Source organism: Gopherus flavomarginatus, chromosome 3 (genome assembly GCF_025201925.1).
Source record: "Gopherus flavomarginatus isolate rGopFla2 chromosome 3, rGopFla2.mat.asm, whole genome shotgun sequence".
In the NCBI taxonomy this organism is placed as follows: Eukaryota; Metazoa; Chordata; order Testudines; family Testudinidae; genus Gopherus; species Gopherus flavomarginatus.
In genome coordinates this window covers 265,509,161-265,711,952 of record NC_066619.1, presented here as the reverse complement: position 1 = coordinate 265,711,952, position 202,792 = coordinate 265,509,161, and the positions used below count along the sequence as shown (strand labels likewise).

Sequence of the window (202,792 nt, the reverse complement as noted above, 5' to 3'; positions counted from 1 at the left end):
AATAGTTTTCAATGACAACCAGAGTAAGGCAAGGGTATAATATGTCTCCACTGTTGTTTGCACTGATCATTGACTATGTCATGAGGAAAGTAACCACAAAAGGCCACAGAGGAATTTTATGGACAAATGATCAAGTGCAATTGGATGACACTGTCCTGCTTAGTTCAACACATCCCTTAATGGCGGAAATGACACAGCTTTTGCCACATAGAGCAAAACAAGTTGGTTTGTTCACCAACAATGGGAAGCCAAAATATATGGATATCCATGTTCCACAGGTAAACATTAGAGTGGATGAAGAAACACCTGAAAAAGTAAGTCATTTTACCTGTCTATGCAGTGAGTTGTGCAATGATAGTAACACCATGCTAGAAGTCAATCAAGAAATGTCAAAAGGAGCAAACAATGTTCATAAACTTGAAAAGATTTGGAAAAGTAGCATGATTGGCACTGACACAGAAATATAATTTTTTAATACCAGCATCATGTCTGTCCTCAATTATGGAGCAGAGTCATGGAAATTTACAACAGAAATAGATAAAAAGATCAGCTCATTCCAAAATAAATGCCTGTGGAAGTTCTTCAGAATCCACTGGAAAGAGTTTCTTGCAATATCAGAATAACAGATATATTTAGGACACACTGTAAGGATGCCATCAACATGACTTCCACAGCAAGTGATATGACACCACCTGGAAAAAGGAACAGAGGGCAACTTTGAAAAACATTACACAGTTCAGAAAAAGAAGTGAAATCCATCAACTTGACACTCAGAAGCCTGAATAGATGAGCACAAGACCAAAATAAATGGTGGTAGAAAGAGTGGATGCCTTATACACCTGGGGGTGTGTGGGAGCATAAAGAAAAAGAAAGAAGAAATATTCTCTTATTATTACTTGTAAATATAATTATCTATTCTTACACTTACATATATGGAAACTTGGATCAGACCCAGGTCCGAGATTTTATTACAGGGCAATTACATATCAGGAAAATTGGCAGAGAAATTTCAAAAAGGTATGTCATTTTTAATATGAATTTCATCTTCTGCTAAAGCTTTATTATTTTTTACCAGCTCAGTAGCTAGTCAGAAAACTTTTGAGAAGATATTTTATGCAAATTCTTCCTCCTCTCATTGTTTTGACCAACTCTAACAATAATGCTTAGTACTTGTAAAAGCAGTCTTCCAAACATTTCACAACCTTTACCTCATTCTCACAATACCCTTGAATACACTACCACTATCCCCATTTTGTAGACTAAGAGACTAAGGCATAGAAATTAAAGCCTCTAGCCTGCAAGTTGTGCCACATGGGTAGACCTCAGTGCCAATTTGTTGTGATTCTGTGTAGTTATATCTACATGGAACATTTTGAAGAATCTGAGCCTCAGATCATGTAGGGTGTGTGAAATGGGAATAGGATTCCACAGTTCCTGGCTCCCAGTTCTGTGCTGAGACCCTACTTCTTCACGTTCACGTTAACTATTCTTTTCTTCCAACATAATCCCTTCCATAATTCTCTTCATTGGAATAGACATTATCAATCTATCTATTAAAGGCTATGGTTAGGTTGCACTTTGTTGAGGCAACAGCAGACAAACTACTGCCCCTCTTGCACTCCTATGACAATGACCTGCATCATATAGTCTAGTGGCTCTCAACCTTTCCAGACTACAGTATCCCTTTCAATTCTGATTTGTCTTGTATACCCCAAGTTTCATCTCACTTAAAAACTATTTGCTTACAAAATCAGACATAAAAACACAAAAGTGTCACAGCACACTATTACTGACATATTGCTTATTTTCTCATTTTTACTGTATAAATTATAAAATAAATCAACTGGAATATAAATATTCTACTTACATTTCAGTGTATATTATATAGAGCAGTATAAACAAGTCATTGTCCATATGAAATCTTGTTTTGCATTAATATATTTGTTATTTTTCTAAAGCAGAGTTAATTCTCCTTGTTTGGGATAATTTGGTACTTGTTTTGACCAACTAGAACGATACATTATATTTATACATATTTATTTAAACAATTATATAGCTTACCATACATTTATCCTGATTTTTAATTTTATATTTTTGTTAGAAAATGCTGAATGACATTTCTTATTTACGAGATGATTCATTTTTTGTCAAGTTGCGTATGGATGGAAATAGGAATTCAATTAAAATTTTACAATTTATTACTTAAAACTAAATTCAATTGTGCTGAATACATAAGAAAAATAGCAAAACGTTTTGCATTTATAACTAACAGATGTATTAAACCAGTGGTTCTCAAAGTTTTATACTGGTGACCCCTTTCACACAGCAAGCCTATGAGTGGGAACCTCCACCCTTATAAAGTAAAAGCACTTTTTTTATATTTAACATTATTATAAACGCTGGAGACAAAGCGGCATTTGGGGAGGAGGCTGACAGCTCGCAACCCCCCACATAATAACCTCATGACCCTGAGAAGTCATGACCACCAGTTTGAGAACCCCTGTATTAAACAGTGGAAGTATTATCTGTTGTTAGTGAATTGAACTGACTTTAGAACTAGTAAATCTCACCCTCTCACACCTACCTTTTATTCATACACTGAAAGAGGAAAACAAGCTTTCCTGCTTTTTCAGCTCCTAATTGGTTTCTGAACTTTCACTGAGCTAGTCATGGAAGTGAGCTAGTTGAAAAAACTAAAATGAAGAAAATAGTCCCTCAGCACCTGTAAAAGAGGCTCTTGCTTTTCATGGATTACACAGGAAGCTGAACCCTGAACTCAGGTTGCAACAGTTTCACATTTAATTTTAAGTAGGGTTTATTTTTAAGAAGAAATGTATTTGGTTTAATAAAATCTGCTTTAAAGTGAAAAATTGCCCGCCTCGTCCTGCCTACCTCATACACGCCTCACGCGCCTGACTTTGCGAACTTCCAGCCTCTGTTATCCTGAGAGCGCCCCCTGCCGGCCTCGCACCTTGAGCTCCAACGACTGCCCCAGCCTCGCGCACCCCCGGTGCGGAGGAGGGCCCGCGAAAGTCTGCGCATGCGTATTATTGCTCCGCCGGTGGAGGATGGGCACGCTCCCGCCCCCACGCTGAGGATTTGTGTGCGGCCCACCGCCCCCTTGTGAGGCGTCGAAGCAAGAAGGAAACTACAGCTTCCGGCATGCAACGCGCAGCGGCCCTAGGCGGTAGCGGACTGGCCACGGTGCATGCTGGGAGTTGTAGTTCCCGGTTCTGTATTGTCTCTCCTCTCGCTGGTCTGGGAACCCGACCGCCACCCCTGCCTGGTGAGTGACTGACAGCTCCCTGCAGCCAGTGGCCGAGGTGCTGGGTGGTGGAGACAGGCTCCCGTCGCCCCGGTGACGAGTTGGTGACTCGGTGAGGAGCTAAGAGTCCTGAGGGACGGAGGTGAGTGGGTCTGGGAGCTGTGCTCCCCCCAGACCAAACCGACTGTGCGCTACCGGCCCGGGACCCTACCCGGGACGGGGGGGTGGAAGGAGTAGAGTGGGGGAGGGGAGAGACCTGAGGGGAATCGGGGGATGGGGGATAGCGTGCAGAAGTTAGACACCCCCCGCGCTGGGCGGTGTTGGGGGCGTGTGCCGGGGAGCGGTCCCGTTACAAGCTGAGCTTTGCAGCGGGGGTGGGGATTGGTTTGTTGGACTCCGATTTTACTGCTTGCTTTTCAAACGGTCCCAGCTGACCCGGGTGCTGCTTTTCCCTCCCAGTTCCAGCGGCTCCACCCTCCAGGGAGGCTGAGGCTGCTTCGATAAGGAGGTTAACGTGTAACACTGTTTCGAGAGTAGCGTGCAACTGTTGCTTGGCTGGGGGAGGGGGTACAGTAAACTGCTCCCGGCCCTCGAGGAGCACGTCCCCAGCTATCCAGCAGCTACCTGACCCCACTCGCTGTTGCATCTGCCTGCCCTGTTAATGAATTTACTACAGTACCCTTGTGAGGTGGGGAAACGCTAATATCTCCACTTTGCAGAGGCACAGAGAGGTCACTGCTGTGATTGATGCTCCTTTCTTTAGGAATGAGATTTATAAACCAAAGTCTGCACATTACTGATACTTGGCAATTGTGTAGCAGTATTTGTGTTCAAAGTATTTTAAATCTACTAATCCTCCCTAGACCTCTGGGAAGTGAGTATGCATGATTCCATTTTTACAGATAGGGAAAATGAGAAAGAGAGGTTAGGTGACTTACCCAAGGGAACACAAGGAGTTGGTAGCAGTGGCAGGGTACCAGTCCGTCTGAAGATATAACTGACTCTTTTCTTTCTCTTGCTAGTTTGCCTGCACTCTTTTCCAGTGTGAGTGCTGGAAGTGAGTTGCTCTGTGATCTTTTACCTCGAGCAGCAGTTTTCAAACTGTGGGTTGGACCCCAAAGTGGGTTGTGACCCCATTTAATGGGGTCGCCAGGGCTGGCATTAGACTTAGTGGGGCCAGGGGCCAAAGCCACACTTCCTTGGGTTGCGGGGCTTAGAACTCAGTTTCAGCCTTGAGTGGCAGGGCTCAGAACAGATTACAGGCCCCCACCTGGGGCTGAAACCCTTGAGCTTTGACTTTGCCCCCTCCAACCCTGCCTGGGGTGGCAGGACTCAGGCTTTGGTCCTCCCTCCTGGGATAATGTAGTAATCTTTGTTGTCAGTAGGGGGTCTCAGTGCAATGAAGTTTGAGAACCCCTGACCTAGGGTCTTAGGTAATTAACCTCTTTTAAAACTCATCCTTCTCATCACTGCTTCATTCATAGTTTTGATTTTCCAGATAATTTTAAACTTTCATCTATAACACCAAAGTTTGAATGCTTTGACTCTTCTTTCAGTGTCCTTCTTAAGTGTCAGCACTCAAATCCAAACAGGAGAATTGACTGTAGGTAGCACTTCAGCAATTTAGTGAGCATATATGGAGTTGATTTCTTCATTACATCTTCCATTTGGTGGTGTTAGACTCCCTACACTTATTTCACTTATCAACCATCATGTAATAGGTGTTGCCTGTCTCGTGCATCTCTGTCATAGGTGGGTGCTCAGCACCCACTGACAGCCCCTCCGATTAGCTCTCCCTCCGCGTCTCCTGTCTGCCAAGGATCAGCTGTTCAGTGGTGTGCTGGAGAGGAGGGGGAGGAGAGGGAGCAGGAAGAGGCAGCAGAGGCAGGGTGTGCTTGGGGGAGGGATGGGAAGAGGGGGGTGGAGTGGAGGTCGAAAGAGGTGGGGCAGGATAGGGTCTTGGGGGAAGGGGTGGTGTGGGGGTGGGGGTGGGGCCTGGGGCAGAGCAGGGGTTGAGCACCCATGGGTAAATTAGAAAGTTGGCGCCTCTGGGCTCTGTGTTTATTTATCATTACATTTTTTGTCTTCCTAATGTTGATCCTCACTCCATATCTCTTGCTGACATAGTTTGCAGCAATAAACATGTTCTGAAGTTCTTCCTTAGTCTCAGCCAGTTATACTCAGATACTCTTGTTCAGGAGCCAAATTAACAATCAAAAGTACCCCAGCAGTATGAATTCATTGTTTCATTTACTCTCTCTAAATGAGGTGGTCAAAATACGGCCTGCTGGCTGGATTCGGCCCGTCTAACATTTCTCTGCAGCCTGCCATGACTAACATTTCTGCCCTGCCTCCTCTGCCCCCTGGCCATCTCCGAGTCTGGGCTGCTAAAAGTCCCGCGGCATAGCGGGGTGCTCAGGCAGGCTGCCTTTCAGCCGTGGTCCTATGCCACTCTCGGAGCAGCCGGTTGCTGCTAGCACATCTGTGTGCACCTCTGCTGGGGGGGTGGGTGGGTGGTGGCTCCGTGCGCTGCCTCCACCCCCAGCACTGTCCTCACAGCCAGAAACCAGCCAATGGGAGCTGCGGGATGGTGCTTGCAGGCACATGCACCCCATGGAGACCCGCTGCACCTCTCCCCCCTCAAGGGGCATGCAGAGACATGCCAGCAGCAGCCGGCCACTTCTGGGGGTGGCATGGGGCTATGGGAGGCGGCAGCCTGCTTGAGCCCTGGTGCGCTGCTGGCTGGGAGCCACCTGTGGTAAGCATCTCCTGGCCCAAGCCTGCACCTCGCACCCCCTCCTGCACTCTAATCCCCTGCTCCAGCCCGAAGCTCCCTCCTGCACCAAACTCCCTCCCACACCTCTCACCCTCTCCTGCACCCGAACACTCTGCATCAGCCTGGAGCTCCCTCCTGCACCCAAACTCTCTCCCAGACCCTGCACCCCTTCCATTAATATAGTAGAAATGTGCGGCCTATAACGACTTACCAAAATTCGTGGAGTGGCTCCCCTGTGAAAATTATTGCCCACCCCTGACTATATAATATTTTCACAGCAAAAAGATCAACCAAGTATTATTATTTTATTAACTATAATTGGTTAATGACATAGTAAAAGCATCCTGACTGGCTAATAACTTAGATTCATTAATAATTAAATCACACAGTGGTTTAATATACGCTGCAAAGATCTGCAGGAGACACATTAAAGAGCCACTTGCAGCTCCTGAGCCTCAATCTGAGTATCACTGGTCTAAGCAATGCAAATTAGGTCATTGATGTATCTTATATTATTGATGTATATGTCATTGACCTGTATGTCCTGGTTGGGTGTCTTCTAAACTTTCCCTCAATATAACATCTACATATGTTAAATAACTGCGGAGATAGGTGTATACCAAGGTTGCATTCTTTCTCAATGCTGCCATATTCTGATAGTGCATAGTTCATTCAGGTTGCTGCTTTCTATCTCCAATATAGCTTTTTATTAATTTTATATCTTGAAAGTCAGTATTCTTCAAGAATATGTATCATCAACCTTTTGTATTGGATTTTATCAAATGGCTTCGCAGAATCTACAGAGCACATATACGTTTCCTTTTGCGCTTTGATTGCATACTCAGATAAGGTCCTCAGGGAAAGATTGCCTTCCTCATGCCTGCTCTTGAGGAGAAACCAAACTAACATCTACTAATTCTTGAGGTATACCTCCACCACTTAACTATATTTTGGCAAAGCAATTCCTTCTGATACAGATATAAGCAGTATGTTTTGCTAATCATGAGATATTAGTGAACATTCTTACTTAAAAATACTATCTCAGTCCAGTTCCCAATGAAGCACTGTTCACAAAACAAAAAATGCCTCTGTTAGTGGCACCATTGTTATTCTCAGAAAAGAGGCCAAAGATTTAATAAGTGTGGAAACTAAAGGAATTCTCTCTCCTGCAAATTGTCCCTACAGAATAGAATTGGTATATTGGCAGTGCAGTGTGGAAAAGCTGCTGTCTTTGCTGTACCAGTACCTTTCACAAGAACCAAGCTAAAGCATGCAAATTTAGAGCAAGAATACATATATATGTATACACACACTCACACCTGCCAAGCACTCTGTTGGTGCCCAATCAAATAATTTTTGCTGAGGGTCTACTGGTGTTTTTCCTATCACTGTTTCTCTCAGTTGTGTCATTTCTCTGTAAATATCGCACACTTCAGCACTGACCAAAAAAGTTTTGATTTTTGAGAGCTCTGTGGAGGCATACTTTGGGAAAGGAGTGCTGCCTGTTTCTCAACAGAGGCAGTTCTGCATTGATGTACTTTAGAGTCCTGTCCAGTTCTTGGATAGAAAAAGAATTGTCTGTAACCTGGAGTAGGGGAGGAAAACACCAACCTTGAACACTTTAACTCAACAGTTTCCCCTCTCCTCTTCTCTTCCCCCTACAGACAGACAATCAATTGTAAGGTTGCATGGGTAACAGACTTTCAAGATGAGCTTAATACTCAGCACTATAGACCTAATTTTCACATACTCCCTCCTGGCCCACTGGAGCTATTTCTTAAATTAATTTCTGAATATATCTCCTGTTTCTGTTTGCTCTTTTTTTATTGTCATTAGTTAACAAGAGCAGATGCATGAAATAAGTCAAGTACACCTCTGCCTCGATATAACGCTGTCCTTGGGAGCCAAAAAATCTTACCGCGTTATAGGTGAAACCATGTTATATTGAAGTTGCTTTGATCCACCAGCGTGCACAGCCCCCTCTCCCCCCCTCCCCGAAGCACTGCTTTACCGCATTATATCCAAATTAGTGTTATATCGGGTGGCGTTATGTCGAGGTAGTGGTGTATATGCGTGATTTCCCCCTCTCCTCTCCCCCCCCCCATTAGAGTGTTTGAGAAATGGTAGGAGAGCTACACTGGAAATGAAGACAGCTGGAAAACTACAGTGAAAATGCAAAAATAGCTGTGTGAGGAAATGTTGTTTGTAGGAGACAGGTACAGCCCAAGGACAATTGCAACCCAGATTCTGTCTCTTTTCGTGCTCTGCTGTTCCTTGAATCTCATAGCAGGTTGATAACAAATGTAAACAAGAATGTATGCTGTCAGAGAACTTGCAAATTTTACTTCTGATTCAAAGATTCTACCACTTTCTGTATACCATTCTGTAGTTCAGCAACAAGGACAATGTGGTTTATGAGACAAATTCTTGCTTGGTTACACTGGTATAAACTAAATTCAGTGGATTTACACTGCTGCAGCGATTCTCAAACTGTGGGTCGGGACCCCAAAGTGGGTCACAATTCCATTTTAATGGGGTTTCCAGGACTGGCTTAGACTTGCTAGGGCCAAGGGCCGAAGCCCGAGCCCCACCACCCGAGGCTGAAGCCTGAGGATTTCAGCCCCGCGTGTTGGGACTCAGGTTACAGGCTGTCCGACTGGGGTTGAAGCCCTTGTGTTTCAGCTTTGCCGCTCCCTGTCCCCCCCCCCACATGGGGCAATGGGTCTTGGGTGGGCTCAGACTTCGGTCCCCCCCCAATGTTGTGTAGTAATTTTTATTGTCAGAAGAGGTTCGCAATGCAATGAAGTTTGAGAACCCCTGCACTACTGTAACAGCTGCATTTATCCCATATGTACACAAGGAAATGTTTCTTTCTGTAAGGTGATACAAAGTTTTCAAGGTAATAAAACGCCATATGCAGTCTCATTTACTGAGCTGAAAAAAATATTCCAATGTCAATACAATTTGTGAAACCTTTTATCAAATTAGGGTAGTAACTTTTTATTGTTATTAACCCTTAACAGGGATACGGAAATGTCATAAAATTATACTTTTTTGCATGGGATCATATTGGCATTTATGTTTTCCAAAGGGTATTTAATTAATGGGCCTGTTTTGCTCTTAACATGCATGCATAACACCCACTAGCATTTTTGAAAATGTGAGGCAATCTCCTCTGCAGGTATCTCGGTGTTCAGTGAGTGGTTATTTTGATAGCAACCAAGTCATCCTACTTAATGATGTCATCAGAACCCTACAACAAAATTTAATTTAAAAAATAATTTAAAATATAATTTAATTAAAAAATTCAGTAACATTCTGCAATCATTTTGTACGTACTCTAAATGGATTAAACACTGTTTTAGTTCCAAATAAATAAAACATAGTGCACTAACTTAGAAGTTATTACAGTACAGTAATATAATGGAGATAATTGGATGTACATTAATATTTTAGGAAACTCAAGAGTGGGGCCTAATGGAAGTAGTATATTCCTCTTCTTAAGGCATAGAACTGGGTGTAAGATAGCCTGGATTCTGTTTTCTGCCACTGATTCCTAACAAAGGTGGTGTGAGATTAATTAATGTTTGTAGAGCACTTCTTAACTCTTGGATGGAAGGCATTATGTAAGTGCAAAGTATTAGGCTTTGTCTACACTGCCAATTGAACGACTAAACTTTTGTCATTCGCAAGTGCTTAAAAAAGCCCCTCCGAAAGACAAAAGTTTTGCCTGGGCAAGTAGCAGTGTAAACGACTTGTTGTCAGCAGGAGTGCTTACAGTAGGGGATGGAAGTATTTTGTCGGCACTGCCCGACTTTTAGAAACACGTCTGTGGCCATGGCTACACTGGCACTTTACAGTGCTGCAACTTTCACGCTCGGGTGTGAAAAAACACCCCCCTGAGCGCTGCAAGATATAGCGCTGTAAAGCCTCAGTGTAATCAGTGCTGCAGCGCTGGGAGCGCGGCTCCCAGCGCTGCAAGGTACACCCATAAGGGATGTGGTTTATGTGCAGCGCTGGGAGAGCTCTCTCCCAGTGCTGGCGCTCCGACTACACTCACACTTCAAAGCGCTGCTGCGGCAGCGCTCTGAAATTTCAAGTGTAGCCATACCCTATGTCACTAAAGCTGTGTAGTGTAGATAAAGCCTTAGGGTATGGCTACACTTACAGTTGTACAGCGCTGGGAGTTACAGCTGTCTTCATACAGCTGTGTAGGGAAAGCGCTGCAGTGTGGCCACATTTGCAGCGCTGTTGGGAGTGGTGCATTGTGGGCAGCTATCCCAGCGTTCAAGTGGCTGCAACGTGCTTTTCAAAACAGGGGGGTGGGGTGGAGTGTGACAGGGAGCGTGGGGGAGACAGAGAGAGTGGATTTTTGGAGCTGACACTGTTCTCAGCTCCCTGCCTTGCAAGTTCTAAGGACTGGAAGATAAACAGCACCTACCTTGAATCATTTAAAAAGTTTTGACCCCTTCCTCCACCCCTCTCTTATTCACTAAATGCAAATTATGCACTCCTAAATAGCCTTTAGACCACATAAGCAGCTGCTCAACACGGACTTCCCCCCACCCCCGCCGTGTGAGCGTGCCGTTTCTCTCTTCAAGCAAACAGCTGTGAACATTCCAAAGCAATTTCCCTGCCTGCCTCCGCTCGCTCAGCAAACAGGAGCTGTGTTTGTTTTTTAAATAAGCAGTTCGGGGGAGCTCGGAGTTCAGCCATTCTTCCGGTTTGTTGTGAGCAGGCATTCTGGGATACCTCCTAATACTTGGAGGTCAATAACAGCGCTTTTGGTGGCCACAGTTGATGAGCAGCGCTGGTGATGCAATCGTTACACCCCAAGCAGACCAGGTGTACAGCCAGCGCTGCAGCCAGGGAGTTGCAGCGCTGGATGTGCCGTGCAGGTGTGGACAGTTACTAAGTTGCAGCGCTGTAAACCCACCACCAGCGCTGCAACTCTCCAGTACAGCCAAGCCCTTAGTGTTTGTTTGTTAAAGCTAAATTATTTTCTTGATTCCTAGAGAGACTATCATGGCAGCTAGATAATTACTATATTAACACATTACTTACAGAAACCACTCTGCACTGACAAATTACAACTGGTATCTACAGAGATGATAAAAAACAATGTTGACCGTTTGGCCTGGTCTACACGGGGTGGGGGGGGGGAATCGATCTAAGTTATGCAACTTCAGCTATGTGAATAACGTAGCTGAAGTCGACGTACTTAATCTACTCACCACAGTGTCTTCACTATAGTGAGTCAACTGCTGCTGCTCCCCCGTCGACTCTGCCTGTGCCTCTCACTGAGCTAGAGTACAGGAGTTGACGAAAGAGCGCTCGGCATCAATTTATTGCATCTAGACTAGATGCGATAAATCGATCCCTGCTGGATCAATCACTGCCCACTGATCCAGTTGGTAATGAAGACATACCCTTAGTCAAAAGAAAACAATTTAAAAAAAATAAAGTTAAACTGATATTTTACATTGTGGTTTGAAGCCGGTCATATTTCGGATCTGGAAGTCCTCTAAAGGGAGCACATCCTAGAGTTGAGTCTTCAACTGAGAGTCTTTTTCCAATTCAGGATAATTCATTTTCAAGTACCAGTCACAAGAGGGTGAAAAGCAATCTCTGACTATTTAAATACTTCTTTCATTATTAGAGTAGTGAAATAACTAATATACTTTAAAAGCTAGGCCTGAGATGCCAATGAATGTTTTTTGTTTTGTAAAGCATTTAAAGTTTCAGATGTTGCAAGCACAAATGTCACTCTTGGCAAAAGAATGTGAACATATATTTATATATTGCTATCCATGTTCAAAGTGCTTTACCAATTTTAGTCTAAGTACATGCCAGGAGGTCAAATTATGACTAGAGTGTGAATTGTAACTTTGAAATTCTTTATACTTTGTTTTTTAATGATCAACCATAAAAACAATATTTACAAAGGTCATCTATGGCCATTCCAATGTGGATGCGCCTGATCTCGGAAGCTAGTAAGCGTTGGGTACTTACCAGTACTTAAGGTAAAAAATATCCATTAATTTTGTGTGCTCGATTTGAGACATCTAGGACCTGATTTTTATAGAGTACTTAGTTATATAGCACTTTATATGTTCAAAGCACAGCTCCCTTTGACTTCAGTTGCAGTTGTATGTGTTCTGCATGCCTGCAAATCACACACCAGGGCAGGGCTGATAAATTGATTTTAAAAAGTCAGAATATTCTAATTAATAAAGTATTTTTTTTTAAAAAGCATATTTGAAATTATGACAACTTCTGTTAAGACCTAAACTTGCTAAAATCTATGAAAATCATTTAAACAAAAAATAAAATCAATCAATATGTGTTTGCTCCACTTCAGTGGTTTGATTTTCTTTAAAATTTTAGCAGCAGTCTCTAGCTGAGTACCTGGAACCATAGTTTGTTGAAGTGCTAAACCAGCATTTGACAGCAGTAGCCTTTTCTGCAGGTAGAGAGAGAATATATTTTTTTTTAATTTCACTTTATTCAGTTGAGAAACCTATTGGGAGTTGAAAAATTAGGAAAAGCCTTTTTTCTCTTCCAGACTCTGAATAAAAGTTAGGTGTGAGGGGATAAGATCTGTCGCTTCTAAAAACTTGAAGGACGTGGTGACCAGAAACAATCAATTCAGTTCACTAACTACAGATAACGTCCTTTGTTTAATACATCTGTTAGTTTAAAATGCACAACAGGTTTTGATATTTTTCCTTTAGGTATGCAGCACATTTAAGATCATATTATTTAACTAATGAAAACAGTTTTAAAATGGTCTCTGTGCATTTTTAGTTGAGTTCCAGTTTCCACCCAAAAGAATTTTGACATAAATCATGAGTAAAAAAATAATCCTCCAGTAAATAGAAAATGGCGAATGACATTTCTTAACTTACCTTTTTGCATTTTTTTATGATCTGAAATCTAAATTAAGCTATAATAGGTTAAATAAATATGTAGTAATATAGTGTATCCTCCTGCAAAAACAGTACCAAACTTATAAAGGCTATATTTAATTGCAAACCAAAATGTTTGGTTATACCAAACAGTGAGAATGAATGTTTCTTTAGGGAAATAAATAAAAAGTACAAATGCAAAGCAAGATTAAAATTGATGATTTAAACCAAAGTTAAAATCAATGATTTAAATCAATGTGCTCTGCCCCAGGGTCCAGGTCAGATACCCAGAAAAGGAGAACACAATTTGTGACCACCTGTGAACATGTTCGTTTAAGTGACTTGCGTAGCATCAGATAGGAATCTTGTGGCAAAGGCCAGGATAAAATCCAATTTTCCAGGGCAGCATTCAACTGCTTTAACTTTGAGACTGTCCTTCTTACCTCAATCCCCTTACTCATTAACTGTACACCTTTCAGCTTCAACAGATGAAGCAGGGGTGCTGTGCACAACGGCGTCATTTACTGCACAACCCCAGTTTATCCTTGGAAAAGGTCCATCTTGTGTTTTTGAACATGGCAGGGATCCTGTGGGGAAAAAATACTGAGTGAAGATATAATTAAAGACTGTATCATAATGCATATGTAAAAGGGGGCCAAAGTAAGGTTGCGTGGTCAACCTTAATTCTGGCATTTCCTGACTTCTGAGTGCTTAACTTTTCAACCTTACTTTTTTTGTATACTTTCCTAGGTTTTTAAAAAAAAGCAGATGGAAAAAACAGAAATCTTATCATTTGGCATTATATTGACATGCAAATTGTTCATTAGCAGTGTTGAAATCTTGAGTTCCATTTCACAGACCTCTTTCATTTGAGTTAAAAGAGTAGCAGGTTATCAAGTTCTATGTGGGACCAGCACTACAGGGGAATGGGATACTCTGTCATTGTGTCAGGAGTAAGGACCCGCAGCCAACCTGTTTACCTGCCAGTTTAACCCTTAGGTAATCTGATGAGCACACCTGGCATACTGAGCCTCCTGATAGGCCAAACTGCCTGACTGGCTGAGTGGATCAGCAGACCTGCTCTTAAAACCAGCAGCAACAGAGTACTTGATGCTCCAGTCATTCACTTGTTGCTGCATTAGCTTCTGTTCCAGTCCTGCATTGTACCATACCAGTTCTGGTCCTTCTGTCCACCAGCCCTGCTCCTGCTTTGGGCCCAAGCACTGCCTCACTCTAGGTAACTCGGTTCCGTTTGGCTCTGATTCCTGATCTTTGACTTTGGCTGTGACTCTTGGCTCAGATTCCTGATTTCTGGCTCCTGCTCAAGCTACTAGGCACAGCTGTCCACATTTCAGTCCCTAATAGTAGATTTCACAGATGCTTGCTGACAGCAGAGGAATGGTGAGACTCAGGAATCTTTCATTCTAATCCAAGTTTTGGAGGGGAGTGTCTCCTAGTTTGCACAAACTCTTTTGCCCATTCTACCCTGAGCTTGGCCCCTTTTGAAAAACTAGCTCATTATCCTCCTTCAAATTCCTCCTTAATGCTCCTCTGCATGACGACTCCAAAAAGGTTGACAATGGTTAGGATACTGGTGTGCTGAGATCACTGCTTGTCATGCTGGCCAATATTGTTTCCTTGTACTCCCTCATCAATCTGGCTGTATCCTTCTGTTCTCTTTTCTCATATGAAGATAGTAAGCTCAAGGATTGTTCTGTTTGTACAGCACCTAGCATAATAGGGTCCCAGTCCAGGATTGGGGCTCCTAAGCACTATGATAATAGTGATATGATAATGATAATTGGGGGGAGGGATAGCTCAGTGGTTTGAGCATTGGCCTGCTAAACCCAGGTTGCGAGTTCAATCCTTGAAGGGGGCCACTTAGGGATCTGGGGCAAAAATTGGTCCTGCTAGTGAAGGCAGGGGGCTGGACTCAATAACTTTTCAAGGTCCCTTCCAGTTCTAGGAGATTGGTTTATCTCCAATTAATTATTTATTTTATTTATAATACAAATAATAATGATAATAAAATAACTGAACTCTCTGTGGGATAGTATCAAAATTTAGTTAAATTTTTGACCTATGAGATAATAAAATCAGTTATTTCTAGCTCGTCTCATGAGGTTACCTTTTCTTCTTTAATAATTGTTAGGTAGGGCTTCTGCTACCAGATGCATTAATACTTTTGTAGCAGGACTCCACACTGGCAGTTGTGGACGGTTTACATTTTTTTGCAAGTTGTAGTCTAAACCAAAACATGGATGTCACAATAACTCTGAAAATTATTTTTTTACAGTGTTGAATTTGATTGGCTATTTATATTTTACAAATAGATTTATGTGATTATTCTTATAGAGTAATTTTGATTTTTTTTTTATTTTCCTTCTGTACTCTTGAATTTACAGTTTGGGTAATTATAGTTGAAGAATGCAAAAGAAGTGCATTATGTAAATATATACATTGCCTTTTAGGTTCAAAAGCAATAATTAAAAATTCATTGAATTACATTGAAAATACCAGCTGATTATTTGCATTGTTTTGAAGATATATAAACATTTGAACTGATGCATTTCAAAAGCCAGATAAGTAAACAGTAATAATTGAGATACTGTTACTCACAGTAGATCTACAGACATGTTAATTGGAAAAAATATTCAATTAGTACACTGTATATGGTTGCAGTGGGAAAATGTTCTGTGTGATGCTGCTTCTGCAGTATGAAAGGAAGCCTTGCTCAAAAATATAACACAAGGTGAAATAACCAAATATGAATACAACAAAAATGTTTATCATCCCCATCACCTACTGTTTTTGTCTTTTTGGCCACCCCAGTCTATAGTTATCACTGAGGTCTTTCTGTGTCATGCTTCCTTACTAGACTGAGAGGACATGAGGAGGCCTGCATTTTATAGGCTGTCAACGACTTGCCTGCAGTCCAGGTATACCGAAGGGGCGGAACTTTTTGCCTCCATTCATGCATGTCTAATGCATGTTTACATTATGTGGTGGTCTGCCCTTTTCTTCCTGCTTCTTGTACATCTTCAAAGGAATACCCCACACTTTCTTTTAATTTGGTATGTAGCCTCTTCTTACTTACATCAAGTAGAATGTGTGCCAGCGTACCTACCTGCAGATATATATTTTTTAAAAACTGTTGTCAATTAATATTAGTCCAAATAAGTATTATTTAATAGATTTTACGTCTAAAGACTGCTCTGACTTAAATTGATGTGTATTATTCTGCAGAATGTAGCAGGTCAGTAAGGATGCAATGAGCTGACAGTCTGCTGCACAAGTATTCAGTGAAATGATGAAATGGTGAAATGATGCTATCTACATGTCCTGTATTAAAATAGAATTAGCCGTTTTAAATAACATCAAAACTGTGACAGTGACTCTTACAGTGATGATAGATAGTCTGGCTGTGCTATCACATTTATTGTGAAGAGAGACAGCATGTCCAGTATAAGAACACCAGGCTAAGAGCCAGGAGACCTAGATTTGCCACTGAGCTGTTGTTATACACCTCTACCTCTATATAGCCCGACCCGATATAACATGAATTCAGATAAAATGCGGTAAAGCAGTGCTCCGGGGGGGGCAAGTTTGGTATAACACGGTTTCACCTATAACACGGTAAGATTTTTTGGCTCCTGAGGACAGCGTTCTATTGATGTAGAGGTGTATTGGGCAAGTCAATTTGTCTGCCTCTGCTTCTCCATCCGTAAAATGAGGATAATTATACTTGCCCTCATTACTAATCACTTTCAGATCTATAAATGAGAAGTATTATAAGAATTGACTATTAATAATTTTTCAGTGATACCTTTGTGAGGTGGAAAGTGGATAAACTTAAATTGCTGGATGCCAAGTAATTTTATTTTAAAAATTCTAAAAATATTTAATTTAGAAAAACATGAAATGGTAGGCCAGCTCTTACTAATTTTTTCTCTTACCTCCAAACCAAGGGTGACTGCTTCTACTTTAGGCTATGTCTACATTATGAGATGGGGTATGGTTCCCATGCTCACACACATCTTCTCGTGCTAGCTCTCATTGAGTGTGGTTTCAGGCAGGTTTGTACTTGGCATAGTTAGCCATGCCTCTGCTGTCTTTACCAGTGCTACCATGGCTATGCTGCTATTTATATTAGTATGAGTTTGATGAGAGCTAATGTGAGTATTTGTACACAAGCAGGGGGAATTACATGGTCAGATTTATCTGGCTCACGAGCATGAGTACCAGCCTCAGAGCAGACTGTTACAACCAGTTTGGGTTTGTGCCCTGGTTTGTGAGTTCTATACCGTAGAACCTCAGAATTACGAGCACCAGAGTTATGAACTGACCGGTCAACCACACACCTCTTTGGAACTGTAAGTATGCAATCAGAAAGCAGAGACTCCCTCCACCCCCCCCCCCAAAAAAAAGAGCAAATACTGTACAGTACAGTACTGTGTTAAACATAAACCACTAAAAAAATAAAGGGTAAGTTTTTTAAAGAAAAAAAATTTGGCAAGGTAAGGAAACTGTTTCTCTGCTTGTTTCATGTAAATTAAGATGGTTAAAATCAGCATTTTTTTCTGCATAGTAAAGTTTCAAAGCTGTATTAAGTCAATGTTCAGCTGTAAAGTTTTGAAAGAGCAACCATAATGTTTTGTTCAGAGTCCTGAACAACCTCCATTCCTGAGGCGTTTGTAACTCTGAGGTTCTACGGTACTTAGGTTTCTCGAATCTAGTGTGAACTCCGAAAGCTATTATAGTGCCTGAATATAGATTCACAGACCAGGGTACCCCAGGGACTGTCTATCTTGCCACCCAGGCAAGTCTAACTTTGTGATAGGTGATCTCTTAAACCAAAATTCAGAATAATATTCAGGTTGTTCCCAGTCCCAAAGAACCAGGCAATTACTCCAGGTCAGTTGTTCCTCAGATTGCAAACCAAAGACAATGTTTGTATCCAATCCTATAATAAACTAACTAAAGCTTTATTAACTAAGAAGAGAAGTAAGAGTGTTATTTACAAGGTTAAAGCAGGTAAACAGACACACACAAATGAGTTAGTCTTAGATTCCAGAGAGAAATAAAAGAACTGGCACATTACAGCAGCTTTTATGTCCTTTAGGGCTAACCCAAGCTAAGCAGCTTGGGGACCACTTGCTTATGCTTAGAAATATTGCCCTCTCCAAATTCTAAGCAGCACAGTGATACAGTTACTTCTGATCAGGGATGTGATGGGTTGGATCACAGAAACCCCCTTGGGGCTGCCAACTGATGTGCCAAGGCTGCTTCTGCCCCTGGTTTCTCTGCCAGCTTGAGACTCCAGGCAGGGTTGCAGACCCAAGGTCTGAACCACATGCCCCAAAGCTGCAGACTTAACTGAAAGTAGCTTAAGAAGCGTTCCTGTCTTTAACACTCAGATGCCCAACTCTCAATGGGGTCCAAACCCCAAATAAATCCATTTTACCCTGTATAAGTTTTAATAAATTAATTAATTTTTAATAAATTGTTCACCCTCTATAACACTGATAGAGAGAGATGCACAGCTGTTTGCCACCTTCCCCCCAGGTATTAATACATACTCTGGGTTAATTAATAAGTAAAAAGTGATTTTATTAAATACAGAAAGTAGGATTTAAGTAGTTCCAAGTAATAGCAGACTGAGCAAAGTGAATTACCAAGTAAAACAAAATAAAACACGCCAGTCTAAGCCTAATACAGTAAAAAAACTGAATACAGATAAAATTTCATGCTCAGATGTTTCAATACGTTTCTTTCACAGACTGGATGCCTTCCTGGTCTGGGCACAATCCTTTCCCCGGTACAGCCCTTGTTTCAGCTCAGGTGGCTGCCTCCTTTGTTCTGTTCCACCCACTTGTATATCTTTTGCATAAGGTGGGAATCCTTTGTCCCTCTGGGTTCCCACCCCTCCTTCTCAATGGAAAAACACCAGGTTGAAGATGGATTCCAGTTCAGGTGACATGATCACATGTCACTGTAAGACCCCAAGCCTTCATTCCTCCCAGCCTGACTCACAGGAAGGCCTGCCTGCAAACAGAGCCATCCACAGTCAGTTGTCCCGGTTGATGGGAGCCATCAAGACTCCAAACCACCATTAATGGCCCACACTTTGCATAATTACAGTAGGCCCTCAGAGTTATATTTCATATTTCTAGTTTCAGGTACAAGAGTGATACATTTATACAAATAGGATGACCACACTCGATAGATTATAAGCTCTGTAATTATACCTTACAAGAGACCTTTTGCATGAAGCATATTTTAGTTACATTATATTCACACTCATCAGCATACTTTCATAAAATCATATAGAGTGCAACGTCACAGGGATTTTTATTTCCTTCCCCCAGCATTCAAACTGACGGGACAGGTGTTTGAGCCCCATATCATCTTAATGCATGTAGGGCAATCAGTCTTAGTCCTTTTGTGACAGATTTTCGTTACCAATCTGCCTGGGCCACAGTTGATCAGACTGGGCCACAGGATCTTTTTTGGGGAGGAGATGACGAGGCACACCAAGTGTCTCTAAATTTTAAACGTTTATTGATAAAATAATAAAATAACATCAAAGAGTGCTGGAAACGCTCCCACATCCCTGAGGGAAGAAAGAAAGCATTAATGCCCCAAGCCCTAGTCCACTTTCATACTCACACATGTATGACCCAGACTGGCCATGTCTGGGTGTAATGTCAGAAGAAGGGTGGGGGGAAGGTGGACTAGAGTGCTGTCCTGGGCCCAGGCCATCCAAAAATCTGCTGTGCTCTCTGAGTTGCTTTAGCTCTCAGGAGGATTTTTAAGTCCTTGTGGGCAGAGGGTGGGGTTCGTTCACGGTCTTCTGTTCCTGGTGTTCTTTGTACCAGTCCAAACAGGCTTGCTGTGGCCTCCGTGGTTTCCCAAAACATACTGGCTCCGGAGACTGTTTTCCCTTCTGTTGGCCTTTGCTGTTGCCATTTCATTTGCTCTCACTGTTCTTGCTGTTATCTCTTCAGCTCTGTGTCTCGTTCGCTCTCATTGTTCTCGCTGTTATCTCTGCAGCTCTGCTCAGCTTATTTTTTGTCGGTGGTTGGACTTCCCCCTTATGTCTTGGCAGTAGCAGCTGGCCTTGGGCTGGAGTCAGCATCTTATCTTCGGACTGAGCTTGCTAGCTGCAGCATTGAGTTAACTCGTTCTCTGCTTTCTTCTTTCTCCCCCCCCCCCCCGCCCCGTGGCCTCTTGTAAACCTGCAAAAGAATCTTCCATTCTCCATTCGCACACCTTTAACCCTCCCCAAAATGCGTTGTGATGCTTGCTACAGTGTTAGCAATATACAGGGCTGATCCGCCTTCCCAGGGGACTCCCTAGGGGAAGGGGGGCCATTGGGTTGTGACACTTCGATGTTTCACAATGGCTCATTTTGGTTTGTTTGGACCTTCTTGTGTGCAGGATGAGCACTTTATGTTAATTAATGCTTTTTTCCTGGTTAGTGAGTTACAGTTAGGCTGCAAACACTCAGTATAACTTTATACCATGGGATACAAATATTATGAGTGAGATCAAGACAAGCTGGAAAGCTTGTCTTTCTCACCAACAGAAGTTGGTCCAATAAAAGATATTACCTCACCCACTGTGTCTCACCAATGCATTCAGCATCCTACAAGCATTTCATCAAATCTAAATACATTCTTATAAACTTAACATCTATTTTAATAATGCTAACACATAGGTGAGCCAGATTGGTTTCCAGCTATGCATTTGTCGGTGTTCAGTGAGACTTGGAGGCCTTGGCGTAGGCTGGCACATTGTCTGCCAGCGTCACACACATCTGTAGCTTGTAGTGTAGATGAAAACTTAGTCACAGGAATTCATTTGTATACCTTAGGGGACACCATGATTGAGATCAAACAGAATAACCTCAATTATTAACCATGTCTATTTTATTAGAAAGGAAAAGAAAACATAAAACAACACAAGTAACAGTGCAGTAGACAGATTACTTGTGTTAGTCTCTTCTGTATGTGTGTCTGTGGAGAGCTTTTAACAGAGATTATAACTAGGACCCTACCATATTCACAGTCCATTCTGGTCAATTTCATGACCAGAAGGATTTTTTAAATTGCAAATTTCACAGTTTCAGCTATTTAAATCTGAAATGTCATGGTGTTGTAATTGTAGGGGGCTGACCCTAAAAGGAGTTTTGGAGGGGTCATAAGGTTATCGTAGGGGGAGTTATGGTACTGCTACCCTTTCCACTGCTGCTGGCAGCGGCGCTGCCTTCAGAGCAGGGCAGCTGGAGAGCGGCGGCTGCTGGTTGGGAGCCCAGCTCTGAAAGCAGAGCTGCCACCAGCAGCAGAAGTGCAGAAGTAAGGACGGCATGGTATAGTATTATCACCCTCACTTCTGGGTTGCTGCCTGCAGAGTGAGCCTTCAGTCAGCAACCACCACTCTCTGGCTGCCCAGCTCTGAAGGTAGCAGTGCAGAAGTAAGGGTGGCATGGTATGGTATAATATTGCCACTCTTACTTCTGCACTGATGGGGCGCTGCTTCAGAGTGGGTGCTCAGCCAACATCTGCTGCTCTCCAGCTGCCCAACTCCGAAGGCTTGCAGAAGAAAGGGTGGCATTACTGTGACCCCCTGCAGCTCCCTTTTTGGTCAGGGCCCCCAATTTGAGATACTTTGGTCTCCCCTGTGAAATCTGTATGATATAGGGAAAAGACCAGATTTCAAGGTCCATGGTATGTTTTTCATGGCCATCCATTTGGTAGAGCCCTAATTATAACCTTGAAAGTGGACCACCTTTAGGGGGTGGGGCATACTTTGGTAAATTAAGACCAATGAATATTGTTTCCCTAAATTATTGTGAATTCAGTCTTGATATTTTACTAGATACTTAAAAACTGTTTGGGCAAAATAGTGTGTGGGCAAAATAATGTGCTTACGGGCAGGTAGGACCCTGTCTAGTTATTATTAATAACAAAAACAACCAGTCAGTTTATAGATGGGCAACATAAGCAATCTTAACTAAATCCTGTGAAACTGAAAAAAATATTTAAATCTGTTGCTTAAAAGAAGCCATTTAAGGAGCTGTCTTGAAATGTGCCAATTGTGAATATCAAGAACTTTATATCTTACTATTTTTGTTTACTAATATTTAGTCCCATCTCCTCCCCAGGAATCCATGGACTAATAATCATTTGGTAATTTAACAGGAGAAACTGTTGGTATTTTAAATTACAACAGCATTTTTATATCCCAGTAAAATCATAGGATTTTAATCTAATCCCTTGGCCATGTCTTAGTTATTTTTTTCTCATCAATCCATGTTGAAATGTTGGGAGGTTTCCTTGGTTTTGATTTCTTGTTAGTCTTCTCCATTTTTTTTAGCTCTTATGGCAGCTTGCTTGTAGAGATGGACAGGATATATTGATAAGTGCTTGCTGTTTAAGCAGGATAGTAGAGATTGTGTGTGTCTGAGAAGTGCTCACTTCAGAGATTTTTATACCCTTCTATAATTTCATGGAAATAGAAAGGAAAACACACCTCTTTCAGGCTTCTTTAGATTCAAAACTTGTTGCTGTCACTCATTGGCTCCATTCCTTGAGGGTTGGTTTAGGTAACTCCTTCAGCTCTTGAATAAGCAGTTTGTTTAATGAATGCACAGTGTTTCTAACTGATTTTGTTAATGTGGCAGGAAAGCATCAGGCAACTTTTAAAGTTAAAATTAACTCTCTTTATTCAGTCAATGTTCTGATATATTTCTTCAATTTTAACAGTTTAACAGGAAATGAAATTCTGTTTCTGAAAAGTCCAAACACTCCTGTCTTTATATAAAGTTTTTGGTATTTAAAACAGTCTTTCACTATTAAATAATTCTTAGAGAGTCATTAGTTTAAATAGTTATTTAAAAAAAGTTATTTATTCTACATGACAGTTTTTGGAAAGATTATTTTTCTTGTCTTCCTGAGTTGGGTGAGAGTTGCTTGAGCACTGTGAGTAATTAATTTTCCTACTGATATAAATATTCTGTATTTAAATATTCTTACATTAGTACTTAGTTTAGTAAGGTTATTACATTCTGTGCTGGTACATAAAGCATTTTACTATTAAATAGCAATTGTATTAGTATTTTGTTTAGCTAACATATTTGCAAGTATACATTTCAGAAAGGTGTTTGTCATTTCAATGTATAAGAAATAAACATATAAAATTCTAAACACTTCCAGCTACATGTTTTTCCTAGAGACTTCTCTGAATCAAGTTTTTAGAATAATTATAAAATTATTTTCATCAAAGATATTTCTAGAATTCTTTATGTAGTTTTACCCAGATTTATTAATGCATCCTAAGTTCCTTTTCACAGTCAGGTCTCTTCCTAAAACATGAATATTGTACATGGTTTGTCTTCTTGAAATAGGGCTTATGTTTGTATCAAGCTGGTATTTTACAGAAAGGGAGGTGTCCTGGTCTAGATAAGACACATTTAGGGGTTTGTCCCTTGACTAAGTTCCATAGAGTTACAATCTGTTTGTTATAGCAATTAAACTTCTATTAACTATTTTGTACAAAGCACAAATTTAAATAACCAATCCATCTTTTAAGTACAGCACAAAAGAAAACAGTATAAAGATAAAGCAAGGTAAAGTTTAAAATGCAGCTACTCGTGGGTAAAAAAAAAACCACATGGTTTTACGGCTAGGGAGGGCTATCTTTTCTGACATGTTCTTGTCTGTGGGTGATAGCAGAAATTCTGGAATTTCTTTGGCTAACGTTAGCATTTTGCAACATAACTAGCTAAACATAATATGCGTTGTCCTATTTTCAAGTATTATGGCTGTAACATACTTGTGGCTCAGTGGTTCCCAAACTGTGGGTCATGCTCTCAAATGGGGTCATACTATCAGCAGATGGGGTCATGGTGATCTCTAATGTGCAAAGGATGCCATTTTGCTCCGCTCAACATAACCTCTCGAATACAGTGCATGCAAGGTCACGCTGAGAGAGAACACCATTTTGCTTTTCAAAAAAGTGTTGTCCTTGCTTTCTGGGGTCCCATCAGGAAACGTAATTAAAATGGGGTTGTTCTGTCAAATTGGGGGGCCCCTATTGTAGCTATATCTTAATATTCAGTAAACAAGTTGTAACAACTTAATATTTTAAAAGTTATAATTGTATTAATATAATTTTTACACCAGCATTAAGGTGTGTCCTCCACAATTGTTCAGCTTTGCTTTGGCATTAATAAAGTAGCAAGATATCATGATCCTATGCCAATATTTAAGTATTTGATATTTTTATAGTCATTTTGATAAATGTATTCTCAAACATTAAGAACAACAAAAAAGGAAAATATCAAGTATTAAATCAATTTTTATTTATTTATTCTTTAGGACTTTTGCAGATGAAGGAACTGGGATGCCAGGAAAGCACCTAAGTGAAACTTGAATAAGAATTGCACTAATTAAGGGCCCCACCTGTTCCAGAGATTAACCACAATGTATAGACCAGGGGAAACAGTGAAATGTCGACTCAATATGCATGCTCCTCCTCGAATAAGAAGTGTGGAAGTTGCAAGAGGAAGAGCTGGCTATGGGTTCACCCTTTCTGGACAAGCTCCCTGCGTTCTTAGCTGCGTTATGAAAGGAAGTCCTGCAGATTATGTGGGACTTAAAGCAGGAGATGAAATATTTGCAATTAATGAAATTAATGTAAAACAAGCTTCTCATGAAGATGTGGTAAAACTAATAGGAAAATGTTCTGGAGTCCTGCACATGGTCATTGCTGAAGGCAACAGTCATATTGACTCATGTTCTAGTGATGAAGAAGTTGGTTTTTATGATGGGAAAGGATGGCTGAAGCCAAAGCCTGACTCTAAAGCCTTGGGTATAAATAGAGCGGAGAAGGTTGTTGAAGAAATGCAGTCTGGTGGAATTTTCAACATGATATTTGAAAATCCTAGTTTTTGTTCTGGTAATGCAGAGAATTCAGTACCAAAACAAAGATCCCTTTCTGAGTCTTCTGCTATTACGTTTGAAACTGGACATGAAAGTATAAATAACAATCCTAATCTACTTTCAAAGGAAGAAATATCCAAAGTGTTGCATGATGATTCAGTTTTTCAAATTGGACTGGAAAATCCAGAAGACTTCGGGTTAGATGCAAGTATTTTAAATGTTGCTATGGTGGTAGGTTACCTAGGCTCGATTGAACTTCCTTCAACAAGCTCAAATCTGGAAAATGACAGTTTGCAGGCTATTCGGGGATGTATGAGACGCCTTCGGGCAGAACAGAAAATCCATTCATTGGTGATGATGAAGATTATGCATGACTGTATTCAGCTCTGCAGTGACAAGTCTGGTGTAGTGGCAGAATATCCTGCAGAGAAACTGGCATTTAGTGCTGTGTGCCCTGATGATAGAAGATTTTTTGGGCTAGTTACCATGCAGACAAATGATGATGCAAGCTTGGCTCAGGAAGATGAAGGGGTTCTGAGGACATCTTGTCATGTGTTCATGGTGGACCCAGAATTATTTCATCATAAAATTCACCAAGGTATAGCAAGACGTTTTGGACTGGAGTGTACGGCAGATCCAGACACAAATGGCTGTTTAGAATTTCCAACGTCATCTTTACCTGTTCTTCAATTTATCTCTGTCCTCTATAGGGATATGGGTGAGCTGATTGAGGGAATGCGAGCAAGAGCTTTTCTTGATGGTGATGCAGATGCTCATCAGAATAACAGTACAAGCAGCAACAGTGATAGTGGTATTGGAAATTTTAACCAAGAAGAAAAAAGCAATAGAGTTTTGGTGGTTGATTTAGGAGGCAATCCAAGTAAACATATTCCTAATAGTATATGGGAAAATCCAGTTGGAAGGGGACAGAATCAACATGCTTCCCATTGGAATGGCTTCTGTCAAGAACAAGAAGGAAACGCTCATTTAGAAATAATTCAGAATGACAAATCACAAAATTTAAGTAAGCACTTAAGTCCTTCAGCTCGTATTGAAGTTCCGCTAGTTTCTTCTCGAAGTTCAGTGCCGCCATCCAAGAAAAGTATTGTAGGCATAGGCAATCAGAGATGGTTGCCTGTTCATGTCTTACAAGAATGGCAACATGGAAATGCCAGTGACCAGGAGTCTTATACGGATTCTACAGATGGCTGGTCAAGTATTAACTGTGGTACTCTTCCCCCTCCAATGAATAAGATTCCAGCTGACAGATATAGAGTTGATGGCAGCTTTGGTCAGCGCCAGTTAACATCCTATATAAATGAATGGTCTAAAAATGTATTTTGCACGCACAAGAAGTTTGGCCCTCAACACAATATTAGAAAGTCTAAAGAAGCTAAAAAGGTAAGAAAGTTCATATATAGGGCACTGCAAAACACTCTGAAGTTACACTGTTCCATATGTGTAATAAACCTTTTAATTTGTGTAACATTTGTAATTATAAAATTGTACATAGAGGTGTTAATATGTGGACCTTCTGAGCAATTCTTCCCTCCCTCCTCCTGTGTGGTCTCTGCAATTGCGACAAATGGGGAAGGCTTAATAATAACCTTTTGCATAAAAATCTGTTAATTAATATGCTAATTAATTCCCAGACACAAAAGACGTTAAGATGAAGTTGAAGTTGAGAGAATATTTCAGTAACTTAAGGATAAAAAACTGTACAAAGAACATTGTTGGGGAAAACCAACCTTTTTAAAAAAGAAATTCAGAGTAGAGGTAAAATTTAAATACAAACACTTGAAAAAGTAGAAAATCAAAGGTAAACTTACTTTACTATTTCAAACTTCCAGACTTTTAATAGCTTTATTTTGCTAATGACAATGTTCTTGTAAGGATTTCACAAATGTGTCTATCATAATTTAATCTGTACAGAGTTTTTGTTTGGAAGTTACTTTAGTTTTTAAAATAGTCATAACATCAGACAGGAAGAGAAGGCATGGGATGTGGAACCAACACTTGCCACTGTTTCTGCAGACTTCCTGAGATCTGCAGGAAGGGAGCCCTAATCCTGTGCACCTCTTGAGAGCTTTTGCAGGGGAGCCTCTGTCATGTGAATCTAAGGAGTTTCACAGGAGTAGAGTTCTGTCAGGGTATCTTAGGAGGATTTTTGGGAGCTCCCTCATGCTCTGCAAGGCTTTAGGCACCCCAGGAACTTTAGGCTACAAATGCTTATTTAACTTAATAAACTCCTAGGAGTGACTGTGAGACTCCTAATAAGCCTAGTGAGGATTGCGTGCAGGTGGGAAGCCTCTAAACTAATTTAAGGCTTGTAGAAGGTAGGAGTGTGAGGCTCTGATGAGTCCATTTGTAATGTGCTTAAGGGCTGCAGTGGAAGTGAAATGGCCCCTGCTCTGCTGTTGCCCCCCAGGCCTCCTTCCCCACTCTGTGCTGCCCGCATGCCACTTCGGTGCTGCCCTGCCATTTCTCCTCTCTCTACTGTTCCACCAAACTTGAGGCTCTTATATGCCCCAGGCCATTTATGGAATTGCTAAGGAACTGTAGGAAAACAACAGTCCAAGAGCTCTGAAAAAGTATGGGGATGCTGGGACTGACAGTTTCCATTTTCATTTTTGAAGCTAGGGTCTGGCAAAAAAAGCAGGCTTGTATAATTGCGATGATCACCGCTATTCTAACTTCAATTTTGGTGGGAAAATACTCCTCCTTCTTTGATGCTTGCATGTGTCCATTTCAGTGTAAGTATTTGTGCACCCACACAGTTGCCAGAAATTTTCCTATGGGAGTATCCGTTGGGTTGGCTCTAGCGCCTTCTGGCATCGCATCCTGGTATAAGGCCCTGCTGACCCTGCCATCCTTCAGTTCCTTCTTACCGCCCATGACAGTTGCTGGAGCCTCTCACTGCTTAGGCAATCTCATCCCTTAATGGTTTTTCTCAAATTTTAGTGTAAATAGTTAGTAGTTTGTTAGTTTGGACAGCCTCACATTCAGATAGCAGCGTTGTCCTTCGTGCTGGTGCCGAGGCATGCCTTGGTTGATGGGGTTTCAACCTTGTGCTGCATGCAACAAGTCTATGCCTTTGAGCAATCTGCACTCAAGCTGTCTCATGTGCTTAGGGGAAGCTCATAGGAAAGACCATTGTCTAATTTGTAAGATGTTTAAGCCTTGGACCCAGAAAGACCACGCTGTTTACTTGAAGGACCTACTGAATGAGGCAGCCTTAAGACTGGCCTTGCAGCCGCAGTTGGACTTGGCACTGAGCACCTCAGCCTTGGTGCAGAGCGCTCCTCCATCTCTGAGAGGTGCAGTCCACGATGGAAGATCTTCCTTTTTGAGTGCACAAAGCTCTTTACTGAAAATACTGCTGCCTTCCTTCATACCCTAAAGGATTCCAGGGCTACCCTCTAGTGACTGGGAATCTATAGACTGGGGTAAAAGACGTTTTAGTCCCCAGTCTCAGCGCAGACCTTATGCGTCTCAATATCAACCATTATGAACTGCAGATTGAGAAAGGGAAGTTCCCAAAGTGCAAGCCTCATCCCAATCTGCTGCTGTAAATGCTACTTTTGACAGGCGGGTTGGGGCGCTGTGAGACCAGTCCCCACAACTGATGCAATCAACCATGGTTGTATACTCATTTAGCCACCGATTAGCAGCGTTCTGATGTGCTTGGGAACGCATAGTGTCGGACCAATGGGTTATAGAGATCGTCTGATCCAGGTACCCCATCCATTTGACCACTATATCCCCTCTGATATACCTTTCCTCATCCTTCAGGGACCCTTCTTACGAAAGTTCATCTTCTCCAGTTAGGAGCCATAGAACCACTAGCTCAGAATGTACAAGGTAAAGGGTTCTACTGTCGTTACCTCCTAATACCTAAAATAAAGGGAGGTTGGAGACCCATATTGGACCTCATAGCTCTCAACAATTTGTCAAGGCTCAGAAGTTCAAGATGGTCACCTCATTGGTGATCATTCCAACTCTGGAACAGGGAGACTGGTTTTTGGCTCTCAACCTCCAGGATGCCTACTTTCACATCTTGACCTTACTCGCTTGCAGGAAGTTTCTCAGGTTCACTCCGGGAAACTACTATTACCAATAAAGAGTCCTCCCCTTCAAACTATCATTGGTCCCAAGAGTATTTTCCAAAGTTCTCTCAGTGGTAGCTCCTCACTTGCGTTCACAAGGAATAAGGATTTACCTATATCTGGACAACTGTATCCTCAGAGCCTGATTTCTCCAAGAAGCCCACACAGCCACCAATACTATAATATACTTGTTACAGAACTGGGTTTACAGATCAACACCCAGAAGTCAACCCTCGCTCCAGTGCAGTGCCTGGCATTCCTAGGGGCTGACCTAGATGCCATAAGGCCAAAGCCCTCCTACTTCAACACAGGTTTCTATCCTTTCTTTTGCTCATCGATACCATTCAATACAGTCCACAGATACCAGCCAGACTTTGCCTTGAACTCTTGGGGCATGTGTCAATAGGCCTGGCAGTGATACCACACGCTAGACTCCACATGCAATGCCTCCAGCTATGGTTCAGTTGGGTTTAGAGACCAGAGACAGGCTGGACAAACCCCTGTTACTACCCACTGGGATGAAAAACTCCTTAAACTGGTGGAAGGTCCCAGCCAATGTGTGCAAAGGGATCTCATTCTTGCATACATCACCATCATTGCTCCTTACCACCAATGCATCACTCATTGGGTGGAGTGTGCATTTAAATGGTCTCCTGACCCAAGGCAAATGGTTGCCTACAGAGATGTCTCTCCACATTGGTCTCCTTGAACTGAAAGCAGTCAGGAACGCTTGCATCCATTTCCTCCTGCTGATCGCAGAATCACATACAAAGATCCTAATGGACAACATAGTTTGCATATACTGCATCAACTGACAAGGGGGGGGCCAAGTCTCTCTCCCTATGTGCAGAGGCAATGAGATTATGGAACTGGTGCATCTCCCACAACGTAGCTCTGTCCACAGCTTACCTCCCAGGAAAATAGACCTTGATAGTGGACCATCTCAGTCTCAAATTCTCACATAATCATGAGTGAGAAATATACCCATCAGTACGCCATGACTTATTCACATCATAGGGAACACTGTCCACAGACCTGTTTGCCACTTACCAGAACAAGAAATGTCTACACTACTGCTCCAGAGTGGGGACGAGGCAGCACTCTCTGGGCAATGCCCTTCTACTCCCCTGGGACAAAGACTTTCTTTACACCTTTCCTGCATTTCCTCTACTACTGAAGGTCCTGTTAAAGATAAAAAGGGATGGCGCTAACAACATCCTGATTGCTCCAAGTTGGCTGAGACAGACCTGTTACTCTTACCTAGCACAGCTTGTGATGTGCTTGCCGATCTCTCTCCTGACCTTTCTGCACCTCCTCTCACAGGACAGAGGGCATATCCTTCATCCGAATTTAGGGATTCTCTGCCTCAAAGTTTGGTTCCTGCTTGGTTCCAACACTGAGAGAACTCCTGCTCAAGGGAGATACCAGAGTTTCTATTGTACAATAGAAAGTCCTCCACACAACAAACTTACCTGCAGAAATGGTCCAGGTTTCAGATTTGGTGCACATCCCAACAGATCTCCCCAACATCCGTGACTTTTCCACACATCCTAGATTATGCTCTGATAAAGTCAGGATTATCCCTAAACTCTCTTAAGGTCCATCTAGCAGCTATTACAGCCTTTCACCAACTTTTACAAGGATACTTAGTGCTATCACACCCAAACACGAAAAGGTTCTTTAAGGGTATAATAAACCTTTTCCCTCACTCTTGACTTTCTTCCCCCATGTGGGGCCCAAACCTCATGCTGAAAGGGCTGACTAGGCCCTCCTTCAAACCCATAGCCACCTGTTCACTTACAAACCTCTCACTGAAAACAACATTCCTGAAAGCAATTACCTTGGGTAGAAGACTAGGAGAGAAAGCAGCTCTGATGGCACATCCCCTGTACACAGTATTTTTTCCAGACAAGGTTACACTGACTGTATCCAAAATTGATCCCTAAGGTAACCTCCCTGTTTCACATGAATCAAATCAATTCACCTTGCAATCTTTTACTTCAAGCCTCACCAAGACAATAGGGAGGCCCTACTACATATCCTAGATGTTAGGAGAGCCCTGACCTTCTACCTTGATAGGACAAATGCCTTTGGGAAGTCCCCTACACATTTTCCTCTCTCTATGGGGAAAGATCCAAGGGCTCAGCAATATCAGCCCAAAGACTCTCTAAGTGGGTCTCGAATTGTATCAGACAAATTTCTAACATGACCCCTCCAGAGTCGATCCGTACACACTCCACAAGATCAATCTCCTCATCTCTCGCCACCTTCAAGAATGTCCCTATCTCAGATATCTGTAGAGCGGTGACGTGGGCATCAAAGCACACTTTCTCAGAACACTATTCAGTCACTGGGGACTTGATGCCATCTTTGGCTCCACAGTACTGTCATCTGTAATTGATCTGATTCTGAAGTCCCAGCCCTTCAGAAGGGGTACTCCTTGAAGGGCAGTGTCACATACAGTGGAGTATCCATAGGGACACAAATTGAAGAAGTTACCTAGTGCAGTAACGATGGCTCTTTGAGATGTGTGTCCCTATGGGTGCTCTGCAACCCTTCCTTCTACTTCAGTGTTCTTGCCCATGACTCTGTGGTAGAGAAGAAACTGAGGAAGGTTAGTCCATGTGCACTGACTAGCCTCATGGCACAGCCCAAGGAGAGACTGTAGGTGTGGGGGCCCAACAGACACTGCTACCAAAGTTCTCCGATCACTAGTGCAGAGATGAAGACACACCTACAGTGGAGCACCCATAGGGACACACATCTCGAAGAACCATAGTTACAGCACACGATGAGTAACTTCTTTCAGGCATCTCAATAGACCATGGAATGATTACAGAATGGCATACTTACAGGCATGGCAATGTAAGGTTATTATTTTTAAGAAACAGGAATGGCCGTAGCAAAAAAGGTCTGTGGTTTTTCTGTAAACTATACAGTTGAAAGATATTCTTTACTGTTTACATATTCTGCTTGCCTTTTTGAGCTCCATGTGGTGGTGTTGAGGGTAACCATGCTGCTGGCATACACTCCGCCATTAACAAATACACATTGCTAACTGGGGCTTCTCATAACTTTTGCATTGGTTCCTGGAGCAGAAATTCCTCTTATTATTGTGTTAATAAATGTTAAAATGGAGCCCAAAACTTATTGGGCTTAAGATCTGTGTCTGCTACAGGCTCTGCAGTGGGCTGTCCTTTGGAGGTGCATCAGCTTTTCTGAGTATGGACCTAGAATGTGCTGCTCCTGCTCCGGAACCAGTTTCAGCAACAGAGTGACTTCAGTGTCCCCATTCAGTGCCTGCTGCTTTCTCTCATCAGTCTCCATGCTGGATTCTGGAACCAGCAGGGCACCATTCAGCTGGCTAGGCCATCATGCATCAGGGTTGGCTCCATGGTGGGTGCAGTGCCCATCACCCAAACTCCTCATAATATGGGCATGATGTTGGCAAGTTGCCTGGAATGTGGTTCTGATCTCTAGTAGCTCAAGAATAAGTACCATAAAACCAAAGTGTTTCTCAAACTGGGGTCACTATTTGTGTAGGGAAAGCCCCTGGCGGGCTGGTCCAGTTTGTTTACCTGCCCTGTATGCAGGTCTGGCTGATCGCGGTTCCCATTGGCTGCGGTTCGCTGCTGCAGACCAGTGGGGGCTGCTGGAAGCAGTGGCCAGTAAGTCCCTCTGCCTGCACCGCTTCCAGCAGCTCCCATTGGCCGCGGTTTGCTGCTCCAGGTGAGTGGGAGCCGTGATTGGCTGGACCTGCGGACGGGGCAGGTAAACAGCCCAGCCCGCCACGGGCTTTCCCCACACAAGTGGCAACCCTGGTTTGAGAAACACTGAGCTACTTAATCTGCTCCTTGCACTGGTCACCAGTTTGGTAAGTTTGCATAGCTGCCAGCTTTTTCACTATTAGTGAGTATGTGTAGTCATTCCTAGTCCAGTGTTCCTGGCTTTTCACCACAGATTTACCAATACCAGGCTGTGCTCCTGTGACCTTGAAGCAGTATGATTGGCAAAAGAGATGTTCTGTTCAGTCTGCTTTGCAAACACAGAATGCTGTCTGGTGTATTTGCAATTCAGTGCTCAGAAAGGTTAACACTGACTCACTGAGCTGCTGTAGTACACCAAGGGTGGTGGCTTCCATTTTCAACAGAAGAGATTCAAGAACTCAATAATAATGGGGGATTTCAGTTATCCCCATATTGACTGGGAACATTTCACTTCAGGACAAGATGCAGAGATAAAATTTCTTGATACTTTAAATGACTGCTTCATGGAGCAGCTGGTACAGGAACCCACAAGGGGAGAGGCAACTCTAGATTTAGTCTTGAGTGGAGTGCAGGAGCTGGTCAAAGAGGTAACTACAGGGACTAAAGTGAAAGCGCTGCATGGGCGCTTTTTAAAGACACCACAATAGAGGCCCAACTTCAATGTATACCCCAAATTAAGAAACACAGTAAAAAAACTAAAAAAGAGCCACCATGGCATGTAAAAGAAGCAGTGAGAGATGAAAAAGACTTCCGTTAAAAAGTGGAAGTCAAATCCTAGTGAGGCAAATAGAAAATAGCATAAATACTGCCAAATTAAGTGCAAGAATGTAATAAGAAAAGCCAAAGAGGAGTTTGAAGAACATCTAGCCAAAAACTCCAAAGGTAATAACATGTTGTTTTTAAGTACATCAGATGCAGGAAGCCTGCTAAACAACGAGTGGGGCCCCTTGATGATCAAGATACAAAAGGAGTGCTTAAAGACGATAAAGTCATTGCGGAGAAACTAAATTCATTCTTTGCTTCAGTCTTCACGGCTGAGGATGTTAGGGAGATTCCCAAACTTGAGCAAGGTTTGTAGGTGACAAATCTGAGAAACTGTCACAGATTGAAGTGTCACTAGAGGAGGTTTTGGAATTAATTGATAACATTAACAAGTCACCGGGACCAGATGGCATTCACCCAAGAGTTCTGAAAGAACTCAAATATGAAGTTGTGAAACAATTAACTAAGGTTTGTAACCCGTCCTTTAAATCGGCTTCTGTACCCAATGACTGGAAGTCAGCAAATGTAGCTCTAATATTTAAAAAAGGCTCTAGAGGTGATCCCGGCAGTTACAGACTAGTAAGTCTAACATCGGTACTGGGCAAATTAGTCGAAACAATAGTTAAGAATAAAATTGTCAGACACATAGAAAAGCATAAACTGTTGAGCAATAGTCAACATGGTTTCTGTAAAGGGAAATCGTGTCTTACTAATCTATTAGAGTTCTTTGAAGGGGTCAGCAAACATGTGGACAAGGGGGATCCAGTGGACATAGTGTACTTAGATTTCCAGAAAGCCATTGACAAAGTCCCTCACCAAAGGCTTTTATGTAAATTAAGCTGTCATGGGATAAAAGGGAAGGTCCTTTCATGGATTGAGAACTGGTTAAAAGACAGGGAACAAAGGATAGGAATTAATTGTAAATTCTCAGAATGGAGAGGGGTAACTAGTGGTGTTCCCCAAGGGTCAGTCCTCGGACCAATCCTATTCTACTTATTCATAAATGATCCGGAGAAAGGGGTAAACCGTTGAGGTGACAAAGTTTGCAAATGATACTAAACTGCTCAAGATAGTTAAGACCAAAGCAGACTGTGACGAACTTCAAAAAGATCTCACAAAACTAAGTGATTGGGCAAGAAAATGGCAAATGAAATTTAATATGTTTAATGTAAAGTAATGCACATTGGAAAAAATAACAATATGATGGGGGTGAAATTAGCTACAACGAGTCAGGAAAAAGATCTTGGCATCATCGTGGATAGTTCTCTGAAGATGTCCATGCAGCGTGCAGAGGCGGTCAAAAAAGTAAACAGAATGTTAGGAATCATTAAAAAGCGGATAGAGAATAAGTCTGAGAATATATTATTGCCTTTATATAAATCGATGGTACACCCACATCTCGAATACTGTGTACAGATGTGGTCTCATCTCAAAAAAGATATACTGACACTAGAAAAGGTTCAGAAAAGGACAACTAAAATGATTAGGGGTTTGGAATGGGTCCCATATGAGGAGAGATTAAAGAGGCTGGGACTCTTCAGCTTGGAAAAGAGGAGGCTAAGGGGGGATATGATAGAAGTATATACAATCATGGGTGGTGTGGAGAAAGTGGATAAGGAGAAGTTATTCACTTATTCCCATAATACAAGAACTAGGGGTCACCAAATGAAATTAATAGGCAGCAGGTTTAAAACAAATACAAGGAAGTTCTTCACGCAGCGCACAGTCAACTTGTGGAACTCCTTACCTGAGCAGGTTGTGAAGGCTAGGACTAGAACAGCATTTAAAAGAGAATTGGATAAATTCATGGTGGTTAAGTCCATTAATGGCTATTAGCCAGGATGGGTAAGGAATGGTGTCCCTAGCCTCTGTTTGTCAAAGGATGGAAATGGATGGCAGGGGAGAGATCAATTGATCATTGCCTTTTAGGTCCACTCCCTCTGGGGCACCTGGCATTGGCCACTGTCAGTAGACAGGATACTGGGCTTGATGGACCTTTGGTCTGACCCAGTACGGCCGTTATTATGTTCTTAAGATCCTTGGAATAGATAGGACAAAGGATGTTGGCCTGTGGGATTGTGGGATACTTTTTGGAGGAGTCCCAGGACCTGAGTCAAGCAGGGCTATGTCTACACTACAAAACAATAAGGCTCAAATCCTGGGTCAAGGCCTGACCTGGTCTCAGATCCTGCAACCTCACAAGGTCCTAGGACCCTTGGTCAAAGCCCTGAGTTAGCATGATTTGTGTGTGGATAGAAGTGGCGGATAGGCTTTAGCTTGGGCTTATACTGGAGTGTAGATGTACGCGGTGTCTTTGTTATCTGTTATCAGTGAGATACCACAGTTTGCACTACCCCACCTAATTTTTAAAACCCTGTCTTTTTATATGGTCTGAGACAAATACTTGTTTTTGGAGGGAAAAATACTTTTTCATGACTATTATTTTACTATGTGTCTTGTTTTGATTTTTTCATTTTACTTAATTTCTTATGGATTTTTTGTGGTATCTTTAGGTTACATGAGTGATAAGCTAAGGGGAGCTCTAATCTGGTCATTATTATTATATCATTATTGTATCATTTCTTCCAGAATTCATCTGTACTAGCAATTTTTTTATTGACTACCCAGTTCTTTATAGAAAAATCTGCTATAACAATATCACCCAGTTTTGTTTATATATTTTTGTATACACTTTTAGTAGTTTGATAGTTTTTTCTGCTAGACACCTGGATTCTTAAAGATATGAAAATGCTGAGGAAAACTAGATACAGCTCAACACTCAATCATATGAAACTCCTAAATATAGGTCACTTACAGGTTAAAAACTAATTAGAATTCAAACACACTCTTTGGTAATGCTATAAAGATTTTGGAAGAATAGTTCATATGTAAATTAATATGCAAGAAAAAAATAAACTAAAAGGGTTAATATTTACTAACAGGTATAAGACTTCCTAAGTTGTCAGATTGATTTTCTAGTTTCTTTATCGTTCTGGGGTTAGGCTTCAGGAATTTTGGCTTTTCTTTTCAGCCTCTGCTCCAACATCTATCTACTCTTCTGGTTTATTGATTCAGAGATTATGTATTATAGAAAACATATCTTATACCACTATTTAACTAATAAATTATGATAGAATTGGCACTCTGTACCAAAAAAAAAAAGGTTAATCTAGCATATATGCATGATTCAAAGTATTTTTTAGCCAGATGGCAGCATGCTTCTTTGAAAAAGTCAGCTTCATCCTTACTAATTTTTCTGCAATAGTTCATAGTACAGTAAAAGCTGTTTTATCCGACATGTTGGGAGAATGGGGGGTAAAAATGCTGGTTAACTAAGGGGGAGAGAGTTTGGGTGCAGGAGGGGCTCAGGTTAGTGGCTTGGGGTGCTGGATCCGGGGGCCGCTCACCTCAGGCTCCCTGCAAGTGGTGACCTCTCTTGGCTGCTCCTAAGCGGAGGTGTGGCAGGCAGCTCTGCGCGCTACCTCCACAGCTCCCATTGGCTGAGGGGAGCTGTGTTGCTAGCACTCGGGGCCTCGTGCCAGCTAGATTATAAACCAGAATTTCAGTGAAGATCAGAAATGCTGGTTTATAGATTCTTCCCATTGGTGAAGTGCCAGATAAAATAGCTTTTACTGTATATAACACGGTGTGGCAAATTGCTGGCACTGTTATGATGGGTCCCATGCCTTCTCATATGGAGGGTTCAGGGCACCATTTCTCGCCCCTGAACTGTGGTATCAGCTGTCCCACTAGTGTCCCAGAAAAGGAGAGTGGAGAGGGAGGGACCCGGGCCCGCCTTCTACTCTGGCTCCCAGCCCAGGGGCCCTATGGATAGCAATGAACCACTGGAGCTAGCGATTCCTTCCTCTGGGCTACTTCCCTCTCTGGCCCTTCAACTTGTGGGGCTTCCTGCCCTCTCTCTGCTTGGGCCAAGTTTCTCCCAACTCCTTGTGTCTCTAGAGTCCCTCTGCTCTGCACAAGCCAGGTTTCTCTTTACCTTGGTCTTCTGGCCTGCTACAGCAGTTCTCCAAACTGCTCTCTGCTCCAACACCGAACTACTCTGCTTCAACTCCTCCAACTGTCTGATTGAAGCAGGCGTTTTTTATCAGGTGACTGGCTTCAAGTGCTCTAATTGTCTTAATTGGTTTTAGATGCTCTAATTAATCTGTAGCAGCCTCTCTTCCCTGTACAGGGAATAAGGCTCTCATCATCCTGGTGCTTACATATCTCCCATCTATCACTCTCCTGCTGCCATTTGGCCATGCTATATCACAAAGGGTAATCAGTACTGTTATATCCTCCCTAATAGTTCCTCTAACCACTGACTAACTACATGCATGTTAAAACTTTTCAGTTACTAGTAGAAAACATCAAAGACACAGCCTCTGAAATCTTCCTTTACATCAATGGTGCCCAAGCTTTTCCCATCACACACTTCTTTACCAGTAATGGAATCTGTCCACCAACCCCTCTCCCCTATTACTGCACAATTGGCTCAGCAGAGGAGCTTGGGCTGAAGGCAGAGTTGGGGGCTGAACTGGGGATGGGGGTGGAGCTGAGGCTTGAGGCAGAGCTGGCCTGGGGGTGCAGAGGAAATGAGGGCAGAGCTCACCTGGGGACAGAGTGGAGCTGCGGCTGGAGCCAAAGCTGGCCTGGGGATGTAGTGGAGGTGGGGCCAGAGCCGTGGCTGGGGGACGAGTGGAGCTGCAGCTGGGGGTGGAGTGGGACTCGGTGGTGTTCCCTCACCAACCCCGGTGGGGGCTAGCTTGGGCCCTGATGTGTGCCCCTGTACAGTTTGGGGACCACTGCTTTATGCAAATAAATGCTGTGACTTCCTACAGTCTAGCTGATTTGCAGATTCTAATTGTAATAACTATTTTCTGTTCAAGCCATAGGTCCTTTTTCCTCAGTAGATTCTCACTAAAAGTCTTTGGCTGTAGTTAACTGGAGAGACCTGTTCCTGTAAGATTTATTTATTTATTTATTTATTTTTTGTGTGCATGTGATAAATAGACTTCCAACTTATTTCCTCTTCCAGAGACCAGGCCCATTTGTACAGACTAAATCTCTGGAAAGAGAAGGCAGGGGAAGAGAGACTTCAGCAATTACTTACTGGGAAATTTTAAATATTTTGCAGAGAGATTCAAGAAGTAGTCTTTCTTTAGCAGTGTCTAGTTCTCTTAGTCTCGTATAGGTATCTCTAACTCAGCTCTTCAATGCAAGAAAGACTTTAGGAAATACTTATTTATTTATTTTTTTTTAAGTGCTGTTTCAAAAACACTTTATGCCTTGTCCAAATTGGCCAGGCAAATGATTAACTTGAACTAGTTTCCACCTTTTTATAAGCAGTTCTCTAGCATTACTTTATTCTTGGTATAGATGGGGCTGTATTTCTCACTTTCTTTTTTGGGGTCATATTTCTCATTTTCTTTCTTATGCTATGACTGGATTCTAACCAAGTGCTAGATATTTATTTTTGTACAAGTGTCAGAAAACTTTACATCAAATTTTGACTGGATGCTAATTTCCTGTTCTGTTTTGTACTCCTACGTGTGGTTTTTTCATCCTCCTTTTCATTCTGTGTGTCTGTATTTACAGACCCTATATAACCCAAGAGGCTTTTAGTTTTAAACTCAGACATCAACATTTGCTGAATAACCAAATCTAGTGATTCTGGAGATTGAGAGAAAATGAAACTAATTGGCAGAATGCAATTGGAGTTATCTTAAAGCAGGCCTCCCCACCCCCTAAATCAGGAAGCAGCAGCCTTTGGCATGCGGCTCACCAGGGTAAGCCCCCTGGCGGGCCAGGGTGGTTTGTTTACCTGCCATGTCTGCAGGTTTGGCCGATCTTGGCTCCCACTGGCCGTGGTTCGCCGCTCCAGGCCAATGGGCGCCGCAGCCAATGGGAGCTGCGATCAGCCGAACCTGCAGACGCAGCAGGTAAACAAACTGGCCCAGTCTGCCAGGGTGCTTACCCTGGTGAGCCGCATTCCAAAGGTTGCCGATCCCTGCCCTAAATTTAGATGTAACTAGTTTCTAAAATCTTTTGCATTATATATTATCTGTACATAATAACCACTCGAGTAGCACCCAGGGATTGCCACCATTTAAACCTAGGTTGGGCAATTATTTCTATGTTCTCTTTGGGCTGCACTGGGAAACAAAGTGAAAATGTCATGTTCTCCATTGTCCCAGATGTGTTTACCCAGTTTTGATATTTTGTTTTCTTTCTCATCACCCTTCTGTTATGAAAGATGGATACCTGCTGGGAAAGCTTTTGTTTGTGGTGATACTCCAAAGGAGCACTGAGGAGTATGCATTAAAGTGTACTTTAATACTTTCTCAGTTGGCTTCAGTATGCCATTTGCCCTCCAAAGTACTGACGTTACCATTGCTGCTAGCCTTTGGAGCTCCTCCTGCCTTGCATTCCTCATTTGTGTTTTTTCTCACTAAATGAAAGATTTAATAAATGTAAAGGTGGTACTTCCATAGTTAAAATGTGTTGAAACTTTCTGACACTTACGTGCAAGTAACTTACATCCTTGCATACAGGGAACATCGAGTGTCACTGGTAGTAACTCTCAAGGTGCCATGCTATTGTTTTGACTATCTATAATTAATATTGATGCATTCTGCTGATTTCACCATGGAGTCTACCCTTTGCTGCAGAGTATTCCTTCAGATCTAAGCATTCAGTTTGCAGGGGGAAAAGTTATTTTAGATTTTAAGATTGCAAAGAGCCTTAAAATATAAACCATGTGTGAACCAATGCAAAAGTACCTGCCTGGATCTGCAGATCACTTTCAAATTATCTCAGAGATATGAAATGCCCTGTTTAGCTCAATAGGTGTTAACATTGAAATCTAAGGATGGCAACTTTGAATGTCAACATACTAAACTGATGATAATTTGATAGCTGAAATATCTGGCTAATGTGCTTGTTCCAGTTTGAAATTGTTCCTGGGTGTCAAAAACCTCAAGAGTCTACTTTGTTGCTTCTCCCTGGCAGGTTCTACAGTGTAGTTATTCATTGTCAGTACACTGAAAATTGAAAATATGGGGCAAAACAAAGATATTTCAGTATTAAAAAACACAGTGAATACGACATCATTTGTTTTCATAGTGAGTTAAGAACCTCCTTATTTAAAGCTTTGGTGAAATGCCCCAGAAACAAGGGCTTTCTCCAGAATTTGGGTCCAGCTTCCTGCAAAATACACTGGGCCGTGGCAATCCGTTTTAAAATAAAGAAGACTTCCAAATGGAGTCTCTAGTAAATATACACCAATGAGAATTGCAATGCCACCAATGAGAGTCATATTGTTAAAGAATAGCATTGAATACCTGTGGGTAAATAAACAGATAGTCATTTTCTTCCAAGAAGATATCAAAGATATATCATCTTATAGAACAGCGATATAACTTCATAGTGTTCTGTTTTCCCCCCTACTTTGTAAAGTCAGCTGTGAATATCTAATTAGAAGAATCTGGAATTATTTTTGCTTAATGTAAATTTCAAATGCAGAAAAACAAAACACTTAGGGAAAAAAAAGAAAAATTTTAGAGTTGGGAACAGTGACTTTCCTAAAGGCAGAAAAGAAAAAAATGTGAAGAAAAGTAATAGGAAAAAACATTTAAAAACCATGCAGTCGCTAATAAATATTCTTGAGACACAAGATAGGTAAGGTAATATCTTTTATTGGAGCAACTTCTCTTGAGAGAGACCAAGTTTCGAGACAGAGCTCTTCTTCAGGTCTGGGAAATGTCACACAGAAAAATTATGAAAGGCAAAAAGACCCTATCATCTCTGGGTGAACATGTTTCACAAAGCAATTACAGTACTCTGTATCTGACTTCTCAGTCATCATCCTCAAAGGAAAACTGCATAGCGCCTTCAAAAGACAAGCCTAAGAGCTTAAGTTCATAACTTTGCTAGACCGTAAAGATCATAGATGGAATAGAGACACTGGAGTTGTGGCTTTTTACAATGGTCTATAACCCTTTAAACCCACCCCTCTCTGCTTCTTTTCTTGTGTGCTTTCCCCCTCCCTGCCCCCCCCCCCGTGACTGGAGAGGTATTATCTGGCTACTTTACCTGAAATGATCCCTCTAAATATGTTTACTTATGCTAAACAATCTTTTCACTTTTTAGTTGTGACACTATGAGTACATTTCCCAGACCTGAAGAAGAACTCTGTGTACGCTTGAAAGCTTATCTCTCTCTACAAGAGAAGTTGGGCCAATAAAATGGTCTCCCCAGATTTCTGAAAATTCCTGGGACCAACAAAGCCATGACAACATAGCAAACAGTACATATTTTTGTAAACTTGCATCCTTCCTCACCACAGCAGATGAAATAAGAGATAGTTAAGTATGATATAATTAAAAGGAACATTTTAAGACAACATAAATTGAGAGTGGTTAATGTGCCTCTTCAGTGTTGCCTGGAAGGCGGGTGCAGTACCTGTGGACTGGCAAACTGGAGTGGTGGTTCTGATCTTTAAGGAAGGATACCAGAGGGTGTGTTCCAACTATAGGGGGATCACGCTCCTCAGCCTCCTTGGCAAAGCCTATGCGAGGGTGCTTGAGGGGAGGTTATGCCCATTAGTTGTACCTCGGATTCAGGAGGAACAATGTGGATTCTGTCCTGGCCTTGGAACAACTGACCTGCTCTTTACTCTCTTCAGATACTCAAGGGATCATGGGAGTTTGCTAATCCAGTCTACCTTTGTTTTGTAGACCTGGAGAAGTCATATGACTGCATTCCCTTAGATGTCTTATTGGAAGTGCTGCCGGGAGTATAAGGTGCCGGTGCCGCTTTTGCATGCTATCTGGTCCCTCTGCCCTCAGAATGAGAGTTGTGTTTGTATTCTTGGCATTCAGTTGAGTTCGTTCAAGGTGAGTGATGGACTCCGCCTTGTCCCTGCTCCTGTTCGTAATTTTCATGGACAGGATATCAAGGCGCAGCAGAGCTGTGGAGTGCATCCGGTATGGGGATTCAGAGGTAGCATCCATGCTTTTTGCAGAGGAGGATGTCCTTCTTGCTTCTTCAGACTGTGATCTCTGATGCACGTATGAATGTTTTGCTGCTGAGTGTGAAGCAGCTGAGATGAGAATCAGCACCTCCAAATAAAAGGTCATGGTCCTTTCCTAGAAGAAAGTGAACTGCTGTCTCTAGGTGCAGGGGGAGCTGCTACATTTAGTGGAAGAGTTCAAATACCTAGGGGTCTTGTTCACGAGTGATGGCAAGTTGGGAGCGTGAGATCAACTGGCGGATTGGTGCAGTGGTGGCAGTGATGCAGGTGCTGTACTGATCCATGGTGGTGAAGTGGGAGCTGAGTTCTTGGACAAAGCTCTCAGTTTACAGGTTGCTGAAAGAACGAGATCGCGGGTACAAGCACAGAAATGAAGTTTCTCCGCAGGGTGACTGGGTTTACTCTGAGACAGGGTGAGGAGCTCAGCAATTTGGGAGGGCCTTGGAGTAGAGCCACTCCTCCTCCAGATCAAGAGGAGCTGGTTGAGGTGGTTTGGGGACCTGTTAAGGATGCCCCCTGGGAGGCTTCCATTGGAACTTTGCCAGAAATGTCGCATTGGGTGGAGGACTTGAGGCCGACCCAGGACATGATGGAGAGATTATATCTCTTGGCTGGCCTGGGAATGGTGGGGAATCCCCCAGGAGGAGCTGGAACATGTTGCAGAGGAAAAATAGGTCTGGTCTTCCCTATTCTCCATGCTGCTGCCATTGACCCTCACTGGGAAAATGGCGTAAAGGAAGAATAACATGATGATAAATTGGGGGAAGTTTCAGATACATGGAGCAACAAAAATAGTGACTCTCCAGCTTCGGATGGTGTGGGGAAGGAGAAGGAAACAACAGAGAAGAAGCCCTCACTAGTGAGGAACTGAGCTTGGTAGAATGTCTCCATAGAGACGTTTGAAATACAGAAGACCATTTTGATTTAACTTTGGATGTGGATTACGATGCCATTTATGGTTGAGGATAGGGGTGCTATAACTCTATTCTCCAAAGCTAAAGAGTAGTCAGTGACTTCATTTTAGACCTCATGCGAGAAAGTGGGAATTTATTGATGTTAGGCCATAAAAAGGGAATGTCGGTAATCAAAGTGGGGACACAAGAAAATTTTACTCTCAACTTGATGTCAGTTCTGTGTAATAAGATAACTCTAATGCTGCATCCAATCAGTTCCAAAATTTCAGGGAATGTTCCAGCTGTGTTTAAAAGGATACAGAAAGAGTGCATCAAAGATTGGGTAAGATGGATTCTAGTATTGTTGTAGCATCATATGAAGGAAATGTGAGTAAGCATTTTATAGTCATTATAACGTAGGGTAGTCTCTCTTATGTTCAAATATGGGCACCCATGTTGCTAATAATTACACATACAATTTACTTTAAGCAGATGAGCAGTCCCACTGATTACTCATGTTCATAAAGTCATTTGTGTCTAAATGTTTGCAGAACTAGGGCCTTTGGCTGGAAAATTCACTTCAGGAACTTAAGTAAGTCACTTGGGTAGAGAATTTCAGAAACAGAAAGGGGAGACAGTTGCCTAACACCCATTCAAAATGGGAACCTAACTCACTTTTATTACTTTTACTGAAGATCTTCCTCCTTGCTGTTCAATGTGCCTGTCAACACAATTGTAAAACTGGTTAAAAGATGGACATCTCTAGAAGTCAGATGTTGTCTCTGAGGAGGAGTTCTATGTAAATAAAGTACTAAAATAAAATACAAGTATAAGTAACCCTATATTTTCTACTGTGTTTTAGGGTGCCAAATTTGGACATCCAGTTGGATTAGCCCTAGCTCCCCAACGTGTGTCTGTTCGGAGATCATTTGGAAGATCTAAGCGATTTAGCATTACTCGTTCACTGGATGATCTTGAGGTAATTAAGCTTTACATAAAACACTACATTATATTAAACTTTTAAATGATTCCTGGAGAGTAATATTTTAGTAATTTTGTCAATGATACAGGATCTGTGGAAGCAACAAATACAGCGCTGAGAGCTGCCTAACTACTACAGAACAGAGTTCAATCAGCAAGGGGAGCTAGAGGGAGAAGAGGTTAAAGAAGGCTTCATTCCTTCCTCTCTTCTACTGCTGTCTCCCCAAAGGCTGCTTTATGGTGGGGGGTGAGGGGGAAGAGAGGAGAGAAAGATGGGACACCAACTAATCTACCTGACTCTTCCAATTTGGAAGTAAGAAAGGTACTTCAGAGGTGGGAGCAAAAAGACTGAGACAGAACCCTTGGCATGGGGGGAGGAAGGAATGGGAAGGAACACAAAGCCCCTGGCATGAAGGGAAGACTGGGGGATCCTGGTTTGGGGGCAAGGAGATTGGGGGAGCACATGGTTCCCCAGCATGGGTGGGGGAAGAAGGAGGAATTGGGGCACATGAAGCCCCAGGCATAGGTGGGCAGTTGTGGGCAGGCAAATGGAGCATGGGGGTGAGAAAAAGGGGGAATCAGAAAATGGAGGGATGCAATGGTGTGTTGACTCAATGAGTGCTCAGTCTACAGAAGCAATGAACTGTGCAACCCTATAGTCCAATTATTCATTACTTTATTTCTCTCTTCCCAAATATGTGTTTTATTTCTCAAATATTTTGAAGCAAGAAAAAAGCAAATATTCCTTATTGAGAACAATATCTATATTCCTGTCTGAAGTTTTAAAATAGTGTGATTTTTTTTTTAGAACCATATACTCAGAAGTTTATAATGGTAGGCTGTCCTTTAAACATCAAAGCAAAATAATCTGAGTAGAGACCTAGTGTGAGAAATATTAGCCCGGGCAGTAATTTGAAAAACATCATAAGTGAATGAATGGAAGTGTCTAGTTCTAAATATAATAGCATTACTGCAGCACTATAATTCAGTATTATAATCACCAAACAACCATCTGTTCTACTTTAGTAGAAAAGAATACAGTCAGTACTGATGAGCAGGATAAATTGTATTCCATGTAGTTTCTTGTACATGGATATTTTGAATGTAGCTCAGTCAGTTTAATCAACTGAGTTTTTGTTAGCCCATTTTGTAAGAGTATGAGTTTGTTCCAATGTGTTTGGGTAACATTTCCTCTCTCAGGCCATTATGCACTGGTACTATGTACCAATTGTCTGTCTGGCTTCCTTCCCCAAATGTGGTCCTATGATTCCTTTTTGATTCTCTGTTGTTAAAGGAGCTATTTAAATGTAGAATATTGTATGTATATACTGTTATAACTAATTTGAAAATATTCTGCCTCTTGCTTTAAAAAAAAAGTCATTCAGAGATTTAAACATGAATAAACAATATTCTTATGAGGTCAGAACTGTGTAATATCACAGGTGCCTGCTTACTTGCAGAAACCAGTTTATGCATTGACATAAGTGGTAAATTTTTATATTCTCACTTTGACTTGTAGAATTTATTCCTTAGATGATATTTTTACTGGCGGATATTTTGAACAAGTTTACTATAACTTGCAGAGAGGGAAAAAGAGAAAGGGAGGGAACCAAGTAAATGCACAATAATTCCAAGACTATGTAGTGTTACAGAAAATGATGTCTAGAGTACCAAACACATGGTTGTAGTCCAAACCTTTTTGATAATTCTGGATCCTGGGAGTTGCAGTCATTCACAAAGGGCAGAATATAGTTCATTATCTCCTTAAAAATCAGAGACAAATTCTGTCCAAGCATTATGTATAGTAATTGCTAGCAATATCTTAGCAGACAGGTCTTCACAAAAAGACATCTAGAAATTTGATTTTCGTGGGATAATAAGAGAGGGGGCTGGTTGGGTCTGCCTGTACAAGAGGGGGTCCTCAAAATAGCCAAGGCCTTGTGGCAGACCTCTTCCTCCATCCGTCTCACTTTGAAATGGGCTGAGAAAAAAGTACTTTGTGCTGACCAAAGCTTTTGAATACCATTATAGCCACCCACCCCCGGGCTCGTTGGTTGTGTCTGTGGCCAAGAAGAAAGACAAGGGGTCCCCACTTCCTTGACTCCCAAAAACAAAGAGTCCAAAAAACTCGATTTATTTGGGAGAAAAAATTGTTCAACCACCAGCCTGCAATTTCAGGTGGCAAACCGTCAAGCGGTACAATTTTAATCTCTTAGATGGCCTTAAAAAATTCCAGGAATCCCTCCCTCAAGGTCTGGCCCAAGAGTTTGGCATCCTGGTGGAGGAGGATACTGTGGCAGCCAGATATTCCCTGCAGATGGCATGGGACGAGGCGGACGAAGCGGCAAGAGTGGTCGCATCTGCAGTGGTCATGCAGCTCCTAGGTCCAAACAGCAGGCCTCTTCCAGGAGATGCAGGCCTCGATCCAGGACCTTCCCTTTGATGGAGTTGGTCTGTTCTGAGATCAAACAAATGCCAGGCTGCACGGGTTGAAGGACACTAGGGCTGCCCTTTTGCTCGTTGGGCATACACACGCCACAGTCAGCCAGGAATTTTTTCCAGCCACTGCCAAGACCCTGTCAACCCTGTCAGGGATCTACAATGAGAAGAGATGTTAGTTTTAATTGTCATCGCCCTTCTTCCTCCTGCTCGCCAGCCCAGCCTGAGGCCGGCAAACACCCAGAGGGCCAGAAGCAATCGTTTTAGGGTGCGCCCGAGAGCAACACCCCAGTCAGTCAACCAGATCCTACCTGCCTTTTTCTCAATTGCCTCTCCCAAGTTTAGTGAAAGTAACCTTAAAATTAGTGTTCTTTACACTTTAAATATCTTAAACTCAAATGGTCACCCTTTGCAAGGTGATGTGCACCCTCAGCTGGCACTCCTCATCTTGCAGGAATTGGCTCACAGTTTGTAAGATTGAGCCATTTTCCACAGGAAACAAATGGCCAAAGCTGAGATCCTGAAGAAAAGGACATTTCTCTTTGATTGATATCACAAGTAAAAATTGTCTTTCTAAATAGAAGATATAACAAACTATATGTTCACCATCAAGAAGAGAAAATTTAAAATACAGAACAGGTTCAAAACGTCAGTTGCTTTGGAACAAAAGCTGAACACGTGGCGAGGAGACTAGTTTAAGCAGCACAATAATATACATTTGAGAAGCCAACTAATGCGCTCATCAGAAACACAAATTAAGGAAATTAATAAAAAAGTAGGGCTGTTGATTAATCGTAGTTAACTCACATGATTAACTCAAAAAAATTAATCATGATTAAAAAAATAATCTCAGTTTTAATTGTACTGTTAAGCAAATAGAAAACCAATTGAAATTTATTAAATACTTTTGGATGTTTTTCTACATTTTAAAATATATTGATTTCAGTTACAACAGAATATAAAATGTATAGTGCTCACTTTATCATTTTTACACTGCAAATAGTTGTAATAAAAATATAAACAAAAGAAATAATATTTTTCAATTCACCTCATACAAGTACTGCAGTGAAATCTCTTTATTGTGAAAGTGCAACTTACAAATGTAGATTTTTTTTTTTTTGGTTCCATAACTGCACTCAAAACCAAAACAATGTAAAACTTGAGAGCCTACAAGTCCACTTAGTCCTACCTCTTGTTCAGCCAAATCACTAAGACAAACAAGTTTGTTTACATTGACTGGAGATAATGTTGTCGACTTCTTATTTACAGTGTCACAGGAAAGTGAGAACACTCATTTGCATGGCACTTTTGTAGCTGCATGGCACTTTTGTAGCTGGTATTGCAAGGTATTCACATACCAGATATGCAAAAGATTTGTATGCCCCTTCACGCTTTGGTTACCATTCCAGAGAGCATGCTTCCATACTGATGATGAGCGTTATTAAAAAAAAAATGTTAATTACATTTTTGACTGACTTCCTTGGGGGAGAATGGTTTGTCCCCTGCTCTGTTTGACTCACATTCTGCCATTTATTTCATGTTATATCAGTCTCTGATGATGACCCAGCACATGTTGTTTGTTTTTAAGAACATTTTCACTGGAAATTTGGCAAAACGCAAAGGTACCATTGTGAGATTTCTAAAGATAGCTATAGCACTTAACCCAAGGTTTAAGAATCTGAAGTGCCTTCCAAAATCTGAGGGATGAGGTGTGGAGCATGCTTTCAGAAGTCTTAAAAGGGCAACCCTCCGATGTGGAAAGTGCAGAACCCAAACCACCCAAAAAACAAAAAACCACTAGCCTTCTGCTGGTGGCATCTGACTCAGATGATGAAAGTGAACATGCATCAGTCCGCACTGCTTTGGATTGTTATCAAGCAGAATCCATCATCAGTGTAGATGCTTGTCCTCTGGAATGGTGATTGAAATCTTTAGCGCATTTAGCATGTAAATATCTTACGATGCCGGCTACAACAGTGCCATGCAAATGCCTATTCTTACTTCCAGGTGACATTGTAAACAAGAAGTGGGCAGCATTATCTCCTGCATATGTAAACAAACTTGTTTGTGTTAGTGATTGGCTGAACAAGAAGTAGGACAGAGTGGACCTGTAGGCTCTCAAGTTTTACATTGCTTTATTTTTGAATGCAGTTTATTGTAGATAATTCTACATTTGTAAGTTAAACTTTCATGGCAAGAAATTGCATTTGAAGTACTTGTATGAGGTAAACTGAAAAATACTATTTATTTTTTTACAGTGCAAATATTTGTAATAATAAAAATGAAGTGAGCACTGTACACTTTGTATTCTGTGTTGTAACTGAAGTTAATATATTTGAAAATGTAGAAAACATCCAAAATATTTAAATAAATGGTATTCTATTATCAGGGTGACCAGATGAAGGGAAGAAAATATTGGGACACATGGGGGGAGGGGGAACACGGGGGGCTGAAGCACGAAGTGCTGCTGGCAGAGCAAAAAAAAAAAAAAGGAAACTATGAAATATTGGGACATCTGGTCACCCTATCTATTATTGTTTGTTTAACAGTGTGATTAATCACGATTAATTTTCAATTGCTTGACAGCCCTATAAAAAGTTTCCTCCAAATTTGCTTCCTTCAAACTAGTTGCCATATCTAGCTTGTTAAGACAAAAGACAAAACACTAACACAGAACGATCAGTATAATCTAAAGAAAAATTTAGGCACATGAAAAAGTACTAGTAAGAATTTCTTCAGCATATAATAGATTCCTTTTGGAATAGTACATTAGTCATCTAGGTATACCACACCCCTTTTACTGTAATCTGCTTTCCTGTACCACATTCCCCTTTCTACTTGTATTAGACTTGTACATGCAGAGTGAAATCCTGTCCCTATAAAAGTCAGCAGCAAAATTCCCATTGACTTGGAAGCTAGGTTTTCATCCTAAGACTTTATAGAGTTAATCTGATAAATGTTTTGGCACTTTTTATGAAAAATACTGTATACAATTTTATGGCTGTGTAACTTAAAATAAGTTTCTGCTTTTAATTATGGATTGGGTTACTAAATTGGACTTTAGCACTGGTAAAGAATATACAGTTTTATAGGCATGAATATAAGCTCAGAGCCCTCCTCATGAATGATGAAGCTCTCAGTACATTATGTAAATTAACCTAAGATATTGTCAATAAAAAAATTATACCAGGCCTTAACACATTAAAATGACTGATGTAAATAGTTTTTTTTTCTTCTTGAAAAGTGACAGTGAAAAAAGTTGCACAAGGCTCTCTATTTATTGTTTTTTTTTCAATGACTTCTGGAACAAACTCTACCCAATTTACAAATAAAAATATTTTTCTTCTAATAGATTTGAAAACTCAGCATGGAATTTGTGAGTTGAGCTGTGTTCTTCTTTGGCAATGCATATTTGACAGTAAAGATTTTGAAATATACTTAATTTTGTTGAAGCCAGAATAGAATCCATCTCACTCTGACATCACTTGGTTGGCCTAGCGGTTTTATAAGGCGTGAAAAATAGTCAGTGGGAGTACTCATGTGGGTTGTCAGGATCGGGATTTGGTTTATTAAGCAGCTAGATAAAATTAGTGGCTCATCAAATGGCAACTTGCAGCTGGCAGTCTAGAGATGGATTACTAGTTTAGAATAGTGTAGAGGGAGTGAGACATGACCAGTAGTTTACTGAAGAGAAGCATGTGCAGTGACTGAAGGGAGCTTGGCATAGGATGAAGAGGAGACTCTAGCTAGTGAACTAAGGCAGCTGTCATCTCTGACAACAAAAATTACATCTGTGACAGACTACAGCCTGAATCTCAGATCCTGTAAGGCAGACACAGTATAGATGCAGGGCAAAATTTTAAACTGACTGAGTGTGGCTAATGTGAACTCAGTGGGTGGTGCTTCTGTGACACCAACATACCCCGATCATCGGTGGGCGGGATCAAACCTAGGACCTCTGGAGTTTAGTGCATGAGCCTCTACTGCATGAGCTAAAAGTCATGCTTATAAAAAGCCATCCTTGTAAAACCGCTGTTAGCTCATGCAGTAGCGGCTCATGCACTAAGCTCTAGAGCTCCCAAATTCAATCCCACTCACTGATGACTGGGGTCTGTCGGTGTTACTCTTCAATTGGTGCTACACAATCAACTTAAGAAAAATTAGTTAAGGACTAATCTTGTAGGTCAAGATCTATGTCTACATTATTTGCTTTGTTTTTTCTCTCCTTCCCTCCTGCTTCCATTACAAATTGTCACAAAAAATTGCTTTCCTCTTAAGTTTAGGACTGATCTCTATAAGACTGTTTTGGAGGCCTCTCACTGCATTGTCTCCAATCCACATTCTTGAACCAAGCCTAAATGTGTTCCTTCTAGTATCCCTTCTTGGGAAGTCATTGTATAATGAAACATGTAAAGGCTTCCAAGAGTGAAGATAAAAATGTACATAAAAGGATATGTTTCATAGAAATGTAGGGCTGGAAGGGAACTCAAGAGGTCATCTAGTCCAGCCCCCAACAATGAGGAAGAATCAAGTGTACCTAGACTATCCTTGACAGATATTTTTGTCTAACTTGTTTTTAAAAGCCTCCAATTATGGGAATTCCACAGCCTCCCTTGGCAGCTTATTCCAGTGCTTACCTATCCGTGCAGTTAGACAGTAGAAAAAACTTTTTAACTTAAGTCTCCATTACTGCAGATGAAGCCGATTACTTCTTGTCCTACCTTCATTGGATACAGAGAACAATGATCACCGTCCTCTTGATGATGTATTTGAAGACTGTTATGATTTGGTGGTCTATAGTGGACTACTAACATCATGTCACCTCCTTCCCAGAACAGCATCCCAAGGTCAAGGAGGCCAAAGCCCTCCCATCAATACCATCTGCACAGCCATGTTTTCCTCTCCAGGATGCATGCGTTTAGGAGCAAACTGTCCCTTTGAGGAAGTAATTCCTTGCAAAATTTCATGTTAGAACGTTAAGCAGCTTATAGCCTACAAATTGTTTCAAAAATCCAGTGTGCTAAATAATGAGTGTATTTTTCCAATTTCTAAATAAAAATGACTGAACTGATCATAAAAAATTTGTAAAACCAAAATTTAAAAAAGACTGTCGCCTGATAATTTCATTTAATAACAACTGATAAATCTTGAGGAACTAGGTTTATGTCAGAAATGTCATGCGTCTGATGAAGTGGGGTATTCACCCACAAAAGCTTATGCTCCAATACATCTGTTAGTCTATAACGTGCCACAGGACTCTTGTTGCTTCTGACAGAACTGTAACTCCTGGTTTTGCCTGTAAGCCCATTCTGGAAAGCATCTCTATTCATAAAAACACCCAAGCATGGGTTTAAAGTCTATTTAAGTCCATAGGATTTTAGTACATGCTTAAGTGCTTTACTGTACAGGAATGACTTAAGCACATGCTTAAGTGATTTCCTGAGTTAGAGCTGTTGTCGCTAACCAGTATTCTCTAATATTCACTGAATAAGTTTGTTTTGATACATCAAATATTTTGTAATTTTCAATAATAGATTAAAGAGACACAGAGAGTTGCTGGGCAGCAAATTTTACCTACCTTAAAAATACCATTCTGCATTTGATGCAAACATTTATTATTTATATAATCTCAAAAAGTGTGCAAGCTGCTTCATACACTTAAGACTGTTACATTCAAAAAGGCCCAGTCTTGAAAATGCATATTTCCACAAGTAGTCTCAGTGGCTGCTCACAGTAGTAAGTTTGATGTCCTGTAGTGAGCATTTGCAAGATTGGGCCCAAAATAAACAATATTAAAGATATAAAAGTAGTTGTCATAAACAGATAAGTAAGAGTTAATAGAACAAAAATACTTCATATCTCTTTTGCCTGTAAAAGGTTAACAAGATCAGTGAGCCTGGCTGTCACCTGACCAGAGGACCAATCAGGGGACAGGATACTTTCATATCTTGAGGGAGGGAAGATTTTGTGTGCGCTGTTAGTTTTTGGTGGTTGTTCTCTCTGGGTTCTGAGAGTGACCAGACGTGCAACCAGGTTTCTCTCCAATCTCCCTGATACAGGTTCTTATAGATTCAAAATAGTAAGTACTAGGTGATAAGGCGAGTTAGGCTTATGTTTTTGTTTTCTTTATTTGCAAATGTGTATTTGGCTGGAAGGAGTTCAAACTGGTATTTTGCTGAAAGGATTTTAATTTGTACTTATATACTTAGGCTGGGAGGGTATTCCAAGTGTCTGTATCTGAAAGATCCTGTAACATATTCCATCTTAAATTTACAAAGATAATTTTTACTGTTTTTTTCTTTCTTTAATTAAAAGCTTTTCTTGTTTAAGAACCTGATTGTTTTTTTATTCCGGTGAGACCCCAGGGGACTGGGTCGGGATTCACCAGGGAATTGGTGGGGAGAAAAGAGGGAAGGGGCAGAGAGAGAGAGATTAATTTTCTCTCTGTGTTAGGATTACTTTCTCTCTCAGGGAGAGTCTGGGAGGGAGAGAGTGAAGGAGGGGGGAAGGTGAATTTTCCTCTCTGTTTTAAGGTTCAAGGAGTTTGAATCACAGTGATCTTCCAGGGTAACCCAGGGAGGGGAAGCCTGGGAGAGGCACCAGTGAGGGAAAGGGTTTACTTTCCTTGTGTTAAGATCCAGAGGATCTGGGTCTTGGGGGTCCCCGGGCAAGGTTTTGGGGGGACCAGAGTGTACCAGGCACTGGAATTCCTGGTTGGTGGCAGCGCCACAAGTACTAAGCTGGTAATTGAGCTTAGAGGAATTCATGCTGGTGCCCCATCTTTTGGACGCTAAGGTTCAGAGTGGGGAATTATACCAGGACAGTAGTGGAAGATGTAAGCAAGATTTTTTTTTGTGCTTTACTTTTGCTCTTCGATTTTTATATTACTCCTTGCCTGTTTGCCTAGTTAATAACTTTTATTTCATGATTTCTCATTTTTTCCTATTTAAATCTTAACTCTTATCTTATTTTAATTTACTTATTGCTCCTTTTTTTGTTTTGAACTATTGCTCGTATTATGTTTTTTCCTTTAATCATCACCTCTTTTCTCATTATTTCCTTCTAACCTCACTCAATTTTTAATTGACCTTTCTCTGTTACTCTCCAGTCCCTTTGCCTTTACTTATTGCTATTATATTGAGACTATCAGCCTTTTCCACAGAGTCCTCTCTATATTTCCCCTTCTCTGAATTCAAACCAATTTATGCCCGTCCACCCCCTCAAACAAATTAATTGAGATTTGTTCTGCAGTGCAGTTGGGTAAAAGCAAGCTCCTGGCCCCCATGGTGTTAAAACTGTCAAGAGTCACAACCTACTGAGGAGCTGGGCATCACTGCAAACCTACATGATAATTGAAACTACCTAAGTGACCACTAATGCTCACCAACAACGTTTCTCTGTCAGTTTAAAAACACTAATGGCACCCATCTAGGACATTAATTGATTAATTAGCGCAGAGTTAAAGTTGTCTGGTGATATCCTGTCCCTTCCAGAATGTTGAATTCAGCAAAACTCAAACTTCTGAAAACCAGGAAATACAGAGTTAAGGTACATGCCCACACACCCTTAGCTCAGCCCTCTTTGAGCGATGCTCCAATATGCCCGTAACACACATACTTGTACTTTGCCTTTGCATTGTACTGAATAAGAGCGCCTTCCATCTGCTGCAATTTAGCTTACCTCACTAAAAGAACATATCTGCTAAATCTGCCAGCGCTTTCACCTTTATGCACATGATGCCATCGAAAACTATAATTTCCCTTTCCCATCATAAAACCGACAGTCCACACTCATTTCCCAGCTAACAGCTGACAATCCCCATAGCATGAAGACACCTGTGCCCTGCTACTAACACAACCTACTGAAAGCAGTGCTGAAATGAGGCATACTGAGTCTCTCAAGTGTCCGGGAAGCGGATGTACCACCGCCCCCATTAGAAGGGCATGACCCCCCACCCCAATTGCCTCTTATCCTTTGCACATCTCTGCTAACGTACTCTAGATAATCCCTCTACCATTTAATACTGCTCAGCCTAACACAGTGAATGTACCTGGGGTGCAGGCAGATAACTCCCAGTGGCTACTGCCAGCTCCAGTGGGTCAGAGTTAAGGTTGCATTGCATATGCATATATCTTAATTCTGTATTTCCTGGTTTTCAAAAGTTTGAGTATTTCTGAAATCAGCATTTTGGAAGAGGACAGGATGTCACCAGGCAACCTTAACCTCGTTTCAATGAAGTGTTTTTGGTCAGTGAATCATCAATGCAGTTCAGGTCAGGGCTGGCTTCAGGCACCAGCTGAGCAAGCTCGTGCTTGGGGCGGCAGATTCTACTGGGCGCATTCCGCCCAAACTTAGGACGGCACGGCTGCTTTTTTTTTTTTTTTTTTTTTTTTTGTTCGCTGCTCTGGGCGTCCTGTAGGGGGCGGAGGAGGGGAGCACCCTGCAGCAACCTCAGCAGGGCAGCCTGCATCCTTCCCTCCTCGCCGACCGGAGCGGAGCCCTCTCAGCAGGTGGCGCGGCAGTTGGGGCCGCGTGGTGAGCGCCCCACTGAAGTGCTGGCCGTCCCTCTTCTCTCTCTCCCCCCTGCTCTCTCCCCCCCTCGCTCTCTCCCCTTCCCCCCATTAGACCGGGCGCGCACTCTGCAGCACAGGGAGTCCCCTTTTTGTTTTGTTTTTCCCTGTTTTGCTGGCCGCACTGTTGTTTCTCCCCCCATCCCCCCACTTTGCCACTCCAGCCGCGCCGTGTTCCCCTCCCCTTTGCCGCTCCAGCCGCGGCGTGTTCACCTCCCCGCTTTGCCACTCCAGCCATGCCGTGTTCCCCCCCTTCCCGCTTTGCCGCTCCCCCCCCACTGTGCTGCTCCGGTGGCCCCACCCTTTTTTTTTTTTTTTTTTTTTTTTTACTTGGGGCGGCAAAAAAGCCAGAGCCAGCCCTGGTTCAGGTCCAGGGATGGGGGAAGAAGTCACTTGCTAGCCTAGTGTTCCTGTTCCCCTTCCCTTTCTATTCTACTGTTTCTGCTTCTGGCTGATGTGTCTTTTTCTCATGGCTTTTGATTGGCCACCATGTAGGTGGGTGATTGAGCTTCTTCCCCACATGATGTTGCTGTCAGACTCCTAGAGGCTTGGTGCATGTTTTAGTGAATTAAGATTTTATTAAATGTGTTGGATTGCCATCTCTAGAGATGCAATTCTTCTGTTTATTCACAGAATAGGTACTGCACAGGCAACAGCAGTGCAAGCTTCCCTCACACTGTTCTGATACTCTGCTCCACATTTCACTGAATGGGGATTCTGCTAAAAGCTGGTGCTATTCAGTCTCTACAATCCATTTGCTAGCTAGTTAGTCAAGTGGGATTATTAGAAAGGTGCCACCTGAGGTTTCTACCATATGGACACCTGTTAGTTAGAAGTTAATCTGAGATCACCAAATACATTTCATCTGTTTTCTTGATAAAGAAACCCCCCGCCCCATTGCTTAGTGTGTGTCTCCAAACCAAATGCTGAAAAAGAGATGAAATCCTAGTTTCTAAGCTGTGTAAACCATGTTTGGGTTCCTTTATGATATTACACATGTATCTCTGCCCTGCTTGTCTGCTACATTCTGATGAGCAGGTGTGGTATTGAAATTTACAAGAATACTATTTCACCTGGAACAGGATTCTTGTAAATTTCAATACCTTCCTTACTCAGAAGGACAGAGAGCAGAAAGGCAAGATGAAGTAAATGGCATAATATGCACACATGATTGCAATTGTGAAGAAACATGCAGCTGCATGCCCAGAAACAGAAAGAAAGTTGCTCTAAGTTTAGTTGTATCAATTTTGTGTCCTTTTTCAATTTAATGTTAATTTGTATCTGAAACAAAATATTTAAAATACAAGTTGAATGATCTGTTTCATACATATAATGTTCATTTAAGAGGAATTTATTAAAAACAAAATGTTTAATTTGGAAAGGAAAATATTTGACTCAATACCTAAACAAGTTTGGACATACACGTTAAAACTGAGTCTCTTAGGTCTCCATTAAATGCATTTTGCAGTAGAAGCTTCTCCAGTGGCATCTTATCTTGACAGAAACGTTATTATTATGTATAACTTGCCTAAACAATGTTTTAAAAGCTTGAGCACAGGCAGTTTGTTCTTTAGACAGGCATTTATACAGAACCAGTACTGAGTCAGGGCGGGGAATGCACTGAGGAGGAGGAGAATGAGAGAGGTGGTATTAAGGACAGTAGGTTGAAGAGCTTCATGTATTTTATTAGCCTCTCAAGAAGTAAATATGTGTTCAACTTCAGAAAGAGCTTAACAGTAAAGTTAAGGGGACTGTTTCGTAACAATGAGAGAAACATTACTCAGGCACTATTTATACATGGAGAAAGCTTTTACTGTTAGTCAAGTGTCTGTAAGTATAAAGTTTTGTTTATCTAAAATGAGTAGAAAGCAGGAATATGCATTAAAGGATAGTTTTCAAAGCTAAGGAATTTTGTTAATGCAATACAAAGTATTTCTAAGAAGTTAGACTTTTAACAAGATAAAGTTTGTAAGTACTTAATGAGTTGACTTTCTGTATGAGCTCTAATGAGAATGTAATCAATACACTGTTTATATAGATGTATTTTCAAATATAGGTTGAGTAACAAAGTTTTACGTGTGTGGGAACTGTACACTAGTTGTAAAGATGTTTATCTAGTGGGTTTTGTTTTTATTCCTTTTTTGTCATATTGGCAGTTACTTAATTTTCTTCAAACTGTAATGCTCTTGTATCCATGATATAAGGGTGCCTTTTTAAACTTAGAAAGGTATCTGTTAATTGTCACAGTTGTTTCCAAGGTGTATAGTTTAGATGATTTTCTGTGGTTTGGATATTCAGCCAGCAATTCAGATTACTGATGGCTTATTATTAATTACCAGATAAAAACTTAATACTATATACAGTATTTATAGAATATATAACTTCAGAGACTTTTTGGAGCTTCATTTTGTTTTCTCTTCTCTTAATCTCTTGCTAGTCAGAACACACAAATTTTGAAGATAATGGCAATATATATTACTAGGCTTTGTTTTTTTAAAGTCTCAAACTAGTTTCTTTTTGCTGATTCATTTTAGGATTAAAGAAAAGTCTCTTTTTTTAAATGAAAAGGGAAATGTGTATTTTAGAAGTGCTAGACTTAAAAAGAGAAGTGAGTACACTAGTTACATTACTAATGAACAGTCATTTAATGCAGGGGCTGCAATAATCTGAATCTCTGAAACTCAGTTTGGGGGTAGGAGGAAGCTCAAAGAGGCTTAATATGTGTGGGTGGTCTGTCACTTAATCATATCCTCCTTATGTGTAATTTAATTTTACTATTCGGCTGTAATTCACGTATGAAGTTGTTTTTCATTCTGGATATGCAATTAACATTCACTCCTGTTTTTTTTTTTTTTTTTTTTTTAAACAATCTTATCTGTCAAGGAAATTCAGATGGCTTAAACTTTATATGTTGATCAGCACTTTGCAAAAAACTGTTGTATTTACAGAGCAACAGTATGTTTTTGAATTATGAAAAAGGCTAATTTCAGTAGTCAATTTATAATTAAAGGGGTCAAAAGATTTGTTCTAAGCATTTAAAATATGGCTTTGGGGACAAAATATGTTTTCAAACTAGCTCTCTGTTTAGCAAATGTCTGTTTAGATCTGAACTTTGAAAACGTGCACAAAAAAGTCTTGGTAAAACTTGCATTTCTGTTGACAGAAGAGGGCACTCAACAACAATTTGAATTAGGCCTTTTCATTTTGCTAAATTAGTTACATTGAAAAACTTAGTGTTTAACAAGTTTTGCAGTTGTCTAGTCTTTGAATTGTTTATGTAAAGTGTAAATTCAAAAGGAGTATTATGCTAGTATATATTCTAGGAATAAATAGGAATTTTGCCTTCTGCTGATGTAGATAAACTAAAATGCATTGGATGGGAGTCTCCTTTTCCCTTTTCTACTAGTGGAATGTATGTTCTCTTTTTACTGCTTAGGAGCAGGCAAACACTGGCCAAAAAGTACTAGTTGACAGCTAATAAAAAATAATTTTCAAAAGTTTTCCAAGTAATTTTATTTTTATATTATTGTATGTGTTTCTTCCATCTATCTTATTTTTTTATTTCAATAACCAAGGACATTTGAATTAAATGGGATGCTCCTTTCAAAATTCTCTTGCTCCTTTTTTCATGCAAATGGTTATTTTCTTTGTCTTGTAGTGAAGAATGAGAAAAGAGTGATATAAGGTGAATGAGCATTAAGATCTTTTAGTCAAACAGTGTTTTCTACCTGCTCCAAATTTACAAGAGCTTTCCCTTTTCCTAGTTGCTTAGCAGCTTTTTTGCTTTCTTCTTTCTTTTTGCTCACTGATGTTCATTTTTTGTTTATCCAAAACTAATCTTTATTCCCTGTCATTTCTGCCTTTCTCTCAGGCTTCTCTTCCTGGAACCATGTAGACAAAAGAAAAAATATCTTCTTCCAGGATGGGGAGAGAAAAAGAGACTATTCCTGGGTTTTATGCTCCTCAGCCCTTTTTAGTTTCAAAGCAGCTGAAATTGGACTTACAAATGCCTCCATTGATGCATCTGAATTGGTCATTTTAGAGCTCCTATGTCATGATTTTAACATTTTTCATTAATAGCTTCTGTAAATTAATAGGCTGGAGTATTATAGAGACTAGCCCCTTCCAAATTTGGGCTATCTGATTTTGATCTGGCTGGTTTATAAATGCAAACATTGTTTCAAAATAATCTAACATTTTGAATACAGCAGCTGTTGAGATACTCTGGAAAAAATTAGAGGGAAATTAATTTTTAAAAGGGCTTCTTCGCAGCCACCATCATTAACATGCTTTCTTTGTGAGCTAATGGAACTTCTAGTTGGAAAAAAATGTGCACGTGGAATGCAAGTTCATTTCAGTGAAATAAAAATCAGTGACTGTCTGTCTGTCTACACTATAGAATTTAGGTTTCCTGCACCAATTACAAGTGCCTGGAATCCTTATAAAGCACTACCCACACACAGTGTTCCTAATATTAGTGTTTTATTGTGAGTACACCAGCTGCAAGCAAGTCTTGCAAATGCCTCCAGCTGTATGTGTTTATTTCAAATCATTCTGGTGCTTATGTGGATAGGAAGCAAGTATGTTACAGCTGCACTAGTTCAATTGGTCTTTCCAGAGCAGGATACTTTCTGGGGTACTCTGACTCACCATTCAGTCAACATCGGGGACAAGAATCCTCTTAATTTGTGCTCCCTTTGAAGGGCTTCCACAGGAATATTCTCCAGCAAGTCTCTGACTTGGTTATGATGCCCTATCCTCATCTCAGGTAGCAATATCATGCGTCTTGTCCCCAGCATCCATGTAAGTATGGTGTACAAGCTACTCACTATTTTGTTATTTGAAGTCATGCCTTCTGCAGTCCAGCTGTTCTAGTGTCATGGTTTCAGCTTGCCCAGTATAGACATCAGGGCTCTTCTAAAGACCTGGTGTAATAAAGTCCAAACTGAACTCCATGGCCTAGTTTGTTGAATAGTGTCTCAGTGTTGGCGGAGCTTAGCATAAATTGGAATGTTAAGCAGTGTTGGGTGCAAAATTAAGAGCAATATGACAGGCTATCAAAAATCACTACAAAATGAGCTGGATCTCATCCAGTGCCATCATAGTCTTTAGATCTTGTTCTCTGCCACGCCTCATGCTCTGTTCAAACTCATTTCACCATCTCAGTACAGTACCTGATGGAATAAGTCCAAACTGAGCAGTCATCTCACTTTCTCTGAGAAGCACTCAATTTGGATAAGTGGAGAAAAAGGTGCTGATTCTCAGGGATACAATTCCCAGAACAAACTTGGCCCTAGAATACTTTGTAGGTTCTCCAACAAACCCTCACTCCCAAGGTGGTGTTCTTAGAACCAATGCAAAGGTATTGTGACAGATTTATAATGCACTGAACAGAAATATTCGTATGTGGGCCTTGGAAAAGTTAGTAATCTTGAAAATTGTGTAGTCACAAACAATGAGAAAAGGGGGAAAACTGAAAACTCATGAAATGATAAATGGGGTATAAAAATAAATTCCAAGGTACTGCTTTTAAAAACTATTTGGCATAGGAAAAGCAGATTGCAATCATATTGAATCATAGGTGATCTAAATGTTTCAAGTTTATAGTCTTGAAGGAAAGACTCAGACTCAGTTACTTTCATGGAAATGTATTTTTTAATAAACTACATGAACTAAACATAAAGAATAATTCTGTATATGATGAGCACTCTCTCAGAAGTCAGGAAGAACAACCAGAGTAGTGAACCAGGAACATAAATTGTGAATATAACAGATCACAGAGATAATTATGAAATTTTTACAGCAGAAAGTCTTGAAGTTTAGAGGATTGAAAAATTTCCTTTTCTCGGTGTGGGCCTCTGCACTCACAAGGAGAGGAGAGAGAGCTAACACAAAGATCAGGTTTCCCAGACCTAGATCGGTTACCGTTTTGTACCCAGCAAAGGGAATGTTTTGTATTCTGGGACAAAGTCTGCACAAAAAATGTGTGGGAGGGTTGCGGGAGGTGATGGTAGAATCAAATAGATACTGCAGAAGAGAACCAAAATTATTTGGACTGAATCATGTTGCATCAAATGTAAGGGAACCTCTTTTGTTTTACTGTGCACTGGGTGGTTCAGGCCACACAAGATGTTGTGTTGAAATCCTTACATGCCATGGAGCAGTAGTCTGAGAAGGTTCTTTCTGAAGCGGTGTTGTAGGATGTGCATTGGCCTGGCCAGTGCACTTGTAACTACAGAATTGACTACAGTTGCTGTATAGGCAGCATTACAGATGCTGCAGACGTTAAGGATTTCTGCCCGCATAGAGACCCCCTTGCAAAAGCCTGTTCAGGCTTTGCACAGAAAACTAGAATCTGACACTTAATGCTAAATCTAAAAAATATTAGTGATTTTATAAACTGTTGTTAATTCTTTGAGAATAGTTTTACTAGTTTAATGTGGTTCAGAAAAAGCAATATGTAATGTTTAAACATAAAACCTTTCCTGGTGATACTTACTTTAGTTTTTAATGCTTGATTATTGTCACATGTGGTAAAATTAATATTGTTCTGACAAGACCATTTAGTTGATCGGCACACTAAGCCCCTAAATAATGGAGGATGTAATATGTGTAACAAAGTTTCTTTCTTCAAATTTACTTCAAAGGCACTAGACACTTGCACTGATAAAATTGAAAGGATGAAAAACAAATCCAAACCAGTCACAATTCACAGAATGTATATTGTTCAGTTACTTACCTTATGTCTATGTTTCTGGAATGCTTGCATAATAAGACTTGTTACCTCTACTTTCATCTTGTGTTTGGAGTAAACTTTGTTTTCTCATCTCACTCTAAATGAAATCAGTAAGGGACATAAATGTTAGCTAACTGCTGTATTAAACAGAGTACCTAGCGGTTACTACTCCTCCCGCCATGTTCTAGACCTAGGTCATCTTATGCTTCGGATGCTAACTTGCTAAGTGATCTTGGATAAAGGCACTAAACTTCTTTGTGCCTCAGTTTCTCCCTCTGTAAAAGGAGGTCTGTACTTGCAACCTGGACAGCAATATTTAATGCTGAATTCATGTTTGTGAAGTGCTTTAAGGTCCACAGAGGGAATGCATTAGAAATGATGCAGCAGGCAATTCTAGAGGCGCTTAAAATAGTATATTTGTATTATGAATGTTGCAGAAATAAAAGCAATTAAGTTTTTGATTTTTTTTTTTTGTAAATGGCAGCAGACGTCATGAAATTTGCTACTGTGGACAGATTTCATCGCTTGAATAAAAACACTGATAAAAGACAAATTACTAGGCTCTCTCTGCTCTTAGATTCACATGATGGATTTCTTCTTCTGCTCTTCCTACAGTACATGCATATGTCTGTCTTTTGACATCAGTGAAGCATGGGTAGCGTGTACAGTAAGTAGGGAGTGCAGAATATCAGTCAAGAGCTCTCCTACGATGATCTGAGAGCAGAATTTTGCTCTGAAATTGTTTGCTCTTGAATTGAACCCTGTATGCAAAGTTTCCTTGTCATGTAGATCTTTACGTGTGAGTTGTAGTGCTAACCACTTAAAAGTTTAATGTAACAGGCCATTTTGAGGTGGTTTACTTTCTACTGGTCTGTCAGTGTAAACCTCGGAAAAATAGTGATTTATTATGGAAATGTTTCTACAACTATAATGGTGGTGAACAGTAATGCTTTATTAAAAGCCAAGTTATTAGAAGCTGGTTTGTTGTATAAATGATTATCATGCAACCACACTTCATTTTATTTTCCTGATTTGTTATAGGATATACGTTAAATGAAATCACAGCATGATTTCTATGAACTGATCTTGCATTTTTGTGAGAGATAATTGAGATCTAATCTGAATCCCTGACGAACCACAGCTTCCTGCAGTGGTCTGTTGCTATGGGTAACATAAAGGGAGTAAAATAGAACTTCATACGAAATGCCTTTAAACTTTACTGGCATGTACAGGCACAGAATAGGGCTGAATCATATACTTTAATCTTTGAGAAGCTGATGGGTCAAGAAATTTTTTTTTCAATCTTAAGGGAAGATGAATTTAGGAAGAGTATTGTTAGCAAAAATAACTGCTGTTTCTTTTGAAGAGCGGGTAAGTGATATGAATTATATTTAGCCAACACAAGGCAGTGTTGCAGTGAAAATTAGAGGAGAGTATTATAATCAGCTTCAGAGTTATTGCATTTTTGGCTTAGTTTTTGTCTCTTCTACATTAAAACAATGTTAGATCAGAAACTTTTGGAATAATATCTTTAAAGCAAACCATGATTGGAATATATTTTATTTTTCCATCATAGCTACCTATGTTAAGGAAATTGTGTATAGAGGTTATATGGTCAGGCTCTAACATTCAGATTTACTCTGAAATTTAACTGAAAAACTTAATTGTGGCTAATATTTACAAATTCAACTGTTCATAATATATACCTACTTAATGTATGTGCAGTATGTATTACAGATATCTTTTCTTCAGTATAAATAGTACAATATTTTATTTGTGAAAGCATGTATATAGTTTTTAATCACAGTCATTTTAAGAATAGATTTTGTTTTTAGCCATTTGATTTAAATGTTGTTTAATTATTTTTGTTCATGCAAAAAAGGTTGTTTTAATAGGAACGCCTAGCTCTTAGAGGAATTCTGAATGTGGCAATAAAAGATTTATTCTTCTTTGCCATATTTGCTATGCATATTTTGTTTTTATGTAGCTTAGATAAAGTATGTGACAGGAAAACAATTTTAAAGGACATTCTGTAGAAAAAATATTCAGTTAAATCTCCATTGAGTAACAATGTGCAGTAGTTTAAAATTGATTTTTTCCCTGTGAATTGTTACTTTTACAATGTCTTTCCTATTAGCTATTCTAAATGCACCCTTTCATAAGAGAAAACTGAAAGCAATAAGCTATCTAACATGCCTTATTTAAGCGGCTTGGTGGTGAGGATCTTGTTGACAAAATCTTACATCAGAAAGTCAGTAACAACCATTTTTTAAAAAGAAGGTAGAAATAATATTGATTACTGGTGTTTAGGTCAAAAACATATTTCAGACGATTAATTACAATGAAAATGCAAGATGCTCTAAAATATATTTAACAAATATATGAATATAAATATAATATAAAAGATATATTTTAAATTTTGATTGTCAAGTATATTTTAGAATAAGGTTTCCCAAATTATGGGGTAAAATCCCCAGATGGGTCATGAGAGTACATAAAAACTGTAAACTTTTGCAAACACTCAATTTAATACATTTAAAATGATTAAAAAAGATACATAATGTAATCCTTCTGATGGTGTGACAGAGGATCTGGGCAACTGGCCATAATTCATATATCTTGGCAAAAAGGAAAAACTGCTTGAGATAGTTTATCAAGAGGTTGATCAAAACTAAATACAACCAGACAACTTCATGTATGAAATGCATTCTCTGGACTAAGTAGTTAAATGTTTGAAAAGTGGCTATTAATTGCAAGAGTCTTTGTATCCTCAGTGGTCCATCTCCTAGAGAATGAAGCTAGTCCCCAGACCGTATTGTGTGTGTATAGGTATCTTGAGAAAAGTAGTTTGGAAAGTGGAGATAGCTGTCTTGGATCAGAGGAAACACATTTACTTGCACACTGATCCCAATGAATGGGCTTAATAAGCAAGTCCCGACATCAGTGAGGGAGATCTCTGGACACAGCAAAGATTTGATGGTGCAATGACAGCCAGCGAGGCTACATATCTGGACACAGAAGATGAATACCTTATGTAGTTTACCTTGGGAGATGTGTAAGCCTGGGTCTGTTTTAACAAACCATTAATTTTTTTTTATTTCAATTTCTTTTACTAATCTTGTTTTTATTAAGATTGCTATTGTATTGGTAACTTCATACGTAAGTCTTCAAAAATAATTGAACTACATAGCTTCTAGAAAGAAGTTCTGAAGAGTAAATAGTTTCTGGAATTTGCACCCTCCACTTAGTCTCAGTTATGGGACATGGACAGAGGAGTCTGCTCTCATTGAGTTGTGTTAACACCAGGCTGAAATGGATGAACTCAAAAGGCAAAGCCAAAAGACAAATGAGAAGATGAGAGTTGGAGGCGGGTGCATATGTCTGATATTTCCCTCATATTGTTGCAATCTGGAACCCCAAATTTTGGTTCAGTTTAGAGGGCTAGATGTAGGAGGAAAGAAATGATGTATCCCGTTAAGGCTACTGTACTGTTGTCATCTTGGAACCCCGTCATGTTTTATTGTAGCCTAGTGCATGATATAAGTGTTTACAAAACGTTCTAGACTCCTTTCTGCAATTTTTCAAAGGTGTCTAAGAGAGCTAGGCACTTAACTCCTGTTGAATTTCAGGCTCCTTTGAAAATCCCAACCTCTGCTAAAAACATTATTATGGGCAAAACAATTGGATAGCTGATATGGGATTCAATAAAGAACTGAAGGAGGGTAATATAATATAATTAGTATAATACATACCAGTCCCCATGGGTTTATGGAAAATAGGTCTTTATCTTTTTTTGATGTGAGTACATATTTGATTGATAAAGGTAACAGTGTTGAGGTAATACACTTAGACTTCTGTAAAGCTTGGTACCGCATGACATTTTCATTAAGAAACTAGAATGATACAAAATTAACATGGTACACATTACATGGATAAAAAACGTGACTGACTGATGGTTATCAAAATGCATTTGTAAGCATAATCTATTGGGTGTGTTGATAGTGAGGCCCCTCAGGGATCAGTTTGTGGCCCTATGCTGTTGAACTTTTTTATCAATGACTTGGAAGAAGACATAAAATCATTACTGTTAAAATTTTCAAGATGACACAATTGTGGGAATGGTGAAAATGAGGAGGAGAGGTTACTGATTCAGGGTGGTCTGGATTGTTTGTAAGATGGGTGTGGACACACATACACAGTGCAACCAGTAGGCGGCCGCCTAGGGTGCATAGTGGTTGAGGGCGCCTAAAAGACTGCTCAGGTGAGGAGGTGGATTGGAGGTGAGCGGGGGTGGGGGTTGCTGGGAGCGCCACCTGCAGTAATGGGGGGGGGCAGACAGGGGAACCGCTCCCCACCTCTGATCGCCTCCATTCTGCCTCCTCCGCTGAGCTCACAGCCCCCACTCTAATTCTTCTCCAATCGGCACCGCAAGCCTGGGAGAGGAGGAGAATGAGAGTGCGCTCAGTGGAGCGTGTCAGTGGAGTGGAGGAGAGCTGGGGTGGCCCACCCAGGCGGGGTTAGCTTCCATCGGGTGAGGGGGGGCTCCCCGGGCGGACTTAGCTGCCGTGGAGGGAGGGCTCCCCTGGCGGGGTTATCTGTGTGTGGGGGGAAGTGGCGGGATGGGCTAGCTGCCACGGCAGGCAAAGTTAGCTGCCGCGGAGGGGCTCCTCTGGTGGGAGGGGCAGGTGGGCATGGTTAGCTGCTGCGGGGGGAGGGGGTGGCGGGCAGGGTTAGCTAGGTGGGGCAGTGGCGCAAGGTGGAAGTTTCACCGAGGGTGCGAAATTTCCTTGCACCCGGTGTTTGTGTGTGTGAGAGAGAGAGAGCACAAAGCTAGGAGCAAAGATTTATAGGCCATGCTGTGACGGTGCTACCCGTGGGAGCCAGCTGAGGTCACTCAGTCGGGGTGAACTGCAAACAAAACGGGGCAGACAAACCCCAAACGCTAGTGGTTATTCCAATACTTAGATTTACCAAGCCAGCACAAAACAGCTTCTGTAGTACCTCACTGGTCACTTAGAAGTCCAAACAACACAGTTCCCTTAAAGTGCCCAGCCTCAGGCCTCCGTCCAGACACACCTGTCAAACATATGATGTTGATTCCTGAAAATCTTACTTCATCATATAAAAGAAAAGGTTCTTCCAATCCCAAAGGATCAGCCACATACCCAGGTCCAATTATAACTTAGATCTTACCCACAATACACGCTACAGCCAATTCTTATTAACTAAGCTAAAATTTATTAGAAAAGAAAAGAGAGAGAGTGTTGGTTAAAAGATTAATACACATACAGACTTGAATTCAATTGTTGAGGTTCAGCTACATAGCAGAGGTGAGCTTGTAGTAGCCAAAAGTCCTTTTAGAAATAGTCCATAGGTTATAGTCCAATGTCCATATTCAGGGTGGCTCCAGTCAATGACTGGGGATCTCAATCCTTGTGGCTTAAGGTTTCCCCTTCTTGAAACCCAAAGCAGATCTCAGATGAAGAAGGATCATGTCCCAGGTTCTTATACATTTCCAGCAGCCTTTCGGCCTGAGAAAACAATAGGCTTAACTCCTTCTCCCAAACATCCTGGCAATTAGCACAGAGTAATTTATCCATTAAACAGTTCAGATACAGGTTACCACAACTTTCAAAGAGACACATAGACAATAATACTATATCACTCAAGTATCATCTTAAATGCTAATATTCCTTTTTTGATCTTTGAATTAAAACTATAGCAATAGACAAGACTTGTTTGCTGACTTCCCAAGACCTGAGCAAACATCTGCCCTTCTACCTCTAACAATGCAGACTTGCATTTCAAAGCTCTGTTCATTTACATATCTTGCTAACCAGTTCTTAAGGTTCATCCATGGGTCAGGTCAGTCGGTGAGGTGAGTTAATTAACTCTTTCTGGCCCTGTCACCTTTCAGTGAGATATTATATTACACTCATAACGTCACAATGCTTACAGAATGGTGGGAAGCAGTGATAGATAATCAGCTGAACATGAGCTCCCAGTATGATGCTGTGTCCAGAAGGTCTATTGCAATTCTTGGTGTATAAATAGGAGACTCTCATGTAGGAGTAAAGAGGTTGTATTACCTCTGTGTTTGGCACAAGTGAGATTGTTACTGAAATATTGTATCCAGTTTTGGAGTCCACAATTCAAGAAGTGTGTTGAAAAATTGGAAAAGATTCAGAGAAGAGTCCATGTCGTATGCTGATAGATTGACAAGATAAATAGATTAAGCTCTTCTAAAGAGAAGGTTAAGGGATGACAAATATATAACATGTAGTTTTATGTCCTTTGATTCAAAACTATGGTGTGTTCTGAAATGCTGGCTGCCAAAGGTAGGTAAACTTCTAAATGTTGCAACAATTTTGAAATCCAACTTCTGTCCCTGAAAGATGAACGTGAGGATTTTTTTAGACTTCCCTGTGCAGTTGACATCTCAAGTTGTACACCCTGGAGCTGCTACCAAATTGAAACTGATACCTTTATTAAATAATTGTTCTGTGCTGTATCAATCATTGCTGAGGATGTCAAAAGGCAACTACTTTCAACCCCCCTCTACCGCGGAATCATAACTTACCAGTTTAACTTGATGAGTCAACTGAAGTCTGTGGTACTGCTAATATGAAAGAGCAGTGCCTTCCTTCAAATAATGGGCATCTCCCAGTAAACTGCTCTAAGACAAGCCTTTCTTGAAACCAGCTGGAATCAAACTCCTGATGAACTTCAGGAATTGGGATGACTAGATGGTCTTTCTCACTTGCTAGGGCTTTGGTGCAAAGAGGAATTTCATAGAGTATCTTTCAGATGGAACTTAAGGCTGTTGGCTATGCCTTGAAGGAATTGCCCCTTTCCTTGTGGAATATGATAATTAGGAGGCCATGGCTTATGTTGCTGCCTCTTGCACTGTAAGTGCCTCCCTTTGATCATAGGTAATCAGGACTCTAGTAAACTGCAAGGAAGAACATTACAGTGTCCACCTCCTACGTGCATAGAGATACCAAGTGGATAAGCAGGAAATATTCCTGCTGAGGAAGATGCTGCAAGATGTTTTTGTTTTTGCAGGCCTTTAATTCATTTTTTTAAAAAAAATTCAGTTATCGATTACCACCATGCTCCTGGCATATAAGCATGTCTTTATTTGGAACCCAGAATCTCTTTTGAGTTCTAATCTGGATGTGAACATATTTTGAATGACTAATACAATTCAGATTTCTACTCTGCTATTCTCAAAATTTTTTAGCTAACAAATACTTTTGTAAAAAAACAAAATTGCATATCTGATATGAAATAGCAAAATAAAAGTCTAAGGGTTTCTCAGAGTTTCAATAAATGTAACAGATTCTTTTAATAAAATATTTCAGTATGTTTAGAAATATCTTTAAAATTAGGTTCCAGGTACTCTTGAGCAATAAATGAATTGCCTTGTGATTTTATGTTGCTTATCATTTTACCGGATGCAGGAATTGTGCAATTGTGTAGGAATCAGAGAGGTGTGTAAATGTTGAATAAAATCAGTGATCTTGCATGTATACTGTAGAATCTAAATAACTTGCCAATTTTTACTGGCTGTGTTATTTATTTCCATAAAATCATTTTTATACGCATACTGTATCAAATCTGTCCCGTAATTATTCTACATAGACAACTGAGAGTAGAACGTGACCCATAAAGTACCGCAGTTTCAAAGTGAGATCACCGTACTACTTACAAAATCAGGTCTTGCAACTTCCTCTCATGGACAAATCTAGACAAGTTTTTACTGAACGTTTAAAGAGAGAAACTGCTACCTTTGAATGCTGACTGTATACTGTTTCTGACAAAGGTAAATTGAGTTGTTTTTTTAAGCACTCACAAACATGTTTAAAACCCATTACTGTACAGCTGTGCCACTGTAAGCCTGTAAAAGTAGACATGGCCTTAGTGCGTTAAATTGTTGTAATAAGATATAAATCCAGTGACTCTGTTCAGTGATTTTCAGTGTCTAGCAGAAATTGAATTTACGCTCTTAGGCTCATCTTTTGAAAGTGTTGTGCAGGTTTCCTTTGAGGATGAGGATTGATAGGTCAGATATAGACTACTGGCTTTGTGAAAAGTGTACACCAACAGGTGTTAATGTTTTTTGTCTTTTATCATTTTCATGTGAGAGTTCGTTTGAGAGCATAGTGATAGTTTGGTTTCACCCACATAGTTATTGGGGCATTTAGCGTACTGGATGAGGTATACCACATGTTGTAATAGGCATGTCTAGGATCCATGAATCTTGACAGGTGTGTTGTGTAGTGTCTTGATCATTGTAGCAATGGAGATATGTCTGCAGATTTTGCATCTGTTATTCTATCAAAGTCTACTGTTGCTTTTGAGTTGAGTTGCATCTACCTACCTTTGTAGTGTAGACCAGGGCTCAGAAATGTTACTTTACAGTTGTTAACTGCCTAATTACTGAAAGGGAAGTAAATGACACACTCTTAAAGGTGCTAGTGAAGATTCTGTTCATTTCCATCAATGCCTTTCAAATATAGCAAAAAAGGAACACCATTAATGTTTGAATTAAGATGCAAACAGATATGCTAAGGTAACAGACTAGACCTAAAAATGTGTTCTGAGAAGTAATCTGATTACTTTTTGCCTGAAAAGTACACCTATATTCATTTGTTATTTTTATTACCTTTTTGGCAGTCCTTGTTTAGGTTCTGAGTAATGGTGTTGAAGTCATAGTATTCAGTATAACCAAAATTTCACCGTGCAATATGTATGAGTAAAACAAAAGGAATCTAAAAACAGTCACTGATCTGTTACTTCCATAAGAGTTTAATAAATACTGTGTAGTGGACTATATTTAGTACACAGTATTCAATCATGTAGATTCCATTTTAAAAGTAGCTTTACAATTATTATTATAAAATGCCAGATTTGAATGTGAAATAGTTGTTAGACTGTCATGCAAAATACTTTTCTTATAAGTTAGCATAAAACATTTTATGCACCCTCATGAACACATCCCAAATGCTTGAGTCCCTGGGTAGTGCTGTTGAATGAGTTTGAGGGAGATTCACAGGTGCTACTTGGATTATATTATTACGCTTTACAAATTCAAAGGGAGAGATTTATTTTTATATAACTTCACAAGAAATGCTGTTTCAGTGATGCATGAAAAGAAAAGCAATGATTAAAAAATCTATTTTGATTAAGATTAGCATATTAAAATGACAGGCTTTGAAAATTCCAAATTATTACTAACTGATATTTTTTTAAATGGGACCAAATCCTCATCTGGTGAAGCTAATGGAGGTATACTAATTTTATTGATCTAGTACATAAATATTAAACAAAGGACTTCATTTAAAAATGCAATTAAAGTTTTAAAGGTGACTGAAAGTTTTTGCAGGTTTGTTTTTTATTTTTGCTTTTTAATTTGACCTCTGCCCTATTTTTGTTTGTTTATGATGTACACATCCTGAAAGGAGATATGTAGGTTTTTCCCCCCCGCCCCGATTGTCCCTTATTTGAGAAATATCATAAATGAATAGTCTGAACTTTTCTGGTTTTGTTAGAACACTACGAGGGGGTAAAAATGTGTTAATTAAAGGGACAAGGATTTTTGAATAATCAAAGAGGACTTCCCCGATATAAAATGTTAGTCATTTGAATGGATGCTAACAAAAAAGAATGAACAGAAAAAGTTTGGTCTGACCTAAAAATTGCTTCCACCTCTTAGCTTCTGCTCAGCTCAGGGTGGAGAGCAAGTATTTGTTTATTGTAACAGATGTTCGGGGAATGTCCACACACTAGCTTTTACAGAAGTTTTAACTACATTAAATTAATTGGCAATCCAAGGTAAGAAGTTTTGTGTAGACAAACCCACATTGTCATAATCTAACTGGTTCTCCACTCATCCTAGGACCCTGGGCTATGTCAACGCTGAAAAATTTGATGTGAAATCCTTTTGGAAACAAGTGTACAGGTAATGGCTCTCTCAGCGTAGCTAGTTGAGATCAGTACTTTAACTTCCACGTAGTGTGTTGGGAGGTATAAGTTGGACCTTCACTAGCTACATTAAGGTAAAAACTACCTGTCTCCACTAGGATTTTACATCAAGATAGCTAAGTCAATGTAAAAACATGGTTTTTTTCCTCCCAGCAGACATAAAGTCCAGACTGAATTTCTATTGTAAAAGCACAAGTGTGGGGAAAAAGAGAACCTTTCAGATCTTATTTATACATCACGGAAGGACAAAAAAGGATGACTTTTTTTTTTTAAACTTTGAAGGTTACCTTTAAGAACATAAAGATCTGATCTTGCAAACATGTACACACAAGTAACTTTGTAAGCAGTCCTGTTGAACTCAGTGTGAGTAAATACAGTGGGAAGCAGGTTGCCCAATAAATATTTGTGGGATCAAGCTACAGTATGTTAGTTCAATAGCTTGGGAGAAGTTTGGTAGGAGGCGGCAGCAGCTGTTGGAAAATAACTGCTGACTCATTTATACTGTCTCTCCCCTAATGTCAACTGGGGCTGATTGATTTTCGGGGCCAAAATGCAAAGACTGATCAGCTCTTTCAGTATTGTATGTTACTCAGAAAAATTTTTCTGTATTGTCATGAAATGTATGTAACTCATCTCTTTCTCTCTCTTTTATCGTAGTCTGCAACTGTGTCTGATGGAGGTAAGCTAAAATTTGTTGTCACTTTTGTTAATATTCAGAAAATCAAAGTTCCCACATTAAATAGTGTGGTAAAGTGTGATAAATAAAATGTCATATGAGAATTGTTTGCTTGATAAACATGATGGGCCCATACTGCAGTCCTTAATGATGCACTGACTTCAGTAGGAATTGTGCCTATGAAAATCCTGAAGGATATTATTAAATTGGGAACTGATAAAAGCTCATTTTTTAAATATCCTTTATGTACTGTATATTTTTACCATTGCACTTTTCATCAACAGCATTTCATTTTACATGTTAAAACAAGTTTTTTACTGTTTTGTCTTGCAGAGACTGCTCCTAGCGCATAGGTTAGGTGTGATCTCAGAGCTTTTCTCGAAACTAAAAGGAGTTTCTTTTTATAACGAAGTAATGCATTTGTTTTAGATAATGAAGACAGCATCCTTAAAAACTGAATAAGTGTAACCCAACCTGAAGTTCTTGCTGTTCTGGGATAACTATTGGGTTTTTTACCCGCAAAAGTTTATGTCCAAATAATTTGTTAGTCTTTAAGGTGCTACCAGGCTCCTCATTTTTGTGGATACAGACTAACATGGTTACCCTTCTGATATTGGGTAGAGTCACTATCTGTGCTACATTTTGTGATGAGCCATCAGGAATTGAGAAGAGGCTAACTCACTCTTTCATTTGAGAACTCTGAACCAAAATCCACTATTAAGATTAGCATTGCCTACTTGGGCCTCCTACTATGCTGGGCTTCAAACAGAGAGAAAGAATTGTGTTTAAGTTCAGTCGAATGACAGTTCCAGCTAATTAAGGTTCTAATATGGTTAGGCTGGCAAAAGTTTGGTAGAACCTTATTTAAAAACAAAATAGTTTTAGCTAAGTTGTAACAAGTGACTGAAGAAATTCAACACATGCTGAACATTTTAAACAAAACAGGAAAAAAAAAGAAAAATGTGTTCTATGTAGGCGAGAACATACTCTTTTAGCATGACACTTGCACCATTTGGGCCCATCCATATTAACCAACCAAGTTGTGTTAGAAACCAGTTTAGCTGGAACAGTTTAAATATGATTCCATAACAGTATACAAGGCCTTTAGTATAGCTTAGTTAACACTACAGGTTGTTTGCTTCTGGAGTTGCCTCACTTGGTCCTGCAAAGGATCAGTCTTGCATGTATTTTACCCATTTTGGCTTTCTTCAAGTACTGTATAATATATACTGTTTTATTAAGGAAAAGGACACAGACATCTGTTTAAGAAACAAGCGAACTAAAACAAAAGAGATTCTGAAGCTGGAGGAGGGTAGGGTTAGTTGCCTGTTTTTTTTATCTAAGTGGAAGAGTAGCAAAATATATTCTTATTATTCATTCCTCCCCTATCTTTCTTTGTCATTTCTTGTATTAAAAAAAAAAAAAAAAAAGGCCCGTTTGGGCTTCAGCCAGAAATAAAACCCTAGACAGAGTTCACTGTGTCATTTTACTAGCAGATAACTTATCCCATCAGGTATTTTCTCTTCTTCAGTTGTCACCACTGTCACAGCACTTGGATGGGAGGTAGAATATAGTCTGTTTGAAGCCCACCCACTAATTGGCCATGCGATAATAGGGGAAAAGGCAATGTGCACCTATTCCATCTCGTTTCTTAAACAGAGGTTATATCTTCACTCTAAAAGGGTGTGTTTTTACAGTAAGTAGTCTGTCTTGATGGAATATTCTAGCAGAGACAAGGCACAGGTTTGTTTTTTTACCTCAGTGTAGCTAGTCAAGATAAAAACCCTAAGTGAAATGTGTAGGGTTGACCCTGACTGACTACATCGAGGTAAAAACTATAATGCCTTGTCTCCACTATGATTTTACATCCAGTTAGCTCTCGAGTTTCCCATCTCAGTGTAAAAACCACATCTTTTTATCTGCAGTCAAGACAGAGCCTAACATGCAGACAGTGTTTCTAGGTTTACTAATCTGAATATTGTACAGACTGCTAATTCCACAAGAAATGATTTCTGTCCTGAAAGTTTATGTATTATAAATTCGTTGGTCTGAAAAAAGATTATGCATTATCTGCTTGTCTACAATTAAAAGTGTTTCTCCTTCATGGCAAGTCTAATCTCCATTTGCTGAGGAAATGGGAACCCTGAAGTAACACTCCCTTGATAGTAACATCAAGCACAGTGTACTTCATTTGTCAGTTTTATTAGAGATCTCTGTCTTGTCATGTCCCGCTCCTCCAGTATTGTTACTGAAGTTATTTTCAAGTCTAGGGATAATTGTATTTTCACAATGAATACTGTAGAATTTGATGGAGTCGTGAAGTCTGAGGGCTGTGTAGGTTGCAGAGGTAAAAGAACAGATTGTAACTCGCGCTCAGTATTCTGTTCTATATCCTAGTATTTTATCTGTCCTGTCACTTAGTGCTGAAGATTTAACACCATACATTCTCTCCATTTTTAAGATACCAGTGGGTCCTAAGTTCTGTACAAAGCTATAAAATGTAGATTATGTGAAGAGTAATATTTAATAAATGCTTAACTACAGTATATAGACGATAAACTGGAAAAAATAAGATCCAAGAGAAAAGAGTGAAACCAGAGTAATTGAATAGAAATAAAATCTTAACTAATTTCAGCTATAGCTGCACTAGATATAATGTTCTGATTAATGTCTATGACAATTAAAATACTTACTTTCTTTGAAAATGTCAGACCAATAATTTTTATTTTTTATTAATTTCAGCCCTTCATTAGAAGACCCACAGAATAACGTATTTTCAGACTTGTCTAGGTTAGAGGAATTTGCTCCAGTGTAACAGCATTAATATAGTTACACAGTGCAAGTTTCTCTTACCTACACAAGCCATTTATGTTAGTATGTCCACTTGTAAATTATATGTATTTAAATCTATCCTTGCAACTAGAAAAGGGGACACACCAACTTTTTTTTCCTCTCAAATCACTAGTGCCTCATGTTATGTAAAAGCTTTACAGTAGAGTTTGGCTTTGGATGCTCATTGCTCAAAGCCATTTTCAGTCAGATTGTGTACTAACTCCAAATGTGCACGTTTGGGTTGTCACCACCAAAATAAAAAGGTATATATTCCCACTGGCCAAAATTTTCGGATTTCGGCACCTTCAGTTATGTACCCGAATCCAGATTGAGACAAATTAAATAAGTGGCTTGATTTTCAGAAGTGCTGTGCAGCCTCTGCACTCATTTAAATCAGTAGGATTTGATAGGGTTTGAGCACCTCCTAAAAATCAAACCACTTATTTAGGTGCCTAACTTAAGACACCCAAGTTTGAAAATGTTGTCATTTTCTTCAGTAAGTGGGAGGAGAAAGATCAATATGGGGAAATTATAGTAAGTACATTTCCCTTGAAGTTTTAATAGATATTTGAAAATAAGTCTTACAGGCTGTCGCTGAAGGAAGGCTAAGCCTATAACCTCTCTTCCTCCTGTATGTCCCCTCCTTCATCCCTCTGCCCTCAACTGACCACTTGCCCTTTGTACGAGGTGAAGAGTTCTTCTAAATATAACTTACTTGAAGCTGAATTTTGAGCTCTAAACAAACTCACAGTCCACACACCAAATTCCATCCTCAAGGAAATAAAAATACCAGCTTTGTGACGGCTCAGAAAACTGGCTCAGCTTTTCTTGTATGCATGTCATTGGGGAACTATTAAGGTCAGTAGCCCTCAGAACAGAGGGATTTGCATAACCAGTGTGGAGTTATTCAGGAATAACTGTACATATACTACTCTCTTCAGATGGACTAATGGTGATCAGCTAAAGAACAGGGATTTGCTTACTGAATAATAACTGAGAAATAAACAAAATCTGATTTATGTAATGACTCACAGTTAGTGTGACCAGATGGGACAGTCCTGATTTTTGGGGCTTCTTATATAGGCACCTATTAATATCCAGCCTGTCACTATTTTTCACACTGGCTATGAGAAGGGTGACCAGATAGCAAGTCAAAATGCAGAAAATAATAAAATTGAGAAATGAGGTTATTGGTACAGATCAGTAGCTATACTGCACCTTTGCCCTGAGATCTGCAGAAACCATTTTATTTCACTATCATTTCTTGTTCTGTGAGGCTGTGTCTAGGGCCTGGTCTACACTACACGTTTAAACCGAATTTAGCAGCATTAAACCGATTTAACCCTGCACCCGTCCACACAACGAGGCCCTTAATATCGATATAAAGGGCTCTTTAAACCAGTTTCTGTACTCCTCCCCGACGAGAGGAGTAGCGCTGAAATCGGTATTGCCATGTCGGATTAGGATTAGTGTGGCCACAAATCGACAGTATTGGCCTCCAGGCGGTATCCCACAGTGCACCACTGTGACCGCTCTGGAAAGCAATCTGAACTCGGATGCAGTGGCCAGGTAGACAGGAAAAGCCTCGCGAACTTTTGAATTTCATTTCCTGTTTGCCCAGTGTGGAGCTCTGATCAGCACGGGTGGCGATGCAGTCCCAAATTCAAAAAGAGCTCCAGCATGGACCATACGGGTGATACTGGATCTGATCGCTGTATGGGGAGACAAATCTGTTCTATCTGAGCTCCGTTACAGAAGACGAAATGCCAGAGCATTTGAAAAAAGTCTCCAGGCTATGATACAGAGTCCACAGCACAGTGCTGTGTGACAAGCGTAACGGAAAGCCAAAGAATCAAATGGACGCTCATGGAGAGAGAGAGGGGAGACTGAGGACTCCAGCTATCCCACAGTCCGCGCAGTCTCCGAAAAGCATTTGCATTCTTGGCTGAGTTCCCAATGCCTGTAGGGTCAAACACATTGTCCGGGGTGGTTCAGGGTATATCTCATCAATTTACCACCAAATCATTTCTTGACTTTTTTCAATATCACCCCCTATGTCTACTGCATGCTGCTGATAGACGCGGTGCTGCGGCACTGAACAGCAGCATCCTCTCCCCTCCCCTCCCCTCCCCGGTGGCCGACGGTACAGTACGAAAGGACTGATAGCCGTCCTTGTCATCAACCCATGAGTGCTCTTGGCTGTCCTCAGGTGAGGTCGGCCAAGGACGCCTGGGTAAAAATAGGAATGATTCCTGGTCATTCCCAGTAGATGGTACAGAACGGCTGGTAACCGTCCTCATCATAGCAACTGGGGGCTGAGTTCCATCAGCTCCCCCTTTCATGTCTAAAGAAAAGATTCTGTACTGCCTGGACTATCATAGCAGCGGGAGGCTGCCTCCCCCTCATTTTATCTCACTAAAAAGTCACTGTTTCTTATTCCTGCATTCTTTATTACTTCATCACATAAATGGGGGGACACTGCCACGGTAGCCCAGGAAGGTTGGGGGAGGAGGGAAGCAACGGAAGGGGTTGTTGCAGGGGCACCCCCCCATGAATGGCATGCGGCTTATCATTTCTGCGGGATCTGACATGGAGGGGCTGTGCTCTCTGGTTCTCTGATACGCTGGTTCTCTAGTACACTTGCCCCAAATTCTAGGCAGGACTGACTCTCTTTTTAGATAAACCATAAAGGAGGGAATGACCCGGGGAGTCATTCCCATTTTTGTCTTTGCGCCCCCGGCCGATCTCAGCGAAGGCCAGCCAGGAGCACCCATGACAGCAGCAGACGGTACAGAACGACTGATGATCATCATCTCATCGCCAATTTACAGTGGCACAGCAGACGGTACAGAACGACTGGTAACCGTCTCTGCTACCTTGCAAAGGCAAATGAATGCTGCTGTGTAGCACTGCAGTATCGCCTCTGTCAGTGGCATCCAGTACACATACGGTGACAGTGACAAAAGGCAAAATGGGCTCCATGGTTGCCATGCTATGGCGTCTGCCAGGGCAGTCCAGGGAAAAAGGGCACGAAATGATTGTCTGCCGTTGCTTTCACGGAGGGAGGAATGAGTGACGACATTTACCCAGAATCACCTTCGACACTATTTTTGCACCATCATGCATTGGGATCTCAACCCAGAATTCCAATAGGCAGGGGAGACTGTGGGAACTATGGGATAGCTACGGCATAGCTACCCACAGTGTAATGCTCCAGAAAATCGACGCTAGCCTCGGTACATGGACACACACTGCTGAATTATTGTGCTTTGTGTGGCTGCGTGCACTTGACTTTATATAATCTGTTTTACAAAACCGGTTTATGTAAAATCGGAATAATCCTGTAGTGTAGACGTACCCTAGAATAGCCTTTTCTCCCCACACTTCCAACTATTGGTACAGCAACAATGGGAGCACTAGCATCAATAGAGTGCAAGTTTGTTGGTGTTTTAAACATTGTACCATTTCGGCCAACTCAGAGAGACAGTAGTTAAAATGCCAGATGTCTTCACTCCACTCTTACCATCGCTATCACTGACGGAATTTCACAAGGGGGAAATTTTAAGCATAATATATTGTTGACAAGGTCAGTGGGTATACATTTACAGTATATCAGCACTCATCCATCTGGCCTTCCTTCTCAGAGATGTGGGCATTTATTAGTCACTGAAATACCCAGACAGTAGGTGAGGTAATTTAACACTTCAGAATTTTGAAGTATGTAATTTCTGACCTGTCATCCCCTCCACCCCCCGATTGGTTCCACAAAGTGAGTGTGTATTACTTTTTACTTTCAAAGAATAGTAACTGCATGTATGTGAATGTTTAAGCTCTAAATTGAGCTCTTCTAAAGCATTTCACTGTAATTGCTGCTGCTTGTGGATGCTGCTTTGTTGTTCTCATCACCAGAACTAGTTTATTTTTTCATCAGTAATCTGTTTGGAAAGCTTAGAACATTTACAACTGGAAAATATAGAACTATATTTTTAAAACACAACCACAGAAGATGCAATAAAAATGTGACAATTCTAAAATAGATAGATAAGAATAGTGTTTCAAAGTTGCAAATAGCTGATGAATTGTCTCCTCTAACACACCTGTGACTTATCTTTTAATTCTTATACCACTAGTCCACAGTTACAGTAGATGGATTCCACTGTAACATAAATAATTAAAGTTCCTTTAGCAACAGTGGTGAAAGGTCTTTTCTTTAAATTATTTATGTAGCATTTTATAGTGCTTTGTGTTAAGTATACTGTTGGTTTCCTCAGCTTGAAGCCATGAGGGAAAAGAATCACTTTTCTCAAAAGTGTGTAAAAGACTAATGGGAATTGTTGGAGGAATATTCAAGATATTAGCTTGTCTTATCCAGGAAGAAGTTACAAAGTAAAAATGTCCCAAGCTGAGGAAAGAATCCTCACCCAATGTGCTTTGGGGAATTACAGCTGAATTTGGTATGGATTCAGAAGGATGGTTTTCAGTGAATGGTTTGAAGTATTTGGTTAAGTGGCACCATAGTGGCTCTTATCAGCTTTATCCAGGTAAGGTCTTTAGTGATTATATAGAATATCTTCATCCTGTGACTTTAGACATTTAGTAATTACCAGGAATCTGCTGAGCTGCTCATTATAAAAAAAAGTTTGTTGTCTGAAATTGAAATCTACAATAATATTAAAAGATGCATACAAATAAATCACTGAAATATATTCTAACCGTATTCTTTTGCGAGGTTTAAATCAGAGCTTTCAAAGCCAGATTATCTTTAACACTTTTCAATATTTAATTGATAAGAACAATGCATGTTCTGTGGAATAGCAATCTGTTTTGTAAATAAAACAAAACAAAAATAACTCAAAGGGTGTATCATGCTTCTTATGAAGGATTTAGGTTTGTGAAGAGTAAGTTAGCCAGTCTGTCACATATGTACATAATCAAGAAAACAAAATGAAACAGACTCCCTGTCCATGGAGTGGCAGATTTCCTCCTCTTAATTTTTATTTTATTGAAAAATTGGGAAAACTTCCTATTGGTATATCATGGTGTGTGCTAACTTTTAAGCCATAGAGAGAATTTGTTTTCCAGATGTTTTATAGATCGATTTCTGTTTCTCCCCTTAGACAACGGCATGTTTTAGTGTCAGCATTGTGGTGCAGCTGCTTACAGGTTGTACATTTACTAAGGTTAATAGGTTTCTGTGTTTTGTATCATCTATTTAGATTTCAGTATAGAAAACCAAAGTGGAAAATTGAACATGACTTTAAAAAAATATTTTTGTCCATAGTATGGATTCAAGTACTGTTGTCATCTGGGTGGGACTTAAAGAATAAAAGAAAAAAATTGTTTGTTTCTTGGAAGAAAGTGAGGAACAAAACTACAATTGCTCCTTTGAGAAATGATGGCAGTGGTCCTAGAATAGGATGAAATAAAATGCAGTGTAAGAATGTCCTGGAGCAGACTAACTCATGGACAGAGAAGGCTGAGAGAAGTAGTGGGTGAGTATGTAAAGAAACTAGGAGGGTTCTGGGTGTGGCCAACGTGAACAGTCATTTCAAAGCATATTTGAATGTCTGAGTATGTATAGAAGTCTGTGAGGGGCTGGAAGAAAATCATCATTTTAAGAAATTTTGGGACAAAGGCAAAGAGTAACTTTGATCACTCAAGCGTACTCTTTTTTTTCCAGATCCCTAGATTCAAACTGTTTGGCTCTTTTGGTTGAAACCAAAAGAGCCAAAGTGATTAGATGCTAGCCATTATGGAGATAAAAACATGGTGTGGGTGTCACCATTCAGGGGGCACTCAAGACTGAGAATCACCTTGTTACCCCCTGTCTCCAGCCTGAGAGAGTACTGCCTGTGCCTGGCTTGGTGTCAACTCCCAACAGTCTTTTAGGAAATCAAGCAGTCTTCTTGGGGCTATGCCGGCCCTTTCTTCACCTTGCAGGTTGACAGTAGATTCATCCCAGTTCATGAGTCACTTTGAATCATTCCCTTGTGATCCTCTGTCCCAAAGGAACAATGTGCCCCACTTTACTGGTTTTAAATAAGAACATAAGAATGGCCATACTAGGTCAGATCAATGTCCATTTAGCCCAGTATCCTGCCTTCTGACCAGATGCTTCTGAGGGAATGAACAAAAGAGGGCAATTTATCAAGTGATCCATCCTCTATCGTCCACTCCCACCTTCTGAGTGTTGGAGGCTTAGGGCAGGGGTTCTCACAACCAATTTTTTAGTGGCCTCAGAGTGCGGTCACCAACTCTCACTGGTGGCCGCACTGACACTTTTTCCTGAAATACTTAATTAACTTTAGGAAAAACAATTAAATATGCACAGATGCACATCCAAATCATTGTAATGTATATTTGTATGGTTTTTTGGCAGACTCAGCAATAATAATAATGCTGCCTCCCCCTTGGGGAGTGATATTTGTATATTTGTTAATATCATAGCACACTTAGTAGCTTCCTGGGAGGCTATGAAAAGTGATAAATGATATTAACAAACATACAAATATCACTTTTTACAGTGAGCTGGTAAGTCTGCTGTGAAAAGTGGATGCTTGCATGTTTGTTAATATCGCTTTTTTCAGCAAGCCCCAGGACTCATTAAGCCCTGGAGTGGGGGGCAGGGGGATGGGGAGGTAACGGGGGGGACAGAGGTGATGGTGGGATGGATGTGGGGCAGGGGAAAGCAGTGGGGCTCGGGACGATGGGAGGGGATGGATGCTGGGCTGTGGGAGGCATCCGGGGGCCAGTGACAATGGGAGAAGAGGCCCACTGTTGCGTGGCCAGTGCCAGGGCCTGGTGTCTGCTGCCATGTGGCTAGGGCTGTGACTCAGTGCCTGTGGCCAGAACTGGGGACAGGAACTGGGTGGCTGGAGCCAGGGATCGGAGCTCGTTGCCACGCAGCCGGAGCTGTGAGTCAGCGCCCGGGGTCAGTGCCTGCTGCCACACGGCCAGAGAATAGAGCTGGGTCCTGAAGCCTGGGGCTGCATGGCTGGAGCCAAGAGTCATCAGCCACTGCTGCAAGGCTGGAGCCAGTGCTCACTGCTGTGCGGCCAGGGGTCGGCACCCGGGGCCAGCACCTGCCACCATGTGGCTGGAGCCCAGGAACAGAGCTGTGGGTTGGCGCCTGCTGCCGTTCAGCTAGGGCAGGGGATCAGCAGCAGGGCTGGGGCTGTGTGGCTGGAACCTGGGGCTAGCGTCCGCCAACACATGGCTGGAACGGGGGTCCAGAAGTGGACTGAAGCTGTGGAGCTGGGTGTCACCTGCTGCCCCATGGCCAGAGCCAGGGATTGGCACCCAAAACCCCGTGGTTGGAGCCCACTGCCGTGCAGCTGGACCTGGGGGTTGACGGTGCCTGGTGCCAGTACCTTTCACTGTGCAGCTGGAGCTTGGGACTGGAGCCAGGGGCCAGTGCCTGCTGCCACACAGATGGAACCAGGGTTCGGAGGCTGAAGTCCTGCAGCTGGAGGTCAGGGCCACCTGGCTGGAGTTGGGAGGTTAGTACCCACTCCCCTGTGGTCGGAGCCTGGGGCTCTATGGCCAGTCTCCTGAAGTCCTGCTGCCCAAACCCTCGGCGCCCAAGGTGGGTCAAGAACTCACCTTACTCCTGCAGCGTTGTACCCCACTTCTCTCCAGAGGCAGTGCAGGGCAGCACATCCAGGAGCAACAAAGTGAGTGGGAGGGGCCAGTGCTTCCCCCACCCCCTCTCCCTGCCATCACACAGGAGACTGTCATGGCTGCATGAAAACCCCCTGGTGGCTGCATTTGAGAACGTTGGCTTAGGGACACAGAGCGTGGGGTTGCATCCCTTACCATCTTGGCTAATAGCCATAGATGAATCTATCCTCCATGAACTTATCTAATTCTTTTTTGAATCCAGTTATATTTTGGCTTTTGCAACATCCCATAGTAATGAGTTCGAGGTCATCTGTGTGTTGCGTGAAGTACTTCCTTGTGTGTGTGTTAAACGTCGTGCCTGTTAATGTAATTGGATGACCCTTGGTTTGTGTGCTATGTGGAGTAACTAATATTTCCTTATTCACTTTCTTCACATTCATGATTTTATAGGCCTCTGTCATATTCCCCCCTTTGTTGTCTCTTTTCTAAGCTGAACAGTCCCAGTCTTTTTAATCTCTCCTCCTGTGGAAGCTGATCCATACCACTAATAATTTTTGTTGCCCTTCTCTGTACTTTTTCCAATTTTATTATATCGTTTTTGAGATGGGGCAACCAGAACTGCACACAGTATTCAAGGTGTGGGAGTACCATGGATTAATATAGAGACATGATATTTTCTGTCTTATTATCTATCCCTTTTCTGATGGTTCCGAATATTCTGTTACCTTTTTTGACTGCTGCTGCACATTGAGCAGTTGTTTTCAGAGATGTAGCCACAATGACTCCAAGATCTCTTGCTTCAGTGATAACATTTAATTTAGATCCCATCATTTCATATGTACAGTTGGGATTATATTTTTCAATGTGCATTACTTTGCTTTTATCAACATTGAATTGCATCTGCCATTTTCTTGCCCAGTTGCACAGTTTTGTGAGATCCCTTTGTAACTCTTCGCAGTCTGCTTTGGACTTAACTATCTTGAGTAAGTTAGTATTGTCTTCAAACTTTGCCACCCCACAGTTTATCCCTTTTTTCAGGTAATTTATGAGTATGTTAAACAGTGCTGGTTTTAGTCAGATACTGGGGGATCCTGCTATTTATTGCTCTCTATTGTGAAAACTGACCATTTATTCCTACCCTTTGTTTCCTATATTTTAATCAGTTACTGAAGTTAGGCTTACCAGCCTGTAATTGCCAAGGTGGCCTCTGGAGCCTTTTTTTTAAAAAAATTGGCATTACAATAGCTATCTGCCAGTCATCTGGTACAGCAATTGATTTAAGTAATAGGTTATATAACATACCAATTTCATATAAGAGTTCTGAAGGAACTCTTGGATGAATACCATCTGGTTCTGGTGACTTATTGCTGTTTAATTTATCAATTTGTTCCCAAACCACCTCTGATATCTCAATTTAGGATAGTTCCTCAGATTTGTGTCCTAAAAAGAGTGGCTCATGTATGTGACTCTTCCCTCACATCCACTGCAGTGAAGATAGATGCAAACAATTCATTTAGCTACTCCACGACAGCCAAAGTTCAGTCTGTTACAGAGCTGTTCACAGAACCAGGAACCAATTTTTCACAAGAACGTGATGTTCTCCTCAAGATATCTCCTGAATGAAAGGATTCAGAGGACTTCCCCCTCCTCGGTTATATTGAGACAGTCTTTGGTTTCTGTTCATAGACAGGGCAAAACTCTTGCCTTGTTATAATGTTCCTTTCTTACATTTAAGATGTTTGATTGTTTACAATTGTCTGATGGTTTTCCATTGATAATCTTGGGATTGAGCAAGGCTATTGTATTTCGGGGCAGGGTGACATCACTGAGACACATTATCCCCATGTGCCTAATTTCCTCTCGAAGTCCATAAAGCATGCTTTTAGTATAAATACTAGCCCTTAAATTTACCTGTACATACATCTCACAATGATTATGTCTTTTAACAAGTTATAAGCTTTCTGTTGATACCTTACACGTTACTCCTCATGGATAAATAGCTGGTAAGACCTTTGTTTGGTATAGTGAGTTTGTCATGTCTGAGGTGAGAATTGTTTGCAAAGATTAGGAGATCCTTTGCGTCACAGTGGGGTATTTTGGAGGGAATTTGAAAGATGAATCTGACTCAGGACTAGAGTGTATAATTAGATGTGACTAGCCAAGAGGATGTGTGTATACAAAGTGGAAATGGAGTCCTTGGAGGCAGTAGCTAGGTATAACAAAGATCCAGTACTCATAGGTGGCGAATTATATGGGCCTGTGGTGGCCATGCTACACCAATATTTAGGAATATGGGCCCGGGTCCACCAAAGTTTGGGCTTACTGCGCTTTGGGGGGCCCCATGCTTCAGAGGGATGCAGGGTCCAGGGTAGCCTGGGGGCTTGACGCCAGCAGCAGCGAGTGACCCAGCCCCAGCCCAGCCCAGCCCAGCCTGCTTTGCTTCACACTGCCCTGCCTGCTCCTGGCTTCGCTCGGGGGATGGGGCAGAAGCCAAAAAGTGGCAGGGTGGGGTTTGGGGGAAGGGGTGGAATGGGGGGGTGAGGTGGCCGGGTTGCTTACTGCTGCTGGCCCCAGGCCCCCTGCTAAGCCCCAGGCTGCCCTGGACCCTGCATCCTGCTGAAGCGCAGAGCCCAGGGCATTTGCCCCAGTCCATCCTATGGATGAGGCAGCTCTGCCTGGACCCCCATGTTCCCCTGAAGCATGGGGGGCCCCCAAAATGTGGGGTTTGGGGCTGTTGCCCCATTCTGTCCTGTGGAAAGGTTGGCTTTGCTTGGACCCGTTCTGGGCACCATCAAAAATTATACAAACCTGGCGCCCATGCCAGCACTTGCAAACTTGAAAGCAGAGACTGGAATAAAATGAGGAATTCTGAAGGCCCTTGCAAAACTGTTTTGAGAGGAACTGTGGGTATTGCTTTCAGAAACCATTTTGGGGAGGGGTAAGGAGACAGGGATTCAGATTGAGAAGCCACAAGAGAACTAGTGGAGACAGTGTACTACAGAATGTTTATTCTGTGCACTGAGCAGACAAGTCTCAGACTCTTCTTTCTAGTTGACTCTCAGTTGCCATCTGCACAGCACCATCAGATATCTGTGCAAAGCAAAGTAATTTTAATTTGTAAATTCACACTTACTCTACTCTGAGAGGACCTTAATTCCAGTCATTGAAACAGATTGCAGCACAGTAAAGTAAAATAAATAGAGGCACTTATTAATACTTCTGGAAAAAAATGTGTCCCATGTTTTCAGATTAACAAAAACCATTGCAGAAATTTGTGCAGATTTTGGAAGGACACTGACTGAGCATGTATTTGGGATTAGAAAGGAACTTTCAGGTTAATTGTTTTGGAATAATTATTCATATTAGTTAAAAATTTCCTTTTCTGAAATAATCTGAAATGTTTTAACAATCTGTAAGTATTTACAATTCTGGGACTATTTTAAGATAGTTCTTGTGGCCCAACTCCCAGCTCCTATTGGCTGGGAACCATGGCCAATGGTGCTCCAGGGGCAGTGCCCACAGGCAGAGGCAGCACATGGAGCTAGGAGATGAGGAAGGGAAGTTCCTGTTGCCTTTCCAGGGAGCCCCCCCCCCAGGTAAGTACCGCCCCATACCCCAGCCCTAGCCCCCCCCAACTCTTGCTGCTGGGAGGCAGTGGGGGCCAAAGACTGCCTCAGCAGCAGCCAGCTTGACTGGCCTGAGCCAGCTGCACTGGGCTGCTGCAGAAGACACCGAGGTCACGGAAAGTCATGGAATCTGTGACCTCCATGACAAACATGGAGCCTTAATAAGACGACAGATAATATATTGCTTCTGTATAAATCCATGGTACGCCCACTTCTTGAATACAATGTGCAGATGTGGTCACCCCATCTCAAAAAAAAATGTATATTGGAATTAGAAAACATTCAGAAAAGGGCAACAAAAATGATTAGGGGTATGGAACTGCTTCCATATGAGGGGAGATTAATAAGACTGGGACTTTTCAGCTTGGAAAAGAGATGACTAAAGGGGGGATATGACTGAGGTCTATAAAACCATGACTGGTGTGGAGAAAGTAAATAAGGAAGTGTTTATTTACTCCTCATAAGAAGAGCTAGAGGTCACCAAATGAAAATAATAAGCAGCAGGTTTAAAACAAAAGGAAGTATTTCTTCACACAATGCACAGTCAGCTCTTTGCCAGAGGATGTTGTGAAGGCCAAGACTATAACATGGTTCAAAAAAATAACTAGATACAGTCATGGAGGCAGGGCTGGCGCTACCATTTAGGCAGCCTAGGCAATCGCCTAGGGCGCCAGAATAATTGGTGGGCGCCATTTTGCTGGAGGGGGCGGCAGGCGGCTCCAGTGGAGCTGCCGCAGTGGTGCCTGCGGAGGGTTGGCTGCTCGTGCGGCTCCAGTGGACCGCCCACAGCCATCACTGCGGCAGCTCCACCAGCGCCACGGAGCACCGGACCCTCCGCAGGCACCACTGCGGCAGCTCCACCAGAGCCGCGGAGCACTGGATCCTCCGCAGGCACCACTGCGGCAGCTCCACCAGAGCCGCGGGACCAGTGCGCAGGGCGGCGAAATTGATGTCCGCCTAGGGCGCTCAAACCCCTAGCGCTGGTCCTGCATGGAGGGTAGGTCCATCAGTGGCTATTAGCCAAGATAGGCAGGGATGGTGTCCCTAGCTTCTGTTTGCCAGAAGCTGGGAATGAGTGACAGGGAATGGATCACTCAAGGATTACCTGTTCTGTTCATTCCCTCTGAAGCACCTGGCATTGGCCACTGTCAGAAGACAGGATACTAGGCTAGATGGACCATTGGCCATCCTGGGTCTGACCATTCTGATGTTGTGGTTCACGCTTCAGTCAACCACCACTCAAGGCCTCCCTAGAACAAAGCACTTCTAGTTCACACTTTTCAAACAAACACACATGCACAGTCAAGCAGTCCCTACAACTAGCACTGGTCAAACTGATGGTCACAGCAGAGAAACTCAGATATCCACCCCATCAACTCAAAACAAGCCCCAGTGCAGCACTGTAAGGGTGCGAACTCACCCGTGTGGCACCTCCTGCTGGTCTGTTCCAGGAATTAGCTCTCCAGCCTCCAGAGCGCCCTCTGCAGGCCGGTGATCTGCTGCCTCTTGGCCCTCATGTCCCTCCCAGGACCCCTTTATCTGGGGTGCTGCCCCCAGCAGTAACTCCTTTCTCTTGGGGTCTCCCTTCCCTTGGAAACCCCCACCCTCTATCCCCACCTTGCCTCAGTGTAAGGCTACTGCCAGTTATCATCTAGCCCCCATGCCTTCAGGCAGACTACAGGATCAGCCTATTCATCACTGGCAAGGTTGGGTTTGGACCTGCTGCCTTTGCCTACCTCTGGGCTGCCCTCTGCAACCCCAAGTACGTGTTGGCCTTATGCTAGGCCACAGCCTGGGGCTTTCCAGGCTGGAGCTCCCCAGCTCCTCTGCCTTTCCCAGCCCTGTTCCATTCAGATACCCTGTCTCTAGCTCCCTGCAGCCAGGCCTTCTCCCTCTACAGGCAGAGAGAGACTGACTGCGCTCCTAGCTTATTGCCTCTTATAAAGGCCAGCTGGACCTGATTGGGGCTTGGCCACAGCTGAGCCTATCTTCCCTAATCAGCCCAGGCTTCTTGCCCCAGCCACAGCCCTCTCCTGGGCTGTTTTCCACCCCAAAGGGCAGGAGCGGGTAACCACCCCGCTACAAGCACCTACCTCAAGAGCACTCACCATAGCTCTTCTCGGATAGCTTCAAGGCAAACTCCCTCTGTTTGCTTCCCTTCTGTTCATTCTTCTTTCTTGAGTGGTAAGTGCTCATTTAGACCGCATCATTCTGTATGTAGAGTTGGGATTATGTTTTCCAGTGTGGATTACTTTGCATTTGTCAGCATTGAATTTTATCTGTCATTTTGTTGCCCAGTTACCCAGTTTTGTGAGATCCCTTAGTAACTGTTAGTTAGATCCAAAGCAGATTACAATCTTGAGTAATTTAGTATCATTGGCAAACTTTGCCATCTCACACTTCACTGCCTTTTCCAGGTGATTTATGAATATGTTCAACACCACAGATTCCAGTACAGACCCCTGGGGGACCCTGCTATTTACCTCTCTCCATTATGAAAACTGACCCTTTAGTCCTACCTTCGTTTCCTGTCTTTTAACCAGTCATTGATCCATGAGAGAACCTTTCCTCTTATCCCATGACTCTACTTTGCTTAACAGCTTTGGTGATCTTGTCAAAGTCTTTCTGAAAGTCCATGTACGCTATATTCACTGGGCCACCCTTGTCTACAAGATTGTTGGCCCCCTCAAAAAATTCTAATATATTGGTGAGACATTATTTCCCTTTGCAAATGGTGTGTTGACTCTTCCCAAACATACCGTGTTAATCTATATGTCTGATAATTCTGTTCTTTAGTATAGTTTCATCCAGTGTGTCTGGTCCTGAAGTTAGGCGGACTGACCTGTAATTGCTAGGATTGCCTCTGGAGCTTTTTTAGAAAATTGGCATTACATTAGCTACCCTCCAGTCATCTGTTAGAGATTGATTTAAGTGATAGGTTATATACCAGTTAGTTGTTCTGCAATTTCATGTTTGAGTTCCTTCAGAACTCTTGGATGAATACTGTTATGGGATCCCCAGGGTGCAGCCTGGGACCATGGGACCGCTGTGCCCCCTTAACTCTCCAACCTGGACTGTCTCTCACAGTGCTTTGCTAGTGACAAGCAGGAAGCTGTTATCACTCAGCTCAACCGCATGTGGAGTCCCACAATAAGCTAGATTGCATGAATGCTCCCAGAGCCCCTCATGAATCATGCAGAGAAAGGTACCAGCTAAATCCCACCAGCTCCCAGCCTTGTACCTCAGGAATATACCGTCTTGCACTGCTCTAGATGAGCTGTGAAAATTTATTAATTGGTTCAGCACTTCATCAATGGAAAGTGGATTCTCTAAGCAGATTTACCAAACACTTTAGGCAAACTCACTGGTAAAGATAAACAGTTAAACAAGTTTATTGATTACAAAAGATAGATTTTAAATGAATATAAGTTATAGGCAAAAAGTCAGAGTTAGTTACCAAAATAAAATAAAATGTAAGCACATAGTCTAAACTCTCAACCCTATTAGACTGGGTAACATCTAGATTAAGAATTTTTTCTCTTCCCACTGGATATTGCGGTCCTTAATATATGGGTTTTTTCCCTTAAACCTGGGCATTTTTTTTTTTTTTGGTGCTTCTAGTGTTTTTTTTTTTTTTTTTTAATTTGGGCTATACATATATTGTGAGCCTCTGTTACGGTGTTTTTAAATAGTCCCCTTGCAGTTTGCAATCATTTGACCTTTCAGCTGTTCTTTTAATGTCCATTTAACTACCTTCTTCATTTTGTTTAGTTCTCCTTTTTGAATTTTAAATGCTACTGTGTTTGGTTTCTTTGGAATTTTTCCCCCTTCAGTGATGTTAAATTTAATTACATTATGGTTGCTATTCCTAAGCGGTTCAGCTATATTCACCTCTTGGACTAGATCCTGTTCTCCACTTAGGACTAAATCAAGAATTGCCTCTCCCTTTGTGGGTTCCAGGACAAGGTGTTCCAAGAAGCAGTTATTTATGGTGTCTAGAAATTTTATCTCTACATCCTGAGGTGACGTTACCCAGTCAATATAACGATAGTTGAAATTCCCTTTTATTATTGCATTTTCTGTTAGTCTTTCTAATCTCCCTGGGCATTTCACAGTCACTGTCGCCATCTTGGCCAGGTGGTTGGTAGCATGTTCCAAGTACTGTTCTCTTATTGTTCAAGCATAGAATTTCTATCCATAGAGATTCTGTGGTACAGTTTGATTTCATTTAAGATTTTTATTGTATTTGACTCTGTGCTTACTTTCACATACATCAGCATGACCTTCTCTGTCATTCCTGTATGTTTTGAACCCTGGTATTATTGTATCCCATTGATTATCCTCATTTCACTAAGTTCCTGTGGTGCCTATTACTTCATTATCCTCATTTACTACTAGGCGCTTCAATTTGCCCATCTTAGCGTTTGTATATAAGCGCTTGTACATTTTGTCAATCTTCAGTTGCTTGCTTTCAAGTGTTATATTTAAATAGGACTCTCACGTTTGATTTTTTTCCTCACTATCTACTATTTGTACTTTACCAACTTCTTTCCTTTACATAGAGTTCCTTTTTAATAAATTTATCCATAAGGGAAGTCTCTGCCTGTACCGTATGTTCCTCTGTGCCTGTCAGCTTTCCCTTAGCCCTTAGTTTAAAAAATTCATGGAATTTAACATTAAACCTTTTAAATTTTACATGCCAGCAGTCTGGTTCCATTTTGGTTTAGGTGAAGCCCATCCTTCCTGCATAGGCTCCTCCTTTCCCAAGAGGTTCCCAGTTTCTAATAAACCTAAAACCCTCCTCCCTACACAATTGTCTCATACACGCATTGAGACCTTAGAGTTCTGCCTGTCTTTCTGGCCCTATGCATGGAACTGGAAGCATTCACAGAATGTTACCAGGGAGGTCCTGGACTTTAATCTCTTACCTGCCAACCAAAAGTTGACCTCCAGGACATCTTTTCTTCTTTTCCCTATATCACTGGTACCTACATGTTACCACAACCACCAGGTCCTCCACAGCATTGCACATAAATCTGTCTAGATGTCTTTTGAGATCTACAACCTTCACACCCAACAGGCAATTTACCATGCGGTTCTCCCAGTTATCAAAATGCCAGCTGTTCATATATCTAATATTCAAATCCCCCATTAGTATTACCTTGTTCTTCCTAACTGGAGTTCCTCTCCAGAAGGAATATCTTCAGTGTGAGAGGATACCTTGACATCATCTGGAAGGAGGGTCCCAGCAATGGGATTGTTTCCCTCCTCTCCAGCCTGATGTGTTCCTTCCCCAAGTCTTTCATCCTCCTTAACAGCACAGAGGCTGTCTGGGGATGAAACCGCTTCATTGTGAAATTTCATCTCTGAAATTCTCCTCTGATTACCTTTCTGTCTCCCTTAGCTATTCTAGTTCAGCTACTGTGGCCTCAAGATGCCGTACTATGTTTCTGGGGGACATGAGCAATTTGCACCACATGCACACCTACAACTCCTGCACATGAGGCAGATAATCATATGTGCTACACGCAGTGCAATAAACTGGACAGCCCCCACTCTGCTGCTAGACTTCTGCCTGCAATATTTTTACTCTTGCAGGGGTTGTGTTGTTTTGTTTTTGTTTGGAGGTTGGTATAATTGGTCTAAGTTTGTTTGTTAGGGATGTTTGTTAGGTGTACTGGGGTTATTGTTGTAGGTGAAAAACAAGTTCATCCTTGCAATGAACAGCACCTATCATCTTCTCTTAGCTTCTATAGTTGCAGCTAACCTTTTTGGTGTTCTTAAATCACCGCAACATCATATTACAGCTTTTAACATAGTTTGTATATATCTGTGGGGTAATGAGAATATTTTGTCAACATTGTTTTGTGGAATGTAGTTGGACTAGTGGTTTCTTATTTTAAATATTCATTTTTTCCTAAGTTCAGATAGCAAATATTTTGTGCTGTACTTCTTACCTTTGTTTTTCCAAAGAGAGTGAAACATTCTATTTAGAAACACTTGACTATTGTAGTAAACTAGATTTCTGTTCTTTATTAGCCTTCCAGAGAATTTTTTAGGGACAGTATCATGTTAAGAAGAATGGAGCGTCCCCTAAGAAGGGGAAGCTTTATAGTAGCAGCCTCTAAGAAGACCCTTACTATGGGTTATTTGTCCCACACAGATTTGGAGGTCACTGAGCCCCAAAGTTTCTTGCAGTTCTTTTGCTGCTGTATGTAGGGCAGGGGTGAGTCCCTGCCAGTGTCAGAAAGTTCACTGACCAAGTATGGAGTGTATACTGCAATGCTCCGGCTGTCCAAGGATGAAAAGGTACCTCTGGGGCCTATTTATTATCTACCCCCCTCCTCAGTTGCATCCTTTCCCTCATTTTCCATATTCAGTAGTCAGTATCAATCAACTCATAGAACTTGGAACTGCACATAAGGCTTTGCTGCCTGGTGTTACTGACACTTCCTGATGAATTATGGATTCCTCTTAAAGGAGAGGAACTGCGAAGAACTGCAGCCCCCCTGATTATCGTGAAAGTGTGGGGTACTTCTGGGGCATATGTGCCCAAAATTCTGGTTCAGAGTGCTCCTGGCCCCTTGGTGCTCTAGGCAGTAGTTGCTTCAAAGAAGTACATTATTGCCCTCACAATAGTTAATTATCTTTGTAATTGGATAGGAAAGAATTTTGAGTGGTTATTTTTCAGTGCAGTTGGTCCTAAAAGAGTGAAGAGTGTTTTGTGACGTCTGCGCTATTGTGAACTCATGAAAAGCCTACTAAAAAGTTACTAAGGAGTGCAGAATAGAAAAAAAATAGTTCTATTGGCAGGTGTCTTTGTGCTTTTTCAACAGAGCTAAACAGCAGTGATTTAAAAGACTGTATCAGTGATAATAGTCTCAGTAGCAATGCTAGTCTTCCCAGTGTACAGAGCTGTCGACGACTCCGAGAAAGAAGAGTTGCAAGCTGGGCCGTTTCATTTGAACGTCTTCTTCAGGATCCTGTTGGCGTTAGATTTTTCTCTGTAAGTAGTGAGGGGCAAGAAGGGGACTTCCAAAACATCTAATCTCTCTGCAAAGATTTTTTTCCTGTGATTGTTTTCTGTTTTTCTTGGCACTGTCCTTAGATTTTAGAGTTAAGAGATCATTGTAACACAAAAGGATTGACACTTCAAGCGTATTTATTAGCAAAAACTAAACTGTCTTTTCAGCTGGACCAAGTTTAAAGAAAATCTGCAGGTTCCTACATACTGCAGTACAATAGTCGTCCAATACTCTTTTAGCTGATGGCAATGAAAATTTTACCCTTATCTTTTGTGTCTGAATATTTAGTAAGGCTTCCATGTCTCCTATGTCAGTGGCATTCAACTGGATTTGCAACTGTAGGCAAGATAATATTTTTACAGTTGTAAACATCTATCTAAATAATTTTTAAAGAATTGATAGACTATTCAGCAATTTGCATGATCAGAACTTTGTTTTATTCACATGGAAGTTTTTCAATTGATGTGCAAGTCTGTCTAGTTATACTGGATAAGTGCATTTCCCAAGTGTGAATTAAACCTCACAGCACCCTTGTGAGGGAATATGTAACGTTATCCTCATTTTAAAAATAAGAAAATTGTGAGGCACTTATTTGACTTGGTCACAGTCACACACTGTCTGATGCAGAACACAGATCTGAATCAAGAAAATGAGTTAATGTCAAAACTATTTTCACAAGCAAACTAGATAGAAATTTAAGGAGGGGGGTGTTAAATTCTGCAGAAAGCCAGGGAAAGACCCTTCCCACCCAAAACAGTCGTTTCTGTCCCTTAGGCTTTTAATTATCCTAGCAACAACTAGGATCTCTGGAAAAGATTTGTGGAAATGATGGACATTTTTACCAGTATTAATGGAAATTTCTTTAATACATTTTTGCAACATTTGTATAAAAATATGAGTGATACTCTCTAATTTGTTTAACTTAAATGAAGTTATTGTACTATGAAAGTGTTTGCAAAATGACATCAGAAGATAGCCAGACAGAAAAAGCAGAATCTACAGGGTCTCTGTGTAGCTGCATCAGGAAATAAAGGAGAGATCTGAATCTATGTATTTACTTAATGATTAATTCCATTGAGTAAGAGAGAAGTCATTGCAGAGGTCTGCTGAGCCTTTAATGGCAAAATGTACACCTTCTGTCTCCCTAGCATCCCATTACAAAGTAATATGTCCTGTTTTAAAATAAGAAAGTACAGTGTGCTAATGCTCCAGGGCCTGAGTTTGAAGAGCATAGTTTTTCAGACACCTGACTTGCAGAGTCCTTGATGCATGCAGACAAGCTGCAGTTCTTCTCCAAGGAGTGTCCCTGTGGGTGCTCCACTTCCTGTTGATGCGTCTCTGCGTCTTTGATTGGAGAATTTCAGCAGCAGTGTTCGTCTGGGTCGTGCATGCGCTGTCCCTGTCTTGCGCTGTTGTCAGTGCCTATCTTGCGCTGCAACCTGATCTCCCTCAGTTCCATCTCAACCATCTTTGGCCTGAGACAGAGCTCCCAGCAATGTGATAGCTGATATCTTTATTTACTGTGTAGAATAGTTAGAGTAGTTGTTTGTTTACTAGTTAGATTTACCTACCCTTTTTCTTCCTCCTTTATTTTTCTCAATTTTTTAAAAAAAATTTTCCTACCCTTACCATAGTTTGGTTCACCAGGTTTCAAGTGCTTCCTTTCCTGCCAGGAAGGTACCACGGTATTGGATGGTTACTCTTAATGTGTTCAATGCTTAGGTGAGACACACATCCCACAAAAGTGTTCTCACTGCAGCAACTTAATGGCTCATGCCAAGAAGGACAGAAATCTGCATCTAAAACTTATCCTTATGGAAAAGTCTCTGCGCCTGGCATCTCATTCCAGCCAGCAGACACCCTCCTAGAAAGTAACAAGGAAAAGAACAGCATCTTCTCCCTCAAAAGAGCCATCAAAAAAGAAGTGGTCTCCGGTTTATTCAACATCCTTGGTACCGACCACACTGCAGCTGAGTATGTATGAGGCACCAGGATCCTCCAGCACCTCCCACACCATACCTTCTGCCAAACCCAAGTAGGTAGTCTCTGAGTCAAGAGGCAAACAAAAGCTCATCTCCTCTGTTGTGGTACTGATGTAACTGCCAAAAGATGCGGACCGAGACTCTCCTCGTGGTGTATGGTGCCACCACCTGACAACACAGAGCACCTAGGCATTGGCACTGACATCCACAGCTGCAATGACGCCATTGGTATCGACCACTTCGGCGCTGAAACCATTAGGATCACACCATTTCCTGCAACATAAGGACTTATTGGTATCATCGGTACCTGAATACCTGCTCTTCAGCACTGATATATTCCCCGGTATACACGGTACCAGGCCAACCTGATTCACCGATGGCCCTTCCATTTTCCAGTGAGGAAGAGGATAATGAGGAGGAGGATGTTTTTCTCATGGCACCACTCCTCTCCTGTCCAACCTACTCCCACACTAGGGCCACCTGTATGACTGAGATGTCATCCCGGTCCCAACACCCACAGCTGGCATGCCATGCCTACACCTATGCCATTCCCCACACAGTGGCCTTATTAGGACATCAGGATGGCATACTTGAGGCAATATCCCAAGCCCTTAAGTCCTTACAGGGAAAGGCTTAGGTCTCTCCCACCATCCTCTGTGGCGACACTATCAGAGCCCATTGAAGAGAGCTTTGAGGAACAAGAGGAAGCCCTGGAACAGGATGCAACACCACCTGCCAATATTTCCTCTTCTTCCCCAGGAAAGGCCATAATGCCTCAGCCATGGATGATTTCAAACACTTTCAAGAACTCTTCAGGAGAGTTGCAGACTGCCTGGAGATCCCACTAGAGGAGGTCCCAGAGTCCCACATTCTGCAAACTTAATTGGCTTCAAAAATAGTGCTTTAATAAATGATGTACTCATGGAATCAGCCAAAACCATATGACAGACTCCGGCAACAATAACATCCACCTGCAAGAGAGCTGATACAAAGTATTATGTCCCCTCAAAAGGGATAGACTTTTTATTTTCCCACACATCACTGAACTCTCTAGTCGTCAACCAGTACGATAGACAACATCAATATAGATCCATGCCAAGGAGTGGAAATGGCTAGAGCTTTTTGGCTGGAAGGCCTACTCTTCAGCAACCGTGCAATTTCGAATTGTCAGTTACTCAGCATTGATGGCAAAGAACGACCACGTAAACTACTCCAAACTTTCAGAATTTATTGATGATATCCCAGAAGAGAAAAGGGATGAATTCAAATCCATCTTAACTGAGGGTCAGCTTCTGGCCAGAACTACCCTACAGGCCTCCCTAGATGTGGAAGCCCTGGCAGCATGACCACAACCACTGCCATTGTTATGCGCCAGTTGTGGCTTCAACTGTCCGGTCTCCCCAGAGAAATATAGTCTGCACTGGAGGACCTCCTCTTTGATGGCCGAAACTGCCTCAAAGACAGACAAAGCCCTCCACACCCTGAAGGACTCTTGGGCATCTCTCCACACCTTGGGGATATACATACCTGCAATCAAAAGAGAACAGGGTACATATTCTACCTACCAGCACACAAGATCGCTCCATACGCTCAACAGAGACACTAAGAGACACAGCGACAGGCAGAGACCTTTGGGGCGTCGACCACCTCTGCCTCAGTCATGTATATCTCAGCCATCCTCTGCTAAACAACAATTTTGAGGATTTGGTTGAGGATCTGAGCAACCTCCCCCACGTCCATGCCCCATTTTGGCTACTATTTGTCTCTTTTCTATTCCGCATGGATTTCCCTCACCACAGACAAATGGGTCCTTGAAATAATCCATACAGGCTATGCAATACTTTTCATCTCCATCCCCCCTACGCACTCTCTCTCCTCATCCTTCTTCATGGACCTTCTCACAAACAACTTCTATTGCAGGAAGTAAACCATATGTTACTTCTGGGCACAGTATAACCAGTACTCAACAGAGAGGGAAGGGCTTTTATTCCCATTACTTCTTAACCCAGAAAATGGATGGAGGCCTATTCTAGACCTCAGAAATATCAACAGATTCATAAGGATCCAACGGTTCCTTATGGTCACACTAGCAACAACAATACCAGCACTGGAATAGGGGGACTGGTTTTCAGTTCTCGACCTCCAAGATGCCTATTTCCACATAACCATACACACTGCTCACAGGAGGTTTCTTAGATTTATTCTGGGATCAGAACATTACCAATACAAAGTTCTGCCTTTCGGTTTCTTGACGGCACCATGAGTCTTCTCCAAAATTCTCATGGAGGTGGCAACGCATCTCTGCAAACGAGGTGTAATAATACCCCCCTATCTGGAAGATTGTCTGTTAAAAGCTCCCACTCAGGCAGACGCTCTCGACATTACACACAGGACATTCGACCTCTTCCTGAGACTGGGTTTACAGAAAAACACACAAAAATCAACTCTAAATCCCATACAGAAGTTAGACTTCATTGGGGCCCATCTTGACTCTCTGGAAGCCAGACGTCATTACCAATGAACAGTTTCGTCACTCTAACCAACCTCATCTCTTTGTTACTGACAGTCCCCACATATCAGCACGAACCTGCCTCCAACTATTCGGACATATGAGGGCAACCACAATTATGGTATGACGTGCATCTTCACATTGTCGTGGAAAAGGACCACCACTCAGTTGAGTTGATCAGACAGCCTGAGGCTCCTTTATTGATTAATCAGAGAATACAAGCATATATGCAGGGAGAGACGACTGGGACAGTCGCTCTACCTTACAGCAGTGGTACCTAGGTTTATATAGCCAAAAACCGCACATTAGCATATGAACTCATGCATTCGAATATACCATATTTGGTTAATACAATGACACCATTTCCTAAAAATATATAAAATAAGCTAATTTTGCAAGCTTGCCCTTTGCAACTTCCCCTTTTTACAGGTTGTTGTGTTTGTCAGGATTTTGGCACCTGGTGTCCACCTACTTGCGGTTTCTGCAGCTGTGTTCCCAAGCAAAATTTGAGGAACTTGGGTTCAAAAATACATGTTTGTTCCTTTGGCCAAGTACATTGGGGTTATTTTTATGCGTGCACAAGCTTTTTAATAAACTATAGTGACCTAGCAGTTGCCAGTCTATTCCAGTAGTAATTCAAGGGACTTTATATTAGTTTAGTCCCTTAAAGGCAGCATTTTAATAGCATAATAGGGTTATAATAGTAGTGTATAGAAAAATCAGAGAGTGAGCCTCAGGGGGGTTAGTGGAAAATTAGTTTTTCTTACTTTGCTATATGTTAGTATGATTGAGGCCTACTGTCTTAATGTAATTATTAGCTTGATTAAGACCTGGCTTTTGGGCCTGGGGTTATTTTTCTTTATCAACATGTACTATCTTCAGGGCTGGCTAAGAACTGTCTACATACCACGCAAACACAGCCTAAACAGACACCTTGCAATGCTGATCAAAGCCAAAGATTCTCTACACTGGTGGACGCAACCCCACAATGTGTGCATGGAAGTCCCTTTCACTCAGACTCCACCTTCAATAATCACAACCAATGCCTCCTTGGTAGGCTGGGGAGCCCATCTATAACACCACATGATTTGGGGCAGGTGGTCTCTTTGTGAGACCTGCCTCTGGAAATTTCCACTACATGCATCTGATGAAGTGGGTATTCACCCATGAAAGCTTATGCTCCAATATGTCTGTTCGTCTATAAGGTGCCACAGGACTCTTTGTTACATTTTACAGATCCAGACTAACACGGCGATCCCTCTTATACTATCTCAGCCTGGTACCTCCCAGGTCATCAAAATGCTACAGTGGATATGATGAGCAGAGAATTTTCCCAGGATCACGAATGGGAACTAAATAACATGGTCCTACAAAATGTATTCAGACACTGCGGTCACCCATCCATCGACTTCTTTGCAACATCCCAGAACAACAAATGCCCAAGATTCTGCTTGAGAGCAGGTTAGGGCCGCAATCTCTGTGGGATGCCTTCCTCCTCCAATGCGAAGCATACCTGTTATGTGCGTTCCCTCCTATCCTTTTATTATCAAGGGTGATACATAAAATATGTACCAACAAGGCCAAAGTGATATTGATAGTCTCAACATGACCCAGACAGACTTAGTACTTGTACTGGTTGCGGATGACGGTATGCTCACCTTGCACTCTTCCACATCTGCCAGACATTCTATCACAGGATGCCGGATGAGTTCACCACCCAGACCTGGAGAGACTTCACCTGAAAGCGTGGCTCCTACATGGTTCCATCATGACAAGCTAGCCTCTTTGGACTGGATTAAAGACCAATTGCTAAACAGTAGAAGGACAACCATGCACAATACTTACTTTCACAAATGGAAGAGGTTCCACATACAGTGCCAGAACAAATATATTAGTGCCGTTTCCATACCCCTACTCTTGATCTTGGACTGTATCTTGAGACTAAAGACATCAGGGAGCTCTCCCTTAGCTCAGTCAAAGTACATTTTGTGGCTATTACCGTGTTTCACCACAAGATCAATGGGACATTGATATTTGCCCATCCGAGCACCAAACATTTCCTTACGGGTATCAAGAATGTGTACCCCAAAGTGTGTGTACCTACTCCACCTTGGGATTTGAATTTAGTGTTATATTGCCTCACCGGACCCCCATTTGAACCCTTAGCAACATGCTCTCTGATACATCTATCGATTAAAGTGGTGTTCTTAGTGGCTATCACATCTGCCCGCTGAATGGGTGAGTTAGGGGCCCTCTTGGCACACTTGCCTTACACCATCTTTTTCCAGGACAAGGTCACACTAAGACCCCACCCAAAATTTCTATCTAAAGAATCTTCGTCCTTCAATATAAACTGAGTCCATCTTTCCCCATTCTTCCCTAAACCTGATGGGAACGTGCAGGACTCAGTATTACATACCCTAGACGTCAGGTGTGCACTAGCATTCTACCTTGACAAAAGTAAGCCTTTCAGAAAATTCTGAGGCTTTTCATTTCCCCTATGGGAAATGGCTACAAGGCTTTGCTATCTCTACACAGAGACCATTCACCTCTGTTATCAACAAAAGAACCTGCAACCCCCATCTGGGATCAGAACTCACTCTACCAGATCCCTTTCAACTTCATGATTTTGTTGTTTAGAAAAGCTACTGGACATCTGTAGAGCAGCCACTTGGGCTTCCCTACACACGTTTACAAAACACTATGCAATTGGCCAGAGTTCAAGATCAGATGCATTGCTAGATCTTACATTGTTATCTCACTTACACAGGCAATTCTGAAGCCCCTTCCATCCAATGTAGGGCACTGCTTGACAGTCACCTGAAGTGGAACACCCACAGGGACAGTCCTCGAAGAAGAAGAGAAGGTCACTCAGCCTATGCAGTAACTTATATTCTTCAAAATGGGTGTCCCTGAGGGTTTTCCACTACCCACTCTCCTCCTCTCTACTTCAGAATTCAATTTCCAGACTGAGAAGGAACTGAAAGGAGTTGGGTCTCATGTGCTATATGGGTGCTAACAACAGCGTGAGACAGGGACAGCCCATACACAACCTGGACGGATACTGCTGCTGAAATTCTGCAATCAAAGGTGCAGGGATACACCAACACCTGAATTGGAGCACCCATAGGTTCACACTTTTCAAAGAACCTCAGTTACTGCACAGGGTGAGTAACCTTCTCTTCATACACAAACTCTGTTATATGTTTGATATTCAGAAATAAAAAGAAAAAATAAGCACAAACGAAACTTCTTTCCATCCTAAATAGAGTAATGCTTTAATGAACACATTGACAAAGAATCCATCCAGAGAGAGAGGAGTGAAAGTAAAATGCTTTTTTAATATATAAAAAAGTGCTTTGTCTTGAGTTGGATGTTCGTTTCTTGCCAAAGCTTCTATTTTGCTCAGCCTAGCATCCTGAAGTTCTCAGCATTAGTGAATAAAGAGTGACTTTCTTTTTAGTTTTAAATGACTCTTAAGTATTTCTGAGTTCAGTATTAGTCTTACTGAAAAATTATGGCAGTATGGGAACCATTGAGTAGATTGTAAACCAGTTGCTTTAATATTGTAAACCAGTGCTTTAATATTGGTTTAAAAGTCAAAAAGAAATGTTTATATTTAAGAATTAAACTATTTAAATATTAATTCATTTATGATAAAGAATTATTATTAAATCAGGTTGGAAATTGGTTTCACAGGTCTTCTACTGGGCATTCACGCTGCTAATGTCACAAATTACCTCTCTTTTCAGCAAAGTGGCAGCCTCAAGTGCTATATTCAGAAAGGTTTTATTCTAATTAAAATTTAAAAAAAATATAGTAAGGCTGATACCAATTTAAGCAACTAGCAAAGGATGTAAGTGAGGACCACTTACATGATTAAAAATTGCGCTCTAGGGAAACATTTTCACTGTCTCCATTGTACCCTGTTAGAATGTCAATTCAAGATAAGCAACTTCCCAATAGTGTAACTATTTTAGTATAACTAAAAATTATTTAAATCCTTATTAAAAACTTGTTCATTAGTCTGTGAACCAGTCTTACAATGCAAAGTTCTAAACAGTCTTTGTACATTGAAATATGTTGATTGTAACTTGATTCAGTATTGCAAATTGAACAAGTTCTAAATAAATGGAAAGAGTCAGTGTTTGGCAGATCTGATCCTTAATTTAGGAATTATGTTTTTAAAAAGCCTGATTCTGAGACCAATAATAACATTTTCATTACTTAAAAAAATCCCAATGCAAACTCCAACCTCTCCTCCCCCTATAAATATGTTGTTTTAAGCAACTTGTCTTTATTTTGTGACATATGTTTTATATGCTTATTTTTTTCTCATAGGAATTTCTACGGAAAGAATTTAGTGAAGAAAATATTTTATTCTGGCAGGCCTGTGAATATTTTAACCATGTACCTGCACATGACAAAAAAGAGGTAAAATAATGCTATATATTCAGGTATAAAGTTGCTAGCTAAAGGCTGATCTCCAAGGCAATTGAGATAATTTGGACTGTTCTTGATCTTCGTCTTGTGGTTCTATCTGAGCTGGGCTGGGGACACAGTCATTTTGTTTCAGGGGTCTCTCCTGGGGATCTCAGTTCCATAAGAGTATCTCCCAGAATCCAATTGTCATTCTATTTAGGACTCTGTGAAAGACCTTTCTATTCCATTTAGTCCTTATTTGAGTTCTTATTTAGTCCTTATTTTGTGGGACACCCTACTTTTGTAGAATCATAGAAATGTAGGACTGGAAGGAACCTCAAAAGGTTATTTAGTCCAGTTCCCTGTGCTGAGGCAGGACTAAGTAAACCTAGATAATCCTTGACAGATATTTGTCTAACCCAGGGGTGGGCAAACTTTTTGGGCCGAGGGCCACATCGGGGTTGTGAAATGGTTTGGAGGGCCAGGTAAGTACAACTGTGCCTCCCGAGTACAGCCTGGCCCCTATCCCCTGACTGCCCCCCTCAGAGCCCCCAACCCATCCAACCCCCATGGCTCCTTGTCCCCTGATCGCCCCCTCTCGGGACTGCCCCCTCTAGTCCCCCCCGCTCCCTGTCCCCTGACTGCCCTGATCCCTATCCACACCCCTGCCAGGCCCCATGGGACTCCCACACCTATCCAACCCCCCGCTTCCTGTCCCCTGACTGCCCTGATCCCTATCCACACCCCTGCCAGGCCCCATGGGACTCCCACACCTATCCAACCCCCCGCTTCCTGTCCCCTGACTGCCCAACCCCTATCCATATCCCTGCCCCCTGATAGGACCCCTGGGACTCCCATGCCTATCCAGCCTCCCTGTTCCCCATCCCCGGATCCCCCCCTCCAGAATCACCCCCTTCTCCCAGTCCCCTGATTGCCTCCCAGAACCCCCCGCCCCTTATCCAAGCAGGAGTGATGGGCCAGAATGCATGGCAGCATGGCTGTGGGGGAGAGGAGATAGCAAGGGAGGGGCTGGGGGTTAGGATGGTCTTGCAGGCTGGATGTGGCCTGCGGGCCATGGTTTGCCCATTTCTGGTTTAACCTGTTCTTAAAAGCCTCCAATGAAGAGGATTCCATAATCTGCCTTGAAAGCCTATTTTAGTGCATAAGTATACTTACAGCTAGAAAGTTTTTGTAACATCTAACCTGAATCTCCCTTTCCATTGATGAAGCTGATTACTTCTTGTCCTACCTTCAGTGGACATGGTCAACAGTTGAGTTTATAATTGCCCTTTAACATATTTGAAGACTGTTATCGTTTCTCCCCTCGGTGTTCCTTTCTAAAGACCAAACATACCAAGTTTTTTTAACCTTTCCTCATAGGTAAGATTTATTAAGCCTTTTTTCATTTTGGTTGCTCTCCTCTGGACTCTCTCCAGTTTGTCAACATCTTTCTTAAACTGTGTCACCCAAAACTGGACACAGTAATGTGGCTGAGGCCTCACCAGTACAGAGTAGAGCAGACTATTACCTCCCATGTTTTACGTATGATACTTCCATTAAAATACCCCATAATGATATTAAGTTTTTTCACAACTTCATTACATTGTTGACTCATATTCAATGTGCGACTACTCACTCTAACCCTAGATACTTTTTGGCAGTACTACAACCTAGCCAGTTATTCCCCATTTTGTAGTTGTGCATTTGATTTTTTTTCCATCTTAAGTGATGTACTTTGAACTTGTCTTTATTGAATTTCATCTTGTTGATTTCAGACTGATCCCTCAATTTATCAAGATCATTTTGAATTCTAAGCCTATCCTCCCAAGAGTTTTCAATCCCTGCCATCTTGGTATCATCAGCAAATTGTAAAGCATACTCACCACATCATTAATGAAAATATTTAATAGTACCAGATGAAGGACAGTCCCCTCCATGACCCTACTAGTTCCCCTCAGCAAACCACTGATAACTATGCTGTATCTTTTCAGTGTTACACTCACCTTGTAGTAATTTAATCTATACCACATTTCTCTTGTTGGTTTATGAGAATATCATGTGGGATTGTGTCAAAAGCCTTTCACTAGTACTTCCTTTTTTTCCCTGAAACCACCTCAGGGCACTGAACCCGATTTGGTTTAATTTCCTTTCACTGTATTCAGAATTTAGTTGTTTATAAAATAAGCAACTAAAAAATAGAAAAATCAAGATTTTTTTTTACTGCAGATATTCAAGTATATGGTTAAATTTTACTGCCTTCTCTAATTTAAGTCTTCGTGCTTTTTTAAAAAAATCATTAAGTCACAAGCTTTTATTGTACTTTTGAAGCAACTTTTGACAGGCTTGACATTTACTATTATTGCACTTTGAATATTTTAAATGTTATTGTAAATTCTCTTGATCGGAACATTTAATTACTTAGCAACTGCTCTGACACAAAAATATTTGTAATGTTAAAGGGAATAAAAATTTTGGCAACCTAAAAATTTACAAAAAGAGATGTTTACTAAAATTGCAATAAACAGTAGCTTCTAGATTTTTAAATCTCAACAAAGGAAAACAAAAGGAGTAATGTAGATGGGCAAAAGACATCAATGTTTATTTGAAAAATTGAAAAACTAAGCTGCTTCCTTTTCTCTAGAAACCAAATTAAGGTTCCCCATATACTGAGATATATAATTGCTTCTGTTTTTCATTTGGGAATAAGAGTGTACAGAAAAAGCATGTTTCACATATACCTGGATTGTTACAAACACATCAGAAGCAGGAACCATACTAGTGAGTGGGGCCACTAACTGATGGAGTTGCTAAAGGAGCACTCAAGGAAGACAGTGCCATTGTGGAGAAGCTAAATGAATTCTTTGCATTGGTCTGCACTGCAGATAATGTGATTGAGATTCCCACACTTGAGCCATTCTATTTAGGTGACAGATCTGAGGAAGTGTCACAGATTGAGGTGTCAGTGGAGGAGGTTTTGGGACAAATGGATAAATTAAACCGTAATAAGTCAGCAGGACCAGATGGTTAATACTCAATAGTTCTGAAGCAACTCAACTATGAAATTGCAAAACTACTAACGGTGGTATGTAACCTATCACCTAAATCAGCCTCTGTACTAGATAACTGGCGGATAGCTAATATGACACCAATTTTTAGAAAAGGCTCCAGAGGCCATCCTGGCAATTACAGGCAGGTAAGCCTAAATTCAGTACCAGACACAGTGGCTGAAACTATAGTAAAGAACAGAATTATCAGACACCTAGATGAATACAATATATTGGGGAAGAGCCAACACAGCTTTAGTAAATGGAAATCATGCCTCACCAATCCAGTGGATCTTTTGAGGTGATCAGCAAATGTGGTCAAGGATGATCCAGTGGATATAGTGCACTTGGACTTTCAGAAAGCCTTTGACAAGGTCCCTCACCAAAGGCTCTTAAGCAAAGTAGACAGTCATGGGATAAGAGGGAAGGTCCTCTCATGGATCAGTAACTGGTTAAAAGGTAGGAATAAATGGTCAGTTTTCAGAATAGAGGTAAATAGCGGGGTCCCCCAAGGATTTGTGCTGGAATCTGTGGTGGTCAACACATTCATAAATCATCTGGAAAAGGCAATGAACAGTGAGATGGCAAAGTTTGGAAATGATTCCTAATTACTCAAGATAGTTAGATCCAAAGCTAAGTGTAAAGAGTTACAAAGGGCTTTCACAAAACTGGGTGACTGGGCAACAAAATGGCAGATGAAATTCAGTGTTGATATATGTAAGATAATGTACATTGTAAAATATCCTAACTCTACATACAAAATGATGCTGTCTAAATTAGCAGTTCTTCTTCGAGTGATTGCTCATATCCATTCCAGGTAGGTGTACGCGCCGCGCGTGCACGTTTGCCGGAAACTTTTTACCCTAGCAACTCCAGTGGGCCGGCAGGTCGCCCCCTAGAGTGGCGCCACTATGGCACTAGATATATACCCCTGCCGGCCCGCCCGCTCCTCAGTTCCTTCTTACCGCCGTGTCGGTTGCTGGAACTGTGGAGTGCGGCTTGCTGTCCTCCACGTACCTAGCTCTCCTGTACTTTGTTTGTAGTCGTAGTTGTAAATAGTTTATAGATAGTTCATAGATAGTTTGATAGTATATTAATTAGTTAGTGTACTGTATATAGTTGTCTAACATTGCTCGCGGGTGGGCCGTTGCCCTCCCCGGCGCCCGGCACCGGGCCCATGCCTGGCTCGCCGGGCTTCAAGTAGTGCTCGGCATGCAAAAAGCCGATGCCTACTAGCAATCCCCACGACGCGTGCCTCAAGTGCCTGGGGGAATCGCACATCAGTGAAAAGTGCCGTATTTGCAAGGCCTTTAAGCCTCGCACGAAGAAGGAGAGGGATCAAAGGCTCCGCGCTCTCCTCATGGAAGCGGCTCTGACTCCGGCACCGGCGGCGCAGTCAGCCAATTCTACTCCGGCACCGGACCGCGCCGGCACCGGCAAGACTCCCCACCACCGACCATCCCCGGCACTGGGAGCAGACTCACGACCCTCGGCGTCTGCAACACCATCGAGGCAGGCCCGAGTGGAGCGCCCGGCACCTACCTTGGCCGCGGCACCGCCTGCAGGGCTGCTGTTGACTCCGGGCCCGGAAGGTCCGTCGAGTCCAGCCCCTCCGAGCTCCCCCTTAAGATCAGGGGTCGAGCTGCTCGTACCATCCACGCCGGAGACCTTTGCCTCGGCACGGGACTTGATCGTGATGACAGAGCCATCGCAGCCTCAGACGGCATCCCCGGGACGGGTAACCTCCAGAGGCAAACCGATGATGCGAGCGCTGTCTCCAGAGTCCCGGCACCGATCTCCCCGGAGACGTGAACGCTCACGCTCGGGGCGCCGCTTGCAGTCCCGGCACCGTTCTCCCAGGCGGTACTGGTCGTACTCGCTGCACCGATCGGCATCTGTATGGTCCCGGTCGGGCTCCTCTCATCGCCGGCACCGAGACTCTAGGAGCCGTTCGCCTCGATGTTCGGCTCCTCGGTCGACCTCCTGGCACCGAACCGGTGGTAGGTCCCAATCCCGGTCGACCTCCCGGCACCGCGCCTGTGGCAGGTCCTGGTCCCCACTGCCATCCCGGCACCGTGCTGATCGAAGGTCGCGGTCCCGCTCCCGGCACCGACATCGCTCCAGATCCCGTTCTGGATCCCCGCACTGGCTACCACGCCATTCCCGGTCCCGGCACCGATACGGGTCGCGGCACCGACCCTCGGCACCGAGGGGAGCGTCGGAGTCGGCGCACAGAGACACCTACCAAACAAGCTCAGCGCCTCCGTGGCCCTCTAGGGAACCATCGGTGTCCTCGCAGGCGGACAGTGCCTATGCCTTGGGCCAGGACAGACACTCGGCCCTGTTCCAGGACACTCCACCACAGGAGCGAGGGCCTCAACAGTGGGGGTTTTGGACCCCATGGGCGTATTGCCAAGCCCAGGGTCCACAACACATTACCCCCCGCCCTACGGGGGAACGCAGGCCACCGGAGGCGACGGTGTCTAGACCCTCTCCCTCCCCGGAAGCAGACGGCAGGTCCAGTCACCAGGACCCAGAGCTCCCTCCAGCGACGGAGGTGCAGCCCCAGATGGAACCCCCCATGGACACTCTGTTGCCGGGGGTTTCCTCGTCGTCTTCACCGGATGAGGCAGTGGCGGGTACCTCATCCTCCAGCCCTCCCCCGCTGGATCTTAGGGCACACCAGGACCTCCTCCGACGTGTGGCACAGAACCTGGACTTGCAAGCGGAGGAGGTGTCTGAAATTGAGGACCCGGTGGTGAGCATCCTCTCTGCCGATGCGCCCACCAGAGTGGCCCTGCCCTTTATAAAAACAATCCAGGCCAACGCAGCTAACATCTGGCAGTCACCGGCCTCCATCCCTCCGACTGCTCAAGGGGTGGAACGGAAGTACATGGCCCCCTCGAAGGGCTATGAATACCCATACATTCACCCGACACCCTGCTCACTGGTGGTCCAGTCGGTGAACGACAGGGAGCGCCACGGTCAAGAGGCCCCAGCGCCCAAGTCGAAGGAGGCAAGACGAATGGACCTCCTGGGCCGCAAGGTCTATTCGGCGGGGGCGCTACAGCTCAGGGTCTCAAATCAGCAGGCCCTCCTCAGCCGCTACTCCTTCAACTCGTGAGTAGCGGCAGGGAAGTTTGTGGAGCTCTTGCCACAGGACGCCCGCCAGGAGTTTTCCACCATCCTGGATGAGGGCAAGAAAGTAGCGAGGACATCGCTACAAGCCTCTCTAGATGCTGCCGACTCGGCCGCTCGGACTCTGGCCTTGGGGCTCACGATGTGCCGAATTTCCTGGCTGCAGGTCTCTGGCCTTCCACCGGAGCTCCAACATACTATCCAGGACCTCCTCTTTGAAGGCCAGGGCCTGTTTTCCGATAAAACAGAACCCAGACTAAAGGACCTCAAGGATAATAGGGTCATAATAAGGTCGCTGGGGATGCATACGCCTGCGACACAGCACAGGCCATTCCGGCAGCAGAACCAACAGCAGCAGTGGCGGCCGTACCCTCAGTTCCGTCCGCGGCAGGACCTCACTAGGCGCCGCGGCAGGAACAACCGCCGCAGACAGTCCGGTGGCCAAACGGGGCAGAACCAAGGCTCCGCCAAGGGCCCTCCGGGACCTAAGCCTTCATTTTGAAGGTGCGCCCGAGGGCGCAGTACCAGTTTCCCCTCCAGATCCTTCCCCGCAGTTTTCCAACCGTCTTTCTTTTTTCCTCCCTGCATGGACCCGAATAACATCGGACCGTTGGGTCTTGCGTACGGTGCAGGCCGGTTATCGCCTGCAGTTTTCCCCCTCCCACCCACCATCCCCGTCACTCTTCAGGGACCCCTCTCACGAGCAATTCCTCCGTCAGGAGGTGCACACGCTCCTCGTCAAGGGAGCCATAGAGGAGGTTCCAGAGAGCGACAAGGGCAAGGGGTTTTATTCCCGCTACTTTCTAATCCCCAAGTCCAAGGCGGCCTCAGGCCCATCCTCGACCTGCGGGAACTCAACAAGTATATGGTGAAGTTGAAGTTTCGTATGGTATCCCTTGGAACCATCATCCCATCCCTGGATCCCGGAGACTGGTACGCCGCCCTCGACATGCAGGACCTTACTTCAACATCTCCATTGCCCCCCAGCACAGACGTTTCCTCCGCTTTGTAGTCGACCGCCAACATTATCAATTTGCGGTCCTCCCGTTTGGCCTCTCTACGGCCCCGAGGGTGTTTACGAAATGCATGGCAGTCGTCGTCGCACACCTTTGGCGTTGCTGCATTCACGTGTTCCCCTATCTGGACGACTGGCTGATCCGAGGCACATCGGAGCTGCAGGTCCGCGACCACGTCCTCAGGATCAGCAGCCTCTTTGCTGCCTTGGGCCTCGTCATCAACGTGGACAAGTCTACTATGCTCCCCACGCAGAGGATAGAGTTCATTGGGGCCGTTCTGGACTCTACCCTGGCCAGGGCCTTGCTACCCTTGCCCAGGTTCCAGTCGCTGTCGGCCATCATTCTGCGCTTGCAGGTGGCCCCGCTGACCTCTACGAACATGTCTGGCTCTCCTAGGCCATATGGCAGCCTGTACGTTCGTGATGGCATATGCCCGACTCCACATGAGGCCTCTTCAGTCTTGGCTCATCGCGCAGTACTGGCCGGCCAGACATTCATTGGACACAGTCGTCACCGTCCCTCAGAGGGTACTGGACTCCCTTCGGTGGTGGCTGGACCAGTCCGTAGTCTGTGCGGGGCTCCCGTTTCATCCGCCCCAGCCCTCGGCATCCCTGACTACGGACGCATCAGATCTGGGCTGGGGGGCACACTGCGGTGCCCAGAGAACTCAGGGCTTGTGGACCCCTCAAGAGATGGACCTCCGTATCAACATACGAGAGTTGAGAGCGGTCCGTCTTGCTTGTCAAGCATTTGTCCATCTCCTCCAAGGTCGTTGTGTCGCGGTGTTCACCGACAACACGACGACCATGTTTTACATCAACAAGCAGGGCGGCACCAGGTCCTCTCCCCTGTGTCTCGAGGCAATGCGCCTCTGGGAGTTTTGCATAGCCCATACCGTTCACCTTTCCGCCTCCTATCTCCCGGGAGTGCGGAACACTCTAGCGGATCGACTGAGCAGATCCTTCCGTTCGCACGAGTGGTCCCTCCGTCCAGATGTCGCCTTCTCACTCTTCCAGAGGTGGGGTTGTCCCCGGGGTTGTCCTCTTCGCGTCCAAGGAGAACAGGAAGTGTCGAGCATTCTGCTCCTTCCAAGGTCGGGAGCCAGGGTCTCTAGCAGATGCATTCCTGATCCCATGGACGACCCACCTGTTTTATGCATTCCCTCCCGTTCCGCTGATACACAGGGTTCTCCTCAAGGTGCGCAGAGACAGAGATCAAGTGATTCTCATAGCTCCAGCACGGGCCAGACAGCATTGGTACCCCATGTTGCTGGACCTCTCAGTAGCCAACCCAGTTGCCCTGCCCCTGCATCTGGACCTGATCACCCAGGACCACGGCAGGCTCTGTCACCCGGACCTTCCGTCTCTGCACCTTACGGCATGGCTCCTGCGTGGTTGACAGGCTCCGAGTTACGCTGCTCTACCCCGGTTCGGGAGGTTCTCCTGGGCAGTAGAAAGCCTTCCACCAGGGCTACTTACTCAGCTAAGTGGAAGCGTTTCTCCTGTTGGTGTTCAGAGAAAGGTCTTCGCCCTATGGAGACTCCCGTGACCACTATTTTAGACTACATCTGGTCCCTCAAGACCCAGGGTCTGGCGTTGTCGTCCCTCCGGGTCCACCTAGCGGCCATCTCCGCGTTTCATCCTGGAGTGGATGGATGTTCCGTCTTCTCCCACCCTATGGTGGTGAGATTCCTGAAGGGGCTGGAGCGTCTCTATCCACAGATCCGCCCTCCTGCCCCTTCATGGGACCTCAACCTGGTCCTAACTCGGCTCATGGGTCCTCCATTCGAGCCATTAGCTACTTGCTCCCTGCTCTCCCTCTCGTGGAAGACCACCTTCCTAGTGGCCATTACCTCAGCTAGACGAGTGTCAGAACTACGGGCCCTCACAGTAGACCCCCCATATACCATCTTTCATAAAGACAAGGTGCAGCTGAGGCCACACCCTGCCTTTCTTCCCAAGGTGGTCTCAGCTTTCCACATTAACCAAGAGATCTTCCTCCCCGTCTTTTTTCCAAAGCCCCATTCGTCCCGCAGGGAGCAACAGCTCCACTCGCTAGATGTTCGTCAGGCGCTAGCATTTTATGTGGACAGGACCAAACCATTCCGCAAGTCCCCCCAGTTATTCGTGGCGGTAGCGGACCGGGTCAAGGGGCTGCCGATTTCCTCGCAGAGGATATCTTCCTGGGTTACCTCCTGCATCAGGACCTGCTACGACCTGGCCCACGTTCCGACGGGCCGTGTGATTGCTCACTCCACCAGAGCACAGGCATCATCGCTGGCTTTCCTTGCCCGCGTGCCAATCTTAGAGATTTGTAGGGAGGCGACCTGGTCTTCGGTCCACACATTTGCTTCCCATTACGCCCTGGTTCAGCAGTCCAGAGATGATGCGGCCTTTGGCTCTGCAGTACTCCAGGCCGTGACCTCTCACTCCGACCCCACCGCCTAGGTAAGGCTTGGGAATCACCTACCTGGAATGGATATGAGCAATCACTCGAAGAAGAAAAGACGGTTACTCACCGTTGTAACTGTTGTTCTTCGAGATGTGTTGCTCATATCCATTCCACACCCGCCCTCCTTCCCCACTGTCGGAGTAGCCGGCAAGAAGGAACTGAGGAGCGGGCGGGCCAGCAGGGGTATATATCTAGTGCCATAGTGGCGCCACTCTAGGGGGCGACCTGCCGGCCCACTGGAGTTGCTAGGGTAAAAAGTTTCCGGCAAACGTGCACACGCGGCGCGTACACCTACCTGGAATGGATATGAGCAACACATCTCGAAGAACAACAGTTACAATGGTGAGTAACCGTCTTTTATCACTCAAGAAAGAGATCTTGGAGGCATCATGGCTAGTTCTCTGAAAATATCTGCTTAATGTGCAGTGGCAGTCCAAAAAGCTAACAGACTGTTAGGAACCAATAGAAAAAGAATTGATAATAAAACAGAAAAGATCATAATGCCTCTATAAAAGTCCATGGTACACCCACACCTTGAATATTGCATCCAGTTATAGTTGCCCTATCTCGAAATAGATATATTAGAATTGGAAAAGGTAGAGAAAAGGATATAAAAAATGATTAAGGGTATGGAACTGCTTCCATATGAGGAGAAATTAAAGACTAGGACTGTTCTGCTTAGAAAAGAGACAACTAAGGAGGAATATGATAGAAGGCTATAAAATCATGAATGGTGTGGAGAAAGTAAATAGGGGAACATTATTTACCCCTTCACATAACACAAGCAGTAGGGATCACACAATAAATTTAATAGGCAGCAGTTTAAAGCAAAAAAGGAAGTAGTTCTTCACAGAACACACAGTCAACCTGTGGAACTTATGACTAGGGAATGTAGTGAAGGCCAAAAGTATAAGTGGGTTCAAAAAAGAATTAGATAAGTTCATGGAGGATAAGTGCAGCAATGGCCACTATCCAAGATGGTCAGGGATGGAACCCCATGCTGTGGATGTCCCTAAACATCTGACCGCAAGAAGCTGGAACTGGGTTACAGCACGTGGATCACTTGAATAAGTGTCCTGTTCTGTTTGATCCCTCTGAATCATCTGGCATCTGGCGCTGTCAGAAGACAGGGTACTGAGCTAGGTGGACCATTGGTCTGACCAACATGGTCATTATTATGTTCTTATGTCTTGTTTTCTAAAAATACATTAATGCTGATAAAAATTCTGTTTTGTAGCTTTCTTACAGAGCTCGGGAGATCTTCAGCAAGTTTTTGTGTAGCAAAGCTACAACCCCAGTTAATATTGACAGCCAGGCACAGTTGGCAGATGATATTCTCAGTGCTCCACATCCAGATATGTTCAAAGAACAGCAGCTTCAGGTAGCTACTAAATATTTAACTGCTTTTTATTAACATATGGAATTTATTTTTTCCTTTAATGTGTTATATATTTGTTTATGTATTTTTAAATATATAAACGTTTTCACTTGCTGCACTTTTTGTCACATATAGGAAGAAAATAGATGATAGCTTGTTTTTATATTTGCTATGTAATCTAGTAATTGTACCTTGGAATTCCGGCACAGGAGTTTGCATGGAGGAATTTGCATAAGGGTGTGTGTGTGTGCATGTGTGCTCGTGCATGCACATTTGTTATATGAGACTACTGACTGTTAACACATCAATCTGAAAATCTTAATTCAATTGAAATGTTACTTTAGCAATAAGGGATCGTTTAAATAACGTTACGTGAATACATTTCTGCTATTTTCAACACAAATGGTTCATGAAAGTGACTTCTGGGGACTTTTGCTTTTACTTTGATGAAATGGTCAAATAAGGGGCCTGTTAAAGCTCTTTTTGTCTCTGAAAAATCTCTTAAAGGTTGATGCAATTTAAGTATTATAACCTTTTAGAATTCAGAACAAAACAGTTATTGAACAACTGGGAATATTTTCTACAGAGTCTGCTGGTCTAATTTTCTTACTCTTCTGATGTGTTGCATTTGTGCTGCTACATGCCTATTATAAGAATGGGTAGGCCCTAGAAACAATTTTAAAACAGGAATTCTTAGGAACCTAGGCTATAACTTGACCAGCTAAAATTAAGCTGAAAGTGTTTCCCTACATCTTAGTCCTAGCTCAGACAAAGCCTTACTTTGTATTCTTTCAGGGAATGTGGATTGTCAGGTACTGTATCTTCCTCTAACTGGGAAGTGCCTAGCACATGTTGGGCACAACCACATTATAAATTACTAGCAACCTGTCAAATATGGAACTGAGACCTTTTAAAATGCGATTTCTGCTGTACTTTGTTGTATATTCCTCTTGAGTATACCTTTGGCATAGTAATAGATTATCCTGTCTTAAATGGAAACTATTTTCTGCAAAGGCTTTTTATTCCATATTTAAACTGGCCTACCCAGATTTGAAATAGTAAACATTTGTTGTTGTGGTTTATTATTTATTTTTTTCATGAACCTAATACTGGAGTTGAACACAAATGGAGGAGACCTTCTAGTGCATTGTTTCCTCAACCTTTTTGTGCTGGCTACCCTGTTTGGAATAAATAAATAAATGAAATAAAGTGTGACCTCCCTACTAGTAAATCTTGTGACCCCGTACCTTAGGCTGCGGGGTTTGGGCTTCAGCCATCCTGTGCAGCTCAGGGCTGAAACGTATATTAGCTTCCCGGGGTCCTCTGTGACACGGGATCCCAGGCAATTTCCCTGCTTCTGACCCCCTAATGCTGGCCCTGGTTGCGACACACACACCACCCTAGACCTATTCCATGACCCTCAGGTTCAGAAACACTACTTTACTGGGTCATACTGTAATTCATTCCCTTGTAATGTATATTCTTTACATAGCAGAAGATTGATTATATGACACACTCCTTTCTAATCCAAATGATCCTATGATTGATTCTAATCCAAATGATCCTGCTGCTCCAGAACAGAATCCAGGACAGGCAATGATGTTTGATGAAGCAACCTTTCCTAACTGGGATAAAGATAGTCTTTAAATATCTAGTTAGGTCTCTGCTTTTGTGTTTTAGTAGCCTAAGAACAGATATTTCAGGGTCCAAAGACAACATAGCCCATTTGAAGATATACTGTAATACATACATTTCTAGCATAAAAATGACCTGATTAAAAGGATATTGATAACCTATAGCCACTTCTAAGAATAGAAATAATTACTCTGCATTCTGCTTCCTCTGGGGTTACAGAGTTTGTCATCTTAGCATTTTGCATATTTTTTTCCAAAAGGATTTTGTTTCTGACTGCCAGAATCTCCCTTCCTCGATTACTGATTGTCACTGTGCCTTCATGGGTCACAACTGAGAATACCAAATTCAGGACAAGCTGCTGGGGAAAAGGGCAGACATACCTCAAAACCGGTGGTTATTCTTCCATGAGCTATACCAGTCCAGCAACAAAAGTAAACTTCTGTCTCACCACACTGGCTAACAAGAAGTCAGAAATGCAGCCTCCTTAGGTATTCCAGTCCTGGATTCGACACTAGACTTAATGATGAGTGGTTATTTAAAACCAATTTAATCAAACAAAATGGTTCTTCTGATCGCAAAGGACCAATCACATACCCAGGTCAATATATAACTCCGACCTTATCAATAATCACCCTGTTGCCAATACTTTAGTTTCTAATATCTAAAGATGTATTTATAAAAAAGAAGGAAAGAAAGTGAGAGTTAAAATTGGCTAAAATAATCAAATATATACAATAATTGCAAAGTTCTTGGATCAGGCTGTAACGTTATTGATATAAACTGGGACCATGTAGAACATGGGTTGCAACCAAGGTCCTGTAGTGGCACCAAATCCTATGTAAAGGGGGTCATATAAGGTGTCTAAGACCAAGTTATGAGTTACTGGTTATGATTATGCTGTCTGTATGTCTGTATCATTTTGTAGTTGAAGTTATAAGTATTGGCTCTATACTGTCTATATTTCAAACTTGTGCTGTGTTACTGGGAAAGATCCCAGACAAGCTGGTGTCAGCTCTGTTTAGCCTGCTTGATGGCCCATTAAGGCCCATCACCTACACAATTGTCCCATCGAGAGAAGGCAGTTACGCCCTGTGACACAGCAGGGTGTGCAGAAACTGTCCCATGTGACTGCAAACTCCATTTTGCTGTAATTTTCCACGCTAAGAACAAAGAATTGTTCTTACACCTGGAAGTGCCTATATAAGGCTGATGCCTCATCTCCATTAGGTCTTCAATCCTGCTTTTTACCTCTGGAGGGACTTTGCTACAAACAGAAGCTCTGCATAAAGGACTGAATGACCCATCCCAGCTGGGGATGTTCTCCAGAGACTTGATTTGAACCTGCAGTTTACTCCATTACTGCTGCCAGCCTGAACTAAGAACTTTGCCATTACTGTATGTAATTGATTCCATTTAACCAATTGTAGCTCTCATCTCTATCTTTTTCCTTTTATGAATAAACCTTTAGATTTTAGATTCTAGAGGATTGGCAACAGTGTGATTTGTGGGTAAGATCTGATGCGTATATTAACCTGGGTCTGGGGCTTGGTCCTTTGGGATCGAGAGAACCTTTTTCTTTTACTGGGGTGTTGGTTTTCATAACCATTCATCCCCAGGACGGGTGGCACTGGTGGTGACACTGGGAGACTGGAGTGTCTAAGGAAATTGCTTGTGTGACTTGTGGTTAGCCCGTGGGGTGAAAACGAAGTCATTTTTGTCTGGCTGGTTTGGTTTGCCCTAGAGGTGGAAAAACCCCAGCCTTGGGCTGTGACTGCCCTGTTTAAGCAATTGGTCCTGAATTGGCACTCTCAGTTGGGTCCCGCCAGAACCGCATCGTCACACAGGCTTATAGCAGTGATGGAATAAACTTTTGGCTTGTTAAGTCTCTAGTTGGTTCCAAGTCAATGGAAAGTTCTCAGTCCTTTGGTTAGAATGCTTCTATTAGTATAAGTCCATTGTCCAGAGGTTTGAGCAGGAAAGAGGCAAAATGGAGCTGTTGCCAGGGCCTTTTATAGCTTCTGCCAAGTGAAGGGAAACCGATTGTTCTAGCTTGAGGAAAATTACAGGTGACAAGATGAGGTCTGGAGCCACATGGGCAAATGACATGTCCATGCATGCTTTGCTTAATCATAGCAAAGGCCATTACCCATACTCTAATTAGAATGTCCTCAGGAAAGTCCATTAAACGTAGATAGGTGTCTTCCATGGTCCATTGTGAGTTAAGAGTTCTTCGATGGGCCATTCAACTTGAATAGTTCCTTCATAAGGTGCTGACTAAATGTCTTGTTGGTGTTACCACAGGAGCAAACATTTGCAATACAGGTACATAGTTAATATTCATAACTTCAGATACATGCATGATACATGCATACAAAATAATACATGCATACAAATAGCATAATCACATTCAGCAAATCAAAACTTTTCTTTTAACAGCTTACTTGACACATTTTGTATAAGATTTGTTGCAATTATGTAACAGTGGTAGCAACAATGATCTACCTGGCCATATTTTAATCATATAACGCAGTGGTCCCCAACCTCTTTGGCTGGCGGGCACCAGCTGAAGGACCACTGCGGCAGTGGAGCATCCGCCGAAATGCTGCCGAATTTCAGCAGCAACGCCACTCGATGACGTCACTTGCCATCGACGAGCGACGTCATCGAGAGGCGTCACCGCTGAAATTCGGGAGTGACGTCTCTCGATGACGTCACTTGTCAGCGACAAGCATCGTCATCGAGAGGCATCCCCGCCAAAATGCTGCTGCGGCATTTCGGCGGGTACTCTCCCAGGGGCCAGGACATGAGCGCATTAAGATGCACTGCATTGGGGACCCCTGATATAACATCACACTGTTAAACCTCTCGGCCAGTGCATGTAGCAAGAACTTCTCTGCAGGAACAAGAAGAAGTCCTACAAGGAGCAGAGAGATCTACTTAAGTTGTTTAAAAAAAAAAAAAAAAGCTCTATTTCTCTTATTCCTCTGTACATAAAAGTGATAACATCAACTTTGCTTTGCACATATGAACAAAATAGGCTACAATTCAACCACAGATGTTACATTTCCTTTTTCTGAAATATACCTCTGGAAGATACTTAAAGGCCTTGAAAATGCTATATCTGGACATTCAAGTAATTTCTAAGGTGTTACTACATTCCTAACACATGAGGAACAAAATCTGCTCTACTGTTTTACTCCTCATCCGCAGGATTAAAACCCATTAATGAGTGCAGCTGTTTGAGTGCCATTTTCTCTAGGCGCTGTACAACAGAGACTCTGAATTCTTGTATGGATGGGGTTAATAATGAGAATTCACTTTGCTCCAGTATCTGAGTAGTCTAGTTATAGGCTTTCTGGAGGAATGGCTTCTAAAGCATACTGTTGGAGTATAATGAGAGTAATGTTAAATTCAGGCAAGCTGGGGATGGAGCACATGTTAGGGAAATAATAATGCAGGGCAAATGATAATCAGCTGAAGATAAAGTAGCTTAAACTCAAAGCACTGCAGTAAGACTACAGTAACTGTGCAGTAAAGTGAAGGGGTTGGCATGTTTTGAGTGTGCTCTCTCTATGTTATCACTGTGGCAAGGCTGCTTGTATGCCTGCTGAGAGATTAAAGGTAAGTTGTTACAGAATATAATGCAGGATTTAGCAGGGCATGGATAGCAATTTCCCCTTCTTCTTCGAGTCGTTGTTCATGTCAATTCCAATCAGGTGTGCACGCGCGTGCATGGCAGCCAGAAAACTTTTCCCCTAGGAGCATACGTTCGGTCAGCCTGGGCGCCCCCTGGAGTTGTGCCTTCATGGTGCTCAATATAGAGCCCTGCCGACCCGCCACCCCTCATTTCCTTCTTACTGCCGGTGACGGCTAGCTGGAACAACCAGTTGCTCTTGCTTTGCAAGCGCGTTTGGGCAGTGTCCGCTCTTAGTGTTTATAGTTAGTTCTCAGTAGTTTCACTCACTCAACAGATCTCCAGTAGTTTACTAGTGTTAATTTAGTATTAATAGTTGGGACATGAATTTCCTTTTGGGGGTCTACCGCCACACCAACATTTCCTCGGCATCGGAGCATGCCCCGGTTCCCAGGGTTCAAACTCTCCGAAGACTCTGGAAAATTTATGCCTGAGAGCAACCCGCACTCTTCCTATCTGCGGTGTCTCTGGGAGAGCCACCTGAAGGAGAGGTGCAGAATTTGCAAAGGATTTTGCCTTAGGACCTTAAAAGACCAGGAGCAAAGGCTCAAGATCCTTCTTGTGGAGGCTGCATTCCAGACACAATCTGATGCAGAGTCAGCAGAACCCATGCCCAGCACTTCCTCATTACAGTGCACCAGCACTGATGATGCGTGAGCCTTTTCCAAGAAAGGATCCAAAGGAATCGTGGCACCGCCATGGCTCTGCCCATCGACAAACTTCTGTGAAGCACCGGTCTCGGTCCCTGGTGCCACAGAAAAAGAAAAGGCCAGAAAGGGGTTGCTTTCTCCCTTCCAAGCCCAAGGAGCCTGCAGCAAGGAGACTCAAACAGGGCCACGTCACTTTGGCCCCTCTGCCTCTCAGTCTCTTGTTGACTCCTGCCACCTCGGGGATCCAGTTGAGTCCGAACCCTCACCGCTCTCCGAACTGATGTGGTGGAGAGCTCCAGCTCCCCTCTACGTTGGAGGCATTCAGGGTGACTCAGGACCTTATGCGCCTCATGGCACCATCTTCCCCATAGAGGAGGGACAAATCACTGGTGACAGCCTGACCACTGATCCCATCAAGGGACAAGGCAGTGATGATGGCATGCCAATCTCCATCTCCAGCATACCTTTCCTGGCATGGTCCACCCACGTGGGGGAACCGCACCGGTCCCCCTGTTCCCAGCACCCCTTGCTGGCACCATGGAGCACCGCTCCTCTGTGGTCCTCCTTCTCAGAGACCTCAGAGTTGGAGGCAGAATCCTACTGCTCTGATAGGACCAGGAACAGAAGGTCCTGGCATGACTGCCAGCCCTATCCAGCACTGTGGCCACCCCAGTGGAAACACCCAACTTGGTGGCCCTTCTTGATGACCTGGGTATATCATCAAGGCCAGGGACAGAACCAGGGGTTGAGGTCCAGATCCGCCTCAGTAACGTCAGCTTCCTTCGTTCCTCTGCAGGCATTGGCGGCACCAACGCCCTCTCTTCGCCTGCGGCGCTGACGCCGCTGGCATCAGTGAGCTCAACACCACTTGCATTGGCACTGACAACAGCAGCAATAACAATCTCAGTTCCAGCGACCCCGGCATCGCATGCTGCTGACATGGCGCAGCAATACCAGGTGCCACGTGACCCCCCAGGCACTGAGGGGAGTGAGCAGGGCGTGTTTCCTCCTCATGCTCCCCAGATGAGACCATGGCAGGGACATTGACAGCCCCAGCATTGGAAGACAACAGGGCCCTACAGCAGCTGCTGCAGTGGAGGGCCCAGAACCTGGGGATCCAGGCAGAGAAGGAGAGGACACTGACCCCATTGTAGACATCCTCGCCCTCTCCGGGTCCACCTGCATTGCCCTGCAATTACTTAAGACCATCGCTGACACCACAAAGACATTGTGGCAGACTCCAGCCTCTTTTCCCCCTATGGCCAAGAGAAATAAAAGGCAGTACTTTGTTTCCTCAAAAAGATATGAACACTTATATACCCACTCACTCCCTGATTCCCTGGTGGTTGATGCAGCTAATCAGCATGAGCGCCAGGACTACCAGGGGCCCTCCTCTAAAAATAGGGATGCTAAAAAATTAAATCTATTTGAGAGGCAGGTCTACTCCACAGGGGGAGTTGCAGCTCTGCGTATCGAACCAGCAGGCCATTGTGAACAGATACTTGTATAACACCTGCGCTGCAATGGTCAAATTTGCAGAGCTGCTGCCGCAGGACTCCCATGCAGAATTCTCTGCACTGGTGGGGGAAGGGAAACTAATTGCATGAGCTTCCCTATAGGTGGTGTTGGATGGGGCAAATGCTGCCTCCTGTGCAGTGGCCACAGGGGTGGCAATGAGGAGGAGTTCCTGGTTGCAGGTCTTGGGTCTTCCCTATGAGGTCCAACAGACCATTGAGGACCTCCCCTTTGAGGGTTCGGCCCTCTTTTCCAAGAAAACAGATAAAAGACTCCACAGTTTAAAGGACTTTTGAGGGTGTGGTTGAGGATGGTGCCCCAGGACAAAAACTGGATCTACTCCGCCTTACCTTTTCATCCTGACTATCCCCTTTCTGCCATGCATGGTTCCGTATCAGTTCAGACTGCTGGGTGCTCCACATGGTAGAGAGGGGATATTCCATCGAATTCTGTGCCCTCCCACCCTTACACCACTCTTCCCCGTCCCTCTTCAGGAACCCCTCTCATGAGCACATCCTTATACAGAAGATCCACTCGCTCCTTTCGCTAGGCGCAGTGGAAGAAGTTCCTCAGGAGCAGAAGGGCAAGAGTTTCTATTCCTGATACTTCCTAATACCAAATGCCAAAGGTGGGCTTGGGCCCATCCTAGACCTCTGAGAACTCAACAAGTTCATGAAGAAGCTCAACTTCTGCATGGTCTCTTGGGCATCCATCCCTTCATTGGATCCAGGAGACTGGTATGCCGCTCTCGACTTGAAGGACACGTACTTTCACATAGCAATAATTCTGTCCCACAGAAAATACCTTAGGTCAAATCGGTGGTGTTCACCACTAACCTATTGGCGGCACCTTGAGTGTTCACTAAGTGCGTGGCAGTGATGGCTGCTTTCCTGTACAGGTGGCAGGTACTGGTGTTCTCCTACCTCAATGACTGGCTCATCAAGGGCCACTCCAGGTCTCAAGTGGAGGCACAAATCAACTTCATAAGAATGATGTTTGACGAACTGGGCGTCCTTCTGAATGAGGGGAAATCAGTGCTGTCCTCAGTTCAGAGGATAGAGTTTATAGGGGCAGTACTGGATTCAACGCAGGCCAAGGCATGCCTCCTGGAAGCAAGGTTTTGGTCCCTGGGCGACGACATGAAAAGTCTCAAGCAGTTCCCCACCACTACAGCAAGGAATTGCCTGAAACTCCTGGTATACATGGTGGCTTGTACCTATGAAGTACAGCATGCAAGACTCAGACTTCGACCTCCTCAGTCATGGCTAGCATTAGTGTATCAGCCAGTCCGGGACAGCTTGGATAAGATCATAACCCTGCCTTGCCCAGTACTCTACTCCCTCCTGTGGTGGCTTGACCCACAGGTAGTAGGTGCAGGGATCCCCTTCATCAGCCCTCAGCCATCTTTCTCGCTAGTGACGGATCTGTCAGCCTTGGGCTGGGGAGCACATTTGGGAGACCTCAGGATACAAGGCCTCTGGTCTCAGGCTGAACTTGCTCTCCATATCCATGTCAGAATGCTGAGAGTGGTGCGCCTGGCATGCCAGACTTTGAGCCCACTTGACAGGGAGATGTTTATTAGTTATGACAGACAACATCACAGCAATGTTTTATATCAACAAACGGGAGGGGGCGCATGTTCCTCTCCCCTCATGCTGTGGGACTTCTGTGTAGAGCACTCGATACATATGCAAACATCATACCTCTCTGGAGTACAGAACATTCCACGGCCATGAGTGGTCCCTTCGCTCGGATGTTGCTAATTCAATCTTCCGTTAGTGGGGTTTTCCCCAGATAGACCTGGTCGCCACGCCATGCGACAAGCAAGTGCCAGCAGTTTTGGTCCTTCCTGAATCACAGCCCAGGCTCCATTGCCAACACTTTCCTCCTCCCATGGGGAGGCCATTTCTTATATGCGTTCCACCTATCCCTCTTATCCACAAGGTGTTCCTCAGGATATGGCGGAGCAAGCCTCGGTCATATTGATAGCTCCAGCCTGTCCCTGCCAGCACTGGTACACATTACTCCTGGAAATGTCCATGGAATCCCCAGTCACCTTGCTGTTCTTCCCGGACTTACTAACGCAGGATCACAGCTGTCTCCAACACTCAAACCTCAAGTTGCTACACCTCATGGCATGGAAGCTCCATGGCTGAACCTGATGGAGGTCTCCTCCTCGGACCCAGTTAGACAAGTCCTCCTTGACAGTAGGAAACCTTCCACAAGGGCCACCTACCTTGCCAAGTGGAAGAGATTTTCAATCTTGTTGGCGCAGCACCTTTGGTCCCCAGTGCTCGCCTGTGTATCACTTATACTGGATTATCTTCTCCATCTCAAGCAGCAGGGGCTGTCTGTGTCATCAATAAGGGCTCACTTGGCCGCCATCTCTGCCTTCCACCCAGGCGCAGAGGGCCGCTCGGTCTTTGCTAACCCTATGGTCAGCCATTTCCTTAAAGGTATCAACAGGCTATACCCATGTGCCTGACAGCCGGTCCCGGTTTGGGACCTCAATCTGGTCAGACTCATGGGTCTGCCCTTTGAACCTTTGGCGACATGCGACGTGCTCCCTGCCCTATCTCTCATGTAAGGTGGAGTTTCTGGTAGCGATAACCTCAGCCAGGACGGTGTCTGAGCTCAAGGCCCTAACATCAGATCCTCCTTACACTGTGTTCTATAAGGACAAAGTTCAGCTCAGGCCTCACCTGGATTTCCTCCCAAAAGTTGTCTCCCAGTTTCACATCAGCCAGGACATCTTCCTCCCAGTATTCCATCCTAAGCCACACTCAAGTCTCAGGGAGAAAAGGCTTCACTCATTGGATGTCCACAGAGCACTAACCTTCTACACTGAGAGAACGAAGCCGTTACAAAAGTCCATACAGTTATTCGTGGCGGTGGCGGACAGAATGAAAGGTCGTCCTGTCTCTTCTTAATGGATTTCATCATGGATCACATCCTACATCCGTAAGTGCTACAACCTGGCAGGTGTGCCTGCTCCTCTGATCATTGTGCACTGCACCAGGGCTCAGGCCTCTTCAACTCCTGGTGCAAGTTTCCACCCAGGAAATCTGCAGAGCAGCGACGAGGTTCTCCATACACACTTTCACCATGCACTATGCAATCATCCAGCAGGCCAGAGACCATGTGGCGTTTGGAAGAGCAGTGCTCCAATCAGTGGATGACTCCGACCCCATCTCCTGAACTTGGGGCTTGTGAGTCACCTGGTTGGAATTGACATAAACAACCACTCGAAGAAGAAAAAATGATTACTCACTTTCTCGTAACTGTTCTTTGCAATGTGTTGTTTATGTCCATTCCAGTACCCACCCTCCTATCCCTCTTTCAGAGTAGCCCACGCAAAGGAACTGATGGGGCGGTGGGTCAGCGGGCTCTATATTGAGCGCCATGAAGGTGCAATTCCAGGGGGCGCCGAGGCTGACCTGATGGATGCTGGTAGGGTAAAAGTTTTCCGGCTGCCGTGCACACATGCACGTGTACGCACACCTGATTGGAATGGACATGAACAACACATCTCGAAGAACAACAGTTGCGAGAGGATGAGTAACCATTTTTCTTCTGGCGGCCATATTCCTGTGTCTATGAGGAACCCCGATAAACTTTGTTTTTCAGTCTGAAGGCTAAAGTAAGTTTAATGTATTAGAATATTTTGGGAATGCTGTAGTAAACACGATCAAAGCATTTTGATCAAAAATTGTATTTACCTTAAAATTCTTGTGATTTATTGAAGAATATAATCCATATACATTTTATTTCATTTAAAATGGCATGTACTGACTGCAACTTTTCAAGAAACAGCTATGTCAGGTGTAGTAAGATTTTTTTTCCTTAGTTTCTGCAGGCTTTGCTTTTATTTATCCTTGATAACCTAGCAGCAGCAATACAGCTGGGAGACCATGAGGCTCAGGCGTTGTAATTCCCTATTACAATGACTTCCAGCAATGCCTATCCATAGCTTGCAGTGTTTTGGCAGCATGCAGCAGCACTTCCCTTCCCTGGGGTAGTAGGCTATACCTCTTTAGCGCCTCCCTTGGGAAGAAGGTTAGTGCTGCTTCTGTCTCTGACTATCTGGGGAGAGCACTCCAGCTGTGCTGTTCAGGGAGTCTTACCCCTTTGGTGGAGCGTGGGGGGCGGGAAATTAAAGTAGCCCAGACCAAAAAAAAAGTCAGTATACTTTCGAAGTCCACAAAACCAGGGTCCTAGGCTTTTGGGAAGCCAAAAACAAAAAGAAAAGAAAAGAAAAAATAAGTATTAGACCTTCTCCTTTCTGAGAGGGCTTGGGTAGCTATCCTGGCAGTTTTTCTGGTCAGTAACCCCTGCTTCTAAAGGTCAGGGTGCTCTCCATTACAATCCTGCTCCTTCCAGGGTATGGGATCCTCCCTTTTAAGGACCCACCTATCTCCAGGCATGATAAACTGCAGACATGGGGATTGAGGTTGATTGTGTCTAGAGGAGCTTTTTAACTCCTTTCTGAGCGGGATATGGATCTGCCACTACATCTGGGTTCAGCAACAGTCAGTCCTGGTAATCCCACCCTGAATTCTCTGCACTGAGTATTCTCTTGAGCCTTGTCCTAAGTACTTGTGCTCTCTGACATTGCCTGCCTTTTAAGAATTTCACCATTGTACCTGAGGCCAGCAATTGATTGCATCTTCACCAGAGTGAGGGAATCACTCACCTTTGCCAACTATTTTATCCTGCTCCCTTTCCACTTTTAAGAAATACTTGCATTTTTTTCTTTTTCCAAAGTGTTATCAGAGTTGATTGATTTTATACCAGAGTCTTGTAAATCACCAATTCGATTCACAATTTAAATCAGTAAAAAGGAAGCCTTGATTTAAATAATTGATTTTAAGAATGTTGTGCATTTGTACTTTTTAGTTATTTTCCTAAAGAAAAGTTCACAACATTAGTTGGTAACCAATAAAACATGTTCAGTTGCAATTAAATAGTCTTTACATTAAATTTGGTGCTGCTTTTTACAAACTTGGAAGATATAGTGTATCTATACACATTTGTAAAATCAGTTATATAGCTTAACTTACATTTATTCACGTTCTTAATTTTTACATTTCACTATATTAGAAAATGATGAATAGTGCATTTTTTATTTACTGGATGGTTAATTTTTTACTTGTGTTTTGTGTCAAGCTCCAGTTAGATGGGAATGTGAATGCAATTAAAATGCAAACAAACAAACGTTGTAAAGTTATTTTAATTAGTTACATAAAATTACCTTTAATTTTGCTAAATAAATAAGAAAAAAGTTTATCAAAACATGTTTTCCATTTAAAACTGATTTATTCAACAAAGGAAGTATTATCTGCAGTTAGTGAATTGAACTGATTTTTTTTTGCTGTCAACGCGTACTTCAGTATTTTGGAACTAGTAGATCTCATCCTCACAAGTAATTTTTATTCAGAGATTAGAAGAGAAAAACAAACTTTCCTGCTTTTTCAAATTCCTATTGGGTTTTAACTTGGAATGAACTAATCATTGAACAGAACTAGTTAAATAAACTGACATGAGAAAATATTCTCTGCACCTGCAGAAAAGATTACTGCTCTCAAAAGCTGGTTTATTGCTTCAACAAACTGTGGTTCCAGGTGCTTCGCCAGTGGTTTCCACCAATTCAGTAGTTCAACTTTCTTTAGCAGTTTGGCAGTTAATATATACTGCTTATTTTTTTTTTAAATGATGTAAATGATTTTCATATATTAGAGTAAGTTTAGACTTTATCGGTTGTCATTTTCAAATTTAATTTTAAAATAGAATTTTAAAACTAAACATTTTTAATTTACTTTAAAAATCAGATTTAATTAAATTAATTTTTATATGTTAAAAAACATTGATTCTTCTTTGAGTGCTTGTTCATGTTGATTCCATTCTAAGTGTGCGCACGCCCACGTGCGTGGCCATCGGAGATTTTCCCCTAGCGGTATCTCTAGGGTCAGCTACAACACCCTCTTGAGTGCCGCGCTCATGCGTCGGTATATTAGATGACGCCAGCCCTACGCCCTCTCAGTTCCTTCTTACCACCTGTGGTGGTTAGTCGGAGTGCCTTTTCCTTGCCTAGCAAGGGCTAGTGCTTTTTGTCTCTTCTGACTTTGAGCCTCAGGGCCTTGTAAATAGTTTGTTAATAGTAGTTAGTGTAATGTAATTGTTAAGTGTAGTTAAAATTAGGGTCCCAGTGGGGACTATTCCTCAGGTGGGGCATGCCCCGGTCTCTGGGGTTTAAGCCCTGCATGGACTGCAACAGGGCTATGTCTATTAGTGACCTCCACAACAGCTGTCTGAAGTGCCTGGGAGAGTCACAGGTGAAGGACAAGTGTTTCATTTGCAAAAACTTTTGACCCAGGACCCAGAAAGAGCATGACATCCGTCTGATGGCCCTCCTCATGAAAGCTGCTCTCCACCTGGCTTCTGAGCCTTCCTGGCCAAACTCTACCCTAGTATCTTGTCCTTGATGCGTAGCACACCCCTTGGCACTGAGCTCCGACCAGCACCACTCTCCATCACCGGTGCCCAAAAAGAAGGCCAAGAAGCATGGCTCCCTGGCAAGAAGGGCCATGGGGTATCGGGCAAAGGACCCAGTTCAGGCCGCCCACGCACACCAGAGCCACATGGACATGCCTTTCCAACCAGGTCCCCTAGCCCCCCAAAGGATCCACCACTGGCTCCTGGGAGTGGTAGGAGACCCAGACTTGTGGCGGGACTGACACTTTCCCAGGCTCTCCCAGTGCCTGGAGAGCAGAGGCCTCTACCAGCGCTGTCATCACCGTGTGTGCCTCAGGAAGTGGCAAAGGCTCCCTGTGAGGGCAAGCCAGCTGTCAGGACCCCCCAGAGGGCAGTTGAGCACCACCAATCCTCAGAGCTGATGCAGCACTCTCCAACTCCATGCTACAGATCTCCGGCTTCACAGCCCACGTCTTCTGCGGCTCACCCCAAATCACCAGCACTGTGATCACAGGCTCCACCATCTCAGTGTGGGTCACCTAGGGGGAGGCGCCAGTCACCCTATTGCTGGCACAGTTCATATTCCTGCCTGTCGTCTTCTCAGTGCAGATCTCCATCCCCCGCATTGTGGGACCTATCTCCCTTGCGGTACCGGTCCCCCGAGTCCTCCTATTTGAAGTGCCGGTCTCCAGTAGCGATGGTTAGCTGACAGATTCATGAACTGCCTTGTCCAGGGATGAGGATGACTGTACTACCCGGGGGAGGCCCTGGGACATCATCCCCCACAGAGGAAGTGGGTTTTGGGGTGGACACTTGCTCCTCTACCCTTCGCTGAGGCATCACTAGCACGATTGGGCATCTGAGGCTTTGTCAACCTCTGTGATGCTGCCTTGGCAACACGACCAGTGGCTCTATTGGAGTGCGTGGAGCATGCCTTTGATGGAGATGCCCCCTTCATACCATTTGTCAGCCACCACATCAGAGCAACAGTTGGCAGCAATCCGAGGTCGCGATAGAGGAGCGAGTGTCAGACCACTGGCCTGTCCCAAGAAATGCAGGCCTCAATTCAAGATTTCCCATTTGATGGGAATGGTCTCTTCGTGGAGCAGACTGATGCACGGCTACATGGCCTAAAGGACACTCGGCCCACCCTTCGTTCCCTGAGTCTGCCTCTGCCACAATCAGTGAGGAAGCAATTTTGTCTGCCACCACCAAGGCCTTGGCAGCCTTGACAGGAGTCTTTGAGGAGAAGGAATAGAGACATGAGCTTTAGTCACTGCTCTTCCTCCTCCTGCTCACACATGCAGCCCAGCCTGGCAAAGCATCCCGGGGGTTAGAAGCACTCATTTTGAAGGTGCGCTTGAGCGTAACAACCCAGTCAACTCCTCGGATCCACCTTGTTCTTTCCTCAACCATCTTCATCCCTACCATTCGGCTTGGTCTTGGGTCACCTCAGACCATTAGGTGCTAGAGACAGTATCTCGGGGCTAACCTCCTGCACCCAGGGGCAGTAGAGGAGATCCCTCGAGATATGAAAAGAAAAGGGTTCTACTCCCACTACTTCCTAATCCCGAAAGCGAAAGGGAGCCTCAGACCCATTCTGGACCTGTGACGCCTCAACAAGTCTCTCAAGAAGTAGAAGTTTCACATGGTCTCCATCATCCCCTCCCTTGATCCGGAAGACTGGTACGCTGCCCTAGACTTGAAGGAGGCTTATTTCCATATTCCAGGATCACAGACGTTTCCTCTGTTTCATAGTGGGTGGGTGACATTTCCAGTTCACAGCACTGCCCTTTGGCCTCTCATCAGCCCAAAGGCTGTTCACAAAATGTATGGCACCAGTGGCCGCTTACCTGAGTCGTCAAGGGGTCCAGGTCTTCCCATATCTTGATGATTGGAACAAGTGTAGAGGAGCCTCAATCTGGTGCTTTCCGCCTGCCACGACCTGAGCCTGTTGATAAACGAGCAAAAATCCACCTTATGGCTGGTCCAATGAATAGATTTCTTTGGGATGGTTCTTGACTCCACACGAGCCAGAGCCTTCCTTCCGGAGGTACGTTTTCAGGCCATGTCGGACCTGATCTCCCATGTGAAGAACCACCCACTCACTACTGCTCACACCTGCCTGCGATTGTTGGGCCACATGGCTGCATGTACATAAGTGGCCAGTCATGCCTGGCTCCATCTCTAGCCTCTGCAAGGCGGCTGGCATTGGTCTACATGCCCAACAGGCACGACCTAGACTGGGTAGTGAGGGTGCTGGATCACATCTGGTTGTCCGTGGATTGGTGGTTGGACCCTGGGTCGCTGTTGGAAGGAGTTCCCTTTGCGGCCCCATCACCTTTGCTGATACTGGTCTCTGATGCTTTGGACCTGGTCTGGAGATCCCACCTGGCCGATCTCAGCATGCAAGGCCACTGGCTATGGAACGGTCTGGCCCTCCATATCAATATCAGAGAGCTCAAAGCGGCTTGCCTGGTTTGCCACGCTTTCTTGCCCCACTTCAGAAGCAAGGTGGTGCAGGTCCTGATGGACAATACAACCATGATGTATTACATCAACAGGCAGGGCAGCCCTTTGCCAAGAAGCTCTCTGCCTTTGGGACTTCTGTGTGCAGCATGCCATTCATCTGGTAGCCACACATCTCCCGGGACCAGGAAAGTGTTAGCAGATGTGTAGGACCTTCGCATCTCACTATGAGTGGTTGCTCCATCCAGAGGTGGTCAGTATGATCTTCTGGAGGTGGGGGACTCCCCAGGTGGACTTGTTCGTGTCCCATCAGAACAGGAAATGCCATGTGTTCTGTAAGATCCAGGGGGACGGACAGGGGCTACCTGTCCAGACGCTTTTCTGCTCCCCTGGTGTGGGGCCCTGATGTACACCTTCCCGCCAGTGCTGTTGATCCAGAGAGTCCTTGTGAAGATCAAAGAGGACAGGGCAAAGGTTATCCTGGTAGCCCCCGCGTGGCCTTGACAGCACTCGTCCGGCACACTGCTGGATCTTTCAGTAGCTGTCCCACTACAGCTATCCCTCTGGCCAGATCGGCTGTCCCAGACCCATGGCAGTCTTCTGCACCCAAACCTGGTGGTGTTGCATTTGACAGCATGGTATGGCATTGCTGAATGAGGAGGAATGCTCAGCCCATGTCCAACAGATCTTGTTGCCTGGCCAAGTGGAAGAAGTTCGTGTGCGGTACCTCAGACCTGGGTATCCGGGCTGAGCAGGCTTCACTACAGGCGATCCCAAACTATCTTCAAGCGCCATTCGACTAGGGCTCAGGCTTCGTCGACAGTCTTCCTGGCCCAGACACCAATTCAGGATATCTGCTAGGCTGCTACCTGGTCATCTGTCCACACGTTTACATCTCATTATGTGCTTACCCAGCAAGCCCGAGACAATGCTGGCTTTGGCAGAGCAGTGTTGCAAGCAACGCAACCATGTACTCAGAGCCCACCTCCAAGGATACTGCTTGTGAGTCACCTAGAATGTAATTGACATGAGCAAGCACTCGAAGAAGAAAAAACAGTTACCTACCTTTCGTAACTGTTGATCTTCAAGATGTGTTGCTCATGTCCATTCCATTGCCCATCCTCTTGCCCCTAAGTCAGAGTTTCTGGCAAGAAGGAAGTGAGAGGGTATAGGGCTGGTGGTGTCAAATATAGTGACACATAAGTGCAGCACTCCAGAGGACACCACAGCCGACCGTATGGATACCGCTAAGGCAAAAATCTCCAATGGCCACGCAAGTAGGTGCATGCACACCTAGAATGGAATGGACATGAGCAATACATCTTGAAAAACAATTATGAAAGGTAGGTAACCATTTTTCCTTATCTACACCGGTTTTCATTTTTGACCATTCTTGGACCTTTTGTAAAAATAAAGCCTTATGCTAAGAGGCTAGGACTCAGTTCTGTTTCATTTGAAATTGGTGCATAACTCCCACTGACTTCAACAAAAGCAAGCCTGATGTGTGTCTTCACATTAATGCTCTGAGTTTTAAGAACATAATACTTGAAAAATAGGCCTGCATTCTTCATATGAGATTTAATCTTGTATAACCTTTATCCCACTGCACTTACATTTCAGATTTTTAATCTGATGAAGTTTGATAGCTATACTCGCTTTCTGAAATCCCCGCTTTACCAAGAATGCATTCTGGCTGAAGTAGAAGGTCGCCCTCTTCCTGATCCACAGCGTGTTCCCAGCAGCCCCACATCTAAACATAGTATCAACTCAGAGCGGTCCCATATCTCTACACCAAAAAAGGTGACTTTTGATTAAATTACTACTTTTCTGAAAACTAAGTTATTATCCATAGCTGAACTTCTCTGACCACTCAAATTTGTTGGAAGATTAACAAGAATGTGTAGAAACTAATGAGTGTTCATATTTACTGGTGCTGACAAAGTATCTAATTGCCAAGTCTTAATGTACAAATTGTTTTATTTGTCAATAGGTTTTTATCCATTCTAACAGAAGTTTCTAACTCCCTTTTTAATATAATTTTATTTATATATTGCCTAAATAAATGCATTTTCTTCTACAGCTGATGAAATGAGGTAATTATTCTTTATGCACTAATTCAGAAGTTGATTTTGATTGAAGTCCATAATTGTTAGGAAACTAAGTTCTGGTATTTTCAACTGCAGGTAGCCAGTTAAAATTCAGCCAGTTAGTAGTGAATGCTAGTACAATTGAGGGGTGCTTTCAATGACCTAGGTGGAGTGAGTTGGTAATTTCAGTCAATGGACAATTGCCTATATCACAAAACCCACCACTGCTACTGTCTCAAAATATCATCCTTGCTATCCATCCAGCAGAGAGGTCAAAGGTTAAATAAGGTTGGAAAATGAACTTCCCTCTTATCCTTAGAATTTATCCCTTTACTACAATAGTATCCAGCTTCTGATCCTTAACAATGACTGTTAAGAAAACTTGTATCTGATGATATATGTAAATTGAAAACTACCTATGAGCCACATTCTGAGATTTTTAAACTGAAATGATTGAATCGGTCCTGTTGCTACAGGGCCGAAGTAGGGGATGCTGAGCAACAATTATCTGCAGTTGATAATCAGAACATCACCGGATTGGCCACCTGTTGCATTGAAGGGGAGAGAGAAGGGAGCTTTGGCTGCTCCATTGTCTGTTCCCCTGACAGGTTGTGGAAGTCCTAAGAAGTGCATGATAAGCACTTGATTTGTCTCTACCTGAGCATCAGAGAGCAGGTAGCAAAAGATATGCTCCTCCACCACACAACCCTAGAGAGGTGAAGGGGAGGAGAAGGTGATAACTAAAATCCAATTACAGCTTCCTGATTCTCTGCTCCAACACAGGTTGGAGAATATTCTAGGAGTTGCTCTAACTTGCACCAACTGACAATGGTCTCCAAAGGCAGCATGTCAGCAGGATAGCCAGCATGCTCCACCCACTCCTCCTTATGCCCGTCACATTCTTCTGCACCCGGAGTTTTGGGATGATACATATAAGAGTCTTTGCTGCTTATATAAGAGTTGACTACATCAGGTCTCTTGCCTGTTTGGGATTCCCTTATACCTGTGGAATCTCCAGCTGGAGACTTGTAGCTGGTTTGTGCTGCCTGAGCAGAGAAGCAGAGAATTTGTCCCTAAACCTTGACTGTTGCCCTGGGGTTTTTGAAATAATACATTTGACCTTCAAAGTGAAAAGGTTATTGCTGTAGAATATGATTTATGCATGTTGGTTAGGGCAATGTGGGAAGTTTACTTTTCTGATGGAACTATTCCATGGAAAAAGAGAGGACTTGAATTAATCTGGTACCTTTCAGAAGAAATAATTCACACCTTCATCCCACATGAAAAAATAATAATTAATTAATAATAAAAAGTCCTACCTGGAAAGCCAGAATTCCTGGCAGTGACTGATTGTCTGGGCTGGCAACTGATGAATTTATTCTTTGAATTTCCTGGCCTGTTTTCAGCCAAATCTTTCATGTTGTTTAAACATTTTTTATTATAAAATTTGTCTAGGTAAATAAAAATAAAAAAAACCCATAGTCTTTGGAAGCTTTAAAAATTTGTAATACTTTCATAGGAATCAGAACTTTGCTCATTCTTATTTCCACAATCGTTGATCACCATTTTAAAATTTAAGAGTTTTATCTTTGCAACTAGATAACTTTACCACAGTATTCATTATTTGGTTGTAAAGGTAATTTTTAACTTTTTTTTTTTTTATGTCAGCCGCTGTAATTTTGGGGCATCCACTATTTTATGGATAGAAGTTGTTTTTTCTTTTAAATTCAGCATTTTAAAGAATATTTTAATGTGGGAAAGATAAATGCTCATTAAAAGAAAATGTAGGCATAACATAATTAAAAATATATCTATGTTAATACTTTTCATCGACTATTATTTGTTATACATAAGTAGATGTTAGTTAAGAAAGACATTATCAGATACCTGTATTAATTTTAGTTTATATTTCAAGCCTAGGTAGGTTGCTCTACAGTATATGAAATTCTATATTTTTTTTAAAACCAAGTAAATGGAAATCCAATAACCCTTTTAAATCGTTAGTTCTCTAGCTGTAGTCCATAGACTGCCAGTAGTCTGTGGAGAGCTGATTAGTCACATTATGCTGGTATTTCTTTTTGTTTCCAACTGCGTCACTTTCCCAATATTACTTTTCCATATAAGCAGTTTTTGTTGTTGCACTGGCATGTTATTTGATTGCCAGTTGCAGGGAGACTGGCGTACATAATAATGAGAAGGAAAAAGACAGTCAGCCAGACTCTCTCTCAAAATATAGTCCACTTTTGGAGAGTTTGAGAATCCATGCTTTAGACAATATGTTTGCAAGAGTGCTCCAGCTAATATTTTATCTGTGTTTTGATGGTAGTTAATTGGAAAATCAAAGTCAGGAAGGTCCCTAAATGAAGAATCTGGAGAGGAAGATGCTGAGAAGAAAAAAAAAGGGACATTTTTCTCCTGGTCAAGAAGTAAGAGTGTGGGGAGATCGCAGAAAAAAAAGGAAAATGATGACTTCCAAAATGGTGAGTTTCCAAGTCCTGCTTTGTTGCAAGATTGCTTCAGCAATAGACAGAATTGTTCCCACTATTAACACTCAGCAAGGAATCTACGCCTCATTACTACACATGACCTGGAGCAGATTTTTAATGATCTGCTGAGCTCTGACAGAGGGAAATGGTCATGTCCTGCGCCACAATAGCCTGGAACAGTCATGGAAATAGGTGGAGGTCTGTAGACAAAAGTCTGGGGAATGAGAAATTGGTAGCATTCTGGACCAATGAGATTTCCCTCAGCTGTTTAAACATGTCTTCATGAGGTTCTCAAACAGCTATATATGGAAATAAAACTATAGGTGTGTCTATGCCCAAGTTCATTGAATCAGAGTGCTTTTTTATAGAAACGTAGTTTACAGATAGGGAAATTACTTCTCCCTACAAAAAAACAAAACAAAAAAATCCCTGAAGGAGGCATAGAGGAACAATTAAGGGAGGGAGAACAAATTCCACAGGCACAGAATGTTACTAAAACATAATCTAATTGGCAGAGACTGGGTTGTGTAGCCTGTTCATTCAACTGCTAGTCAGTTAGTAGCTTTTCTTGAGAAAATGGTAAATTTTGTATGAGACAACACTGAACTATTTTTAGATAAATGAGGTCTGGGCTAATTGCACTGTGTTTGAGGTAATTTATATTAGTGAGAATATTTGCATCTCTGTAGTTCACTGAAATGAAAGAGCACCACATTTTGGCAGCTGCAGAGGCTTGCACAAAGCAATTAACAGGCAAACAGTTTTTAAAAATTGCAAAAACAAAACTACAAATTCTGAAATCCACTGCAGCAGTCAGCTACTGTAAGACATTGTGTTTACTGCTGTCTCTTCTTCCCCACCATCTGCCTACCATGGTTCTTGAAAAAGCCTTGTGAGCTGTACAGTTGATGTCAGGGGGGCCATGTACGTGAATGAGGGCTGGAGAATCAGATACTAAGGTTATAGACCTAAACTTTAAAAAGTGACAAGGGATTGAGTTCTCAGTTTTTGGGTGTCCAACTTGAGACACCTTAAAAGAGCCTGATTTTCAAGGCTCTGGTACTCACCTTGAAGGTATTGTAAATTGGTAGTCACTTTTTAAAATGTAAGCAATCACCTCCAGGAACAGGAACCTTGTCTTTTCATCTGCTTGCAAAAAGCCACGAACACCTGTGGTGTTATATAAGCAATAAATAATTACTTTTAAAAAATGTTTAAATGTTCGGCATGTGAAGATAGTACAAGGATTTGGAATTTTTCTTTCCCAAATCAGAAAATGAATATTCTAGTCAGATGACTTGAGATTTTGTAGCACCTTTAATGAATAGTAAAACCAAACATTTTTACTTATCACTCTACTTTTCCCACTCTCAGATTTTATGCATACCAATGGACTATTTTGCAGACGTGAATCACAAAGCTCCATGTCATCAGCTGCAAGTCTTGAACTGGTAAGGTCCTTAGAATCAAATAGTATGAGAGGAATGGGGAAAAAATGGGAGTGATTGTTACCTAGGAAATCAATAATAGCCCAATTTTTCTGCAATAGTATAAATAAACAAAATGTCTATATGTCTTTGTATGTAAATTTCATATTCTTTTTAGACTGAACTTTTAAAAAAAATTATAGCTATACTCATTTTGTGAAATAATAAGGGTCTGGTTGTTCAAACAGGTTGTCAGATGAATAGTTAAATATTTTAAAAGAACACTATTATAGTGCTATTTGTGATCCTAAATTATCTTTCTTATAATGTAAAGATAAATATCTCTTTTATGCATTTCACATACTTATTTTTTTAAAATTGTCCTGCCATCTCCAAGCTATCCTGTCTATCCTTTCTCCTAGCTACCCCAACTCTCCTGTTCCTTTGGACATTATAATAAAAGTTTGCACTTCTATAATGTCTTTCAATCCAAGGACACTAAAGCTCTTTACAAACTGACCCACCTTGCCTCCCAGCTACTGCAGCTCTTAAGCTCTGCTATGAACAATTGCCTGTTGAATAGCTCTTCGAGTCCTCTTCCTCTTGACTATATGTGAGTTTGAACTCATTTCCTTGATGCCCTGGCTCTTTCCAGCCCCAAAGCTGAGTATCCCTCCTCTCTCTTCTCCTAATCACTATAGCTTGACTCTGTTCCCAATGTTTGAGGGATAAAAGAGTGAAGCATTTCCCAGCAGCATTTGCAACTAAAACATTGCAGCACATGCTCATATGTGGAGAAACAAGAAGTGAAGACACAATAGTTATAAACAATGTAGTTCCACCTTCACAGTCCAAGCTGAATGAAATGCACAAAGTAAACAATATAAATGATGAAAAGTAAACTTAAAATTTAATATCACCCTGGATTTAAAGTGAATTTTAACAAAGCATATAAAAGAATATAATTTTAAAATACCCTTTTTTATCCTGACAGTATCCCTTTCTTTGACTTACAAATTTGATTCTAAGAATTATACAGATTCTTGTTAATATATGTGATGCTAGTGGGTAAACAGAGAAGTAAACAGTGCAGAACTGTATTGGTAGCATCCATTTAAATTGAGTGTTTATTAAATACTTCAAAATATTACCTTGTAAAAACAATGTGGTGGAGTTGTCCCTTTTGATGCTTTGTGTGTACTAAGATGATTTTTCTGTGGCTATAATTAGGGCCTTACCAAATTCACAGCTGTGAAAAATGCATCATTAACTGTGAAACCTGGTTTTCCTTGTGAAATCTGGCTACTGTAGGAGGGTTGCGGTATTGACATCCTTACTTCTGTGCTGCGTTCAGAGCTGGGTGGCCGGAGAGCTGTGGCTTCTGGCCAGACACCCAGCTCTGAAGGCAACACCACCAGCAGCAGCACAGAAGCGAGAGTCGCATGGTATGGGAGAGGGTCATCACTTTTGGAGGGAGCAGTGCCAGCCTTATAGCTGAGCAACTGCCCATGGCACCATGGTCACGGGGGGCACTGGACTTGGGGCTGGGCTGGGGCACCCCAGCTGGGAGCTCCTACCATGCACTGGGCTCTAGCTGCTAGTCCCAACCAGGCTAGGAAGGAACAGGACTTTCTCTTCCCTTGCACAGGCCACTCCCAGGGCCAGGTCAGACCTACCTCTGGGATCTTCCCCCGGCTGCAGGAAGCTCCATGGCTGCTGGCTGGGAGCCAGCTCTGAAGGCAGCCCTGCTGTGCCAGCAGCAGTGCAGAAGTAAAGATGGCAATATCGTGACCCCCTACAATAGTCTTGTGACTGCCCCCATGACCTCTGTTTGGGTCAGGACCCCCACAATTCCAACACTGTGAAATTTCAGATTTAAATATCTAAAGCCATGAAATGTAAGATTTTTAAAGTCCTATGGCCGTGCAATTTACCAAATTGAACAGTAAATTTGGTAGGGCAGCTCCCAGCAGTTCCTCCCCCAGCGGCTGCAGGGACATGCTGGCTGCGTCCAGGAGCGGCGTGTAGCCAGGGCAGGTAAGGAGCCTGCCTTAGCCTCACTGCGCCTCTGGAGGGGAAGGAGTTGATCAGCAGGACCCGCAGAGCCCTGGGAGTATGCTTGGGGATGCCCAGAGATTCGCCGACCCCAGTTTGAGAAATGCTGCTCTAGTGGAAAGTTCAGGGAAGACAGTGTGGTACTGCCTCCTGCTTTCCCCCTGGTCTGAATTCTCCCTTTAGGGGTGGCTGCACTTAAAGTATGTTTAGATTTGTGAACTTTGGTCTGTGGTAGTGTCTTTGTCTTAAATTGAAATAGTTTTAAAAAAATTACCTGGTAATAGAAAGATTTTGAAGGAAGGGTAAACCTCAAATATGGTTTAAAGTGTGATCCCTTGCTTAGTTTGATTTGTTGGACTGTAATACTGTGTGTTTGTTCTTAACTTTCATTTTTGTTTCTGACAAGTCTGATGCCTCTCGGTTATCTGCATCTGTACCTGATAAAGAGAAATCCTCAAAATACTGCTGTATAAACCTTCCAGATGGCTCATCCTGTAAAATGATTGTTAAATCAGGATTCTCAGTCAAAGAGATGTTATCTGGGCTCTGTGAGAAACATGGCATTAACATAGCTGCAGTAGACCTTTTTTTAGTTGGAGGAGACAAGGTACTGTATGTTCCTATACTTTTTGAAAAAAATTCAGACTTCCTAGTCAGTTTACTAATATGGGATTATTGATTATTTAGGGGAATACTCTACCTCTTTGTATTCAGACTTCATATTGACGATAATAGGATTTGTGTATGTTGCTCAATGGAAGAATGTTAGTGAGCTCATTACTGGAATACTGTGTCCATTTCTGCTACTACATTTTAAAAAGGATATTGAAAAATTGGAAAGGGTTCAGAAGAGAGCTTCAAGAAGATTTGAGGTCTGGAAAACATGCCTTAGAGGGAGGAGATTAAGAACTTCAGTCTGTTTAGTGTGTCTGAGAGAAGTTTAAGAAGTGACTTGACAACAGCCTACAGTATCTACGTGGAGAAGAAATTTTTGATAGACAGCTCCTTAATCTGACAGAAAAAGGCATAACAAGATCCAGTGATTGAAAGCTGAAGCTAGACAAATTCAGATCAGAAGTAAAGTGTATTTTTTTAATAGTGAGGGTATTTAACCATTGGGACAATTTATGAAGCGAGGTGATGGATTCTCCATCATTTGAAGTCTTTAAATCAGAACTGGATATCTTTGTAAAAGAGATGCTATGGTTCAAAAATGTTATGAGCTTGATGCAGATTTTGTCTTGTGTTATGCAAGAGATCAGACTAATGATCCTAATTTACTTGTCTTCCTTGTAAAATCTGTTTTTTTTTAAATCTTTCTGCTAACATTATTTTGTCGTATTTTCTGATGTATCATTCTGTTTGTTCAACCCCTTATGTTTAAGTGCCCAGGCCTCGTATGAGATGCTGAGAGCTCTCAATACCCATTGACTTTAATGGGAGTAGGGAATTGCTAAGCACCTCACAGAATTGGCCCCTACATCTTTTGGAACTATCTAGAGAAAAAGAGAAACTAATCATGTTGCTTGCTGTAAATTAATACAATAATAGCCATACACACAAAGCTTAATAACTGTTCTGTCTCTCTTCCTGGGCTAATTTTAAAATTGCTTTTTTTGTTTTGCGCAGCTGTTGCATATTGTTAAATGATATATAACAAGTGACATGTTCCCAATTTAACATATTTTCTCTTCTTTTGTTCCAACCATATGCTCTATAGCCACTTGTATTGCATCAAGACAGTAGCATCTTGGATTCTCGGGATCTACGTTTAGAAAAACGTACTTTATTTCGGTAAGAGAAAAAATATTATCTTTTTGTGACATTTTCCACTCCAGCTAATGTAAATGGGCCAGAATGCATTCTGAGTTATGTCTGTGCAATAAAATAAAAGTGAGTATAACAGAATAACATTTGATACGCTATGTCTGTTTCCCTGTCTGTAAAATTCGGAATGTCATGCTTCCTGGAGTGGCCCATGAACATGCGTGCCAACCTCAGGGCAGACTATTACAAACCACAGTAGAAACCCCAAACTGGTTGTGAGTTCTATACTTAGATTTCACCAACCACATATTAAGTGTGAACTCCTCAAGCACTGTAACAGCTTTAACGTGGAGTCACGGACAGTCCCTTATGATACTTCAGTCTATCTTGCCAACCAGCCAGATTTACCTTTGTGATAGATAGTCTCTTACACCAAAAACCACAACAATATTCAGATTACTCCCAGTCCCAAAGGGCTAGTCACTTACCTCAGGTCAATTGTACCTCACACCAAAGACAACCTTTGTAGTCAATCCTGTAATAAACTGTCTAAAGATTTATGAATTACAGTCTAAGGCTATGTCTACACGGCGCAGCTTAGAGCTGTGCCACTAGAGCCTTGCCGCTGTAAGGCACACAGTGTAGCCACTCTTTGTCGGCAGTAGAGAGCCATCCTGCCAACATAATAAAACCACCCCAAACAAGGGGCAGTAGCTTTGTTGGCGGGAGATGCTCTCCCACTGAGAAAGCGCTGTCCACACGGGTGCTTTTTGTCGTTAAAACTTTTGCTGGTCGGGGGTGGGGTTTTTTTTTCAATCCCCTGACTGACAAAAGTTTTAATGACAAAAGTGCAATGTAGACAAAAGTGCAGTGCAGCCTTAGATTCCAAAACATAATAGAAGTTGCTGTAATGTGCAAGCTCTGTATGTCCTTTAGGGCTAACCCAAGCTAAACAGCTGGGGATCCCTTGCTTATGCTTAGAAGTATTGCCCTCTCCCTGAAATCCAAGTAGCACAGGAATAACAATTTCTTCTTGACAGGGATTTTTATTCCCTCTCCCCAGAGTTCAAGTGGATGGGATGAGCATTTGTGCACATCTCCTCCGCATAGGTGTTGGGGGAGCAATCAACAAACACTTTTGTCCGCTGATGTTCCACAGTGGCTTGTCTATTGTGATGGGGCAAGGCCAGATGGCTACAGTAAAGTAGCAAGGAACAGATATGTTATCCCCAGGCTAAACAAATCCCTGGTACCGTGGTAACCAAATGGCAGTTGCTCCAGGTTAATCAAGACACCTGGGGCCAATTAAGATCCTTCTAGAAGGCAGTGGAGATAGCTAGCTAGATTGGGACACCTGAAGCCAATCAAGGGCTGGCTGGAACTAGTTAAAAGCCTCCCAGTTAGTCAGTGAGGTGCAGGTGTCAGGAGCTATAGGAGGGAACCATGCTGTTGGAGGAATGAAGCAGTACGAATCCATATCAGGTGTAAGGAAGGAGGCCCTGAGGTAATGGTGAAGGAGATATTGAGTAGGGGGCTGCTGTGAGGAAGTGGCCCAGGGAATTGTTCACGTCCTATTTCCAAAAAGTCAGCTACCACAGCTGCTAATTTTAAGGTCCCTGGGCTGGAGTCTGGAGTAGAGGGTGGGCCCAGGTTCCCCCCTTCCCTCCCTGATTAATCACTGAGACTGGGAGACAACAGAGACTGTGTGAGGGAGGATTGCTTCTCCTCGCCTCCGTTGTTGGCTTATGATGAAAATGGCTCAGTAAGCTATGACCCTTGCCTCTAGAGAGAGAAGAGCTACATGGCGGGTCACAGTGAGCCTCTGAGGCTAGCAAAAATCTGCCAGGAAACGCAGGACCCACAGAGTCAAGAACAGAACTTTGTCACACTATGGACAAAGGGTTGGAGAGGAGATGATACCTCTTGTGGTAAACTAGTATTTCACACTTGGTAATGCTTCTTTCCTGACTCTCGGGGTTTATAGTTTTAGAGCAAACACTTTTATAGGTACAGAGCTTACACTTAAATATTACCTTATAACATAGGATGCAGGTATTATAAATGAGATTAATGCAAGCAGTAATTTACAAGCATTTCATAAAGTCCAAAAACTAAATACATCTCTGTAAATCTGATACGTATTTTAACGGTGCTAACACACAGGTAAGCCAGACTGGTTTCCAGTTGTGCATCTGTCAGTGTTCAGTGAGGCCTAGAAGCCTTGACATGAGCTGGCATTTGGTCTGCCATCACAGGGAATAATGATGCTTACCTTCTTTGTAAGGAGCTTTGAGATCTACTGATGGAAAGTGCTATTTACTTGTGTTACTGTACTTGTGAAATTACTTTATCTAAAGTCTGGGTATATATCCATGTAAACAAATTATATTTTAAAATTTGGGATCTCCTAGTTGAATTTATCCTTATCTTTAAAAAAAATACATCTTTGTCTGTATGTTACCTATAGGAAGGTCATTGGTTCTTTAAGACGCTGAGATCATAAATTATATCTTAGACCCTCTTAAATCTGGGAAAAGTTTGCTCTTTGAATAGTGCACAATATCCAACTTGTAATAATCTAAGAGGAATTTGTTGTCAGATGCTACCGGTGTGGTGCTCTGCTCTGTTCAATGTTGATATCACTCGGCTGTGTGTGTGTGTGTTCCCTCTGTGTGCTGTCCCAGCTCTGCGCAGATAGCTGACACAGCAGACCCGAAGAGAACCCCCAGTGACCACAGAGTCTAGTAAGGTACGAAGGCACATTGGCCAGGTATATTGCCATACTGGACACAATGATAGTTCCCCCTAGATTGTTACTCTACGGTCATACTAATAATATGTGCCCCCGGTAAATGGATTCAGCTCAGTCAGTGGTGGGACTTTCCACTGCCCCCTCAGTTGGAAAAAGACACCGCCCCAGGGATGCATTCTTATATACAGGTACAAACAAGTTACACATCACTCCTGATGTATGAGGTGCAACCCCTCTACGTAGCAAAGTACAACCCTTCTATGTAGCCGCCTCTCACCTTGTACATGTTGGTTCGAACAAAACAACTCTATCCATCATATTACCCTTTTGCCCCTGTCATTGGGATGGGTTAGCCTGTTCCTTGTTATCTGTGTGGAGTGTACAAGTATGCGAATGTTCTGATATCTGGTGTCCAGTACCTTTTAGGTATGTCTCTTTCCGCAGCATCAGCCCTTTCCTTGCCAGCTTCTGTGAGCAGGGCCTGCCTCTGGCTCACAGCTTAACTTTGCTTTATGTTAGCAAAGTCTTGACCATTACTTTAGTTCAGGCCTTAGGCCTCATACCAGGCTTCTGATACGAAGGTTAATATCTCAGGGCCTCCTCTTACTACAGAATTCAAGGCAAACTGTTGCTATTTTCAGAAAACCCAGAATAGATATAGTACATGATTCCAGGAAAAAAAACAAATAAAGGCTGTGTGATAGTCTAATGTAAACCAATGAGGGCAAACAAACTCAGATATCCATATGTAGGCAGCTAAACAAATGGCCTGATTTTTCTTTGAGTAGTGTCCCTATAGGTGCTCCACTGGAGGTCATGCCTCCCCCACCATCCCTGGGAGGCGGCTTCCATCTTTTCCTGGAACTGGCAAAGAGGGCGGCGGACACTCACTACATACTACTAGAGAAGGTCAAAGATGCCCACCATCAGCTCCTTGATATCATCTATTCTTTGTCCTTCTCAAAGATTGACCTCCCAATTAATGAAGCCATTTTAGACCCAGCAAAGACTCTGGCAAACCCGGCATCAGTGGTGTTAACTTGCAAATGAGCAGACAAAAAATATTATGTCCTTGCCAAGGAATCGGAATTCCTATTTTCCCACCCACTACCCAATTACATCGTGGTGGATGCTGTCAATTCCCATGGCCAATAGCACCAGTCCAGAGCTATGCCCTATGATAGGGATAGGAAGTGCCTTGTTCTTTTCAGTAAAAAGGTGTATTCCTCAGCCACCTTATAGTTCCATATTGCAAGTTTTCAGATACTCGTGTCCAAATACGATTACATAAATTACAATAAATGTAATTGAAAAGCTGCCAGAGGTACATCGGGAATCCTTCAAAGCCATCATCCAGGAAGGGCAATTAGTAGCAAAAACATCACTGCAATTGGCCCTCGGCACCACTGACATGGCAGCTAGGGCCATCTCCACAGGAGTGGTGATACGATGGGCATCATGGCTCCACTTGTTGCGATTCCCGAAGAGGTGCAGTCCACGGTGGAAGATCTTCTCTTTGAGGACGTGAATGTCTTTGCCAAAAAGACCAATACCTTCCTTTATGCCGTAAAGGATTCTAGGGCTAACTTTGGGTTGCTGGGTATCTATACACCACGGCAAAAGATACTATTTAGTCCCCAGTCCCAGCACAGGCTGTATGTGGCCCCACCCCCCGACTGACTCAACTGACCATCATTGTACACCAATTTGGCCACTGATTGGCAGTGTTCTGCAATGCCTGGGAACACATAATGTCAGACCTGATGGGTCTTAGAATCATCTGGTCTGGGTACTCCATCCATTTCACCTCCTTACCACCTCCACAACACCGTTCCCCATCCCTCTTCAGGCACCTTTCTCATGAGAGTTTACTACAAGCAGAGAGAGATCTCCTTCTCCACTTAGGAGCCGTAGAACCAGTGCCTCAACATTTATGAGGCAAGGGCTTCTACCTTTGTTATTTCCTAATAACCAAAGGAAGGGAGGTTGGAGACCCATACTAGACCTCAGAGCTCTGAGCAAGTTTGTCAAGGCTCAGAAGTTCAAGATGGTCACCCAATTGATCATTCCAGCATTGGAACAGGGAGACTGTTTTTTGGCCCTTGACCGCTGTGAGCCTACTTTCACATCTCGACCCTACCAGCTCACAGGTTCATGACCATTACCAATTCAGAGTCCTCCCCTACAGGCTCTCATCGGACCCGAGAGTATTTTCTCTCAGTGGTAGCTGCTCATTTACACATGCTAGGAATAGTGATTTACCCATACCTGAACGATTGTCTACTCATAGCCCAATCTCTCCAGAAGGCTCACCAAGTCATTGACACTATGATACACTTGTTCAGAGATCTGGGTCTACAGATAAACTCCCAGAAGTCAACTCTCACTCCAGTGCAACATCTGGAATTCAAGGGGGCTGACCTCAACGCTTTGCAGACGAAAGACTTCTACCTCAACACAGGTTCCTATCCCTGGTTTCACTCATAGATGCCATTCAATGCACCCCACAAATACTGGCCAGGCTCTGCCTCCAACTCTTGGGACATATGGCAGCAGGCATAGCCATGATGCTGCATGCCAGAATTCACATGTGATGCCTCTAACTGTGGTTCGGTTTGGTTTACAAACTGAACAGAGGCACTTTGGACAAATCCCTGTCACTATCCACCAGGCTCAAAAACTCCTTAGACTGGTGGAAGAACCCAGACAAGGTGTACAAAAGGATCTCCTTCTCGCAGACATCACCATCATTGCCCATAGCATGGGGCATGCATTTAAATGGCCTCATGATGGAAGCAAATGTCACCTGTGGAGATACATCTATCTCCTTGAGTTGAGAGCGGTCAGGAACATTTGTGCCCATTTCTTCCACTGATTGCAGGATCACACACAAAGATCCTAGCAGACAATGTAGCCTGCATGTACTACATCAATTGGTATGGTGAGGGCCAGGTTACCCTACCGATGCACGGAGAAGGTGAGATTATGGAACTGTTACATTTCCAACAACATTACTCTGTCCACGGCTTACCTTCCAGGCTCACACAACTCAATAGCAGACAATCTCAGTCGCAAATTCCCACACAATCACAAGTGGGAGATGCACTCCACGAACTATTCACGTAATGGGGAACACTGTCTACATACCTGTTTGCCACTTACCAGAATAAGAAATGTCCACGCTACTGCTCTAGAGTGGGGATAAACAGTGCTCGTTAGGCAATTCTCTTTTCCTCCCTTGGGACAAGGACCTTCTTTACACCTTACCTCCATTTCCTCTACTGCTGAGGGTCCTGCTAAAAATAAAAAGAGTCAGAGTTCATGGAATTCTGATTGTTCCTACTTGGCCAAGACAGACCTGATACCCTTACCTAGCACAGATGTGCCAACCGATCTCCCTCCCAATCATTCCACACCTCCTATCACAGGACAAAGGGTGTACCCTGCATCCCAACTTGGGGATTCTCCACCTCAAAGCATGGCTCCAGTTTGGTTCCAACACCTAGAGAGTTCCTGCTCAAGGGAAGTACAAGAGGTTCAATTACACAGTATAAAGTCCTCCACACGACAAACTTACCTGTAGAAATGGTCCAGGTTTCAGATTTGGTGCATGTCCCAACAAATCTCCCCAACATCCGTGACTCTTCCACACATCCTAGATTATGCTCTGATCCTTATAAAGGCAGGATTATCCCTAAACTCTCTTAGGGTCCATCTAGCAGCTAAAACAAACTTTCACCAACCTGTAGAGGGGTACTCAGTGCTGTTACACCCAACCACAAAAAGGTTCCTCAAAGGTATAATAGACCTCTTCCTCTGCCTTGATTTCCTACCCCCTTGTGGGACCTGAAACTGGTACTGAAAGGGCTGACTAGGCCTCCCTTTGAACCCAAAGCCACCTGTTTGCTGATGTACCCATCAATGACAGCCTTCTTGATAGCGATTACCTCGGCCAGGAGAAGAGGAGAGATACCAGTCCTGATGGCACGTCCTCGCCACACAGTATTCTTTTTGGACAAGGTTACGCTCAGGCCACATCCAAAATTCATCCCTAAGGTAACCTCTCCATTTCACATGAATCAATTGATTCACCTTGCAATCTTCTACCCCAAGCCTCACCAAGACAACAAGGAGGCTATACTTCATACCCTAGATGTCAGGAGAGCCCTGGCCTTCTACCTTGACAAGACAGGTGTCTTCGGGAATTCCCCTCAGCTTTTCTTCTCCGTTGCAGAAAGATCCAAGGGCTCAGCAGTATCAACCCGAAAGCTCTCTAAGTGGGTCTCGAATTGCATTTGACAGTGTTACCAAATTCACAGTATGACCCCTTGAGGCTCGATTCATACAAACTCCACAAATCGATCTCATCCTGTGTCAAGATCGATCTCATCATGTTTTTCAAGAATGTCCCTATCTCAGAGATCTATAGAGCGATGACATGGGCCTCAGTCCACACTTTTGTAGAACACTATGTGATCACTGGGGCGCCGCCTCTGATGCCATCTTTGGCTCCACAGAACTGTCATCAGTAACTGACCCAACTCCAAAGTCCCAGCCCTCCAGAAGCGGGCTTGGGAGTCACCTACAGTGGAGCACCCATAGGGACATAGCTTGAAGAAAAAGAAGTTAGTCACCTTGTGCAATAATAATGGTTCTTTGAGATGTGTGCCCCATGGGTGTTCCGCAACCCACTCTCCTCTCTCTACTTCAGAGTTCTTGTCAATGATTCTGTAGTAGAGAGGGAACTGAGGGCGGTTAGCCCACAGGCACTGACTAGCCTCGTAGTGTAGCATAAGGAGAAACAGCACATGTGCTAGCCCAACGGACTCTGCTACTGAAGGTCTCCGATCAGTAGCCCAGGGACACAAGCACACCAATGGTGGAGCACCCATAGGGACACACATCTCAAAGAACCATTGTTATTGCACAAGTTGAGTAACTTCTCCTTTTTCAGACATGCTCAGCAGCCACAATTCCTACTGACGTTCCTCCTTCCTCAGGCTTTCACTCTGTTTCTCACATCTTTGTTTCTTGCTCTAACCCATACTCCTTAACATGCTCTTCCTTCCATTACTGCTTTAGAAGAAAGTATTCCATTAATCTTTCCCACTTCTCATCCCTACTCATCACCCTGCCTTCTCCTCCCCTCCCCCAAATGACACCAGTCACACACACTCCCACAGTAGTGACCGACAGGTTCTTCTCGCTGGTTAGAATGCTAAGAAAAGGACGTTGAAGTTGGAGAGCTCCCTGCAGCAGTGTAACACAGGAAACAATTCTAGCAGGCCACTAGAGGATTTGCTGAACAAGACTGTAAGATCCATTTCCCTCTCTTTTGCTAAATACCTTCATTTGCAGGGACGGGCGAGGATGGAGGGCCTCAGTGTCCATGCTGGAAAATGACTGGCTGCCGGGCAACTCCTTCTGAGCCTGAAAATGGGCGAAACGATTTTTCCTGAATCAAATACATTACCGCTAACACCTTTGGTCAATATGTGTAAACTATATGGGCACAATACTGCAAATTCTTGCTCAGGCAAGTAGTCCTTATTCACCTGAGAAGTTTCATTTTAACAGTCCAGTTCAAATTCCTAGTCTAACCTCTAAGGGCTTGAATGGGCCGAGGCTTGTCTTTCTTAGGCTCTGACCCAGGAAAACACTTAAGCACTTGCTTAAAGTTAAGCATTTACGTAAGCACCTTTTCTGATCAGGAATGCTTTCCTGAATAACCATACTTCTTTGCGCAGGCCTTTTCATATTAAGAGGCATGGAATTCATTAAAAGATCCTTTGCATACAAAATTTAAATCCTCATAAGTAGTGGGGGCTAAATATAGCACTAAATAGTGTAATTCTTTTTGATCAAGATAGATACAAGCTTTAATTTTATATGACCACCTAGATATCATTGTGATTATATGCTTGACTGAGTTCGGTAACGATGGTCTAGAGGTTAGAGTGCTAGACTGCAATTTACAAGACCTGGGTTTAATTCCCTGCTCTACCATTGTCTCCTTGTGTGACCTTGGGATGTCAGTTAGTCTCTCTGTAGCTCAGTTCCCCATCTGAAATATGGAGATTGCAATATGATTCACTTCTATCAGTGTAACTTTTAAGAGGTTGACATATACTATGTCTTTAAAAAACATCAGTTTTGGCCAACATTTTAAAACTTAGTCTCTCAAACAAGAATATGTCACTTAATGTTGTACTTAATTTTCTTATCTGAGGAAATATCTCTTTTGACAGTGCTGAATTCAAATAAAAATTAATGTTATGAAAAATGCCGTCAGCATTAACCTGTATTTTTTAAAAATAATGATTTTAGAACATATTCATCTGCTTTTTAGATTTATCTCCCAAAATGAAATAATACTTCATGCAAGCTACATATAAAAATTTTGAGCTAGTAGATAGCTTTAAACTATCTGAAACTACTTAAGAACATAAGAACAGCCATGGTGGGTCAGACCAGTAGTCCATCTTGCCCAATATCCTGTCTTCTGATAGTGGCGAATGCCAGGTGCTTCAGAGGGAATGAACAGAACAGGCAATCATCAAGTGATTCATCCCCTGTTGCCCATTCCCAGCTTCTGGCAAACAGAGGCTAGGGACACCATCCCTGCCCATCCTGGCTAATAGCCATTGATGGGCCTATTCTCCATGAATTTATCTAATTCTTTTTTGAACCCTGTTATAGTCTTGGCCGTCACAACATCCTCTGGCAAAGAGTTCCGCAGGTTGACTGTGTGCTGTGTGGAAAAATACTTCCTTTTGTTTGTTTTAAACTTGCTGTCTATTAATTTCATTTGGTGACCGCTAGTTCTTGTGTTATGAGAAGGAGTAAATAACACTTCCTTATTTAGTTTCTCCACGCCAGCCATGATTTTATAGACCTCTATCATATTCTCCCTTAGTCATCTCTTTTCCAAGCTGAAAAGTCCCAGTCTTATTAATCGCTCTTCATATGGAAGCCGTTCCATACCCCTGATCATTTTTGTTGCCCTTTTCTGAATCTTTTCTAATTCCACTATATCTTTTTTGAGATGGGATGACCACATTTGCATGCAGTGTTCAAGATGTGGGCGTACCATGGATTTATATAGAGGCAATATGATATTTTCTGTCTTATTTATCTATCTATCTATCTCTTTCTTAATGATTCCCAATGCTCCGTTCGCTTTTTTGACTGCCGCTGCACATTGAGTGGATATTTTCAGAGAACGATCCACAATGACTCTAAGATCTCTTTCTTGGGTGGTAACAGCTAATTTAGACCTCATCATTTTTTACCTCTCTTCATTCTGAAAACTGACCATTTATTCCTACCTTTTGTTTCCTATCTTTTAACCAGTTACTGATCCATAAGAGGACCTTCCCTCTTATCCAGGGGTGGGCAAACTACAGCCTGAGGACTGTGTCCGGCCCTGCAGATGTTTTAATTCAGCCCTCAAGCTCCCGCCAGGAGCAGGGTCCGTGGCTTGCCCTGCTCTGGCGCTCTAGCTGGGGAGTGGGGTTGGGGGATTGCCCCGCTCTGCGTGGCTCCCAGAAGCAGTGGCATGTCCAATATTTTAACATGGAGAAACTATATTGGAAATAAAGGAGAAGAAGAATGGAATTAGAAATGGAAGAGACATAATTTATATTCTTGGAACACATTAACTTAATATTCTCCCCATCCTTATAAACAGTCAACTCATTTGACTGTTTTTACATCTTATAAACAGTCAACCTATTTGTCCCGTTCAGCATTGCTTGACCAAGTTATTTATTTAGCTTTATTGCACTCTTAGACTACATTTTTAAGCTAGAAATACTTTAATTTCCCAGCTGTCCTTCGGTGTTTTAATTCATGTTTTCTTTATTTTATCTAAAAACTACTTGTCTACTTATGTAGGATTGATTTCTATAGAATGATAAGACTTCATTAATTTACTGATTCTCGCTGAGACTCTGATCAATCTTATTATTTGTGGCTTTGTTCAGTTTTCAAATTAATTTAACTCTAAAATGGTTGTACCATATGTTGCTACTCTTTCTCTAAAACAAATATTATTAGGTTTGGAAATTATGCAAAGTATTTCTTTCTGGAGATGTGCATAAAAAGCACTTATGTCAATTCTGTTTGAAATGTTTCGCATCATAATTATTTCCAAATGTTGACTTTTAGATGTGTGGACTTTCACCTGGTTCTGTGTCATATCCGATTCCTGATCCAGAATGAATTGTTTTCAGAGATTGCAGAATATTTTTTCTTTCATCAGGGAAAACATCTATCTTATTCTAACAACCTTACTTCATAATAGTCCCACTGAAATTCCTCATTGAGCTAGGTAGTAGTCAATGTGACTAAGCATGGCAGAACTGAACCTTTTGTCTTTGTGGTGCTATATAAAAGCCCTTATATGGCTCTCCTTGCACTACATTATCTGAGTTCTTCACATTAGGTAGAAGAGACCATAGTGTGTGTGTGTGTGTCTGTGTCTGTCTGTTTCTCTCTCTCTCTCTCCCCCTTCCCTGTCACTAAGAAGCAGGTTTATGGATTTTGGATTGTTTTAAAAAATGTATCTGTAAGAATAAAAGGTACTATTGTGTAGGCAAACTGGGTTGGGGGAAGGGTAGTTGAGTTCTGCATTTAGCTCCAAATATAGTGAGGTTAGTAATCATTTATTTCTTCCTGTGAAGGTTTTATCATCTGTGGTCACAAACCTATCCTTATTGATTGACTCTTCTGTTGCTCTAATGGAATGCTGCTATCATGGGAGGTGGTGGGAGGGAGAGGTGATCCTAGATAGCCCAGACTGATTCCATGTTAGGCTTCGAAACTGGGATGTAAGGAGTAGTTCACCTCTCTCTAAGCAATTGTTTCACAATCTCTGTAAAGTCAGGAAGACGGCACTGGATCAGTTGCATTCAGTTCATGTTTTCAAGGGTTCTTCATAAGCATAAGGACTAGAAAGGCAAAAATGAAAGTTTAGATTCAGGAGCATGCCTTTTGGCAAGAATTGGATTGCGTGGTCATGGAATCACAGAGTGTATGGGGCTCTGCTCCTGTGTAAGCCCCTCCATTCTGTTTATCATCTTCACACTACTCTGTCCAGTTTAATTATATCTTTGTTCATACAAAGTGTCTAAAGCTAAACTGGGACTTTACTCCAAATGTGGTTTTACTAAAGCATTATAACAGGGGTCGGCAACCTCTGGCACGCAGCTCGCCAGGATAAGCACCCTGGCGGGCCGGGCCAGTTTGTTTACCTGCCACGTCGGCAGGTTCGGCCAATCACGGCTCCCACTGGCCGTGGTTCACCGTCCCAGGCCAATTGGGGGTGGCGGGAAGCCACGGCCAGCACATCCCTCACCCGCACTGCTTTCCACCACCCCCATTGGTCTGGGACGGCAAACCGTTGCCAATCTCTGCATTATAAAATGATATAATTGATTCTGAACAAGAGTGTATTAATGTTTAATACAGGTTAACATTCTAGCAGCCTTTCTTACTGCTATTTCATACCAATCCTCTTATAGCAAAGTCATTATTCTCACAAAACAGTATCATCCTGAGCATACATTTACATAATCTGAAATAATAATTTATACATTTCAGTTGGCTAAATTTGGACTTTCATTAGACTTTGCTATGGTTCAAATCCTTTCCCCATTGCCCAGCCTGAGTAGCTGGGCTGGATGCTGTGGACCTCCTTGGGAGAGGTGAGGGAAACTATTTTTCTCCCATATACCAGTCAGTAAAACAGAGTTACTCCACATCTGCTGTAGCATAATGGTCTGAGTAGCCTCCATGGAGAGAGGGAAAAACTGGAGGCTCTGTGTAGCTACACTAGGAATCACCACAGATATATGTGGGCTCCTGGCTTTTCCTCACTCTCTGCTGAAACAGCAATGATTCTACTGCGTTGAAAGTGCTCTGCGCTTGCAGAAGAGTGGGGAGGATTTTTGTTTATTAATGAATTACACTATATCCAAACTCACTTTATTTGGTTCCTAGATTAGATTAGAAACTTTTTCACTTTTGGTTTATTTGAATAGTTAACATATTGCAACATTTGATATGTTTCAGGCTGGATCTTGTTCCAATCAATAGATCAGTTGGTTTGAAGGCTAAACCCACTAAGCCAGTAACAGAAGTTCTACGGCCTGTGGTTGCAAAATATGGCTTAAATCTTAATGAACTTGTGGCAAAACTAGTAAGTATCTTTTGATGTAAAACAGCGGTGGGCTAACTATGGCCCGAGGGCCGCATCCGGCCCTCCAGACATTTTAATCCAGCCCTCGAGCTCTCACGTGGCTCCCAGAAGCAGCAGCATGTCCCCCACCCAGCTCTTACGTGTAGGGGCAGTCGGGGGCTCCACACATTGTCCACACCCCAAGCGTGGCTCCCGCAGCTCCTATTGCCCAAGAACCGCAGCCAATGGGAGCTGCAGGGGAGGTGCCTGCGGACGGGGCAGCGCTCAGAGCTGCCTGGCCGTGCCTCTGCATAGGAGCTGGAGTGGGGACATGTCACTGCTTCTGAGAGCTGCTTGAGATAAGCGCCACCCAGAGCCCCCTCCCACACCCCAGCCCCCTGACCTATGAACCCCAATCCCCCTCCTGCCCTCCGAACCACTCAGTCCCAGCCCGGAGCACCCTCCTGTACTCCCAAGGCCAGAGCTCTCATCACCTTCCACATCCCAACCCCCAATTTTGTGAGCATTCATGGTCTGCAATTCAATTTCCATATCCAGATGTGGCCCTTGGGCCAAAAAGTTTGCCCACCCCTGGTGTAAAATCTGTAGTATTGCTTGTCTGAAAAAGAATATAGAGCATTCTAAGAAATTAAGTATAGGCTCATCTTTATGAATGAAAATGTATTCTATAAGTGCCTGTGTTTTGGGATGAGGATATGCAGTAGTCATAGTCTTCGTTCTTCAGATAGTTTGACTATGGCTTTGTCTGGGCCTGCTTTGTCTTGGCCTTCTGAGCCCCCCATTCCTGCTCCCTTTTCAGTGGCTTCATTTCAGACCAAAACATCCCAACTGAGGAAGGCTGAAAGAAAGGCTTGGTCTACACTGGGGGCGGGATCGATCTAAGGTACGCAACTTCAGCTACAAGAATAGTGTAGCTGACGTCGACGTATCTTAGATCGACTTACCTCCCATCCTCACGGCACGGGATCAACGGCCGCGACTCCCCCATCGACTCCACTTTCACCTCTTGCCCTGGTGGAGTTTTGGAGTCGACAGGAGTGCATTTGGGGATCGATTTATCATGTCTAGATGAGACGCGGTAAATCGATCCCCAATAGATCGATCACTACCTGCCGATCTGGCAGGTAGTGTGGATGTACCCTAAGCCTCCTCCATAGTCCATTCTTTCCATTCATCTGTCAGCCAGAGGGTGTCATTTGAGAGCAATTAAAACTGTTGCCCCTACTAGCCTGGAAAGCACAGAAATCAACTCCAGACTGTTGACAGCATATAGGTCTACCATTGGTTTGTCAGACTGGCCAATCCATAATATGCTGCAGACAAATGACTCATGTCCATTATGATCAAAGCAATTATGGACAGTATTGGTCTGAAAATTATAGGGAAGATAGCAGGGAATTCTTGGGGTTACACTGAAGTATAACTGTACTAGCTAGTGTTCTGTTTTAAATACAAAGTTGTAAATTCAAGTTGTTTTGAAAACCATTGTTTTTCTCTATTATACACAAACTGTGATCTAACTTCAGAATGGTGAGCAGGAACCACTAGATCTTGGTGTCCCTATATCTAATCTGGATGGTCAACGAGTTGTATTATATGAAAAAGAACCAACAAAGGGAAGAGGTAAGAGGTTCTAAAAGTCTTTATGAAGTGCTTAACGAGCCTCATCAAGCCTGACTTTACTTCCATAGAAAAAATAAATTTACGTGAGGTAAATAGTATTAGGATGAAGGATTTGATTTATAGGATAGAATGGGAAAACTATTTATAGGAATTAAAGTTAAAGGTGTGACTTTTCATCTATTAAATTGGCCGGTATTTGACTATCACGATGTGCTCTTGTAGCAAAGTTTGTAACTCTTAAAAAATATTTTTTCTCCCTAGTACCTTACAAGCTCTTAGTTCGTTAGAGAATGAAGTTCTATATTTTACCCTAAGCTGAACCTGTCCTGTGGTATCAGCTACAACTGCTGGAGAGATGGATTGTGTAAGGTGAGAAGATACTGCAGTCTCCATCTCTATGCAATCCTTGGGCTCCGCAGAGACTGGCAAAAAGAGTGCCAGTTGTGATTTTTGAGGTGGTGGATCTCTGTGAAATAGAAGCTGAACTAAGACTTACTTCACTTCAAATTGATCAAAGAACAGCAGTTATATAATTATTTTTTGTCACTACTGACCGCTGGATTCAGACCAGGGGCCTGGAGATTAAAGGTTCCATGTGCCATTAGTATCCCCCTTTATAGGTGAAAAATGTGACTTAGATTAGATTAAAATTAGATTAAATTAAATATTTAGAATGGTGGATCTTATAGGGGAAATGAGTAAAATAAAGAGAGCTGTATTTGGTGGAGCAGGGGAGGGGAGTCAGATTTTATCACTTTGTTGGGGACCAGAGTCACAGACCACAAAATTTAATTTACCTTTAAACTTTTATAATCCTATTGGTAGTTTTATATAGGAACTAGGCACAAATGAACCACTTCTTTCTACACTGCCAGGTTATTTTGGGCATTAAACGTGTAAATCATAAGAGAATCACCCCAGTAGAAAGATGGTCCTAGAGCAGCATAGAATCAACATAGGCATTCTTATGCCACATATGCTTCCAGATACACTGGGGAAAAGATGCATGATTAGAGAGAGAGTGCTTTGTTAGGATGAACCTACACCAAGCAGATCCTGAGCTGTATTTTGCCCTTTGTATCTGTTGCAGGCAGATACAAATTAAAGCAGCCCTGAGCTTACTTTAACAGTGTATGGAGAGAAAATGAAGGTGCCCAACAGTTGATACACAAAGCAGATCTGAAAGATTTTCGGGTTTCTTAATAGATTTGTCTGCATCTGGTGTTTTTTTAAAAAGGCTCAGTTTTCATCTAATCTGAACCCTGTGACTGCAGATCTAGTGAAATTATGCCATCACGAAAGTCAAGAAAATTGAAAGTTTAGCAACTTGGAGGGAGATTTTTGGTCACTCATTGCTTTTCATTTATTTTGTTACCAGCTATTGTACTCAATGACTTATGAATATTGTGGAGAAAGAATGTCTTCCTTTTAGCTTTTTGACCCCTGCTGCGTCTTTTCAGTAAAGGTGTAAAAACTCATAACACACAAGCTTTGAAAGCACCAGAAAATCCAGGGAAGCTTAGATTGTTTTCTGGTTGATTTAACTTACAAATATTGGGGATGTCAAGTTTGATCTTCCCTGGTTTTGCTAGCGCTTCTTCCAGGGGGCCTCATGGCAGGGTATTTCATGTGTCATTGTGTTTTAAAAGTTAATATTATGCTGAAGTGATATGTTTATAATTATAGAAGACATATTTATGTTTAGTGTTCACAGACAGACAAAAAGGCGCCCCAGTAAAACAAAGTACAGTTGTAACTTCTACTTCCAGAAATCAAGCATCTACAGTAAGTTTTATTGTTGTTTTTTTTAATGATTTCTGCCACTCAGAATACCTTCTATGTTCTTCTCTCATCATAAAGTAGAAGCTTCAGGTATCTATGCTAAAAACATTGTCCAGCTTACCTAATTGAATTGGCTGCAGCTATAAATCATCCTATTCTTTCTATCAGACTTCATCTGTGGGGGTTTAATCCTGCTTTTTCACCAGTGTGTGACCATGAATTGAGTAGCAGTGAGTGCTTTATGGCTTTTATATTCTTGGCTTTCTATATCAGCTGAGTGGATCTTTATCAAAATCCATTAACTTTCTTTGAAAGCCAAGGCAAGTACTTGAGCCTACTACTTTAATGTAAATTTTGCTGTGCAAGCAATGTGCTTATTGTAAACGGATTTTTTATTTTTTGGTGTGCAGTGTTAAATCCTTTTTGTCATGATTAAGCTATAACATTTGTTGTATTTTTTAATCAGAGAGATCTGTTTATAAAATATCCTTTTTATTCACTTAGAATCTATTATGCACATATTGTGGTATATCCTAATTGTAAGAAGTACTTTAACTTTCCTTCTAATGCAGGGAGAGGGAAGAACTCTAGGAAAGTCTAATTCTATTAAAATAAAAGGCGAAAATGGAAAAAATGCTAGGGATGCTCGGCTATCAAAGAGAGAAGAATCTCTTGCAAAGATTGGGGAAAAAAAATATCAGAAAATTAATTTGGACGAAGCAGAGGGTATGTCAACTTTTTAAGTATATGTAATAACATTAGTGTTCAAGGGAAAATGATAATTCCAATTTATGACTGTGGAAATCATAAGGACTGTGCATTTATCACTGTATGAAGAAAATAACAGACAAGTTCCTTATATGCTTGTTGCTGTTAACTTTGAACTGCTAATTTATTGAAGTCTAGGGTAAAATTTTCAAACATGCACGCAGATACTTAAAGGTATTTAGGCATCTTAAGATGAGATAGGTGCGTACTGGAATTTTCAAAAGGGCTGAGGTTACTAACTCCCAGAGAAATCAATGGATGTTAGATGCCTAAGAGCTTTTGAAAAGCACACTACATGTCTACCTGCATCTTTAGGTGCCTAAACAACTTTCATAATCTGGCCTTAGATCCACTTTTCAAAAGTCTCTTAGGATCCTAAGGGCCTAAATCACTTTTTTGAAAAGGAGACATAGGCTCCTAAATCACGTAGGCACTTTTGACAATTTTATCCATAGTCTATGATAGCCAGATTACCACTACTTGAAAAGGGGTGGTGGTGATTGTGTGGCATGGTGGGGCAAGAACAGAAAGAGATTACTTTTCATTCAGTAAATGTTCTGAAGAGGTGGCTAGAAATGGTACAAGAGACAAGGCTGTGCCATAACTGGTCATTTTGCATTTTCTGAGCCAAAATCTTCCCTAAATTACATCTTTGAGACACAATAACTTCATGAGGATTTCACTGATGACAGCAGAATTTTCCTTTCCATGTATGTTTTCTGATATGAAAAAATGAGAGATAATAAAAGTCATAGGGAGGTGAAGGAATAAGATCATTTTAAGGGTTGATATCTTTAGATATTACTCCCCCATCCCCAATCTCAAGGATTATTTGAAGCAATTGCCTATCCCAGTAGCTCCAAAATAAAATGTGAAACTCAGAACACACGTGCTAGCTAGGGCAAAAATTTAAAATGCATCATTATTACCACGTGATGTAGGATGACAGATAGAAATTGTGAAAAAATGGGACGGAGGTGGGAGGTAATAGGTGCCTATATAAGAAAAAGTTCTCAAAAATGGTACTGTCCCTTTAAAAATGGGACATCTGGTCACTCTAACTTGATGTTCAGACAAAGGGCCTGATCCTGAAAAGAGCTGCACATGAATGACTTTATATAAGTGAATAATTGTTTGTAGGTTTGCAGGACGCAAGGTAGTACCGTAACTGAAACCCTTGTTGTGAATGGCTGTTTGTTAGTTTCTGAATGTTGCTGCAAAACATGTTAATGTAGTTTTGAATTACTTATTTCTGTTTGCTGCTTGAGTAGCTCGTTTTACCCATTCTTATAAACTCATCTTCTGATTGAGGCCAACTGAAATATTAACATAATTTGAAGACCTCAGAATTTGAGGCCTTCATATTTTATTTTGATTTTGTGAAATTGATCCAAGTTTGGGAAAGACCTATTGAATGTTGTAGAGTATTTTTTAATGAAAAATCTTTATGAAATTTGAAATTTCAGGAAGAATCAGGTTTTCCCTAAAACATGCACATTTCAGAAATGTTTTATGTTTTGATGTGCATACTGCCATTTTGCAAAACTTTGGCAAAAGTTATATTTTGGGGCTACAAAATGCTCCAGATTCAAACTCCATATATTTTCTAACATTTTGCAAATCTTTTAAAAATTATTTTCACACAACACTCCTAGTGATTGTGCCAAACCACCCAAAAGTAGTGTTAGAAAGTTGTAAGTAAAGTAAGTTCTAGGAGTGTAACATCTGACTTTATATTATGTCAAAAAAACATGGTTGCTAAAACTAAATGTTTTGGTTTTACAATGAAATTTGTTGATTTTTTTGATTTACACAATCAGTGTAAACTGGATTGAAACCACAAAACTGATTTCACTTGTTTCCTAAAATGAATTTGAACTTTAATCTCCAGAAATTTAAAGGTAGCAGTAGCTCCTGGAGCTTGATCCAGGGTGTAATTCTGCCCTTCTTCCTGGGTAAGGGGGATATAAGAAGGTCCCATGTTAGCAATTTTGAAATTTGGATGATTGGTACCAAAGAGTTAAGTTATTTCTTTTTTGGGAGCAGTATCCTTCTTGGCTCAAGGTCTAAAATTTCTGGTTGCTAAGTTTTGAGGCTTTCCAGAACAAAATAATGGATCAGTTACACATATATAATTTTATTAAATCACAAAACAACATTATGATAAAACTAAGATTTTGTCTTAAATCTACTCCATCAAAGAGATTCAAAGTTTTGGCTAAAAGTTCCAGATTAACATATTATTATTAAACTGAAAAAAAAGCCTTATAAGAGGATTGTCTACATTCTGGACCAATAAGCTTTCAGAGAGCTGACTATTTTTAAATTGAGGTGTGCAAAGAAGCATCTAGAGTATACAAATGTGCATCCTAATCCTACAATCTATTAAATTTCAGTAGGACAAGAGCTTTGTTATGTAATAGGAATTAAAGACATGTGAAGGTTCATTTTAATGCATAAAATAGAAAATATGTTTAGAACGTAGACTTGTTATGCAGAATTTTAGCCCAGAGTGAAATGCAGCTGTTCTAAATTGCAAAACTGCTTACAATAATAATCCTGATTATCTTAATTATAATGCTGCTAGTGAACATTGCTGCAATTGAAAAAGTTCCTAATTAACATAAAATCTAATTTCAAGGCAGCATTGAAAATAACTGAAGGTCTTCATTGAGAATAAATATGCTAATGGTTGACATTTTAATGGCTTTCATTTTCTGACAAAAATTTGTCAATTTTGGGTTTTCTTCTAAATAGAGTTTTTTGAACTCATATCCAAAGCTCAAAGTAACAGAGCAGATGACCAACGTGGGCTGCTAAGGAAAGAAGACCTTGTTCTACCTGATTTTCTTCGTTTACCTCTCAGTGGACCAGAACCACCCTCATCTACACCAGTGAGCTCTAAAGGCCTCAACAAGAGAATTGCAAAAAATGATGGCAAGGATAAATGTACACAGCCAAGTGGAAAACTGGAGACTACGCAAAACTATAATGAAAATTCAATTAAGAAAACAGGTCATTCAGAAAATAAACATAAGTCTGCTTTGACAACGCTCAACAGTCAGAAGACTTACAATGTTCCTTTTAGTGCCCCGTTGTCGCCAATTCCACATGTACAGGAAAACAATATGACAATATGGAAAAGGCAATCAGGAGAATTACAGGCTGAAGGCATACAGACTATAGATGATGAAAATGTAGCAGACTTGACTCTTGTGGCTGAAGGAGATATTAGTAGCCCTAACAGCACCTTACTGCCGCCGCCACCACCAACACCACTATCAGACATCAGTAAACTCACAGAAGCCAACTATCCACCACCAACTCCACAGGCAGGTAATCAGGAAAATTCTGGATATCAAAGATCCAATTCAGGTATTTCTAGTTTTTAATAGTCTTTCCTTTTACGTAAAATTATCTTCCCTTTATATTGTTTATCACTAAAACAAACAAAAAAAACTATCTCTGCACCTTACATTTTATTTTTAAATAAGTTTTATTGCTTTGTTCACTGTTAAGTTACATTTCTGGTTGCCTCCAAGACATATTTTTGTATGGACTGAGTACGTTTGTGCTAAACAAAATGCAAGCCTGCAAATGACCATTTAGTGTGAGACTTTAATGCACACATTAAAAAACAAACACAATATTTGCTATAATTAAAACAACGAGGAGTCCGGTGGCACCTTAAAGACTAACAGATTTATTTGGGCATAAGCTTTCGTGGGTAAAAAACACTTCTTCTGATGCGTGGTGGTGTTTTTTATCCATCTTCAGATGCAAGAAGTGTTTTTTTTTAATCCACAAAAGCATATGCCCAATTAAATCTGTTAGTCTTGGGTGCCACCAGACTCCTTGTTGTTTTTGTGGATACAGACTAACATGGCTACCCTCTGATGCTATAATTAAGTAGTTTACTATTTACTCTCATACATCACACAGTAGTTAAATATCAATATCTTACCTGCTTACCAGTGACTCAGTCCATATTTTCTGAACCATTAGTAACAATGAGATTAAATCATTAGGGTTTTTACTATCACAGGTTTAATGATCTCCCCCCCCCACCCCCCCACACACCACTTTTTTTTTTTTTAACATTTGGAAGTTCCGGTGCTGTAGGAAGAACTCTAAATATATATTAAACTGCAGCACTGTTTACGGTAAAACAGAAACAGGATAAATCTTGAATATTTTTAATCTTTATCTAACAAATTATATTTGTATCTAATAATATAACCCTTAAACCATTTCTTTTTTCTCCTTCGGTGCCCAAAGCAATAGATTGCATCTAAAACATAATTCCCAAAGTTTTCATGTTTGAAAAAGCTTTTTCTAGGAGACCATTTTTAAGAAAATGGAGGACATTAGAATGTAAGTTTCAGCAATATCACAGATCATTATTATTCCTCATAAACATGAACTCATAATAATTGCTATTACCAGAAACAAGAAGTGGTAGATTGAGTGTTGTGGCATTTACATTTTACAGTCATTGTACTGTACTCTTTAATGAAAAATATAAGAAAAGGTATCTGTGCTGAAGTTATTTTTGATGTTTCAGTGCCATGATTTGTTTCACATTTCTTTGTGGTGTGAAAATATACAGTTGAATTATTTATCTTTTTACAGAGAGTATTTGATCCTATTTCTTATCTGTACTGCCAATGATTTGTAAATATTTATTTGATTGTTACGTGCTTACAAATGGCAATGTGAACTATTGCATCCTGCTGCTCTTAACAAAACAAAACAAACTCTATCTTAATAGTGTTTGCAAAATGTTCTATAAATGTTACCACTTTAATTCTTTAAATTAGATTTTAAACAGATTTGTTATCCAGATGCCTCCATAAGAGAACACACAAAGTGTATTTAGGACATGTTTATGTACATATTTATATATCTGTGTCAGTGTCCTTTTGATGAGTGTACAAGATGGAATTCAATTTGCATCCTTTTCAATGGGAGCTGATAAAGAACATTTGCACTTAAAAACAGTATGAACTTACAGTATTTTAATGCATGCCATATATTTCTGTGTAACTGCTGTACTTTCACTTTTCTTACTTTCTGCTTTCACTTTGTAGAGCTCTTTATGTAGTTTTCACATGTATTTTGTATCTTTGTTCTTTCAAAAGTAATAAATTCTATATCTACTTATACAAGACTGGTTTTAAGCTTTGATTTTCTTCATTATTTAAAAATATTCTGTCTTTGTAGAAACTTAAAGACCTAATTTAACAGATTGAATGCAATTGAAATGTAAATATTACATTAACCTTAATGTATTTTAAATGTCCTAATATTGGTTCATCTATTTAACATAGTGGTATCGGTTCAGATCTTGTAACATACATATTAATATGTATGGACTAACAAAATTACAAGACAAACTTGACACTAGAGAAATTATGAGGAGAAAATTTAATATCCAAATACAGGCCTTTAAATAGGGCCAGATGTTGCATTTAGATTCTGGCAGCTCCCATTGAAATCAGTGGCAGCTGTAGGCACACACCTACAGACAGATAAGAGAGCAGATTGGCCTGTAGTACTTATACAGCGTGGCTAGTATGTCTATTGTAATTCATGTAAACCATGTTATAATTTGAAAAAAAAAGTATTTAAATCTTAGAAATCTTTACTTCTCAAATTCCTTGTTTCCTTTTGTCACAAACAAAGTGTATTTTGATTCTTTGAGTAAGAACGACAACGACTTGGAATAATAGTAACAACACTGAATTCTCTGAAAAGAGATTCTTTTCTGTCTTTGGGTTCATGGGCTAAACCTTGTACTCAACCATTTCTTTTTCTTACTCTGTAAGAGTCACCAATGTTTCATTGGTCTCTGAAGTGAATTGGTGTTCTCAGTTCAGTTCTAAGTGGAGCCACCAACATAATGGACCCTTCATTTGGCAGTCTCAGCTATTGAGACTGAACTACCCTTTTCACTTCTAGAGATGGGCTCTCCACAGCAGGATTGCAAAGCCTGTTGGCGCACCTTATTTTTTAACCTTTTTTGTGGACTGAGGCCTCCTTTTTTCCCCAATTTGTCAATATAGTCACTTACAGTTGTTGGTCTCTATGAAAGAAAACAAATCCCTTTTTAACCCACTGTTGCAATTCCCTGTTTGAAGGCAGAGACAGACTTTTTAACAGCAGATAACTAATAATCTCCCTGTGGAATTACACCAGAATGTAAAGATTTTCATTTTTATTCTGAGGACAAGCGATCATGTACTTTACCTTTGTGTCACAGGCACCATTGAGAGCTTTTGCCATAATTAAATACGATAGCTTTACACAATTAAATGGAAGCCCTATAAAAATAATCTTAAATTTAATAAGTACTTTTCATCTCAGAGGTCCCAAATCACTTAATAAAATAATGTGCACACTATAGACAAGTATGGGGATCATTTCATCCCTACTGAAAGGCAGCCATCTCTGGGATGTCTAACAGTTTACAGGGGCTGTTTCCAGACAAAACTGTAGAAGTAATTTGAGGCATACAGAATGCAATTAGCTAAGGCATGAAGGTAAACCCCACTAAGAAAAGTGCCATGATATATTTAATGATCATAGTGGAAGATCTTCTGATGAAATACGGTCCTTCCAGCAGCATATTGGTTCAGTATGGACTCAGAGACTAGAAGACCATCTACAAAATCACCAGTATTAAAGGCCACACCAAAGCTACTGTTTTTCTGATCAAAAAGAATTGGATTATGGTGCCAGTCAAAGCCACTAAGTAATTACAGTAGCTATAGGAATTGTGCCACACAATTTATGTGCTCCTTCTGCTCACAAAACTTTATATTTTGGTCTGTTTTATCATATAGCATTGCAGGAGGTCATGATTATGCCAACAAACCCTAAAATATTTTAATTAGGGTTATGCTTCCTCAGAGTATTATACCCTGAGCATTATACCATGTGTTTGGTGGGTAGATCCTTTTCTAAAATATCAAAATTATGTTCAGTTACCTTGTGTATGTCTGCACTTGGTCAAATATTTACTCCTGGGGGAATTCTGTGCCAAAAAATTAAAAATTCTGCACATACTATTTTAAAATTCTCCAAAATTCTGCATATTTTATTTGTTAAAATGACATAATAAAATCACTCCAGTTTAAATTATTTTGATATTTTATTTCAAAATACCTGTTAACAAGTATGTCAATAATACAGACAACAGCAAAAAAAGATCCCCCCAGGAGTAGAGAATTAAAGAAATCCCTACAACAACCCAGTTCCAGCTAGAGGGAGCTGTGTGGGGCCCCCAGAACCAGACACCTGAACTCCCATCCCTCCAGAGCACAGCTGCAGGGCACCCCATGGCCCAGACACCTACACTCCTTTTCCCCCAGATCCCAGCCATGGGGAACCCCAGCTCAGATACCCACACACCCCTCCCGCCAGAGCCCAGCCATGGGGAACTCCCCAGACATGAGCACCCACCTCCCCACAGAACCCAGGTGCAGGGCAGCCTTCATACACCAGGTCCCCGCTACAGAGCCCAGCACCCCCAAAGCCTTTACTCCCCCCACCCAGCTTCTTTACTGTCCCACGGGGGACATGGTTTGTTGTGGCCCTGTCCTTCCTCATCCTTTGCCAGAGCTGGCTGATTGTCCCAGGCCCTTTCCTGTTCTGATCAAAGAGCATGCAGCCTCAAGCCTAGCCAGACTGGGCACTCCATTGACTGCAAGCTGGGCACTGCAGAGTCCAGTGGCCTTAGTGGTGTCCAGAAATTCTGCAGGGAAAACATGGAATTCTACAAAATTCTGCATTCCACAGTGGTGCAGAATTCTCCTGGGAGTAAATATTTCATGAGTCTTAAAGAAACTACCTGAGAAAATCCAAGTACCTTGCTTAGATTTGCTTCTCAGTTCATGGTAGGGTTCATACAAAAGAGTAAGAAATCCACTGAAATACTGTGCACTCTGCATAAATGCATACACCTTTTCGTGGTAGGATTTTTTACAAGTAGCATGAGTGAGTAGTAACAGTATACAAACTCTAAAAGAAAGGGACGGAATGATGAAAGAAACCAGAAGATGAGGTTATCTAAAGAACTGCCTGCATTAACTGCCTGCATTAACTCTTTGGAAACTGCAGACATGAGCACATGACCTCCTAAGCATTCAGACTTCCAGACTTTTGCTTTTTGTTTATTTATAATCCTATGTAAGAGCCCAGCTGTGCAGTCCATACTCACCTTGGCGAGCCTTTTAGTCACAGCTGAGCTCCAGTGTAGTTGTAGATGCTTTAATTATCCATATAAGTATAACAATAGTTCTTACATAGAGCTTTTCATTGGTAGATCTTAAAGTACTTCCAGTTCTTTTTTTAATCCTTCGAAACGCTCATAGACAGCTCTTCAGCTTGTGGAAATTGTTGAATTTGAAATCAATGGAGCTAGGACAATTTATACCAGCTGAGCATCTGGCCCTTGGCTATAATGCTATCATATGGCAATTACACAGGCTAGCTGTGCTGCATAACAAAGTATTGACTTGTATCAGTTTTCAATTAGCTGGCTTTCAATTTCATTGATTATCCCATTCCTATTATATAAGAGAGTAAATAGGACCACACAGTTTACCCTCTCCATGTCATTCATTATTTTTTATACCTTAATCATGTTGCTTTTTATCTCCTCTATTTTTATCCTTGCCAAAAATGAAGTTTATGGTGTTTTGTATGATATATGATTGCTTAGACACTAAAGAAAAATTTAAAATACCTTTAATGAGAACAACACAGTACTTCCTCACAGAGATATGATCCTTCATTAATTTATTAAAATATTATTAATAATGTAGCATTTTTATATTCCCGGATGGAAGCTGGCGTATAAGTGCAAATTATTTGTTGTTCTTGCTTGTTGTTGTTAGTATAATCTGGCATTTTTAAAAGGACATGAAAGTAGAGCCAGAGATCTGTTCTTATGGATAGAATAAAGAGAAGTAGGAGAAATATTTCATTGCCTCATATAGAACAAACATTCTGGAGTAGGAGTACAGTATTTATGCACCCATGCCACACCAACAGTAGTTCAGATCAAGCTGATGCTTTTTTTGACATATTACCACATAAACACAATAATATATCTGATATGGCTCCATTAACAGGTAGCTGTAATTTAGCAGGCTGACATACCAGAAGAGGCTTCTTGCCTTTCCTCTGCTATTACTCAGTTGGTTTATCTAGAATTTCATCTAGTTCCCTGGGAATGTAGTTTAATTTTATAGAAACCTCTCTCTGTAAGGAAGTTCTCTCAGGGATTTTCTGCAACAGTATGAAATTTGCTTTTGTTTGCATCCTGGGCAGTTTTACCACATCTTCATATCAAAGTAATCTTAATTAGTAGATTTATTAATAGTTATGAATCTTATAGTACCCAGAAGTGTACTAAGTGTGTTACAGAATAAATATAGGTTTCAGAGTATAAATAAAAATATAGATATATAGAGACACAAATTGAGATTTTCAAAGTCAGCTATGGAATTTAGCCACACAACTCTCATGGGTTATACTATATCTCCATGGGAGTTGTGTGGTTAAATCCCCTACTTGGCTATGGGAAAATATATCATCCTAGAAAACATGTTAACTGACATGTTTTAACTAACATGATGTTAAACATGACAACCTCTGGATCTTAAAGGAGAGTGTCAGGGAACACTGCTCCCCTTCATCCACTAAAAGTATAGGGAGTGTTCTCCCTCCTCATGTTTCCAACTGCTTTAACCCCCGCTTAGCAGTTCGTGTAGAAAGGAAAAAGTCATGTTGAAAAATGTGTTTTCTGCTTGAGGTTAAACTTAGAGCTCCACTCTAGGGTGAACGACAACCAGCTATCTTATTCTTAAACACGATTGCTCTTACAGAATCATACTAATGTAGGGCTGCAGTAAACCTTGAGAGATCATGTAGTTTATCCCCCTGCAAAGAGGCAGGACCACGTATGCATAGAGCACCCCGATAGGTGTTTGTCTAACCTGTTCTTAAAAATCTCCAATGACAGAGATTCTACAAGTTCCTTCTGTAAGCTATTCCAGCGCTTAACTGTCCTGATAGTTAGAAAGGTTTTTCTAATATCTAACCTAAATCTTCCTTGCTGCAGATGAAGCCAATACTTCTTGCCCTAGGTTCACTGGACTTTGAGAACAGCTACAGACCAGCCCTCTTTATTACAGCCCTTAATATATTTCATAGACTCTAGGACTGGAAGGGACCTCGAGAGGTCATCGAGTCCAGTTCCCTGCCCTCATGGCAGGGCCAAATACTGTCTAGACCATCCCTGATAGACATTTATCTAACCTACTCTTAAATATCTCCAGAGATGGAGATTCCACAACCTCCCTAGGCAATTTATTCCAGTGTTTAACTACCCTGACAGTTAGGAATTTTTTCCTAATGTCCAGCCTAAATCTCTCTTGCTGCAGTTTAAGCCCATTGCTTCTTGTTCTATCATTAGAGGCTGAGGTGAACAAGTTTTCTCCCTCCTCCTGATGACACCCTTTTAGATACATGAAAACTGCTATCATGTCCCCTCTCAGTCTTCTCTTTTCCAAACTAAATAAACCCAATTCTTTCAGCCTTCCTTCATAGGTCATGTTCTCAAGCCCTTTAATCATTCTTGTTGCTCTTCTCTGGACCCTCTCCAATTTCTCCACATCTTTCTTGAAATGCGGTGCCCAGACCTGGACACAATACTCTAGTTGAGGCCTAACCAGCACAGAGTAAAGCAGAAGAATGACTTCTTGTGTCTTGTTTACAACACACCTGTTAATGCATCCCAGAATCATGTTTGCTTTTTTTGCAACAGTATCACACTGTTGACTCATATTTAGCTTGTGGTCCACTATGACTCCTGGATCTCTTTCTGCCATACTCCTTCCTATACAGTCTCTTCCTGTTCTGTATGTGTGAAACTGATTGTTCCTTCCTAAGTGGAGCACTTTGCATTTGAAGACTGTTATCAGGTCCTCCCTCAGTCTTCTTTTCTCAAGACTAATAAATGTACTCATTTTTTTAACCTTTCCTTATAGGTCAGTTTTCTAAGCCATTTATCATTTTGATTGCTCTCCTCTGGATTCTTTCCAGTTTGTTCACATCTTTCTTGAAGTGTGGCACCCAAAACTGGAGATTGTACTCCAGCTGATAAGTAAAGCAGAACAATTACCTCCCATGCTTACATCTAACACTCCTGTTCATACACCTTAGAATATTAGACTTTTTTATAACTGCATCACACTGTAGACTCGTATTCAAATTGTGACCCAGATTTGTTTCAGTAGTACTACTACCTAGCCCAGTGGTCCCCAAACTTTTCAGGGTTGCATCTGCCTTACTCTGTCCTTCTTCTCCCTGGGGCCTAGACTGGGGCTGCAGCTCCAGAGAGGGGAAGAACATGGACAGGAGTAAGGGGACCGAGGGTGGGGTGGGGCCAGGGCTCTGGGCGTGGGACCAGCAGCTGGGGCCAGGAGCACAGCTGGGTGGTGCTCTCTGCCTGCTCCCTGTGGGGGCTGGGCTGAGCCCCAGCCATATCCCCCCCCAAATATTCCTCCATGACCCCCAAAGGGTACATGCCTCTCAGTTTGGAGACCTCTGACCTAGCCAGTAATTTCCCATTTTGTAGTTGTGCATTTAATTTTTTTCCCTAAGTGTAGGACTTTGCACTTATCTTTATTGAATTTCATCTTGTTGATTTCAGACCAATTCTCCAGTTTATCGAGGTCATTTTGAATTCTAATCCTTCCTTCAGAGTGTTTACAATCCCTCCCATCTTGGTATCATCTGAAAATGTTACAAGGCTACTCTCCACTCCACTGTCTAAGTTATTAATGAAAATATTGACTAGCACTGGACCCAAGACAGACATCTGCAGGACCCCACTAAATACATCCTCCCAGTTTGAAAGCAACTAATCTTTGAGTGTGGTTTTCAGCCAGTTGTGCATCTACCATATAGTTATTCCTTCTAAACCACATTTTCCTACTTTCCTACTGTGTCAAAAGTTTTACTAAAATCAAGATATACCACAGGTATTGCTTCCCCCACCATTCACTAGGCCATCATCCCTGTCAAAGAAGGAAATTAGATTGGTTTGGCATGATTTGTACTTGACAAATAAATCCACGTTGGCTATTACTTATCATCCTATTATCCTCTATGGGGTTACAAACTGATTGTTAAATAATTTGTTCCTATATCTTTACAGGTATCAAAATTATTCAGACTGATCTATGATTCCTTTTTGTTCCTCTTTTTAAAGATATGTAAGTGTTTATACTTCTCCAGCCCTCTGAGACCTCACCCATCCTTTGAGAGTTCTGAAAGATAATTGCTAATGGCTTGGAGATTGCTTCAGCTAGCTCTTTAAGCACCCGTCCCTGAATTTTGTCAGGCCGTGCTGATTTGAATACATCTAACTTATCTAAATAGCCTTTAACCTGTTCCTTCTTTGTTCTGGCATGTGTTTCCTCCCTCTTGTGGTTAATATTAATTGTGTTATGCATATAGACACAATTAACCTTTCTAGTGAAGACTGAAACAAAACAGGTATTAAACTCCTCAATCTTCTTGATGTCATAGACTCATAGACTCTAGGACTGGAAGGGACCTCGAGAGGTCATCGAGTCCAGTCCCCTGCCCTCATGGCAGGACCAAATACTGTCTAGACCATCCCTAATAGACATTCATCTAACCTACTCTTAAATATCTCCAGAGATGGAGATTCCACAACTTCCCTAGGCAATCTATTCCAGTGTCATTCATAGGTCTCCTTCCCTGCTAAATAGTAGGCGTGCACTTTCCTTTGTCTTTCTCTTGCTCCTAGTGTATTTGTAGACCCTCTTCTTTTTTGCCTTTTGTATCCCTTGCTAGGTGTAACTCATTTTGTGCCTTATTCTTTCTGATGGTGTCTCTGCATGCTTGTGCTGTTCTTTTGTATCCATCTGTAGCAATTTGTCCATGTTTCCACATTTTGTAGGATTCATTTTTGATTTTCAGGTCATTAAAGAGCTCTTGATGCAGCCATATTGGTGTCTTTCTTACGTTTCTTTCCTGTCTTTCCTTCACATCAGGATAGTTGATTGTTTTGCTTTTAATATTGTCTCTCTGAGAAACTGCCAGTTCTCCTGAACAACTTTTCCCCTTAGATGTTTTTCCTATGGAACCTTGCATTCCAGTTCTCCAATTTTGTTAAAGTTTGCTTTTTTGAAGTCCAGTCCCCTTACGCTGATTCTGTCACTCCTTTCTTTCTTTAGAATAATGAAATCTATCATTTCATGGCCACTTTCACCCAAGTTGCCTATCACCTTTCGATTCATATGTAAAACAACGACCTCCATTCCTCCACCTTCTGAAATGAAATATTGTTCCCAACACATTCCAAGAACATGCTGAAGATTTTGTGTTTTCCATATTATTTTTCCAACAGATATCTGGGTAGTTGAAGTTCTCACTTTGGGCAAAATAGTTAAAACATATTTGCTAACATGACACACTTTCCAAGTGTATACCTACCTTTGAAAATCTCAGCCCAAAGCACTGATTTTGGGCACTGTACAAAATATGTGAGAGACCTAACAGCATGGATGAGGAAGAATTGGGATAGGGGAGCATGAGGGGTAGAATCATAGGACTGGAAGGGACCTGATAAGATTGCATGAATAATGCCAGAGAATGGACCCAAGCTGTAAAAGTTCCTCTCAGTTGTGGATACTGTTCTCAGTAGCACCTTACACTTTTATTTTAAGAAATCAGACACAATCAAGAATTGTCAAAAACAAGAGGAGTCTGGTGACAAGAATTGTCAAGCATTATTCAAACAATTAAGATGTGTTCCCCCCCATAACAAGCTAGGTTATTTCTCATCCTACTATATGCTACATTGGGTCTTACACTGAAATCTAACAGCCCATAATTGGCAGCTTTCAGCTTAATAGAGTGAATTGCAACTTCTGGGAACAGATGAATCTCTAGCTGAATAAAAATAATATCTCAATAAGGTGATAAAATGAGGAAATGTTGTTGTCCTCTCAGTTTGTTCCATTATTTTTTCCTCCTCTGGCTGATGCTGGGAAATGTTGCATTCTTCCTCTTTGGATTTGCCCCTGCTGGTGTGAAAATTTTGGGGGAGTCAGTAGAGATTCATCCTGGACAATCATTTTTGTATACACAGGATAATGTTAATTACAATTTCTAAACTAAGAAAGATACAGACTAAATTATGGCAAAATTCACCTGAGGAGGTACCAAGCTGGCATTTTTTCCCCATGCTTATTGGTACATACATAAATCTCCCTATGGAATAGCAGAATACCTTAGTTGACTACTTGCCATGAGGACCTGAGAGGAGAGTTTGCCCAATGTAATTTAAAAGACTGTAACTGTTTACAGTAAATCAGAAGATACATAATTTTTTTATTATTATTATTCTTTGTTAGGTATGAACCACAGAAAGAAAAAAGATTCACCAGGGGCTGCAGGAAACTTCTGTGAGCAAAGCTCTCACAAAACAAAGAGCAACAGAAGCCTTAATCCTCCTGGTGGTAGGGATAATCTTCCCACTTCTGTAAACAGAATAATTGATGTGGATGGAGTTAAACTGGAAGACAGTGGCACACGATCCTGTGATGATTCAGAAGGGAACCTCAGCTTCGAAGGCTGTGTCTCTGAACTAAGATCTTGCCAGGGGAGGATGCGGACAGGAGTTTATAGAACATCAGACCTTCCCTCTCTGATTACTGTCAAGAGTGAGAAAAACAAGGGTGCTAAGAATCAGTACAAAGCTACTTTTGTTTAAATCCCTATTTTTAATTAACAGCTTCAGCATTTTTGCCTGGCATCGTTAGCACTAGAGCTATGCATTATGGGCATGTTCTGGCAAGTCACTCAGTGCTTTCAATTTCTATTGGCTTCAATGGGCGTTTAAAATAGTCAGCGCCTCCCAAGGTCAGACCTTGTATGAATTGGAATCTGTATAATGAAAAGGAGTATTTAAACAAAAGAGTTGAGATACTTAATTTTGTTCTGTCACCTAATCGACTTTCTAATGTTGTTTTCCATATCATGGTTCCTGTTGGTACTTTGACCAAATTGGTGAGATTAAAATTCTCATGGCATACAGCCATCCTTTAATGTCTTTGAGAAAGACAAAGTCATTTTAAGTCCCACCCAGGTTTTTACAAAAGGTGGTTTTGGTTTTTCATCTTAATCTTCTAATGTTTTTTCCTAGTCCGCAGTGTTCCTCGGTGCTGCTAAACTTGTACATTGGATATGAAGTGTACTATTCATTATTATTTGGACAGCATTGAGACTCTTTGTCTGGCAAATCTTCCTGTCTATTGATAGCATCTGAGAAATCCAGGGGGAGTTCAGTCTTGTTATAAAGATTACCTGAGTGGATAGATGCATTCTGGCATGCTTTTTACATGGGCAGGAATCCAGATTCAAGAAAGCCATAAAGCTCATTCAGACAGAGCAATAGCAGCTTCTGTAGCTTGCCTTGGTAACTTATCCATAGCAGTGATTTATAAAGCAGCCGCATGGAGATTATCCAAATCTTTACATGGCAATGTTCTCTCTATGTCTGAGAATTTATTTTAATCTATAATTAAATATTCTTCTTCCTCCTTCTAGGTTAGATTAGAAGATTAGCTAAAAATACCAAACTAGTGAGTAATTCTGAAGGAGGAAGAAAGGATTCTTGCCTGTTCTCTGAATTTATTGTCTCTGCAGATCTACACTTGTTCTTCTTTCTTTCCCATTTCTTTTGAGTTAATAATGACTCTTGGCAGCTGAAAGAGGTATTGAAGAAATGTGAAGCATGGGCCTCTATCAATCTCTATTTGAAACAGTGTTGAATGTATACATTAAGATGCATATCAGTTCACTGCTTTGAATTGATTCTGGGACTCATGAGGCATATTGCATGGCTCCTAGATTGTGGATCTGCAGAGGCAGTAAATCTGGAGAACTACAGTTATTGCTAAGTAATCTCTTTTTCATTGCTCCTCCTTTGTGGAGCTTATCATGAATTGTGAACTTTTTCATAGCAGGGAAATGCTGTAGCAAATTAATCAGTTTTTAAAGCTCAGATGCATTTGCAATGTCAGAAGGGTTAGCAGATTCTTAGGATTATTCAACAGTAATATAAGACCTTTCCCAATGTAAGGAATTATGCGCACAGCTCTATTAAGTTCAGCGGAGTTTCACCTATTTACAGCAGTAGAGACTTTTGCCCTAGGTTTGGGAAACTCATTTGCTAACATTAAACCCAGCTCAGTCAATTGTATGCTTTAGATTGTTTACTTTTTTTAATATGGTTGTGGGTGGATGAGTAATATATACCTGTCATGAAAAACAGCTGTTCCTTTACAAATTTCCAAAATTAAAATTGGACTGAGAATCACACTAAAGTTGTGCTGATACTGCAGTATTGTCTACAGTAGGGGAATTGAAAAGCTGAAGGTATTCATAAGGAGATACAGAGACTTTCAGCTCTAGATAAGTGATTCAAATCAGACTTGTGCCAGTGGTAGCGGAAAGCTATCATCGGACTGTAAATGAAGTGAGTTGGTTATGAGAGTCCAGTTCCCTGTGACTAGATGGCTACCTCACAGAAACCCACCATATCTGGCCGTAAGTGGAGTCATCCTGGCAGGGACTGAATAGGCACTGAGCCTGAAGGAACTTCTTATCCCTATGGTAGCCTATAGGTATAGATATTTGCTAGATGAGGGATAGGTATAAGTTAAGGCAATAATGCAATGAGCCTAGAAGCTGTTATAAACTAGCATCTGGTGGTTACTTGTCAACACTATAGAGTAGGTAGTTACTGTGGTTAAAAGACATTGGTGATGCAGTATGGGGGAGCTTTCCCTGCTGGTATTCAGCTGCTACTTGTTCTATGCTAAATGAAGGACATAAGTCTTCAAAGTTTTCATGTTGGCTGTAGATTGTAGTCCATAGAATACATTATTCTTTATCTTCTTATACTGCATGTATAGGATTAGTATAATTATCTTGAGAGAGAATTTAAAACATCTCTGTATTCTTTAAAATCCTTTCTCCATGTTGCATCTGTCTTGTCGTTGTATTGACAGCATTATGATACAAATTCACAGCTGGCAGGACAGGTTTTCACCCTTATAAATGTCCATGTTTTTGGTTGAGAGCTTTGCTCTGGTCAAAGCAAAGTATCTTCACACATCAGTAAACCCCAGCAAATGGGCTCCTTGCCATCTGCACCTGAACATGTTGCACCTTGTGGTGTGTCTTTGAAAATCAACACCTGCCCCAGTACTGTAGTGAATATTTAAAAATGAAATGCAGTAGTTGGTGTCTATGGTGATTCCTGATCAAAATTTTAGGTGGGACACTATAACTTGCCTTAGCTCCATGTATGCTCATCAAAGACCTGATCCTGTAAGTGATCATCTGTATGCAGAATTCCCATTGAAACCAAAGGGAGTTCTGTGACCAAGATCTTAATGACACCTTTGAACGTGCCTCCCAGGCCTCTGCTGTCATTACTAGACTTCAGTAGACCTTCAGAGTTATGAACTGACTGGTCAACCACACACTCATTTGGAACCAGAAGTATGTAATCAGGCAGCAGAGAGAAAAAAATAAAAAAGAAGCAAATACTGTACACTACAGTACTGTGTTAAACATAAACCACTGAAAAATACATGGACAGTTTTTAAAAAAGGTTTGACAAGGTAAGGAAACTGTTTCAGTGCTTGTTTCATTTAATTAAGATTTAAATTAAGATTTAAAAAAGGAGCATTTTTACTTCTGCATAGTAAAGTTTCAAAGCTGTAGTAAGTCGATGTTTAAAAGAACAACCGTAATGTTTTGTTGAGTTACAAACATTTCAGAATTATGAACAACCTCCATTCCCGAGGTGTTCATAACTCTGAGGTTCTACTGTATTCACAGAAGTCCTACTACTTTTGCTGTGGAATCCCCTACTGGAATGTTCACATATGCTCTGTGCCAGGGCATTGGAGCAATTGCCCAGTGTGGATACCTGATTTGAAAGAGCTGTTTGGTTAAATTAGAAGTGGGAATGAAGTTATAATATTGGGATGAAGGTGCATTTGTTTCACCCCAGTGGCAAAGCCGTCTTTGTTCATCATAAACCTTTCACCTCTTTTCAAACATAATAATAATTTTAGAAATTAAATAGTTTCATTAAAACCTTTCTGTGGCTGCTTAGCTGCTGAAGTGTAAGAAAGATCTGTTGTATTAAATTCTGAGTGCAGCAAACTGGATTTGGCAGGATTGGATATTTAACCCAAGTTCAGAGAAATGAATGATGTAAAAGAAAGCTGCCTTAAAATGGGTTTTCTTAAATAGGGAAGGGGAGGGGAAGACATGACAGGACTTGGCAGCATGCCTAGAAAGCACAGGCTGGTGAACCAAGGAACCTGGAATACAGGAAAATAATTCTTCTGTATTCAGCAATATCATATTCAAAACTGCCCCTGAATATGAGCCACATGTAAACTCCAGCTGTTTAAAAATATGACCCCATACCTTATTGCTCAAAGCAATATGTTGCTTAAGCTTAGAAATAATTAATAATATTAGGTTTACTTTGCAAGATCTGGGAGAATGTAGAAACTAAACCAACACAGTATTAGTGCTGAATCAGTTGCCAGGGATAATGGAGTTAATAAAACAAAATGGATACAGACAATCCCAGAATGGCATTTTCAAGAGTGATTGTGCTCTGAGCAATGTCCTGAATATTTAACTATTGAGTGATATTATCAACATAATATGGTTTTAAGATGCATTGTTATATTGTGATTTCCACTAAAATTGAGACTAGTAGCAATTTTTTTTTAAAAAGCAACTTAATTGATATGCTTTTTGATGGCTTAGTCCTCTGTCTTGTCAACCAATTTTTGAAGACAATCCAGATTATGGACTTTATACTCTCACTTATGCCAATTTTACACTGGTGCAGCTCCACTGATTTCAGTGGACTTACTCCTGTCTTTCCTAACAAGTGTAAATGACTGCAGAATCTGGTCTCTGTTATATTGGTGTACATTTGGAGCAGTTCCACTGAGGCTCGGTCTACACTACGCGTTTAAACTGATTTTAGCAGCGTTAAACCGATTTAACGCTGTACCCGTCCATACTACGAGGCCCTTTATATCGATATAAAGGGCTCTTTAAATCGGTTTCTGTACTCCTCCCCGACGAGAGGAGTAGCGCTAAAATCGGTATTACCATATCGGATTAGGGTTAGTGTGGCCGCAAATTGACGGTATTGGTCTCCGGACGGTATCCCACAGTGCACCACTGTGACCGCTCTGGACAGCAATCTGAACTCGGATGCAGTGGCCAGGTAAACAGGAAAAGCCCCGCAAACTTTTGATTTTCATTTCCTGTTTGCCCAGCATGGAGCTCTGATCAGCACGGGTGGCAATGCAGTCCCAAATCCAAAAAGAGCTCCAGCATGGACCATACGGGAGATACTGGATCTGATTGCTGTATGGGGAAACAAATCTGTTCTGTCAGAGCTCCGTTACAGAAGATAAAATTTTTGAAAAAAAAATCTACAGGCTACACAGTGCTGCTTGACAAGCGTAATGGGAAGCCAGAGACTCAAATGGACACTCATGGAGAGAGGGAGGAGGTACTGAGGACTCCAGCTATCCCATAGTCCCCAGCAGTCTCCGAAAAGTATTTGCATTCTTGGCTGAGCTCCCAATGCCTGTAGGTTCAAACACATTGTCCGGCGTGGTTCAGGGAATAGCTCGTCAATTTACTCCTTCCCCCGTGAAAGAAAAGGGAAAGAAATCGTTTCTTGACTTCTTTCAGTGTCACCCTATGTCTACTGAATGCTGCTGGTAGACGCGATGCTGCAGCAGTGAAGAGCAGTATCCGCTCCTCTCCCCTCCCTGGTGGCAGACGGTACAATATGACTAATATCCGTCATCACCATCAGCCCATGAGTGCTCCTGGCTTGCCTCAGGTGAGGTCGGCTGGGGGCGCCTGGGTAAAAATAGGAATGATTCCTGGTCATTCCCAGTAGATGGGACAGAACGGCTGGTAACCGTCCTCATCATAGCAACTGTGGGCTGAGCTCCATCAGCCCCCTCCCTTTCCTGTGTAAAGAAAAGATTCTGTACTGCCTGGACTATCATAGTAGCGGGATGCTGGGCTCCTCTCCTCCGCACCGCTTAATGTCCTGCCTGGACTGTCATAGCACCGGGAGGCTGCCTCCCCCTCATTTTATCTCACTAACAAGTCACTGTTTCTTATTCCTGCATTCTTTATTACTTCATGACACAAATGAGGGGGACACTGCCACGGTAGCCCAGGAAGGTTAGGGGAGGAGGGAAGCAACGGGTGGGGTTGTTGCAGGGGCACTCCCCATGAATGGCATGGAGCTCGTCATTTCTGCAGGATCTGACACAGAGCAGCTGTGCTCTCTGATACACTAGTTCTCTAGTACACTTGCCTCATATTCTAGGCAGGACTGACTCTATTTTTAGAAACCATAAAGGAGGGATTGACTCGGGGAGTCATTCCCAGTTTTGCCTTTGCGCCCTCGGCAGATCTCAGCCAGGGGCACCCATGATAGCAGCAGACAGTACAGAAAGACAGATAACCGTCATCTCATTGCCAATTTACACCGGCAGCGGATGGTACAGAACGACTGGTAACTGTCTCTGCTATCATGCAAAAGCAAATGAATGCTGCTGTGTAGCACTGAAGTATCGCCTCTGTCCGTGGCATCCGGTACACATACGGTGACTGTAAAAAAAAAAAAAAAAAAAAAAAAAAAAAAAAAAAAGCTGAACGGGCTCCATGGTTGCCGTGCTATGGCGTCTCCCAGGGCAATCCAGGGAAAAAGGGCGCGAAATGATTGTCTGCCGTTGCTTTCCCGGAGGAAGGAATGAGTGATGACATTTACCCAGAACCACCCGCGACAATGATTTTTGCCCCATCAGCCACTGGGCTCTCAAGCCAGAATTCTAAGGGGCAGGGGAGACTGTGGGAACTATGGGATAGCTACGGGATAGCTACCCACAGTGCAATGCTCCGGAAATCGATGCTAGCCTCGGACCATGGACGCACACCGCCAAATTAATGTGCTTAGTGTGGCCGCGTGCACTCAACTTTATACAATCTGTTTTATAAAACCAGTTTATGTACAATCGGAATGATCCCATAGTGTAGACGTACCCTAAGATCAGTATTTAGGCAAGAAGCAGTAAAAATGATGATTCAAGTGAAATCCATATCTATCTATATTCTCACATAGTTAAAATTAACTTGTTCATGTAGGGTTTTTTTAATGACTCTCCATCAGACTGTATCATTTAAATGACAAAAATTAATTTGAATATGATTATGATCATCCACCCTTTGGATGATCACCACTCTGCTATATCGGCCCAAACTTTGGATCCCTTGTGCTTTCCAAGCATCTGGAACTGAGCAACTTCCAGGCACTGTGTCTTAGCTGGTTTTAGCTGTGGCCTCTCAGGAACACTTCAAGGGTGCAGACTCCCTGTCTGGGACCCCTTCTTTGAATGTGGGACCCTGTGATCCAACCGCCTTTTGCCCTGTGCTGAACCCCTCAAAAGTGTACCACCAGCTTATGCACGCTCTCCTAGAGTCCACCACCATCAGCACTCCAGAGTATAGTTTAACTCTTTGAGGACCATGTGATGGTTAAAGTAAGGAATGCACAAGCTTTGCAAAAGAACTTCTTACACACTTGTGTCTCAGGGTATGTCTACACTACGCGATTATTCCAATTTTACATAAACCGGTTTTGTAAAACAGATTGTATAAAGTCGAGTGCACGCGGCCACACTAAGCACATTAATTTGGCTGTGTGCGTGCATGTACCAAGGCTAGCGTCGATTTACGGAGCGTTGCACTGTGGGTAGCTATCCCGTAGCTATCCCATAGTTCCCGCAGTCTCCCTCGCCCATTGGAATTCTGGGTTGAGATCCCAATGCAAAAACAGTGTCGCAGGTGATTCTGGGTAAATGTCGTCACTCAATCCTTCCTCCGTGAAAGCAACGGCAGACAATCATTTCGCACTCTTTTTCCTTGGATTGCCCTGGCAGACGCCATAGCATGGCAACCATGGAGCCCATTTTGCCTTTTGTCACTGCCACCGTATGTGTACTGGATGCTGCTGACAGATGCGGTACTGCAGTGCTACACAGCAGCATTCATTTGCCTTTGTAAGGTAGCACAGACGGTTACCATCCCTATTGCACGGTCTGCCATGCCATTGTAAATTGACGATGAGATGACGGTTATCAGTCGTTCTGTACCGTCTGCTGCTGTCATGGATGCTCCTGGCTGGCCTCGCTGAGGTCGGCCGGGGGCGCATGGGCAAAAATCAAAATGACTCCCCGAGTCATTCCTTTCTTTATGTTTTGTCTAAAAATAGAGTCAGTCCTGCCTAGAATATGGGGCAAGTCTACTAGAGACCCAGAGAGCACAGCTGCCCCGTGTCAGAGCCCCAGAGATCCCGCAGAAATGATGAGCTGCATGCCATTCTAGGGGGTGCCCCTGCAACAACCCCACCCGTTGCTTCCCTCCTCCCCCAACCGTCCTGGGCTACCGTGGCAGTGTCCCCCCATTTGTGTGATGAAGTAATAAAGAATGCAGGAATAAGAAAATGTTAGTGAGATAAAATGAGGGGGAGGAAGCCTCCTGCTGCTATGATAGTCCAGGAAGGACATTAAAGGGTGGCGGGGGAGAGGAGCCCAGCCTCCCACTACTATGATAGTCCAGGCAGTACAGAATCTTTTCTTTTAGACATGAAAGGGAGGGGCTGATGGAGCTCAGCCTCCAGTTGCTGTGATGAAGACGTTACCAGCCGTTCTGTACCATCTGCCGGAAATGACCGGGAGTCATTCCCATTTTTACCCAGGTGTCCCCGGCTGACCTCACCGAGGCCAGTCAGGAGCACTCACAGGCTAATGATGACGATGGATAGCAGTCATATTGTACCATCTGCCACTGGGAAGGGGATGCTGGTGTTCAGCGCTGCAGCACCCCGTCTACCAGCAGCATGCAGTAGACATAGGGTGACATTGAAAAAAGGTGAGAAACATTTTTTTCCCTTTTCTTTTGGGGAGGTGGAAGGGTGTAAATTGACGACATATACCCTGAAACACCCGGGAAAATGTTTTTGACTTTTCAGGCATTGGGAGCTCAGCCAAAAATGCAAATGCTTTTCGGAGACTGCGGGGACTGTGGGATAGCTGGAGTCCTCAGTACCCCCTCCCTCCCTCCATGACCATCCATTTGATTATTTGGCTTTCCGTTACGCTTGTGTCACAGCACTGTGCTGTGGCCTCTGTCTATCATAGCCTGGAGATTTTTTCAAATGCTTTCTCATTTCGTCTTCTGTAATGGAGCTCTGACAGAACAGATTTGTCTCCCTATACAGCGATCAGATCCAGTATCTCCCGTACGGTCCATGCTGGAGCTCTTTTTGGATTTGGGACTGCATCGCCACCCGTGCTGATCAGAGCTCCACACTGGGCAAACAGGAAATGAAATTCAAAAGTTCATGGGGCTTTTCCTGTCTACCTGGCCAGTGCATCCGAGTTCAGATTGCTTTCCAGAGCGGTCACAGTAGTGCGCTGTGGGATACCGCCCGGAAGCCAATACCATCGTTTTGCTGCCACACTAACCCTAATCCAATGGCAATACTGATTTCAGCACTACTCCTCTCATCAGGGAGGAGTACAGAAATCGGTTTAAAGAGCCCTTTATATCGCTATAAAGGGCCTCGTTGTGTGGATGGGTGCAGGGTTAAATCGGTTTAACGCTGCTAAATTCAGTTTAAACGCGTAGTGTAGACCAGGCCTTAAACAGCACAAGAGAGTTACAGATCTATACAAAACAGCAAACATCAGAACACATTTCCTTCTCTCAGAGACCTCACCATTTCTGAGTCTTTTGGATTCTATTCAGTATCTTTCTGGGGAGTAAGGTCCCTCTTGCCCCATTCCTCCTTGATGAGCCTTTTGGTTCTGAGAATGGTTTCACCCCTTTCCAGAGAGCATGTCATTTTAAAAACCAAGTTCTGAGACCTCTCTCTGCTGCTCTTCTTATACTGGCATTTTTCATCCTCCGACCCCACTGGGTAGGTTTGCTGGTAGAGGGTTGTTAAAAGTCAATGGGTTGGCCGGTAGGCGCCATTGTTCCACTAGGGTATGGCTGTTCAAGGTTTATGGCCCTTTTTCAGTTTCTCAGATATAGTCTGTTTTTTGCCACAAAATGGTGATTCTAATGCACACTGACTGTTACAAGTACAGTTTTCATAATATCAAATGGGATTCATAATTGGACACAGACACATTCTCCAAACTGCCACAGGTAATACCCAGAGAAAGTAATGCTACCCAATATTAGTTATGCTGGCCATATTGGACAGCTTCTGAATGGCATTGACAGTGATTACTGTCATTTAGAGTTGTTTTTCCTGACATTTGATATAATATATTAGGATGATACCAGATGCATGTTTCCCATAGAGACCAGGTTGCTGTGCAAATAGCATGAGATACCACAGGATGTACCAGTAGGATAGAATAGTGTCAGTGACACCGTACAACCACCCTGGGCCAGGTTTTCAAAATTACTGAGCTCCCCTTTAGGCAGATCAATGAAAAGGCGAAATTTTGGAAGGTGCTCTACATGGGGACGATTGCTGAACACTTTTTAATATCTGGACACTTCATTTTATTGGTTACAAAGTTTGAGACAAAGTCTTGGACTCAGGACTGGCTCAGACAATATAGTTTAATAATTTCTTCCCAGTGTACATGGGAAACTAAGAGCATTGCAGCTGCACAAGTTCATCCAGACCACTTAATTCCCCTGCACAACACAGTACCTTATATGTTTAGAAATTACTCTAATCCCCTGCTACAAGCTATGGAAACTATGGGATAGGTGCTTTTGAAGTCCCAAAATGCACTGGGACAACAATGACTGTAAGACACTTCGTGTGGATGTGCCAAACCTCTTCTGTGAAAAACAGTGTTGGTATGTGGGTGAGCTGAACTGTGGCAACGACAAGTAGCACCCCCACCTTTCTCAATCTGCCTGTGTCCTTACAGCAGTTTCCATACTCTGGTGCCTACCCTGCAGGATGCAGAGTGCTGAGCACCCAGGTTAGGTCAGTCAGGCCTGATCCAAAGTCCATCGAAATCAACAGAAAGACTTCTATTGACTTTAAAGGTTCTTGGATCAGGCCGTTAGTGTAGAACCGCCATTAAGTTTAGACCGACTACTTGTAATAGTTTCAGATAATAATTGTCACTTGTGAGAAATGTTGGTGGATCAGCTGTTCATAAATTCCGACTGATTTCTAAGTCTCTTCAAAATCCTAGGAAGCCTAATATTACATACAAAGCTGCATAGTCTTTAAACTGGAAGACAAGGAAAGAAAGGTGTTAATTTTTTACCCTGAGCTTGAACCTGTTGGACTATGTAAAAATGTTGCCTTCTGGAATTTAACTTGTATTCTTGTTTTACTGCTGATTTTGATTTAAAAACCTATATTGTGACTTTGTAATTTGAAAATAGTTACTGGGTTAATTTCTCCATCCACACAAAATTGTTGTGAAATTTTATACAACACAAGAAATCACTGTGTATAGACACGTAATTATGTCAAATTAATTTTAAATACTAATTGTGTAATAAGTAAATAATTTGTACTGTTGGAGCTGATATTTCATTTATGTTGGCAATTTGTGATTTAATTTAGTTTGACAAAGGGAAATAAGGAAAACCTGAAAATAATCATGTAATGTGCCTCTAACTACACAATTTTTTTAAAAAAAATAAGTGTGTTGGTTGTTTTTAACAAACTTGTGATAATCAGAAAGTGAAAAAAGCAGAAAGTTGTTCAAATGTTATATTTCATAAAGATGTGTTCCTATACCTGACCTTTGCAAATAAAATCAACTGATATTTTAGCATTTGATAACATACATATATATATATATATATATATATATATATATATATACCTTTAAAAGGAAATCAAGTGTTTTTGCTCAAAATTGGCATTCCTTGAAAATGGGCTTTGCCTTCTGGAATCCAACAATAGCAGGCCAGATACTTGTCCTTTAATGCATCCCCTTTGTACCATTCTGTCAGTGTAAAGGGAACATAAAACTACTTTAAAGCAGCAGAAGAACATTCTCCTTGTGTAGTGGAATTCTCATCTGGATCCTCTTGCATATATTTCAGGTGGGCTAGTGAACAAAATGGCTACTTGGGAGTCGATGCCTGTCAAGACTGCTCTAACTTGTGCCATGGGCTTGTTCAGCCTTGTCAGCTGCCAGGATCAGGGCAATGGAAAGGCGACAGAAAGCCACCTGTGTCCTCCTCACACTGGTTCATCAAACACTGTTGTGGCCTAACATGTTCCCCCTCACATCCCTCCCCATTTAAAACATGGCATGTAACTGCTATCCTCGTTTTGGGCTTGAACCTGCACCGCATAGGTGTAAAGTGTAGCAAGGTTAAAAGTGATAAGCGGGAGTATTACCTGCTGTCATAGGTCTCACCCCCACTCTGAACTTTAGGGTACAGATGTGGGGACCTGCATGGACATTTCTAAGCCTAATTACCAGCTTAGATCTGGACTCGCTGCCACCACTCTCAAACTAGCTCCCTTTTTTGGATAGTCTTGAGAGACTTCCTAACCAAGTCCCTGGTGAACACTGATGCAACCCCTTGGATCTTAACACAAGGAGAATTTAACCATCACCCCGCCTTTCCCCCACCATTTCCTGGTGAGTCCAGATCCAATCCCCTTGGATCTTAAAACAAGGAAAAATCAATCAGGTTCTTAAAAAGAAGGCTTTTAATTAAAGAAAAGAGAGGTAAAAGAAAGGGGAAAAAAATAAACCCTCTGGGAGACAGCATATCAGCTAATCTCACAGACAATAGATTGAAAACACAGGATGTTCCCCTGGGCAAAAATCTTAATACACACAAGAATACCCAATTTGATAATTCCCTTAATGGCACCAAGACAAGTTACAAAGAAAATAAACATAAACCTATTTATTCCTTTCTAAAACTTACTACTCTGATAACAGGCTGGTTCCTTGATCTTTTTCACTCCCGGCTGAAACTGAAAACTGACTAAACAAAGGAAACTTCCCTCCTTCCTTTTGGAACATCTTGTTCCCCCATTGGTTCCTCTGGTCAGGTGTCAGCTAGGCTAGGTGAACTTCTTAACCCTTTACAGGTAAAAGAGGCATTAACCCTTAGCTATCTGTTTATGACACCTGCCTTATAGCATGAATAGTGCTCTTCATTGCTTGCTGGGGTTCACACTTAATCTCTCACATAACAGCATCTGTGAGTAATGCTTTCTACATTCTGTGGTTGGCTTGGAATTCCATCCCATCCTGACAAATAATGGCCTGGCCTCAATTATTCACACCATCATCTCTCTGCTGGACTTCAGCAATGTGATATACCAGGGCATGAAGCCTTCAGCATGTAGGAAACTCCAACTAGTATTAGAACAGAACACTGCAGCATATCTCCTCAGCAACACAGGCTACTGGGAACATATCAAACCTGTCCTGCACTTCCTACATTGTCTTTCCAAAGAATATTAAATCAAGGTCAAGGTCTTGGCACTTATCTTCAGGGCACTCAATAGCCTGGGCCCAGGGTATCTAAAGGATTGTCTGAAGATCCAGGATGAAGATCATGGTGGACAGCTCCACTCCTCTGGCACAGTGCAGCTCTCTACAATAAGAATGAAGTTTCTCTGTGCAGGAGAGACAGGTTTCTTGGGGCGGTCTGAGACTGTAATGAACTCTCACAGGAACTGAGGACCATCACAAACCTCATCAACTTCCATTCCAAGTGCAACATACATTTCTTTGACCTACCTTCTCTAATATAAACATATAGCTCTGTGTGTGTACGTGTAATATAAGTTTTGAAAATTCCAAAACAAAATACTCCAGTTCATGCATTTTTTCCCTGGGAAGAGGATGAGACCAAACATGCGACTGATGTTACTTGCATTGCTTAATGCACTACTGGAAGGTGCTCAGATACTGTGGTTATAATAATTTATATGATAGAATCCTATGTTTCCCAGAGCATGCCATTGGTCCAATCACATCCCAACTCTTTTTATCTTCTGCTTTTATGAGTAGGGAGATAGGTTCACAAGGGGTTTGAGATTTGCTACCACTCAGTGCAGAGAACCACACCTGACACTTAACCCTGCTTGTATTTACGTGAAGCTTCTGGTCATACTTGTGCTGGAATGCAATAACCTGGTGCTCCTCACTGTGCACTGCAGTGGCTGGAAGGATTGAGGCCTATGTACGGAAAGGTGCTGCTCCTTATATATTCAGGAAAATATTGCACAGAGCGGAAAGTTGTCCACAAGGAGGACTTACTCCTCCAAATGGAAAATATTCTAAATATGGGCAGCCCAGTGTAGCCTAGACTGAGTGCAGGCCCTAGTATGAAAGATCCTTGACTATCTGCTGCAGTTTGAACACTCTCACCTGATGGTATCTAAATTCTTTAAGGGGCTTCTGCACTTACCCGCCAGTTAGAGAACATACTCCAGTATGGGATTTCAACATCATCTTTTAAAACATATGGAGCTCTCTTGCAAGTCCCTCTCAGAATGCTATACGTACCATCGTACTCTCAAAATGGTCTTTTTGGTGACTATCATCTTGGCCAGACGAGTGAGTGAGATTTAGACACTCAGGACAGAATTCCCATTCATTCATAAAGGCAAAGTTGTTCTGAGACCTCATGCAAAATTCATCCCATGGTGGTTCATGAGTTCCACTTAAACCAATCAGCTTACTTGTATTCTTTCCAAAACCATATTCCACGCAAGCAGAGAAGAAATTCCACATACTGGTTGTATCTAGAGCTCTTTGAAAGATTTGGTCCTACCAACGTAATATCAGACTATCCCCACATCTATTTGTAGCTGTAGTTGGCCTCCCCGTTTCATCATAAAGACTTTAAAAATGAACAACACATTGTATTTCACTGTGTAACCAGCTGGCTGATATATTTCTCCTACTGACTACTAATACTCACTCCTCCAGAGCCCAAGTGGCATCCTTGGCATGTTTCCACAATGTACTGGGATCTGAAATCTGCAAGGCTGTTGCATGGAGCAACCTGTTCACCTTTGCCAAGCATTATACGCTGGATTTAGCTGCTAGATCAGATGCCAAATTTGGGAGAATGGCTCCAATCTCTATTCAACTGATGCAGTTGATACTCCTCAGGCCCACTCCTGGAGAGGATACTGCTTGCCAGTCACCTACAGTGGGGTCCACACTGACAAATACTCTCAGAAGAATGATTACTTACCCTACAGTAACTGTGGTTCTTTGAAATGATATAGTCAGTGTGGATCCCATTGTAGATGACTTCATCCCTGTGATCTGAGTCCTTCAGCTACCACGGGCTTTGAATTGTGAGGGAACTCAGGCATATTAAGGCTGCTCCATCCTTCATGCCCTTTCATGGGAACAAGAAGCGGCACAGAGTGCATGCAACAGCCCCAACAGCCACTGTTGTTCAATCAGTTTTGAGTTTGCGTGCACGAGGGACATGTACACCTACATTGGGATCCACGCTGAGTATGATATCTTGAAGAACCACACTTACTGTACGGCAAGTAACCATTCTTTTTGCATTTAAAGTTGGGTTTCAGTCTCTTTGTGGCACATGGAAAATACAGTGTATCCGCTCCAAAGTTACGGTTACTCACTGAACACAGAATGATTTACTGAGAATTTTACAAGTAAATCTGTTTAGGAATTAAAATTAACTAAAATAGGTCCTTTAAGAAATTTAGCACCCTGTGTCGGACCTTTTTTGGCCCTCATTATCTCAGTAACAGTATAACATGGATTCTTCAAACTTCCTATATAGTTAAAACTCATTGAAACCTTATGGATCAGTTCTATGTAGTCTTGGTCCACAAATACTAAAATATCTTACTACATGTGTAAGGCTACAATTTAGTCACGGATGTTTTTAGTAAAAGTCATGGACAGGTCATGGGCAATAAACAAAAATTCACAGCTCATGACCTGTCCTTGACTTATACTACAAATGCCCCTGACTAAATCTTTAGTGGGTGGGGGCTGCTGCTGGGGGATGCCCTGGGGGGCCGCTGTGAGGGGTGGGAGGGACTGAGGCCAGTGGGCAGCAGCTGCCTTGGCTTCCTGGGACTGCTGCTGTGGGGGCTGCTGGGCAGTGCCTGTCCCGGCTGCCCCAGAACCACTGCCGGTGTAGCTGGCCCTGAGGCGCTCTAGCAGTGGCCTGTGTGACTAGCTGTGGAGCACTCCAGCAACAGCCAATGTGGCTGTTCCTGGGGCTACCTGAGCAGTTGGCACCAGAGCCAGCTGCTTGGGTGGCCCTGGGGTCAGCCACACTGGCTGCTGCAGAAGTTACAGAAGTCGCAGAATGTCACGGAATCTGTGATATTCTGCGACCTCCATGACAGACATGGAGCCCTATTCATGTGTCTCTAGAGGGCAAGGTTAAGGTTCCTGCTGAAGAAGAAACTTAAGTTATGGAGAATAATGGGAAAGGGCAATTATATTTATTTTTTAAAGGACCTACTTTAAATAATTTTCATTTCTAAACAGATTTACTGGTAAAATTCTCCTCCTGTTTCCATGTAAGGGTGTGAAAGGTGCAGGTGAAAGATGCTGTGCACTAGCAATATGATTATGATTAAGATATTTTTAGTATTTGTGAGCCAAGACTAGATAGAACTGATTTTTAAAGACCAAAAGTTCTTTTCATTGTGTCTCCTCCTCCCCCTTTTGTGTCACTACAGGGCAGTTTTAAAGATGTTTGGGTGCCTGACTATGCATTTCCATACCTTAACATGTTTGGGCGTCTTTTAAATGTAACCTTAACTGATTTTGCTAGTTTTAAACTATTTGGTTTGAGGATAATTACATCATCTCTGTAGTGAAATTTACCATAAATTACACATATTTCCTCTCAACTCCATTTTAATATACATTTTTTTCTGGGTATCTGTCTATCTAATCTATGTATTTATAATCACGATGTTGCTAACTCTTTCAATTTCATCATGAGTCTTGCCATTTTTTTTCTTAAAGCCCCTACTGCTGGAATCAACTTTTACTTGAAAAGATGATCCGAGTGCATTGTAAAGGCTCAGAAACCAGAAAGAAAATAAAGAGAATCCAATATGTTATTTTTAAAAAAACACAATTTTTAAAGCCAATCTTCTGATTTTGGGGGACCTGACTCATGATATTTGAACAGCTGGGATTGGCAATGCTGCCATCACCTTTCCTATCTATAATGAAACTGTTGGCTTCTTACTGAACACCATGTTAACCCCCAATGCAATATGTGGCTGGTAGGGGGCTCCATAATCACTCCAGAACACAAAAGGGAAGCGCTGCCAGAGGGAACCTGACTTTGAAGGCACGTGAGCAGCAGCAGGCTGGAGGTTGCAGGCTGAGAGCTGGCTGTGGAAAGAAGGCTGGGCAGCTTGGGAGCTGGGCTGAGGGTCTGAGAGTCAGGGTGGGAAGGTCCCTACTGCTGGAATTCGCCAGTGCTAGCTCTCGTAGATAGTTAGGAGTGGCCTGCAAACAGAGGGACTGTGTGGAGGGCCGGAACTAGACTACACCTGCTGGGCAAAAGGACTGGATCAATGCATAATACTTTAGGAAAAGGGGTGGCTTGAAGTGTGAATCCCTGGGTGTAGGCCTGAGAAGCCTCGCCTTCATACCCTGGGACGGGATGCCCCGAGGGGCTGAATTAGGAGCTGTTGGTTCACCTTTTGTCCGAGCATGTGGTACACCCTGTACCTACCAAAAATCCAAGGGATTGGTGCACCCCAGCAGCATAGCCCCTCTGCAGTGGGGTCAACTGCACTATGTATCTACACTGGAAGTGAAGATGTGATTGTAGCAGGAGTAGGCATACCTGTGTTAGCTTTAATCTAGCTAGCATAGATAACAATAGTAGCGTAGATGTGGTAGCATGAGCTTCAGCACTCTACAGGCGAGAACCAGAGTACCTACCCTGGGTCCCAGGTGGCTATGTATGCTGCTTGCTAGCCTGTGCTGAAGCCTGTGCAGCCAAGTCTTCTCTACTGTCGTTGCCTGCACTGCAAGTGAAGGTGAGATTGTAGCACTTCACTTGTAGTGTAGCCAGACCTCACCTCACTATCTATTGTCTTGCAGCTTTAGTGAATTTATCCTCAGAAATGTGATTTTGGCCTCTGCTAGAGCCAGTTCCACAATGATGTGAGAAACTCCAGGCTTAATGAAATTTTCAGACTGCCTGTCTTCTCGCCTTTTCAGCCCCCTTCTGCTCCCCTCCACTTTCCTTCTCCTCCTCCCCATCACCCTTCTCCCCTTCATCCCCTCTTTCTGCTCGCTGTCTTCCTCCTCCCCCTTTGCCCTTCTCCTGCCTGTCTCTTTCTACACTTCTTACCCCACTCTCTCCTCTCTGTGCATCCTCATCCTTCCCTTTCACCCTTTCTCCTCCCCCTCTGCCCCTTGCTCACTTTCCCTCCCCCATCTTCCCCTTATCCATTTCTCCCTTTCCTCCTTAACCCTTCCCCTTTTCTCCCTTCTCCTCCTCCTCCTCTTCCTTGTCCTTCCCTCTCATCTCCCTTTCTTTCCCCTTCTCCTTCCTCAATCTCTCTTGTCTCACCCTTTCCCTGATCCCTTTCGCCCTTCTTCACCGCCCATCTCTAGCCTCTCTCTCCTCCTCCTGTCCTCTTTCCACAGAGTCTCACACCTCCTCCAGCTCCTCCTTTTCCTTCCCCTGTTTCTCCCCCATCTCCTCCGCCTCTCCTCCCACCCCATCCTCGTTAACCTGCGTCACCTTACTTCACCCCCTCCAGGGTAGGGAGATGGGAGAGGGGAAAGGAATAGAGGGAGAGTTGAGTGTATGGAAAGAGGAAGGGGAGGGGAAAAGATGGGGAGAAGTGAGAGGGGAAGGGAAAAAGGGGGATGCTGTGGGAACGAAGAAGGGGTAGGGGGAAAAGGTGGAGGAGGGGAAAGAGGAGAAAGGGAGATCGGGGCCAAGCAGGGGAGAGTAGAAAGGGGGTCACTGCTGCCCCTTGCCCATCCAGCTCAGGCCCACCCCATCTCACTTCTGATTGAACGGGATTTAAAGTGTGTGGTGGAAATGTGGCTGCAGGCATGTCTATGTTGTGGGCTGTGTCTCAGGGAGAAGGGCTGCAGGGAGCTTGGCTGGTTTACAGGAAGGGCTATATGGGGAGAAAAGAGGCTTTGTCCTGGGCTGTCACAGGCCCAGAGACAGGAAGGGAGATGGGAGAAAGGGGAGAGCAGGAAGTGGGGAGGAGGAAAAGATAGGGAGAAATGGAAAGGGAAAGAAATGGGAGAAGGAGTGGTAGTGTGGGGGAAGTGAAAAGCGAGAGGGAAGAGATGGGAGTTGAAGATGGGAAGGAAAAGGAGGGAGAATGGGAAAGGATCAGAGAAGGAGAGGTAGACGTTAGAGGGGATGGGGAAAGGAGAGAAGGGAAGTTTTATCTATAAGCTCTGGCTGCTCTGTAGTGCTCCAGAGTGGGGTGAAGCAACCAGAGTGTTTTGGTAAATCTGTTTGTAAGAGTTAAAGTATAAAAGTTAACTATTCCAAAAAATTATGTAAGTCATACTTCATCTCTTCAGATCATGAGAAATATCCCACAGGAACATTCTCTGAGGTTTTTTGCATGAATTTTTTAAATTAAAAAACCCGTGAAAATTGCCAGATAAAATTTAGGTTAATCTGGGTTCAGGTTGTGAGTACATATCAGTAATTGAAGGTAAGCTTCATTACAGTGACGAGGTACTTGTTCTAAACCATGCGTCCAAAACAGCCCTCTTGCGCTGGGAGCTAGATTTTCAGTGATGCACACTCGTCATACACATGCCAGAAGAGCATGCTGAAAGTTGCCCAGAAACACACACTGTTTGTACACACATTTCTGCAGGAGGCACGTAATGGTGAGATTTTCCAATGGTGACTAAATCCAACAGCCAGGGGGTGGGTCAGGGGGTGTATTCTGGCACTTACACATGTGTCATACGTCCATTATCTGTAAACTGTGAGTAGGTGTTTAATGAGACACCTGGGGAAATTGGGAGGTTTCCATGCTGCATATTATCAGGGTTGCAATTAGAATAATTCCTTTTAAGCTCTGAACTCTACCATATCACAGCAACTAACAACCCGAGGTCAGCTGGGCTTATGGGGCTGAAAAGGGGAAAAAGTTTTTCTTACAAAGAACATTTTCCAAAGTTGCAAGAGAAAGATTTAGCCTCCTTAAGATTATAGAGGCAAAGCTACCTCCTTCACACACACCTGATTTATAGACCATTTAAAAGCATGCAATGGGGGCGTCTAATATGCTAATGAAGGGAGTGGGTGGAACAGCAAGGATTTGAGCACATCTAAAAATGAAAATGCCTAACAGTTGCAAATTGGCTTGTGCTGAAGTCATCTAACTGGGTTAGCGGCAGTTATGGGTGGGGACATTTACCACTAGACATCTCTATGCATTTCTTTCAGCCAGTTTTCATACACACATGCCTCTTGTGCTAGAGTAAAAAGTCATACATCTCTGGCCGTGGCTAGTGTTTCAGGCCAGGGTTGTGGTTTGATGTGCATAACACAGTCCCTGAAGGTAAGACTTCCTAAATTTCCCTCTCTCTTTAAATAGCAGGAGAAAACATCCAGTTTCTGAGCTGTGAAACATGCAATTAAACACCTGCGGATGGCTGGCGTCTGCTGATTTGGGCTTACAGGGGTAGGTTGTGGAGCTATAATATTGCAATATCGATGTTAGAATCATAGAATCTTAGGGTTGGAAGAAACCTCAGGAAGTCATCTGGTCCAACCCCCTGCTCAAAGAAGGACCAACCTCAACTAAATCATCCCAGCCAGAGCTTTGTCAGGCTGGGCCTTAAAAACCTCTAAAGATGGATATTCCACTTCTTCCCTAAGTAACTCATTCCACTGCTTCACCACCCTCCTAGTGAAATAGTTTTTCCTAATATTCAACCTAAATTTCCCCCACTGCAATTTAAGACCATTGCTTCTTGTTCTGTCATCTGCCACCATTGAAAACAGCCTAACTCCATCCTCTTTGGAACCCCCCTTCAGGTAACTGAAGGCTGCTATCAAATTCCCCCTCACTCTTCTCTTCTGCAGACTAAATAACCCCAGTTCCGTCAGTCTCTCCTCATAAGTCATGTGTCCCAGCCCCCTAATCATTTTTGTTGCCCTCCGCTGGACTGTCTCCAATTTGTCCACATCCCTTCTTTAGTAGAGGGGACCAAAACTGGAAGCAATACCCCAGGTGTGGCCTCAGCAGCGCCAAATAGAGGGGAATAATCACTTCCCTCGATCTGCTGGCAATGCTCCTACTAATACAGCCCAATATGCCATTGGCCTTCTTGGCAACAAGGGTACACTGCTGACTCATATCCAGCTTCTTGTCCACTGTAATCCCCAGGTCCTTTTCTGCAGACTGCTGCTTAGCCAGTCAGTCCCCAGCCTGTAGCGGTGCATGGGATTCTTCCTTCTTAAGTGCAGAAGTCTGCACTTGTCCTTGTTGAACCTCATCATATTTCTTCTGGTCCAATCCTCCAATTTGTCTAGGTTAATCTGGACCCTATCCCTGCCCTCCAGCGAATCTGCCTCTCCCCTCCATCTTAGTGTCATCTGCAAACTTTCTGATGGTGCAATTAATTCCATCATCCAGATCATTAATAAAGATGTTGAACAAAACCGGCCCCAGGACCAATCCCTGGGGCACTTCGCTTGATACCAGCTGCCAAATAGACATCAAGCCATTGATCACTACCCGTTGAGCCCGACAATCTAGCTAGCTTTCTATCCACTGCGATAGACCCAGGCCAGTTGGGTATAGCAGAAGGCAGATATACTGGCCACTGGATTAACAGTTTTCTGTTCCCTGACTGACCAGAGCAGGGGCTGCTCCAGGCTAATGAGAACACCTGACTCTAATTAACCTGCAAAGAGTCAGGTGAGACCATTCAGTTAATGTGACCACCTGACTCTAATTAAGGCCCTGCTGATACTATAAAAAGGGCTCACTCCAGTCAGACAGGGAAGAGCCAGGGAGCCAGAGGTGAGGAAGTGCGACTGAAGGGCTGGTTACTGAAGACACCCTCAGACCATTGTTAAAGGAGTCCTAAGGTAAGGGTGAAGAAGGGAGAAGCAGGAGAGCTGTGGAGAAGTGGCCCAAGGAAATGTAGCAACTCTGGCAGTGAAGGGTTGGCTGCCAACAACTGCTACCATTAGGGTCCCTGGGCTGGAACCCGGATTAGAGGGTGGGCCCGGGTTCCCCCCAACCACCACTATAGGAACATCTCCTGGAAGGAGAAGTCAGGCCCCTGTCAGGACAGGAGGCTGAACAGAGACTGTGGGAGTTCTCTCACCAACCTCCTTGCAGGCCTATGATGAAAAGGGCTCAGTAGACTGTAACCCTGGCCCTAGAGAGAGAGAGGCTACGTGGAGGGTCACAGTGAGCCACTGAGGCTAGCAGAAACTGCTTAGAAGCGCAGGACCCATGGGAGCAAGGTCAGAGCTCTGCCACACCACCTTATAGTCCATTCATCCAATCCATACTTTTTTTAGCTAGCTGGCAAGAATACTTTTGATACATGTATCAAAAGCTTTGCTAAAGTCAAGATATATCACATCCATCTCTTTCCCCAGAGCCAGGCGCTGGCATTCTCCTCTCTCGTGGGGTCCCAGAGCTCAGGCTCCAGCCTGAGCCTGAATATCTACACTGCAGTTTTACAGCCCTGTGGTCCAACCCCTGTGAGCTCGAGTCAGCTGACATGGGCCAGCTGCTGGTGTTTCATAGCATATTAGACATACCTGAAGAAGCACCTTTGCCCTTAGTTGGCTCTGGCCATGTTATTTACACATTTCACTGTATCTCCATACATGCGGTACTTGGTGTTGCCACTATTGTGTTAATATGGATGCTACGAAGATCCTGGATCTAAATATCTCTAAACTTCTGGTTTGTGCAGTGGCCCCTCTCTTTATAGTGGCTTAAAGAAAAACCCTGGATCAAGAACAGCCCTGAATGTTGGGTGCTTTAAATCCAGATCTGATTTTTGCAGCTTGAGCCCCATCTCTTTTATTGTCCTTTTTGCATGTCTTGATAGTTCAGACTTGAGCTAATGCTCTCTTGGTACATGAACGATACTGAAAGTGGCCGTATGGCCATACATTTTCATGCAGTGCCTAGAGTGTAGGCAGGGCTCTTGTAATAAATTGGAGAGGTGCTGTGGTTAAGGTGTAGGACCCCATGGCAGTTAGGCATTGGAAAAACTGGTATGCATGAGTTAATCTGTAGAGGGGACAAATGAGACAGGATGTGCTGAAAGGAGGAGAATCCCAGATAGAGAATAAAACCTTACACAATATCCTGCAACCGAGAAGTAGCACATCCGAAAGGAGGGCGAGGGGGAAGGAATGCAATTAATGCTGTGACAGGTGGAGTTATATTATGACTGGCATGTTATGCACCTCTTTGTGTTACTATAGTGCATGAAAGACTGATAAAGGAAGGAGATAGGCATGAGTTCTCAATCTCAGGTCTGCGGACCCCTAGGGAGTCATGAACACATGTATGGTTGAGGATGACCAACCTCTCCATTTTTTTTTTATGGCTAGATAGGAACGGTTTCTGGAAACTATGTGGGGGCGGAGGTGAATCCCAAAACTTGTTTTCTGTTGTAATATGCGGTCAGTGTTTGGAAAAGTCGTGAACCACTCAGGGGGTTCGGGAAAGAGATGTGAGGATTAAAACAAATAAAAAAAATAATGTGAGCTGTACTGTATTGTGACAGAATTGTGGCTTCTGGTATTTTTAAGCAGAAACTAGGTAGGGCAACAAGGGAACAGGGAGATGGTAGGACCAGGAGTCCCTGTTGGACAGCAAGGTGAGAAGTGGGTTATGAAGAGGGCTTTGATGGATGACAGTCAGAACATAGCATGCAAGAAGAGGGATATTGTCTGAGATCTAGGGAGCAATGTATGAAAGGCACAAAGACCAGTGTGAGAGGAAGAGGCCAAGGGAGCAATGAGGAGAAAAAGGGGGCAGAGCCCAGAGATCAAGGTGGTGAGTGACAGTAGATGAATAGGCAGGGCAGAGATCTGCAGGGCAGGACAAATGGTTCTTTGTGGAAAGAGGGAGAATCAGTGGAAGGACTTGAGCAGGGCCAGCTTTAGGCCAATTCTACCAATTTCCCCAAATCGGGCCCCATGCCTAATCGGGCCCCCGCCCAGTGAGAATCTCTTCCCTGGCTAGAGGTGCCTTTTTAATTTTTACTCACGTGGCAGCGCTCCGGGTCTTCGGCAGCACTTCGGCGGTGGGTCCTTTGCGTGTTCTGGGTCTTCGGTGGCACTTTGGCGGCGGGTCCTTCAGTGCCGCCGAAGATCTGGAGCGTGTGAAGGACCCGCCGCCGAAGTGCTGCCAAAGACTCAGAGCACCGCTCATTGAGTACAGGCCCCATGTGTTTTTTTACATGTTTTTTTTTTGTCTTCCCTGCTGGGGCCCTGTCGAATTGGGCCCTGCGCTTCCTAAAGCCGGCCCTGGACTTGAGGAGGGAGAGAAAAGTCATTTTGTCTGCTGAATGCTAGAGAGAGAGAGAGAGGAAGTGAGAGCCCGGGAGACTAGTAAGCAGGTTACAAGCCAGGTTACAAAAACCTTGGTGTTGGTGTTTACTGGGATTTCAGTAGTGGACTTGGTGAAGGAGGAGCAGATTTTTCGTGTTACAGAGGGGAGGGAGAAGTGGTGAGATTTGGGAAGAGGTTCAGTGTAAGGAGAGAAAAAAGGAGTCCTAAATAACCCCAGATTTGTATGCTTGAGTGACAGGGAAGCTAGCAGAGTTGTCAGGAGTGCTGGAGAAATGTGGGTGGTGAGAGGATTGAGGAGGAGAAGTTAGCATTTAAGTGCATGCATGTATTTCAGTTCCAGGATTAACTGCTGATATGCAACAGCTCTGTGTCTGTGCATGCTGAATCCCTGCTGTCCAGTTACAAATATCCTGCAGCTATTCCCATTTGCTGCAGTTGTGCACTGACCAACCATGCTGCCTATTGTTGGGATTTTTCAAAAGCACCCAGGTGACTTAGGCTCCTATGTCCCATTAATTTAGGGATTAATTGTGTCCATCAAGAGCAGGTATGTGGAATAAAAAGTAACTTTTCTCACTATAGCCTCACTTTAAATTATTCCCCATTTAGAAATAGTTATCAGACTGATATGGTTTATCATGTAGAAATGACACATACATTAGTGATATCCTTATACAGAATGAAATCAGAACAAACCAACTGAAAAAGAGTCCTAACATCTCAGACTCCCCCATTGTGTTAATCATTCCACATCCTAGAATTGTTTTGTTATCAGGGAACTTGGATTTGGTACCTTGTTACAACGTTATCAACTTAAATGTTGTAATAAAATCACTTCTGGAGCCAGCAACAGATCCCACCATTAAGCTGCCACATATCTCTACAGGTAAAAAGAAGAAATTGGCTTTAAAAGAAGAGAGCCTCATTTACCTTGATAAACATTAAAGTAATTTACAAAAATAAATGGGAGATCATATATTCATTGCAAAGTATTGTATTATTCTTTACCCTCAACTTGTCAGTGACTGATGAAATTTTCATTTACACATTTAATGCACATCTGGAAATAATGTAGAACACTGCTGACCTTTCAGGCATGCTGCAAAAGCCATTTATTTGGTAGGGTTTCTGGGGAAGGATCAGAATATATTCCTAGATAGGAGGGCATATGTGTTTATTTGAGGGGCTTTTCCATTTATTTTTATGTATTGGCTGGTGAAGGCATGTTTTTATCTCCCTTTGATTATTTAATGCTGATGGAATTATTAAGTTGTATATTACTATTTAATGCTGCTGGCTAATTATAGATTATCAGGGTTGGAAGGGACCTGAGGAGGACATCTAGTCCAACCCCCTGCTCAAAGCAGGATCAATTCCCAGATGGATTTTTGCCCCAAATCCCTAAATGGCCCCTTCAAGGATTGAACTCACAACCCTGGGTTTAGCAGGCCTATGCTCAAGCCACTGAGCTATCCCTCCCCCAATTATCATTGTTACTAGGTCATTGTTATTAGGACACCCAGCATTTCAACTTGAGTTTACACAGAACTCTTCTTCAGGTCAGGTCCAGACCCCAAGAAGCTTGAAAGCTTGTCTCTCTGACAAACAGAAGTTGGTCCAATAAAAGATGTTATCTCATCCACCAGTGCACACCACACAGTCAGCATATTCAATTTCTGTCAGTTTCTGTTACTTTATAGCACTTTGTTTTGTTGCCTTTTTCATTGTCTCTTGATCATGTTGGCATAAACGGAAGATCACAGTTGAAAGTCACAGCTTATTTTTCTTTCACGCAAAAGGAGTGTCAGCTGCAAAGAATGTAACGATCTCCATGTATCATTTTGCAAACTTGCATTGACTTCAGCAGGAGCGGAACCAGCCCCGAATATAGAATTGTAGGACTGGAATGGACCTCAAAAGTCACCTAGTCTAGTCCCCTGCAGTCATGGCAGGACTAAGTATTATCTAGACCATCTCAGACAGATGAGGGTCTAATGTGCTCTTAAAAAATCTCCAATGATGAAGATTCCACAAGCTCCCTAGGCAATTTATTCCAGTGCTTAACTACCCTGACAGTTAGGAAGTTTTTCCTAATGTCCAGCCTAAACCTCATTGAGCACATTGCTTCTTGTATGATCCTCAGAGCTGGAAGAGAACAATTTTTCTCCCTCCTCCTATACTTGAAAACTGTTATCTTGTTGCCCCTCAGTCTTCTCTTCTCAAGAGCAAACAAACCCAATTTTTTCAATCTTCCTTCATAGGTCATATTTTCTTCTAGACCTTTAATCATTTTTGTTGCTCTTCTCTGGACTTTCTCCAATTTGTCCACATCTTTCCTAAAATGTGGCATCTGGAACTGGACACAATACTCCAGTTGAGCCCTAATCAGCACAGAGTAGAGCGGAAGAATTACATGTCATGTCTTGCTTACAATACTCCTGCTAAAACATCCCAGAATGATGATTGCTTTTTTTGCAACAGTGTTACACTGTTGACTCATATTTAGTTTGGATTAAACTGTTCAGGAAATGTTGAATATTGCTGTATAGCAAAATTTAAAGGGGGAACCTAACTGCTATTAAAAGAGGAAATGGAGGTGTTTCTTCAAGACCGTGTACCAGATTCGGGTCTCAGTTGCTCTGGTGCCATTCAGCCATTTCTGAAAATTGTAGTAGTCAGATATGGAAAAGAATTCTCAAGTCAGACAGTCTATCCTTTCAAGAGCCAGGATTTTTCCCTACAATATATTTTCCAGTGTTTTGTGGAGTCTGGTTGTAAATGCCTATTAATTTAGAACCTTATGGATAGTGCTTTAAAGTTTCTTGTGTACAGGATATTGAGCACTGAGAATTGATGGTTTACTATAGTTTCCTGCTACAACAACTGGTTGAGTTCCCATCAGTACCTTTCATCTGTGCCATTTAGATCTTGAAGGAGGAAATTCCCATTGGAAGAAAGTGATGCCTGTCATCCGCAGCTCCATGTGTTGGTGGTTCCTGAAAGCAGGTTTCTCATTTCTTGGTGGTAGCTACTTCCTCTAATGGCTCTCCTCTGCTTCTTCGAGTGATTGCTCATGTGTATTCCACAACAGGTGTGTGTGCTAGCCACGTGCACCAGTGTCAGAAGTTTTTCCCCTAGCAATACCTGAAGGGAGTGCCCCAGCGACCCCTGGAGTGGCACCTCCATGGCGCGGTATAAAGGGTGCTGTGCGCTCCCCCCACCCTCAGTTTCTTCTTGCCGCCAGAGAAAGTGCTTTGGCACTGCTCTGCTGTTGCTCGTCCCCAAAACTCTTGTTCGTTCAGTGTATGGTACCTGAGGTTAGTAGTTTGATTAGTTTTAGTTTAGTTTAGTTAGTGCACCCTGGCAGGGGCATGCCCTGCACCTCGGGTTTTAAATCGTGCGACACTTGCAGGCAACCGATGCCAGTTAGTGATCTGCATGCGGACTGTTTACACTGTTTGGGTGAAACCCATCTCAGCGATCGTTGCAAAGTTTGCAAGTGGTTAAGCCTCGGACTGAGAGAGAGAGAGATATTAGGCTCCGGGCCATCCTGATGGAGTCAGCGTTGACCCCGACTACGGCACGCTGCTCCGAGTTGGCACTGGGCACCGCGGAGTTGGGGTGCGGTGACCCCCCAGCACCATCTACCAGTCGGCACTGCTCCCCGTCTATGGAGCACACCAAGGAGGCTAAGAAGAGGCCTTCTCCACCGCAGGAATGGAGCAAAACTGGGGGAGAGGCTAGACCCATGCTGGGCACTCCTCGGTCCCCATCAGCCTCTAGGCCTCCAACTCAGGTCGAGCGGAGTAGCTTGGCCCATTTGGAGCACGCTTCCCCGGATGTCCGAATGCCCTCTACGCCACAGGCCCTGAAAGTGGCCCGGGACATTATGTCCATGTTGGTAGCAGGAGCACTGCCAGTGTTGGCCCCGCAGTCCAGAGACAAGCCGCCATTGGGATCTTCGCAGTTGCCCCGGCTTAGTATCAGTCACAGTCGAGGGAATGTTCCTGATGCCATTTGCTGCTCAGCGACTGTCCCATGCATAGTCCACGTAGGTCGCCATCGACCCCCACCAGGTTGTCTGGCTGGGTTCTGTCTGACAGAGACTCCAGGCACCGCTGCACCTCGAGGAGTAAACACTGACGGGATTGAGGCAGGTGACGCTAAAGGTCCTTGTCTCAGAGGGGCTATCATAGCCATTTGCGACATGAACGTTGACGCTGTTCCCATTCATCGTCTCGCTCCAGAACCCTGCCACGACACTGCTCCCACAGCCCTGGGCATTGATCACCACTGTTTAGCCGTCGTGGATCCACCCCCTAGAGCTGATCATGGAGCAGCTGCTACGGGTGGTACCATTCCTCCACATCTGGGTCACGGTCTCATGGTCGGCACTGCTCCTGGCACCACTGCTTCTTCCAGTCCAGGGACAGAGGCAGGTTGTATGTCAGCCCGGCCTCCCTTTGCAGTCGTCCATCGATGGGTCAGGCCAAACAGCCTGCTATGCTGGTGCCACAGCAGCTGCAGTGGCACCGGGCCCCGTGGCTGGCACAGTGGTACCAGTTGGCACCGTGGCCCCCAACGGAGTCCCCAGTAGGGGCTCGCTCAGTGGCTGGAGCCTCGGAACAGCCATTGGCCTCCCTCTCCCAGCCTCCGAGGAAGGAGTCAATGGGACGTGCATATTCGGCACTGTGCCCAGAGAGCAACCAGGTGGTGGATCCCCTGGTGCTGGTGGACACGCAAAGTACCATGCCTGAGTCCCCGCCCTCCCCGGATGAGGCAATTATGGCCCCTCCTCCCGCCGTCCCACAGGAGGACTCTAAAATCCACTGGGAGCTATTGTAAAGGGTGGCATCAAATCTTAACTTTCAGGCAGAGGAGGTGAAGGAGCCCTCGGATTCCCTCTTCAACGTCCTGTCTGGCTTGGTACCGGGCAGTGTGACCTTGCCACTCCATGAAGGGGTGGCAAAAATTTCAAATGCCCTATCACAAACCCTGGCCTCACTGGCCCCCCATCTCTGAGAGCGGAACGCAAATATTTTGTGCCTGCCAAAGGACATAAATACCTATACGCTCACCCTGCTCCTACTCCCTGGTGGTCGACTCAGTCAACCAAAGGGAATGGCAGGGCCAACCAGCCCCTACCCCAAAAAATAAAGATTCAAGGAGGCTGGATTCATTTGGCAGAAAAAGTTATTCATCCTTGAGCTTCCAGTTACAGGTGGTGAATTATTAGGTTCTCCTGGGTCAGCATGAGTTCAATCTGTGGGGCTCTCTCTCCAAGTTCGAGGATTCCCTCCAGGAATACGACAGGAAGGAGTTCAAAGGAGCTGCTGGAGGAGGGTACCGCAGCTGCCAGGGCAATCCTGCAGGCAGCATCGGATGCGGTGGACACGGCCATGCGGTCCATGGCCTCTGCGGTGTCCATGAAAAAGGCATTGGGGCTCCTTCTCTCTGGGTTGTCCAGTGAGGTGCAGACCTCCTTGCAGGACCTCTCATTTGACGGCAAGGCTCTGTTTGTGGAACAGACAGATATAAAAGTGCATGGCCTGAAAGATTTCAGCACTATGCTTTAGACTCTTGGCCTCTACATTCTGGCTCTGGCTAGACCTAAGTTTAAGCCACAGCAGGCTCCCATCCAGGCCACTGACTCTAAATACGAGCCCTCTTATAAAGCGCTATCTCCAATGCCTTCCTCCTGTCCTGATCAGGCCAGTTTCTCTATGCCTTCCCCCCCGTTCCTGCTGATAGGCAAGGTCCTGGAAAAGATAAAGATGGACAGGACCTGTGTCCTCCTGATTGCCCCGGCGTGGCCCAGGCAGCATTGGTACGGGACCCTCACTAGTCTGGCGGTTGCCCCACCATGGCTGTTGATGTCCTGCCTGGACCTGCTCTCCCAGGACCAGGGCTGCCTCCTCCACCCCCACCTATCGGCACTCCACCTCATGGTATGGCTACTCAATGGTTAGGCTGGGAGGAAAGGACATTCTCAGAAGAGGTTCAGCCTGTCCTCTTGGAAAGCAGGCTACCCTCCACACACCACGCCTACTTGGCAAAGTGGTCTTGGTTTTCCTGATAGGTGGATGACCAGGGGGTCTCCCCCCATGGCTGCCCCGATCCAGCTCATTTTGGACTATCTCCTTCACCTTAGAGCCCAGGTCCTGGTGTCCTCATCAATCAAGATGCATTTGCCGGTCATATTGGCCTCCCACCAAGGTGTTCTGCCATGCTATGAGTGGCCAATTCCTTAAGGGATTGGATCATCTCTTCCTGTACGTTAGGCCCACAGTCCCACAGTGGGACCTGAACTTGGTGCAGGCCCAGCTGATGGGCTCCCCATTTGAGCTGCTAGCTACATGTTCCTGGTCGCACCTCTCGTGGAAGGTGGCCTTCCTGGTGGTGATCACGTCGGCTAGACAGGTCTTGTAACTCAGGGCCCTGACCTCCGAGCCCCCGTTCATGGTATTCCATAAGGATAGGATCCAGCTCCACCCACATCCTTCATTCCTCCTGAAGGTGGTCTCTGCCTACCACACGGGTGAGGACATTTTCCTGCCGGTCCTCTGCCTCAAGTCCCATGTGTCCAGTGATGAGCGCCGTCTCCACACGCTGGATGTGAAACATGCTCTGGCCTTTTACCTGGAGCATACGAAGCCAGTCAGGAAGTCCTCACAGCTGTTCATTGCCTTGGCCAAACGCATGAGGGGTCGGCCAATCTCCACTCAGTGGCTCTCCAACTTGATCACCTCGTGCATCCGTACCTGTTATGACCTG

General features: G+C 42.7%; 1 protein-coding gene and 1 long non-coding RNA gene across 8 annotated transcripts; one reads left to right on the top strand and one right to left on the bottom strand.

The window, feature by feature from the left end:
• Positions 1–444: 444 nt before the first annotated feature.
• On the bottom strand, positions 445–3,125 carry LOC127048384 (uncharacterized). Its single transcript, XR_007773626.1, has 2 exons — positions 2,893–3,125; positions 445–692 (listed from the first exon to the last, which is right to left on the bottom strand). It is a non-coding gene; the product is annotated as an uncharacterized LOC127048384 (long non-coding RNA).
• Positions 3,126–3,245: 120 nt separating this feature from the next.
• Positions 3,246–172,837, top strand: RGS12 (regulator of G protein signaling 12). Of its 7 annotated transcripts, none has more exons than XM_050947324.1 (18): positions 3,246–3,407; positions 24,331–26,295; positions 44,319–44,435; positions 72,827–72,848; positions 93,760–93,929; positions 102,781–102,873; positions 113,748–113,891; positions 131,943–132,122; positions 134,736–134,889; positions 136,270–136,346; positions 138,784–138,984; positions 140,098–140,171; positions 152,971–153,097; positions 154,624–154,720; positions 156,426–156,505; positions 157,075–157,228; positions 160,052–160,645; positions 171,730–172,837. In XM_050947324.1, exons 2-18 carry the CDS (start codon positions 24,436–24,438, stop codon positions 172,086–172,088), a joined length of 4,503 nt encoding a protein of 1,500 aa, XP_050803281.1. In that variant the 5' UTR covers positions 3,246–3,407; positions 24,331–24,435; the 3' UTR covers positions 172,089–172,837. The 7 variants fall into 7 exon arrangements, with proteins under 7 accessions (XP_050803281.1, XP_050803279.1, XP_050803282.1 ...); XM_050947322.1 differs by having other exon boundaries at positions 160,028–160,645; positions 171,730–172,836; XM_050947323.1 differs by lacking the exon at positions 3,246–3,407 and adding an exon at positions 22,892–22,932 and having other exon boundaries at positions 160,028–160,645; positions 171,730–172,836.
• Positions 172,838–202,792: the final 29,955 nt, after the last annotated feature.

Bases quoted from the DNA above. Each gene is read 5' to 3' on its own strand.
- RGS12 (XM_050947322.1), top strand. From the start codon at position 24,436: ATGTATAGACCAGGGGAAACAGTGAAATGTCGACTCAATATGCATGCT. The intron at 102,874-113,747 runs GTAAAATAATGC...TCTGTTTTGTAG, and splicing joins CTGCACATGACAAAAAAGAG to CTTTCTTACAGAGCTCGGGA. The intron at 160,646-171,729 runs GTATTTCTAGTT...ATTCTTTGTTAG, and splicing joins ATATCAAAGATCCAATTCAG to GTATGAACCACAGAAAGAAA.